Source organism: Sphaeramia orbicularis, chromosome 20 (genome assembly GCF_902148855.1).
Source record: "Sphaeramia orbicularis chromosome 20, fSphaOr1.1, whole genome shotgun sequence".
Lineage (NCBI taxonomy): Eukaryota > Metazoa > Chordata > Actinopteri > Kurtiformes > Apogonidae > Sphaeramia > Sphaeramia orbicularis.
This window is the reverse complement of record NC_043976.1, coordinates 16,478,648-16,767,005: the sequence shown is the minus strand read 5'-3', so window position 1 is coordinate 16,767,005 and position 288,358 is coordinate 16,478,648. Positions and strand designations below refer to the sequence as shown.

The window sequence follows — 288,358 nt, the reverse complement described above, 5'->3', positions numbered from 1 at the left end:
ACCCCCAGAATCACAAGCCCTCCCTAGAGTTTTCACACAATTTATCAGTAAATACATGTTTGTGTGTCAAAAATTAAACGTGTGGTGTCCAGCTGAGTGGACATTTTTGCAACTTAATGAAAAATAGGTTCATAAGAATTTTTTATTTTTTTTATTTATTTTTTTTTTTAATGTATTTTTAATTTTTTAAAAAAATTATTATTGTTGTTTTTTTAAATTATTATTATTTGTTTTTCAGAAGAAAATTTTTAAGCGCATTGTTTTTTTTCATGCCTAAACAGGAATAAAAACACTCAGGAAAACATTTTAATTAAGGTTCTCATAATTCATGCATGAAAGGGTTAAACTGGAAGAAAATGGACATACCTTCAGTACATATGTGGGTGAGGGAGATGGCATCTTGTATCGTACTGGAACAACTCACTTATATTGTTAAAGGAAGGGGTGGGGGTGGGGGGGGATTTTGTGAAAATATGGTCACCTTTAAGTCTTTCATGCATACTGGTCACTACAGTGGACAGCTATTCTACAACTGTTCTCTTATAGATTCATGAATTTTGTTGTTTTAGTTCCATATCAGCCGACACAGTGGACACTTATGCATCATGTAACTTTGCTGTTCTGGATGAACCTGATCTGCAGTAACATGTTTGAGTGTAAATCAGTTGTTATTAGACTGTACTTATCTTTTTTTTTGTTTTTTAACAAAATAGTTTTTTTTTGTATATTATCTCCATGAAGTGAGTAATAACTAGTATCGGAGTGTGTCTAAATATGAGAAAACATCAGATTAGCAGCATTAAAAGTGTTTTATTTCATAGTTTTCACAGTATATCAGTAAATACACGTTTCTTGGCTTCAAAAATTAAACGCATCGTATCCATTTGAAGGGACATTTTTGCAACTCCGTGAAAAATAGCTTCATAAAAAGCTGTCAATTACATTGGGGTTTTTTTTGGGGTTTTTTTCATGCTTAAAGAGGAATAAAAACAGGGGAGGAAATCATGATTAAGGTTCTCATAATTCATGCATGAAAGGGTTAATTGAGTTTCTCAGATGTTACAAGACCAATTAATTGAATTAATTGGAGCTGTATGCTGTTTATTTATGCTTATTTTATTTTATTTTATTTTTTATTTATTTATTTATTTTTGCTTTCATTCATTTATTTATTTGGAGGGAATATGTTGCTTATTGTTTGCTTTATGCTGAGTATATTGTTAATTATGTAATATAAAGTTCAGTAAATATATTGTTTAAAAAAAAAAAAACAAATACTGAATTTATCATTTATAAAGCATAATTCTGACATAAATACTCATTAATATATGGTTTATAAGTACAGTTATAATGGCTTTACTCCTCATTAATAAGCTCATCTACATTGTGCTTAATGATAGTATTTTCATACTTTATAAATTATGGATTCAACATTTTAAAACTGTGTACTGCATCACTTACAAACCAGTTATGATGTGCATTTATGCTCGCACATACATTATTCAGACATGTACTAATGGTTAGTGAATATTTTACTGTGTATTTTATACTAACTCACACATTTATTTTCCAATAGATGTCTTATAAACAATTATTAATACAAGAATTCATTATTTCAGGTGGTTATAAAGCACTTACTACTCATTAATTAAGAATATGGTGTGAGCTCATCTGAAATATGGACTGTCTTTGCCATCTAAAGCATTTACAAATGAGATTTAAAGGTTGGAAATGCCTAAAGACTCACAGAAGTCTGAGTTATTCTAACAAAGGAAAGACACAAAACATGGGATTATTAAAACAAACTGCATGATTGAATGATGAAGGATTATGATTATGAATGATGAGTAAAACATTTATAACTGTGCTTATAAACCATATATTAACCTTTTCATGCATGAATTATGAGAACATTAATCAAGATCTTTTTTCCCAAGTGGTTTTTATTAATCTTTAGATATGAAAAAACAAACAAAAAACAATGTGATTGAATTTTTATAAACCTATTTTTCATGGAGTTACAAAAACGTCCATTCAACGGGACACCATACATTTAATTTTAGAAGCAAAGAAACATGTATTTACTGATATACTGTGTGAAAACTTTGAAATAAAAACATGTTTAATGCTGCTAATTTGATGTGTTCTCACATTTTAACACACTCTAATACCGTTTTATACTCACTCCATGGAGATAATATGCAAAAAAAAAACAACTTTTTGTTTAAAAAAAACAAAACAAAACAAAACTAGAAGCACTCGGAGAGCGCAGACCTCCGCCAAGGCTGATCAGTGGCCCCCCCCCCGTGGGCCCCCCCACGCCAAGGAGGTTATGTTTTTGCCAGGGTTTGTTTGTTTGTTTGTTTGTTTGTTTGTTTGTTTGTTTGTTTGTCTGTCTGTTTGTCTGTCCGTTAGTGTGCAACATAACTCAAAAAGTTATGGACAGATTTTGATGAAATTTTCAGGGTTTGTTGGAAATGGGCCCCCCCGTGGGCCCCCCCACCCCCGATCACCACCAAAATTTAATCATTTCTCCCTTATCCCATTTCCAACAAACCCTGAAAATTTCATCCAAATCTGTCCATAACTTTTTGAGTTATGTTGCACACTAACGGACAGACAAACAAACAAACAAACAAACAAACAAACAAACAGACAAACAAACAAACAAACCCTGGCAAAAACATAACCTGCTTGGCGGAGGTAAAAATAATAATTGGCAATTTATTTTACACTCAAACATGTTCCTACAGATTAGGTTTATTTAGAACGGCAAAGTTACAGTAATGGTCTGAATGTCAGTGTATGGGATGATGCATAAGTGTCCACTGTGTTGGTTGATATGTCCACTGTAGTGACCAGTATGCATGAAAGGGTTAATGAGTATTCATGTCAGAAATATGCTTTATAAATAATGAATTCAGTATTTATTAATGCTTAACTAATGCTTCATAGTGTGTACTTATTATAAAGTGTTACCCAATTCTTCATCGACCAAATACAATATTACACTTATTCCTGCAGTTTTACCATTATCAGCCTATTCCTCTGTGGATAAGTGTGTTTTTTTTCTGCTCTTCTGTTTGTGCAGATGGTTTTTGAGCCGTTTAAAGTTAACCCTTTCACGCACGAATTATGACAACCATAGTAAAGTTTTTTTTCTTTCTTCTTGTTTTTTTTCCCCCCATAGGCATGAAAAAAAAAGCAATTGAGTTTTTTTTTTAACCCATAAGGACCCAGTGTGACATTTGTGTAAGTTCCCAAATGACTTTTTTTTCCTCTATATTTAACTGTCCTTAAGTGGTTTATCACTATTTATTGTAATATTATCCTCTGTATTCTGCATTTTTCCGTGCAAATCATGTTCTTTCCAGTGTTTAATTCACTGACCATGTAGATGTTCATGAAAACTCAAAGCAACTTCAAAGGTTATTATATCAGAAACAGAAAAAAAAAAAAAAAAGAAATAGTGAGTTTTTCAGCAAAGATATCAATAATTGAATGTAAAAATGAGTGTCTACATCCACTGTCATTGAGCCAACTCCATGGGTTTTACTGGTGAATCAATGTTGTAGAAGATGACAGTGTTTCCACGGTAACGACAGAGCCTCTGTATGTCCAGATGGGTCATATCTGATGACCATGAAAAGAGGAATAACTGTATTTTACACCAATTATTTACATGTGTTGATAGGATTAATGGATCAACAGGTATTAAATATATCAGGAGGTGGTTTTGGTCGATGGTGGGTGTTTGGGTGTTTATGGGTTAATGAAGTTACAAAAATGTCCATGCGTTTAATTTTTGAAGTAAAGAAACATGTTTAAAACCCAATATCAGAAAGTGAGATTAAAAAAATGAAAAGATTTTAGTCCTACTAATCTGATGTTTTCTTACATTTTAACATATTCTACTACTAGTTATTACTCACTTCATGGAGGTAATATGCAAAAAAAAAAAAAAAAATTTTGTCTAACAAATAACTGATTTACACCAAAACATGTTACTGCAGATCAGGTTTATCAAGAACAGCAAAGTTACAGTAATGGGATGAATTGCAGTTTATGGGATGATGTATAAGCGTCCACTGTGTTGGCTGATATGAACTAAGACAACAAAACCCATGAATGTACAGGGTGGGGAAGCAAAATTTACAATGAACATTTAGTTGTTTTTTCTCAGCAGGCACTACGTCAATTGTTTTGAAACCAAACATATATTGATGTCATAATCATACCTAACACTATTATCCATACCTTTTCAGAAACTTTTGCCCATATGAGTAATCAGGAAAGCAAACGTCAAAGAGTGTGTGATTTGCTGAATGCACTCGTCACACCAAAGGAGATTTCAAAAATAGTTGGAGTGTCCAGAAAGACTGTTTATAATGGAAAGAAGAGAATGACTATGAGCAAAACTATTACCAGAAAGTCTGGAAGATACTATTAAAGAAGAATGGGAGAAGTTGTCACCCGAATATTTGAGGAACACTTGCGCAAGTTTCAGGAAGCGTGTGAAGGCAGTTATTGAGAAAGAAGGAGGACACATACAGGGTGGGGAAGCAAAATTTACAATATTTTGAGGCAGGGATTGAAAGACAGTGTATGACCAGTTAGTTTATTGAAAGTCATGCGAATTTATTTGCCACAAGAAAATTGACATAATAGAAAATGTTTTTATTCTGTGTGTCCTCCTTCTTTCTCAATAACTTCCTGAAACTTGCGCAAGTGTTCCTCAAATATTCGGGTGGCAACTTCTCCCATTCTTCTTTAATAGTATCTTCCAGACTTTCTCGTAATAGTTTTGCTCATAGTCATTCTCTTCTTTCCATTATAAACAGTCTTTATGGACACTCCAACTATTTTTGAAATCTCCTTTGGTGTGACGAGTGCATTCAGCAAATCACACACTCTTTGACGTTTGCTTTCCTGATTACTCATATGGGCAAAAGTTTCTGAAAAGGTATGGATAATAGTGTTAGGTATGATTATGACATCAATATATGTTTGGTTTCAAAACAACTGACGTAGTGCCTGCTGAGAAAAAACAAATAAATGTTCATTGTAAGTTTTGCTTCCCCACCCTGTAGAATAAAAACATTTTCTATGATGTAAATTTTCTTGTGGCAAATAAATTCTCATGACTTTCAATAAACTAATTGGTCATATACTGTCTTTCAATCCCTGTCTCAAAATATTGTAAATTTTGCTTCCCCACCCTGTACAAGAGAACAGCTGTAGAATAGCTGTCCACTGTTGTGACCACTATGCATGAAAGGGTTAAAGATGCTTTGAAAGCTCTGACATGTTCTCCACATGTGAGACATTTGCTGGACTCTTCTATCCGGTAACATATGGTGCGAGTAAAACAAAGATAATTCCAAGCGCGTCCTCATTTTTCACTGCGACGCGGCTGAAAAGTGGGATTTGTCATTTTTAAAAGCTGTATTATTATTTAAATTAATTTACAAAACGTGTTGGAGTGGAGCCTCGGTTCAGATTTATGGTATTTGTCTTCCATACCTCAGTCGCCTCACTCTGCCCCCTCCTCTTCGTCCTCTTTAAATTGTATTTACTGTTATTTCAATCAGTCTCAGAAAAAAAAATATGATGCTGCCAGTCCCACTGAAGCAGCCGTAAATTTTCAGCAATCCATCATCCACGCCATATTAATCACTGACTAGCTGCCATCCACGTCCCACGTTAGCTTCACACAACGGAACCCCATTGAGATAATCACTTTTTCATCACCGCCGATGTGACATGACAAACTCCGATTTTTAATCTAAAGGCTGAAATAAATGACAGATGTTTGGGGAAGAACTTTATTTTTAATGTTCAGTGGACAGCGCTTATGCTATTTGCAGTTTTCTTGGCTTCCTTCGGTAGGATTTTGCTGATGGCGTGAAACTGAGGCTTTTTCTTTTTTGGCCTGATGCCTTTAAATATCACCGGTGTAATATATAGTATCTGGTCTTTTCCTCGTATACAGCATTTTTACACTGGAGAGAAATAATGTTGACCGTGCAGACTATAAGGCTGTTTATTTTACATTTAAAACTTTTATTTATATCTGGTAAAAAGGTCAGTTTTAAAGGGTGTTCTTAAATAGCCCTGTCCACACTAACACAGATGTTTTATTAAACAGAGGTTTTCTTTCTGTGTTTCTTTAACCCATAAAAACACAAACATACACCAGTGATTCAAACCATCTACTGATTTAAACTGTTTAACCCTCCGGTATCTGGGTGCGCTTTTTAGGCACACTTTGCACTTCGTGTTAAAAAACTTCATATTATTTTTCACAACTTAAATAAGGTTAGAATCCAAAAGTTGTTCATTTTTGCATGATCTTTAAAATTCTGGCCACCAACTAAAATTTGCACATTGTAAACAAAAGAAAATTACAAGACTAGCATCTGTCTCCCAAGTGTGCCTAAAACGCACTATTTCTTCCATTTGATATGTATGATTAGGGCTGACCTTGATTTTCACTCAAAAACATAGAAAAAACTTTGGAGTTGACATTATTTATCAGTTGTTATGCTAATATTTATATTATTTTACTGGTCCAGCCCACTTCAGATCATATTACGCTGCATGTCGCCCCTGAACTAAAATGAATTTGACACCCCTGTTATAAACCTTAAGTACAGATTAAAAAACAAAAACATCACGGAAAAGTTATATTAACCCTCCGGTATCCAGGTGCGCCTTTTAGGCACACTTTGCACTTCGTATTAAAAAACTTCATATTATTTTTCACAACTTAAATAAGGTTAGAATTCAAAAGTTGTTCATTTTTGCATGATCTTTAAAACTATGGCCACCAACTAAAATTTGCACATTGTAAACAAAAGAAAATTACAAGACTAGCATCTGTCTCCCAAGTGTGCCTAAAACGCACTATTTCTTCCATTATAACCACTGTTTTTGATCCAAAAGCCATTAAGGCATAAATCCTGCTTTTACTGCTTTTTATCTGGGCTTCATTTGAGAGGTGAGGGTCTAAATTAATTGATTAACGTTGTTAATGTTGCTGTTAATCATTGACATATGCCAGGCTGCAAAAATCAAATAATATGTAATCTAATTTTTATGTAGTATTTTGAAAAAAACAAAACAAAACATATTTTATGTTTTCTGCATCAAAAAATGTAGTGACATCATGATGAAAAGAGATCATTTAAAGGGTTAAAAAAAATCTAAAATGAATGATTATTTGATATGTATGATTAGGGCTGACCTTGATTTACAAAAATAAAATCAAATTAGAGCAGAAAAATAAATCAATATATAATATTTAATAGTTTGATTTATTGGTGTGCTTTTTTGGAACACTTGGTGACAGATGCGAATATTTTTGAACATTTGACCTAGCGCCAAAAATAATAATGCAAATTAACCAATGTTGGAGTTATTCATTGACATATGCCAGGCTGCAAAAATCAAATAATATGTGATCCACTTTTTATGTAGTGTATTGAAAAAAAATTTATTTTTTCTGTTTTTTGCATCAAAAAAAATGGTTTGTTTTACATTACAAACACGGCATTTAAAGGGTTAAAAAATGTGACAATTATTGAGTATTTGGTATTTTTATTTATGGCTCAAGTTGATGAAATAGAAAAAAGTATAAAAGAATTAAAAACAAACTGTATGAAAAATTTTTTGACATTGTTCCACAAGTGTGCCAAAATGGCACACTTGGTGCTTAGTAAGGGCCTTGCTGGACAGGATACCAGGGGGTTAATACCTGTTGATCCACTAATCCTATCAATACATGTAAATAATTGGTGTAAAATACAGTTTGTCATCTTTTCATGGTCACCAGATATGATCCATTTGGACGTTCAGAGGCTCCGTAGTTACCGTGAAAACATCGTCATCTTCTGCAAGACAGGTGTCAAACATGCGGCCCGGGGACCAAATCCGGCCCGCCAAAGGGTCCAGTCCGGCCCTTGGGATGAATGACACTGAAGATATTAACAATCCTTTTAGTTCAGGTTCCACATTCAGACCAATTCAATCTCAAGTGGGTTAAACCAGTAAAATACTATCATAATAATCTATAAATACTCAAAAACTCTACATTTTTTCTCTTAGTAAATGTAAATATTTTCATGTATTTACACTAAAACAAAGTATACTTTCACAAAAAAATGTGAATAACCTGAACAAATATGAACAACCTGAAATGTTTTAAGAGAAGTAAGGGCGATGTTAACAATATTCTGCCTGATATTAAATGTTTTTGTGTATTTGTAGATCCACTGTGATCTGTAAGTTATGATGTACATGTGTAAATAATAAACCGAAGCATAATATTGTTAAAATCACATTTATTGTTTCAGTTTGTTCATGTTATTCACATTGTTTGAAAGGATAGTTTATAGATGTAAACTTATTCATTGTTTAATTTTACTTTTTTTTTACTCTAAAACATAGAGAAAATTTTGGAGTTGACATTATTTATATATCAGTATGTTATTATTTTACTGGTTCGGCCCACTGCAGATCAAATTCAGCTGAATGTGGCCCCTGAACTAAAATGAGTTTGACACCCCTGTTCTACAACATCGATTCACCAGTAAAACCCATGGAGTTGGATCAATGAAAGTGGATGGAAACACTGGGTTTATGTTCAGTTATTGATATATTTGACTAAAAAAGTCACTTTTTCTTCAGCTTTCTCTGTTTCTGATATAATAACCTTTGAATTTACTCTGAGCTTTAATGAACAGCTACATGATCAGTGAACTAAATATAGGAAAATATATGATTTACACTGAAAAAACTCAAAACGAAGAGGATACACAGTAAATTTGCCAGTGTAAAAAATGCAGTGTCAAAGTATTTTAATTCTTTCGGAGTTATTCTAACAATGAACAGAGTAAAATTTAACAAGATAACTTATGGTGTCGGTGAAAATAATTGGAGTTAACGGAGGTTTTACACTGTCAGTGTCATATATTCAGTGTTAAAGTAAATTGACTCTCTCAAAGTTACATGTAGAAAGTTTGAATTTAGTCTGAGCTTTAATGAACATCAACATGATCAATAAAGTAAATAAAGGAAAATACCTGACTGGAGTGGCAAAAGGCAGAGGATAATATTCTAATAAAATAATAATAAATAGTGATATATGACTAAGAAAAGGTTAAATGTTGAGGAAAAACTCATATGGAGGTCACCACAAAAATAGCTCTTTGGTCTTTGAGGGTTAAGAAAACACAGTGTGATTGTAGTTAACCCTCTTCCGTATGGGACCAGACGCACCTGAAAGGAAAAGTTCATTTGTCCTAAAACACTGAAGTGTACGATACTTAGATTTTATTGACTTATAGACCTTTTTTTTTTTTTTACTTTTACTTTGTATATACCCTTTATATGTGGTTTAGTTTTGGCCTATTGTATATTTTCAGTGTAATTTTGTGTAATAGTTTTTATAAACAGTCTTTCTTTTTGCACTTTAGGAATCTGCTGGTAAACATTTCTATTCTATTCTATTCTATTCTATTCTATTGTCTTGTATTGTGTTGTATTGTATTGTATCGTATCGTATTCTATTCTATTCTGTTCTATGCTATTCTGTTCTCTTCTATTCTATTGTGTTGTATTGTACTGTATCGTATTCTATTCTGTTCTATTCTATTCTATGCTAGTCTATTCTATTCTATTGTGTTGTATTGTATTGTATTGTATTGTGTTCTATTCTGTTCTCTTCTATTCTATTGTGTTGTATTGTACTGTATCGTATTCTATTCTGTTCTATTCTATTCTATGCTAGTCTATTCTATTGTGTTGTATTGTATTGTATTGTATTGTGCTCTGTTCTATTCTATTCTATTGTGTTGTATTGTATTGTATTGTATTGTATTGTATTGTATTCTATTCTGTTCTTTTGTATTGTGTTGTATTTTTCAGATTCTATTCTATACAGGTGTATATTGTGTAAATCTTATCTGTTTAATTGTTTAGACTAAATGGGCCTGATGTTTAGGTACATGTATGACATTAATTACATTTATATAAATACTTTTCTATATTTTAAACATAACTTGGTTCATGTTCTGCTCAGGCCACAGGAGCTGCGTTTTCAGCGTGTGAAGCAAAAACTTTTCTGTGATGAAGGTATAAGTGGTAAAAGGCTCTGACAGTAGAAAAGTAGATATCAAAGCTGACATTAGACGGGACCGTTGAGAAGGACTGTTGTGTCATCTGTGAAAAACTCCACTCCAAAACAGTTCAAAGTCAGTTGTTGTGGTTGGAGACGGCGCTGTCGTGTATTCGCCGTCTCCTTTTCTTCTCTGACAGTCACACTGCTGTGGATGTGAAACCTGATGTTTGCTGTTATCTCCTCAGGCCTGTCTCCTCCTCTGATAAAGAAACTGTGAGGCTCAGCAGCATGAACCTGCACAGGACCTTTGAAAAGAGGGGGGCCGAAGGCTTTGGATTATCTGTTTATTTTTATGTTTTAGCTTTGGTTTTTAACGTTACAAAGTCACACACACAAAAAAAAACACCTATTATTATTATTATCATTATTATTATTATTATTATTATTATTATTAGCATTAGCATTATTATGCAAATACAAGTACTCACAGTGGATCTACTACTACTGCAAATACAAGTACTAACAGTACTACTACTGCAGCTGTTAGTACTAAGCAGAGGCAATTTCTCATAGACTGCAAGAGAATCTCGGCTTCCCCTAAAATTACAAACTTAAATGGTGAAATATGTTCAGTTGTGTTGACATTTCATTGACTACAAATGTGTTAGAACACGTTCATCTCACAGACGAGTTCGTTCAGAATCAGCTTTATCGCAAACCAACAGACTCGATGTTGTTCACTTCTCATACATTCCTGTTGCGCTGTTTTCTCATTCGATCTCTGCTCAGTGCATTTCTCCGTAGACGCTCAGCGTCCAAACACTTCAGTGGGACTGAGTGGAACAGTTTTTTTCATTGCCTCAAAACTGGACGGTAATTGGATAAATGCCACGATGTTGTCCCGCCCCCGGATGCTCAGCGTCCTTGGGGTGAATGGAGCTGTGGGCGGAGCTCGGCGGGGCTGGATGCCAGGCTTCCACGTGCTGATTGGAGGATCAGTCGAAAGGCTGGATCCCGTTTGATTGACAGCTGTTTTCAGATCTACTCCTTCACTGACACAGTTCAGTTTAATACCGTCGCACATTCTACTTGTGAAATTGAGAGAGAAACCACTACGAAATTACTTGCTTATTTCTTGCACTGTAAATAAAACACACTCATTGTACTTGTTTCAATTTAACAAGTTTAATATCGTTTTGTAGATAGTTAAATCAATCATTGTGTTGGCTAGGTTGGAGTGAACTAGCTATCAAGTCCTTGGAAAAGACGCCTACTTGGTACGATAAGGTCACTGACCACTTTCTTAAAAAGGAACAGAGGGCCGAATTTATGTTTAAATAACTTGACCACTTTTTTTTTATGTAAGCCGACAACAAGCTTCCCCTGTCTGAAAGACGAGCAGCCGCCACTGCTACTAATAACATAAACCTCTACCATCTACGTAACTATATAATAAACACTATCACAACTATATGGATGAATAAATAATGTTGGTGGACAGAAACAGGACCACAGCAGATCCATCCTGTGGACCACATTGGAACCTTTGGTGGGCCGGGTTTGGCCCACGGGCCACGTGTTTGACTCCCCTTCATTAGACTGGAAACAGCTTGTCATCTTATGTTAACGACGTTCAATGAGAAAGTGTCAGGAGTCGATAAAAGTGCGGCTGCCGCTAAGCTCTGTTGGTTTGGAAACTGACAAGCCCACTTCTGTCCACAGTGTCAGTGGTGAATGTCAGTAGTCGTTGGGGTTCATCACAGAAATCATTTCATCCAGTGGCCGCAAGATGAAGAGTTCAGCGAAGAAGACCCTCAGTCTGACCTCCTGAGGGTGTGAAAGAAAAAAACAACCTGGAAGAGAAGTTACTGGTTTGTACTGGATCTGTGTGGTATGGCCATGTAACAGGCAAAGTAAAGTACCCCACCCCCACCCCCCGCAGGCCACATTATATCCCCATGGTGTCAGTAGTATTTTTTTATTTTTACATTATTGTGTGGATAGATATATTCTGTATTTTTTTTTAACCCATAAAGACTCAGTACTACTTTTGTGTCAGTTCCCAAATAAATTTTTCTCTATATTTAACCTTTCTTAAGGGATTTATCACCATTTATCATCAATCCATGTATCATTCGTGCATTCATTTTTCAATTTAAAACCAAAAATAAAAAAAAAAACAAACACTTGAATCTGTGGATCATTCATTCATTCGTTTTTCAATTTAAAACCAAAAAAAAACCAATTGTTTTTTTGTTTTTCATTTTCAAAACCAGAATGAAAAACTGATAACAGTTTGTTTTTCCATTTCCCGATTTTGTGCTCAAATGAAAAATGGAAAAAACGGATAACGATCGTTTCATCCGATTTTGCTATTTTCAATATAGTTCAGTTGTCTGACCCAAAAGTGGTCGTTACTAGGGAAAAAATAAACAAACGGAATCATGGCCGGACTGGAGCAATATTTTGCTATAATTAAGCAGCTGTTTGATACGTACGGAAGCGTACTGCATTCACACAAAAAAGTAATTCGACTCTGTTTTTCTGAATTGAGCCGAATTTAATTTTTTTCAGAAAACGGTATCTCGTTAATTCGGAAAATTCCATTTGTTTATTTTTATTTATTTATTTTTCTATATTCTATATTGAAATATTCTTATAATATTCTATATTTCTATATTCTATATTGAAAATAGCAAAATCAGATGAAACGGTCATTATCCGTTTTTTTCCATTTTTCATTTGAGCACAAAATCGGGAAATGGAAAAACAAACCGTTATCAGTTTTTCATTGTGGAATTTGAAAATGAAAAACAAAAAAAGGAGTGGTTTTATTGTTTTTTGATTTTTGGTTTTAAATTGAAAAATGAATGAATGAATGATACACGGATTATCATCATATCATCCTCTCCATTTTACATTTTTTTCAGTTTAAAATCAGGTGTTTTCCTTTATTTATTTAACTGGTCATGTACTTTAATCATCGTGCTGAGATTACATTTAAGGGTTATAACACCAAAAAGAGAGAAAACTTGAGAAAAAGTGACTTTTCCAGTAAAATCTATCATTAACTGAACATAAACCCAGTGTGTCCATCCACTGTCATTGATCCAACCCCATGGGTTTTACTGGTGAATCAATGCTGTAGAAGATGACGGTGTTTCCTCATTCGCTATTTCCCCATGATGTCAGTAGTATTGAGTCATATACACAAAAATCACCTAAATTTGCCACATTTTATTGAGGTTCAGCTTTGTCAGGTAAGTTAAATAAGAAAGCATAACTGACCAACATTATCAACATTTATTCTAATATTATGCTCTGTATTTTGCATTCTTAAGTGTAAATGATGTATTTTCCTACATTTAATTTATTCATCATGTAGATGTTCATAAAAGCTCAAATTAAAGTTGATGTTATTGTATCAAAACACAGAAAACTGAAGAAAAAGGGACTTTTTTCAGAAAATACAAATCTTTTCATCATATAATTTTACTTTTTTCACACCAAAACCTAGAAAAAAGTTTGGAATTGACATTATTTATATATTATTATGTTATTATTTTACTGCTCTGGCCCACTTCTGATCATACAAGGAGGATGTGGCCCCTGAACTAAAATGAGAATTATTCTGTGGACGTTTTTTTTTTTAACCCATAAAGACTCAGTGCTACTTTTGTGGCAATTCCCAAATGAATTTTTCTCTCTATTTAACCTTTCTTACGTGATTTATCACCATTGACTCAAATGTTATTCTCATTTTGCATTTTTTCAGTGTAAAGCATGTATTTTTTAAAATATTTAATTCACTAATCATAAGGGTGTTCATAAAAGCTCAAATCAAAGTTGATGGTTATTAAATCAAAAACAGAGAAAACTGAAGAAAAAGTGACTTTTTTCAGAAAATACATCATTAACTGAACATAAACCCAGTGTGTCCATCCACTGTCATTGATCCAACTCCATGGGTTTTACTGGTGAATTAATGTTGTAGAAGACGACGGTGTTTCCACGGTAACTACAGAGTCTCTGAAAGTCCAAATGAGTCATATCTGATGACCATGAAAAGATGACAAACTGTATTTTACACCAATTATTTACATGTATTGATAAGATTAAGTGTGTGATCAACAGTGATTTAACTTTTCATGTCAGTAAATGATTTTGGTCACTGTTCATATTAATATTGTTCATTGATATTCATACTGTCATATTCTGTTAATTCTGTAAATATTGTGTCTATTTGTATTTTACGTCTGTTTTTTTTTTTTTATTCTTCTTAGGTCTATTCTTATTTTACTTTGTTATATTTTATATTTTCTTTTCTTATCTTATTTTTAGTTTTTGTAATTTTATATTCACTCTATTCTTATTGTATTTTGTTATATTTTATATTTTATTTTCTTATCATATTTTTAGTTTTTGCAATTTTATATTTGCTCTATTCTTATTGTATTTTGTTATATTTGATTTTCTTATCTTGTTTTTAGCTTTTGTAATTTTACATTTGTTCTATTCTTATTGTATTTTGTTATATTTTATATTTTCTTTTCTTACTGTATTTTTAGTTTTTGCAGTTTTACATTTGCTCTATTCTTATTATATTTTGTTAGATTTTATTTTCTTATCTTATTTTTAGTTTTTGTAATTTTATATTTGCTCTATTCTTATTGTATTTTGTTATATTTCATGTTTTATTTTATCTTATTTTTAGTTTTTGTAATTTTATATTTGCTCTATTCTTATTGTATTTTGTTATATTTTATATTTTATTTTATTATCTTTAGTTTATGTAATTTTATATTTGCTCTATTCTTATTGTATTTTATAATATTTTATTTTCTTATCTTATTTTTAGTTTTTGTAATTTTATATTCACTCTATTCTTATTTTCTGTAGTTCTGATGTTTTATTAATATTGTTGCACTGACTGTAGTAGCACATTGACAATAAAGGCTATTCTATTCTATTCTATTCTATTCTATTCTATTCTATTCTATTCTATTCTATTCTATTCTATTCTATTCTATATCTGCTCCAGCTGCACTCTTCTGTGGAAGTCTGAGGTGATGTGACATGACAGTGCCATCCAGTGGTGTGATCTGTGAACAGGGAGAACTGAGGCAGAAAACCCAGTCAAACATAACACCACCTCAGCTCTTCACAAAAACAGAAGTGTGTTTTCATCCAAAATACTATGTGGTAACAAGACAAAGACAGGTTTCAGGTATTCAAATATATGTCCGTTAAATGAGGCGATCCTGTAATCCCCTCTTTTTGTCAGGATATAAACTTAAGTTAACCCTCAAAGACCTAAAACTACATGAACATGACATTTTCAGGGAATGTTGATACTGGCACAAGGAACAAATGATTAAATTTTGGTGGTGATCGGGGGGGGCGGGGGGGGGGGCTGACTGGCATGAGCAGGCTGGTATCTATAAGATGATTCGTCTGAATTTGTGATGACTACAAGGTCTTCAGATGCATGCCTCTTCAAGACACAGTTCATTTATTACGTATTTACAGGGTGGGGAAGCAAAATTTACAATGAACATTTAGTTGTTTTTTCTCAGCAGGCACTACGTCAATTGTTTTGAAGCCAAACATATATTGATGTTATAATCATACCTAACACTATTATCCATACCTTTTCAGAAACTTTTGCCCATATGAGTAATCAGGAAAGCAAACGTCAAAGAGTGTGTGATTTGCTGAATGCACTCGTCACACTGAAGGAGATTTCAAAAATAGTTGGAGTGTCCATAAAGACTGTTTATAATGGAAAGAAGAGAATGACTATGAGCAAAACTATTACCAGAAAGTCTGGAAGATACTATTAAAGAAGAATGGGAGAAGTTGTCACCTGAATATTTGAGGAACACTTGCGCAAGTTTCAGGAAGCGTGTGAAGGCAGTTATTGAGAAAGAAGGAGGACACATAGAATAAAAACATTTTCTATTATGTACATTTTCTTGTGGCAAATAAATTCTCATGACTTTCAATAAACTAATTGGTCATACACTGTCTTTCAATCCCTGCCTCAAAATATTGTAAATTTTGCTTCCCCACCCTGTATACTCGGGTGGTACAGATTGAACACCGTCTACAGCAGTTTGTCAGCAGGAACACACCCAGAGCATATCAACCGACTGTTGTGGTAAACAAACCTAAATAAAAGCACAAACTCATTTTACCACAAAAAATGATGTTGTATGAGAACTACATAATACTGCGGTAGCCTTTTTCCACCAAGTCAGCTCACTGATGATAAAAGCCTAGAAGTGTGATTGTTTCTGAAATACTCTTTTATATTTCCATTCTAATTTCATTATGAGAGAACAACAGCCAAGACATTTGACATTAATTGGAAGTTGTCTTGGAGTTTCATCTAAAACACTGGACAGAAAAGCAGCTGCAGAGGCAGAAAAAGGAAACTGGTTTCTGTTATTTCACATTTACATTGTGAGATTTTTCACATATTTATTTTCTTTGGTTCATAATTTCTTGAATTTCAGTGAAACGTCTCGGATATAAAGTGAACCTTGACAACACTGGTCTACGAGTAAAATGCTTTCAGAATAAATGTAGTTAAACTTTACCAAATTTGAGTCACTAATAAACAAAAATTATGTCAAAAGTGCTAGTTGGTTGTAGTTTCTAAGATACAGTCTTGGGCCAAAATGTGAAATTCTGAGAATTAATGAGACAATGGGTTTTATTCAAAAGGAGTTGTTACGGCCACTCTTGCATTCAAAAAGAAAAAATGGTAAAAAATAAAAATAGCAGAGTAGTCTGAGGAGGAGGTCTATGACTCACTAAATTCCTTAATAAGTACTCGCGGAGATATTTCTATATTCAAAAAATGATCAAGATTTATTTTCACCAACAAAAATATTCTCCGTGGTTGACTTCAAACAAACAATAATCAAACAAAAAACCTTCTTAAGCAGATATGGTATATTCAGTGGTAGATAAACTTTCTCACTCCTCACTCCTTCCTCATGACAGTCAGACAAAAGGCCTGAACCAGCTGTCCTCTCTCCCTAATCACAGGAGGAGGACGGTCCGATCAGGAGGAGGGCGTGAGCATCTGAAAACAATAAGAAATCAATCATAATTCATTAATCAGTATGATCATTTGCCTTATTTTGATTTACCATTATCCAAAATATTAATAAATAATATAAGTGGCTCCAACAGGACTATTTCTCTAAGAGCTACCAGATCTACCTCAAAACAGTGTCTTCACATTGCAATACATTCACTTTTCAAGTTCTTTCTAGTGGAACGTTTATAAATCCATTGTATAAATGTACATATACCAACATATATGTGTAATAACACACCATCATATATATTGAAAACATGAGCTAACAGCACTTTTGTCATTTGTTTTCTAATTCATCTTATTAAAACATGTCAGATTTAGCACATTTAATGTCTGATGCAGATATTTTCTAAGAAATTGTACATCAGTGTAATCTGTTGGAATAACTCAGTGAAGCTTTTCAGTTTGGTTGCTTCCACAAATGAGTTAAGTTTTTTGTTTTATAAAACCAGTAGTGAAATAGAACAAATTACTGAACTCAACTATCATACATAACTAACATAACTATAACATATCATATATTTTTAGTTCTTTGATTATTTCCATTGTATGTAACTAGGGATGTAACGATTACTGGTATAACGATAAACCGTGGTAAAATTGCAGACGATTAGTATTACCATTTAAATTCTAATTATCATGATATCCGTGTTTGATTACCACACTTTTCTAGAGAAAACACCTATGTGAAGATCTGCTTTTATGTCAAATATATGAGTATAGTTTTAATTTATTACAATTTCATTTTCTATACCTAATGTTTGGAACCAATATTCACTTTTAAAGTCTTTGAAAAGGTTCATTAGGCATCTTTGTGTTATTTATGCAATAAATTATGTACGTTTTTCAAATCAGATTTGATATTTTTTGGGGTTTTTTGGCCTTTTGTGCTGATATAGTATGCAGATGAAATAGATGAAGTTGTGCTGAAAAAAAGACACCAAACATGGGTAGAATAAACATTTGTTTATATAGTATATAAAGGTAAAATCAAATGTACTGAAAAATGGCCAAAAAAGGCTCAGACCACTAAGGGTTAATATTTGAACATATCTGCCAAGAGGAAGTACATTGTGCCAATTATTTTATTTATTTTTAATTTAATTTAATTTTTTTTTAAAAATATAACTTGGTTAAATTATTTCAGTGTGTATATTAGTACTTTTTGAACATTCTGAGCACAATTTCAACAATACCGCGATAATGATAACCGTGATAATTTTGGTCACAATAACCGTGATATGAAATTTTCATATCGTTACATCCCTGTATGTAACTTTACACTTCCTCTCTGTTACTCTACTTCTTTAAGTCAGACATTTCAAAGTTACTTTTCAGATTACAGTTTTTCATCCTGTTTCTGTCTAATGTATGTCTAAATCAGTGTTTCTCAACAGGGATGGTCCTGCCCCCCAGAGAGCGTTTTGGACAACGTCTGGGTGATCAAAGAATTATAAAAACAAAGACGTTTTTGTTTGACATTGACCACGTAAAACTGGAGATACGATTAACAGAAAAATTGATACTTTTATATGTTAATATTTGCAACTTGTTTTACTCCTTCAACTTCCAAATTTCATTGACCATGATTGTGGATTTCATTGTAATAAATAGCATATTTTTTTCAAATTGTATCCTATTTATTTTTGTGTCCAGTATGTTAATAAAGTAAGAGAAAGTGTAAAAGAATGATCAGATCATATAGGTGAAATAGTGCTGAAAAATACACAAGTATTGGTATTGTTAACATTTTTTCATGTGTTATATAAAGGCAAATTACAAGTATTTAAAGACAGCCAAAATAGGCTCAGACCCTTAAAAGGAAGACCCTTAACACTATCTTTCATTACAAACCACTGGATCAGTGAGGTACAATCCACTCTTTAAATGACGTGTTCTATAAAGGAATAATTAAATAAGTGTACATATACAAAAACAGTAACAAAAGATGAAGTTCATGCAGTTTATTACAGTTAGTTACAGGTTTCAGAAGGGTCTTTTTGGCTTTTTGTGGGATGGTCTGGTCTGGGGTCTGGTCCTTCTCTCGTCCTGGGGTCTCCTCCGATGTCGTCTACACCCACATCTAGAAACATCAAAACAGAATCATGTGTGGATGTAGAAGAGTGATTTCACGATGTGTTTTTGTAAATGTGGGTCCTGAGGAGACAGGAAGTTGATTCGTACTGACCTCTGGATCTACTGGTTCTGATGGAAAACGACCACAGATGGTTGAACGGCTCCATCAGACGGGCGTCCTCCTTCACAGTGGATCTGCAACACTGTTGTCTTTTCCTGAAACAGTCAAAATCAGACCAAAACAAATGTATATCTGTGGTGGACATTTCTGATCAGAGAAGCAGAAAAATGCATCTTGAGATCAACACACTGACTTACATTTAGAGATGATGTCTTTCTGCTATTGTTGATCCAAAGTCCATTTTGTCTCCTCCCATGGCTGAACATTTCTCCGTTCTGGTGCTGAAAAGAAAAAGAAACAAAAAGAAAAAGAAACAAGAAAGTTGTAGATTAATTCCTTTGCACTTGGGCTTTGACAATATTCAAAAATATTGAAACCAACTGAATACATGACCTGGACCCGTTGTGGGTCCCGAGCCCTATTGCCACGTCCTACTAGACATGACACCTGGGACCGGTCTGGATCTGGACTGGTCCTTTTTCGCTGGTCTCTCTCTCTGGGTCTGCAACAAAAATTATGAACAAAATAAAGAAATGATCCAAAAACAGAGAAAATTATCAACAAGAATACACGATGATGAGCAAGATAATATGAATGACATCAATAAAATAAAACAATAAATAAAATGAACCAATTAAGTGTGTAACCTACATCTTGAGATCAACACACTGACTTACATTTAGAGATGATGTCTTTCTGCTATTGTTGATCCAAAGCCCATTTTGTCTCCTCACATGGCTGAACATTTCTTCGTCCTGCTGCTGAAAAGAAAAAGAAACAAAAAGAAAAAGAAACAAGAAAGTTGTAGATTAATTCCTTTACACTTGGGCTTTGACAATATTCAAAAATATTAAAACCATTGGAATACATGACCTGGACCTGTTGTGGGTCCCGAGCCCTATTGCCATGTCCTGACTAGACATGACACCTGGGACCGGTCTGCATCTGGACTGGTCCATGTCCGCTGGTCTCTCTCTCCGGGTCTGCAACACAAATTATGAACAAAATCAACAACTGACCCAAAAACAGAGAAAATTATCAACAAAAATACACAATGATAAGCAAGATAATATGAATGACATCAATAAAATAATAAATAAAATGAACCACAATTTCAAAATGAACCAATTAAATGTGTAACCTACATCTTGAGGTCAACACACTGACTTACATTTAGAGATTATGTCTTTCTGCTATTGCTGATCCAAAGTCCATTCTGTCTCCTCACATGGCTGAACGTTTCTTCGTCCTGCTGCTGAAAAGAAAACGAACAAGAAAGGCATAGATTAATTCCTTTTGCACTTGGGCTTTGACAATATTCAAAAATATTAAAACAAAATCGAATACATGACCTGGACCCGTTGTGGGTCCCAAGCCCTATTGCCATGTCCTGACTAGACATGACACCTGGGACCGGTCTGCATCTGGACTGGTCCATGTCCGCTGGTCTCTCTCTCCGGGTCTGCAACACAAATTATGAACAAATTAAGCAAATGACCCAAAAATAGAGAAAATTATCAACAAAAATAAACAATGATGAGCAAGATACTCAATAAAATGAAACACAATTTCCAAATGACCCAATTAAATGTGTCACCTGACTGATGGTGTTGCACAGCTTTTACCTGGTCTGTCCTGGGTCCTCTGATGGCCTGTCCTGGGTCCTCTAGTGGTCTGTCCTGGGTCCTCTGGTGGTCTGTCCTGGGTCCTCTGGTGGTCTGTCCTGGGAAAACATCCTGAAACACAACAGATATCTTCAAAATATAAGGGTTAAAAGTCATCATCTTTACAATTAACAAGAACAGTAAAAGAAATAAAAGAAAATGAGGAGACACGACTCAGGGGTCTGTGTCTCCAGGATGGTGAGGCAGAGGGCAACAATCCATCACCACCCTCAATAAACCGTACAGCACAGAATGGACTCTGTGCCAGCGTCTCTCCCTCGTGGTGGGCAGGGACTGGCTGCTCCGCTCCTCATCATTAGGGGGCACCTGGGGGCCGGAGGGGGAAGGCAGGGACTGGCTGCTCCGCTCCTCATCATTAGGGGGCACCTGGGGGCCGGAGGGGGAAGGCAGGGACTGGCTGCTCCGCTCCTCATTGTCAGGGGCCACCTGGGAGCCAGAGGGGGAGGGCAGGGGAACAATACTCCACTCCTGACTGTCAGTTGGCACCTGGGTGCCGGAAGTGGAGGATGGGGGACCGCCACTCCACGCCTCACCGTCAGGGGGCACCTGGGTGCCGGAGGTGCAGGGCAGGGGACTGTCGCTCCTCTTCTCACCGTCAGGGGGCACCTGGGCGCCAGAGGAGGAGGACATGCGTCTGTGCCTGCGTTTCAGCCTTCTGGAGAGCAGGAGTCTGCCACTAGTCTCCTGAGGGTCGGGGGGCACCTGGGTGCTGAAGGTGCAGAGCAGGTGACTGTTGCTCCTCTTCTCACCATCAGGGGGCACCTGGGGGCCGGAGGTGGAGGGCAGGGGACTTTCACTCCTTTCCTGGATGTCAGGGGGCACCTGGGGGCTGGAGGTGGAGGACATTTGTCTTCGCCTGTGTTTCTGCCTCCTGGAGAGCAGGAGTCTGCCACTCATCTCCTCACTGTCAGGGGGCACCTGGGGGCCAGAGGTGGAGGGCAGAGGACTGCCGCTCATCTCCTGAACATCAGCTGGCACCTGGGGTTCGGGGGTGGAGGACAGGGGACCACCACTCCACTCCTGAAGGTCAGCTGATACCTGGGTGCCAAAGGTGGAGGGCAGGGGACTGTCACCCCATTCCTGGGGTGGCACCCAGGTGCCGAAGTCAGAGGGCAGGGGACTGTTACCCCACTCCTGAACATCAGGGGGCACCTGGGGGCCCGAAGTAGAAGGCAGGGTGTCATCACTCCTCTCCTGGACGTCAGGGGGCAGAGGTGGACGGCGTGCGTCTGCGCCTGCTTTTCCGCCTCCTGGAGGGCACAGCACTGTCGGCCCACTCCACACCGCACTCCATGCCCCACTCCTGGGGCGGCACCCAGGTACCGAAGGTGAAGAGCCGGGCACTGTCACCCCACTCCTGACCATCAGGGGGCACCTGGGGGCCCGAAGTTGAAGGCAGGGGGATGTCACTCCTCTCCTGGATGTCAGGAGGCACCTGGGGGCCCAAAGTGGAAGGCAGGGGGACGTCACTTCTCTCCTGGACGTCAGGGGGCACCTGAGGGCTGGAGGTGGAGGACATGTGTCTGCGTCTGCGTCTCCACCTCCTGGAGGGTAGTGCACTGTCGCTCCTCTCCTCACCATCGGGGGGCACCTGGGGGGCCGAAGTGGAGGGATGGGGGATGTCGCTCTTCTCCTGAGGATTAGGGGGCACCTGGAGGCTAAAGAGGATGGACATTAGTCTGCACCTCTGTCTGTGTCCCCTGGAGAGCGGGAGACTGCTACCCATCTCCTCATTATCAGAGGGCATCTGGAGGCCAGAGGGGGAGGGCAGGGGGCTGCAGCTACGCTCTGGAAACTCCGGGAAGGGCCGCATGTGGGCAAGTAGGGGGGGAGTCTTCTTTCGCTGTAAAGTAAGCAGAAAATAAAGTAAGCATTAGGAGAGAAATGATTTTCAGTTCAAGGTAGATAAAGCTAGTGTGTATTCAATAAGTTACTAAAAATATAATAATAATAATAATAATAATAATAATAATAACTAGACAATTTCCACACATGGAAATCGTTAGAGGGGCTCGGGGGTCGGGGGGCATGTCAGTTTGACGTTGCCAAAGACTTCATGGTCGGAGGGGAATTATGTGTTCTGAACTCCCTTTTAGTAACAGTAGTAGTAACAGTAGTAGTAGTATTTTTAGTAGTAGTAGTATAAGTAGTATTTTTAGTAGTAGTATTTTTAGCAGTAGTAGTAGTAGTAGTAGTAGTAGTATTTTAGTAGTAGTAGTGGTAGTAGTAGTATTTTTGGTAGTAGTAGTAGTAGTAGTACTTTTAGTAGTAGTGGTTTTTTTAGTAGTTGTAGTAGTATTTTTAGTAGTAGTAGTAGTTTTTTTAATAGTAGTAGTAGTAGTAGTAGCAGTAGTATTTTTAGTAGTAGTAGTACTACTAGTAGTAGTAGTATTCTTAGTCGTAGTAGTAGTAGTAGAAGTAGTATTTTTAGTAGTAGTAGTAGTAGTAGTAGTAGTAGTAGTAGTAGTAGAAGTAGTATTTTTAGTAGTAGTAGTATTAGTAGTACTATCAGTACTCTCACACACACACACAGCGTTGCTATGGACTCTACAGGGTTGCTATGGGAGGAGAAACATGTCAGATTGATTGGGTTTATTGGACACACCTGGGACACAGAGCAGAGGGGCCGTTACCGTGGAGACGGGCAGTGCAGCTCAGAGAGACACAGAGAAACGGAGCAGATTTAAGCCTCTGAAAGAAAAAAACAGCTCCCGAACAACAAATTAACAACAAATTATGGGAAAACCGTAAAAGATAGGTGAAAACCGAAATGATCATGAGCGTCAGACAGACCTGGGGAACACACAGGTCTCCCCCACTGCTTTACAACGGGGGAGAGGTGCTCGTGTCGATGCCCGAGCCCCTAATAATAACAATAATAATAATAACAACAACTAGGATTCTTACAGTGGAGTTGGAGGGTTAAGCAGTATCTAGTGGTGGAGAATCCCAGCTCCATAAAGTAAAAGTCCTTCCATGTATTTATTCCAACCATTCACTGAACCAGCCCATTTTGATGAGCACAACTCCTCATCCAGGTAGATGGGATAAGTAGTGGAAGTGAACAGGTAGGACCAATACACAGCAGGACTTTAACTTTATGGAGCTGAGATTCTCCACCACTGGCAGTATCTAACTGTTTCATTAGAGATCTTCTTAGGTTTTTAAGCAAATGTAACTTCAGTTTGGTCTTAGTTTTAAGACAATAACACCAAACATTTGTTGTGATATAATTATCCATGTGCACCATATTTAGAAATCAAATAACTTTACAGCAAAACATGTTTAACAAAATATTTGAATGATTTCAGTCACGGATGGTGGATAGTTTTTTCATTTTTCTACTAGATATCAATTCATCCATTTTCTGAACTGCTTAATCATTGTGCGGTAGTTGTGAGGAGCTTTTCCCGGCTACCGGTGGTCAAAGGCGGACACAGCCTGGACCAGCCACCGATACACAACAAGCATTCACACCTACATTCACATATACTGCCTTTCCAATAAGTGGAACCGGCTCGACTCGACTCGGATACCAGGTACTATTCCTTCATTACAGGATACTACCTACTTTAGAGTACCTGGATGTAGGGATGTAACGATATGAAAATTTCATATAATTTATTATTGTTTTGTGACCAAAATTATCACAGTTATCATTATTATCACGGTATTCTTGAAATTGTGCTCAAAATGTTCAAAAAGTACTTATACATTATTTGTTTAAAGTACTTATAAATAAATAAATAAATAAAATAAAATAAAAGGCACAATGTACTTTCTCTTGGCAGAAACATTCAAGTATTAACCCTTAGTGGTCTGAGCCTATTTTGTCTGTTTTTCAGTCCTTTTGATTTTGCCTTTATATATTATGTAAACAAATGTTTACTATACCCATGTTTGGTATCTTTTTTTCAGCACAACTTCATCTATCTCAAATCTCAATTATTTTTTCACTTTAACCTACTATATCAACATAAAAGGCCAGAAAAAAAAAAAAAAAAAAAAAAAAAGCGATTTGAAAAATGTATATACTTTATTGCATAAATAACACACAGATACTTAATGAACCTTTTCAAAGACTTTAAAAGTGAATATTGGTTCCAAATATCAGGTCTAGAAAATCAAAATTGTAATAAATTCAAACTATACTCAAATATCTATCATTAACCCTTTCATGCATAGTGGTCACTACAGTGGACAGCTATTTTCCTGCTGTTCTGTTATATATTCATGGGTTTTGTCGTTTTAGTTCCGTATCAGCCAACACAGTGGACGCTTATGCACCATCCCATAATACACTGCAATTCATCCCATTACTGTAACTTTGCTGTTCTTGATAAACCTGATCTGCACTAACATGTTTGAGTGTAAATCAATTGCTTGTTATTGTGATAAGACTGTAATTAACAGTTTTTTTTAAACAAAAAGGTTTTTTTTGCATATTATCTCCATGACGTGAGTAATAATTAGTATTAGAGTATGCTAAAATGTGAGAAAACATCTGATTAGAAGCATTAAAAATGTTTTTTTTTCATAGTTTTCACACAGTATATCAGTAAATATAGAATTCTTTGCTTCAAAAATTAAACGCATGGTAACCAGTTGAGTGGAACTCCATGAAAAATAGGTTCATAAGAAAATTTTCAATCACATTGTTTTTTTTATACTTAAAAAAGAAATAAAAGAAATAAAATACTACTAATAAAAACACTCAGGAAAAATATCTCAGTTAAAGTTCTCACAATTCATGCATGAAAGGGTTAAAGCACATCTTTACATAGGGTTTATTCCCCTAAAAGTGCGGTGATCAAACACGGTGTGGGATAAAATATGGACCCCTATAAAATTTGTACCCCTGCCGATTTTGCGCACACGTGAAAATCCGCGGTACATATTTTAGATCTACTAGACGTGCAATAGACCCCTAATTTGTCTGCGTGTTGTTTAGTAGTTACCCCTAGACCCCTAACCCTAACCCCCGCGCGCGTGCGCAAATTCCACATAGGTCCAAATTTTACAAGGTCCGTATTTTATGTCACACCGGTTCTCATAATAATTAGAATTTTAACGGTAATACTAACCTTCTGCAATTTTATGTTATCGTTACATCCCTACCTGGATGTCAGAGCGGTGCTGTGTGTAACTTTAGTGTGTTTCACCAGCAGTCAAATGGAACTTTCATGCTAACATTAATTAGCCTACCGTTAGCTGTTAGCCTTAGCCTGTAGCTACATTCTTACCTTCCCCATAGCTGATCTTCCACTGTCGGCAGTCCTCCTTAGCTGGTCTTCGGATCTTCTTTGCTGATCTTCGGGGGTGTCTTCTCCGCTTATCTGGTGTCGGGTCGATGATAACTGTTAGCTTAAATGCAAGTAGCTGAAAATACTGAGTGCAGAAGCGCCAACAGCTGCCTTTCGCTCTTACGAAAAGATTGAAATGCGACGGTTGAAAGCCGTCCAGGTTCCATAATAGTCCACAGTAACCTGGCAACAGCATAGTTCCAATGTGAGGCTCTGCAGCTGTCCATGTTTTCCAGGGTTGTTTACCTACGTCATCATATATATAATCTGTGTTCTAATCCTAGAAGAGCTCCAAGTTAACATGTCATACTGTTTTTCCCTGAAAGATGTTATATGTTATTATGAAAATAAGGACGAATGTCTCCAATATTTAGTTAATTTTTTTTAATTTTATTGGGTAAATATTTTATTCATTAACAAAAATGTTCAGCCTCCAAACCAACTTTTCCTCATTTTTTAATTGAATTTAATTCACTTCATGAATCATTAACCCTTGTCAATTTTATATATATATATATATGTGTATATATATATATATATATATATATATATATATATATATATATGTGTGTGTGTGTGTGTATGTATATATATATATATATATATATATATATATATATATATACACACACACACACAGGGAGGGGAAGCAAAATTTACAATATTTTGAGGCAGGGATTGAAAGACAGTGTATGACCAATTAGTTTATTGAAAGTCATGAGAATTTATTTGCCACAAGAAAATTGACATAATAGAAAATGTTTTTATTCTATGTGTCCTCCTTCTTTCTCAATAACTGCCTTCACACGCTTCCTGAAACTTGCGCAAGTGTTCCTCAAATATTTGGGTGACAACTTCTCCCATTCTTCTATAATAGTATCTTTAAGAAAGTCGACATCGCTGTGTGATGTTCTATTGGTAGGATGTTCTAAAACGCCCCAAATAGCATAATCCACAGGGTTTAGATCTGGGCTAGAAGGCGGCCATAAACATGATTCCCAAAAATTGTCAACAAGTGTTTTGGTGTTCTTGTGTAAGACTTTAACTTCAAATCATATTTTACTGCATTTCTAACGGTCTTGTTGTCTGCCTTAAGTTCAGTTGCCATTTTTCTCATGGATTTGGTTGGATCCTTTAGGATTTTGGATTTGAGAGCTTTAATAAAAGCTTTGGTACGTTTTTTGTTGCTTCCTCCACTTCCAGACTTTCTCGTAATAGTTTTGCTCATAGTCATTCTCTTCTTTCCATTATAAACAGTCTTTATGGACACTCCAACTATTTTTGAAATCTCCTTTGGTGTGACGAGTGCATTCAGCAAATCACACACTTTTTGACGTTTGCTTTCCTGATTACTCATATGGGCAAAAGTTTCTGAAAAGGTATGGATAATAGTGTTAGGTATGATTATGACATCAATATATGTTTGGTTTCAAAACAATTGACGTAGTGCCTGCTGAGAAAAAACAACTAAATGTTCATTGTAAATTTTGCTTCCCCACCCTCTGTGTGTGTGTGTATATATATATATATATATATATATATATATATATATACACATATATAGATATAGATATATATATGACATTGCTTGTTAGTTATGATAAATTATTTGTTTCCTCTGACATTTGATGAAATTTTAGGTGAGAAATTATTTATGTATTTATTTATTATTTATTTATTTGTATATGAATTATTGAAAATGTATTTCGTACATATATTGATTTTATGTTTGTATTTCATTTTTATATATGTATTCTCTTGTATGTATTGCGTTATATGTTAAATGTTTGACAGTTTGTAAATTGATATTTAAATAAAGTTGAAAAAAAAAAAAAAAAATCCTGGAAGAGCTCCAAGTTAACTTGTCATACTGTTTTTCCCTGAAAGATGTTATATGTTATTATGAAAATAAGGACAAATGTCTCCAATATTTAGTTCAGTTTTTTTTTTTTTTTTTTTATTGGGTAAATATTTTATTCATAAACAAAAATGTGCAGCCTCCAAACCAACGTTTCCTCATTTTTTAATTGAATTTAATTCACTTCATAAATCATTAACCCGTCAATAATTTAAAAAAAAAATAAAAAATAGGACATTGCTTGTTAGTCATGATAAATTATTAAATGTTTCCTCTGACATTTGATGAAATTTTAGGTGAGAAACTATTTATGTATTTTATTTATGTTTATTTATGTTTATTTTAGAAACCAGAAGGGAGGTTATCAATTAAGAGGGGACCATAACTTCAAAATAATAAACAGGACAACAACCTTAAAACGTTTTTGTTGATCTATATCTGGTGTTAAGTTATGGAACAGTCTAAGTGAGGAACTCAAGCAAAGTCAAAATATGATCCAGTTTAAGAAAATGTACCAAAATATTTTATCAGCAGTAATTGATAATCATTACTATTGTTCTTTACTCATTGATGTGGCATAAGGGTTAGAGGGAGAGAAGCCTTTGTGAATGTCTATGTGTATGTATGTAACAGTGTATATATGAATTTGTACATGTATATGTATGTATATGTATGTATATGTATACATGTACATGATGGTATATGTAGATGTGTATATGTGTACATGTCTGTATGTATGTATATTATATATATATATGTGTGTGTATATAGATGTGTACATATATGGGTGTGTATATGTGTGTATGTATGTGCATAGGTATGTATGTATATATTAGGGCTGCACGATTTTGGCAAAAAATAAAATCCCAATTTTAAAAACTCAATTTTTGATTTTGATTTTTGGGTACAACTAGAAAAGACAGCAGAAGTTAGCATGTCACTTTCGTGAGCAGCCCACCATGCAGTGCACTGCTCCCTACCTCAAATCTGTGATGGTATCACGTGACGAACCCACAGAAGTTTTTTTTTTTCATTAAATCTTTATTGAATGAAGTAGAGTATACAAACAATGTATACAACATACTTAAGTTTGCCACGGGGAATACACTACAATACAATGTCCAAATCAGAGCAAATACTGATGGTTTTTATAGCGTTTTTGTTTCCAGATTTATCTAACAGCTTTAAATAAAGTTCAGCATCTTTCAAAAAATAAATATTTGGATTTGCGCCTGGCCGGGAGGCACGAGAGAGATGAAATCGATATGACAATTTTCCTTTTTTAAAAATTGTCTTAATTAAAAATCCGATTGCAATTTAAATTCGATTAATCGTTCAGCCCTAGTATATATGTACATATTGTTGGTTTAGACAAAGGGGTGAGAGCTAATAAGCTATGCTTCTTCTCACTCCTTTTCAAATATGACTTTTTTTTTTCCTTTTGTGTGTATCATTATTTTATGCTTCCTTGAATTTTCATTTCTATATTATGTTGTGCAAAGACGTCAATTAGTAGCAATCAGGAAGCTTGTATTATTTCCATATTCAAAATAAATCAATAAAAAAAAATGATAATAATGTTTTAACATGACCATTAACATCTTCTTTGATCATCTCTTCAGTTCCTAAAATGTGCTGCTTGTTTTGGCTCAAAACAGTCAAACTTCCTCGTACCAGCCTGAAAAAAACAAAAAAACAAAAAACAAAAACCAGATTAACTCAACACATTGAAGAGTATCAGGTGTGTGAAGGGGTTAATAATGCAGTAATTAACAAGAGACCGCAATACATTGTTGGCATTTCTTTAATAAACATTTGCCAAAGGAATAGGGGGGAGGGGAACAAAATCATTTTAGTACAAAAAAAAAAAAAAAAAAAAAGACAACTGCTTCCTTTTTTATCTGGAGTTATGTGTTTTTGTTTTGCTTTTGATTTTACAACACCTACTGGAGAAAAGGCAGGTGGAATTTAAAGTGAGAACTGCCTTTCTCCATGAAGCCGGATCAGATTTGCTGCAGTCGTCCATGTGTTACCAGTGCATCTGGTACTAACGGTCCTTGTTCTTCAAATCGCTCCCTGTGCTGATACTGAAGCCATCAACCCGACCAACTGAGTCGTCACCGTCTCAACATAATCACGGCTGTAAAAAAAACAAGACTCTACATTACTGGTCGTATTCCTAATTGTGCAGATAAAGCACATGATCCGTTTCTGTTTGGAGCTAAAATAGTTTCCACCTACTTCAGTCAGTAGCGTGAAACAATACTAGTCTGCCCGGGAGCAGTTAGAGAACGGTGTAGGTAAGAGGTTTAAAATGTACCCGGCCTGTTAAATGTACACTCAAAAAAGTTTAATTTAAAAGACAGCAGAATAGATTACAAAAAATATGAAAATGGGACGAGCAAGAAAAGCTCCTCTGGTGTTATTCAGCTGTCCTTCTGGAATGTACTCCACATTCCAGACGGAGGAGGAATACAATGCCTAACACAGATTTAAGTTATTCCATGTCGCGTGTGCAGGTTCAGGTCTGGCCTTGGGCTCAGACCGGGTCCTCCGGTCCCCCCCAGTCCACCATCACAAACTGCCATTTCACATTTTGCAGTCTATCAGAAAGGCAGGCCTCGTCCTCTGATTGTAGCGGTTGAGTTTACGTGTGGGACAAAACCGAGGGGTAGTGGTGGGGCTCCGGCCTGGGACGGCGAGCCCCAGGGCTGGCCCGGTGCTGGGATGGGCGGGGGAGGGGGGACGCCGTCCTTTCTGGCCATGGCGTGGTTATACAGGTGGAGGGTGCCGGGGTTAGGCTGTCCCTCCACAGGTAAAGGGCTGTGATTGTACTCAAATCGATGGTCCTTGTCCCCGGAGAAGACCATGCTACTGGGTCCGGTGGCTCCAGCGCTGGGCGGAGGAGGGAAGGGGTCCGGGTGGGCGGGAGGCAGGACCCCGGCGGCTGATGAGGAGCCGGCGGCCTGGCCCGGCCCGCTGAACACCTCCCTCAGAGCGTGAGGTGGGAGACCTCCGCTCAGCATGTGGCCCATGTAGCTGTCCCCAAACGCTGCAGGGGTGAAGGGCGGAGGAGGGGGGTGGCTGTAGTCGCCCCCATACCCGGCTCCTTCTGCAGTAGGAAGAGGGGGATAGTCCGGCTCAGGTGGTCTCCCTCCATCACCGGCCCCACCCGTCGATGCTATAGGTGGAGCGTGTCCGGTTTTGGGCTCTGGGGGGGGCTGTCGGTAGTCCAGGTCAGCGTGTGGAGGCGGCTCTGGAGGCTCAGGTGGTCTTTGGTCTGGGGGCAGGATGGACATACCACCGACCTCAGATACTGAAAGAAAAACACAAGGAAATTATTATAAATTGGCTAAAATTTCCTTAGGGGGTCAAATGAGAGGCCATTTTTGTCAAAAAAAAAAAAAGTTGTAAGAAATGCATAGAACTGTGTTGAAATAACACTAATACATTTGTGAACAGACTACTGATATTATTTGACAGTGGAAGCTCTATTTTCAGAAATATTGGATTTTGAATAGCACGTGTATGTGAAAACTTTTGCTGGTGGACTGATATGACATTTGAAAAATGCATGTGTATTTAAATTGAATCATCTTTCAGTGAACCTGTTAAAAAAAAGAAAACATTCTATAACCTTGAAGATCATTTAGTATTTCATTAATTCTTTTTTATCCTTACTTTAATAGTTCCATTGACAAATTTGAATATAGCATAGAATATAAAATAATAACACAGAATAGAAGAAAATAAATTAGAATAGAGTTCTTAAAATAGCATTAGAAAGAGCATAAATAACTGGTGGACGAATGTGACATTACCCATGATGATCTGGTCAGTACCAGTACTTCATTAGTAATAAACTTATATACTTACTATTGTTAATTCTCCTCTTATTCATAAATGTTAGTATTGTGGATCTAAAACAATAACAGCTGACACAAAAACACAAAATGTGGCAGTGGACGGATGTGACATGGTTGTTACAGATCCCATCATACTGATGCTCGGCAGCCATGTCACCGTTTCCACTAATGATCCCTGTGCAAAAACTAGGATCAGAATTATTTATTGTATATTTTATCATCATACTAAAGAGTAAATAACAATATAGAATTGTTCTTTCTTCATAAAAATACTTATTATTAGAAAACTGTTGATTTAAAAAGTGACGTGTGACATTCTTAATGTATGTATTGGCGTAACATAAGCAGGATGGATCAGCACCATACTCCATATTGTAACCTGTAAAAATAAAACATGTGATATGTAGGATAGAATCTTGTAAGAAAAATTGGGGAATCTAAAAGAACAGAATATTTGTTTTTCAGGTAAATTCCGTTAAAATATAACTTGGCCATTTGTGACATGAAAATATAGCATTAATTGTGATGAAATTGGACATTTTTGAGCTGAAAACATAGTTCATATGACCATCAACATGTTGGAACAGAACTGAAATCCTGTCAGTTTGCAGAACTGACATTTACCAACACAAAGTTCCTTTGGGGATTCACTTATATTGATTTCTTATGCACAAAGACATAAATAAGACCTCTAAGCAAATTTTAGCTAAAATGCAAAAATACAGTTTATGTCTCTTTCTCTTTTATCCAACTTTTTGAATTTATGGCAGCACTTGTTGGTTTGGGGTGGGATTTTCTATTCCTTTTTGTATGTTTTGTTATTAGTTGTTCTTTCAATTGTTCATGTTCATAAAATCTGAAAAACCAATAAAGAGTATTAAAAAAATAAATAAATGCAAAAAATGCAATGTCAACGATGTTTCAAACCTGGGTCAATATGACTATAAGGTGCCTTTGGTGTCCCCCAGTAGAATCTAACACACTGCAAAATAATGAAATTCGGTGGCTTTATTATGAATGGGCAAACACTTACTGTATATACGAGGGCCGTTCAATAAGTTCATGGCCTCACCCAGAACAGAACAACACAGACTGATAATTTATATTTTATTTTTCAACATAATCTCCATTTACAGCAATGCACTTGGTCCATCGATGTTCAAGCATCACTATCCCATCACGAAAGAATGTAACATCCTGTATTATAACAACCAGTATTTCTGGGTGAGGCCATGAACTTATTGAACAGCGCTCGTACATGTATCAGTAGAATTTTAAACCTCTTGAAATGTGATTTTATTTTCTAAGAGGTAATGTACCTGATTTGTTCATATTTAACATTCTATACGTGTCCTTGACATTGCTGCCCTGTCACTTTGGGGGAATCACCCCTTTAATAATCTAGTTGATGACATCACTGATGACATCATCATTTTGAGTGTCTTCATTGGAGGCGGAAACATATTCTACGAGAGCATTTACTATTTACATTTTACATTTCAAAATGTTCATCATTCTGTGTTTGTACTTAGATGTGATCACCCTTAGCATGTCCACCCTGTCACCATTAAATATCGTTTAATATAAAACTTTTCAGAAATTCATATGCGTAATATATTTGTTGAACATAACTCGATCCTCTTCAAAGATGACCAACTTTGCCAATTCAAGGTCCAACATGTGGTCATTAAATGCTATGGCCAAAATTGTCCACCTTGTCACTTATTTTTACATGTATTTGTCGGTGACAGGGTGGACATATTTGTTTCATATTTTGTGGTCTGCTTGTATTTTGTCTGCTTGCAAAAAATTTAAAATGCGGGAGTTTGACCAACATGTATTTCTAACAGCCTTCAGTCGACTTAACATATGTGTCAAACTCATTTAGTTCAGGGGCCACATTCACCTCAATTTGATCTCAAGTGGGCCGGACCAGTAAAATAGTAACAGTGAAAAAAAGTAAAATTATTTTATCATCAGGTTTACATCTACAAAGTTTCCTTAAAAATCTGAATAACATCAACAACTTGAATTGTCTTCAGAAAAACAAGTGCAAGTTTAACAATATTCTGCCCCAGTATATCAGTTTATCATTTACATATGTGCATTACAATTGCATAAAACATTTAGTAACAGGCAGAATATTGGTAAAATTGCATTTACTTTTTTAAGACATTCCCATTTGTTCATATTTGTTCAGGGTATTCATGTTTTTTTTTTTACAGTATAATTTGGTAATGTAAACATTTTCATGTAATTTTACTTTTTTTACACCTAAAAAACAAAGAGAATTTGGGGTTGTCATTATTTATAGGTTATTATGATAATATTTTACTGGTTCTGACCCACTTCAGATCTAATTGGACTCTATGTGGAACCTGAATTAAAATGATTTTGACACCACTGATTGTTAATATCTTCAGTGTAATTTTTGCATTTCACAAATTCATCCCGTGGGCCGGATTGGACCCTTTGGCGGGCTGGATTTGGCCCCCGGGCCGCATGTTTGACACCTGTGACTTAACACATTGAACATAAAGTGAAAAATCTGATGTTTTTTGGACATTTCGAATTCTGAAAGGCACCTTATAGTGATACTGACCCACCAAATAGAGACACGACTGTTCTGCACTTCAGCGTTGGAGCCTGGTTGCAGCTCCAGTCCATTTGAGGACCAACAGTGACTAGGACCACGGTTAATGACAGCTGTGAAATACCACATCGTACACCCAGGTTTGGACAATCAGCTGTCTCTATAAAGGGCTGTGACTCAAGGGCTGGGTCATGAACTCTAGTACTTATATGACAGCAACAAAACTATCGAATATCAAATAATGCCTGGTGTCCTTTAACATCAAATTTCAACACTTAAGGGTTTAATCTCATCAGTGTCTACACATGCAGTATCATGTTAACAGATCACTTCAACTTGAGGTCAATAGGTTTATTTCTTATGTTGTAATTCTACTTTGAGATAATGAAAACACAAATGCAATGAAAAACAATTTTCTTTCTGTTAAAATGAGAAATGCATGTAGTTCAGGAACGAGTACTGAAGCCAACTGTATCTGTATTGAATATTTAACATAATATATGCCCCAGTCTAGTCTAGCGTCAGCAACAACTGAAATCTAAGTAATTACAGACATAAATCTTTTACAACCAAAGTTAAAGGATGGCTAAAAGCAAACTGAAGCTGGAGCCAGGTTTATAGGAAACTGTATTTTGTTATGCACATTTTATTCGACTTCTACATCTGTAATGCATTTTTATGAAAATGAAAACCGTCTACTCTGATGTTCATGTATCCGAGGTCGACAATAAACTCAACTCACTGACATCATGTTCTGTGAAACTATGTCATCTTTAACAAATTCATTCATTTATTCCTAACTTTGGCGTTTCTAGAAATCTGCTGTATTAGTCATGTTCATAATCATCTGTATCTTTAACTGTATTTATTTAACAGATGACCTAAAGTAAGAAGAATATTGCTAAAAGTTCAAGCCACCTAAACGTATCAAATGTAAACCAACATGAAAAAGACTGAATACATAAAGTTGAATTACATGAACAAACCTCAGACGTGCTTGAGTGAGATGAAAGATATTTAACAGGTGAATTGTTAGATTTGTTTCTCTGTCTGTGAAAACTATTATCCCACATTTAAACCTGAGTAGCAGAAGTCTTTACAAGTCACACAACTGTGGCCGATGTAATATTCATTGGAAAATATCGTCAAAACACAACTTCCAGTGCAATAAAAAACAGCAGTAGATATGAAAAACCAACTGTAACATCAACCAGAAAACAGGATCAATGTCCCTGCATCTCACCGGCATGTTCTATCAAGGATCAATAACAAGGTTGTCAGGTTCTGTCTCTATGTCAGAGTCCTGTGGTTTTGATGCAGGAGATCAATCTCACAATAAAAGTGGGTGGTACTTTCACTGGAGGAGAACTCAACTAATTAAATCAAAGTCCATATATGACTTCTCATCAGTGTTCAATAGTAACAATATTGATATCTGTAACCATTTACATGTTTTAAACCATCACAATATGGACCATTATATGTAAAGGAAAACTGTTCAAAAATCAAAATTTGTCAAAACTGTAAACAAACTTGTACACATTGTCCAAAGGAAGTTACATAAAAAAATTTGAAATGAATCTGACCAGTAGTTAAAAAGAAGAAAATTGTTGAAATCTAGACATTGGTGACCTTGAGTTTCACCCTTCAAGGGTACTCAAGGTCAAAGGACCCAAATGAAAGTCCATATATGACTTCTTATCAGTGCTCAATAATAACTACAGTATACTGATATCTGTGACCATTTACACGTTAAAAGTCATTAAAATATGGCCTATTATTAAGTAAAGGCACATTCTTAACATTTCAAAAAATCTTTAAACAATGCAAAAAAATCTGAATTTCTCAAAACTGAGAAGAAATTTTGTAGACATTGTTCAGAGGAAGTTACATATAAAATTTTAAAGGAATCCCACAAGTAGTTTTGTGGGAGATGATGTTTGAAGAAATTGCTAATGAAGACAACACCAGACACAGCGCCTTCACTACAGCTCATGGCCCATCACCCCTTGAGATAAAAAGCTAATATAACCATATGATGGACACGTGAACAACAACCCTGCACGTATAGTTCACAGGTCAGTGGAAACATCAGACTGAAAAGACATGATTTTCAGTGTCACGCTAACACATTCCAGACTGGTCAATGATACATAAACAGGGTCCTTAAATTCAACATCATTAACTATAAACATAGACTCTAATACTTCAGCTCCATTGCCAAAACCTAGTATGGCTTGTCAAAGTACCACAATAAGGGTGAATATTTCTGTTTCACATCTGCAGGACTGTCATTCTCCTTCCTCCGTTATCTGTGCATTTGTTGCTTTGACAGTCCGCCTCGTTCAGTCAAACAACCTCTGAGTTATAGCTCCGCCCTGCAATGACAAGTTCTGACAAAGACGAGCTCCTTTTTATGTGCCGTCATCTTTTGTATGGATCCATTTTCTTGTCATTTTAAAGTGACAGCGCGCCTCCTCGTGTGCACACATTCCGCCAAGACAACTTCTTTCCTGACACAGTTTTACTAATAAACTGTCATTGCATCTTGCACTGAGCGCTGCCCAAGAACTAGTCCATGGGTCTGAATCCTTTACCATGTACAGAGCACTTCAGGACAGAAATAGAAAAAAAAAAAAGAGCCAAAATATATCTTTATGCGTTTTACCGCAAAGTGGTGACTGTTTAAGATGCTCTGTCGGATTAGTTTGTACGGGAAACAATGAGAATAAATCAAAGTTTTGGTGCATTTACAACACTAAAGAAAGAAAACGGTGGCAATTGTCATTATTGTGCAGTGCAGCAAAAACTGACTGGTATATGAAGGCTTTCTCTACAGTGGAGTACACACATGAATACCTTCAGGGTCATAAAATAAAAAGTAGTCTACTTTCACTGCTTCTATTTTTTGATGCATTTGGAGTGTAGTCTACATTTTTACAACTGTATAACATAAGAATAACTTTATAGTTGGAACAGTAATAGACAAATGTGTAAAACAAGTGAAAAAGTAAGCAGAGCTCCTGCTCACTGATACTCTGCCTAACCAGAGATTCATTTTGAGCCTTAACTTTCACTCTCTTTAAAAACTTTTCAAAAATGTGTAAAGAATACAAAAATTGAGAGACAGGCACATGTAAAGAGCACGTATGTGAAATTTGGGGAAAAAAATCAGCTGGACAAATTGTCCAAGTTGAAATAATAATAAAAAAAAAAAAAAATGTATAAAACAAATCCCAAAATTGAAATTCAGCCATCAAAATGTGCACTGCACCTCTCCTTAGTGGCAAAGAACATTAGGGCTGGGTAAAAAAAAAACAGCTACCCCCCTCCCCCTCCAGTGACTTTCTTGTACCAGTGGCCCAACATGATTATGTTTCAGGGGGGCCAAAATTGGTAGCGGTGCCCCAGGGTGATGGTAATGCGCCTTAACACTAGAAGCCACCAGCCATAAAACAGAATAAAGATGACAAAGGAGTCCGTTCGGGGCCACTGCAGAGTCTGTACCATTTTTCATTTAAGAGCAGATTCAGCTATTTACTGCTGTAATGTCATATTTATTTCCCTCTAATATCAATATTGACACCAGAATTGATGTGTTGCATTGCTGTGGTAGTCAAATAATCAGGTTACATCTTAAATTGTACTTTGTATCACTAAATGAATTTGAATCAATCAATTAATACTGAATTGAATCGATATCGCATTGAATCGTGATGAATTGATTCAGAACCTTAATAATCAAAACCGAATCTATTAAGGAAAATTGGCCATGATGCCCAGCCCTAAAGAACATGTGTGAAATTTGAAAAGAATCGAGTGAACAGTGTCCAAGAAATAGGATGGACAAAAATCTCGGACAGACCGAATTCCTGGTATATCTATATACCCCGACTCTCTGGCACAGGCAGGGCTATAAAAAATAAGTGTTGAGCCACTTGAAAAGGACCTAAGATCCAAATGTGGCCCAGGAGCCACAGGTTGACTCCCCCTGAACTAGTCAAACAACCCAAAGGACTTTTACCCCTATTCTAGAACAATGTTGTCAGATGCCAAACCTGTGTCAGCGTTAGCCCAGAGTTAACCAAGTGTGCAGAAAGGTCTGGTTATTTTAGACAAACCAAACCCTTACTGAAATATCAATATCCAACTTTCAGCACCAAATATGTAACGAATGCTTCAGCCTGACCCTAAATAATAAAAGTGGCAGTTTATTTTTTGGTATGTCAGATACCAGTCTAAGGGTTTACCTGGAGAAACTGGGCTCGGCTCTGGGGGCTGTTTAACATCTGGGGGTAGAGGAGGCCCTCCCGATACTCCTGTTGCAGGGTTGGTACCTTCGGCCCCCTCGGACCCGTCTCCAGGATCCTGCCGCTGAGCCTGCTGAGCCTGGAGGAGCTGAGCCAGAAGCATGGTCATGGCGGTCTGCGTGGCCGCCGCCGCCTCTCCCTCTGGAATACCTGGTGGAGCTGACATGGGGGGTGAGGGAGGCTTGGGCATGGGGGGTGTGCGTGGTACTCCTGTTGTAGCGGCAGACTGGGGAGGCTTCACGGGCGTGGGTTGAGGAGGGGGCTCCACGGGGTCGACAGGAGCCAGGGCTTTGGAAAGCTGCTGTAACGTCTCCTGGTTGACCTTTGTGCTCATGGTCTGGACAAACTGGGCGGTGTTGGCCGCGCTCTTGGGTTGACCGAGGAGATTCAGGAGGACCGCCAGCTGTTCCTGAGTCAACTGGGAGTTTGGACCTTTTGGATCTGAAAGACAATGAAAGGTAAAACAACATTTTAACAAAGCATATGTATGGTTTTTCCTTAGTTTCACTGAGGGTCTAAGGGGCTGTAGCTGCTCCAGAGGATGTGTTGGCATTCAAGGGTTATTTGACTAAAAACTGTGCATTGTTTTTGACAATTACTGTGTCTTTCCTAAGTTTGTGAAGACTTTGTTTCAATGGTCTCCACATTAATTTACATTATTATAGTTTACGTCAGGAGTGTCAAACTCATTTTGGTTCAGGGGCCATATTTAGCCCAATTTGATCTCAAGCGGGCCAGACCAGTAAAATAATGACTTAACAACCTATAAATAATGACAAACCCAAGTTTTTCCATTTTGTTTTAGTACAAAAAACCCCAATTAAATTATGAAAATATTTACATTTTACAAAAAAGGTGTGAATAACCTGAAAAAACAGAAATTTCATTTGAAAAATTTGTGCAATTTTAACAATATTGTGCCTCGACTTATTATTTATACATGTACATTCCACACAATGTTACATAAACATTTAGTAACAGGTAGAATATTGTTAAAATTTTGGAATTTGGGACAAATATTTGAACAATTTCTACAATATTACATCTCTTATTAACACAACTACAGATCACAGTGGATCTATAAACGCACAAAACATTTAGTAACAGGCAGAATGTTGTTAAAATTGCACATTTCGGGTTGTTCATCTTTGTTTTTATTTATGTATTTCATTATGAAAGAATAGTTTTGTAAATGTAAATATTTTCACAGTGTAATGTTATTTTTTTCACTTAAATTTTTTCCACATAATTTTTCACAAGGAAAATTTGTAGTTGTCATTATTCATGGGTTATTGTGTTGTTATTTTTACTTGAGAGCACATTGGTCTGTATGTGGAACCTGAACCAAAATGATTTTGACAGCCTTGACTGTTCAGGTTAATTTTTGCATTTTCATCCCACGGGCCAGAACTGACGCTTTGGCGGGCCAGATTTGGCCCACGGGCTGCATGTTTGACACCTGTGGTTTACGTGGTCCATAAAATGTCTTGTACCTAAGCCTTATAATGGCAGGGAAACCCTTACACAGACGTTGAACAAATATCAGGAATTTCTGTTCCCACTCCCCCAGGATTCAGAACTCTGGACTTTCTGATCATGTGTATTCTAAGCCTCGGCCATTGTTTATTTTTCAATGGATTGGCCTGACATGTGTAACAAGTATAGTTACAGCTGAAACCAAATTAAAACAAGTCATTCTGTAGTGTTAAAAAAAAAAAAAAAAGGTTAGGACACAATGCCTGATGTTTAATAAGGGAATCGAAGTTTTGGAGAATTCCATAAAGATGAACGATGTAATGAGTGAATGAGTGATGAAATTAATTGATGAAATAACATGAGTAGAATCTGAGCATGCACTATAATACCTTATGGAACATCAAATTGTGGACTTGTGATTTGTTCAGCATGACTGATTAGTAATAATGATGCTATAACACCGCTTTTATTTGACATCTACATTTGATCCTTGAAATTTATATTTTTGCATGTGCTTTTTCCAACACTGTAGTCAAATATACAAGAACATACAAACTAAACATGTTATCTCTGCCAAAGGTTATTGTGATAAAAAAGTCTTTGTGTTGATAATAATGAAGTATGTACACTGACTGAAGTCCAACTCACCCAGCAGTGCAGAAGCAGCTGCATTCTGGGCTTTGATGCCTCCAGGAGCGGGGAAACCCTGGGGAGTGTTACTGCGGCTGTCGTCTAGACCCAGCTCTTTGCGGGGCGCCTTAGGGGCCGCCAGCTCTTCTGGCATTTGCTTCTGACGTCTACGTTTCTTACTCCACAGCTCGTGACAGTCCTGCCACAGTGGAAGACTGTAAAGGTAGAAATGAGAGAAAACTCCAAGTACTTAGTAATAATGAAAACAAACAGTGAGAGCAACATGTTGATGCAAAGTGGATTAAAACATACTCGGGTGGGGGCATCTTGTCCGGGTCGACGTCTTTGAGGAACTCGCTGCTTAATGCTTGTTCAGCTGTGCAGCGTTTGCTGGGGTCCAGGTTTAACATGTGGTCAAACAGGTCCAATGCGGATGAAGGGATACTAAACAATAATACAGCATCTTAGTACAACGCACTTCCTATAGGGCTCTTTCTTAATTTCTCAAACTTTAAGCATCCTGGACATGAACTTACAAAGCAAACTCCTCTCGAAGTCGTCTCCTGTACTGTTTCTTTGGTTTCATGGTGTTGAAGAAGGGAAGCTTTATTACATCAGGCCAGACAGCAGGACAGGGGCTACCACAAATTCGACTGAAGGCAGAAATATAAAAATTAAAGCATATTATAGCAATGTTAATCACAATACATAAGGATTTAACACATTAAGGCTTGTAATACATTACAGAGGTTCTTTTGTGATACATGTGTTCTTAAATTTCTCAGTATTACTCGAAGCTGAATGGAGAAGTTGCTTTGGAGTACACAAATTTAAAACTTCTTCTTCTCTATGCTATCTGCCATAAATGTCAAAAGTGCAGGGGGAAAAAGGTGCAGATGTGCGAAGGTTTACACAACATTAAAATAATTATTACCATCACCTTTTTCCCCTAATGAAAAAGAAAAAACTAGTCTTATGGCTGTTAAGCATTAAGATGGATTGAAAAGATTAAACAGTTGAAAAAATATCAGCAGCACTTTGTGCTTTTAGACGGAATCTGTTTCAGTTCCATCTATTTTAGGGAACTGACAGACATTTGAACTAACCTGATGAGCTCTAACTGGGCAAGCTCTTGATTAGCTTGGAAGATAGGTTTCTTTTGGAACAGTTCTCCGAGAATGCATCTGTGAAAGACAAGACAAAACACAATGACAATTAGAAGACTGTCTGTGTCAAAGTACAGTAACTTCACCATCAGTCATGTCTTTACCCGCAGCTCCAGACATCGATAGCAGGCGTGTACCGTTCTTCTCCCAGGAGTAACTCTGGGGGACGGTACCATAGTGTAATCACTTTGTTCGTGTATGGTCGACTATAAATAAGAACACAGTTTGTTAGTATGATAATCACACCAACGGTTGAAATAATCATGACCATTAAAGTTTAATAAGACCAGGCAATGTAGTAGGTGAGGTAGATTCAGAAGAGGCTCACCTTTCCTCAGAATTATACAGCCGAGCCAGACCGAAGTCCGCAAGCTTTATTTGACCTCTGGTTGAGAGAAACGCAACACAAATGAAAACGTACTTAAAAAAAAAACTGGTTGTGCCTGTTTTATTACTGTGTAAGGAAAAGAACATGATTATTACTTCTGTTGAATGTTATTTTAAGAACTCACTTGTTATTGAGTAGAATATTGGAACACTTGATGTCCCTGTGCAGAAAGTTTTTCTTGTGGCAGTAATCGAGGCCCTCCAACAACTGTCGCATGAAAGACTTGATATGGCTCTCATTGAAATGGACTAGACCTGACTCGAGCAGACCCATCAAGTCATGATCCATATATTCAAATACTAGATAAAAAGCACCTGGAATAAAAAGACAAAAAAAATTAGCAACTGTAGCAACTGGTTATAGTCCCCGTGCATCTTGCATGTGTGAGCAAAAGAACATACTGAACCTTTATCATTCTTGAAGTCCACAGCGTCCTCCTTGTCTGTAACTATCTCCTTCATGTTTATGATACTTTTGTGGTTGAGTTGCCGCAATATTTTAATCTCTCTGATGGCTGTGATTGGGAATCCTTCCTTTTCATTGTCCAGTCGAACCTTCTTCAAAGCTACCATTTCAGCTGTTGGAAAGAAAACATGGCAAGAAACCAAACCATTAAAATTGGTATTACTTATCTACTTGTCTTCAAAGTCGATCGAGAATGTACCCACATGAACATGGTCATTAGCTAACAAAGAACTACATATTTAGAATACCAACCTGTGTCTTTGTCTTTAGCTTTGTACACCTGACCATAGGTGCCTTCTCCTGTGATTCCAATTATCTCAAACTTGTCCACACAGCGTTTTCCCCAGTCGATTTCAATTTCTTTAATTTCACCATATCTTGGCCCACAAATTCTGAGAATTACAAGAAAATATTTTTAAGTGACATAAAACTGCACAGCAGACAGCAATAGTGAAAATGATTGGTATTTGAGATGAAGTACTCAATGGATCACCACATACTTAGGCCTTCTGCGAACTGTTAGTGCCTTTTTATCTTCAGGCGGGCTGTGCGGGGAAGATGTGCCGCCAGGAAGTTCAGGGGGGAGAGGCAAGTCAGTCAGAAGTTGTCTGGCTTTTCTCTCTAACTTTTTCTTCCCTGAGAGTGAGCTGTCCTTCAAGCTGATTGCAGAAAAATATAGATACAAAAATAAGACTTTACAGTCAGGTAACAGCGACATATACAGAACAGTCATAAGACCCGACAACATTCTCATACCTGTCTCCTTTATCCATGTGCTCAACAACTGTTTGGGGCAGTGGCAGAGATGGCAGAGTAGAGATGAGTGGACCAGCGCCTCTGTCCTTTTCTTTTCCTTGTCCAGGTGCTGGTGCTTTCCTCTTGTCTCGTTGTAAAGTATCATCTTTCCCCTTTCCATCCCTGTCCCTGCTCGGCTGGTGCTCTGCCGTCCTCTTGGTCGAGCGTTCAGAGGGAGACGGGGGCTGGTTCAATGTGGGAGTCCTGGGGCCTTTTTCTGGCTGAGGTGGAGACGGAGGTCGGCCCTTCCTTGACGTGTGATTTGGCTTAGGACTTGGCTGGTGTGCAGTTGAGGGACCCTTGGTTGGAGTAGATGTGTTGCTGGAGTTCTTTGCTTTGGCAGCTGCTTCAGCTGCTTTAGCCTTTTTCTGCTTACTGAGTTCAGCAGCAAGACTGGTTTTGAAGGTGAGTGTACTTGGTGAAAGACTAGACGGACGACTGCGAGAGCGTGAGTGGCGGTGACGACTGCGTGACCGTGAGTGCCTTGAGGAGGAATATGGACTTCTGCTGCGTGACCTAGCAGATCGCCTTTAAGGAAACAATTCCCAAACAAGTTATTTTCTTTCAAAGTTTAACAAATACGGTGCATGGTTAACATCATTTCATAATCATGACTTTTTTCCTCGTGATCATATTAGAATGTAAGGCCTTTAGAAAGTTATAGGAATGTCAGCAATTTAGAGAGAACATATATGCTAACATTAAGTACCATGACATACAAACGTTACTAACTAGTTTTGTAATGCTTCTGAAGCTAATCTTTGTGCAAGTTTAGAAGAAGTAATGCCTCTTTAATTTAACAAGTCTAATGAATACACAACACAAATGGAGTACAGCCAACAAATTAAACTAGCATTATCCTATTAGCAACTTAACAAGGTCTCACCTGATATCTGGACTAGGGCTTAGAGACTTCCGGTATGGACTTCTTGACCTTCTGCGGTTTCCGTAAGGACTTGAACCAAACTCTCCTTGTTCATAAGGACTGTGCCTGCCATAACTCGGGGACCTGCGCCAGTTCACAGGGCTAGCAGGGGATCGCTTTCTTTTGTTGCTTGAATATGAATTGGGTGACTTTTGGATTCCATAAGATCCATACGCATCTACATCCCGATTGTAGTACGTGGCACTGGGAGAGAGTCTTTTACTCCCATAGGGTGGACTTCGTCTAGTTATCAGCTGGTTATAACCACCAGGAGATTGGTAGCTATACGAGTATGATGTCCCATAGGGACTTTCTGCTTTGAATCCAGGACTTCTCCTGTATGCCCTGAGGTCTTCTCGGTCATCTCTGTACGACTGTGGAGCTTCTCTGTATGCAGATGGGGGCTCTTTGTCAGATCTTGTTTTACTTCTGTGCCTTTTTGAATCCCTTTTATCTGCAGATTGTGAGGATTGAGACGAAGATGTCCTTTTACCATTTCGGTCATTGCTCCTTGTAGTGTCTCTGTGGTTTTTAGAGCCACCAAGGCTACCTCCACTCCTGGCTTTAGAGGAGTCTCTCTCACGGCTCTGACGGTCCTTTTTCCTGCCAGGCTCTTTTTCCTGTTTGCTCCTTTCAGATGGTCCTCTTGTTTGCTCCTCCTTAGCGAGACAAACTGACTCCCGTCCTCTGGGAAAACTTCTTTCCGGGGATGCTGGTCCATTATATTCACCAAAGTCAACATCACTGAGCCTATCCACTGACAGACTGTCAGCATGGGGGTCAAGTTTAGGAGAGGGGCTCCCAGAAAACCGCTCTGACTGGGAGCTCACGTCATCATACTCTACCAATGTTCGAAGTTCAACATCTTTGTCAAAAGCGCCTTTTCGGTCATTGTTATGGTCTTCTGCTGTACCTGTATGCCACAAGTCTCTTTCCTTGGCCTGTCTGCGTTTCTTTCTCCTGGATGCCGATGACCGCCTCTTCTCACGGCGTCTATCTCGCTGAGCTGCACCGCTCCCAGCATTACTACGCCTGTCCTGTCTGTTCGCATTTCTCTGAGCAGAGGGGCTACGTCCCCGACCCTCACGAAGCACCTCTGGATTAGGCATTTATATACAAAATAAACGCTGCAACCCCGTGTGATAACAGTCTTTATGTTCCGTACTCTACTCCAACAATGTCACTCGTGCCGTGGAACAAAACATTTGGCTAGCTGGGTAACAGGCTAACTAGCTAACGGTCTAGCAAATTCACAATTAGAAAGCTAGCTAGCTAGCTAAATCACGAGCCTAAGGCTAGCATACCAAAGCCAGTTGGATTCAGGTTTCAGATAAATGAGTGACCCCAGACGGCAGTTCATGAGACTTGATGTCAGCAGATTCTGTTGCAGCAAATCCACAATACGATTCGTCGTTGTGGGTCCAGTGGAAATGTATATAAATTACATCTCCATGATTTGTTAGCTAATGCTAGTGTTTAGCCAGCTAGCCGCCACTAGCTAACTGTGTCCAGTTAGACAGTCGCATTCCATTTCATGGTCAAAGCTCAGGCCCAGAGCCCATCCGAAGACAAAAACCACTTCTTCCGGAATGTTGTAGTTTCTGTGAACATGTAAATCCATTCATCAGATAGCGTTAAAGTTTAAGTAAAAACTCCTTCTCCTTCTCACAAACTTCTTCTTGCCTTCCATTACACTCCAATGTGCAACAAGGAAGTGAATAACACGCGAGTTAGCCGGGATAGCCGCCGCTAGTTAGCCGTTAGCCAGTTAGCTTTCTTTCTCCTTGCATGGAGTTCAAGGCAACTCCATCAAGATGTAATAAAAACAGTCATGTCCAAAATGCGCTTTCATTCACGTATCCTGATGAGTAGCTGCTCCCGCCGGTCTCCGCATTGTCAGAACACGCCGTGCGTCTTTCGGGATAAAATGGCTCAGTAATTCCTTGAATTAATTTCAAAATACTGTAACTTTGTTCGTAATGTGGCTAACGGTACAGCTCGGCCCAGACTGTTCAAACTGTAGGCCCTGTGCGTCTGTGTCAACCAATGACGTCCGTCGGCGTAATCCAGATCAGAGGTTACGTCACCGCTCAGGGAAACCCCTACCTCCACAATATAACCAACAGAACATACAGAACATGGACAACTTTTTTCTTTTCTTTTCTTTTCTTTTTTTTAATTATGTGTCTCGGAGATTAAATGTGCTAAATCTTACATACTTTAACCCTTTCATGCATCAGTTATGAGAACCTTAATCAAGATGTTTTTGTCCTGTTTTTATTCCTCTTTAGGCATGAAAAAAAAAATGTGATTATTATTATTATTTTTTTTTTAAGAATTTATTTTTCATGGAGTTGCAAAAATGTCGACTTGGATGGATACCATGCCTTTAATTTTTGAAACAAAGCAAACTTTAATTTGTGAAACAAAGCAAGGTGTATTTACTATGTGAAAACTAAGAAATAAAAACATTTTTTATGCTGCTAATCTGATGTTTTCTCAAATTTTAACATACTCTGAAAACTAGTTACGCTGTATGTAAAGTGTCTTTGAGTACCACGAAAAGCGCCATACAAATACAATGTATAATAATAATAATAATAATAATAATAATAATAATTATTATTATTATTATTATTATTACTCACTTCATGGAGATAATATGCAAAAAAATTGTAAAAAACGAAACAAAACTGTTAATTACAGTCTAATGACAATCAGCAAATGATTTACACTCAAACATGTTACTGCAGATCAGGTTTATCAAGAACAGCACAGTTACAGTCATGGTATGAATGTCAGTGTATGGGACGATATGGAACTAAAACAACAAAACCCATGAATATACAAGAGAACAGCTTTGAACAGCTGTTCACTGGAATAACCACTATGCATGAAAGCGTTAATAACACGATTTGGGAAAACAAATGACAAAAGTGCTGGTCAGCTGATGTTTTCACTGTATTTGATAAAGTCTTATTATATATATTGGTTTATACAACAGACTATAAATCTTCCACCACAAATAACTTGTAAAGTGAATGTGTTGTATTGTACAGACAGTGTATTGAAGTAGATTTAGTAGCTCTGAAACATGCATTCTTTTCCTTTAAAGCTCATTCTCTGATTCATTCTCAAAATTTCACACTTTGACCCAAGGCTGTATCTTGGAAACTATAGCCAACAGCACTTCTGACTCATTTTTTTTCTTTAAAGTTTCACTAATCTTATTCTAGAGGCATTTTACTTATAGGGACATCAGGACAGGCTTATAGAATAACAGGGTCTTATTTTCCTCATTCACGTCCATTGGATAAAAATGCTTTTGATAGATATTATTTATTGTTATTGTAATAAAACAGAGCCATGAAATGTGTTTCCAGGTAGTTTCTATTAGTGTCTATACGCTCTACACAACAATCCTTAACATTTCAGTGGCAATATGGTATTTTTCTACCCAATACATTTGTTTAACAGTAGTGAACAGCTCCAGTGTCTTTTTCATATTAATATTCTGTGTGGTAGGCTGAAGCTGAGGCTGAAGTTGGAGCCAAAAAGGTGCAGGGTCAAGGGTCATGAAGCCTGGGTGGGTCTGACAGACAGCTGAGGCCAGGGTTGTGTTCATTCTTCATGCTTGGTGTGGGAAACAGACTTGGTGTGATGTTATATCAGCTGAGAAACAGTACGCTCAAACAGAGTGAAGATGGTGTTGAATAGTTTTTAATCCCTTTAGAAATAAAGATTCTAGTCAGATATACGTCTTATCTGTACTTTTACTTCATATTGTCAAACTCCTTTTAGTTCAGGGGCCACATTCAGTTCAATTTGATCTCAAATGGATCACACCAGCACAATAATAACAGTAAAACAGTAAAATTACATTATGAAAATGTTTACATCTACAAAGTATGTTAAAAAAAAGTGAATAAAATGAAAAAACTGAAATTTCTTCAGAAAAATAAGATGCTGTTTTAATAACGCAGTATTATGCCTCAGTTTATAATTTCACATGTGCATTACACTTTACAGATCATAGTGGATCTACAAATACACAAAACATTTAATTACAGGCAGAATATTAAGATAAGATAAGATAAGATAAGATAAGATAAGATAAGATAAGATATACTTTATTGATTTACTGAGGTGGAAATTCAAGTGTGTACAGCAGCGCAAGACAGTATACGTCAATACAATAGAAAAAGAAGAGGTAAAAATTTAAACAGTATAATCAAGTTTGTTAAAGTGGTTAAAGTAACCAAAAATGGCAACATCTACAATATATTGTAAATACTGCACTTATTTTTCTTAAGAAAGTTCACGCTGCTCATATTTGTTCATGTTTTTCACATTTTTGTTAAAGGATAGTTCGTAAATGTAAACATTTTCATGTAATTTAACTTTTTTTTATACTATAACAAAAAGAAACATTTGCAGTTGTTATTAATTATAGGTCATTATGATAGTATTTTACTGGTCTGACTCACTTGGGATCATATTGGGTTGAATGTGACCCCTGAACTAAAATGATTTTCACATCCTTGATTGGTAATAAAGTGTAATTTTTGCATTTCACAAATTCATCTCAAGGGGTGGACTGGACCCCTTGGCAGGTTAGTTCTGGCCCACGGACCTTATGTTAGACACCCCTGTTGTATTGTTTGGCAAAAAATGTACAAGTAAAAATGATATTTTTAGAATGTGAATGCAAAGTATTAACTGTTTTTCTGAGGTTTCTGAGAGTTCAAGTATTTTTAATCACTATTTTAGTTATACTTTGCTATAAACAGAGGAACAACAGCCATCTCATCTCATGATTACAGTGAAAATGTACATTTGAGATTGGATTTGACTTGTGTAACAGGGCACTACTCATTATTTGTCTACAAATTTTGTGTCAAAGTTCTCTTCATGTATGATCTGTTAATTTTCTCTATTTATTCATTTACTGCTTGATTTCTGTATTAACTGCATGTTATTGCCTGTAGTTTGACCTTGTAGTGCAGGGGTGTCAAACTCATCTTAGTTCAGGGGCCACATTCGCCCCAATTTGATCTCAAGTGGGCCGAACCAGTAAAATAATAACAGTGAAAAAAGTTAAATTATGTTATGGTCAGGTTTACATCCACTAAGTTTCCTAAAAAAATCTGAATAACATTAACAACTTGAATTGTCTTAAGAAAAACAAGTGCAATTTTAACAATATTCTGCCTCGGTTTATCAGTTTATCATTTACACATGTGCATTACAATCGCACAAAACATTTAGTAACAGGCAGAATATTGCTACAATTGCATTTACTTTTCTTAAAACATTTCCGTTTGTTCATATTTGTTCAGGTTATTCGCATTTTTTGTAAAATTATAGTTTGGTAATGTAAACATTTTCATGTAATTTTACTTCTTTTACACCAAAAAAAAACCCAGAGAAAATTCGGGGTTGTCATTATTTATAGGTTATGATAATATTTTACCGGTTCTGACCCACTTGAAATCTAATTGGACTGTATGTATCTGTATGTGGAACCTGAATTAAAATAATTTTGACACCACTGATTGTTAATATCTTCAGTGTAATTTTTTGCTTTTCACAAATTCATCCCACGGGCCAGATTGGACCCTTTGGCGGGCCAGATTTGGCCCCTGGGCCGCATGTTTGACACCTGTGTTGTAGTGAAACTGTCTTGTTGCTGTGTAAGTGTATAAATAAAATGACATCATCATTAGCCTCATAACATAATTGGCTAAGTTATAACTTTTTCAGGTCGTAGCCAAAGGTGCAAAATGAAGCAGCAGTGTTAGGATAGTAAAGTTATGAAAATATCACAATTTGGCCAAAAATATGACTGAGGCAATTATGCTATGAGGCTAATGACATTCAGCAGTGTCTAGTTCAGGTTATTCTTAGTGTATTAAGTATCATATGGTCACATTAACCCTCAAAGACCCAAACAGCCACTGGCAACCAAACTCATCTACTGAGCCAAACTGTTTAATACCTGTTGATCTATTAATCCTACCAATACATGTAAATAATTGGTGTAAAATACAGTTTGTCATCTTTTCATGGTCATTTAGATATGACCCATTTGGATGTTCAGAGGCTCTGTAGTGAACGTGGAAACACCATCATTTTCTACAACACAGGTGTCAAACATGTGGCCCGGGGGCCAAATCCGGCCCGCCAAAGGGTCCGATGTAGCCCCGTAAGATGAATTTGTGAAATACAAAAATTAAACTGAAAATATTAACAATCGAGGATGTCAAAATCATTTTAATTCAGATTCCACATACAGACCATTTAGATCTCAAGTGGGTCAGAACCAGTAAAAAACTATCATATTAAATCTATAAATAACACTGGGTTACAAAAAAATGTTTTTTGCAAGTTGTCTAGGTTTTTTCAACTGAATTAGGACCATTTTGCACCGCTAAATCCAAAAATGACATCTGTTTTTCTCAATCAGGTCAGGTTTTTTTGCTAATTTGATTTTGAAAAATTGGATCTTCTCACAAAATATAATAATTAATACCAAAATAAGATTGGTAAGCACACATTATGAAACTTGTGACTTGATTCCTGTTAGGTACAATGGTGTATTCACCGCAGATGTAGCAGAATACGTCAGGCTTATTTTTGCAAGATCTTCTAGTGGAAGCCACTTCATTCACCTGTAAAATTAAAAAAAAAATTAATCATAAATTGGCAAAAGTAAAATCTTCAGAACTCATTTGTTGCGAGAAATATGAAAGAATTTTGTATCATATGATGTGAAAATGCCCATAAATGTAAGCAAAAATGTTAAAAAGCCAATATGTAGCATAGTTCAGAAAGTTGACCTGATTGAGCAAAATTAATGTGATTTTTGGATTCAGCACACCAAAATGATCCTAAATCAGCTCAAAAAACTTAAACAATAAATTTGTTGTTGACCAGTGTAATGAAAACAGCAGATTTTCTCGTTGTTTTAGTGTAAAATAGTAAAATTACATGAAAAATATTTATATTAAACAACTGTTATTTTACAAAGAAATGTGAAAAACCTGAAATGTCTTAAGATAAGTAAATGCAATTTTACCAATATTCCGTCTGTTATTAAATGTTTCATGTATTTGTAATTGTAATGTAAGTTGTAAAGTACATGTGTAAAGGATAAACTGATAATCTGTGGCACAGTATTGTTCAAATTGCACTTGTTTTTCTTAAGATGTTTCCAGTTGTTCATGTTATTCAGATTTTTATAGATGTTAACATTATCATAATTTAATTTAGTTTTTTTTCCACTGTTATTATTTTACTGGTCCAGCCCACTTGAGATCCAACCGGGGTGAAAGTGGCCCCTGAACTAAAATGAGTTTGACACCCCTGTTCTACAACATTTATTCACCAGTAAAACCCATGTAATCTGATAAATGACAGTGGCTGTAGACAACTGTTTTATGTTAAATTAATGATATATTTTGCTGGAAAAAGTCCCATTTTCTTTCTGTTTTGATATAAAATTTGAATATGCCCTGAGTTTTTATGAACATATGTGGCTTAAATATAAAAGAATACATGATTTACACAAACAAATGCAAAATATAGATGATAATTTTATAATAAATGGGATAAATCACTTAAGAAAAGATAAACAGAAAGAAAAAAAATCCTTTAGGAGCTGCCACAAAAGTAGCTCTGGGTCTTTATGGGTTAAAACATTTAAGTCCTATTAATATCCTGCAACTGGCAATGACTGAAAACTTGGAAATGCTGTAAGTGAGTACATGTTAACATGTCTGTAACATGGAAAATCTATAAGTAGATCAATACTTTCCCTGTTCAGGACACAGACTTGCAGGAACATGTAGGGCTGATGAGGCCGACACACAACTGAGTGTTCATGTGTTAAATGTGTTGGATCAATATGACTATAAGGTGCCTTTGGTGCACCCCCACCCCCCACCCCCCACCCCCATCCCCCTCCCTCTCCAGCAGAATCTGTCACCATGAACACAATGCAAAATAATGAAACTCTGGGGTTTTATTATGAATGGGCAAACACTTACACATATACCAGTACAATTCTAAACCTCTTGAAATGTGATTTTACTATTTTATGCAATTTTCTTTAACCCTTTCATGCAAAGTGGTCACTATAGTGGACAGCAATCCTACAGCTGTTCTCTTGTATATTCCTGGGTTTTGTTGTTTTAGTTCCATATCAACCAACACAGTGGACACTTATGCATCATCTCATAAACTGCAATTCATACCATTATTGTAACTTTGCTGTTCTTGATTGGTTCTTGAGTGGAAATCAATTGTTAATTGTTATTTTTTTGCATATTATCTCCATGAAGTGAGTAATAACTAGTATTAGAATATGTTAAAATGTGAGAAAACATCAGATTAGCTGCATTAAACATGGTTTCATTTCACTGTTTTCATATCACTTTATGATATTGGGTTTTAAATACACGTTTCTTTGCTTCAAGAATAAAATTCATGGTGTAGCTGAGTGGACATTTTTGTAAATCTATGAAAAAAAACAAAAACAAAACCTCAATCCCATTGTTTTTTCATGCCTAAGGAAGAATAAAAACACACACACACAAAAAAACCTCAACTAAGGTTCTCATAATTCATGCATGAAAGGGTTAAGGGAGTGTACCTGATTTCAGGGTTCCTACAGGTTTCTACAAATTAAATTTAAGACTTTTTAAGACATATTTAAGACTACTTAGAACAGAATTTAATGCCCATTTTACAGCCTATTTCATGACCATACAAAGACTAATGGCTGCATGTGTGTTGGCCTGAATGTTCTGTGATCATTTCTCACAGGGGGCTGCAAAGTTCGCAATAATCGGTTCCCAGTTTTATATATAAATTGTCGGGTTGGAACGGGTGGAACTCAGTAGTATAACCTTACTTTCTTGGACAGTTTGGACATTTCCCAGGCACATTTAAACACAATACAGTGAACAAGTTCATGGCAACATCATTTAAGACCTACCATATCAAATTTAATACCTCTTAAAGACTTTTTTAAGGTAATAAATGCTGATTTGTAAATTCAAGACTTTTAAGACTTTTTAAGACCCCATGGGAACCCCGTGATTTGTGCATGTTCCTCACACCGCCCTAACTTTGTGTTTAAATAAAAAAAAAAAAATAATAATAATAATATCTTTAAGATGTTGTCATTATATTCATACTCATACACAGTTTCAATAAAACAAGTCATTTAGATCATTTTTATGTTATTTTCACAATAATATTTAACATTCTACACATCCCTGAAATTGCTGTCCACAACTTTGGGGGAACCGCCCCTTTAATAATCTGGTTGATGACATCACAGATGGCATCATCAACATTTTAATCTCTTCATTGGTGGTGGAAACAGTCTATGAGAGCATTTAGTATTCACATTTAACATTTTTTGTCATTTTGTGTTTGTACTTGGATGTGGCCAAGCTTAGCGTGTCCACCCTGTCACCACTGAATATCTTTTATACAAGTGGTGCCAGGCTTAAGAAACCACGCCCCTTACAAGTATTATTTCTTATTTTGGCATTGATTCAGCTGATGTCATCATAGACATAGACAACAAAGAGAAATTTTGGTCATTATAAGCCAATGGGAACAAAAAGATTTTAAAAATTCCTAAAAATGTTGGACTTACGTTGACCTACTTTTCCCAAAATGCAATCACATCTATACTGGGTGACTGGCAATCTACACTGAACAAAAATATAAATGCCCCACTTTTGTTTTTGCTCCCATTTTTCATGAGCTGAACTCAAAGATCTAAAACTTTTTCTGTGTACACACAAGGTTTATTTCTCTCAAATACTGTTCACAAATCTGTCTAAATTTGTGTTAGTGAACACTTCTTCTTTGCTGAGATAATCCATCCACCTCACAGGTGTGGCATATCAAGATGCTGATTAGACAGCAGGATTTTTGCACAGGTGTGCCTTAGGCTGGCCACAATAAAAGGCCACTCCAAAATGTGCAGTTTTATCACACAGCACAATACCACAGATGTCACAAGTTTTGAGGGAATATGCAATCGGCATGCTGACTTCAGGAATGTCCAGCAGAGCTTTTGCCTGTGAATTGAATGTTCATTTCTCTACCATAAGCCATCTCCAAAGCTGTTTCAGAGAATTCATGAAGAAGACTGTGCGAGGAAAATGGTGGTCACACCAAATACTGACTGGTTTTCTGACCCCCTGGACCACCCAATACAGTAAAAGAGCACATTTTAGAGTGGCCTTTTATTGTGGCCAACCTAAGTCACACCTGTGCAATAATCATCCTGTCTAATCAGCATCTTGATATGCCACACCTGTGAGGTGGATGGATTATCTCAGCAAAGGACAAAGGAGAAGTGCTCACTAACACAGATTTAGACAAATTTATGAACAATATTTGAGAGAAATAGGCCTTTTGTGTACATAGAAAAAGTTTTAGATCTTTGAGTTCAGCTCATGAAAAATGGGAGCAAAAACAAAAGTGGGGCATTTATATTTTTGTTCAGTGTATAAACTCAATTTGGTATGAATTCAATCAGTAGTTTTGTTGCTGAAGTGTTAACAAAGAAACAAATCAAACCAAAAACAATACCCCTTGCCTCCTCTTTGGGGACAGGGTAATAAAAGTTTTCAGAAGTTGAAACTATATTTGTTGAACATTACTCAGTCCTCTTCAAACATGATCTACAAGGGCTGTTCAATAAGTTCATGGCCTCACCCAGAAATACTGGTTGTTATAATACAGGATGTTACATTCTTTCGTGATGGGATAGTGATGCTTGAACATTGATGGACCAAGTGCATTGCTGTAAATGGAGATTATGTTGAAAAATAAAATATAAATTATCAGTCTGTGTTGTTCTGTTCTGGGTGAGGCCATGAACTTATTGACCAGCCCTCGTACTTACCAGCTCCAGGTCCAACATGTGATTATTAAACGCTAACTTTTGCCAAAACTGTCCACCACCACATATTTTTACAGGGTGGACATATTTGTTTCTTATTTTGTGATCTGCTTGTACTTTACTTGCAAAAAATGTATTAAAAATGTGGCAACTTGACCAACATGCATTTATAACAGCCTACAGTTGACTTAACACTTTGAATACAAAGTTAAGTGGAAAATCTCAAGTTTTTTGGGGACATTTTGAAGTCTGAAAGGCACCTTCTAGTGATATTGACCCTGTTATAAAATAAACAAGTGGTGCCAGGCACAACAAACCCCACCCCTCACATGTATCGTAACTTATTTTGGCATTGATCCAGCTGATGACATCAACTGCCTCTATATATATGTGCCAAATTTGAAGTAAATTGAAACAAAAATGTTTTTATAGACATTTGAAATTTCACCCATTATAAGTAAATGGGAGAACAAAAAACATTTTAAAAATTCATAAAAATTTTGAACTTTGACCTACTTTCTCCAAAATGTAATGATATCCATTCTGGGTAACTGGCAGTCTATAAACCCAATCTGGTATGAATTCAACCAATAGTTTTGTTGCCAGAGTGTTAACAAAAAAACCCAACCAAAAACAATACCCCTTGGGGGGGGGGGGGGGGGGGGGGGGTTAATACCTGATACCAGATTAAGACTTGTTCAGTCACTCCAATGGGAAACTATTCATGCCGATCACTAAGAAGTCAAAGCACAATTCTACACATAGTTTAAATGTTATTAGTAATATCCACTTTATTTGCCATTTCCAAATAACACACAAAAATGAATTGAAATGTAAGCTTTACCTCTTGCATTCACAAACAGATAGGCTACATTAGTGGTTATGTTTAAAAGAAGTAAACATGAAGGAAACATTTAAATCGATGGCATACACACAACCACCCAACCAAAGACACATATCTATCGCTTTTTTTTTTTTCCATTCCAAGGGTATTTATATAAAAGGCAAAACGAGTTATTTGAATACCCAGTAGGAGAGAGTGCTCAAAGCTTTCACACAAACATCATCTTTAATATCACCCATAAATCCTGCTGAAAATATCTGGGCCATCAAGTTTGTAAAACTATACATGAGGACAAAGGAACAAGTCCAGCAACTATGAGTCATGTTCTGTTTTTGTTTCTGTATAAGCAATGAAATATGTTTAGAGTGTTTGATGTCAGTGTTAGTAAAAGCAAGCGCGACGGCATGATTATCGTAGCGAACTGAACGTAGAAACACTGCGATATAATGGCCATAAGCGAAGGAAGATGACGTAACAGACTGTGATTCTCGCACTAAAATCACATTTTCTACACCCGTTACTTCAGCTTTCGATCGTGTTATGGTGCATTGGAGATTAGCCCTTAAAACATATTAATCCAAACAAATTTCCCAAGCATTTCTAACATTTTCGATCACAGGTGTCAAACATACAGCCCGTGGACCAGAACCAGGTCATCAAAGGGTCTAATGGGGCCCATGGGATGAATTTGTGAAATGCAAAAATTTCACGTAAGATCTTAATCAGTTCAGTTCAGGAAGAAATTCAGCCAAATTCAATCTCAAATGGGTCCGATCAGTAAAATACGATCATGATAATCTATATATAATGACAACTCCATTTTAACCCTCCGCCACACTGGCTGCAGGGTATTGCATTCAGTTGGTCGTCCATCCGTCTGTCCAAAAACGTTGGCATGCGCTGATAAGTCAGGCTGAGGGTTTTCAAGCACACATTAAGTTTTTCTTTGTTTCAATGTTAAAAAAAAAAAAAGTAAAAACACATGAAAATATTTATATTTACAAACTAACCTTTTCACAAAAAATGTGAATAACCTGAAATGTCATAAGTGTAATTTTACCAATATTCTACCTGTTACTAAATGTTTTGTGTTAGTAGATTGACTGTCATCTGTAAGTTGCAATGCATGTGTAAATAAACAGGCATAATAGTTAAAATTGCACTTATATTTCTTAATAAATTTGTTTGTTCATGTTATTCACTTTTTTTTTTTTAAAGGATAGTTTGTAGATGTAAACATTTTCTTGATTCATTTTACTTTCTTTCACACTTCAGAGTTGACATTTTTTATATACTATGCTAATATTTTACTGGTCCGGCCCACTTCAGATCATTCTGTGCTAAATGTGGCCCCTGAACTAAACTGACTTTGACACCCCTGTTTCAGAATAAAGTTTGCCTCACGACCTGACGAATACCCGACTCTCTGCTGTGTGTTTTTTTCAGTAAACAACAAACACCACAAATATTCTTCTGCATCACTGTCTTTTTGTGGCGTTGGGCGCACACTGATCTGTGACAAACAAAGCCTGTAATCAGAGGCTCACAGCTCAGAATGTAACTACAGGGAGTCGGTGCCTATGTTAACGATTTCCACTGCTTTTGAAGGAGTGGGTTTTTATGTTGTGGTCAGAACGTCGAACAGAATTCACGCTTAAGTGCTCCTGCTTTACTTAGCAAAAAAAAAAAACAACAACAAAAAAACACCAAACCACATTCAATGACCGTTACAGCCTAATGATGGTTTCTTGAGTTGTATCCAAATATCTGTATAGTCTTTCTCTTTGAATTATAACAATCAGTTTTTGCATAGACTCCAGTGACGGCATCTTTTATCCTCTTATGTAATTGGTGAGCTATTGCTATTGGCAACATGCACCACTTTTACTCTCACATTAGTTACTTTTATAAAAGTTTGACTGGATCAAAGTGAAATGTGGAAACAACCTCTGGCTGACAGACTGTAAAATGATAGAAAAAAACCCATATTATTCTTGAGGGGAAATGAAAGAGTGGCTCAGCTATAACGGGGATGTCAGAATGGTTTCACAGTGTATTTTGGTCTGTTCAATTGAACCATGTTTTATGCCAATTGAATCATGCATTGCATTAACCCTTAAAGACCCACACAGCCACTGGCAACCGAAATCACCTACTGGTCTCAAATGTTTAACAGCTGTTGATCCACTAATCCTATCAATACATGGAAATAATAGGTGTAAAATGCAGTTTAATCTTCTTCAGTATTGATTCACCAGTAAAACCCATGGAGTTTGACAAATGACAGTGGATGGAGACACTTGTTTTGTTCAGTTAATGATACATTTTACTGAAAAAGTCACTTTTTCTTGAGTTTTCTCTGTTTTCGATATAATAACCCTCAAATGTAATCTCAGCGTGATGATTAAGGTACATGATCAGTAAATTAAATACAGGAAAATACCTGATTTTCACTGAAAAAAATAAATAAATAAAATAGGAGGATAGTATTATAATAAATGGAGATAAATCACTTAAGAAAGGTTAAATAGAGAGAAGAATTCATTTGGGAACTGCCACAAAAGTAGCACTGGGTCTTTATGGGTTAATATTCAGCCAATGTCTTACACTGTGTCAGTCTTTTGTCTCTTACAATATCAAATGGAACATGATAGGTATTTTATTATGGGGATACTACGGCGTAAGAACGCAGGAGACGTACACAAAATGGAATGAAGGTGAACAAATCATTGTTGGCGGCCTGAGGTTATATGTCATGGACAGAATGCTAAGACAGGGTTGATCACATTCACAACGGACAGAGGCAAGAGTGATGCACTGTACGTGAATGACTAAACACCTCGGAACCTTGCAGGGAAGAGCCCCAACTGCTAAAAAAAAAAAAAAAAGAAAAAAAAAAGTCATTCTTTCACTTCCCCTTTTGCCCTTCACCTGCCTCGGTTTTACAATGTTTTACTTTCCTCACACAAACACAACCCAGAGAAGGGTCAAGCGCTCACTACTACAGAGCAAGTTGTCATTCACGTCGACTATCAGTGGGCACTTGTATGGACTAGTGAGCATTGTTCTTTGGTGACACAGAGCGACTTTTTGGACATGAAATGCCTTCTATCCATTACGTTGCGCCTTTAGATTCATCTACCTATTAATTTATTCCTACTTACGTCCCAATTAGGAAACAAAATAAATACGAGTGGAATTCCAGGTGACGGATTAAAAGTCTGAGCCAGGGTGAGCAAAGTTGGCAAAGGAAGTCTTTTGATGACTGTAAGCTTATTTATTTTATCAAGATGTGTTAAAAACACAGGATGTGAAGGATGTAGTGTTACAGAATCACCTTTTATCAGAGCACCAGGGATTCCTTTATCGCAAAAAAAACAAAAGGCAATGAAAGTCTTTAGCCAAATGAGGTAAAACTTCTGAAATGTTAGAATCGAAGACAGTTCAAGTGTTGTAAATTCCCTCACAGATTAGGGTTTAAGGGTAATGTTCAGCGTTGTTTGTGCAATTGAGAAGACTCAACAAAGTGGCTCCTGGGGGAGAGAAAACGCAGACATTAGTGAGCTTCGTTTACACTGGTTGATATGATACAGGAAAAGCAAGAACAAATGTGACTCCACAGATAAAAGTAAGTGTCCGTAAGAAGCATATCGTGTAGTAAAATGAAGTGTAAAACCACAAATAGGAATGGCAACAAATTTCAGCTCTGGCATAAGTAACGCGACAGCCTTTGTGGAAGGAGGGAAATGTTTGATAGATTCACCAGTGCAATGAACACGTCCCGGTGGCACTTGATGAACTCTGGGTTGACACAAGACTGCTCGACTTCGCTAGATGGACTGGGGCTTTCCACGAATGAATTCTAGTTTCATCTTCCCCTGTTTCAACCTTGGCTCTAACGCTTCCGCTCCGTCTCGTCTTTTTTGAATTTGCACTGCACAGTTTTCTGAATATACTATACACATCAAACTTTACAATGAAAGGTTTTGTAACATTTCAAGGCTTAGCCTCATGTCAAGCATAGGCCTAAATTAAAACACCATCCATTTATTACACTCTGTAATGTGGTCAGAGTAAGAGAGAGAGAGTACATAAATTATTTGGAGTGTCAGCACATAAAAAGTTAGAGCTATAAATGGTGTATGGAGTGCCGTCTTACTACTACCTGACGCACCAGCAGGACTCCTGTTGATCAGGAACTGAAGGTCATGGTCAGGTACGGGCACAAAATAAATGCAAAAGTCTGAGAAATGTATATGTACAGAAGCAGCGACCCTGCTCTCTTTTACCACTATAAAATACAACATCTCTCTCTAATTCTCTTGGCCAAACTTTTACTCTTCTTCTTCCCGTTTTTCTCTTTGCTGTCCTCCATTTTCCGTGCCCGGATCTCTCTCATCAGGTCAAAGAACACCTGTGGAAAAAACACACAGGTTCAGGTTTCTCATTTTCGCTGTCGTTTCAGAACGGCGGGTGCTCATCTTTTAGCCGCTTCAACTCACCTTGTCGACGTTGGCACGGGTTTTGGCCGAAGTCTCCACGTAGCACACGCCCCACTGCTCGGCGCGGGCCTTGGCTTCGTCTGCGCTGACCTGCCGTCGGTCGTCTAAGTCCGACTTGTTGCCGACCAAGAGGAAGGGCACGTTTTCGTCTTCCTTCACTCGCAAGATCTGCTCTCTGCAGGGACACAGTCATTCAGCCATGAACTATGGAAATAATCAGGCGTTTACATCTTTAGAGAGACAGATGGCATCATGTTCACCGTGTACACAAGGGACTTAATCCTTACAGAGTCTTATTTTACTCATTTAGTTTTTGCTGATCGAATTTCATTTCTGAAACGTACAAAAATCTATATCGTTAGCCTCATAGCATAACTGTGTTTGGTGTTATTTAACCCCCACAACCTTTGAAAATCAATCTTTCCATTACAGAACACACTTATACAGGGTTCCTACAAGTTAAATTTAAGACTTTTTAAGACTATTTAAAACAGAATTTAATGCCCATTTCATGGCCAAACTGGCACAAATTCATGACTCCTAGAATTTAGGAAGATGTATTTATTTACTCCACCTTGATTTCCATCGTTACGAGTCATTTTCACCGGGGGCTGCAAAGTTAGCGATAATTGGTCCCTAATTTCAATAAAAATTGTCAGGTCGGAAGGGGTGGAACTGAGTAGACTAACATTGCTTTCTTTGCAGCTTAGACATTTCCCAGACACATTTAAACATAATACAACAAATAAGTTAATGACAACAGATAAGACCTACCATATCAAATTTAATACCTTTTAAAGACTTCTTTTAAGGTATTAAATGCAGATTTGTAAATTCAAGACTTTTAAGACCTGGTGGGAACCCAGTTATAATACATAATGCTCCTTTCTCATTTGCACACTTCTAATGAAGCTTGATATCGTTAGCCTCATAGGATAATTGCCTATGAGGTCATATTTTCGGCCAAACTTTAACATCTGCATAAAATGAATCAACAGTCAGAAAAGTTATGCAGATATTACAATTAGGCTAAAAATATGGCTTAGGCAATTATGCTACGAGGATAACAAATTGTAAATCACATTTGGGATTAGTGTCATAAAATGACTTACTAGGCCCCTGAGAAAATTCCCCATGAGGTTTCACTTAGATATGAAATGTCTATGGTACAGCTTCTTGGGAGTCATAATGTATAACCAACAGGATGTCTGCAATTTTGCTTTGAATAAGGGAACTTTGCTCCATTTGTGCCACTTCACACCATCGTACTTTAACAAACTCCTGCTCCATAATTCAGTCAAGTAACTTAAGATTTAGTCAGTTGGATCTGCAGACCAATGTGTTGAAGTGTTTTCCAAATGCGGAGTATTCACTGAGCAGAGTTGCTGTCATGACATAGTGAATTTCAATGTTTTGCAAAAATATTAACGAATAGTGCACTTTAGAAAATGTAAAACTTTAGCCTGTACACAACGGTTCAGGGTTATTTAAAAACTGTTGGTGCATGAAGTCAAATTCAACGCCTTTGTAACATCTGAGATCATCCTCATCACCCTCATTAAAACCCCTCAATTACTCCCTGATGTGCACAATGATGCCTGATCATCACTGATTGCAGATTTCATTTAAGCTAAAAAAAAAAAAAATAAATAAAAAATACAATTATCTTTGCCAACGCTTCAAAAGGTCAAAAAAGGGTAGGCAAAGTTGTTTTAAATTTTACAGACAAGGTTTGGATAATTAGTCTCCGTGACACTATGATAAATGAGGACAGATTTCATTAAAGATGCTGTGTGTTCCACTCAACCTGAAGTCGACTGTTGCTGCAAAAGATTCCAGTTCCGTGATGGAAAATACACAGAGGAAGCCTTCACCGCTGCGGAAGTAGTTGTCCCGAATGGCTGCGTAGTCCTCTTGTCCTGCTGTGTCGAGGATGTCGATCTGTACCTCCTCCCCGTCCAACACTACTTTCTTCCTGTAACTGTCTGCTTTGGTGGGCTCGTAGTCTTCAACAAACTACACGGAAGAAAACAGCGACATTTAAACAACATGCAAACTTCATATGACTGCTGTGTAAACATAATGGAAATTGATGCAAATGCAGGTTTAGCCACGGGCTCACCTCGTCGTACATGAACTGGAGAGTGAGGGCCGACTTCCCCACACCTCCGCTGCCCACCATAATCACTTTATGAAGGGCTAGAGAGTTCTGCCCTTTCGGCTTCGCAGCTGCCATGGCTCTGTGTACTGAGAGAATTGAGTGTGAAGGGGAGAAAGTTCAAGGTGGCGCTGGAGGCGGAGGGAAGGATTGTGAAATGACGACCGTGATAATCAGTCCCAGGATTCCAGCTGCAACGAGAGGTGGAATGATAATTCCAGTGGAGAAATAAAGAGAGAGAGAGAGGGACAGAGAGAGAGACAGAGAGAAGAAATCCAAAGATGTTTCATCATTATTTCCGAGGCTCTGGAATCTATTACCCCGCTAATACAGTGTAGCGTATGACTTGCTGTACATGGCTGACACTACAGGAAATAAAATGTGATAATGACCATTGGCATGAGACCAATGCACTGCTTTAAGTAACTTTTATCATCATCACCCCTCCTTATAGCTCTTCGCCTCTGCAGAAGAACAACATATTGACAAGTCATCCTGCAGCAATAATGAACACACTGTCAAGTTAAAAACACAAATACAGGAACATTCTATTCATTCAACTGATAATAGGTCAATAATAGATAAGGATTTTCAACAAAGCATCTTACAATACCATGTACACATAAATTACTATAAATTTAGACAGATATCTAAATGAATGGCTGTAGCTTTAGAAATAGGTCATGTGATTTATCTCCAAATTAACTCATTTCTTTAGAATGAATACATCAGTTTTGTAACAAGCAGAAATGACCTCATATTTATGTTCTATAAACAATCAGTCACCTTTAATGAGTAGATAAAAGAATGATTTTTTTTCCCTTGGAAGTCAGATAAAAATCGATAAAAATGATTACACAAAAAATAGACAAGCATATAATGAGTAAATTTGATGAGAAAATACATTTAAGCATCCACAGCCATACGGTCCCACAACATGATACAGAAAAACTGCAAATAACTACAGGATTAAGATGATTTAAAGCAGGTAAGTATTAAGTAGATTTTTAAATATTGTTTCTTTATGCTTTTGAAACCTCATTGTGTCAATCTTCAACATTCCTGTTATTAATATTACATAAAAATAAGGCTGCTACGTGTGACCCAGGGGAACTTGCAAGGCTTTTGGGGGTTAATATTCTTTCTTTTAGCTTGAAATTGACTTATAACAGAACACTGTTTGAAATCTCACAGTTAGGTGCACTCAAGTTCAATCATATGAGTTAAGATAAATTAGTAAAGTCTAAATTGTCAGAAGCTGCCTTGTGAATTTAATACCACATTTTAGCCAAATATCTGAAGTCAGACCAACACAAATAGACCCTCCACCCAGCAGGAAAACAATGCTCACTGCATGACATATGGATACGCAAGCAAAGCCACATCACGACTGCAGTACAAAACCACCGAAGCAAATTCCACTAACCCAGAAAAGAACCTGGAAAAGCCATCCTTACAAAGAAATAAAAACTTCATTTTAAAGCTAATGGCGGTTTCTGGATAGAATCTGGCAGTGCTCTCCAAAGTTTGACAGGACTGGATAAACTCTATACACATGTCGAAGTGATCCAGTGGTCGGTTTCCCACACTGGACAGTTTGAGGCTGTGGGAATAACATGATGTCCAGCAGTGTGTGTTTTCTGCTGTCTCTTCCCATCACAGGCCCACACAGACCTCTGGGGATCAGGGATAATGTTGGGAATCCGGCCAGAAGTTCATTATACAAATTAACAAAAAGCATTTAGGCACAGGAAGGCAACATTGAGATTTACTAGGCTAGTCAAGGGTCTGGTCCTTTCACCTTGCTTATTTTCCTCAGAGTCAGGACATAAATCTGCCATATGGAGCAGTTCTGTTTAGTAAGTGAAAAGGCACTTCACATAAGTAGACCACTATTCTCAATTAGGAACTTTCAGGTCAAGCTTTAATAAAGCAAATCTGGAAGTTCTTGATGTGATCAGGATACTTGACTGGTCTTGTACTTTATATATATAAAAAAAGCTATACAAAGCAACCACAGATGCTACCTTTATGATGCTAATGTGCATCATTGAGCAGATTAACCAATTCAACAACGGATTATGAAATTAGCCACTAGTTATACATGTACGTAGGATGCTACTCAGTGAAGCAAGTGAAAAAGACGACTTACCGATACGATAGCAGGAAACTGAATGATACAAATGACGATGTAAAATATTTAGAAATTATGTTGACTTACTGGCAACTTAGCTGGTGTCATGCCAACAGCAGGTAAACCGGCTAGCAGGTTGCCTATAGTGGGCGATGCGGCTAACAAGCTAACTAACCTACCCCCGCTTCCAAACGTTACTTTATCAGTAAAAAACACACGGCTTCAGAATCAAGATAGCCTCACACGAAATGTAAAAAGCAACCCTTAGAAATAGGATACACAGCAACAGATGTTTGCTCGATCCTTACCCACTCCTCGTTAGCCTGCTATGGTGGCCACACAGGCGAAGAGGCTAGCACCAGCGATAACAAGCAGCTAATCACAACTAAATGATGCAACGTAAAAAAGACGGAGCGTGTCCGGCCCTAAGCTCTCAAACAACGATGTATGTGGAGGTAACATCACCTACCGAGGAAATGGAACCGTATTCACCTTGGCACGGCGTTTGACGGAGGCTGGGGTGTCCAGATGAAAAGACTTAGCTTGCTACTTGTTAGCTCATGGCTAGCTCCCGAGCTAACTCCAGAGACTTGGCTGGTAGCTCCTAGCAGCAGACTGACTGCACGTCCTGTGGGCTTGGCTCTGTCTGACAACGCCCGCCCGCCTGGGAAAACGAGACCACTACGACTTTTACTACTTCTACGTATCCAACACTAATATGTGCCGTTTAAGACAATATTTTAACACATTCCTGTTTATTTTCCGTTGTTTTGCTGCGTGTTTGAGGCTAAAATAAAGCGGATAACAGGAGGCGGATCCAGTCTAATTACCTCATTAGCTAATCTACATAAATGTTGACATGTTTGTTTAGGAGGAGATCTATTTTGTCAAGATATCAAGAGAAACACACTTTCACAAGCCAGGTGATGTTATATAATCTATTTTTAATGTTTGTGCTCTGAAATGATCGTGGCTACTTGCAAACAGTTCCATTAATGCAAGTGTCTAATTGAGTTAACCCTCATGTATCCAGGTGTGCCTTTTTAGCACACTTTGCACTTGTTGTTAAAAAACTTAATATTCACTGGTCAACAACAAATTTATTGTTTAAGTTTTTTGAGCTGATTTAGGATCATTTTGGTGTGTTGAATCCAAAAATCACATTAATTTTGCTCAATCAGGTCAACTTTCTTAACTATGCTACATATTAGCTTTTTAACATTTTTGCTTACATTTATGGGCATTTTCACATCATATGATACAAAATTCTTTCATATTTCTTGCAATAAACGAGTTCTGAAGATTTTAATTTTGCCAATTTATGATTAATGTTTTTTTTTTAATATTACAGGTGAATGAAATGGCTTCGACTAGAAGATCTTGCAAAAATAAGCCTGATATATTCTGCTACCATACCAACTTTATATATAAAGCACTTTAAGAACTTTACAGCTGGCCAAAGTGCCGTACACCAAACATAAAACAAGGGATTAAATGAGTAAATAAAACTAGTGATAACACAGGGTGTAAAACGGGCCAAGAGCAACAAAATACAACCATCATAAAAACAAAGACAAATTAAAATCTGTTAAAAACAGTCTAAAAAACCCCCCAAAAAACCCAGACATGTCACTCACTGATTAAAACATCTACATCTGCAGCTACATCTGTGGTGAATACACCATAGCACCTAACAGGAATCAAGTCACAAGTTTCATAAAGTGTGCTTACCAATCTTATTTTGGTATTAATTATTATATTTTGTGAGAAGATCCAATTTTTCAAAATCAAATTAGCAAAAAAACCTGACCTGATTGAGAAAAACAGATGTCATTTTTGGATTTAGTGGTGCAAAATGGTCCTAATTCAGTTGAAAAAACCTAGACAACTTGCAAAAAACATTTTTTTGTAACCCAGTGTTATTTTTCACAATTTAAATAAGGCTACAATTCAAAAGTTGTTCATGTTTGCATGATCTTTAAAATTCTGGCCACCAACTAAAATTTGCACATTGGAAACAAAAGAAAATTACAAGACTAGCGTCTGTCTCCCAAGTGTGCCTAAAACGCACTATTTCCTCCATTTGATATGTATGATTAGGGCTGACCTTGATTTACAAAAATAAAATCAAATTAGAGCAGAAAAATAAATCAATATATAATATTTAATAGTTTGATTTATAGGTGTGCATTTTACACACACTTGGTGACAGATGCTAGTATTTTGAACATTTGAACTAGTGCCAAAAATAATAATGCAAATTAACCAGTGTTGGAGTTAATCATTGACATATGCCAGGCTGCAAAAGTCAAATAATATGTGATCCACTTTTTATGTAGTATATTGAATTTTTTTTTTTTTTGCATAAAAAAAATGGTTTGTTTTACATTACAAACACGGCATTTAAAGGGTTAAAAAATTTGACAATTATTGAGTATTTGGTATTTTTATTTACGGCTCAAGTTGATGAAATAGAAAAAAAAGTGTAAAAGAATTAAAAACAAACTGTATGAAAAATTTTTTGACATTATTCCACAAGTGTGCCAAAAAGGCACACTTGGTGCTCAGTAAGGGCCTTGCTGGACGGGATACTGGAGGGTTAATAATGAAATTAAGTTTTTTTTTTTCCCCCTTTGTGCAGAGATGAAGTCCATAATTTCTGGCCTGCACATGAAATTTGCAGAGAGATCATGGAATGAAACATTTCAGCTGGTCAGAAGATGCATGGTAATATACCGATTCTTGCCTTTTGCGTTACTTTTTCATTTTAATGCAGTAAAATAACACATTGTTTATGGGGGTCAATTGAAAATCTACCTATTTTTGTCTACTGCACAGGTGTCAAACATGCGGCCCGGGGGCCAAATCTGGCCCACCAAAGGGTCCAGTCTGGTCCTTGGGATGCGTTTGTGAAATGCAAAATCTACACTAAGATATTAACAATCCTTTTAGTTCAGGTTCCACATTCAGACCAATTCAATCTAAAGTGGGCAGGACCAGTAAAATACTATCATAATAAAATAGAAATAATGACAACTCCAAATTTTTCTCTTTGTAAAAGTAAATATTTTCATGTATTTACACTAAAACAAAGTATAATTTTGCAAAAAATGTGAATAACCTGAAATTTCCAAAGAGAAGTAAGTGTAATTTTAACAATATTCCACCTGTTACTAAATGTTTTGTGTGTTTGTAGATCTACTGTGATCTTTAAGTTATAATGTACATGTATAAATGATAAACTGAGGCAGAATATTGTTAAAATGACACTTATTTTTTCAGTTTGTTCAGGTTATTCACATCTTTTGAAAAGGATAGTTTGTTGATGTAAACCTGTTCATAATGTAAATTTACTTTTTTCACTCTAAAACACAGAGAAAAGTTTGAAGTTGACATTATTTCTATATTATTATATTATTATTTTACTGGTTCGGCCCACTTCAGATCAAATTGAGCTGAATGTGACCCCTGAACTAAAATGAGTTTGACACCCCTGGTCTACTGTGTGTGGAAATGCAGTGTTCAAAGCATGAAAATATTTGTCAACCCTTTCATGCATAGTGGTCCCTGCAGTGGACAGCTATTCAGAGTTGTTCTCTTGTATCTTCATGGATTTTGTTGTTTTTTCACTTGCATATCAACCAACACAGTGGATGTTTATGTATCATCCCATACACTGCAATTCATACCATTACTTTAACTTTCCTGTTCTTGATCAACCTGATCTGCAGTAAGATATTTGAGTGTAAATCAATTGCTAATTGTTAAGAGACTGTAATTAACAGTGATTTTTTTTTTTTTTTTTTTTTAATTATAAAGCTGTAAAACTCCCCTACAGAGGACAAAAAATGTATTGCTGGGTCTCAGGAGGTTCTAGTATGTTAAAATGTGAGAACAGATTAGCAGCATTTAAAAATGTATATCATGGTTTTCACACAGTATGTTAGTAAATGTATGGTGTCTAGCTGACTGGACATTTTTGTAAGCCCATGAAAAATAGGTTCATTTAAAAAAAAAATAAATTAAAAAAAAATCAATCACATTGCTTTTTTCATGCCTAGAGAGGAATAAAAACACTCAGGAAAAAAAAAAAAAAAAATTGATTTAGGTTCTCATAATTCATGCATGAAAAGGTTAAACTACCAGATAGTTCCTGTACTATGATGATGTGTTTCAGATTGGGAGACTGGGTGCTGGAGTAGGCGATGCAGTGAGCATGAGCTCATCTGTGCAGAACACTCCAGTCTTTGTTGTTTGATCTGCAGTTGACAGTTATCACATGTTGATTTTTTGGCACACAATACAATATATGCATGACAGGGGATGAGCTTTTGGATGGATTTTATTCCTTTACTAGCCCAATACAACTGAGTCTTTCCATGAAACTTGGTTTATTTTAGTATCTTGCACTTTACCAGCTTTTTAAACCCAATAATAAAATACAAATTTAGACATATTTCCCCCCAGGATGGACCTAATGATGACCTCAGATAAATGCAAAAAAATTATACTCTTGCTCTGAGCCATCCCAAAATTAATGAATTTTTAATAAAATATTAGGGCTGAAAATAGGACCAAAATTAGGACAGGAAAAGCTACCTAGGTGTCAGTGTATTTGATCTGGAAAACATGGCTGTAAATGGTCTTATATACCACTATAAATATAGACACTGTGTTAAATTTGTTGATCCTAGTGTTTTTTTTTTTAATCCAGACATGCAGGTTTTTCATGAATTGGCAGTCTCATTCCAGGTTTCGTGCCTAACCCATCGTGCCTGCTCGTGTTATGTGCAGAACCCACCCAGTTAAACGCAAATAAATTGTGAGTCATTTTGCAACAGCTGTCATTGTTGTGAAACACTCTGTCTTGCATATTTACTTCAATTTTCAAAATGTACCTGTGGGAGAATGAAGACATATTAAAAAAAAAAAAAAAAAAAAAATAGTGCATCCTTTTCACCATCTTGCATGCAGATTTCTGTATAAAAAATATGAAAAAATATGAAAATGTGTTTCATCTGAAAAATACTTTCTCTTTAATCTCAGTAAATATTTATTTTAAAATAGACCCAAAGTGCTTCCAAACTTGCTTCATAACACTAGTCTACATCTGGTTTGAATTTTTCGCCCCTCTGTCCTGCTTTTAGGCAGTAGTTTCATAGAAGCACCCGACTTTATTTGACCTAAAACCTCTATCTTTTTTATTTTGGACATCTGCCTCTTGCATATATCTTTTGTTGAAGCTCTAAACATGCATTACTTCATATATCTGACCAAAGTACCCCTAATAACCCAACTTTAAGTCCAGCTTTTAGCCTGAGAGGGTGGGTTATTTTTCTTCAGATTTGTCATGGGTGGAGCAGCAGAGTAAATAATGCTTTGGATTACTGTAAAGTGGAGCTTGGCAGTGGTCAGTCTCATGAGTCTTGGTTACTTGGTGGTCTGAGCCAATGTGTGGTCCAGTGTGATAAGAGCCACCCAAGAGGGCTTTGGTGGGATTCTCATAAACCAGGTAATAATAATGAAGCTGTGAGCGCAAGTGAAGTCAAACGTATCCACCCCACAATGCAAAGTGTTCAAATGTCAACATCTCTCTTTGACGTGCTGTAATGCAGTGTGTAGCTCAGTGGGATGGGTCGGGACCAAAGACACTGTTGACACAAGGATAACATTGTCACACAACTGGTCCATTGTTGTTGTTTTTTTCTCCGTCTTTTGTCCTTCAACAGGACAAATCCAGAGATGAATCCAAACCCTGTGAGCCACTGGTTAGATCCCTGGAAAGGCTCCAGGAAGTATTTAATGGTAAACAAACAAAGATACCATAGTCATAATGGAAATTTACTTTTTATCTAACTTATATTTGTTGTTTTTATCTTGGCTTTATATGTGAATATGTCACTCTCTGTATGTTTCAGTGACAACTGTGAACACCATGAGGTCTCGTCTGGAAATGATTGCCAAACAGCAAGGGTAATAAAGAGTTGAATTTCTCTTTTTTTTATCATATAAGTGCATAATCCTAAGTAAAAGTACAGGGGTTGGACAAAATAATGGAAACACCTTAAAAAAATCAACAAAATATAATTTAATATGGTGTAGGTCCGCCTTTTGCGGCAATTACAGCCTCAATTCTCCGAGGTATTGATTCATACAACTTGTGAATTGTTTCCAAAGGAATTTTACGCCATTCTTCAGTTAGAATACCCTCCAACTCTTTTAGAGACGATGGCGGTAGAAATCGACGTCTTACTTGAATCTCTAAAACTGACCATAAATGCTCAATAATGTTGAGGTCTGGGGACTGTGCCGGCCATACGAGATGCTCAACTTCATTGGAATGTTCCTCATGCCATTCTTTAACAATTCTAGCTGTATGGATTGGGGCATTATCATCTTGAGGTGAAGGTGTTTCCATTATTTTGTCCAACCCCTGTATGTATTTTCTGTTCCATGTAGGTGCCTGTCAGTGTTTTACTTTTATCTATGCTATTTTTGGATCCACACGTTGATGTATTTGTTGCGTTTTATTGCTGTTTGTTTCAGATTGAGCTCTTTTTACCTACTTACATACTGTTCTGTCATTTAATTTATGCCAATGCTTCATATACACGCGGTGACAGGTCTTTTAAAGCTGTGGCACCACGTCTATGGAATGACCTGCCTCTACACCTACGGTCCATGGACTCTGTAGAGAGCTTTAAGAAACACCTCAAAACCCTCCTGTTCAAAAAGGCTTTTTAGTCTCCCACCTGACCCAGGACCACCACAGACTGATTACACTCTATGTATTCATCATAACGTACTCCATGTGTCACCCCCCCCCCCCCCCCCCAGTCTCTCTATATCTCTATCGCTCTCTCTTTTCTCCTCCTTTACTCTCTCTCTCTCTCTTTAACCCCAACTGGTCAAGGCAGACAGCCATCCTTCAGGAGTCTGGGTCTGCTCGAGGTTTCTGCTGTTAAAGGGAAGTTTTTCCTCGCCACTGTCACCAATCACAAGTGTTTGCTCCTGAAGGATTCTGTTGGGTCTCTGTAAACTTAATTTGATTCTGATTTGAATTGATAAAGCACTTTGTGACTCTGTCTGTGAAAAGTGCTCTATAAATAAAATTTACTTTACTTTACTTTACTTTATATACTGTAAGAAACAGGTGTCAAACATGTGGCCCGGGGGCCTAAAACCGGCCCACCAAAGATTCCAGTCCAGCCCGCGGGATCAATTTAGGGCATCAAACTCAAAAAAAATATTATAATAACCTATAAATAAAGACAACATCAATTTTTCCTCTTTGATTTAGTGCAAAAAACATTAAACTAGAAGCACTCGGAGAGCGCAGACCTCCGCCAAGGCTGATCAGTGCCCCCCCCCCCCCCCCCCCCCCCCCGTGGGCCCCCCCACCCCCGATCACCACCAAAATTGAATCATTTCTTCCTTATCCCATTTCCAACAAACCCTGAAAATTTCATCCAAATCTGTCCATAACTTTTTGAGTTATGTTGCACACTAAGGGACAGACAAACAGACAAACAAACAAACAAACAAACAAACAAACAAACAAACCCTGGCAAAAACATAACCTCCTTGGCGGAGGTAATTATGAAAATGTTTACATTAAGAAAACTATCCTTTAACAATAAAATGTGAATGATCTGAAATGTCTAAAGAAAATTAAGTACAATTTTAACAATATTCTGCCTGTTACTAAATGTTTTGTGCCTTTGTAGATCTGATCTGTAATGCATATGTTTAAATGATAAGTCGAGGCATAATATTGATAAAATAGTACTTATATTTCTTAACAAACGTCATTTTTTCAGGTTATTCACATCCTTTTTGTTCTGATAGTTTGTAAATGTAAATATTGGCATAATTGATTGTTATTTTTTACGCTAAAACAATTTGGAGTTGTCATTATTTATCAGGCTATTATTTAACTGGCCCGGCCCATTTCAGATTAAATTGTGCTGAATGTGGCCCCTGGAAGAAAATGAGTTTGACACCCCTGCTGTAAGACGATCATATATTTGTTGTATCACTGCTTATAAAAATCCAACTTTTCTTCAGCGTAGAGCACCATTGTCTCCAGCTTTCTGGTATTTGGCGGCTGATCCAAGATGGGTTTTAAAGAGTATATTTAGCTCTGAGTTTCAAGGATCACTTAATCTTTTAGTTTATCACAAAGAATCACAATCAACACATTCGGAAATGAGCTGTCAGATGAATTTAGTGGAGCCGAAACCACAGTATTTGTTCATTTTGTTTCCTCTAGGTTGGGATTTCACATCACAGACGCCTCATGTTACCTCACAGCAGATTTATTCTACCTGGAGGCAGTTTTGATGCCGTGTGGTGGGGTGGAGGAGGTCAAGGTGGCCCTGCATGGAGGACTCCCAGTGGTAAGTGAACTGTACTGTCCAAAAACAGCCGGTCACAACAATCTCCTTTTAGTCTGGGCACTCATGAGATGAAATTGTTTTGCAGTCCAGTGAGTCCTTTCTTCGGCTGTTAAGGTAAGAGGCAGTGCAGGGGTATATACACTGCCTGGCCAAAAAAAAAAAAAAGTCACACATGCCTTATTTGACTGCACCACCTGTGGTTTTGATTACAAGACATTCACTGTGACTGTGTGACATCTTTTTTTTGCCACATAATGCTTATATAGTGTCACAATAAGGTTCATAATATGTTTTCCATCCGTAGTTACATTATTTTTTGATTACTGATGATGGAGAATCGGGCCGCTGCATCAAGTCTTCATCACATCCTAAATTAGAGTCTGGACTTTATGAAGGCTGATCCATGTGTGAAAATAATGTCTCCTTCTCCCTGAACCATTCTGTCACAAGTCTGATGATCCTGATCAATCCTGGCATTGTCCAATCTTTTTGACATTAAAGAAATGAAACTGTCATAGGCAGTGCGCTTGCCGGAGGCCTTTGAAAGAGAACATTGGCCTATATTTTCACACTTTATAATCTGATACTAGTCGTTTTTCTCTATCTGCAAAACTGAGGGAGTTACGGTTAAATTATTGGATATTTTGAAAATCATGACCCATAGTTTGACTTTTCAAGGTCATTGAAGGTCAACAAAATTGGTACCCAATGAAAGACCATATCCAACTTCCTCTCTGCTTTTTTAATTCGAGAGCTACAGGGTGGGGAAGCAAAATTTACAATGAATATTTAGTTGTTTTTTTCTCAGCAGGCACTACGTCAATTATTTTGAAACCAAACATATATTGATGTCATAATCATACCTAACACTATTATCCATACCTTTTCAGAAACTTTTGCCCATATGAGTAATCAGGAAAGCAAACGTCAAAGAGTGTGTGATTTGCTGAATGCACTCGTCACACCAAAGGAGATTTCAAAAATAGTTGGAGTGTCAATTAAGACTGTTTATAATGGAAAGAAGAGAATGACTATGAGCAAAACTATTACGAGAAAGTCTGGAAGATACTATTAAAGAAGAATGGGAGAAGTTGTCACCCGAATATTTGAGGTACACTTACGCAAGTTTCAGGAAGCGTGTGAAGGCAGTTATTGAGAAAGAAGGAGGACACATAGAATAAAAACCTTTTCTATTACAGTCTACTCTCGTTAAACCGCCCGCCGTTATACCGCCATTTCCGCCTATCGCCATCCGCCAGCCCATTTCCATGCACAAACAACACTTATACCATTGATTTCCCGACCGTTATACCGCCAGCGTGATTGCCATCGAGTACACATAAATTTTAACAATGCACTGAAACAAACGCGCCAGACGCTGATCGCGACAAGCTACGAGTAGGTCTACAGAACGGCCACTGTTCATTTATCGCAGAACACTCAGTAGGTCAGGATGTCGGGAAGAGGACGTGGGATTAAGCCAAAGCCTCAAGATGATGGGGTGTCATTTCCCGACATGGTATAATAATGCTTAAAATGTTTCCCCACTTTAAATGATCCCTTACAACATAACAGAATCAAGATTTATTTAGAAACGCAATTAGAACGGGTTAACGGAGGCAGCATAGACATCATATAGTAAAGACATGCACATTATGGACTCAACCCGTTGTAACGCCATTTTCGCTATACCGCCAATTTGGCCGTGAACGGAAGTTGGCGGTATAACGAGAGTAGACTGTATGTCAATTTTCTTGTGGCAAATAAATTCTCATGACTCTCAATAAACTAATTGGTCATACACTGTCTTTCAATCCCTGCCTCAAAATATTGTAAATTTTGCTTCCCCACCCTGTATATTGAATGAGACGCCCCCTTACAAAAGCTTTAAAAGCATCCCAAGTTATTCCAATATCCTCAATTGAGTCCTCATTAAATTCCCAAAATTCCTTCATTGCTTTTCTTATGTAGTCACAATATTCTTCACTATTTAGCAATAAATTATTCAAGCGCCACCTCACTGTAGATTTTAAATTTTCTGTTGTAGGCATGGCTATATCCACTGGAGCATGGTCAGTTAGAACTATGTTGCCAATTGTGGCATTAAGAGTCTGACTCACCAGCGAGCGGGAGATCAGGAAATAATCAATTCTGGAATGGGTAGAATGCAGGTGAGAAAAAAATGTGTAGTCTTTTTCTTGTGGATGGAATAATCTCCACACATCCACTAATCCCAAATCTTCCATCATCACATCTACAGCTGCGTGCGCTGGGTCATTATCTGGCCTAGGTTGGGAGGATTTATCCAAACAGACGTCCCTAACCTGGTTAAAATTTCCTCCAATTATGATGCTGTCATTGCCTATATTCCTTACTAAATTGCAAACTTCATGAAAAAACTCTGGTTGAGATGTGTTCGGGGCGTATACGTTTACAAAACATATCCAACTTCCTGTAAGAGGATAATACAAATTTAGTCGATATCCGTCTTAGTTTGTAAATATGTAAATTCGGCGCTTGAGCTCTGGTCACTTTAGATGCCAATATCTCAAAATTTATATATATGCGTGTGACAAATCAGGTAGGTAATGGATAGAGAATTCAAATCGATTGACGAACAGAAGGGAAGTTATTAACAGTAAACAAATTTTACATACGTTCCCATAGCAAGTGGAAGTCACACAACCTAGAGTTGCGAAATTTGGCATATGAGAAGGGATTTGCACAGAGATGTTGCATGTTCAATTTTGGTATGATCGAATGAATATTGGCGATATTACAGCCATTTGAAATGTCCGAAAACTGAGTTGACTGACCCCCCGATATTCACCCCCGGGCGCTAACGTGACTCTTATAACGTCATGATGCATATCATCAGATGCAGAATGGAAAAATGGACAATTTGGCTTTGGTTTGAAGTTGATACGATGATTTTGACGGAAGTTACAGTGAAGTATCCATTTTTTAACTTTGGCCCATATCTCAGCTATACTTTGGCCTATTATTGGTAAAAACTAATCAGGTTGACTAGAGAATATGGACAATCATTTGGTCATGGTTTGATATCTGTAATGCTTGAAATGTGATGGCTAGAGCACAGACAGACATACATATGAACTGACCAAACAATGAGAGGCTACTTACTGCATCCGTTGGTTCAATAACCTGTTATTAACCACTGCAGTAGTTACTGATAGAAGGATCTGAACTATTTGCTTAGTTAAATCCAGGCAGTTGCTTTTTTTTTTTTTTTTTTTTTTTGTCCAGACTGTTTATTTAACTTCAACTGCACCAAGTAACCTCTCATTTCTTTAATGTTAAAAAGACTGGACAATGCCAGGATCGATCAGGATCATCAGACTTGTGACAGAATGGTTCAGGGAGGAGACATTATTTTCACATGGATTAGCCTCCATAAAGTCCAGACTCTAATTTGGGATGTGCAGGGCCGTTTCAAGATATCTGGGGGCTCTAGGCAAGAAAGTAAAGTGAGGCCCCTAATACGCAAAAATGTGGCGGTCGAATCACCGAAGAAGAAAAATAATAATTATTATTAGGCCTATTTATTATGTAATAATATGCAATTAGTACTGATCATGATAGATTTAATAATGATAAGATTTTTTTTCCTAGACTTCGATGTAACTAATTCCATGTAGCCTGATAAATACCTTCAGCTTGTGAGGAGGTGGCATTGTCACTATCAATTGGCGCTGACAGAGATTTAAGCAAAGCACCTAAAAAAGCAAAAAAAAAAAAAAAAAAAAAAAAAGGCAGGCTTACTTTTGTCCTTATTCTAGAAGTATATGATTAAAATGCTGAGGATTTGATAGTAACTTTGCAGGAGAAGAACTTCACTTCCCATAATGCACCAAAATGTAACGTCAGACCTCATCGGCAAAACTACCTGAGCACATGGTGCAAAGTGTGGATGTGATGAAGACTTGATGCAGCAGTCCGATTCTCCATCATTCATAATCAAAAATTAATGCAACTACAGATGGAAAAAATATTATTAACCTTATTGTGACATTACATAAGCATTATGTGGCAAAAAAGATGTGACAGTGAATGCCTCCTGGAATTAAAAACAAAGGTGGTGCAGTCAAATAGTGCATGTGCCACTTTTTTTTTTTTTGGACAGGCAGTGTATTTAAGTTTTGGCATTTTGCTTGCGAGCCAGCAGCGTTCTAATGAAGATTTTACTGCCTTTTGACTGCATTTAGGTCAAAAGATTTTCCTAAGTTCTCTATGAAGCTGGGAGACCTCTTCAACCAGTACAACATCCCTGGAGACAAGTACACACTCATCAGATCTGCTTTATTTCACGTCTCTTGTTTGATGCCGGTTTCCCATTTTAATTTTTTTTTTTTTTTTTTTTGTTTAAAATATTTATTTATTTATTTATTTATTTATTTATTTACAGAGAATTAAAATTCAAGTTGTTTAAATCGTTACAACATCTTAAAAAAGATTTGCAGCAAATCTCACATTTGTTAAGGTGAGTGTGACCTCTATTGACAATATGGCAGATTTTGTTGCACAGTTTGACTCTTTTTCCCCTGGTTTTAGGACATCAAGAAACTCCAATGCTCAGTCGGACATGATAGTGGCTGGAAAAGACGGTGCATATTATTTAGTTGGAAAAACATTACATTTACATCCAAACAGAACTGTATTTTAATTTGCTGTGCACATCTAAATTGTGTTTCTGTAGATTCCCCTTTGACTATCCAGTTCTATGTGGCAAACACTCAACTGAAAACATCAGATTCAGGTAAGATAAGATAAAATAAGACTTTATTGATCCCACCGTGGAGAAATTGCAGTGTTTACAGGAAAAAAATACAGACATTGCAGAAGGCAGACAGGACACTTTAAGAGTGAAAACAGGACAAATAAAAGAGTATCTGCTATCACATTACATTTTCTATACATACATACAGGGTGGGGAAGCAAAATTTACAATATTTTGAGGCAGGGATTGAAAGACAGTGTATGACCAATTAGTTTATTGAGAGTCATGAGAATTTATTTGCCACAAGAAAATTGACATAATAGAAAATGTTTTTATTCTATGTGTCCTCCTTTTTCAATAGCTGCCTTCACACGCTTCCTGAAACTTGCGCAAGTGTTCCTCAAATATTGGGGTGACAACTTCTCCCATTCTTCTTTAATAGTATCTTCCAGACTTTCTCGTAATAGTTTTGCTCATAGTCATTCTCTTCTTTCCATTATAAACAGTCTTTATGGACACTCCAACTATTTTTGAAATCTCCTTTGGTGTGACGAGTGCATTCAGCAAATCACACACTCTTTGACGTTTGCTTTCCTGATTACTCATATGGGCAAAAGTTTCTGAAAAGGTATGGATAATAGTGTTAGGTATGATTATGACATCAATATATGTTTGGTTTCAAAACAACTGACGTAGTGCCTGCTGAGAAAAAACAACTAAATGTTCATTGTAAATTTTGCTTCCCCACCCTGTACATAAATTAAATGTTTTATGTCTTCTATCTGTTGCTTTTTTTTTCAATGACAGAAGTAAATTTGAGTGAGCATGAAACCACTGATAAATGTCCGTGTCTTCTCATTTTGCAGAAACACCAGATCTGAAGCCACTGGTCCAGGCGGCCCAGGTAACCGTGGGTCTCCGTGACGAGACTCACCAGCTTCAAATGGCATCGGTGATCCTACAGCCCCCACAGCTGGACGCCCACGGGTAACACGACGCTGTTAGATCTCTCGCTCAACGGGACACTTTAGATTTTTTTGGGGTCCCACTGTGAATCAGAATGTCATGCTTCATCCCGTGGCAGCTCTCCTGTGTTCAAAGCTCTGGATCAGACGCCATGTGAGCCACTGCCTGCCTGCTTCCTGCTAAAACTGCAGCCTCCAATACCAATGATGTTGGCTTTTGTGCACAAGCTCGGCCAAATTACAGGTCTGCCAACTTCAGTAAATGGTGTATTCTTGTTCTTTTCTCACAGTTTGTCGAAATACTCTGTTAACGCATCAACCAGCATGCAGCCTGTTGCAGTCGCTCCTGCCTTTTTGTCATTATTTTTAACTTTTGTGTTTAGCGTTTTTAGATGTAACATATCATTAGCCTCATAGCATAATTGCCAAAGACATATTTTTGGCCAAACTGTGAAATCAGCATAACTTTGGTCTCCTAACACTGCTGTTTCATTTTACACACATATGATAATTAGGCCAAAAATATGACTTTGGCAATTATTCTATGAGGCTAGCAATATGTAGCCTATGTTTGGTATAGATGGACGGACGAGTAGCCCCTGAAATATGCTTTTTAATCCAAGTACCTCCAACTCTCCCTTCAGCATAGATAGATAGATAGATAGATAGATAGATAGATAGATAGATAGATAGATAGATATTCAGAGCTATATTTTATAACCTTTATTTAACCAGGAAAAAAAGCTCATTGAAATTAAAAATCTCTTTTCCAAGAGCATCCTGGTCAAGATGTCATCAGCTGCAAAAGTTCCACAAAATAGAAATCACAGCCATCCATGCACACTAAACATATACATAAAACACCATAAAAGTCAGTTCTAAAACCATGCTTAAAACACATAAATAAAAACATACATATAAAACACTTCCAGTATTTTAAAAGGTACTAAAAGTACATAAAACAGTGTTTCTTAAAAGCATCTCAAAGCAGAACCCAACTCAGTCAATTAGAAAAACATCTACATCCAGATTGAATATATTGACTCTGAATATATTTAAACAGACCAGTTCCTCCAGTTTGATCTCCTTTTTTAAGTTGTTCCAGGCAGTGGGAGCAGAACATTTAAAAGCTTTTTTTTCTCAGTTCTGGTCTGACTTTATATGTATGTGTGTGTGTGTGTGTGTATATGCTTCTATATAATTGTTCTTTTTTGTTCTATCGATAGTTTATTTCCTGTTACTTTTTATTATACTTGAGTGGAGCATCTGTAACATAATAATTTCCTGCTGGGATTAACCCATAAAGACCCAAACATCCACTGGTGACCAAAACCATCTCCCATTATAAACTGTTTAATACCTGTTGATTCATTAATCCTATCAATACATGTGAATAATTGGTGTAAAATACAGTTGGTCATCTTTTCATGGTCATCAGATATGACCCATTTGGATGTTCAGAGGCTCCGTAGTGAACATGGAAACAACATTGATTCACCAGTAAAACCCATGGAGTTGGATCAATGATAGTGGATGGAGACACTTGGTTTATGTTTAGTAATTTATATCTTTGCTGAAAAAGTCACAATTTCTTCAGTTTTCTGTGTTTTGACATAATACCCCTCAACTTTAATCTGAGCTGTTATGAACATCTACATGATCATTAAATTAAATACGCGAGAATACCTGATTTTCACTGAAAAAATGCAAAGTGAAAAAGATAGTATTACAATAAATGGTGAAAAATCACTTCAGAAAAGTTAAATCTAGAGAGAAGAAATCATTTGAGAACTGTCACAAAAGTAGCGCTGGGTCTTTATAGGTTAAAATATCCTGATTCTGATTAAAACAGACTACATTTCTGTGTTCTCTCATCTTTTGCAGACATGGTCATACCAGATGTTGACCTGCAGTGGGCACCCTTCCCCAAGCTTCTAATGACAGGTTCACTGAGTGCAAACAGCCAGTGGGAGACGTTAGATGAGCAGGATATCATTTTTGCAGCGGTAAGTGCATGTTTTACTCACAGCGTTGCATTTTCAAAACTGAACCTTTGTCCAGTTTATGACAAAAAGAACCGATCCGTGTTGCGTGCAGCCACTTCCTGGTGGTGTGATGCACCGTTATGTCTTCCCTGGAGCCGCATGGGAAGCGCCTGCCCGACAAGGAGCCGTGGTGGATAACATTCCCTTCACCCATCCCTCCCATGTGCCTGCCATACTGGATCTGCTGCGCCATCAGTGTGCCATCAACACCCTGCTGACGAGCCTTGGCACCTCCCACTGTGAAAACCCAGGTATTATAGGCCACATGAGGGTGAAAAGGAGGTTCAACTTTTAATGAAAGTATCAAACTTGGTACAAACTTAGACATTTTACTTTCCATCGCATTTGAATTATGTATTTTGCATCATATCTTGAATCAAAGAAAAAGATAGCTGCATAAGAAAAGCTGAAGTAACGTTAAACTCCTATAATCAAGTCTCTGAAATGCACTGAAGGTATAAAAATAAACTGTAGATCCTACCATCTGTGCAAAACTATGTCCTATTAAATGTGAAGACTACTACCATCTTATGTTTTCTGCCCCGCCTTAACCCATAAAGACCCAAACAGCCACTGGTGACCAAAAGCATTTACTGATATAAAATGTTTATTTAATGTCGATCCATTAATCCTATCAATCCATATAAATAATTGGTGTAAAATACAGTTTGTCATCTTTTCGTGGTCATCAGATATGACCCGTTTGGACGTTCAGAGGCTCCGTAGTTACCATGGAAACACCGTCATCTTCTACAACATTGATTCACCAGTAAAACCCATGGAGCTGGATCAATGAGAGTGGGTGGAGACAGGTGGTTTATGTTCAGTTACTGATATATGTTGCTGATAAAGTCCCTTTTTCTTCAGTTTTCTCTGTTTGTCATACAATAATCATCAACTTTAATTCGAGTTTTATGAACATGAACATGATCAGTTAATTAAATACAGGAAAATACCTGGTGTTCACTCAATAAACACAAAATACAGAGGATAATGTCATAATAAATGGTGATAATTCAATTTAGAAAAGTAAAATCTAGAGAAAAAACTATTATGGAACTGCCACAAAAGTAGCACTGGGTCTTTATGGGCTAACAAATCACTTGTGCAGCTACTATAGCATTTCCAAACAGAATTGTGAAATCTTTAACATTTAACAGCCAAGCACTTTAGAAAGGAAAAAACAAAAAATGTCCTCAAAAACAAAACAAAAAAAAAACTGAAAATAAGCATAAAACATCTAAATGATAAACAAAAGTAACATTTTAGATCATTTTAAGCATGCCAACATACACATGAACTCACCAAGCTGATGCATATCGACACATAACTGAGTGAAAAAAAAGTTTTAAGTAAAGAACAGAACAAAACAATACATATTATATGAAAACTATTATAATGCAATAAAACATTCTTGGATAAAAACACCATAGCTACTGAAAATACTTCAATGTGTCTGAGTTTTTTAGTGTCAGTAACATAACTCAACGCTGACACCTTTTCTCCCTTTACTGTCTGTTTTGTTTCATCGCCTCTTTTATCTCAGTTTCATCATCTTACATTTCTCATGCGTCATATGCAGTCAGACACACAGAGGGATTGTCTTTTCTGTGTGTTATTGTCTCATCCTTTTAGAGGGAAATCAGTCTTGATGTCAGTAAGATGCAAATTGAAAAGGTAGCAAGCCTGAATGTGTCAAATATACAGTGAAAAAAAAAAAGTGAAGTGGTGCAGGTACCTGAAATGGAGCAGAAAAGTATTTGGACTGTTTGGATTAGAATTACAGCGATATCATCTGCTAGTGGAATTGTTATATAATTTGTTGTTTTAGTCATCTGTTAGTTCTGAGGTCAGATTTCAGTCAGCGTGTTATGTTAGACTTTCTCTAATATCATCTACAGCAGGGGTGGGCAATTAATTTTCTTATGAGAATCTTTGACAATTATTAAGGGCCGGATCAATGCACTTGCAGCTCTGCTAAATATACAGTATATCCCTATAAAAACAGTAAATGAAACAATACAATGACACAGTGAAAATGTGGAGCACAGAATATAATTATTTAATGACTATTCACAAAAACACATCCAAAAATGTGCAAAACCAGCTCCATGTTTACTTTACATTAAAAACCATAAATGCAGCTTTGTTTGTTTGTATATCTCAATTCCTTTTCTGACTTCAGTGAAGAAATACTTAGAAGTCCATGTCTTGTTAAAATCTTTGCATTCTTAATCAAACTTTCTTTCTTTTTTTGGTGTTAGCTGACATCTTAATGGGCTGAAACTGACCCAACAAACCAATAAGCTTTATTATAACCATAACCTTTATGCTGAGTACGGAAAATATGTGCGAAAAAACGCTAATTTAGCGGATCCTACAAAATAAAAGCCGTCGCATTGGTTGCATCTATTACCATGACATATATTTGCATTGACTTTTAATTTGCCAGTAACTTCATGCGGCCCGGTCAGGGTCAGCTATTGGGCCGCATGTGGCCTTACTTTGCCCAGGTCTGATCTACAGTATCTTAAACTATTTACTAAGGTTTAGGTTCAACGACAAGACGTGTTTCTGAAATACGATTTATGAACGGACATTATTTTTATGCTAAGTTGCTCAGATCATTGAATATTATTTAGCTGTTTAGAGTAACTGTAGTGTGCAAGTAGATAAAAGAATTAAGCTATATACAACTGGCATGTCATAGATATGATACGAACATTTAGCCTTGATTCTCAGATATAGTAATTTCCTTTCCATCTTAATACACACATGCACGGTACCTAGCATTAGCAATTAGCATTAGAACATTATCATTTCTCATCATTATCATCATTTTCAGTGTTTCACCAGTAAAACCAATGTAGTTTGACAGATGGTGGCGGTAGACTCTTGTTTTCATATTTAAATGATGATATATTTTGCAGAAAAAGTCTGTTTTTCTTCAGTTTTCTCTGATATTATAACCTTTGGATTTACTCTGAACTGTTATGAGCTTTTATATAATCAGTAAATTAAATATAGGAAAATGCCTGAGTTTCATTGAAAAATGCAAAGTAGAGAGGATGATACAATATTAATATAAGAATTGATAAGAACATAATGGGAAAAGTTAAGTTAAGAAAAAAATCAATTTGGAAGTCACTAAAAAAGTAGTTCTAGGTCATTAAGGCCATCTTATCAGTTTTAGCTTATCTTATATATCCATATATTTTTATTAATTTTATAATATTTTGTACTTTTACGTATATCCTTGTACAGCATTTTGGATACTGCATTGTTGTAAATGAGCTGTATAAATAAACAAGTCCTTGACCTTGACATTAAGTGTTGAATGTTGAAGGATTTGCAGCAAAATCTTTCTTAAAAATTGCAGTTAAAGTAGTGGTTGGTTCTAACTGATATATTAGATTTGACAACATGTGATTATAAGGAGTGAAGCATCAGCGCTAACGTTATTAAAGGAAATTCAGTCTGCGTTTTAACCCTGTAATATACACACAATCCCAAGCATTAGCATTAGCATTAGCATGAGCTGCCATTGAAGGCACATGGGGACAAACTCCAGATCTTTATTAGTACCGTAGTCAAAGGCACTGACAGGAAAACTAACCCTTATGTACCTGTTTTAAGAGTCTGGTATATTTGTAATCTGTCCATTTAAACATAAAGGTAAACGTCACTTAATATATGTTGTCATGGCTGGTTCAGGAGATGTAAAATACATAATTTGATTGTGGTTGGATGTAAAGATGACTAAAAATGTTCACAGCCCCCCGGTACCTACACTACAAACAAAAAGTTAAGGATATTTAACATTTTTTGGGCTTTTTTTTCCAGTTGGTATTCTTGCACAGCTCTTTTTACTTTTTTTGTGTGAACTGAATTGAAACACTTTTTTTTTTTAAATATGACCAGACATAGTTTTATTTACAAATGGCAAAAATGACAAAAATAAAAAGAAATATCCTTAACTTTTTGTTTGTAGTGTATATTTTTCAGTACCCATGTTCCCCCTGGACAAAATATTCATCTCTGTGATTACATTACATTACACTGTGCTGTGTTAATTAGAGACGAAGGCCACACAATATATAAGAGGAAAAACAAAGAATTTGAATCCAATTATAATTTACTCACATTTATAGCTTAACCCTCTGGTATCCAGGTGCGCCTTTTAGGCACGCTTTGCACTTCGTGTTAAAAAACTTCATATTGTTTTTCACAGTTTTAATAAGGTTAGAATTCAAAAGTTCATTTTTGCATGATCTTTAAAATTCTGGCCACCAACTCAAATGTGCACATTATAAACAAAAGAAAATTACAAGACTAGCATCTGTCTCCCAAGTGTGCCTAAAACGCACTATTTCTTCCATTTGATATGTATGATTAAGGCTGACCTTGATTTACAAAAATAAAATCAAATTAGTGCAGAAAAATAAATCAATATACAATATTTAATAGTTTGATTTATAGGTGTGCATTTTACGAACACTTGGTGACACATGCTAGTATTTTTGAACATTTGACCTAACGCCAAAAATAATAATGCAAATTAACCAATGTTGGAGTTATTCATTGACATATGCCAGGCTGCAAAAATCAAATAATATGTGATCCACTTTTTATGTAGTATACTGAAAAAAATAATTTTTTTGTGTTTTTTGCATCCAAACAAATGGTTTGTTTACATTACAAACACGACATTTAAAGGGTTAAAAAATGTGACAGTTATAGAGTATTTGGTATTTTTATTTACAGCTCAAGTTGATGAAATAGAAAAAAGTGTAAAAGAATTCAAAACAAACTGTATGAAAATTTTCTTGACATTATTCCACAAGTGTGCAAAAAAGGCACACTTGGTGCTTAGTAAGGGCCTTACTGGACGGGATACTGGAGGGTTAAATATGTTTCATATATCACACATTTTTTGTTTGTTTTCAAAATTAACACAATTGAAAGAAATATTTTCGACACTGCACCTTTTAACTTCATTACATATGGTGTTGAATATTTGAATTAAACATACAGTAATAATTTTTGCTTTTTTTTGGAGTCAGTTTATTTTGACCTCCACCACGGAGCTTAGGTTTCACCTGTGTTTGTTTGTCTGCCTCAAAAATGTATTAAATTTTGGTGGTAATGGGCCAATGCTCAAATCATTATAACATTTCCATTTCCTCACCACACACACCTACACAGGACTACGACACTGCTACACTCTGTGCCTTATTGCCATGAGGTTTTGTCTCACAGTTTTTTGAACTGTGCAATATTTTAGAATATATTTAGATGTTTATCCTTATTTATCTTCTCTCCCATTCTTCTTTAATAGTATCTTCCAGACTTTCTCGTAATAGTTTTGCTCATAGTCATTCTCTTCTTTCCATTATAAACAGTCTTTATGGACACTCCAACTATTTTTGAAATCTCCTTTGGTGTGACGAGTGCATTCAGCAAATCACACACTCTTTGACGTTTGCTTTCCTGATTACTCATATGGGCAAAAGTTTCTGAAAAGGTATGGATAATAGTGTTAGGTATGATTATGACGTCAATATATCTTTGGTTTCAAAACAATTGATGTAGTGCCTGCTGAGAAAAAACAACTAAATGTTCATTGTAAATTTTGCTTCCCCACCCTGTATGTTAGACTGGGGATCATCGGGCTGACCCCAGAATATATGAGGATTTTAACAAAGCCAACTCATTAAGATGAAGTTTGTTAGCTTTTTTCTTTATACAGTCATCTGACATTCTATTTATTGCCCCTGTTGTCAGGTCTGGCCTGTGATCTGCATTTCGAAATCCTTCCAGAGTCCGACACCAGTTTTTCTGTGACCTTCCACCCACCGAACTCAGATTCCCTTGCCGTTTGTAAGCCTTGACAACAGAGTATTTTACGCTGGATAGTTTCATACTTAAACGTGCAGTCAGTGTGACACAATGAGCTGATGTAAGATTTAGTGTTGCGTTTGTGTCCACAGTGCTGGTCAGCGTCCCTGATCCTCGTCAGATTACCTGTCACTTGTTTGGTGTGGGATCAGCTGATCTCTCATTGGATGAATACGTCTCTGTTCATTTGAAGAGGTTTGGTCTTTCTCTAGTTACATAACTTTGCAACTGCTGATGTAGAATTGATGTATTTGTGACAAAAATCTGATATTCATGACCTTTTAACCTCTTGACATCCACTTGTTCCATTAGCAGATTTTTTTGCTTAATTCAAGATTTTTTTTTTTCTTAATTCAAGTAAAAAAAATCTGCCAATGGAACAAGTGAAAATTATCTCGGTAAGATTTCTTGAAATAAGATTTTTAAGATTTATAGTCGATAAATCATTTGTTATATCTCATTGAAAAGTTACTCTTTAGGTAAGGGATGTCAAACTCCTTTTAGTTCAGGGGCCACATTCAGCCTAATATGGTATAAAGTGGGCCAGACCAGTAAAATAATATAAATAATAGGATAAAAACTTTTGAGTGAAAAAAGTAAATTCCGTAATGAAAATGTTTACATCTACAAATTGTACTTGAACATAACATGATCAAATATGAACAACCTGAAAATTCTTTAGTAAAATAAATGTAATGTTAACAGTATTACGCTTTAGCTTATCATTTATACATGTGAATCACAACTTACAGATCTTATAAATAATGTCAACTCTAAAGTTTTCTCTGTGTTTTTGAGTGAAAAAAGTCAAATTCTGTAATGAAAATGTTGACGTCTACAAACCGTACTTGAACATAACACGAACAAATATGAACAACCTGAAAATAAAAAATAAAAAAATAAGTGCAATTTTAATAACACTGGTCTACATTTTTTTAGAAATGATTTGCTTCAGAGATTAAATGTGTTAAATGTTACGTATTTTAATAAGATTAATTGGAAAATAAATGACGAAAGTGCTGGTTTGCTGATGTTTTCAAGGTATATGATTAAGTGTTATTACACATATATATTGGTTTATGTACGTTTATATAATAGTTTTATAAATCTTCCACTAAATAGAACCTGTAAAGTGAATGTATTCTAATGTGCAGACAGTGTTTTGAAGTAGGTCTTGTAGCTCTGAGACAAATATTCCTTTTGAGTCAAACCCATTCTCTCGTTAATTCTTGAATTTCACATTTTGACCCAAGGCTGTATCTTGGAAAGTTCAGCCAACCAGCATTTTTGACTTGATTTTTCTTAATCAGTGACTCTCATGTGGTAAAATTTCCTTACTTTTATTCTGGAAGCACTTTCCTTGTAGACCAGTGTAATATTATGCCAAGTTTGTCAATTATACAGGGTGGGGAAGCAAAATTTACAATGAACATTTAGTTGTTTTTTCTCAGCAGGCACTGCGTCAATTGTTTTGAAACCAAACATATATTGATGTCATAATCATACCTAACACTATTATCCATACCTTTTCAGAAACTTTTGCCCATATGAGTAATCAGGAAAGCAAACGTCAAAGAGTGTGTGATTTGCTGAATGCACTCGTCACACCAAAGGAAATTTCCAAAATAGTTGGAGTGTCCATAAAGACTGTTTATAATGTAAAGAGAGAATGACTATGAGCAAAACTATTATGAGAAAGTCTGGAAGATACTATTAAAGAAGAATGGGAGAAGTTGTCACCCGAATATTTGAGGAACACTTGCGCAAGTTTCAGGAAGCGTGTGAAGGCAGTTATTGAGAAAGAAGGAGGACACATAGAATAAAAACATTTTCTATTATGTACATTTTCTTGTGGCAAATAAATTCTCATGACTTTCAATAAACTAATTGGTCATACACTGTATTTCAATCATTGCCTCAAAATATTGTAAATTTTGCTTCCCCACCCTGTATATCACCATTTACAGATCACAGTGGAGCTACAAAAACACAAAACATTTAGAAACAGGCAGAATATTTTGTAAAATTAGACATACTACTCTTAAGACATTTCAGGATGTTCATATTTGTTCAGGTGATTCACATTTTTTTATAAAAGGCTAGTCTGTAAATGTAAACATTTTTGTGTAATTTTCCTTTTTTAAAACTAAAACAAAGAGGAAAAAATTGCAGTTTTCATTATTTATAAGTTATGATAGTATTTTACTGGTCTGACCCACTTGAGTTGACCTACAATGATTTGAACATCCTTGATTGTTAATATCTTCAGTGTCATTTCTGCATTTCACAAATTCATCCCAGGGGCCGGATTGGACACTTTGGCGGGCCCGTTTTGGCCCCCAGGCCACATGTTTGACACCTGTGCTTTCGGTGATTATGTCTTATTTTAAGTGTAATGAGATATTTTGACTAGAAATGAGAAAAATAGACTTGGTAAGATTTAGATTTTTGCAGTGTAGAATACCAGAACATGTCCTTTAACTTGTAGAAAACTGTAGGAACCTTTGTAAATAGTGACGAGTGATGTAAGAGGTTAAAAAGCATTTCTTGAGTGAATCAGCAGTTTAGAACGCACATGTTCACCAAACCATGAGTATATTTATTACATAAGTCCGAGCGCAGAGCTGCCCTGTTTGGGTGACCTCCCTGCTTTGTTTTTGTTCCCTCAGGTACATGTCCATTCCTGTCGCACTGAGGGCATTGTACAGTAAACTGGAGGAAATCACCTCTGCCCCAGTTTCCACAAGCCACCCGGCCGCCACAGAAGCCCAAAATGACCATCCGGCTCCCTTGAACCCCGCTGTGATGGACACTAACAGCGCCTTGACCACATTCTCCCACAGTGCAGCTGTGCCAGGGGACAGCTGTGGAGGCTCTGGATCAGCCTGCTATGCTACGCCTGCAGCCAAATCTGAGCTTCTTCCTAAAATAAGTCCAAATCCTCCCGTCAGCCCGTAGCCGTTACCTCCCGTGGCCGTGTTTTCAAAATGGACGACGACAAACTTTCAGAATTAATTTGAAACTGTAAAGCTAAGCCTTTTAAAATGTTTGATTTGTAGATGTGAGTACATGTTTTGGTAAAGCACTAGTTTTAGATCGACATAGCCATCATGTACAGTCGCGGCAAAAATTATTAGACCATCAAAAGTCATCCAAAACGATGGTTATGCAATCAAGTACTAACTCCTGTGTGTATCATGTGACTAAAACAGACACAAAAGAAAACATGGAATGCCTAAAAGCACTGTTTTTGTCAGTACAACGCAATAGCACCAAGGTTGAAATAGTTTTGGATTTTTCATTATAGTTTAGTTTTATTTAGTTTTGACTTTTTTTCTCTAATTCAGTTAGTTTTAATTAGTTTTTAAAGCAGGTTTGCTAGTTTTTATTAGTTTTCATTTTTTTCCAAACGCTTAGTTTTGTCGTATCTTTTCTCTTCTTCACCGTCGTATTCAAATAAATCCCAGACAGGACTCTGCTGCTTTCTCCCAACTTTAGTCTCCATGTTTCCAGGTAGAATGGGGACCAGAAGATGACTCTAAACCACAAGTGACGACAAGTGACGGACGCTGAAGTGCCTTATGGTGCCGCTAGCTAAAATTGCTAGAGTGAAATAAATCACTTTCATATCAATCCGACGCTTACAAACGAGGAAAACGAAGGGAATTTTATCCATAATTTTTATCCGTTTTAGTTTCATAAGCACACAATACAGTTTCAGTTATCGTTTTTTTTTTTTCTTTTAATGATAGTTTTTATTTATTTCAGTTAACGAAAATGTTTTTTCAATTCTAGTTTTCGTCATTTCATTAGTTTTCGTTAACGATAATAACCTCGGTAAATACTGAAGTGATTTTGGTTATTATCAAGAGAACATGGAAAATGGATAGATATCAGCTCTGAAATTAAACTCTTAGGAGCTATTTTTGTTGTTATCATTATATTTGTCCAAACAAATGTACCTTTAGTCGTACCAGGCGTTAAAATGAACAAGAAATTGAAGAAAACAAGGGTGGTCTAATATTTTTTTCCATGTCTGTATGTACTCTGTTTGGTCGTTTTCAGTCTGTTTGTGCATTTTCAACTAGAAATGCCCCACAACTGCTGAAGTGTACGTTGATAATTTGCTAAATGTATATCTGAATCAAACTCCAGCAGAACGCTAAGCTGCTGCTGTGCATTCCAGTGTGGCAGAGATAGCTGGTTGTAAAGGTTTGAGGTTTGGCATTTGACCTCCTTCAGACAGCCAAGAGCCCGGTTGATTGGTACCATGTGAGCCAATCAAACATTGTTAAAGCGCATAATGCATTCTTGACGGTTTGTAAGAATAAACTACACTAAACATTCCAACAACACAGACATATGAATACCACTGAGGATATGAGTTGACTGTATATATTAACTGCAACAGTCTGAAAATGGATGTTGGCTCCTGGCGCACTTTTTTTTTTTTTTTTCCCTTCGGGACAAAATGTTTTGTACAATAAAGAAATTGCATTTGGCGTCAAAGCGTAAGAGCGAAACCTCTGTGGACTGGAAAGTGGAGTGTGTCTGAAATCTCTTATTGAACACTTCGTGAACAATACCCAGTGCTTTTCCTGGGCACAGACCAGAGCTGCTACCAATAAAGCAGGAACGTGTCAAGTCGGTCTGGATTTAAGATGAAACCAGTCCTATTAGAGAAATTAGACCTTCACTAGACTAAAATAGAACCTTCTCCCAGTGGAAGGATCCCGATAAATCAATAGGTTCTGTACACTTGGAAGGGATTTCCAGAATATTAAGTCGACTGTCAACGGCGGCCAACTGGGGTTGTCCACTGACTTAACTGGTACATATCCGATGGCCTGTGTGTCTGCTATTCATAGAATGGCTGCAGCATGTGTGCTTCAGGCATTCTCTTGTTTCAGTCAGCCTCAGAATATGTGAGATTACATGTTCTCGCCTCTGATTGGTTGAATCTGTATCTGCATCCGACACATTTTTACCTGCAATGACATTAACCCTCCGCTATCCGGGTGCGCCTTTTAGGCACACTTTGCACTTCGTTTTAAAAAAAATTCATATTATTTTTTACAATTTAACCCATAAAGACCCACACATCCATCACCGACCAAAGGCATCTACTGATCTAAACTGTTTAATACCTATTGATCCACTAATCCTATCAATCCATGTAAATAATTGGTGTAAAATACAGTTTTTCATCTTTTCATGGTCATCAGATATGACCCATTTGGACGTTCAGGGGCTCTGTAGTAACCGTGGAAACACTGTCATCTTCTCCAACATTGATTCACCAGTAAAACCGATGGAGTTGAATCAATGACAGTGGATGGAAATGCTTGGTTTATGTTCAGGTAGTGACATATTTTACCAAAAAAGTCACTTTTTCTGCAGTTTTCGCTGTTTTTTATATAATAACCTTCAACTTTGATCTGAGCTTTTATGAACATCTTCATGATCAGTAAATTAAATATAGGAAAATACATTATTTATACTGATAAAATGCAAAATACAGAAGATAATATTATAATAAATGGTGATAAATAACTTAAGACAGGTTAGATATAGAAAAAATTTCATTTGGGAACTGACACAAAAGTAGTGCTGGGTCTTTATGGGTTAAATAAGGTTAGAATTCAAAAGTTGTTCATTTTTGCATGATCTTTAAAATTCTGGCCACCAACTAAAATGTGCACATTGTAAACAAAACAAAATTACAAGACTAGCATCTGTCTCCCAAGTGTGCCTAAAATGCACTATTTCCTCCATTTGATATGTATGATTAGGGCTGACCTTGATTTACAAAAATAAAATCAAATTAGAGCAGAAAAATAAATCAATATATAATATTTAATAGTTTGATTTATAGGTGTGCATTTTACGCACACTTGGTGACAGATGCTAGTATTTTTGAACATTTGACCTAGCGCCAAAAATAATAATGCAAATTAACCAGTGTTGGAGTTAATCACTGACATATGCCAGGATGAAAAAAATCAAATAATATGTGATCTACTTTTTATGGAGTATATTGAAAAAAAAAATATTTTTTTTGTTTTTTGCATTTTAAAAAATGGTTTGTTTACATTACAAACACGGCATTTAAAGGGTTAAAAAAAAGTAACAGTTATTGAGTATTTGGTGTTTTTATTTACGGCTCAAGTTGATGAAATAGAAAAAAGTGTAAAAGAATTAAAAACAAACTGTATGAAAATTTTTTTGACATTATTCCACAAGTGTGCAAAAAAAGGCACACTTGGTGCTTAGTAAGAGCCTTGCTGGACAAGATACCGGAGGGTTAAACCGCCTGAACCTCTTAGGGAGTTTCCTAAACCTTATAATATATATTCTTATGTCGTCATTCGTAGACATCTTTTTTGTCTTTTTGTGGCAGCAGAAGCATGATACTCTAACCGACACCCAAACAAGAAGCTGTGAAGCTTAACCCATAAAGACCCAGAGCTACTTTTGTGAAATTTCCCAAATTCATTTTTCTCCATATTGAACCTTTAATAAGAGATTTATCATAATTCATTATAGTGTTATCTTCTGTATTTGGTGTTTTTTCAGTGAAAATCATGTATTTTCCTGTATTTAACCCTTTCATGCATAGTGGTCACTACAGTGGACAGCTATTCTACAGCTGTTCTCTTGTATATTCATGGGTTTAGTTGTTTTAGTTCCATATCAACCAACACAGTGGACACTTATGCATCATCTCATAAACTGCAGTTCATACCATTATTGTAACTTTGCTGTTCTTGATTGGTTCTTGAGTGGAAATCAATTATTAATCGTTATTTTTTGCATATTATCTCCATGAAGTGAGTAATAACTAGTATTAGAATATGTTAAAATGTGAGAAAACATTAGATTAGCACCATTAAACATGGTTTCATTTCACTATTTTCATATCACTTTATGATATTGGGTTTTAAATACATGTTTCTTTGCTTCAAGAATAAAATTCATGGTGTAGCTGAGTGGACATTTTTGTAAATCTATAAAAAAAAACCAAAACATCAATCTCATTGTTTTTTTCATGCTTAAGGAGGAATAAAAACACTCAAAAAAAAAAAAAAAAGCCTCAATTAAGGTTCTCATAATTCATGCATGAAAGGGTTAATTTATTCATCATGTAAAAGATCAGTTTAAAGTTGAGGTTTATTCGATCAAAAACAGAAAACTGATGAAAAAGTGTCTTTTTCTGCAAAGATATGAATAATTGAATGTAAAAACAAGTGTGTCCATGCACTGTCATTTACCAAACTCCATGATGGTGTTTCCACGGTAACTGCGGAGCCTCTGAACGTCCAAATGGGTCATATCTGATGACCATAAAAAGATGAAGAACTGAATTTTCACCAGTTATTTACAATGTATTAATAGGTTTAGTGGCTCAGAAGTTATTAAACATTTTAGATCAGTAGATGATTTTGGCAGCCAGTGGTTGTTTGGGTCTTTGTGGGTTAATTCAGGGGTTCCCAGAGTTCCCAGTGGGGTACACGTACTCCCAGGGGTACTTGCAAGAAGCCCAGGGGGTACTTGAAATCTTTTTGGAAAAATACATTAAATAAATCATCATGTACTGAATAGAAACTAAATAATGAGAATTAATGCTGAAATATAAAACACAATAAATACATTCATATAATAGTTGTCTTGTCAATCATCTTGTTTAAGCTTTGGTAACATTTTAAGAACATTTCTATTTTATATTATTTAAAATGAGTTTATTTTAGATATTGTTGATGAAAGGTTCATTCATTCATTAATGACCAATTTATTTATTTTTCTTACCAATGAAAGAGGGCACTTTTCAGTTTATATTTTGCACCCAAAATGTATTTTAAAAATGTTGTTTTTTTTATATATATATATATATATATTACAGTTAAATATATGTTGTTTGTTTACAAAGTTTTGAAAATATAAACAAACACCTTTGGTACAGGAACACATTTTGCCTTATTTTTTTCAATCAAAAATGCTGAAGCGAGAGTTGGGGGTACTTGGATAAAAAAAAAGTATATTTCAGGGGGTACTCCACTGTAAAAAGTTTGGGAACCACTGGGTTAATTCATTTTATGAATGTTTTCTGTATACTGTACTATAATTCACTGTAAAGTCATACTTGGAAACTGTTAATTGAATTCTATCTATCTATCTATCTATCTATCTATCTATCTATCTATCTATGAATGACTTCACTGAGGACATAAATAAGTGTGAATGCATAAACAGAAAAACCTATTGTTTTTCAGCATAATCTGTAAAACATGTCACATATCACACAGTTTGCAAACTGAACACAAGCGTCCTTTATTTCACACAAGACACTGTGTGTTACAGAATCATCCTACAGACAAAAAAAAGGAAAATGTATTAACTTACACCGAAGTGTTGAACAAACCATTTGTTTGCTTGTTCATCCATGTTCAGGCATTAAAATACACAGTTTTAATAGCAGGGCTGCACTATTTGTTTTGCTGTTGTTTTTGCAGAACTGAAAAGGTGATACATATTCATTTCTCATTCTCTTTTTCTTTTCTCAGATACAACAAGAAAAGACAATAAATATGTACCTTAAAAGAAACACATGAAAAAAAAAAAAAAAAAAAAAAAACTGAGCTAAATGGGTTGTAAAAGTTAAAGTCACTATTTAGTTTCACCTTTGACCCCATGACAAGAAGCAGCACAAACAAAAACCTCAGACATGTGTTGAATGAAACCTGGTATAAAACATAAGAAAATTAATGCAATAAATCTCATATTGTCTGAACAAATGTGTTACAGACGTGTTGAGTGCAAAGGGAGGCCACATTAACCCTTTCATGCACGAATTATGAGAACCTTAATCAAAATTTTTTCCTGAGTGTTTTTATTCCTCTTTAGGTTTGAAAACAACAATGCGATTGAAAATTTTCTTCTGAAAAACAAACAAACAAACAAACAAACAAATAAATAAATAACTAAACATAAAAAATAATGAAAAAAAAAAAATCTTATAAACCTATTTTTCTTGAAGTTGCAAAAATGTCCACTCAACTGGACACCACGCATTTAATTTTTGACGCACAGAAACATGTATTTACTGATAAATTATGTGAAAACTATGGGGAGGTCCTGTGATTCTCGGGGTTTATGCTCAGGAGAGATCTACATAATGTTACCAATTCATGTCAGAAAAGATATGTAATGTCTTAAAACTTTAATAAAGATATGTGTAAAAAAAATTAAAAAATCCATGAATATACAAGAGAACAGCTGTAGAATAGCTGTCCACTGTAGTGACCAGTATGCATGAAAGGGTTAAATACTGACACTGGTTTATAGAAGCTGTTTTTTCCCTCATATCTTTATTTTTGTTGTTGTACATACTTCACATACGTCCAGAAAATGACAAATGCAGGGTGGTCTGGTGAAAAAACTATAAAAAAAAAAACAAAAACAAAAAAAACCCCTCCTATCTGGTGATATTTCTCTATTTTTTTTCTTTGATTTGATGAATTTCACCATCTATAATTGGATGGACATGAAGAGACGTACTGTGTACACCGTGGAAAATGAAAACACAAAAATTTATATATATATTTGGTCATTTTTATGAAAGTTTAAGTGTCTCAGTTCAAATTCACTACCGTCTGCAGCACTATTTGCTACACATACTAGAGTTATTCTGTAAAACAAAACAAAAATTCTCCGCAATATTCCATCACAAGATACTTCAGGACTTTATTTCTATACTGATCTAGTCGTAATAATGTAAACAAGCCAGGAGATATTAAAAATAAGGCTCAGAGCTTAAATAATCATAACTACTGTGTTGACCCGGGTTCTAGATGTCGTAGTTTTTATGCTGCTGTGTATTCGTACGTGCTCCAGCAGTCACCGCCAAAGTGTTCTGGCCATAGTATCATGATTGTAAGGCTATTGTATTCCCAAATTACTAATATCTCCCAAAATATTGGTCCTATCAACTTGCCGTTTTCACTAGTCTGTTCCTTGACCACAAACACATAACTATGCCAAACTGCAGCAGTCAGCTCTGAACGGATTTTATGTGAATCCTGGGACACACATACACACACTGTGTCCGTGTGTGTATGTGTGTCATAATGTAATTTGACTTTTTTCACTGGTATTATTTGACTGGTCCGGCCCACTGGAGATTATATTGGGCTGAATGTGGCCCCTGAACTAAAATGAGTTTGACACCCCTGCTCTAAACTATCCAGGGGACTTTAACCCCCTCTACAGATGAAAGGTTGAGGGGGTTCAATAATCCTAACATGTGCTCTATATGTGGATGACTCATATCTTTCACCTTCTGTTATACAGGATGGATCAGCAGATGCTTTATGTTCCATTTTTTAGCTTACCGGCTGACAGGCCCTAAGCCAGGGGGTGTCAAACTCCGGTCCTCGAGGGCCGGTATCCTGCATGTTTTAGATATTTCCCTCTTCCATCACACCTGGAAGCCATTACATCGTTATCAGGCTTCTGCAGAGCATGTTGATGAGCTGATCATTAATTGAACCAGGTGTGCTGGAAGAGGAAAATATCTAAAACCTGCAGGAAAGTGGCCCTCGAGGACCGGAGTTTGACACCTGTGCCCTAAGCTGTTGTCGTCATGCGGCGTCTGTTACGAAAATTTCAATTGTCTTCTTCTCCAAAACTACAGGGTGTCCCATAAGTCTCCATACATAGGAAAAATAAACGTTTCTTGACATAAACCACTTTTATTTATATACTAGAAAAGCACTCGGAGAGCGCAGACCTCCGCCAAGCGCAAAAATTCCCCACATAATCGGTGATACAAATCCTACATTTATTTTTAAAAATAAAATCTGCCTTCTGGATCAGATCCGGATCAGCCTTTGAAATGTGATAGAGGACCCCATTGTCAATTCCTGAGTTAAATTTCATGAGTTTTGGTCAATAATTAAGCGAGATATTGGGAAACGAAAATTTTGGCCCAATTTACCACAATGTTAACGAAAATTTCAAAGTGATCCAGAATCCAGGATTTCTTCCGGATCACCCCCAAAAGTTAATCATTTCTTCCTTATCCCATTTCCAACAAACCCTGAAAATTTCATCCAAATCTGTCCATAACTTTTTGAGTTATGTTGCACACTAACGGACAGACAAACAAACAAACAAACAAACAAACAAACAAACAAACCCTGGCAAAAACATAACCTCCTTGGCGGAGGTAATTATATTTTGTTGATTTTTTAAGGTGTTTCCATTATTTTGTCCAACCCCTGTATATGACTGCCATTTTGTTGGGAACACATTTCAATGCGTGTCCTCCACTGCTGAAGAACTATAAAGAAGAAATATAAAGAAATACATGTTAGAACCGTATATGTATGGAATGTATTATGTCTCCTATGTATGGAGACTTATGGGACACCCTGTACAATTCCGATTAACTTCAAACTTGGTATACAGCTTCTTTATGATGATGTCAACAAAAGTTAGTGAAATTATTTGGATCCGGATCTGATTCTGGATTTGGTGCCACTTTGAAAAATGTCCCCATTATAAGAGATAGGAAGTGGATCGATGCAATAACTCAGTAAATATAAATGATATCCAGTGTAAATTTCTACAGTCCAGCCCTGATGGGGAGATGACCAAAACATAATGGCCACATGCTGATCAGCATCTTCTTCTGGATCTGGAACTTATGGAAAATTTAACATGGGCTCTTATGGGGAAAAAATTTCAATCATCTTCTTCTCCGAAACTCCAGTTCTGATTGACTTCAGACTTGGTATACAGCTTCTGTATGATGATGTCAACACAAGGTATTGAAATTATTTTGATCCGGATCTGATTCTGGATTTGGTGCGACTTTGAAAAATTTTCCCATTATAACAGATAGGAAGTGGATTGATCCAATAAATCAGTATCAATGATATCAAGTTGGAATTTGAATTTTTTACAGATGTGATTGGAATATGACCAAAACATGGGCTATTTCTGTAATAGAATAAATACACAGAACTGGGTGATAATAAATGGCATCTGGATACATTTCCCAAAGCTTTTAATTTGGCCGGTAAGCTACAGGGCCATTGGTCCTATTTTTTCTCTTCTGGTTCCTGCATCTCTCAGTTGTGTTGTGGTAGTAGTGTCTCAGAGACACAGGAAGGGCCTGTCTTCGGCTTATCTTTTTTTTTTTTTTTTAATTTATCTTTGTTGTCATTTTTTTTTTTGCACCTCACAGTTTAATAATCAAGGGTTTATTTTTATTTTTATGTAGGTCTGTTTTTATACTTCAAATTTATTATGTATTGTGTTTGATCTCTCTCTCTCTCTCTCTCTCTGCTTTATTTCTACTCATACTAATAATAATACTAATTTGGTCATATTACTCCAAACCACAGGTGTCAAACAGCCATTATAACAGATAGGACGTGGATTGATCCAATAAATCAGTATCAATGATATCAAGTTGGAATTTGAATTTTTTAACAGATCTGATTGGAATATGACCAAAACATGGGCTATTTCTGTAATAGAATAAATACACAGAACTGGGTGATAATAAATGGCATCTGGATACATTTCCCAAAACTTCTGATTTGGCCGGTAAACTACAGGGCCATTGGTCCTATTTTTTCTCTTCTGGTTCCTGAATCTCTCAGTTGTCTTGTGGTAGTAGAGCCTCAGAGACACAGGAAGGGCCTGTCTTCTTATCTTTTTTTTTTTTTTTTTTTTTTTTTCTACATATCCACATCAGCCTCCCTGGTCTGCGGTCTCTTTAAATCCAGATCCTCTGACCGGGGCTGCGCGTCCTCACCAGCCCGTCTGGCCGCTCCGTTTGTCCCCCTCTGATCAACAGCTGCGGACCTTTTACGCACACACCAAACTTTGTCCAAACTCCTCCGAAATGGATTTGTATCTTCTGTAAATGTGCGTATGAGCCGTTCAGTGTCTCCTGCGGATATTCGGATATTCCAGGACCAGTGTGCACCGCTGGAAGGAGCTGAAGTCTGGGTTCTGGGTTTGCGTAATGTTGAGGCGTCCTCTGTTCAACATCTGGATTAACTATTTGGAGTCAAGACTTAGCGGCCCTGCACAAACCTCTGACTGTCTAGCCTATCTTGATGGAAAGACTGCCTTCTCCCCTGGAATTTAACTCCCTTTTGATAACCCGGGTTTTTTGCGCGTAGATTATGTATTCTTTAAAATGGGTGCGAACAATGGAAAACAGTATGGAAGCGAGGGTGAGTACTGGAATACACCATGAAATACACCATGAAACACGTTTTTCTTTTCTTTTCTTTTTCTTTTTTTTTTTTTTAATTCCTGTTCCGATCAGATGGACCACTTTGTAAAACGCGCACCGCCGCTTTGGTGCGTTCAATGAACCTATTGTGTTACCGTTAAATACAACAGTTTGTCACTAGTGTTCAGTTACACTAAAAATACACAACATTGTGCAGTTTTTTTTTTTTTTTTGGTCCATACTTGGGTTTAGTCCGCCAGTAGAAAAGTACAACAATTCCCTCTGATTCTTCACAGTTTTCAGTCTGTATAAACACTTAAAGTTATTCCATGCTACTTTTTTTTTAATATAATATTCATCAGATTATTTGTAGTTTGTGTTGATGTGACTATTGTGTGTGCGTTTATGTCTTTTAAAAGCATTTTAAAAGATGTGCTACGTCCATATTCCTCCTATAGGACAGACAGGGACATCTGGTGGTCATATCTAAACGTGTAATATTCATTTTATGTGTCATAAAGTAAAAAAAAAAAAAAAAAAAAAAAAAAAAAAAAGCACAATTAAATTACTTTTTCCTCTGTATTTCATCCACACCTTCTTATTGTCCAAATATCCAAACTTAACAGTACTTTACTCATGTGGGGGAAAAAAAAGTAAAGGTTGTCAGGTAATGGGGTCACTTCATTTATGCATTAATGCTTTCAATAGAATGACACGACTGTTGGAAATTGTCAGTAATTACTCATTCAGATTTTCATAATAGTCTTTTTTTTTCTTCTCTGGTTCACCACAACCCCCCAGATGCCTCTGCTGATTCATCTGAGCTCTATTGTGTCCACATGAGTCATAATACAAGTTAAAGCTCTGGTGTGGAAGATTTAAAGGTGGAAGGGTTTTGAAGGTTTAATGTCAAAAATGGAATGTAATATTTAGTACTCATAATATTTTCATTTGTGTAATTAAATAAAAATGAGAATGTGTGTTTTTGGGACCTTAGGATCATCTGTTAGAGAGTGAGTTGCAATATTTCTAAATTATTTCATTATTATTATTATTATTATTATTAAGACGGTCATGAACCTTTAGTTCCTTATCCACCATCCAGTTATTAACCCATAAAGACCCAAACATTCAAAAACATCTACTGATCTAAACTGTTTAATACCTGTTGATCCACTAATTCTATCAATACATGTAAATATTTGGTGTAAAATACAGTTTGTCATCTTTTCATGGTCATCAGATATGATCCATTTGGACATTCAGAGGCTCCGTAGTTACCGTGGAAACGCCGTCATCTTCTACAACATTGATTCACCAGTAAAACCCATGGAGTTTGATCAATGACAGTGGACGGAGAAGCTTGGTTTATGTTCAGTTAATGATATATTTTACTGAAAAAGTCACATTTCTTTAGTTTCCTCTGTTTTTGATTTAATAACCCTCAATTTTAATCTGAGGTTTTATGAACGACTACAGCGTGGGGAAGCAAAATTTACAATGAACATTTAATTGTTTTTTCTCAGCAGGCACTACGTCAGTTGTTTTGAAACCAAACATATATTGATGTCATAATCATACCTAACACTATTATCCATACCTTTTCAGAAACTTTTGTCCATATGAGTAATCAGGAAAGCAAACATCAAAGAGTGTGTGATTTGCTGAATGCACTCGTCACACCAAAGGAGATTTCAAAAATAGTTGGAGTGTCCATAAAGACTGTTTATAATGGAAAGAAGAGAATGACTATGAGCAAAACTATTACCAGAAAGTCTGGAAGATACTATTAAAGAAGAATGGGAGAAGTTTTCACCCGAATATTTGAGGAACACTTGCACAAGTTTCAGGAAGCGTGTGAAGGCAGTTATTGAGAAAGAAGGAGGACACATAGAATAAAAACATTTTCTATTATGTCAGTTTTCTTGTGGCAAATAAATTCTCATGACTTTCAATAAACTAACTGGTCATACACTGTCTTTCAATCCCTGCCTCAAAATATTGTAAATTTTGCTTCCCCACCCTGTACATGATCAGTAAATTAAATATAGGACAAAACCAAATTTTCATTGAAAAAAGAAGCAAAATACAGACAATAATATTGCAATAAATGGTGATAAATCATTTGAAAAGGGTTACATAAAGAGAAAAAAACTCATTTGTAAACTGCCACAAAAGTAGCTCTGGGTCTTTATGGGTTCAGTCTGATGTCTTGATGCTGTAAAACTAATTTCTGAGCATGTATGTTTGTTTACTTGAACTTATTTCTTTAGCGAGGCACCAGTTTGGGTTCAGATAGGGCCAAGTTCATTTATCATTTATTTTAATCAAATGTAGTTATTAGTGCAGTTTTCCTTAGTACCAGTATTTATCTGCAGTAGATCATGGTTTTAAGAATACTGTTTAAGTCCATTCGTAGTTGTGCATCGCTTCTGTGTGTTATCATCTATGACTGTTTTATTTTCCTTCACCTGAACTGGACAGCACAGATAACGGACTGACACATTAAACATGAAGCACCTCGTAGAAGCTTTATAATAAACACCATGTTTAGCAGATGCACTGGCAACTATAATGTAACTTTGCTAACATGCTAACATTAAGTAGCATCAAGCTTAATTATTTTCCTCCGTATAGTCAGATATGTAACTTTACTTATCGCCTTTATGCACCTCCTCTGGGCTTTATCATCACATGTGTGTTATGGACTCAGGGACACAGAACTGCAACAGATTGAATACCTAATAACACTAGGTTACGAAAAAATGTTTTTTGCAAGTTGTCTAGGTTTTTTCAGCTGAATTAGTACCATTTTGCACCGCTAAATCCAAAAATGACATCTGTTTTTCTATATCAGGTCAGGTTTTTTTGCTAATTTGATTTTGAAAAATTTGATCTTCTCACAAAATTGATTACATTTTTGTGACTTTATCCATTGATTTTTTTTATATAGTTCTCACCCAAAATAGGTTTTAAGAGAAAAAAAATCATTTTCTAACAGGATGTATTTATCATTTATTATGTATTCACCGCAGATGTAGCAGAATACGTCAGGCTTATTTTTTGCAAGATCTTCTAGTCGAAGCCATTTCATTCATCTGTAATATTAAAAAAAACATTAATCATAAATTGGCAAAAGTAAAATGTTCAGAACTCGTTTATTGCAAGAAATATGAAAGAATTTTGTATCATATGATGTGAAAATGCCCATAAATATAAGCAAAAATGTTAAAAAGCCAATATGTAGCATGGTTCAGAAAGTTGACCTGATTGAGCAAAATTAATGTGATTTTTGGATTCAGCACACCAGAATTATCCTAAATCAGCTCAAAAAACTTAAACAATAAATTTGTTGTTGACCAGTGTAATAAACAAAACCCGGAAGGAGGAAGATGTTATGTGTAACCTTGGGTGTTTTCGACATGGGCCAGGTAGTGTTGATTTAAACTAGTGGTTCTCAGTCTTTTTCTGTCGGGGCCCCCCTTTGGAGCATGAAAAATCTCCAAGCCCCCCTCAACCCCAACAACATTGTACCTGTGGTGCAATTATTACTTTATTGAAAGAAACATCAATATTGTAAGAATACTTTTTGCTTTTCCTTGAATAATTTGTTGTGCAAATTAAAATAACGTAGATTTTTGATTGAACAATATAAATGAACTCAACAAGACTGCTCCCTGAGACATTATTTTTCAAAATAAAAATAGGAAATGTGTAATTATCTTACAACTATGACAATAAGGTAAAATTTTTTTTCGAACAACAAACACATTTTGATAACAAAGATGAACATTTTAACAATATCAGTGGCTGCAATGAGCCCGTTTACATTGCACATCTCAGAACATCAAAGTGCAAACTGTACAAACTGTGCAAAAACAGAAACATTGCACATTTTTCTTTTCCAGTTCAGTCCTTGTCCATTGTCCAAACCTAAACTCTTTGTCTAGTCTAGTGACAGATCACCATGGCAGTAGATTTGTTTGTTGTACGTCCCTAAAATGAGTCCAGGGTGCTCCAACGCTAAAACATTAGTTCCACCTGATACATGTTCTAACCTGAAGAAAAAATAAACACCTAGGAATGATCCCATGCCCCCCCGGCAAGCCTTCACGCCCCCCCGGGGGGGCCCGCCCTACTTTTTGAGAAACACTGACTTAAACCGATGCTTGGGGTAGTTACCAATGTTTGTGGACCCTAGATCCAGGTCTATGGTTCTGCATCATGCTGTGTTTTTATTGTTAATCCTTCACAATTTAGCGGTTTTCCCAACCCTTACCACAAGTTTTTTTCCTCAACCTAACTATGTGTATAATAATAATAATAATAATAATAATAATAATAATAATAATAATAATAATGATGATGGATTAGATTTCTATAGCACTTTTCAAGGCACCCAAAGCACTTTACATTATTGATCCATTATTCATTCGCTCTCACATTCACACTCTGGTGGTGGTAAACTACATATGTAGCCACAAATAAAAACAAAAACACCAGTCATACATCAGTGTGAGGGACAGTGGAGACAAGATGGGTGAAGTGTCTTGCCCAAAGACACAACAGCGTGATTCGAACCACCAACCCTTCAGTTATTGGACAACCCGCTCTACCTTCTGAGCCATGGCCACCTCATATGTTATACCTTAACCTAGCCAAACTGTGGTCATGGCATTGTCTAAAATAAGATATAATAATGATAAAAATAATAATTATTTTCAGTGCCCCTTAATGTGACAACTGTGTTTTCAATGATTCAAGTAATTGTTTGTCTATAAAATGTTGGAAAATGATGAAAAAACACTTCCCAAACCCCCAATATGATGTCTTCAAATTCCTGTTTGGTCACGAAGCTAAAGATATTCAGTTTACGATAACAGAGAATGAAAATAAAAAAAAAAGACATTTAAAAAGATGGAATATACTTAGTTTATTAATAGTAGCCTAATTAGTCATTACAGCTCTTGTCTTGGATGTTTCCTTTGCATTAAAATGTGACGATGAGTTGGTACAATATAGTAGAAAAAGCCCAGAATGTACAAAAGAAACTCTGGCTGCAACAAGAAACTCATACATGTCTTTTGGGCCAGGTGATGGTGAGGGGGGTTTCAGTTGATTACAGTCTGCAACTTCACCACTAGATGTCACTAAATAACACACAATGGAACAGTTCAAACATGCTTGATACACTTATGTAAGAACACTGACCTTAAAGGAGGGATATTTTGCTTTTTTAAATGGAATTCTGCATTTTCAAACATTTCCCTGTGTTCTACATAAACTGTAAATGCTAAACTTGGGTCTGAATTCTTCATTAATTCAACTCCACAGGTCCATCTCCAACCCTATTTCTGAGTAATGACACCAGAAAGGTTGTTCTGAGTGCTGGTCCTTTAAATGCAAATTAACCACTTCAGGCCCCACCCCCTCCAGGTTGTTGACTGTGCTGCTCTGTCTGTTCAACCAACAACTGAACATTTTAGGTAATCATCTTGAAGTTTGGACATATTTTTAGTTTTTACTACAACCGCTGCTGCTGATAAACAATTATGTCGTGCTCAGAGAAATGTTCGTCGGAAGTCTTGACCTTATATGTGCAAATGTCATGATGTAATTAGTTATAGACGTAACAAATTAAGCAGGAATTACAACAGGTTGTAGAAATCTGCTTGATTTTTTCCAAAATGAATATAAAGATAGCTTTGCAGCACCTGGAGGGTTCAAATTCAAACTTTTTGAACTATTCGAATCCAAATACACAAAAAAATGAACCAAAGACTAATAAAAGTGGGTTTAGCAAAATATGACCCCTTAAATCAGGGGTGTCAAACTCATTTTGGTTCAGTTCCATATTCAGCCCAATTTGATTTCAAGCGGGCCAGACCAGTCAAATAATGACTTAATAACCTATAAATAATAACAAATCCAAGTTTTTCTTTTTGTTTTAGTACAAAAAAATCCCAATTAAATTATGAAAATATTTACATTTTACAAAAAAGATGTGAATAACCTGAAAAAACTGAAATTTCATTTGAAAAATTTGTGCAACTTGAACAATATTATGCCTCCACTTATTATTTATACATATACATTGCACACAATGTTACATAAACATTTGGTAACAGGCAGAATATTGTTAAAATTTTGGAGTTTGGAACTAAAATTTGAACAATTTCTACAATATTCCATCTCTTATAATTAACACAACTACAGATCACAGTGGACCCATAAATGCACAAATATTTAATGACAGGCAGAATATTGTTCAAATTGCACTATTCGGGTTGTTCATCTTTGGTTTTATTTATGTATTTATTTGTGTTTTATTGTGAAAGAATAGTTTTGTAAATGTAAATATTTTCACAGTGTAATGTTATTTTTTTCACTTCAATGTTTTCCACATAATTTTTCACAAAAAAAAATTGTAGTTGTCATTATTTATGGGTTATTGTGTTGTTATTTTTACTGTAGATCTCATAGGTCTGTATGTGGAACCTGACCCAAAATGATTTTGACAGCCTGGACTGTTCAGGTTCATTTTTGCACTTTCATCCCGCGGGCCGGAATGGAACCTTTGGCGGCCCAGATTTGGCCCCCAGGCCGCATGTTAGACACCTGTGCCTTAAATAGTAAAACTGACTTCATGGCAATTAAAAAACAACTAAACTACAGTTCCTAATAATGTGGGACAATACTGCGTAAAAAGAGTCATTATTATTATGAATAAAGTAGGAATTCTGCCCATTTAGAGTGATGCATTCACTGTCCATCTCATTCTACCAGCAGATACATACAGAAAATTGCTTCACCTAACTGGAATGCGGCTTAAATCCAGGTAAAGACAACATTAAACGGTTCTCCTTTGTGATATTACAACCTCCAAAATCCATGTCTGCTGACTCTCATACCGAAATATTGATAAAATCTCCAACCCTAGCATTAAAGAGTCCTGGAATGTTGAACTCACCTCCACTTTTTCATCTTACATCTAATCTCAGGCATTACTTATTCAAAGAAACGTACTGGGACTTTAGCAAAAAAAAAAGATTATTTCTGTCTCCGGAGTAGAAGTGTTTGTATAAATAACATTCCACTGTGCTCTCTGTCAAAGTCAATAACTGGAGAGACAAAGATTGGATCTTATGATGGTAGAAAAAACATGTGGACAAACTCCACCCAAAAGAGCAACTAGGAATCAAACTGCCTGAGAGAAAAAGAAGAAGAAGAATAAACAGGTTGTGGCACCAGTGGGATTTTTATTATCACATGCTCATGAGGTCAATAGAAATGAAAGATGAAGGATAATTGTTGGTCAGTTTGACTATTTCAGTGTTAAAATCACACAATAGTTGCCATTAAAGTTGGTCTGGTTGCTCTTCTTTGGTATCAACAACGCAATCAGACTTTTTATGTGACATCACAGATGTTTTCAGGATGATGTCAAACTCTCCACTCCCAACCACAGTATCAGTTTTATTTCTTTTTTTTTTTTTTCCCACAAAAACTCCCTTATGACTTGTAGTTGGAATCAGAGTTCAATACTGACAAAATCACAATATTAATGCGATATTTAATAAGACAAATATAAGATACATCACATTTTGTGTAACAGGCAGAAAAAAAAAGCCTCTATATTTTAATAATTCCCCTGTAAAGCACATTGTACTCTGCTTGTAAAGTGCTCTATAAATAAAAATGATGATTATTAATATTAAAAAGGAAAAAAGAGGAGTTTCACAGACTTTGACAGTAGATGAAACAGTAAAATAACACATGCATTCTACGGAAACAATTGAGATAGATTCTTGCATCGATATTTTTTCCCATTTCTAATGACAATTGAAGAATTCTGTCATACTGAAATATTACCAGAGAGTTATCTACAATATATCATGATGCTTTGTTCATTGTGTTAAAAAGAAAAATGTACTGGATGGACAAAAAAATGAAGATACTATCCAGTTGTATTTTTTATTACACACAAGAAAACGTGTTATTTTAATGTTTTTGCTTAATAGTTTGTGTTGGAGTCTGTTTTCTGTTAACGTTAGCCAACTCCATTTCTTTTTTTTTTTTTGTTTCATATTTTTATTGGTGTGTATACAAGAAAATGTCAGGTACATGCCAACACCATGGCACACTGATGTCAACATTAACCAGGTTTGTAAACACCATTACTTTTAGATTTGCATTTTTTTTTTTTTTAGGAAAAAATATCAATGAAACCTGACAAACAATACAATGAAAAGAATACTAACACATAGTCTGAATAAAATAATTAAATTGGTGACATAAACATAAGAAAATACATAAATAAGTAAGTAATAAGGGAAAAAAAGGGAGGGGGAAGGGAATTTCATTGTCTCAAAAAAATCTATAATTAGTTGCCATTTATTGTAGAATTTGTTCAAGTTTCCCTGTTTTGAATATCTAATTTTCTCTACTTTTAAAAAGGACATCACCTCATTAATCCATTGTAGATTTCCAATTAAGGAGGAGGTGGCGTTTAGTGTTCAGGGAGGTAAAAGCTATTACTTCTAATTCTTTTGCAGAGTATTGGGTATACTCATTCAGGAGACCAAAAATACCAATGTGTGGTGAAGTGTCAATAGTTTTCAAAAATATCTTGGAGATGGTGTTGAAATAAATTAGCCAAAAATTTGTCAGGGCTGGACAAGAAAAAAACGTGTGTAAGTTTGCAGGGTGAGCCTCCACATTTTTCATAGATATCTACCGTATTTGCCAGGTTTGCGTTAGCCTATCGCCACATTGCCATTGGTGATGCATTTTCCTGGTTGGCGAAGTTGTTTTCAACCCGTGTAGCCACAGTGGCGAAGGTATTTTTCAGTAAAATCAGCCAACTTACATCTCTGATCGAAAATGTCCGAGTGATAACCAAGGAAAATAACAAACGCGGTCTCCACTCCTGAAGAGCGCTGCCGAGAGCGACCGAACTCACCCGAACGTTTCCGATTTTTTACGAATTCACACTGCACAGACAGAGAGGGGTACGGAGCGGTGCAGACCGCCACCAGCGGAAGTGAAAACGAAACTTATGGCTCATTTCTCTTTTCTCTACCTGCTGAAGCTAAGCTTTTAAACCTTACCAACGAAAACGCTGCAATATTAGTATCACATTAGTGTTACCTCTGTCGTCTCCATGTTTGTTATTACTGACTTTCTTCTTCTTCTCAAAAAACCTTCCTCTTCTTCGTGGTATTTGTCCAGTATGGTTAATTCAGAGCGGCGCCCCCTGGTGGATTAATTGACAAACGCTCATTCCAACACATTAATTGTCAGTAGCAGCGCTTTGTTCCAGTCAGACTAATGACAACGACAGTAAAGCACATTTACAAAAGGAACTAAGAACTGGAATGGGATTATTAAGTACTCGTATCGGTACTCGGTATCGGCAAGTACTCAAAAGTAAGTACTATGGATCTGTCCATTGTCAAATAGTTGAAAAGAAGTCAATTATCTGAGGTATCTAAGTTTAAATCAGTACTCAGTCCATGCACATTCTAATCTGGGCAGGAGTACTTTCTTGTCTAAATAAAATAATTTCAAGAGTCTATATCTGTCCTTATTTAATTACCAAATGACTTTATGATAAATCATGTCTCACTGGTAAATTTATTTATATTGAATCTCATATTGTGGCGACACGGTGGTGCAGTGGTTTGCACTCGTGCCTCACAGCAAGAAGGTCTTGGGTTCGATTCCAACACCAGTCGACAGGGGGCGGGACCTTTCTGTGTGGAGTGTGCATGTTCTCCCCGTGTCTGCGTGGGTTCTCTCCGGGTACTCCGGCTTCCTCCCACCATCCAAAGACATGCACTGATAGGTTTATTGGTTAATCTAAATTGCCCATAGGTGTGAATGTGAGAGTGATTGTTTGTCTCTATATGTTCAGCCCTGCGATGAACTGGCGACTTGTCCAGGGTGTACTCCGCCTTCGCCCTATGTAGCTGGGATAGGCTCCAAGCGACCCCCGTGACCCTAGTGAGGATAAAGCAGGTTCAGAAAATGAATGAATGAATCTCATGTTGAATCTCATGAACATCAGTGGTCAGAATAATTGTATTTATAAGTCTATCATTTATTGTTTTGTTATACATTAGATTAGAAATAAAAATAGTTTCGATGAAAATGTTGACTTAAGTTAATTTTTTATGATTTTTTTTGTATGAAACTGAAGCCAGATTGAACATATTTTTAAGCTCAAAATGCACCAGAATGCAGGAAAAAGACTTTATTTTTCCCAAAATTTCCTGGGGGAGCTATGCTTGTCGCTGCGGTCTGCTATGCGCCCTGCTGCAGGGACCCAGACTGGACCCAGACTGGACCCAGACTGGCTGTGGCTTTTTGTGGCTACACTCATTTCTACTAATGTAGCCACAGTGGCTGTATCTTTCATTTTCCTAGTGCAAGCACAGATTTGGGAAAATCTGAGCCAGGCTTGTCTTTGAATAGTGACATCTAAATACAACTTTAAACTGTATCAAGGTCAAACCGGCACAAATAGAGGTTTTGTGAATGACCGTCAATGCAGATTCCCACCAATGTTCCTCAAAAACCAGTCCTATTTCACGCTCCCAAGTTTCTTTTGTATCGTAGGTAAAATAACCATCATATGACTGAATAGTGTTATAAGTTTTCAAAATAAAGACCTATGTAAAGGATTAATAATAATAATAATAATAATAATAATAATAATAATAATAATAATAATAATAATAATAAACTTTATTTGTATAGCACCTTTCATACAGAAATTGTAGCCCAAAGTGCTTCACATTGATTGAAAAATACAATATTAAAATACATTAAGATTTGATTATACATCAAGAAATAAAATGAAATTTGAGAGAAATACAATAAAATAAAAATAAAAACAGCGCACATTAAAATATTTGATTATACATAGAATTTTTGAAGTGCAAGAAATAAAATGAAATTTGAAATGCAATAAAATAAAAAATAAAAACAGAAATACAATAAAATAAAATAAAAATAAAAACAGCGCACATTCCTTGTTCCTGAATTGTGACCCCATTTTTATCTCCTTTCAAAGGCTGATGAGAATAAAAATGTTTTTAATTTGGTTTTAAATATATTCAGTGAACTAGCTTCTCTAATGTCTTTTGGAATTGTATTCCATAACTTTGGTGCATAGTTAGTAAAGGCTGCGTCCCCCATTTTCTTTGTAATATTTCTGGGAGTCGCTAGTAACCCTGCGTTTGATGACCTCAGTGTTCTAGTTTGTACATAATCGATCAGTGAGTTTGCAATGTAACTTGGTCCGGTTCCATTTAGAGCTTTATACGTGAGGAGTAGTATCTTAAAATCAATTCTGCAGGTTACCGGTAGCCAGTGCAGGGAAACCAACACTGGAGTAATGTGCTCTCTCGTCTTGGTTTTGGTTAAGTTGCAAAAGTTCACCCCACGGTTGCTCAGGTGGAAGGTGAGGGAGCCAACTCCATTTCTAATCGAACTTATTTTCGCACAGATCCATGAAAACAGCCTGTATGTAACATTAGCTACCGTTGGCTTAAAAATAGAGTTTCCAGCTTCTAGCACAACACAGACTCCAACACAAACATCACACAAACACCCTCAAAACTTACATATTGACCCTTTAAGTTACCATCACCAGTGCCAGAGATCAGTATCTTACAGTTACAAGTGCAAAATCCATTATTCCATCTGTCCACATCTGTTTTCAAGTGTGACTCCGAAATTAATTACACACTGGTCACAACTATGCGGCAGTCCTCCACCAGCACGTTATATAAGCATAAGACAGGAAGCAGGAGCTTTTCAGAAAGTTGTTTTTCCGTGAAAGACAAAAAACAATTGGCTTTCCACAGCTCCACATGCGTCAAAAACCAGAAGGCCCTGCAGAGTTCTACAGCCGTTCTACTTTCTGTTCTCCTTAGATGCTTTGAAAAGTGCACTCCAGTCGACATCTGCAGCCTTCTTATGAATATCTGAGTCATTTCTGAGGGCTGAAGCAGGAGCCATAGCAGATGTGCTGGCTCAGTGATGTCACCACAAAATGTCATTTAGACTCTTACCATATGAGCCGCTTTGGATGGAGATATAATACACAGTGTTGTGCAAGTTACTTCCAAACTGTAATACATTACAGATTACTTGTTACTGTTGTTTAAAAGTAATTCCTTACCTTACAATATTACTGTCTCAGAACTGTAATGCGTTACATGACTTCTGTATTACTTTTGAGTTACATACAGACTCTAGTCATAAATGGCATGTGGACAGTAGAACACCCCCTCCCCCAATACAAGAGACAGCAGAGCCTTGAGACGTACACTGTAAAAAATGACTGTAGAATTAACACCAAAAAGTTGTAAAATTGCAACATAAAAAACTGTAAGTGACAATACAATGCAAAGTTGTTTATTTGAAAAGATTTTTGTGTTAACGATTAAATCAAATATAGCTGTAGTTTTTACAGGAAGAGAATGTGAACAAAACCAGATTTGGATGTAGAAATAATGTATTTCTATTGTTTTTAGAAAATAAAATTGTAAATTGAAAAACAATGTGGTGCCTTTTAAATTGCAAGACCGTAATGTTGAAATAACGGCATATTTGCTTTAAAAAAAAAAAAAAAAAAAAAAAAAAAAAAAATATATATATATATATATATATATATATATATATATATATATATATATATATATATATGTATAAAGTTATAAAAAAGTAAACATTTAACAATGTAACATTTTAAACTTGTTAATGAATGGGTTGGTAGAGTTGGTAGAGCGGCTCGTCCAATAACCAAAGGGTTGGTGGTTCCAATCCTGGCTCTGACTGTCCATATGTCAAAGTCTTCATGGAAGACACTGAACCCTAAATTGCTCCCAGTTGGACCTGGTGGTTTTGGAAAGTGCTTTGGACACCATGAAGGTGGAGAAAATGTGCTAAATAAGTGTAGTCCATTTACCATTTAAATCCAGTGTTAAATCTACATGTTTAAAATGTTAAATCTACATGTTACTCCGTAAATATGTTTACAGTTGGATGTGTTTTTTACAGTATTGTTCTGGAAACCACAGCTGCCAGTTTTTTTCCGTAAAAACAACAGGATTTTTTTTTTAGTGTAGAAATTTGTGCCTCTAAGTCAGTGGTTTTCAACCTTGGGGTCAGGACCCTGCATGGGGTCGCCTGGAATTCGAATGGGGTTGCCTGAAATTTCTAGTAATTGATTAAAAAAAAAAAAAAAAAATACTGATAAAAAATATATGTTGAGTTGAGAGACAATCCCAATCCATAAAAGACATGACAAACTGAAGCTGAAACTGAAACTGAAGCACTGTGGTACTGTTTATCTGTCAAATGTTCATTGTGGTCAGTTTCAGATGCTGCAGCTCTTTCATAATTCATAGTTTGAGTTCTTGTTTGTTCAGTATTAATTGTCAGCCTTGTAAATCCAAGCTGGACTGACTGTACATATCCTGACCAAGGAAAATCAAATTCTCCCTTTGTGCAGTAATCTACACCTGGCTTTTCTGCCTCTGTCCAGAATAATATACATTATATAGAATAAATGTTATCTAAAATTAATGTTTATTTGCAACATAGTATAGCAAACTATTACATGATCAAACCAAATTAATTTTAGCCAAAAAAAAAAAAAAAGTCTCTGTTTTGAATGTCTGGGGTCGCCAGAAATTTGTGATGTTAAAATGAGGTCAGGAGCCAAAGAATGTTGGGAACCACTGCTCTAAGTACATATGGACAGATAGCTCAGTACGTAATGCTACAGTCTAAGATGTTCGAATCCCAGCTGGAACGCTCACATTTTTTTAAACATTTTACATGTTCAAACAGGGGGCGCAACCAATAAAGAATTCTAACTCGGGTTATAGAAACGTTAGCTTAGATGTTAGCTTCTTGAGAGCAGGGTTAGGGTTAGTAATGAGTCCATGTGACCAGTGTACTGTCGTCTACTGTCTTCACCCATTGAGTGAACACCAACAGGAAATAGAACTTTCCAACCACAGTTTTGATTCCTTAACGTCTCACAGTCTTGCTGTTTTTTTTTTGTTTGTTTTTTTTTCATTTGTGCAATAAATAATGGGCGAAAAGTGTACTGTAACGCAAGTACTATCTAACATGTACCGAGTAAAATATCACTAAAAATTGATTAGTTATTCCTTACTTTACTGCGTTACAGCAAAAAAGTAATCAGTTATTGTAATGCAGTACTTTTGTAACACGTTCCGATTTTTTTTAAATGGCTGAATATGAAGACACATATTGTCTCCGTGCACAAGCGTCCATATTTGTTGCCTATTTTCAGAACTGTCTGGTTCATTTAGATGGTTGCATTTGATGTGCATTTGGGTGTGACTGTTTGGGAATACCTCTTCAGTTTGTCGTGCCGAGTGAAAGGCACATACTTAAGTCTCAGGAAAGCCACAAAGCTGCATTTATGATCTGACAGAGGAATGAAATGCCATAAACAACTGCTCCACAGGCAGCCTGCAGTCACCATGGCAGTCAAGCCTGGCGTACTTCGGCAGCAAACTTAGAAGAGGGCGCCTTTGAAATCCAGAACTCCTAAATCCAATGATACAAGCATAACCCATAAAGTAAATGTTTTAAATGAAAGCAATAAAAAAGAGCCTTTCATGTGGCACTTGTGAGACTGTGCACAACAAAAAGTACGCCGCTGATACTGCAGTAATGACTCATTTAAAAAGAGTCATTGCTTGTATCTTGTCCAGGACTCTTTCCTCTCCCATTCTCCATAAAAGTGACCATTGAAAGAGATTTTCTGAAGGACTTATTCTTCAAGACGGAACAGTTAATCAAACAAACTAGCAGACCCTTTGTGCAGGTGCCAAGGCCGACTGTTCATCCAAAAATTAAGGAACATAAAAGTCATAAAAGCACAGATTGAGTGGGTTTATATTTCCTTACACATCGTACATCCTCACATGTACCTTATCTTGGACGAACACCCTTTGGATTAAGTTCAACCCTCAGAGGTCTAAGGGTGTTTTCTCGATTTTTACACACTTTCTTAAAGGAGTGATATTTTGCTTGTTTTTTTGTTTTTTTTTAATGGGATTATACATTTTAAAATATTTCCCTGTGTTCTACAGGGTGGGGAAGCAAAATTTACAATATTTTGAGGCAGGGATTGAAAGACAGTGTATGACCAATTAGTTTATTGAAAGTCATGAGAATTTATTTGCCACAAGAAAATTTACATAATAGAAAATTTTTTTATTCTATGTGTCCTCCTTCTTTCTCAATAACTGCCTTCACACACTTCCTGAAACTTGCGCAAGTGTTCCTAAAATATTCGGGTGACAACTTCTCCCATTCTTCTTTAATAGTATCTTCCAGACTTTCTGGTAATAGTTCTGCTAATAGTCATTCTCTTCTTTCCATTATAAACAGTCTTTATGGACACTCCAACTATTTTTGAAATCTCCTTTGGTGTGACAAGTGCATTCAGCAAATCACACACTCATTGACGTTTGCTTTCCTGATTACTCATATGGGCAAAAGTTTCTGAAAAGGTATGGATAATAGTGTTAGGTATGATTATGACATTAATATATGTTTGGTTTCAAAACAATTGACGTAGTGCCTGGTGAGAAAAAACAAGTAAATGTTCATTGTAAATTTTGCTTCCCCACCCTGTATATAAACTGTAAATGCTACACTTGGGTCTGAATTCTACATTAACCCTTTCATGCATAGTGGTCACTCCGGTGGACAGCTATTCTCCAGCTGTTCTCTTGTACATTCATGGGTTTTGTTGGTTTAGTTCCATATCAGCCAAAACGGTGACATTCAGACCATTACTGTCACTTTGCTGTTCTTGATAAAACTGATCTGCACTAACATGTTTGAGTGTAAACCACTTGTTTTTGTTAGACACGAAGGTTTTTTTGCATGTTATCTCCATGAAATGAGTAATAACTAGCATTAGAATATGTTAAAATGTGAAACATCAGATTAGCAGCACTAAAAATGTTTTTATTTCATTGTTTTCAAATCACTTTCTTACAGAAGAGGATTAGGGCCACTGGAAAATAAAAAAGGTGTAATATATATATTTTTTATTATTATTCTGAGAAAAAAGTCAGAATTCTGACTTTAAACTCCAAATTCGGACTTTTTTTTTTTTTTTTTCCAGAATTCTGACTTTAATCTCAGAATTCTTACTTTTTTTCCGAATTCTGACTTTAAACTCAGAATTCTATTTTGTTTTTGGGTTTTTTTTCCTCAGAATTCTGACTTTAAACTCAGAATTCTGACGTTAATCGCATAATTCTAACTTTTTTCTCAGAATTCTGACTTTAATTTCAGAATTCTGACTTTTTTTTCTCATAATGACAATAAGAAATACATATTGGACCCTAGTTTATTGTATTTTTTTTCCAGTGGCCCTAATTCCCTTCCATACTTATTGGGTTTTAAACACACGTTTCTTTACTTCAGAAATTAAATGCATGGACATTTTTGTAACTCCATGAAAAAAAAAAAAATCAATCATATGTTTTTTTCATGCCTAAGGGGGAATAAAAACACTCAAGAAAAAAAATCTTACCTAAAGGTTCTCAGAAGTCATGCATGAAAGGGTTAATTCAACTCCACAGGTCCATCTTCAACCCTATTTCTGAGTAATGACACCAGAAAGGTCGTTCTTAGCGCTGGCCCTTTAAATGCAAATGAACCACTTCAGGCCCCACCCCCTCCAGGTTGTTGGCTGTGCTGCTCTGTCCCGTTTAGCCACTTGTATTTGCTAATACAACTACCAACTGAACATTTTAGGTAATCATCTCGAAGTTTGGACATATTTTCAGTATGGACTACAACCGCTGCAATAATGTCGTACTTAGAGAAATGTTGTTAAAGTCTTGACCGTATATGTTCAAATGTCATGACGTAACTAGTTATAGCCAGAACAAATTAAGCTGGAATTAAAGCAGGTTGCAGAAATCCCTTAAATTTTTTTCCAAAATGAATATAAAGATAGTGTTGGAGCACCTGGAGGGTTCAAATTCAAACTTTATGAACTATTAAGGTCTAAATACACACATAAATGAACCAAAGACTAATAAAAGTGGGTTTAGCAAAATATGACCCCTTTCAATTCACCCATTTAAGGTACTTGCAAATGAAACAATACTAAAGTGTTTTAGCTTTACAAAAGTAGTGGAATATATGAATAAAATAATAAGTAAGTGTAGAAAACAAGTCTAAAAGGAAATTTTGTAATACTGTTTTTACGCATAAATGTTGTTTGTCTCTATTTTCACCAAATGTGACATAAATGAGGTTGAATAATGACTTCATATTACACATTATTAGCCTCATAGCATAATTGCCTAACTCATACACTGTATGGACAAAAGTATTGGGACACATTGAATTCAGGTGTTGTTTTCTAACAGGGGTCTGGGATTCAAAACAATAATGACAAATGTCATAATATAGATTTATATTGTGATAAATATTATACTGATTATTAATATAGATGTTTATATCTCAAATCACCATCAACTGGACATCTGTCTCAATATTTTTGTCCATATAGTTTATAAATATTAATATTTCCTTAAAGTTTAAGTGAGATGTGAAGAAAGTAGATGGTTAGTTGTGGTAGAAAATTGTTATGATTATTTACAGTCAGAGCGATAACAATATTTTAGAAATTTAGAGGTAGAACATTTAAAATCATAGTCATGGATAAAAAAAACATCAATGTGGAGAGACATTTTAAAAAAAAAACATCTCTGAGGCGTTTTGGAAGCAAAGCTAACAATTTAAACCAAACTAACCAATGTAATTATATTTAACCCAATATAAAACTATATTTGTGACATTTGTCATTATTGTTTTGTATCCCAGAACCCTGTTAGAAAACAAACACCTGAATTCAACATGTCCCAATATTTTTTTTCCATTTGTGTGTGACTTAGACCAGGGGTGTCAAACTCATTTTAGTTCAGGGGCCACATTTAGCCAAATTTTATCTGAAGTGGGCCGGACCAGTAAAATAATAACATAATAATATACAGACAATATCAACTCCAAACTTTTCTCCATGTTTTAGAATGAAAAAGTAAAATTACATTATAAAAATGTTTATATCTACAAACTACCCTTTAAAACAATGTGAATAACAGAAACAAACTGACATTTCTTAAGCAAAATAACTGCAATTTTAACAGTTTTATGCTTCAGCTTATCATTTACACATGTACATTATAACTTACAGATCACAGTGGATCTACAAATACACAAAACTTTTAATAACAGACAGAAAATTGGTAAAATTGCACTTGTTAAGACATTTCAGGTTCATACTTGTTCAGGTTATTCTTTTTTTTATGAGAAATGATAGTTTGTTTTAGTATAAACACAATAAAATGACATAAAAATGTTTACGTTTACAAAGAGAAAATTTTCGAGTTGTCATTATTTATAGGTTATTATAACCGTATTTTACTGGTCTGACCCATTCGACATTAAATTGGTCTGAATGTGGAACCTGAATTAAAATGATTAATATTTTCAGTGTAATTTTTGCATTTCACAAATTCATCCCGCGGGCCGGAATGGATCCTTTGGCGGGCCGGATTTGGCCCCCGGGCCGCATGTTTGACACCCCTGACTTAGATAATTAAGCTAGGAGGCTAACTATATGAAGCTTTATTAGAAGTGTGCAAATGTGAAAGGAGCGTTATGTGTTCTAAGCGTGTTCTGGAATGGAAAGAGTGATTTTCAAAGGTTGTGGGGGTTGAACGACACAAACCATTCAATCATACATCTTTTGTTGCTCCGCTGTGTCCCAGTTTTGTTTATCCTTCTATTTTCCCTGCAGGTAAAGGGAGCTCAAGCATATCTTCTGACATAAGTTCGAGCACAGATCACACACCAACTAAAGCTCCAAAGAATGTGGCTACCACCGAAGGTAAGGCATCTGGTGCTCATTAACCAAACTCCCCTCCCTTATTTCCCTCCTATCCCCCACTACCCCCGCCTTCGTCCACTTTCTGCACTGCCTATTTTTGGAGAGAAACCTGCGTGTTCCTGGGATAACCCTAAATTGAAAACAAACTCACTGCCTTGCATCAGAGCCCAGAAACCAAAAGCATTTCTTGGGCTTTGTTTGAGGAAGAAAAAAAAAAAAAAAAAAAAGAAAGAAAATACACTTCTGGCTTCTCATTGTGGAAGAATGCTTATCTAAACTATAGTCGTATCAGGCTCAAAGTGCTGCCAGGGAGGGAGGTACGTGAGCTCCGGAGAGGACGGAGAGAGGGATTTGAGCTGGAGATTGGAGAAGGTGCGGGAGTGAAAATGGGAATGGCAGGCAGTCTTCCAACCTGGCAGATGTAGAGTCCGGACCTGCACTTCTTTGTCAGGACTGTATGTGTTACCCGTGTAAACTGTATGTTCACCGTAACGGTTCAGAAACCCTTCACAGCTGATGAATGCCTTTTGAAGCCCCCCCCCCCCGTTGACAGCTGTCTCCAATGAGCACAAGTCTGTTACAGTTTTAACAATCTGTCCATCAAAAACGGTGTCGTTTTCCCCTACTGTGCACGATAAAACCAGACGTTTTTTTTTTATTTTTTATTGATTTATTTCGAATATGGATATGATACAAGCTTCCTGATTGCTACTATATGACTTATTTGCACAACATAATATAGAAATGAAAATTCAAGGAAGCATAAAATAATGATACATGTAAAAGAAAAGAAAGGGAAAAAAAGTCATGTTCAAAAAGGAGTGAGAAGAAGCATAGCTTATTAGCTCTCACCCCTTTGTCTAAACCAACAATATGTACATAAATACATACATACGTATACACCCATAGACGTACACATCTATCCATACATACACATATACATACATATATACACACATACATACACATATACATATTTATATACACATACACTTACATATACAGGGTGGGGAAGCAAAATTTACAATGAACATTTAGTTGTTTTTTCTCAGCAGGCACTATGTCAATTGTTTTGAAACCAAACATATATTGATGTCATAATCATACCTAACACTATTATCCATACCTTTTCAGAAACTTTTGCCCATATGAGTAATCAGGAAAGCAAACGTCAAAGAGTGTGTGATTTGCTGAATGCACTCGTCACACCAAAGGAGATTTCAAAAATAGTTGGAGTGTCCATAAAGACTGTTTATAATGGAAAGAAGAGAATGACTATGAGCAAAACTATTACCAGAAAGTCTGGAAGATACTATTAAAGAAGAATGGGAGAAGTTGTCACCCGAATATTTGAGGAACACTTGCGCAAGTTTCAGGAAGCGTGTGAAGGCAGTTATTGAGAAAGAAGGAGGACACATAGAATAAAAACATTTTCTATTATGTCAATTTTCTTGTGGCAAACAAATTCTCATGACTTTCAATAAACTAATTGGTCATATACTGTCTTTCAATCCCTGCCTCAAAATATTGTAAATTTTGCTTCCCCACCCTGTACATATACATACATACATGCACACATGCATACACATACACCCACATATACACTGAACAAAAATATAAACGCACCACTTTTGTTTTTGCTCCCATTTTTCATGAGCTGAACTCAAAGATCTAAAACTTCTTCTGTGTACACACAAGGTTTATTTCTCTCAAATATTGTTCACAAATCTGTCTAAATTTGTGTTTGTGAACACTTCTTCTTTGCTGAGATAATCCATCCACCTCACAGGTGTGGCATATCAAGATGCTGATTAGACAGCATGATTTTTGCACAGGTGTGCCTTAGGCTGGCCACAATAAAAGGCCACTCCAAAATGTGCAGTTTTATCACACAGCACAATACCACAGATGTCACAAGTTTTGAGGGAATATGCAGTTGGCATGCTGACTTCAGGAATGTCCAGCAGAGCTTTTGCCTGTGAATTGAATATTCATTTCTCTACCATAAGCCATCTCCAAAGCTGTTTCAGAGAATTCATGAAGAAGACTGTGCGAGGAAAATGGTGGTCACACCAAATACTGACTGGTTTTCTGACCCCCCTGGACCACCCAATACAGTAAAACTGCACATTTTAGAGTGGCCTTTTATTGTGGCCAGCCTAAGTCACACCTGTGCAATAATCCTGCTGTCTAATCAGCATCTTGATATGCCACACCTGTGAGGTGGATGGATTATCTCAGCAAAGGACAAAGGAGAAGTGCTCACTAACACAGATTTAGACAAATTTATGAACAATATTTGAGAGAAATAGGCCTTTTGTGTTTGTAGAAAAAGTTTTAGATTGTTGAGTTCAGCTCATGAAAAATGGGAGCAAAAACAAAAGTGGTGCGTTTATATTTTTGTTCAGTGTACATACATACACATATATGCATATACGCACATATACATACCCATGCTCATGCACTTACATATACATGTACAAATTCATATAGACATATTCAGTGTTAGTGCTCGGAATTACTGCTAGTGATGGGACTTTTGATTCTTTGAAGGGAGTCGTTCAATCAGGAGCCATTCACTGAAAAGAGCCGTTGAAAAGACTGGCTCTTTTATGTTTTTTGCATTATTTTGAAACACCAATGTTTTAATGACTGAATAGGCTACACGTGATGATTGACATTACATTTTAAAGGTTTTTAATTGGCGTGGCAGTAAACATTATCTTACTGTAAAAAAGAATAGTTAGTTCAAATGTGTGGGCTAAATCCATGACATGAGAGGTGACATTAGGCAAATGCTGGAATTTGACCAAAAACATCACGGTACATTATGTGGACTAGTCTGTAGCCTAAAAATGAAGAAGAAAATAAAACATTTTCTTATGAAATAACATTTTATTTTCCTCAAAACAAGAACAATAAATGTGTGTAAACATACAGAAAAAAATTGCATAAAACACAACAGTGATTAATCACTGCAGTTACTTAAATACCTGAACTATAGTGCATTTTCCCTCAGAACAAGAACAATAAATGTGTGTAAACTCTTTTTGTTCTGCTCGAACATTCTCCTCCTGCCCAATGCCTCCCCAGTGACGCTAAATTGACAGGCAATTGGACACTCCCTCCTTAAAAGTAAAAAAAAAAAATGAATGGCTCTTTACAAAGACTCGGTTCCCATTGTTCATTTCAAAGAGCCGTTCAAAAGATTCGATCGTTACTTGCTGCTATTTCATTTGAAGGTTAGTATTTTACATTTTGTTAGCTAATGTCTTTCATTAGAATTATACAATATAACCTGAATATAACTATGTACTTACCTCTACAAAAATCAACTCATCTAACTCATTAAGTTGGTATTTAGCATCACATTAGCTCATGTTAGATGCTGTAAATTAATTTGAAATTGATACATTTAATATGAGCATTATGTTGGCTAACATTAAATGTTAGCATTATGTTAGCTAACATTAAAAGTTAGCATTATGCTAGCTAACATTAAACAGTACTTGCAATTGCGTTAGTGGAATGAAATGACAGAAAATGAACCAACATATCTAATTAAATGATTAAAGTTAGCATTTTGAATTGTGTTAGCTAATGTTATAAGGATGTTTTTTTAACTGTGGCAACATTAGCATTTAACATTACACTAGCTAATGTTACTTCCATCTGTTTCATTTGAAAGAAGTCACTTCACATAAATAATAATGAATATACAACATGTATAAAACTTAAAGTGACGGAAACATCAACTCCAATGATCCCATGCTACTTTTCAATGACTCCTGTTGATAGTTTTGTGATTGACAGGAATGATACACTGTGTAGTTACTATTTTCACTGTGATGATGCACTTTATTTTCTAGCTTTAACAGCCATCATTTTGTCAAAAACACCTCCCTAATCATCTTGTAAAGAGGATTTGGCTAATGTGTTAGCAAATAGTGGAGTTTCCAGAAGTCTGCCTTCACCTCATTAGTGTCAGTCCAGCAGGGAGTTGAGAAGTTGGGGAAACTATTACATGATGTTCCTCTGGTTCCTGAAGTGAAATTAGTTTTTGTGTTATAATGTAGAACGGTTGTCCAGTGGGTCGGACTTTGGCCCTGAAGTCTGTAAAGCTGACACAAGAGATTAACGACTCTATTAGTTTCTTTGACACAAATTCAAAGGTACAAGACTGTGGACATAAAAACGTAGACTCCCAATGTGCTAAGAAACGTTCAATCACAGAGACCTCAGAGGTTTTTTGCTAGAATGTTAACAAAACAGAAAAGTTTTCCGGATTTGAGTAAGAATCCCTAATGGATATGTCCTGGTCTTTGTGTGTCTGCGTTTACCTTTGTGTATACTGTATGTAACGTACACAAAGTACACAAAGAGGCCTAAACAGTTTGATAGCTGTCCTAACATAAATCATTGGGTTAATTTTGTTGTCAATGTTGCGCTTCAGTTTGTTAAAAGAGAATACGAGTTTGCTCTCTTGTTAATGTTGCACTTCATGTGGAATTTTTCATTGTTATTTTTATGAAGAATGTGAACTGACAGAACTGTGATTAGATTTTCGTTGTTTGTTCAAAACTACCTGTCAGGGAAAAATGCAATATTAATGTTTAAAATACATTTAGTAATATTAATAATTTGTTTTATTTTCTGTTTTATTTATAGCAGTAGAATTACATTATTCCTGTTTTTCTACATTCTATTGTGTCCAAAAATTGGGGGAAAAATGTTCAAAAATTCATAAATGTATTAAAGACATTTTGAGGGGTTTTCTTTCTTCCCGTACCGAACTGAAAAAAAAAAACAAACCTTGGCTTTCAAAACCGATAACACCGAACCGAAAATTTCGTGTACTGTTCCAGGCCTAACGTACACATATACTGTACACTCAGTGCGTTCCTCTCATGCATTGTCATCACCAATCTTAAATTTGCTCTGGCATGATGAATGTAGTATTCTTGTGGTTTGCAGCTCGCCACAAGAAAACAAATAGCAGCTCCAGCCTGTGTTTAGATCTGTCAGTCAGCTGAAGACTTAAAGGTGTTGTGGAGAGAAGAAAAGCAGTCACCAGACATCAGATATGCTTTTGGTTTCATGCAAGATGTGTGTCAATTAGTTTGTTTAAGTGAGGTTAATGCAGTGATTAACCTTGGTGGGTATAGAGAGAGCGCTGCCTCTGTGAGTGTGCATTACCAGACGGTACATTACTGTTACTCATGGAAACGCTGATTCACTTGGATGTGTTCGCTGAAGAGCTGCTGGGAGCGCACCCAGGGTATTTTAGGGAAATTGATAATTGCACTGAATGTGTCCATTTGGAGAACAACCTGTGCAGATAGAAAATATATAAAGAGACTATAGGCCATGGCCAGTGGCTTCCCAGCCATAATTTTCCTCCTGTGTTATGACTGAAATTGTTATTTTTTTCTCCATGCTAAGTGGGAGTAATTACATGGTCTGGAACCACCACAGCCACAGTCAAATCCCCCCTCCTTAAAAAAAACACACACATGCATACAGATTCAAGTTCACATGCTTACACACACGGGGGCAGATCACACAGTCCATGCCCCCCCACCCCCCCACCCCCGTCCGTCCTGTGGTCCACTAAACTAATCAGGAAGTAGTCTGGGCCGTTTCCCCACTGAACACTGATAGTGTGTACACAGGACTCACAGTGACTCCCATTAATATTAGAACCACTCAGTGGGTTTTCATGCACAGTTAACTCAGACCACAGGTAGGCAACCTGTGTAGAGCTGGAACTATTGATTATTTCTGGAACTGATTAATCTATTGATTGTTTTCTTTGTTTCGATTGGGTTAAACCAGGGGTGTCAAACTCATTTTAGTTCTGGGGCCATATTTAGCCCAATTTGACCTCAAGCGGGCCAGACCAGTAAAATAATGACTTAATAAGCTATAAATAATGACAAATCCAAGTTTTTCTTTTTGTTTTAGTCCAAAAAAAACCCCAATTAAATCAAGAAAATATTTACATTTTACAAAAAAGTTGTGAATAACCTGAAAAAACAGAAAAGTCATTTGAAAAATAGTGCAATTTTAACAATATTATGCCTCGACTTCTTATTTATACATGTACATTTACACACAATGTTACATAAACATTTGGCAACAGGCAGAATATTGTTAAAACTTTGGAGTTTGGAACTAAAATTTGAACAATTTCTACAATATTACATCCCTTATTATTATTAACACAACTCCAGATCACAGTGGATCCATAAATGCACAAAATATTTAGTAACAGGCAGAATATTGTTAAAATTACACATTTCAGGTTGTTCATCTTTGTTTTTATTTATGTATTTATTTGTATTTTATTGTGAAAGAATAGTTTTGTAAATGTAAATATTTTCACAATGTAATGTTTTTATTTTCACTTAAATTTTTTTCCACATAATTTTTTCCCAGAGAAAATTTGTAGTTGTCATTATTTATGGGTTATTGTGTAGTTATTTTTACTGTAGATCACATTGGTCTGTATGTGGAACCTGAACCAAAATGATTTTTGACAACCTGGACTGTTTAGGTTAATTTTTGCACTTTCATCCTGCGTGCCAGAGTGGAACCTTTGGCGGGCCAGATTTGGCCCCCGGGCCGCATGTTTGACACCTGTGGGTTAAACGATTATTGGAATAGGTGACAAAAAAGTTGAAAAAATTTGAAAAAGAAATGTCTGAAAATGACAAAAAAAAAACACTTGTCCTTTATTCCAGAGCCAACTGAAACAACAAAAAAGGTAAAAGTAAAAGGATATGCAACAAATATCTATATAGAAATAACACCAACTATAACAACAGTATAAAAGTATGTAAAAAAAAAAAAATCTATAAACACAAACACAAACAAACAAGTTAAATGACTACAACCAATATGTTCACTGCAGTCTTCAACAGATTTGGATCCAACTTACAAACAACTTAAGAAGGAACTAACATTGTGAAATTATGTAAACAAAAGTTCGATTCATGAAAATTGTAGCTGAATTAATTTGTAATTGAGTTGAATAAATTCATTGTTTCAGCTCTAGTCTAAAGGGGGGAAATGTACGTACAAATACATCATAGAAGAAGAGTTTGTAGGCATCTGTAGAGCAAGGTCATTATTGTTAACGAAAACTAACGAAATAACGAAAACCAGAATTGAAAAAATATTTTCGTTAACTGAAATAAATAAAAACTATAATTAAAAGAAAAAAAACGATAACTAACTAAAACTGTATTGTGCGCTTATAAAAATAACTAAAACATATAAAAATTCTGGATAAAATTCCCTTCGTTTTCGTCTTTGTCAACGTCAGAATAATATGAAATCAATTTATTTCACTCAAGCAATTTTAGCTAGCGGCACCATACGACACTTGACGGTCCGTCACTTGTGGTTTCCAGTCGTCTTCTGGTTCCCACTCTACCTGGAAACATGGAGACTAAAGTTAGGAGAAAGCAGCAGAGTCCTGTCTGGGATTTATTTGAATACGACGGAGAAGAAGAGAAAAGATACAACAAATTTAAAAATAATACTAAAACTAAACTAAAACTAAGCATTTAGAAAAAAAAAAGAAAACTAATAAAAACTGGCAAACCTGCTCTAAAAACGAATTAAAACTAACTGAATTAGAGAAAAAAAAGTCCAAACTAAATAAAACTAAACTAGAATGAAAAATCCAAAACTATTAGAACCTTTCCGTAGACTAGTTATTTTTCTGAAAACATTTTACTTTGCTGCACTTACACGTCCTTACAGAGTCATTATTTTAGTTGTACAAATATTAGACTAATATGACTATTCTGCATCACTGTGCACCTTCCCATCTTTATACTTCACATTAAATGTATGGAACAAACACCTAGCATGTTACTCAAAAGTAAATATACTTAAATAATATATATAAAAAAAAAACCCGGTGCAACAAGATAAAACTATGTAAAACAAGTAAATGAAAATGAAAATGATGTAAAAGATGCAACCAGAACAAAATACGACAAAAAAAGTGTAAAACTGGTGAAAAAAGTAATATAAAAGACAAAACATAAAGAAAACAAAGCAACAAGACTAGAAACATACTAGCATTTAGCACAACCTGCCTTAAAATATACATATTTTATTTAATACTCCCTGTGGAGATAAATCTAGTTAAATGCATTTGTCAAGTCCAACCTCTCATTAGCTAGTATTGTTAGTTACATCATCACTAAGTCTAAATTCACTATATGGACAAAAGTGTTTGGACACGTTGAATTCAGGTGTTTCTGTTCTGACAAATATAATAATATACTTTTACTAGTGCTTTGACCCGTGGGGATCCACAGGTTTTAGGTGTGGTAGTTTTTATGCTGTGGTGTATTTACGCATGCTGTACCGCATTTGTCCAGCAGTCACCGCCAAAATGTTCTGGCCATAGCAACATGATTGTAAGACTATTGTATTCAAAAATTACTAATATCTCCCAAAATATTTGTCCTATCAACTTGCCGTTTTCACTAGTCTGTTCCTTGACCAAAAATACATAAGTATGATAAACTGCAGCAGTCCGCTCTGTACGGATTTTGTGTGATTCCCGAGACACACATACGCACACAGAGGCCACTGGGTTTTTATAATATAGGTAAGCACTGTAATAACAAATAATGATTTTTTTTTTTTTAATCAGTTCAAATCAATTAATTGATTAATCATTTCAGAATCATTTCACATTTGGCTCTTGGGAGCTTTTCAAGCAGTTCAACACTTTTTTTTAAATTTAACATAAAGTCATTCTGATATCATGGAGTTGGAAAAAAAAAATTAAAAATTGGTAGTAGGCTAATAGTAGTAAAAGTAGACTACTTTTTTTTTTTTTTTTTTTAAATTTTGTGACACTGAGGGTATTCATGTGTATACAAAAAAAACTAGTTGCACAACACAATAATGACAACTGTCACCATCTTCTTCAGTGTAGTTCTGGAATTTGTTAGTTTTTCTGTAAATGCACCAAAACGTTGACTTATTCTCGACATATTCCGAACCATCTAATCCTACAGAGTGTCTTAAACAGTCACCACTGTGAGGTAAAACATATGAGGATATTGTTTTTTTACAGTTTTTTTCTATTTCTGTCCTAAAACGATTCTTTAGACGGTAAAGGTCACCGACCTGTGACTTCGACCCACGGGACGAGTCTATATTATGAAAAAAAAAAAAAAAAAAAAATCTTAAACAATCCATCCCACAAACGTACACAAAACCCAATGAAATGCATCCCAACATTATTCTGAATATCTGACTATATTTTCCGCTCTTTGGACAGACCAACGCTCTCTTGTTTCCTCTGGTTCTCATTGGCTCTGGGTGAATAACTAATGACAGGCTGTGGTATATTGCGAGGTTTGTTATGGCTACTTCATTAAAAATGTCAAGTGCAGAGCCTCCGTGACTGGTTTTTGTTGACAAAGAAAACAGCAGGAGCACCATTTAGAAATATTTTCCTTTAGTGTTAAATAAATAAAAGAACGGTGAAGGAAAGGAGGACGTGTACAAGTGATGCTACAGAGCGGTGCTAGCGAAATGTGCTAACACAATGAATTTAGCTACGCAGTTAACCCTTTAACCCTCCGGTATCCGGGTGCACCTTTTAGGCACACTTTGCACTTTGTTTTAAAAAACTTCATATTATTTTTCACAATTTAAATAAGGTTAGAATTCAAAAGTTGTTCATTTTTGCATGATCTAACCAACTAAAATGTGCACATTGTAAACAAAAGAAAATTACAAGACTAGCATCTGTCTCCCAAGTGTGCCTAAAATGCACTATTTCTTCCATTTGATATGTATGATTAGGGCTGACCTTGATTTACAAAATCAAATTAGAGCAGAAAAATAAATCAATATATAATATTTAATAGTTTGATTTATAGGTGTGCATTTTTGGCACACTTGGTGACAGATGCGAGTATTTTTGAACATTTGACCTAGCGTCAAAAATAATAATGTAGATTAACTGATGTTGGAGTTAATCATTGACATATGCCAGGCTGCAAAAATCAAATAATATGTGATCCACTTTTTATGTAGTATATTGAAAAAAATAATTTTTTTGTGTTTTTTGCATCCAAAAAATGGTTTGTTTACATTACAAACATGGAATTTAAAGGGTTAAAAAATGTGACAATTATTGAGTATTTGGTATTTTTATTTACAGCTGAAGTTGATGAAATAGAAAAAAGTGTAAAAGAATTAAAAACAAACTGTATGAAATTTTTTTTGACATTATTCCACAACTGTGCCAAAAAGGCACCCTTGGTGCTTAATAAGGGCCTTGCTGGACAGGATACCAGAGGGTTAACAACGGTAATATCTCTGGCGCTGCATTTTGCATTTTAAAGTATACAAATTACTGTAACTCCTGAACCGTTTGTGCTAGCAACAAAATTCAAACAGCATCGGGGAGCGGAGATGTTGACTTTGTGTTACTCTTTTACAAGTAGAAAGGATTTCAGAGACTTCCACACAGGCTGGAAATAACAAAAAATATAAACCCATAACATGGACACTGAGTCTTCAAGACTAAAAAACATGTTTGAGCAGGTGTAAAATAGTTGAAAGTTTATTTTTTCAATCTCTAAAAGCTTCGTAATGGACATTCACAGTTGTTTCTGATAATAAATATGCTAAAAACTTCATGAACGTTTTTTTCTTTCTTACATAAACACACTGTTTTAAACATTTATTATTTATAATAATGATAACACTGGGTTACAAAAAAATGTTTTTTGCAAGTTGTCTAGGTTTTTTCAACTGAATTAGTACCATTTTGCACCGCTAAATCCAAAAATGACATCTGCTTTTCTCAATCAGGTCAGGTTTTTTTTGCTAATTTGATTTTGAAAAATTTGATCTTCTCACAAAATATAATAATTAATACCAAAATAAGATTGGTAAGCACACTATGAAACTTGTGACTTGATTCCTGTTAGGTACAATGGTGTATTCACCGCAGATGTAGCAGAATACGTCAGGCTTATTTTTGCAAGATCTTCTAGTCGAAGCCATTTCATTCACCTGTAATATTAAAAAAAACATTAATCATAAATTGGCAAACGTAAAATCTTCAGAACTCGTTTATTGCAAGAAATATGAAAGAATTTTGTATCATATGATGTGAAAATGCCCATAAATGTAAGCAAAAATGTTAAAAAGCCAATATGTAGCATAGTTCAGAAAGTTGACCTGATTGAGCAAAATTAATGTGATTTTTGGATTCAGCACACCAAAATGATCCTAAATCAGCTCAAAAAACTTAAACAATAAATTTGTTGTTGACCAGTGTAATTAATGGCCAGATATTGAAAGTTAAGTTCTTCTTGGCAAAAAAAAAAAAATTTCTGACACTTTAATTGCACAGAAAGAAAAACATGGAGACACCTCGGCAGCCTGTTATAATGGTGGTCTTAAAAGGGTTAAAGGACTGACACACAATAGCAGATCATCACAAAAAATAACCCAGTAAAATGTTTAGGATAAGTGTGTTGTCCTGTTTTTGGAACATGAGCTAATTTGGATTTTTTTTTTTTTACTTTATTTTTATTTGGTTTTGCTCATACAAATATACAAGACATTTTACATACATTAACAAATCTAATCAAACATCCTCATATGGCACACATGAAGAAAAAAAAAGTATATCTGCAATAGATATTGATTACAATTAATCACAAATTAAACGTGATTGGCAAAAAAAAACCAAACCAAAAACACACGTATACAACCACTTCTGAATGCTTATTGCATTGAAAGCTTCATCATGGGACTCCATCTCTTTGTAAACATCTCTCCCTGAATTCTAAGTGCATAAGTAATTTGCTCCATCTGATAGATTTCCCCCAAATGTTCTATGTGGGAGGTTCAGGTTTCAACCACTTGATAGTGATGCACTTAATGGCTGCCGTTAGTAAAATTCACAGGAGGTATTTTCGGTACTAATTAGGATTTTTAAACTAAGCTATGAGAATAATCTTATACAACACAGAGAGGCCTAGGTATGAAACAGAAAGCCAAAGTACTTAATGTAAATCTAATGTTAGCTTAGTTTATCTGACATTAAATTTCATTCATTTTCCTTAATCCTAGAGAGGATCATGGGGTGTACATTATGTTGTTATTAAGTTGTGGTATCATTACTATCACTACTTACAGCTATGTCAGTGGAATGACACAACAACAGCTTTAATAGATTCTAAGAGGTTGGTGACAGCACTGGTTTCAACACATTCACATTAACCCTCAGGAGTCCCTGAACGCACCCTCGTGTCCAAATCACAAACCACTTTAAGATGATGTATCAGCAGTCTTCCTTTAAACCTGTGAATAGTTGTATATAGATTTATCGTATTTATGTATATGTATATAGTTATGTAAATAGTTGCATATTACTTTGTTAGTGTTCAATTTATGTTATGCTCATTCTAAGTTATAAAACTGATTTGTTGAACATGTTTTTGGTTAAAAACAGTAAAGAATCAAACTTTTTCCTATGGAAATAACAACAATAAAAACAGTATAAAAGTACATAAAAATAATATCTATCTATCTATCTATCTATCTATCTATCTATCTATCTATCTATCTATCTATCTATCTATCTATCTATCTATCTATCTATCTATCTATCTGTTATTCAAAATGAGTTTATTTTAGATATTGTTGATGAAAGGTTCATTTATTAATTAATGACCAATTTATTTATTTTTCTTATCAATGAAAGAGGGCACTTTTCAGTTTATATTTTGCACCCAAAATGTATTTTTAATTTTTTTTTTTTTTATATATTACAGTTAAACATATGTTGTTTGTTTACAAAGTTTAGAAAATATAAACAAACACCTTTGGTACAGGAACACATTTTGCCTTATTTTTTTCAATCAAAAATGCTGAAGCCAGAGTTGGGGGTACTTGGATAAAAAAGTATATTTCAGGGGGTACTCCACTGTAAAAAGTTTGAGAACCACTGGGTTAATTCATTTTATGAATATTGTCTGTATACTGTACTATAATTCACTGTAAAATCATATTTGGAAACTGTTAACAGAATTCTATCTATCTATCTATCTATCTATCTATCTATCTATCTATCTATCTATCTATCTATCTATCTATCTATCTATCTATCTATCTATCTATCTATCTATCTATCTATCTATCTATCTATCTATCTATCTATCTATCTATCTATCTAAAGTAGGCCAAAGTCTTGTGTTCCTTCTCTGAGTCAACATGTATTCCCACAAAATCAACATTAGGAAGCTACACTCCTTCTCGAGCAGTCATCTGGCAAGTTTTTTTTTCTTTTTCTTTTTTTTTTTTTTTCTTCAGCATGTCTCTGTTTTCATTTATTATTTAGACAGCCTTGTGGTGGCCTGACCCACTTGAGTTGCTTGTGAGCTGCAGACTGAGAAGCACAGTAAATCCTTCCTGTGCGATGAAACTGAGCATCTCCCAGCAGGGGTCAAACTGTGACCCCCGTCTGGGCCTCAAGGGTCTGCTTTGGCACAAACACAGAAAACTCAGGCTACATAAAGAATGCAGAATGCAGTTTAGAGCTGGCATGAGTAAAACAGACAACACTCCGACGTATTTGGGCCTATGTGTTGTAAATCTGAAACAAGGTTATAATAGTTTTGGATTTTTCATTCTAGTTTAGTTTTATTTAGTTTTGACTTTTTTTCCTCTAATTCAGTTAGTTTTAATTCATTTTTAGAGCAGGTTTGCCAGTTTTTATTAGTTTTCTTTTTTTTTCTTTTTTTTTTTATTTTTTATAAAGGCTTAATTTTAGTATTAATTTTAGTTTTGTTGTATGTTTTCTCTTCTTCGCGGTTGTATTCAAATAAATCCCAGACAGGACTCTGCTGCTTTCTCCCAACTTTAGTCTCCGTGTTTCCAGTAGAGTGGGGACCAGAAGACGACTCTAAAAGACAAATGACGAGAAGTGACAGACCGTGAAGTGTCGTATAGTGCCGCTAGCTAAAATTGCTAGAGTGAAATAAATCACTTTTGTATTAATCCGACATTGACAAAGAAGAAAACGAAGGGAATTTTATCCATAATTTTGAATGTTTTCGTTAGTTTTGTAAACACACAATACAGTTTCAGTTAGTTATCGTTTTTTTCTTGTAATTATAGTTTTTATTTATTTCAGTTAACGAAAACGTTTTTTCAATTCTAGTTTTCGTCATTTCGTTAGTTTTCGTTAATGATCATAACCTTGGTCTGAAAGAGTGTTTTTTTTTTTTTTTTTTTTTGATGCTGCATTATCAGCTGGAACTGTGTCCAAGCTTTAACTGCTGATGTAATCCAGACTCACAGCGGTGTTGATCATGTCAGAGCAGCAGCAGCTTTGGGGTCGGATACTTCACCCGTTTATAATGGAACCAGGAAGGTAGATGTGGGACGGCCAAACGTGGGAACAATGCCAGCTTCCTTTCTGTCTGCCAAGGACCAAGAAACAGTGATAACAACCACCAGGAAACGCTCACTCTGTCCTTCCAAACCACGAAACACTGGAGGAACAACGCCGTAGTGTTTCTGTGCATTTCTGTATTTTAAGGCATTTATTCCAGAGCTGCAGTTGTCGATTATTCCATTAAGTGTTTATTTGAAGAGGCAAAAAAAAAGGGAAAGAGACAGGTCTGAAAATGACAAACCGCCTTTTCCTTTATTCCAGAACCAGCTGAAACAACGGAAGGATATATATATATATATATATATATATATATATATATATATATATATATATATATATATATATATATATATATATATATATGATCTATATAGAAATAACAACAATATAAAAGTATATATAACAATATCTATATAGAAATAACAATATAAAAGTATATATAACAATATCTATATAGAAATAACAACAGTATAAAAGTATATATAAAAATATCTATATAGAAATAACAACAATATAAAAGTATATATAAAAATATCTATATACAGAATAATATGAGTTATAAGAAAACCGCATTAACGTGAGATTAAAAAAAAAAAAAAAGTCTGTGTTATTTAATGAATGCGTTAACGCGGTAATAACGCATTAACTTGCCCAGCCCTAGTTAAATTACTTCAGTGCGTGTATAAGTACTTTTTGAACATTTTGAGCACATTTCAACAATAGTGCGATAATAATGATAACTGATAATTTTGGTCACAATAACCACGATATGAAATTTTCATATCATTGCATCTCTACTTATAACTACTTCACACAGAATCAATAGAAATCAGTAGATATGAATAAAACTAATACCTTTTCTCGTGGGTAAACATGTCACATCACATATCGTCAACAGTAGGGGTGTCAAACATGCGGCCAAAACCGGCCTGCCAAAAGGTCCAGTCCAGCCCGCGGGATGAATTAGTGAAATACAAAAATTACACTGAAGATATAAACAATCAAGGATGTTAAAATAATTTTAGGTCAATTCCATCTAATGTGGGTCAGACCAGTAAGATACTATCAGAATAAACTATAAATAATGAAAACCACAAATTTTTCTCTTTGTTTTAGTGTAAGAAAAAGTAAAATTACACAAACATAATAGCATACATAATAGCCTTTTACAAAAACTGCGAAAAACCTGAACAAATATGAACAACCTGAAATGTCTTAAGAGAATTAAGATAAATTGTACCAATATTCTGTCTGTTATTAAATGTTTTGTGTATTTGTAGATCCACTGTGATCTGTAAGTTGTAATGAACATGTGAAAATGAGAAGCTGAGGCCAAATAATGGCCTAAATTGTTAAAATTGCACTTTTTTTCTTAATAAATTTCATTTTGGTCATGGTTGTTCATGTTTTTCCACATTTTTTTAAAGGATGTAAAAATTTTGATAATATAATTTTACTTTTTTTCACTCTAAAACATAGAAATTAGACATACAAATTTTGGAATTGATATTATTTTTGTATTATTGTATTATTATTTTAATGATCCGGCCCTCTGCAGGTCATATTGGGTTGTATGTGGCCCCTGAACTAACATGAGTTTCACACCCCTGGCCAACGGTGAAGGAATCTCAATCCCTGACAACTGGTTTTATGTCTTTGCTAGTTCTGCCATTCTTAGCTGGATATAGCACGAAAAAAAGAAGAAACACAAGCGGGACAGAGATTTGTCATCTTTCCAGTATTTTCTGACATCTTCACTCACAAACAGCGAGGGTCAGCTGTGCAGTCTAAACACCTCCACCGAGAAAAAGCTCCTGTCTCCAACATCCCACAATCTCCCACAATCCCTCACACTTCATCTGTAAACTAACTTCACACTCTGATGACCCATTTAGCTGTGTTTACTCAACTAGATATATAGTGTTTCACTGTTGAATTTTCACTGCCAAATACGAAAGAGGCTACAGAGAAGGGATTGTGTGTGTCATCGCCGCCGGGACTGAAAGATTTAACTCGTTATCCTTAATTTACATCGTATTCGCAAATTCTATCATTTTGTCATTGCTGCAGTGAATCTTCCAACCCAAAACTCTGAGGCGGTGTCACGAATTTAACTATTAAGAGTCCTGGTGAAACTTAAAACTGCATTTATTCTGCAGTTGAACAGGCTGAAAAGTTTGTTTAGCCGAGGAAGCATGTGTTTTTGGGAGGAAATGTTTAGAAGGCGAGGGACATTAGACACGATCTGGTTGTTTATGGAGCATTAGAGGAAGGGGTTAGAGCAGGGGTGTCAAACATGCGGCCCGGGGGCCAAATGCGGCCCACCAAAGGGTCCGGTTTGGCCCCAGGGATGTTTTTGCCAAGTGCAAAAATTCCACAGTCTTAAATTGAATTAACTCTTTCGGTGCCAGACAGTTAAGGGGCTAATAAGCCTTAAAAGCCTTAAAAGTGCCACAGAATTTTTCAGTATTTCGCGTCGTTTTTATAATATTTGAAGAATCCTGCAGGAAACCGCTCGGTAACATCCGGCGTGTTCTCCAAAGCCGATCTGATCGGCCCGCGGCACTTCAAAGGTCGTATTCGTAAAGCCGATTTAATTGGCCCATGGCACTGAAAGAGTTAAGCAAAAAAAATTTAGCTTGAATTAAGGAAAAAATCTTGAATAAAGCCAAAAAAAAAAAATCTTCAATTAAATGAAAAAAATCTTGGATTAAGCTAAAAAAAAAAAAAATCTCAAATTTAGCAAAAAATCTTGAATTAAGCCAAAAAAATGTTCAACTAAGTAAAAAAAAATCTTGAATTAGGACAAAAAAATCTTCAATTAAGTAAAAAAAATCATGAATTAAGGTGAAAAAAAAAATCTTTAATTAAGTAAAAAAAAAAAAATCTTGAATTAAGCCAGAAAAAATCTTAAATTAAGTAAAAAAAAAAATCTTGAATCAAGCAAAAAAAAAAAAAAAAATCTTCAATTAAGCAAAAAAAAAATCTTGAATTAAGCCAAAAAACCTTCAATTAAGTAAAAAAGAAAAATTCTTGAATTAAAAAAAACCAAAACAACAAATCTTCAATTAAGTAAAAACAATCTTCAATTAAGCAAAAAAAAAAATCTCAAATTTAGCAAAAAATCTTGAATTAAGCCAAAAAAAATCTTCAATTAATTAAAAAAAAATCTTGAATTAAGCCAAAAAAAATCTTCAATTAGGTAAAAAAAAAAATCTTCAATTTAGACCCCCCCCAAAAAACATCTTAAATTAAGTTAAAAAAAAAAAAAAAAATCTTCAATTTAGCAAAAAAAAGTCTTCAATTAAGTAAAAAAAAATCTTGAATTAAGCAAAAAAATAAAAAAATGTAGAATTAACAACTTAATTTTTTTTCTTTTGTTTTAGTGCAAAAAATAACATTAAATTATGAAAATATGTACATTTACAAACTATCCTGTAACAATAAAATGTGAGTAACCTGAACAAATATGAACAACCTGAAATGTCTGTAGAAAATTCAGCCCAATTTGAACTCTTTTCTGCCTGTTCCTCAGTGTTTAGTGTCTTTGTAGATCTGATCCATAATGCACATGGACAACTGATAATATGAGGAATAATATTGTTAAAACTGCACTAAATTTTCTTACGTTTTTTAATTTAAATTTCACTTTTTTCTTTTCTTTTTTTTTTTTTTTTCTGGATAGTTTATAAAAGTAAGTATTTTCATAATTTAATGTTTTGGTTTTTTTTTACACTAAAACAAAGACAAAAATTTGGAGTTGTCATTTTTTATAGGTTATTCTGTTATTATTTTTCTGGTTCGGCCCACTTCAGATCAGATTTAGCTGAATTTGGCCCCTGAACTAAAATGAGTTTGACACCCCTGGGTTAGGGGTTTTTTTTTTGGACAATATATGCATATTCACAAACTCTGGACCCCATACAGTGTTGGGAACGAGGACAAAATGAAGTCACATTTGCCGTCACAAAACATTACAAGTACTTTCAACCTTTTTTTTTTTTTCACATCTATGGTAACTGCAGTGAGAAATATCAGCGGTTTTACTTCTAATCCTCCTTGGAAATTGTCTAAGAGAACACAGAGAGGAGAAGAATGCCAGCGCTATTTTCCACAGATTTTCTCCATCAGCTGTCCTCACTCCTCCCCCTTCCTTTTATTTTAACCCATAAAGACCCAGCACTACTTTAGTGGTAGCTCCCAAATGAAGTTTTCGCTCTATTTAATCTTTTTTTAAGTGATTTATCCTCATTTATTACAATATTATCCTCTGTATTTTGTATTTTTTCTGTGTAAATCATATATTTTCCCTTTATTTTATTCACTGATTGTGTAGATGTTCATAAAAACTGAAGCTGAAGGAGAAAACTGGAGAAAAAGTGACTTTTTCAGCAAAATATATCCATAACTGCACATAAAACCAAGCGTGTCCATCTACTGTCATTGATCAGACTCCATGGATTTTACTGGTGAATCAATGTTGTAGAAGATGACAGTGTTTCCATGGTAACTAACGTCCAAATGGGTCACATCTGATCACCATTAAAAGACGACAAACTGTATTTTGCGCCAGTTATTTACATGGATTGATAGATTTCGTGGTTCAACAGTTGTTAAACCTTTTCTCTCAGTAGATGAGTTTGTTTCCAGCGTCTGTTTGGGTCTTTGAGGGTTAAGCTGCCGCTACAGCCAGGAAATCTGAGCGAAAATGCACAGAACAGGGCGGTGAAAGAAAAAAGAAAACAAGTGAAAGCAGTTTTACCAAAAGGAGGAGGGGAAGGCGAGGCGGCTCCGTCTCATAACTCGTCTGTGATTACTACTCTGTCTTCCCGTTCTGCGTCTCGGGGAGGAAGCGTCCAGCCTGTTGTTTTGAATGCGTTTGGCGTTCGCTTCAACAGGGTCACATTTTTTCTGTTTTACTACACCAGCGTGTTTGACACTAGTTGGGAAAGATGCCATCTGGCTCAAACAGATGCTCGCTTCCTGAAAGATTCCGGCCCACAAGTGATGTTTTTACTGCGATACACCTGGGTCTTTAGGGTTTTGATGTGGCAAAACGACCGCTGAACTGACACATTAGACTTCCTCAACCTACTTCCATTCTGCAGCCGAGAGGCCATGAGCTGTTGTGAAGGCGCCGTGATTGGTGTCGTCATTCCGTGCGTTTACATGACAACTTTTATTCCTGGTTTAATCTGATTAAAGGTTAGATCCTATTTCAGATGCCCATGTAAACACTTTATTCCAGTTGAAAAAGAAAAGTTCGGATTAAATTTAAACCCGATTAAAGTCACTGGTTTAATCCACTTTTGAATCCGGGCTAAATTATTCCTGGGACATGTAAACCCTTTATTCCGTTTGGACTTTATTCCTGCCATTCTGCACATGCTCGTTGTCTTGTCCTGTCGCGATGACGCACACATTCTGCGCTGGCGGAAGAATATGCAATGCAGTCTAGTCAACCCAAACCGTTCCAGTGGGCTATTCTGATGGGATCTACCAGCCTGGAAAACCCTGAAGGAAGAGTTCACCACCTGTTTTTTATTCATTCATTTGTCATGCACTAATGAGTTCGATAACACTGGTCTACAATTTTTTAGAAATGATTTGCTTCAGAGATTAAATGTGCTAAATGTTACGTATTTTAATAAGATTAATTGGAAAATAAATGACAAAAGTGCCGGTTTGCTGATGTTTTCAAGGTATGTGATTAAGTGTTATTACACATATATATTGGTTTATGTACATTTATATAATAGTTTTATAAATCTTCCACTAAATAGAACCTGTAAAGTGAATGTATTCTAATGTGCAGACAGTGTTTTGAAGTAGATCTTGTAGCTCTGAGACAAATATTCCTTTTGAGTCAAACCCATTCTCTTGTTAATTCTTGAATTTCACATTTTGACCCAAGGCTGTATCTTGGAAAGTTCAGCCAACCAGCATTTTTGACTTGATTTTTCTTTATCAGTGCCTGTCATGTGGTAAAATTTCATTACTTTTATTCTGGAAGCATTTTCCTTGTAGACCAGTGTAAGTGGGCAAATCAGTTTGCACTGCAGTGCACCGACTGCCTTGTTCTCACAGCCCTTCCATTAGCTTAGCTTAGCCTAGCTTAGCATAATCGCTTCATTCCTATGGTCAGATGTAGCCAGGCTTTTATAAGTGATTTGTAGTATTTTATGAGTGATTTTGTGAAATTCAGTTCTCCCTAATCATTACTTTAGTCCGGTGGGGTCAATATGATCACAGATTGAGGCTCAAATCATGGTCATGTGACTTACTGCAGTAATAAAATCTTGGGAAATAAAAACTAATGCAAAGCTAAAACGGTAAAGCAAAGCTAATTTAGCGCATGCATCCCTTCCAACAAAAAGATTTTCCAACTTTCGTCAACACAACAGTCCCAAGATTGTATGATTGCAGTAAGTCGCCGATCTAAAGAAATAATTAGGGAGAATCGGATTTCAGAAAATCACTTACAAAGGACAACAAATCACCTTTAAAAAACTGGCTACGTGTGACCATGGAAATGCAGTGACTATGCTAAGCTAAGCTAACAGAAGGGCTGCGAGAACTGAATAAATGTTTCTCATGTAAACCTTTATTCGGGTTAACATTTCCATGTAAACAGAAGAGAAAGTACAGTAGTTCCAGATTAATTTCTTCTGGAAAAATAAATCGGATTTGAAAAACATCATGTAACCGTACCCATTGTCATTGTTGTCGTCTTTGTGAGATATTTAGATTTTTCAGTTTTTTAAATATTAATAATTTGTCTTTACTTATAATGGTCCATATTTTAATGGTTTATAACATGCAAATGGTGACAGATATCAGTATAGTTACTATTGAGCACTGATAGGAAGTCATATATGGACTTTGATTTGGGTCTGTGACCTTTGACCTTGAGTGACCTTGAAGGGTCAAACTCCAGGTCACCAATGTCTAAATTTCAATAATCTTCTACACTGAAAATAGTGGTCGGATTCATTTAAAAAATTTAAGTAGCTTCCTGGGACAATATCTACGGAGTTTCTTTATATTTTTGAATTTTTTACACATTTCGGAAATGTAAAAAATTAGTTTTTACCTATAATGGACCATATTTTGATGACCTATGAAATGTAAATAGTTAGAGTTATCAGTATAGTTACTATTGAACACTGATAGGAAGTCATATGTGGACCTTGATTTGGGTCCATGACCTTTGACCTTGAGTGACCTTGAAGGGTCAAACTCAAGGTCACCAATGTCTACATTTCATTACATATCTTCTCTGAAACTACTGGTTGGATTTATTTCAATTTTTTTTTATATACCTTTCCTTGGGACGTTTATAAAGTTTGTTCACAGTTTTGAGATATATTGAGTTTTGAATTTCTGACACATTTTTAAATATAAAAAAATTGCCTGTACTTACCTAATGAGCACCGATAGGAAGACATATATGAACTTTCATCTGGGTCCATGACCTTTGACCTTGAGTGACCTTGAAGGTTCAAACTCAAGGTCACCAATGTCTACATTTCAGTAATCTTCTACTCTGAAAATAGTGGTCGGATTCATTTAAAAAATTTAAGTAGCTTCCTTGGGACTATATCTACGGAGTTTCTTTATATTTTTTAATTTTTTACACATTTCTGAAATATTAAAAAATTGTTTTTACTTATAATGGACCATATTTTGATGACCTATGAAATGTAAATAGTTAGAGTTATCAGTATCGTTACTGTTGAGCACTGATAAGAAGACATATATGAACTTTCATTTGCGTCCATGACCTTTGACCTTGAGTGACCTTGAAGGGTCAAACTCAAGGACACCAATGTCTACATTTCAACAATCTTCTACACTGAAAATAGTGGTCGGATTCATTTAAAAAAAAAAAAAAGTAGCTTCCTTGGGACAATGTGTATGGAGTTTCTTCATATTTTTGAATTTTTTTTTACAAATTTTTGAAATATTAAAAATTATAATGGACCATATTTTGATGGTTTATAACATGGAAACAGTTACAGATATGAATATTATTACTACTGAGCACTGATAGGAAGTCATATATGAACTTTCATTTGCGTCCATGACCTTTGACCTTGAGTGACCTTGAAGGTTCAAACTCAAGGTCACCAATGTCTACATTTCAATAACCTTCTACACTGAGAATAGTGGTCGGATTCATTTAAAAAATTTAAGTAGCTTCCTTGGGACAATATCTACAGAGTTTCTTTATATTTTTGAATATTTTACACATCTATGAAGTATTAAAAGTTAGTTTTTACTTATAATAGGCCATATTTTGATGACCTATGAAATGTAAATAGTTAGAGTTATCAGTATAGTTACTATTGAGCACTGATAAGAAGACATATATGGATTTTCATTGAATTAGTTGAGTTCTCCTCCAGTGAAAGTACCACCTCCTTCTATTGGCAGGTTGATCTCCTGCATCAACACCACAGGACTCTAACATAGAGACAGAACCTGACAACCTCACAAATTCAACTTGGTATTGATTCTTGATAGAACATGCTGGTGAGATACAGGGACATTGCTCCTATTTATTTATTTATTTATTTTCATGACATAAAAGCGACTGCTGTGCCTGGAGCTGCGGCACAGAAATGAAGGAGAAAATTCAAAGTCTGACCAGAAAAAGGGTTTGATCAACAGGACGACACATGGCAAATGACTGCATGACTGATTCATACGGAGCTAAATGATTATTTGATCGAGGGTAGAAACATTTGTTGTGGTTGTCAAAGCTGTCAGCCTTTCTGATGCTCGACTCAGGCTCCAATCTTCCATCCTTACGCTTCATGTGTCAGGTCGTATAACCATCATGAACGCAATATTTTAGAGCCTGTGGTGTCTTTAGGGAGAATAGTGTTATTTATGACACTGTATCTCAACACCAACGCTAAGTGTTGTGTGGATACAGCACTGGAAAGTGTTGTGTGGTGTAACTTTTTAACGATGAATAATGTTGAACCAACTAAAACTGGGTGTTAATTTTTAAACATTTTCAAAAGTGTTACCTCGACACTGTACAGCAGGGGTGTCAAACTCATGTTAGTTCAGGGGCTACATTAAGCCAAATTTGATCTGAAGTGGGACAGACCAGTGAAATAATAACATAATAATATATAAATAATGTCAACTCCAAACTTTCCTCTATGTTTTAGAGAGAAAAAAGTAAAATTAACCCTTTCATGCATAGTGGTCACTACAGTGGACAGTTATTCTACAGCTGTTCTCTTGTATATTCATGGATTTTGTTATTTTAGTTTCATATCAGCCAACGCAATACACAATACACTGCAACTGATAACACTACTGTAACTTGGCTGTTCTTGATAAACAAAATCTAACATGTTCGAGTGTAAATCAATTCCTTGTTATCATTATTAGACTGTAATTAACAACAAAAGTTTTTTTTTTTTTTTTTTTTTTTTGGCATATTACCTCCATGAAGTGACAAGTATTGGAGTTCACTACAAACAAAAAGTTAAGGATATTTTTTTGTGTGTGTGTCATTTTTGCCATTTGTAAATAAAACTATGTCTGGTCATTAAAAAAAATGTGTTTCAATTCACTTCACACACACAAAAAAAGTAAAAAGCGTTATGCAAAAATCCCAACTGAAAAAAATATGCCCCCAAAATTTTAAATATCCATAACTTTTTGTTTGTAGTGTGTGTTAAAATGTGAGAAAACATCAAATTAGCAGCATTTAATGTTTTTATTTCATAGTTTTCACACAGTATATCAGTAAATACATGTTTCGTTGCTTTAAAAATTAAACGCATATTTTTGCAACTCCATGAAAAACAGCTTCATATAAAAAATAATAATAATAATAATCTCATTGTTTTTTAAATGCCTAAAGAGGAATAAAGAAAGGTGAGTCACTTCGCAGGACAACTTCAAAACTTTATTTTTAGTGCTGGTAGACATAATCCGTTACTCATTTGTTTGTTTGTTGTGTTGCTTTTGCCGTCCACCATGGCGCTGAACCCCTAATTACGAGATAACTGTGACGTCGGTGCAAAGGGTCAATAGACTTCATCAAAGAAATGGATGTCACTGTGTTGTTGAGTTTGTGTATTAAAGTTTAAATTAGCCTTTAACACTATGTTAGTTTACATCACTTGCCACTATTTCATTTTACTAAATTGTAATGTCAAGATAGGTCATTAAATACATATCTAACGTTGTGTGTAAACATGATTCCTGCCAAATGACCCTTTGCACGTTACATCATGCTCTGTTCACGCTGCAAACGAGCGCCATGATGGACGGCGGAAGTATGAATGGGACAGTTTGTGTGCTTCAAGACTGGAGGATTTTGCTAAACACATCAGGAGGGAGAAAGTATGGGTTGGTAGCTAGCCCTGCTATCGCTAGCTTCTCCAAATAGCATTCTTTGTGCTCTCCAGTAAGGTGAGTCACTTCGCAGGACAACTCCAAAACTTTATTTTCAGTGCTGGTAGCCATAATCCGTTGCTCATTCGTTTGTTTGTTCTCAGATAGCAAATATTTTGGCAGTATTATGGTGTACATTTGGAATTTTTGGCTTTCTTTTGGCATTATGAAAACCTTTAGGCTTAACTGTGGTATGATTAAGGTTATCTATAATAGATATGGAGGCGCCAGCAATATATGGCTGAGATATGGTATATGTGTGGTTAACCAAAAGACTGGGCAAAGAGCGGGATCAAGTATAGGGATGGTATGGCATGTTTATGGTAAGCCAGAAGATTGACTAAAGAGCGGCAACATTGGCAATAAATTTCATCTTATTTCTTGCACTTCAAAAATTCTATGCATAATCAAATATTTTAATGTGTGTTGTTTTTATATTTATTTTTATTTTATTGTATTTCTCTCAAATTTCATTTTCTCTTGATGTATAATCAAATCTTAATGTATTTTAATATTGTATTTTTTCAATCAGTGTGAAGCACTTTGGGCTACAATTTCTGTATGAAAGGTGCTATACAAATAAAGTTTATTATTATTATTATTATTATTATTATTATTATTATTATTATTATTATTATTATTATTATTATTATTATTATTATATTTCTGTAAAGCCAAAACACTGCGCAAAGAGCGGGAATTTCTACCCAGAAGAAAACCCCACTTCATTTTAAAAGCATGATCAACCCATATTTTGGGGGAATTTTGGACTCCTTTTGGCCTCTGTTTGGCTCAGTTTTGGCTACTATTTGGCTGGATTATGGGGATTTGGGGCTTTTCTGGGACAATTATGGCTGTATTTTGGAAGTCCGTAATTAGTTTTGGGTGAATTTTGGCTTCCTTCTGGTTTGATTTTGGCTTGCCTATTTTGGGCCATTTAAGGCCCATACATCCGCCCAGAACTTTACCAAAATGGCATACCAGTTTTGGGCCAGATTTAAGCCATAATGATTTTGCTATCTGGGTTGTGTTGCTTTTGCCGTCCACCATGGCGCTGAAACCCTAATCACGTGATAACTGTGACGTCGGTGCAAAGGGTCAATAGATTTCCTCAAAAAAATAGATTTCATTGTGTTGTTGAGTTAGCGTATTAAAGTTTAAATTAGCCTTTAACATTATGTTAGTTTACATGACTTACCACTATTTCTTTTTAATAAACCGTAATGTCAAGATAGGTCATTAAATGGTGGTTTTCATGAACACACAAATCCACTGTTTTTACAATCTAAAACTTTAAAAGTCATTGACTTGTAGAATTCAAAACTATTCAAATAATGTATAAAGCAAAGAATAACTTACTGCCGGGCAATATTCAAGAAATGTTTTGTGAAAGAGAGGGAATCTATGATTTAAGGGGAAAGTTAAATTTAAAGATTCATAAAGTACGCACTACGTTAAAAAGTTTCTGTATCACCATCTGTGGAGTAAAATTGTGGAACAAATTGTGTGTGGAGATAAAACAAATATCAAACATAATTCAGTTTAAAAAAAAGATATTAAAAAAAAAAAGATTCTTGAGAGGTACAGTATGTAATAATGACAATGAGGCCTGTTTGTTTATGGATGTTGTACTGATAAATCTGCTGTAATTATTGAAGAAAATGGTTGAATTGTTGAGTCTGTTTGTATGAGTGTACTGCCATGAACATTTTGTTGTGAACAATTCAGTTACTGCATTATGGATTTGTTGTGGTTTGATGTTAAAATTAGGAAAATAGTATTGTTTGACTCTTGTATCAAGTTAGTGATAAAGGTGTAAAAGCACTGAGGGGTAGGATTAAATAAGTTTGTACTTCTTCCTACTCCTTTTCAACCATGCAAAATTCAGACTTCTATGTGCCTGAAGATAGATTCTGTCCATTTGAATGTTTTATTTTGTTTTTTATTTTTATTTTTTTACATGTTCGAAATAAATACATACATACATACATACATACATACATATCTAACTTTGTGTGTAAACATGATTCCTGCCAATAGACTTCATCAAAGAAATGGATATCATTGTGTTGTGGAGTTACGGCCATATTCTGCTCAGAGTTTAGAGCTGGAGAAACATTGGATGGGATTGGAAGATGAAAAAAAATGATTGCGGCTACCATACATAGTAAAAAAAAAAACCCAACTTTATAAAATATTTACTTTTTTCACTCTAAAACAGAAAGTGGAGTTGACATTATTTATGGTTATTATGTTATTATTTTACTGGTCTGGCCCACTTTAGATCATATTGGGCTGAATGTGGCTCCTGAACTAAATGAGTTTGACACCTCTGCTTTAAACAGATCAGTTATTTTTTTCTAATAACATTTGATTTCCATGGCAAGAACGAAAGGAAAAATGTTATTTAAAAAAAAAAAAACTGGTTTCAACTCAATGTTTCTCAGTTGGTAAGTGGTAATACTTTCAACAGAATCTCTAATACATTTGTAGAAATAATATTTTTGTTGCTAAGAAGATAGCGATCCGTTTCATTTGTAAGTCCTCCTTTCTTAATGTGACACTTTAATAAGTATGTGGGGAGGCTTCGTCTCTGAAAAGAAGGCATTTTTCTTCTGTCAGTGAACTCTTTTTTTTTTTTTTTTTATCCAGAGTTTATAACCACAGACGTTCCAGCACTTCCCTTGTTCTGTTGCTTCAACCACATGAGATCATTACATTTGCTCCTCATCACAACCAAATCAACCGTTTGGGCCAACACTTGCTTTTCCATTCCTTCCTAATGTGCAGCTTTTGCAGCTTTACGTTGCCAGTGTTACCCCCCCTTCTGTCGTTTAACATGACCGTCACTTTACACCCTCACACGCCACTGCCAGTGCGGATAAACTGTACCGAAACACAACTCGTGCACGCTTTAAAAACTCCGTCGCCCCTTGTTTGACATCATGATTTAACAGCTCGCAAAAAAAAAAAAAAAAAAGGAAAAAAAAAACATGACATCACCTTCGTTTTCTGTGTTTTGCCAAAGGCCGGATGACTTTTGCGTCATGCCAAATTGCTCTTGGATTGCGAACTGTCATGTCTATTATGGAAAATGTGCACTTTGATGATCAGACGCACAAAAAGGCTCAATTCTGGAGGATCTGAAGGAGTGAATGAAACCAGCTCATGCTTTTAAACGTAAGATTTCTGCTGTCCTCCTCAGCTGCTGATTTATAAAGTGATGAGGGCAGAGATGTTTTTGTCCTTGGAGCCGACAGAAAGACCTAAAACTCCCCCAAGGAAATTAGCGGTGTTGTGGGGGAAAGTGCGTGTTATAGTTCCTGGCACACACATGTATGTATCTGAATATGGTTCTGTGTGAGCTTCGAAAATGACTCCTGAAACTGAGTGAGTGTGAGAAGAACTCCGGTCCAGCGGTAAAGGGGAGTGATGGGGGTTGATTGTGTGGAGCTCAGGAGTCTGTTTCCTGTCCGAGTGTGCACATTGTAAAGGAACCAGGCGTCCCTATTGTCTTTCAGGGTGTCCAGTGACGTAACGCCTTCCTGTAGCGAAGGCTTCGCTGATAGCCGAGCTGCCACACTGTACGCTAATATCAACTTCCATGTATTCAATAAAAGTCAAGCCCGACCCAGATGTTTTTTTATCCCAGGAGTTCTCTGGTTTCCTTTTGGAAAACTAAGGCACGTAGCAGTTTAATGATGATAAATCATTGTTGTGTTTTTTTGTTCCTCTTCACTCAAATACTCTTTTCCTTTCGTATATTAATCTGAGAGTTGATTTCCTGATTTATTACAAATGAAGCACTTCAAATTACAGCTGCAGCTATTGGTTATTTTTGTAATCAATTAACCCTTTCATGCATGAATTATTAGAATCTTTGTCGAGATCTTTTCTTGAGTGTTTTTTTTCCTCATTAGGCATGAAAAAACAACGCAAGTGAGCTTTTTTTCTTTTACGGATTTACAAAAATGTCCACTTGGCTACATCATTCATTTTATTCTTGAAGTACAGAAACATGTATTTAAAACCCAATATCAGAAAGTGATATGAAAACAATGAAATAAAAAGATTTTTGATGCTGCAAATCTGATTTTTTCTCACATTTTAACATACTCTAATACTAGTTATGACCCACTTGATTGATTGATTGAGGTATTTATTTCAAATATGAATGTCAAAACAGAAGAAAATAAATAAACAAGACACTTAAACATAAGACATATAATACATATTCGAAAAGGAGTGAGAAGAAGCATTACTTATAAAATCTCACCCCTTCTTCTTAACTAATTAATAACAGTAATAATCTTCCGAGTTCATGGAGATAATATGCAAAAAAAAACAAAAAACTTTTAGTTTTTTTTAAAAAACTGTTAATTACAGTCTAATAATTAACAATTGATTTACACTCAAGCATATCACTGCAGATCAGGTTTATCAAAAACAGCAAAGTTACAGTAATGATCTGAATGTCAGTGTATTGGATGGTGCATAAGTGTCCACTGTGTCGGCTGATTATGCAACTAAAACAACAAAACCTGTGAATATACAAGAGAACAGCTGTAGAATAACTGTCCACTGGAGTGAACACTATGCATGAAAGGGTTAATATATCAATTATTACCCCGGCCCCCAAAGGGGAGGCAAGGGGTATTGTTTCTGGTTCGGTTTGTTTGTTTGTTAACACTCTAGCAGCAAAACTATTGGTTAAATTCATACTAAATTGGGTTTATAGATTGATAGTGACCCAGAATAAGTCAGATTACATTTTGGGAAAAGTTGGTCAAAGTTTCAATTTTTTATGAATTTTTAAAATATTTTTTTCCCCCCATTTACTTATAATGGGCAACATTTCACATGTCTGTAGCAGCAAAGCTATTGGTTTAATTCATATCAAATTGACTTTATATATTGCCAGTCACTCAGAATGGATCTCATTTTTGAGAACAGTAGGTCAAAGTTAAAAAATTTTTTATGAATTTTTAAAATCTTCCCATTGACTTATAATGGGTGAAATATGTGCAAGGGGCGGGTTCAGATTGGAACCTTTGGCGGGGCCGCATTTGGCCCCCGGGCCACATGTTTGAGACCCCTGTTTTTAGGTATTTGTTCAAATGCTGATATTGTAGAGGTTAATTTTTGTTGTTTTGCTTTTATTTTTTGTTTATATTTTATTTATTATTATTTAACACTCTTTTATTAAATAGTGTTAGTTCCTTTGTTGGGATTGCACAAAAATAATGTTATGATGTTAGTTATGAACTAATAGAATATGAACATTTGAACAGGATCTTAAACTGTGATGTCTGTAAAACAGAATTTAAGTTTCAACACAGGAAAATTTTGTGATATAACATTAGATACTGTTCTGATCCAATAAAAATGTGTTTAGTATTTGTGCATATTTCTAGGGTAATTACATTTTTCCAGGAAATAATCATTTAAAAAAAGAAACAAACAAACAAACAAAAAAATTGCCTTTTTAACAGTATCATGATATATTGTTAAGTTTATACTTCTTCCTACTCCTTTTCGACCATGCAAAATTCAGACTCGTATGTATTTGAAGAAAGATTCGGTTCATTTAAATGTTATTTTGTTTTTGTCTTAATTTGCTTCATTTTGTTTTATTTTGTTATTTACATGTTCAAAATAAATAAATTTTAAAAAATCAATCAATAAATAAATATATCGTGATGTATCATATCGTGATCCTAGTATTGTGATTTGTATCGTATCGCCAGATTCTTGTCAATACACACCCCTATGAAACACAACAGTGGAACCAAAGTTTAGCAGCTGCAAAATTAACCCTTTCGTGCATAGTGGTCACTCCAGTAGACAGTTATTCTACAGCTGTTCTTTTGTATATTCATGGATTTTATTGTTTTAGTTCCATATCAGCCAACACAGTGGACACTAGTGCATCATCCCATACACTGCAATTCATACTATTACTGTAACTTTACTGTTTTTGATTGAAAAATCTGATCTGCACTAACATGTTTGAGTGTAAATGAATTGCTTGTTATTGTTATTAGATTGTTTTTTTTTTTTGTTTTTTTTTTGCATATTATCTCCATAAAGTGAGTAATAACTAATATTCGAGTATGTTAAAATGGGACAAAACATCAGATTAGCAGCATTAAAAAAAAATGATTTCATAGTTTTCACACAGTATATCAGTAAATACATGTTTCTTTGCTTCAAAAATTAAATGCATGATGTCCAGCTGAGTGGATATTTTTGCAACTCCATGAAAAATAGGTTCAAAAAATTTTTTTCAATCACATTGTTTTTATCATGCCTAAAGAGGAATGAAAACACTCAGGAAAAAAAATCTTGATGAGGGTCAAAACACAGTAATCAAAATCTCTCTGACAGGACATTTTAGAGACAATCTGACCCAAATTTTTACTTTTAAAATTATTTTTGCTTTAGTTGGACCATAAGGGATTATCCAAAACAAGGAGCTACTTTATAGTGAAATAAACATTGGAATGGCAATCAATTACACTGGGTTACAAAAAAATGTTTTTTGCAAGTTGTCTAGGTTTTTTCAACTGAATTAGGACCATTTTGCACCGCTAAATCCAAAAAGGGCATCTGCTTTTCTCAATCAGGTCAGGGTTTTTTTTGCTAGTTTGATTTTGAAAAATTTGATCTTCTCACAAAATATAATAATTAATACCAAAATAAGATTGGTAAGCACACTTTATGAAACTTGTGACTTGATTCCTGTTAGGTACAATGGTGTATTCACCGCAGATGTAGCAGAATACGTCAGGCTTATTTTTGCAAGATCCTCTAGTCAAAGTCATTTCATTCACCTGTAATATTAAAAAAAAACATTAATCATAAATTGGCAAAAGTAAAATCTTCAGAACTCGTTTATTGCAAGAAATATGAAAGAATTTTGTATCATATGATGTGAAAATGCCCATAAATGTAAGCAAAAATGTTAAAAAGCCAATATGTAGCATAGTTCATAAAGTTGACCTGATTGAGCAAAATTAACCCTTTCATGCACGAATTATGAGAACCTTAATCAAGATTTTTTTCCTGAGTGTTTTTATTCCTCTTGAGGCATGAAAAAAACAATGTGATTGAAAATTTTCTTATGAAAAATAAATAAAATAAATACTTTTTTAAAAAAGTAAAAAAAAAAAAAAAAGTAATAATAATAATAATGAAAAATTCATATGAACCTATTTTTCATGAAGTTGCAAAAATGTCCACTCAGCTGGACACCATGCGTTGAATTTTTGAAGCAAAGAAACATGTATTTACTGATAAATTGCGTGAAAACTATAACTATTACGCTCAGGGGAGATCTACACAGTGTTACCAATTCATGTCAGAAAACATATGTGATGTGTTAAAACTTTAATAAAGATATGTGCAAAAAAAAAAACTAAACAACAAAATCCATGAATATACAAGAGAAGAGCTGTAGAATAGCTGTCCACTGTAGTGACCAGTATGCATGAAAGGGTTAATGTGATTTTTGGATTCAGCACACCAAAATTATCCTAAATCAGCTCAAAAAACTTAAGCAATAAATTTGTTGTTGACCAGTGTTAAAGTTCGCTCTCTGATGGGATATTACTGTGTTTTGACCCATTAAGGTTCTCATAATTAATGCATGAAAGGGTTAAAGAAACAAAGCTTTGATTCAGGAAAATTATAATCAAACATTTTTTAATCGCCTGGAGTTGATAAATCGATAAATCGTCTCAGCTGTACTTCAGACCCCGGCCCTCACACATCCCACCCTTCAGCCTCGGCAGTGACGGCTGCAGAGCGTGGAACTTGTCACACACCTAAATGCACTGAGGTAATGGATCGGTCTGTCCTGCCAGATGCAGTGATAATAATCCTTGGAGCTCCAGACAGAGTCTTTGCAGAGTTTCACAGCACTGAGAGATCCTGAAGAGAATCCCTATAGCTTAAGTTTATGACCAGAGTCTGGATTGACCCTGCTGGTGCACTTGTCTCTGTCTCTGCTAAAGTCTGCAGACTCCTTTGCCAATTTATCTTCCCTCTTTTCTTTTCCTCTGGTCCCTTATTTTCTTTTGGAAGCCTTCGGATGGTTCAGTTAGATCTCTTTTTAAAATGCATCAGGTTTTTGTCATTATAGCGACATCATCCCGGACATCCAGCTGCACGTCTTCATCACGCATCCATCTTGTCTTTTGGGTGATCACCCGAATTGATTTACATTCAACTTGTGGAATCAAAGCCCGGTCCAGATGTGTCTCTGAAATAAGGCTAAGCTGATGTTAATGGGATCCTGCTGCTGCAGCGCTGTGGATCAGCATAGATTTGGGTATTAGTGGCAAATGATTTAAGCCAAGTATGCCTTGCTGTGGCTATATGCACATTCACAATGCATGAGTTTCTCTTTCATTTCACCACTGCCTGTTGTTCTTCGTCCAGAGTAAAGACCAGATGTTCCACTGTTTCTCCTCTGATTTCCTAAACCAAACTGAATCTTCCACCATATGCACTCGCAGTGCCTTCGAGAGAAGTTTAACAGCTGCATGGAATTTGTTCTTTTAATGATAGGTTTGCAAGTGATATGGGAACATAAAACACAGCACTGCCTGGTAACTTATTACCGCAGTATCCGAGTTACAGGAAAATGCATTGTTTTATGCAGTTGTAGGAAAATGTTCTCAGCTTATTCATAATTGCTGCAAAACAACAGTAAATACTGACAAAACAATCCAAATCCTCTGTTTTTTTTTCTGTTCCCGCTGTCTTTATCAGGGACTGGGGTTTAGTCAGTTGTCACGGAAACACATCTGTTGACATGTGAGGTCAGTGGACCTTGAAGGACCTCTTACTCATATTGAAATGATAAATAAAGAGAGCAACAACTTCATTCTATACATTGAAAACAGCAGACACAATAGTTCCACCACCTCATGGTCAACATACTGTACATGTGATAGGGGTTAGGGTTAGGGAAAAAAAAAAAAACAACAACCTGGATATAACGAGCGAGCCAGTACGAGGCAGTATGCAGCCTTAGGTCCTCAGGCAGAGGGCTCCTGGCTGTTCCAAAGTCGAGGCTTCAATCAAAAGGTGACCGCACTTTTTCCATCAGGGTCCCTCGACTTTGGAACGGCCTTCCCGAGGGGATAAGGCTTGTGGAATCAGTGGCATCTTTTAAATCACTTCTTAAAACACATTTTTATAGACTTGCTTTTATGTGATGCTTTTCCCTTTTAATTTTTTATTTTAATGTTTAAATTTGAATTTTATCCCGTTTGATTATTAATTTATATTCTCATACATGATGTGGTTTTATCTCACTCCTTCATTTTAACATTGATTTGACAGCATCATGTTACGTTATCCCTGCCCTCTTTACTCCAATTCACTTAATTTATTCGAAGTGACATGTTTTTGCATTTGTTGTACACATCTCTCTTATTATGTTGCTTCTGTTTTAGTGTTTTTACTTGCATCTTGTATCCTGCTGTTGTGCCCTCTGCTTTGTCTGTCAAAAGCACTTTGTAAACTTCGTTTTTAAAAGGTGCTATATAAATAAAGCTATTATTATTATTACTGCAGGCAAATGGGGCCCAAATCCATTTTTTTCCCCATACGTGACCTGTATCCAATCTGTTAAAGACAGTTTGAACAGCACAAATCCATTTTTTTCAAATCCAACCCAGGCCACTTTCATATGTGGTCCTAAATCTGATATGTATCTGATATTTTGCAATGTGACTTCAGTCTGAACGGCCAGGTCGCATTTATCTGACCTTTACGTCATTGAAATGCAGCAAACGTCACAATTCTGCATCCCATGGGGAAGAGAAAATAGATTTACTTCTGTAAACACAGTGCGTGCCTGTGTGGTCATGTAGTAATACATGACTGGACCTCTTTAGTGCATGTGGGTCACTTCAGGGTTGAATTCAATTCATACTCAAAACTGATAGAAGTCGCATTTAATGTGTAATATGAACGAGCACACAAAAAAAATCGGATTTTGCCAAAAAATCCGAATTGTGCATTAATTGTGCTGTCTGAACGTATTCCAACTGATGCAGTAGGTAGCTTCTCATTTGATCAACAATGATCAGTTTGATAGAGAATAAAGACTGGACTGTGTTTCAGTGGATAAAGGTCATGTGGTCTGATGAGTCCATATGATGGGCCATCAGGAGGAGAAGAGAGGAGGATGAAGTAATTACCCATCATGCCTAGTGCCTCCAGTACAAGCCTGTGGGGGCAGTGTTATGATCTGGGGTTGGTTCAGTTGTTCAGGTCTGGGTTCAGTAACATTATGTATATTTACTGAATGACAATGGCCTCATATATGAATTGTGCGTACACATGAAAATGTGGCGTACACAATGTTCCACGCACATGTTGGGATATACAAAACTGAAGTTTGCATGAAAATGTGCGCACCAGGATGTAAACTTTAAACATGCCTTGAGAACGTAAACTCTGTCATTTCAAGTACTAAAACTTGCTGAAATACATCAGAATAATTTCCACTCAATTTTCTGACTGAACGTTATGTCTCAAGCTGAATTGATTAATCGACTCGAATTGATTAAAAAAAATTATTCTATTAGAATTTTCCAGAATCGAAGCTTTTTGTCCTTAACTTTGCTGCTTCTAAGCATTGGTTCCACTGTTATGTTTCACACGGACGCTTATTGTGACGCACATGACACCAGGATCAAAACAAAGTTGTGTTAGTTCCATTTTAAGTTGTCAGTAAATTATGCAAATGTGATGGAGACTGCAGTGCACATAGATACACTGAACAAAAATATAAACGCACCACTTTTGTTTTTGCTCCCATTTTTCATGAGCTGAACTCAAAGATCTAAAACTTTTTCTGTGTACACACAAGGTTTATTTCTCTCAAATATTGTTCACAAATCTGTCTAAATTTGTGTTAGTGAACACTTCTTCTTTGCTGAGATAATCCATCCACCTCACAGGTGTGGCATATCAAGATGCTGATTAGACAGCAGGATTTTTGCACAGGTGTGCCTTAGGCTGGCCACAATAAAAGGCCACTCCAAAATGTGCAGTTTTATCACACAGCACAATACCACAGATGTCACAAGTTTTGAGGGAATATGCAACTGGCATGCTGACTTCAGGAATGTCCAGCAGAGCTTTTGCCTGTGATAAGAATGTTCATTTCTCTACCATAAACCATCTCCAAAGCTGTTTCAGAGAATTCATGAAGAAGACTGTGAAAGGAAAATGGTGGTCACACCAAATACTGACTGGTTTTCTGACCCCCCTGGACCACCCCATACAGTAAAACTGCACATTTTAGAGTGGCCTTTTATTGTGGCCAGCCTAAGTCACACCTGTGCAATAATACTGCTGTCTAATCAGCATCTTGATATGCCACACCTGTGAGGTGGATGGATTATCTCAGCAAAGGACAAAGGAGAAGTGCTCACTAACACAGATTTAGACAAATTTATGAACAATATTTGAGAGAAATAGGCCTTTTGTGTACATAGAAAAAGTTTTAGATCTTTGAGTTCAGCTCATGAAAAATGGGAGCAAAAACAAAAGTGGTGCGTTTATATTTTTGTTCAGTGTAGATAGATAGATAGATAGATAGATTTTGTATATACTTTTATACTGTTGTTATTGTTGTTATTTCTCTATATATATTTTATATATCTTTTTACTTTATACTTTTAGTGGTTGTTACCTCCACCAGGAGGTATTGTGATCACTTTGCTTTGTGTGTGTGTGTGTGTGTGTGTTTGCTTGTTTGTTTGCTCGCAACTTTACGGGAACACTATTCCACCCATCTTTACCAAATTGTACCCACAGATAGGCCTAGGCCCTGGGATGAACCCATTAAATTTTGGGCCAAGTAGGCCAAAGTTCAAGGTCACAGCAAGGTCACAAAATCTACAATTTTCCTGTCTCTCATCATTGAGCAATTTTCGAAAATTCATAAAAAATTCAAAACGACTCCAGTTGGCCTCCAATTTGATCCACCCGTAGCTTATAACAATATCTTGTATCTGGCACAAAATTGTCCACATCCACTGTGGAATGTGGACTCTGTGGACATTTCAATTTAACACTGAAAATCCCATTTACGACACATTTTTCATTATAACTCAACAAATATTGATTGGAATTGAATATAATTTGACGTACACATGACTGGTACCAAGCTTCAACTTTTTCTGCTGTATGGAACAACCTGGAAACTGTTGAATTTAAAAAGAAATAGTCAGTCACACCGCACATGCACACCATTCGGGGTGCTTGGTGGAGGTTTGCGTTCTCTGTTTCATTCGGTTCTGGACAATCGGACAAGTTGTCATTTTCAGACATGTCTTTATCACATTTTTTATCTATTTTTTCGCCTATTCAACTTATCGATTAATCAAATTCATTCAACGACAATAATCTAAAGGTTAATCGATTACATAAATAATCAACAGCTGCAGCTCTAGTTATGATGATGGGAATAAAAACTGTGTCACTGCATAAGCTCATTGAAATGATACCATGGTGAATGTGTGAAATGGTCCAGAAACTGGTCCTGAATTACATTTTAGTTCGTGTGGTTCCCGATGCAAACATTTCCTAACATCTCAGTCATGAAAACATATGTCCTGCACCTGATAAATCATGAACATTTATTATTTTGCGTACTGCTTTTTGGCTTTGGTTTCCCTTTGTCACGGCTGGCAAACATTCGTCGCTGAGCACACCGACCAAAAACTACAGAAGGCTCTTCCAGTATCGTAAGGAATCAATTTACTTCACATCCCAACGGGACAGAATGTGATTATGTTTAATGTTAATCTCCAACACAACCCTTGTTGCTTTTTGTGTGCGTCGAATCATCACTCACTGTTGATTTAATCCAGCAAGAAAACATGGACTAATAACACTTGGACTAATTTAAAAAAAGACCAGATTGTTATCTATCCAACATGTATTACAGTAAACCGCTGAGAGGCTGTGTTCGTTTAACGTCTCAGCTGTGTGAAAGTGTGACTGGAAGGGAAGCCGGGGTGTGTATGTCGTCTAATTAGTAGTGCTGTGTTTTTCCGGGCTTGGAACAGTCTTCTGATCATTGACACATGTAATTGCGTTATTTGGAAGTTGCTTCTTAGCCAGTGGCAGATGAGTCGGTCTTCTTTGTGCGGAATCCATCACATTAGCGTGGACTTCGGTTCTGAAGCGGTGCCTCGTTCATCCATCAAAACTAATGACTCAAGAATTGTGTCCGTGTCGCGGCCGCACGGGGATTCATGGAAAATCTGAGCTCCCTCCCGGATGTCGCCATTTTGGCATCGCAAGACCATGTTGTTACACAGCAAGTAATATTTTTACCTCCACCAAGGAGGTCTGTTTGTCTGTCTGTGTGCAAGATAACTCAAAAAGTTATGGATGGATTTGGATGAAAATTTCAGGAAATGTTGATACTGGCACAAGGAACAAATGATTAAATTTTGGTGGTCATCAGGGGTGGGGGGGACCACTGATCTGGCTTGGCAGAGGTCAGCGCTCTACGAGTGCTTTTCTAGAAAAGACAGCGCAGACCTCTGCCAAGGCAGATCAGTGGCCCCCCCACCCACCCCAGATCACCACCAAAATTTAATCATTTGTTCCTTGTGCCAGTATCAACATTTTCTGAAATTTTCATCCAAATCCGGGGCACTGACCTGCCTTGGTGGAGGTCTGCGCTCGCCGAGTGCTTCTAGTTTATTACTGTATTTTATATAGTCAACTCAAATTGATTAAAAAAGTATTGGATTACAATTTTCCAGAATCAAAGCTTCATTTTGCTAATTTTGCTGCTTCTAAGCATTGGTTCCACTGTTGTGTTTCACACGAACGCTTATTGTGACGCACATGACACCAGGATCAACACAAAGTTGGATGTTAGTGCCATCTTAAGTTGATAGTAAATTACACAAATGTGTTAAAGACTGCAGTGCACATAGATAGATAGATAGATAGATAGATAGATAGATAGATAGATAGATAGATAGATAGATAGATAGATAGACTTTGTATATCCTTTTACTTTATACTTTTTGTGGTTGTTTTTTCAGCTGGTTCTGGAAAAAAGGACAAGTTGTCATTTTCATACATGTCTTCATCACATTTTTTATCTATTTTTTCATCTATTCAACTAATAGATTTATCAAATTCAATCAAAGACAATAATCAAAAGGTTAATCGATTACAAAAATAATCAACAGCTGCAGCTGTAGTTATGATGGTGGGAATAAATTTGCATAAGCTCATTGAAATGATACCATGGTGAATGTGTAAAATGGTCCAGAAACTGGTCCTGAATTACATATTAGTTCGTTTTAGTTTTTTTTTTTTTTTTATGTACTTTTATACTGTTGTTATTATTGTTATTTCTATATACTGTATTGTATAATGTATAAAATATATTATTACTGGATTTTATACAATAATATTTGCTCTCACTGTCCTACCACTGTGACAGTATTTCATATCTTGCACAATCAATCTTTATTTTTTTTGCACCTTGATACGCTTTGTCTTTGCACAGAGTACGCTATTTTATTTTATTTTACCTTTTTGCTTTTCCTTGCTTAGTGTAGAGTTTATTTCCTTTATTTCCTTTTAGTTTAGTTTCAGTTATTTTAATTGTACTGTTTATTTCCTTTATGTCATTATAGTTTAGTTTAATTGTTTACATTTGTCGTGTGAAGGGAACTTGCAAAGTACGAATTTCATTGCTCAGTATTGCTGTCAAACTTCTTGAATCTTGAAGAAAAATTGATCCCTGGGCGAGGTCAAGGGCGTCACAGATGGACGGACCACTACTTTAAGATTCATAACTTTTGAACCAGACAAGTTTAAGACAAATATTACACATAATTCTAAATGCAAGGTCTAAATGCCATCTTAAACATACTCAAAGGGCAAAATTTTGTTTAAAATATTTTTAAATGAAAAATTTCAAAAACTACTGCGTCACAGATGGACAAAAAATTAACGTCTATTTTTTGCAAGATTTACAAAGTTCTCAAAAGTGAAGTTCTTATGACATTTTCATCCTAAAATATATTCAGTGTAAACTTTAAACCCTCTATTTTACAACCTAATAATTGGTTAGAGGAAAAAAAAAAAATGTGATCATACCTAAATAGCAAGAGCTTTGACAAAAGGCAATGCCACAGATGGACAAGAAAAGTAAATATGAAATTAAACATTTTTATTTCAATTATCAATTATCATATACTTTTTTTTTAAAACAATATTTACAACATACAAATAATATTAACATTATATTCAAATGTATTTTGCATAGATATATGCATTTATTAATTTTAAACACTCTGTGTTTAGAATATGACATTAATAATATAATAGTCCATTATCAATGTATTTGGAATAGATTTTTTTATTAACCCTTTCCTGCACGAATTATGAGAACCTTAATCAAAATTTTTTCCTGAGTGTTTTTATTCCTCCTTAGGCATGAAAAAAACAATGCGATTGAAATTTTTCTTCTGAACAATAAATAAATAAATAAATAAATAAATAAAAGTAAAATAAATAAATAAAAATACACACAAAAAATAATAATGAAAAAAAAAAAAATTTCTTATGAACCTATTTTTCATGAAGTTGCAAAAATGTCCACTCAACTGGACACCACATGTTTAATTTTTGACGCACAGAAACATGTATTTACTGATAAATTGTGTGAAAACTATGGAGAGGGCTTGTGATTCTGGGGGTTTATGCTCAGGAGAGATCTACATAATGTTACCAATTCATGTCAGAAAAGATATGTAGTGTCTTAAAACTTTAATAAAGATATGTGTAAAAAAAAAAAAAAAACAACAACAATGAAAAGAACAACAAAACCCATGAATATACAAGAGAACAGCAGTAGAAGAGCTGTCCACTGGAGTGACCATTGTGCATGAAAGGGTTAATGACAGTTTGTAAAATGAACCCAGAATGACAGCAGAAAACTGTCACTTTCCAAACACTTACACTCATAAAACTCCTAAAAAAAAATATTCACAAATTTATTCTCATTTCAAAATACATTTTCCTGAAAATATAAGTAATTACCTACCCAAAAATATAAGTTAGGTGTAGATTATTGTAATTTTTTTGACCAAACCTTCCTTTGACTTCGCCCCCCTACAGCTGTAAACATGTCCACTTATTCTATTAATATGATGCACAAAGAAAAAGCCACTTCACGCTAACATAATACACTGATTCCCACTTGTTTGTCTTGAATAAACAATGAAAGCACCACTTACTGTCGTGCATATTTTTATTAGTGTGTAAAATGTGAAGTAGACAGGCTGTTTATAATGACCTCAGACCGTTAAATCCTTTTATTATTAAGTTCCAAAATGCATCATGATCAGAGAAAGACATTTTTCTAGGAACCCAGGCCAACATAAACTAAATGACCTCAAAGAATTAATCCCACCTCTGTTAAATGCGAAACAAGACACATATTAAAACTGAAAACATCGTAGACAAACAACCCGCAGGAATGAGATGAATTAACCCTAAACTGAGGTTAGCCATATCCCACAGGAATGAATAAACCCCCTCAGTGTCTGATTTAAAGCAGAATGTATTGTGTTTGTTGGAGGTTTTTTAACATGAAATGCAGTTTTGACACTCCTTATTTTATTCAGATGTGACTAAGTATTTTAACCCTTAAAGACCTACAACTATAACAATGGTGACTTCTAAATACATTTTTCTCTACATTGAACCTTTCCTAAGTGATGTATCCCTATTTATTATAACATTATATTCTGTATTTTCGGTGTAAATCAGGTATTTTCATGTAGATCACAGGTGTCAAACATGCGGCCCGGGGCCCAAATCTGGCCCGTCAAAGGTTCCATTCCGGCCCTGCAGGATGAAAGTGCAAAAATGAACCTGAACAGTCCATGTTGTCCAAATCATTGTGGTTCAGGTTCCACATACAGACCAATGTGATCTACAGTAAAAAATAACAACACAATAAATAACCCATAAATAATGACGACAAATTTCCTTTGTGAAAAATTATGTGGGAAAAGAAATGTGAAAAAAAACATAACATTACACTGTGAAAATATTAACATTTAGAAAAGTATTCGTTCACAATAAAATGCAAATAAATTCATAAATGAAAACAAATATGAACAACCTGAAATGTGCAATTTTAACAATATTCTGCCTGTTACTAAATATTTGTGCATTTATGGATCCACTGTGATCTGGAGTTGTGTTAATAATAATAACAGATGGAATATTGTAGAAATTGATCAAATTTTAGTTCCAAACTCCAAAATTTTAATAATATTCTGCCTGTTACCAAATGTTTATGTAACACTGTGTGTAAATGTACATGTATAAATAATAAGTCGAGGTAAAATATTGTTAAAATTGCACTAATTTTTCAAATGAAATTTCAGTTTTTTCAGGTTATTCACTTCTTTTTTTTGTAAAATGTAAATATTTTCATAATTTAATTGGGGGTTTTTTTGTACTAAAACAAAAAGAAAAACTTGGATTTGTCATTATTTATAGGTTATTAAGTCATTATTTTACTGGTCTGGCCTGCTTGAGATCAAATTGGGCTAAATATGGAACTGAACCAAAATGAGTTTGACACCCCTGATGTAGATGTTCATAAAAACTCGGAGTAAATTCAAAAGTCATGTCAAAACAGAGAAAAAATTAAGAAAAATGGAATTTTCACCAATAAAACCCATGTAGTTTGACAAATGACTGGTTGAAGACACTAGTTTTTATGTTCAGTTAATGGTATATTTTGCTGAAAAAGTAATTTTTTCTCTATTTTTAATATAACCTTTGAATTTACTCTGAGCTTTTATGAAAATCTACATGATCAGTGAATCAAATATAGGAAAATACATGATTTTCACTGAAACATGCAGAGGATAATGTTGTAAATCTGTACTTTCTGGACTGTTGGCTGCACCCACCCTGTCTCCAACGTCTCACCATTGATTCATTGATGCCAAGCTTACGTGCAGCAGCTCTATTTCCTTCTTCGACAGCCGGATCGATCGTTAGCCTGGAAAACATAAATTAGCCGCGTCGTTTTTGAGTGTGTGGAAAAAAGTAGCGGCTTATAGACCAGAAATTACGGTAAATGGTGATAAATCTCTTGGGAAAAACAAAAAAAATCATTAGGAAGTAACTTTATACTCACTAAACTACATGTCATAGGGAGTATTGCACTTTTTACTTCACCATATTTATATGACAGCTTTAGTTACTGCCCTAAAAAAACAGACTTTTCTGCAAAAATATATCGTTAACTGACCATAAAAGTAAGAGTCTCCAACCACTGTCATTTGTCAAACTACATGGGTTTTACTGGTGAATCAATGGGTCGTATCCGATGACCATGAAAAGATGAAAAACTGCATTTTACTTCAATTATTTGCATGTTTTGATAGGATTAGTGGTACAGTAACATTTTAGATCAGCAGATGCTTTTGGTTACTAATGGCTGTTTAGGTCTATGTGGGTTAAGACACACAGGAGGGAGTTTTTTTGTTGTTTTTTTTTAAAGTAGCCCTGAATCGGAGGACATGTTCCCAGAAGGACGAGCAGTCTGTGGATGTCATCAGAGGCCGACCGAGAGTTGAGACCGAGCCAAGGTCTGGAAAACACATCTGCAGGACAGTCAGTCGTAAGGACTTTGTCACTGCCCAGCTGTCTGTCCCTGCGCACAAATCCACTCGACAGGCAGGATGCCGTCCATTTGTCGTGCAGATGCTGAAATATGTCGTACCGACTGATTCGTCTGTTTGGAAGCGTCCGTTAAACCAACACGGTTCAGCAACACGAACGGCATTACAAAGTAAACACAGCTTTGACAGGACATTGCCGCACATTGCCATATAAAATATTCACAGGGTTGACTCACTATCTCCTGGCAGTGGCAACTAAAAGCAACATTACACACTCTTACAGGACTGCCGTGCATATTTGACTAAATATTTCCCGGAGTAAGTGGGAACACCATACAGGGGTTAAATAAGACTACATAGAATAGCATTCTTTATACATGTCTGCCAGATGTGGAAATGAGCAGCTGTTTGTTAATGTAACACATGTGAATGCAAAGTTTATATGTAAATATCATGTTTACAGCCTTTTTACTGCTCTGTTGTGGAAAAGAAATCCATTCAGCTTCAATTTATCTGATGTGTAGTGTGAGTAAGAATCTGTAAGAACTGCACCAATTATTGCACTAGACTTTAAAACTACATTAACCCTTTCATGCATAGTGGTCACTACAGTGGACAGTTATTCAAGGCCGTTTCCTTGTATATTTGTGGGTTTTGTTGTTTTAGTTCCATGTCAGCCAATACAGTGGACGCTTATGCATCATCTCATACACTGACATTCACACCATTACTGTTACTTTGCTGTTCTTGATAAACCTGATCAGCAGTGACATGTTTTAGTGTAAATCAATTGTTATTTGTAAGACAAAAAGAGGTTTTTTTTGCATATTATTTCAATGAAGTGAGTAATAACTAGCATTAGAATATGTTAAAATGTGAGAAAACATCAGATTAGCAGCATTAAAAATGTTTTTCTGTCATTGTTTTCATATCACTTTCTGATATTGGGTTTTAAACACATTTCTATACTTCAAAAATTAAATGCATGAACATTTTTGTAACTCCATGAAAAAAAAAAAACTCGGATCACATTATTTTTTTCATGCCTAAGGAGGAATGAAAACACCCAAGACAAAAAAATTTAGACTAAGGTTCTCATAATTAATGCATGAAAGGGTTAATATAAGTTACGTCTAAACTTATCCTTTAAAACATTGCATTTGCACCAAAACTAAACTGTTAAAAGTGTAGTTTCAAAGGTAACTTCAAAATAATACTTAAAAGTAGATGCGTTTTTGAGAAGATTTAGCAACAGAACTAGTTTACGCAAGGAAACTTAAGGGTTAAATGTAAACATGACCTTGAAAGACATGAAGCTGTACCACCAATGCATGAACGGCATTACAAAGTAAACACAGCTTTGACAGGACATTGCCGCACATTGCCATATAAAATATTCACAGGGTTGACTCACTATCTCCTGGCAGTGGCAACTAAAAGCAACATTACACACTCTTACAGGACTGCCGTGCATATTTGACTAAATATTTCCCGGAGTAAGTGGGAACACCATACAGGGGTTAAATAAGACTACATAGAATAGCATTCTTTATACATGTCTGCCAGATGTGGAAATGAGCAGCTGTTTGTTAATGTAACACATGTGAATGCAAAGTTTATATGTAAATATCATGTTTACAGCCTTTTTACTGCTCTGTTGTGGCAAAGAAATCCATTCAGCTTCAATTTATCTGATGTGTAGTGTGAGTAAGAATCTGTAAGAACTGCACCAATTATTGCACTAGACTTTAAAACTACATTAATATAAATTACATCTAAACTTATCCTTTAAAACAGTGTTTTTCAACTTTGGAGTCGGGAACCATGTGGGGTCGATTGGAATTCAAATGGGGTTGCCTGAAATTTGTAGTAACTTATAAAAAAAAAAAAAAAAAAATATATATATATATATATATATATATATATATGGTGAGTTGAAAGAGACAATCACAAAACATAAAATACATGACAAACTGTGGTTGTGAAACTGCAGCACTGTGGTTCTGTTTATCTGTCAAATGTTCATTGTGGTCGGTTTCAGATGCTGCAGCTCTTTCGTAATTCAGAGTTTGAGTTATTGTTTGTTCAGTTTTAATTTGCAGCCTTGTAAATACCTCAACCTGGCTTTTCTGCCTCCGTCCATAATAATATACATTATATAGACTAAATGTCATCTAAAATTAATGTTTATTTGCAACATAGAATAGCAAACTATTACATGATCAAAACCAAATTAATTTTACAAAAAATATATATAAAAAAAAAAAGAAAGTCTGGGGTCAACAGAAATTTGTGATGTTAAAATGGGGCCACGAGCCTAAAAAGGTTGAGAACCACTGCTTTAAAACATTGCATTTGCACCAAAACTAAACTATAAAAGTGTAGTTTCAAAAGTAACTTCAAATAATACTTAAAAGTAGATGCTTTTTTGAGAAGATTGAGCAACAGAACTCGTTTACTCAAGGAAACTTAAGGGTCGAATGTAAACATGACCTTGAAAGAAATGAAGCTGTACCACCAATGCTCCACCTGTTTAGCTAGCATGCTAACTGTTTAGAATGAGTACTGTTTTTTCCCTCCTTTTACATCTAAAACTTTATACGTAAGAACATATATACTTAAAAGGGGTAATAGTATAATAACGCTGTGTCCTGCACAGTGTTATAAAGCACTTTTCTTATGTAGCCTGAGGACTTAGAGTTGGACATCTGGGTGGGACTACTTGAAATGCTTTTAGTGATGACTATCAATCCAAGTGAAGTCTGGACAAGGTGAGCTAAAGTGATGATGAGGAAACGCAGATAGGATCAGAGAGACGCGCTCAGTGTCCCGGTACGATCGTTCGAACCCGGGAATCGGATCCAACAGAGAAGACAGAGGTCTCCGCCGTCTCACGCCACGGTGATGGGATCCAGCCACCGCTTCTCACAGCTGTGGCTTCAGATGTGGCGGCAGTCGGCGCACATCTGTGAGGAGGGCCTCCGTGTTTACACAGAGCTAATGGTACGATGTCAACCTCAGCACCGCGCTCCTCAGAGTTCATCTGATGAAGAGGCCGTGCGACTCTTACCCAAGCGTCTGCGAGATAAACGTGACACATTTTTTCCCAAACATCCCAAAACATGATAACAACATCCATGGAAACTCCTCTTCATTGATGATAAAAGCTGGTGTGGTTATGGCAACATCTTCACAAACCTTTTACGCTCCTTTTATTGTCCCCGTTGGACTTATTCCCACGGGTAAGTCACAAATGTACCGTGACGTCTTGTCATTTCAAGCGCAGATACAGTGAAGATGAACTATTTTAGTAACTTGAAATAATCATCTGGAAAGGTCGGGGTTTTGGTTTCGGTCCTGACAAAAATGAGTCACAACAAAACGAAGAGAAAGTCATCAAAGAGGAGGCGACTCCCCGGACAAAGGCCTCGTAAGGACAGCATGAAACGCAACCACGTGTTGTTCTCATTCGCAAAGAAAATTTTTCTTGCATGGAAATTCTCACAGTTGTTAGTATCAGGCTTCATCCACATCAGGAAACTCAGCAGAGCACAACACAGTCATTGAACTCATGCTTCTTCTCAAAAGTCACACTAAGAAATGTAGGGAATTACAATCTGTGAGTAAAAGTGCATGAGTCAGGTTTAAGGAAAGTGCATTAAAAAGTTATATTGCGGTGCTTCTTGCAAAAATTATTCCTGGAATGCATCGAACGTTACTGACTGATGGTATTAAACGCTCGTGTCTGAGGGTGGATTTTTTTTTCCTTTAATAGAGCTTTGTGTGCTGAGAGGTTCAGATGACAAATCACTTAGAGGTTCCCAGCCTGAGAAACTGCCTGTAACTCACAAGAGGATCTCCAAAGATATTAACACATTTGGGAATATGAAAAAAACACATTTCTGCTACATATCTTATTGTTATCGAATCATTTCTTTTTTATTGCTTAAGATCGGAGAGTTTTGCCTTTTTGGGCCCATACAAGGTGGAGACTGGAACGTCATTCTTGGTAGAGTTGTAGCACATATACATATGTTATAGGGTAAGGTATTCATTTAGACCGCAAAGCATCTGTTGATCAAAAATATTCAATAACTTTTCAACCATTATATTATATTTTATATTTATATTTATGTAATTGCACATCATAGACAACAAGAGAAAAATGTAAAAAACAATTTTCATGCAAGTAACACCATTGTGCAGGAGGTAGAAGCCAAAAAAGGCTTGTGTAAATTTCTCCCCAGAAATAAACAATACACAGGAAAAAAAAAAAAAAAGAATTAAAAATACGATAGAACCGAATAACAATCTAAAGTAAAAACAATAGAAACACAAGTGTTCAGAGAACGCAAACCTCCACCAATCAACTATTTCTTTTTAAATTAAACAGTTTCAAGGTTGTTCCATACAGCAGAAAAAGTTGAAGCTTGGTACCAGTCATGTGTATGTCAAATTATATTCAATTCCAATCAATATTTGTTGAGTTATAATGAAAAGTGTGTGGTAAATGTGTGGAGTCCACATTCCACAGTGGATGTGGACAGTTTTATGCCAGGTACAAGATATTGTTAGAAGCTACAGGTGGATCAAATTGGAGGCTAATCGGAGTCATTTTGAATTTTTTATGAATTTTCGAAAATTGCTCGATGATGAGAGATCGGAAAATTGTCGATTTTGTGACCTTGCTGTGACCTTGAACTTTGGCCTACTTGGCCCAAAATTTAATGGGTTCATCCCGGGGCCTAGGCCTATTTGTGGGGACAATTTGGTAAAGATGGTTGTAATAGTTTTCCCGTAAAGTTGCTAACAAACAAACAAACAAACGCACAAAGCAAAGTGATGACAATACCTCCTGGCAGAGGTAATGATATACAGCCTTACATTTTTTCGTAGATTAGAGTCATTTTCAGATGCTTTTTAAATACTGATAAAGATATTTTAGAGAATACTGACTGACAGAAGTTCGGCAGTACGGTAGATAAAACTTGATCATGTAGGATAATTGTGAATAACAGAAGACGACATAAAAAGTTCTGGAAAACTTTAGGAAGAACATGAGTTAAGTGAACATATTTGGACATGAAGACACAGGTCTGGTAAATATTCCCATCAAAAACTGAGAGAAGTTTGAATTTTTTAAATTAATCCTATCAATATCATTAAATAATCCAGGTAAAATCCAGTTTGTCATCTTTTCATGGTCATCAGATATGACCTATTTGGACGTTCAGAGGCTCCATAGTGAATGTGGAAACACCATTATATTCTGCAACAATGGTTCACCAGTAAAACCCATGTAATATAACAGATGGCAGTGGTTGTAGACGCTTGTTTTTATGTGCAGTTAATGATATACTTTGCAGAAAAAGTCCGTTTTTCTTCAGTTTTCTCTGTTTTTATATCACCTTTGAATTTACTTTAAGCTTTTATGAAGATCTGCATAATCAGTAAATTCAGTATGGGAAAATACCTGATTTTCAGGGGGGAAAAATGCAAAATAGAAAGGATGATAACATAATAAATGGTAATGAATCACATAGGAAAGGTTAAATGTAGAGAAAAATTAATGTGGAAATCACACACACAAAAAATATTTCTATGTCTTTATGGGTTTTAGAAGTAAAAGTACATAAATTTGCAGTAAAATCTAGCTTAAAAATTCAAGTTAAAGTAGTGGTTTGCTCTGACGTATTATTAGATTTGGCAGCATATGATTACTAATAGTGAAACATCAGTGTTAAAGGTTAAACTTGACTCACTTTATTATCCATTTTTTGGAATAATTTATATTTTGATGTGGACTGGGAAAAAGTATGGTTGCTACCTCGGAAGTTCTTCATTTCGAATAAGGTGAGAGAGGTATCTGTAAAACTGTTTCACGGGTGTTATCCAACTAATTCAGCTCTGATTAAGTATAAGATCGATGTCAACCCTCTTTGCTCTTTTTGTCACAATACGGATGAAACATTAACTCATCTGTTTTGGGGATGTGCCTTCAGTCAAATTTTTTTGGTGTGATATCAGTCTTTTTTTAAATAGAAAACTGGATATTTCTTTAAACTTTAAAATTGAAAATATTTTATTTGGTTTCTTTATTAATGATTTGCCTGTTATGAAATTGTTTATTGTTAATCTTATTTCATTATTAGCAAAATTTCATGTGCATACAAGCAAATTTGCCGAACAGAAACCCAGCTTTGTATTCTTTCAATCTTACTTCAAATCCTACTCGGACACTCTTAACTTCTGCACGAACTCTAAAGCTACCTCATGTAAGGAATTTAAGTTGTAATTTTTTTATTTTTTAATATTGTTTATTCTTTTACTTTTATTTATTTAATTTACTTACCTATGTATTATTTATTTATATTTAATTTCTTCCTGCCTTACCTCGAGCATGTATGTTTTTTTTTTTTTTTCTCCATGTTCTGTTGTTCTATTTGTATACAACATTATGTAAATAAAGTTTTGGGAAAAAAAAGAGACAGGACAGAAAAAAAACAAAACAACAACTTTATTATCCATGTAGGGAAATGTGGCCTCTGCATTTTACTCATGTGATATACATACAGTACCTAGCATTAGCATTAGCATTAGCATGAGGTGCTATTGAAGGTGCTCTGGGACAAACTCCAGATCTACATCAGTTGTTAGGGTCACGATTTTTCAGGGTATGTTACTGTTAAAATTGCTGGAAATGGTGCTAGTTTTAAGTACTTTACTTTAGAGATAAATGATAGAATATTTAGCAAACTCACTATCAAAGAAGTTGGTGCTTATAATGGCAAGTGGCTAATATTAGGCTTCAAAAGTAGGAAAAATAGAAAAAAAGGAAAAAAAAAAAAAAGAAAGAAAAATCTCTCTCACCAATATCTTTTTTTACAGTTCTATTCATCTTACTTTCTACAGTTATTAATCAGTTACTTGGAGTTTCATACTCGGTGGTTCAAATGTATTTTTAACTATTACTTTGGCTTAGATATTCAGTTTAACTGTCATTCTGTTTCATAGAAAAAAACAAAACAATAATTAGTTTTCAGTGTCAAAACAATACGGATGAAACATTAACTCATCTGTTTTGGGAATGTGCCTTCAGTCAAATTATTTTGGTGTGATATCAGTCTTTTTTTTTTTAAATAGAAAACTAGATCTTTCTCTAAACTTTAAAATTGAAAATATTTTATTTGGTTTTCTTTATTAATGATTTGCCTGTTATGAAATTGTTTATTGTTAATCTTATTTCATTATTAGCAAAATTTCATGTGCATACAAGCAAATTTGCCGAACAGAAACCCAGCTTTGTATTCTTTCAATCTTACTTCAAATCCTACTTGGACACTCTTAACTTCTGCATGAACACTAAAGCTGTGAAAACTAAAGCCTTATGTAATGAATTTAAGTTGTAATTTTTTTATTTTTTAATATTGTTTATTCTTTTACTTTTATTTATTTAATTTACTTACCTATATATTATTTATTTATATTTAATTTCTTCTTGCCTTACCTCGAGCATGTATGTTTTTTTTTCTTTTTTTCTCCATGTTCTGTTGTTCTATTTGTGTACGACATTATGTAAATAAAGTTTTGGAGAAAAAAAAGAGACAGGACAGATAAAAACAACAACTTTATTATCCATGTAGGGAAATGTGGTCTCTGCATTTTACTCATGTGATATACATACAGTACCTAGCATTAGCATTAGCATTAGCATGAGGTGCTATTGAAGGTGCTCTGGGACAAACTCCAGATCTACATCAGTTGTTAGGGTCACGATTTTTCAGGGTATGTTACTGTTAAAATTGCTGGAAATGGTGCTAGTTTTAAGTACTTTACTTTAGAGATAAATGATAGAACATTTAGCAAACTCACTATCAAAGAAGTCGGTGCTGATAATGGCAAACGGCTAATATTAGGCTTCAAAAATAGTAAAAATAGTAAAAAGGAAAAAAAAAAAAGAAAAATCACTCCCACTAATATTTTTTTTTTTACAGTTCTATTCATCTTACTTTCTACAGTTATTAATCAGTTACTTGGAGTTTCATACTCGGTGGTTCAAATGTATTTATAACTATTACTTTGGCTTAGATATTCAGTTTAACTGTCATTCTGTTTCATAGAAAAAAACAAAACAATAATTAGTTTTCAGTGTCAAAACAATACGGATGAAACATTAACTCATCTGTTTTGGGAATGTGCCTTCAGTCAAATTATTTTGGTGTGATATCAGTCTTTTTTTTTTTAAATAGAAAACTAGATCTTTCTCTAAACTTTAAAATTGAAAATATTTTATTTGGTTTTCTTTATTAATGATTTGCCTGTTATGAAATTGTTTATTGTTAATCTTATTTCATTATTAGCAAAATTTCATGTGCATACAAGCAAATTTGCCGAACAGAAACCCAGCTTTGTATTCTTTCAATCTTACTTCAAATCCTACTTGGACACTCTTAACTTCTGCATGAACACTAAAGCTGTGAAAACTAAAGCCTTATGTAATGAATTTAAGTTGTAATTTTTTTATTTTTTAATATTGTTTATTCTTTTACTTTTATTTATTTAATTTACTTACCTATATATTATTTATTTATATTTAATTTCTTCTTGCCTTACCTCGAGCATGTATGTTTTTTTTTCTTTTTTTCTCCATGTTCTGTTGTTCTATTTGTGTACGACATTATGTAAATAAAGTTTTGGAGAAAAAAAAGAGACAGGACAGAAAAAAACAACAACTTTATTATCCATGTAGGGAAATGTGGTCTCTGCATTTTACTCATGTGATATACATACAGTACCTAGCATTAGCATTAGCATTAGCATGAGGTGCTATTGAAGGTGCTCTGGGACAAACTCCAGATCTACATCAGTTGTTAGGGTCACGATTTTTCAGGGTATGTTACTGTTAAAATTGCTGGAAATGGTGCTAGTTTTAAGTACTTTACTTTAGAGATAAATGATAGAATATTTAGCAAACTCACTATCAAAGAAGTTGGTGCTGATAATGGCCAGTAGCTAATATTAGGCTTCAAAAATAGTAAAAATAGTAAAAAGGAAAAAAAAAAAGAAAAATCACTCCCACTAATATTTTTTTTTTTTACAGTTCTATTCATCTTACTTTCTACAGTTATTAATCAGTTACTTGGAGTTTCATACTCAGTGGTTCAAATGTATTTTTAACTATTACTTTGGCTTAGATATTCAGTTTAACTGTCATTCTGTTTCATAGAAAAAAACAAAACAATAATTAGTTTTCAGTGTCAAAACAATACAGATGAAACATTAACTCATCTGTTTTGGGAATGTGCCTTCAGTCAAATTATTTTGGTGTGATATCAGTCTTTTTTTAAAAAGAAGACTGGATATTTCTCTAAACTTTAAAATTGAAAATATTTTATTTGGTTTTCTTTATTAATGATTTTTTCCTGTTATGAAATTGTTTATTGTTAATCTTATTTCATTATTAGCAAAATTTCATGTGCATACAAGCAAATTTGCCGAACAGAAACCCAGCTTTGTATTCTTTCAATCTTACTTCAAATCCTACTCGGACACTCTTAACTTCTGCACGAACCCTAAAGCTGTGAAAACTAAAGCCTTATGTAATGAATTTAAGTTGTAATTTTTTTAAAAATTTTTTAATATTGTTTATTCTTCTACTTTTATTTATTTAATTTACTTACCTATATATTATTAATTTATATTTAATTTCTTCCTGCCTTACCTCGAGCATGTATGGTTTGTTTTTTTTTCTCCATGTTCTGTTGTTCTATTTGTGTACGACATTATGTAAATAAAGTTTTGGAAAAAACAGGACAGAAAAAAACAACAACTTTATTATCCATGTAGGGAAATGTGGTCTCTGCATTTTACTCATGTGATATACATACAGTACCTAGCATTAGCATTAGCATTAGCATGAGGTGCTATTGAAGGTGCTCTGGGACAAACTCCAGATCTACATCAGTTGTTAGGGTCACGATTTTTCAGGGTATGTTACTGTTAAAATTGCTGGAAATGGTGCTAGTTTTAAGTACTTTACTTTAGAGATAAATGATAGAATATTTAGCAAACTCACTATCAAAGAAGTTGGTGCTGATAATGGCCAGTAGCTAATATTAGGCTTGAAAAATAGTAAAAATAGTAAAAAGGAAAAAAAAAAGGAAAAATCACTCCCACTAATATTTTTTTTTTTACAGTTCTATTCATCTTACTTTCTACAGTTATTAATCAGTTACTTGGAGTTTCATTCTCAGTGGTTCAAATGTATTTATAACTATTACTTTGGCTTAGATATTCAGTTTAACTGTCATTCTGTTTCATAGAAAAAAACAAAACAATAATTAGTTTTCAGTGTCAAAAATTAATTGGCGTTTGGCTTTTTCTCGCTCCAAACTGTCATTATTATCAGCCTTTTTATAATAAAGACCCCCAGATTAACCAGAGGCAAGTCTGTTTTTACTTTTGGGGATTTTTCTGTCCTTTGATACTTGAGATATTGGATGAGAACGGTTCAAAGATTGATTGAAATGAAACCATGTGAGAAGTTTATAGGGAAAAAAAAATCACTATTTGATGGAGCTGTTAACAACCTCTAAAATAGCAGAAATGTGAGCCAACAGACGTCAAGTGCCAAAAAAAAGGATGGAAACCATTGGTTTAGTCTTTAATGTTTAAAGCTTTTTATATTATCTATTGTGTAAAATGTTAAGAGTAAGCAGTAACTAAAGCTGTCATGTAGATATGGTGAAGTAAAAAGTACAATCTCACTATGAAATGTAGTTTAGTGAAGTATAAAGTTACTTCCATATGATTTTTTTCTTTTTCATAAGTGATTAACTTTAGCCCTATCAGCCCACCTGTGGGCCCAAAAAAAAATTATATTAATATTCATCTACTATAAAAATATAATAAATCAGGACAATGGATGTTTTTTTCAACTTTTGCTCAAAGTTTAGACCCTAATGTTAATAAAAGTACATCTAAAGTGTATTTTAGTGCAAACTTTAATGTTCAAACATGATTTTTAATCTTTGTGGGGTGAAATATACGCTGTTAAAAATCTCCAACACGAACAATTCATTTATGCATATCATCGTCACTCCAGCCAGAAAAAAAACAGGCGAGGATAAAAAAATTCTAATTTCTCTTTTAGTTTGTTACAGTTTACTCAGGCATAGTAACAGATACAATATTTTAGACAATGGGAATAGATTCTGTGAGGTCTCTAAATGTCCATAGACACCAAGAACATCCATATGAACCTTATTAATGTGAAGTAATTCTTCATTTACTTTGGGTATGTCTTTTTAGGCGTTTTTCCCCTGAAAATATGGTCAGGGTTTAACAGGTTAATCACCATTTATTATAAAACTAGCGTACTGACCCGTGGGGACCCTCTGGTTCTAGATCAGGGGTGTCAAACTCATTTTAGTTCAGGGTCCATATTCACCCCAATATGATCTGCAGTGGGCCGGACCAGTAAAATAATAACAGTGAAAAAAGTAAAATTACATTAGGATAATGTTTATATCTACATCGTTTCCTTAAAAATCTGAACAACGTGAACAACTTGAAATGTCTTAAGAAAAACAAATGCAGTTTTAAACAATATTCTGCCTCCGTTTATCATTTACACATGTGCATTACAATTTACATTACAATTACAAATACACAAAACATTTAGTAACAGGTAGAATATTGATGAAATTGCATTTACTTTTCTGAAGACATTTCACGTTGTTCATATTTCTTCAGGTTATTCACATTTTTTATAAAAGGATAATTTGTTCATGTAAACCTTTTCATGTAATTTTACTTTTTTTTTTACACTAAAACAAAGATAAAATCTGCAGTTGTCATTATTTTTAGGTTATTCTGACAGTATTTTTCTGGTCTGACCCAGTTGAGATCTAATTGGTTTATATGTGTACGTATGGAACCTGAAATAACATGATTTATACACTATTGATTAACCCTTTCATGCATAGTGGTCACTACAGTGGACAACTATTCAAAACCGTTCTCTTGTATATTAATGGATTTTATTGTTTTAGTTCCATTTCAGCCAAAACAGTGGACACTAGTGCATCATGCCATACACTGACATTCATACCATTACTGTAACTTTACTGTTCTTGATAAACCTGATCTGCAGTAACATGTTTGAGTTTAAATCAATAGCTTGTTATTGTTAATAGACTGCAATTAACCATTTTTTTTTAAACAGAAAGGTTTTTTTTTGCATATTATCTCCATAAAGTGAATAATAACTAATATTAGAGTATGTTACAATGTGACAAAACACCAGATTAGCTGCATTAAAATAAATGTATTTCATACTTCTCACTCAGTATATCAGTAAATACATGTTTCTTGGCTTCAAAAATTAAATGCATGATGTCCAGCTGAGTGAGTATTTTGCAACTCCATGAAAAATTGGTTCATAAAAAAAATTTTCAATCGCACTGTTTTTTTTCATGCCTAAAGAGGAATAAAAACACTCAGGAAAAATATCTTAATTAGGGTCAAAACATGGTATTCAAAATCTCTCTGAAGGGACATTTTAGAGACAATTTGACCCACATTTTTACTTTTAAATTAATTTTTGCTTTAGTTGGACCAGAAGGGATTATCCAAAAAAAAAGGAGCTACTTTATATTGAAATAAATATTGGAATGGTAATCAATTAAAGTTCGCTCTCTGATGGGACATTACTGTGTTTTGACCCATTACGGTTCTCATAATTCATGCATGAAAGGGTTAATATGTTCAGTGTCATTTTTGCATTTCACAAATCCATCCTATGGGCCAGATTGGATCCTTTGGTGGGCCGGATTTGGCCCCCGGGCCGCATGTTTGACACCTGTGTTCTAGATCCTGTGATCCAGTTCGTTCCTTTACTTTCTTGGTAAATTCCACTGGCATTTTTAGTTGAATAACCTCTCAGCTGGCATGTCTGTTTCTGCACATGAAATTTGAGTTGGTTTGGCAATGTGGCCCTATTGTTTTTCTGTTGCTAGGTAACCCACTTCAATGATGATTCTATGATTCTGGCCATAGCAATGTAATTGTAAGGTTCCAAAATTACTTGTATCTCCTAAAATATTGGTCCTATCAACTTGCCATTTTCACTAGTCTCTTCCTTGACCAAAAATATATAAGTATGCCAAACTGCAGCAGTCAGCTCTTTCTGGATTTTGTGTGATGCCCAAAACACACACACAGGGTCCACTTCCCTTTTATAATATAGATTATCCTCAGTATTTTGCGTTTTTCAGTGAAATTCATGCATTTATCTTGTAGATTTTCATTAAAGCTAGGATTAAATTCAATAAAATATGTCATTAACTGAACATAAAAACTACTTTCTACAACCACATCTCCATGGGTTTTATTGGTGAATCAATGTGGTGTCAAACATGCGGCTCGGGGGCCAAAACCGGCCCACCAAGGGGTCCGATCTGGCCCCTGGGATGAATTTGTGAAATGCAGAAATTATACTGACTATTTTAACAGTCAAGGATGTTAGAATCGTTTTAGGTCAATTCAATCTCAAGTGGGTCAGACCGGTGCAATACTATCATAATAACCTATAAATAATAATGAAAACTACAAATTTTTCATTTTGTTGTGTAAAAAAAAAAAAAAAAAAAAAAGTAAAATTACACAAAAATGTTTACATTTACAGACTAGCTTTTTACAAAAAAATGGGAATAACCTGGAATTTCTTAAGAGAATTATGTGGACTTGTACCAATATTTTGCTTCTCACTAAATGTTTTGTGTATTTGTAGATCCACTGTGATCTGTACGTTGTAATGCATATGTATAAATGATAAACTAAGGTGTAATATTGTTCAAATTGCACTTATTTTTCTTAAGAATTTTCAGGTTCATATTTGTTCATGTTATGTTCAAGTACGGTTCGTAGATGTAGACATTTTCATTATGGAATTTGACTTTTTTCACTCAAAAATATAGAAAAAAACTTTGGAGTTGACATTATTTATAAGTTCTTATCCTATTATTTATATTATTTTACTGGTCTGGCCCACTATATATCATATTAGGCTGAATGTGGCCCCTGAACTACACTGAACAAAAATATAAATGCCCCACTTTTGTTTTTGCTCCCATTTTTCATGAGCTGAACTCAAAGATCTAAAACTTTTTCTGTGTACACACAAGGTTTATTTCTCTCAAATACTGTTCACAAATCTGTCTAAATTTGTGTTTGTGAACACTTCTTCTTTGCTGAGATAATCCATCCACCTCACAGGTGTGGCATATCAAGATGCTGATTAGACAGCAGGATTTTTGCACAGGTGTGACTTAGGCTGGCCACAATAAAAGGCCACTCCAAAATGTGCAGTTTTATCACACAGCACAATACCACAGATGTCACAAGTTTTGAGGGAATATGCAGTTGGCATGCTGACTTCAGGAATGTCCACCAGAGCTTTTGCCTGTGAATTGAATGTTCATTTCTCTACCATAAGCCATCTCCAAAGCTGTTTCAGAGAATTCATGAAGAAGACTGTGCGAGGAAAATGGTGGTCACACCAAATACTGACTGGTTTTCTGACCCCCCTGGACCACCCAATACAGTAAAAGTGCACATTTTAGAGTGGCCTTTTATTGTGGCCAACCTAAGTCACACCTGTGCAATAATCCTGCTGTCTAATCAGCATCTTGATATGCCACACCTGTGAGGTGGATGGATTATCTCAGCAAAGGACAAAGGAGAAGTGCTCACTAACACAGATTTAGACAAATTTATGAACAATATTTGAGAGAAATAGGCCTTTTGTGTTCATAGAAAAAGTTTTAGATCTTTGAGTTCAGCTCACGAAAAATGGGAGCAAAAACAAAAGTGGGGCATTTACATTTTTGTTCAGTGTAAATTGAGTTTGACAGCCCTGATGTAGAAGATGACTGTTTCTATGTTCACTACAGACATATCTGGTGCTCCTGACTAACTGCATTTTACCTCAATTATGTCCATGTATTTAACGGTAAAGTAGTTCTACAGTTCCTAAACAGTTTAGATCAGTAGATGTTTTTGGTTGGCTGTGGACGTTCAGGTCTTTATGGGTTAAATGTTCTCTGATGCTCAGAGCTGGAGGTTGGGAATTGCTGCATAGATTAAATAGACTCAACACAGTAAGGTTAATTACATCTGAAGTCCCCTAACATCAGTCTTCTTCTTCTTTATTCCAGGTCTAGACTCCAGCACCCGGACCCTCAGTACTCCCAGTCCCGGTCTCATCCTCCCGTCCAAGTCTTCGTCTCTGTCGTCACCGGCGCTCTCCAGCAACGGCCACGAGACCAACTCCTCCTCGTCCTCCTCAGCTCTGGCCGAGACTGTGGCCGTGGTTCACCCTCAACCCGGAACTCACACGCGGTCCAGACAGTCCAAAGGCCACCACCTGGCCCCCGTAGACCTCCTCCCCGACCACACCCTCCTGCAGATCTTCTCCCACCTCCCCACCAATCAGCTGTGCCGCTGCGCCCGGGTATGTCGCCGCTGGTACAACCTGGCGTGGGACCCCCGGTTGTGGAGCACCGTCCGGCTGACGGGGGAGCTGCTTCACGCCGACCGGGCCATCAGGGTCCTGACCCACCGGCTCTGCCAGGACACGCCCAACGTGTGCCTGACGCTGGAGACGGTGGTGGTGAACGGCTGTAAGAGGCTCACCGACCGCGGGCTGCACGTGGTGGCCCAGTGCTGCCCGGAGCTACGTCACCTGGAGGTGGCAGGGTGTTACAACATCTCCAATGAGGCCGTGTTCGAGGTGGTGTCCCGCTGTCCCAACCTGGAACACCTCAACCTGTCAGGTACACACAAACACAAACACAGAGACAGAGACATATGTAGAAAGACGACTCAGTGGGTACAAACTGATGGAAAACTCATTAGACAAGTATTTTAGATTAGATTAGATTAGTCTACATTAGGTTAGATTAGATTAGATTAGATTAGATTAGATTAGTCTACATTAGGTTGGATTCGATTCGATTAGTCTAGATTAGATTAGGTTAGATTAGATTAGTCTGCATTAGGTTAGATTAGATTAAATTAGTCTACATTAGGTTAGATTAGACTAGTCTACATTAGGTTAGATTATATTAGTCTACGTTAGATTAGATTAGATTAGTCTACATTAGGTTCGATTAGATTAGTCTACAATGGATTAGATTAGATTAAATTAGATTAGTCTACATTAGGTTAGATTAGATTAGTCTACATTAGGTTGGATTAGATTAGATTAGTCTAGATTAGATTAGGTTAGATTAGATTAGTCTGCATTAGGTTAGATTAGATTAGATTAGTCTACATTAGGTTAGATTAGACTAGTCTACATTAGGTTAGATTAGATTAAATTAGATTAGTCTACATTAGGTTAGATTAGATTAGTCTACATTAGGTTGGATTAGATTAGATTAGTCTAGATTAGATTAGTCTACATTAGGTTGGAATAGATTAGATTAGTCTAGATAAAATTAGATTAGATAAAATTAGATTAGTCTACAATAGATCATCTTCGATTATATTAGATTAGTCTACATTAGGTTGGATTAGATTAGATTTGTCTAGATTAGATTAGATTAGGCTACTTTAGGTTGGATTAGATTAGTCTAGATAAGATTAGATTCATCTAGATACAATTAGATTAGATTAGTCTGCATTAGGATGGAATAAATTAGATTAGTCTACATTAGATTATCTTCGATTAGATTAGATTAGACTTTTTTAAATTGACCGTTGAAATTCAATGGTCAAGGCAGCAACAGAATAAAGTGCAAGAAAAAAAAAGTCCATGCATAAAGATAGTGCGTGGGTTCTCTCCAGGTACTCCGGCTTCCTCCCACCATCCAAAGACATGCACTGATTGGTTAATTGGTTAATCTAAATTGCCCATAGGTGTGAATGTGAGAGTGACTGTCTCTATATGTCAGCCCTGCGATGAACTGGTGAAATGTCCAGGGCCCGTAAGTAGCTGGGACAGGCTCCAAGCGACCCCCGTGACCCTAGTGAGGATAAAGTGGGTTCAGAAAATGAATAAATTAATGAATGAATATAAAATGAAAATTAATAATAGTAAAAAAACTATACACAATATATACATATTTACAACAGAGAGGAAATTGCAAATGTACACAATATACAAATCAAAAAATGTTCAGTAATGTCTTTATAATATCTATAGAAAACCTGAGCAGTATTTGAGATAGAATGCACTACAATAGAATATTTTTGAATTTTTATGGTCCATATAATAATGGCTTATAACATGGAAATGGTTACAGATATCAGTATAGTTATTATTGAGCACTGATAGGAAGTCATATGGAGTTTCATTTGGGTCCATGACCTTTGACCTTGAGTGACCTTGAAAGGTCAAACTCAATGTCTACATTTCAACAATCCTCTCCAAAACTACTGGTCAGATACATTTCAAATTTTTTATGTATGCTTCGATTATTGGATTTTGTAAGTGCATGTAAATGCGTAAGATCTTTGAAGGGTCTCAAGGTCACAAATTTTTATCAATTTAATCAATCAATCAAATTTTATTTATATAGCGCCAAATCATAACAAAAGTTATCTCATGACACTTTACATATAGAGCTGGTCGAAACCAGACTCTAAAGCCGTTCTACATTTTTTCTTTTCCAAAACTACCAGTCCGATTCATTTCATATTTTTTATGCAGCTTCCTTGCAATAATGTCTACAAAGTTTGTTGAGTTTTGAGATATTTGGATTTTTTTATTTTTTTTTTAATTTTTGAAATATTACAAATTTGCCTTTACTTATAATGGTCCATGTTTTGATGCTTATAACATGTAAATTGTTACAGATATCAGTATAGTTACTACTGAGCACTGATAGGAAGAAAATAGAAAAATAGAAAAATGAGCAGTTTTCATAATTTATAGGTTATTATGTTAGTATTTTACTGGTCTGGCCATTTTTAGACTGAAATGACCTAAAATTATTTTAACATCCTTGATTGTTAATATCTTCAATGTCATTTTTGCATTTCACAAATTCATCCCAGGGGCCAGATTGAACCCTTTGGTGGGCCAGATTTGGTCCCCGGGCCACATGTTTGACACCTGTGATTTAGACCAACTTAATAAAATAACTTATTAACTGATTTAAATGTGTACATGTAACAAACTGAATTTTTTAAGCAGAAAAAGCTCTTGATTTTACGCTTAAATTACTAACCCCATGAATCATTTTTTAGAGCGTACTACTAAATTGATCTTCTGGTTGTGGGGCCACAGTCTGCCTGGGCTCACACGCCACATTTTATCCTTGTTACCTACTATAAAAAACCAGCAAATCCATCCCAGTCTTATAATAGTTACAGGTGGGCTCACTCAGTTTTATGCAGGAATGGCTGCTACCTTACGTCATGTGGATTTACCTTAAAATTCATCTCCTCATCCCTCTTCAGCCGTTTACACTAAAGCTGGTAAAATCATTAGGGGAGAGGGAGAAGCTCTGCCAACCTTTAGCTCCCATGTGGGAGAAGAAAGGCTTTCTTTAGCTGAAAGCAGAACTTACCTCAACATGAGTAAGAGGAGCGGTCTGCTGCTTTCATTAAGGAAGTGACACGAATAACATTGACTTGGACAGGACTGTGGTGGCAGAGCCATGTCTGCACCATTAGCAACAGGAAGTCAAGCCCTTTGTTGTAAAAATAGCCTTAAAACCTGTGGCTTTTATTTGAAAGGCTGAAAAATAATGAAATCAAGCTTATTTTCTTACTGGTAAGGACATCAGACTTTGATTTTGTTCCTGACATTTACCACATCATTGGTTTCCTTCATGTTGTTTGTACATTTTTCAAAGTTCAAGTTCTTCAGGCCTCATTAAAGCTGCACAAATTTTACTTTGGCGCCCTCAAGTGGTTCAATAATAATATAAAGCTGTGTCTGAGGAGCAAAACCTCCTATTTGAAATATGTAGTTTTTTGAGAAAATTTCAAATATATTGTAGTTTTCATTTCAGTTGTAACAAGTAATAAAGTTCAAAGACATTGTATTATTTATTGGGTTTTATTACCAAATAGCATTCTGCAAGAAAACATTTATTACATTTATTATTATTACATTTATTTACATTGATTTTTATTTTTTGTTTTCTCAACAAAGTGTATTTTCTAGATAGGAAGTTTTGTTTTTCATCCATCAAGATATGACAGTAATTTTAACCGAAAGTGAACTGTTGTGGTATAATGTGTGTATGATATGTATGATGCATGTATGTTTTTCATAATGCTGCAGCCTGTGAACACAGATTTAGAGAGGGATTCATGAATTTTGGTCCAAGTGATGATAGAATGCCGTTTCTGTCACAACAATGCAAGATTTTTAATGTTATCATAGTGGAAAATACAGCTAAAAATCATCTATCACAGTACATGTGATTTTATGTCACTATAACAATATACATCGCAACACAAATTGTCAAACTTTAATAAAAATAATAATAATACTGTACTTGACACATACAGTCCTGTTCAGATTTACCCTGTCTATGTTCACTGTTCACTATGGGATGTCATTTGCCAAACACTCGTTGCCCAACAGACAAAATTTCATTGTACTTGTACAATGACAATAAAAAGATTCTGATTCTGAAAAAAGGAAAAAAAAACAAACAAACATTGCAATAAATGTGTGATGTGAAGAAATGATGTACATTTTTCAATTGTTACATGATATATTGTACATTGTTGAGTTGCACAATCCTATAGTCGACTGATAGTATTAGTATGTTAATTAAAAAACAAATGTTCATTGTACTGAATAAAACAAAACAAAAAAATCAACAGACAAAAGAACATAAGAGAGAATTCCATTGGTTAACCCAAAAAGACCAGTGTCCAAAGTGACCAAAGTCAGTTCCCAAATAAAATTTCCTCTATATCTAATCTTTCTTAAGTGCTTTATCACCATTTATTTATAATATTAACCTCTGTATTTTGTATTTTATCAGTATAAATCAGGTGTTTTCCCATATATAATTCACTAAACATGTAGATGTTCATAAAAGCTTGGGCTGAAGTAGAGGGTTATTATGTCAGAAACAGTGAAAACTTAAGAAAAAGTGACTTTTTCTGTCAAATCTATCATTAACTGAACATAAGCCAAGCTTTTCTATCCACTATCATTTATCAAACTCCATGGGTTTTACTGGTGAATCAATATTGTAGGAGATGACGGTTTCCATGGTAACTACAGAGCCTCTGAACGTCCAAATGGGTCATATCTGATGACCATGAAAAGATGACAAATTGCATTTTACACGAATTATTTACATGTATTGATAGGATTAGTTCAGGGGTTCCCAAAGTGGAGTATGCATACCCCCAGGGGTATTTGGAAGAAGCCCAGGGGGTACCTGACATTTTTTGGGAAAAATACATTTAGTAATCAATCAATCAATCAATCACATTTTATTTATATAGCATCAAATCATAACAAAAGTTATCTCATGACGCTTTACATATCGAGTTGGTCGAAACCAAACTCTGTCTGGTTCAGTAAGTCATCATGTAAATAATGAGAAATAATGTTGAAATATAAAAACACAATAAATACATTCAAATGATAGTTTTATTCTCAATAATCCTGTTTAAGCTTTGGTAACATTTTAAGAGCATTTCTATTTTATATCATTCAAAATGAGTTTATTTGAATAGATAAGTAATTATATTTTGTTGATGAAAGGTTCAGTTATTAATAAATGACCAATTTATTTATTTTTATTATCAATGAAAGAGGGCATTTTTCAGGTTATACTCTGCACAAAAAATTTACTTTAAAAAATGTGTTATTTTTAAAATATATTACAGTTAAATATATGTTGTTTGTTTACAAAGTTTTGAAAATAAAAACTGATACCTTTGGCACAGGAACAAATTTTGCCTATTTTTTTTTTTTTTTTCAATCAAAAATGCTGAAGTGAGAGTTGTGGGTACTTGGCTAAAAAAGTCTATTGCAGGGGGTACTCCACTGTAAAAAATCTGAGAACGACTGAATTAGTGGATCAACAGGTATTAAACAGTTTATATTCGTAGATGGTTTAAGTTGATGATGGATGTTTGGGTCTTTATGGGTTCAATAACTCCGTCTGTTGTGTGTTGTCCCCTCAGGGTGCTCCAAGGTCACATGTATCAGCCTTACCCAGGAGGCCTCGCTCCAGTTATCCCCTCTGCACGGTCAGCAGATTTCCATTCACTACCTGGACATGACCGACTGCTTTTCCCTTGAGGACGAGGGTTTGCGAACTATAGCGTCCCACTGCCCCCGTCTGACCCACCTGTACCTGCGCCGCTGCCCCAGACTGACCGACGAGGCCTTGCGCCACCTGTCTCTCCACTGCCCCTCCATACGAGAGCTCAGCCTCAGCGACTGCCGCCTGGTGGGGGACTTCGGCCTCCGTGAAGTGGCTCGTCTGGAGGGGTGCCTTCGCTACCTGAGCGTGGCCCACTGCACCCGCATCACAGACGTGGGCGTACGCTACGTGGCCCGCTACTGCCCGAGGCTGCGTTATCTGAACGCTAGGGGTTGCGAAGGGCTGACAGACCACGGCTTGGGCCACTTGGCCAGGAGCTGCTCTAAACTCAAGTCCCTGGACGTGGGGAAGTGTCCACTGGTGTCGGACAGTGGGCTGGAGCAGCTGGCCATGTACTGCCAAGGCCTGAGGCGGGTCAGTCTCAGGGCCTGCGAGAGCGTGACGGGCAGAGGACTCAAAGCGCTGGCGGCCAACTGCTGCGAGCTGCAGCTGCTCAACGTCCAGGACTGCGAGGTGTCGCCGGAGGCACTGCGGTTCGTCAGACGCCACTGCCGCCGCTGCGTTATTGAGCACACAAACCCTGCTTTCTACTGAGAGCGCAGGGCTTCTAGGACTGGACCTCTGACAAGTGGATGTTCTAATTGTTGTGCCGAATTCTACTCCCTACCAAAAACTGCTCCCCCTTCCTAAGTCAGCCACGAAGAGGACAATGTGCACCACATTCACCCCGTCACAACTTTTTCTCCTTTCTAACTGTAGGCTTTGAAATTAATTGTGAATTATTCAACCTCTTAACATATAGGTGTCAAACATGTGGCCCGGGGGCCAAATCTAGCCCGCCAAAGGGTCCAGTCCAGCCCTTTGGATGAATTTGTGAAATGCAAAAATTACACTAAGATATGAACAATCCTTTTAGTTCAAGTTCCACATACAGATCAATTCAGTCTGCAGTGGGTCAGACCAGTAAAATACTATCATGATAACATATAAATAATGACAACTCCAAAGTTTTCCCTTTGTAAATGTAAATATTTTCATGTATTTACACCAGTGGTTCTCAGTCTTTTTCTGTCGGGGCCCCCCTTTGGAGCATGAAAAATCTCCAAGCCCCCCTCAACCCCAACAACATTGTACCTGTGGTCCAATTATTACTTTATTGAAAGAAACATCAATATCATAAGAATACTTTTTGCTTTTCCTTGAATAATTTGTTGTGCAAATTAAAAATAGTGTAGATTTTTGACTGAATAATACAAATGAACTCAACAAGACTGCTCCCTGAGACATTATTTTTCAAAATAAAAATAGGAAATGTGTAATTATCTTACAACTATGACAATAAGGTACTTTTTTTTTAGAACAACAAACACATTTTGGTAACAAAGATGAACATTTTAACAATATCAGAGACTGCAATGAGCCCGTTTACGTTGCACATCTGAGAACATCAAAGTACAAATTGTACAAACTGTGCAAAAACAGAAACACTGCACATTTTTCTTTTCCAGTCCAATCCTTGTCCACTCTCCAAACCTAAACTCTTTGTCTAGTCTAGTGACAGATCACCATGGCAGTAGATTTGTTTGTTGTACGTCCCTAAAATGAGTCCAGGGTGCTCCAACGCTAAAACATTAGTTCCACCTGCTACATGTTCTAACCTGAAGAAAAAATAAACACCTAGGAATGCTCCCATGCCCCCCCTGGCAAGACTTTGCGCCCCCCCGGGGTGGCCCACCCCACTTTTTGAGAAACACTGATTTACACTAAAAAAAAGTATAATTTCGCAGAAAATGTGAATAACCTGAACAAATATGAACAACCTGAAATGTCTTAAGAGAAGTAAGTACAATTTTAACAATATTCAGTCTGTTATTAAATGTTTTGTGTGTTTGTAGATCCACCATGATCTGTAAGTTATAATGTACATGTGTAAATGATAAACTGAGGCGGAATATTGTTAAAATTACACTTATTTTTTCAGTTTGTTCACGTTATTCACATCTTTTGAAAGAATAGTTTGTAGATGTAAACCTTTTCATAATGTAAATTTACTTTTTTGGCTCTAAAACATAGAGGAAACTTTGGAGTTGACATTGTTATTATTTTTTTTTTTTTTGTCAGTATTTGTCTCTGTATTTGTTCTTCGATCACCATTTAGTATTAACTTCGTATCTGTTTACCTGTTTGATGTATGATTGTCCCTTGGTTGTTTATTGTAAAGCGTCTTTGAGTACTTAGAAAAGCGCTATATAAAACCGATGTATTATTATTATTATTATTATTATTATTATTATTATTATTATTATTATTATTATTATTATTATTATTATATTATTTTGTTGTTATTTTACTGGTTCGGTCCATTTCAGATCAAATTTAGCTGAATGTGGCCCCTGAACTAAAATGAGTTTGACACCCCTGTCTTAACATCATCGTAGTTGTTTAGCAATTCAGTAATTAATAATATTGTAAGATATTGCAGTTATGTTTTTTATCTGTTTAATATTAAAGAATGTACAAACTGTAAGGCAGGGGTGTCAAACTCATTTTAGTTCAGGGGCCACATTTACCCCAATAAGATCTCAAGTGGGCCGGACCAGTAAAATAACAACAGTGACAAAAGTAAAATTAAATGATGCCAATGTTTACATCTTTAAAGTTTCCTTAAAAATCTGAATAACGTGGGCAACTTGAAGTGTCTTAAGAAAAACAGGTGCAGTTTTAACAATATTCTGCCTCAGTTTATCCTTTACACATGTGCATTACAACTTACTTTACAATTATAAAAACACAAAATATTTACTAACAGGCAGAATATTGGTAAAATTGCACTTACTTCTCTTAAGACATTTCAGATTGTTCATATTTATTCAGGTTATTCACATTTTTTGAAAAAGGAATGTTTGTCGATGTAAACATTTTCATGTAATTTTCCTTTGTTTACGCTTAAACAACAAGAAAATTTGTCATTATTTATAGGTTACCACCATAGTATTTTACTAGATTAACCCACTTGAGATTATATTTGTCTGTATGTGGCTCTTGAATTGAAATAATTTTGACACCGTTGATTGTTAATATCTTCAGTCTAATTTTTGCATTACACGAATTCATCCCATGGGCCAGATCTGACCCTTTGGCGGGCTGGATTTGGCCCCTTGGCCGCATGTTTGACACCTGTGCTGTAAGGTATATAAAACCTTTTCAAGTTAAATCTTAGATCCACAACACACAAAATATGTAACGATAAAAACAGATACTGCCGAAAACTACGTCACCTGCGGCTAGGGATGCAGTTTTCGTCAGGGAGCAGAATTCAGCACCAGATACTGCTGAAAACTGCCTCCCCCATCAGAATAAGACTGCAAAACCAAAGGAATGAAATGACTTTATCAACTCATATTTGGAGTTATTCTGGTGTGACAGGGTGAATTTGGTGCACTTTGTCCTCTTCATGGCTGACTTAGGAAGAGGGAGCTGTTTTCGGTAGCTGCTGTGCGATTAGGGGTGTGTATCGGCAAGAATCTCACGATACGATACAAATCACAATACTTGGATTGCGATATGATATATCGTGATATATCATGATACTGTTAGAAAGGCAATTTTTTGTTTGTATCTTTTTTTTTTAAATGATTATTTCCTTGAAGAATTGAATTACACCAGAAATCTGCACAAATACTAAACACATTTTTATTTAATCACAACAGGATCTAATGCTATATCACAAAATGTTCCGGTGTTAAAACTTAAATTATGTTTTACAGACATTACAGTTTAAGATCCTGCTCAAATGTTCATATTCTATAGTTCAAAACTAACATCACAACATTATTTTTGTATAATCCCAACCAAAGAACTAGCATTGTTTAATAAAAGAGTGTTAAATAATAATAAATAAAATAGAAACAAAAAAGAAAAACAAAAATGAACCTCCACCATATCTGCATTTGAATAAATATCTAAAAATATCGATACAGTACTTTTTAATATCGATACAGTATCATGAAATGAAATATCGAGATATATTACAGAACCGATATTTTCTTACACCCCTATGTGCGATGCAGTTTTGGGCAGGGAGTAGATTTCGGCACAACACTAATATTCCTGCTATGGTGTTGGCAGAGTTCAGTAGCTGATGTGTCAGAACTGGTGTGCAATACTGACCAGAATTTTAAATCCGCTCGGTGGTTGTTAATACTGTCCTTTGGAAATACTTACATAGAATGTATTTAACATATTTATCTGTAAAAAGGCAGAAAAAAGTTCAGTATTTCAGTATATTACATTTGTCAACATCACGATTAGCAATTTAACAACATGCTACAACACTGAGCACTGGGTACAGCTGTGTTAGCATTTAAAAGTATTGTAATATATTTTATTTTAACGGTCATCATCTGCCTTAAGCCCATCAAACATAATAATTATCATACATTATACAGTTATTTATAAACAGGTATCTTCAGACTAAACCACTAAGAATGTAGCCACAAAGCAGCAACAACGCAGACATGCTGATCCACATTATAGTCCGGTTCACTTCCTTTTGTCTTGTGTGCAGATGCACTTTATGCTATTGTACTGACAATCACTTCAACTGAGCTCTAATGTCATCGTTTAACCCTTTCATGCATACTGGTCACGACAGTGGGCAGCTATTCAAAGCTGTTCAATCAATCAATCAGTCAGTCTTTATTCATATAGCACTTTTCATACATTAAGGATGTAGCACAAAGTGTTTTACATATAAGTTTAAAAATCAGTACCACCCTGGTTGCCCTGGTTGAGCTGTAAGAAGTTTTCTGCCAGGTTTTAATCGCTAAAATACAGTTAAAAAGGGCATCAATTGGCCAAGTGTCTTCAGGAGACATGCCAACGTACAGCTCTGTGTCATCAGCATAACTGTGAAAGTTGATGTCATGTTTCCTGATGATATCCCCAAGTGGAAGCATATATACAGGGGTTGGACAAAATAATGGAAACACCTTCACCTCAAGATGATGATGCCCCAATCCATACAGCTAGAATTGTTAAAGAATGGCATGAGGAACATTCTAATGAAGTTGAGCATCTCGTATGGCCGGCACAGTCCCCAGACCTCAACATTATTGAGCATTTATGGTCAGTTTTAGAGATTCAAGTAAGACGTCGATTTCCACCGCCATCGTCTCTAAAAGAGTTGGAGGGTATTCTAACTGAAGAATGGCTTAAAATTCCTTTGGAAACAATTCACAAGTTGTATGAATCAATACCTTGGAGAATTGAGGCTGTAATTGCCGCAAAAGGCGGACCTACACCATATTAAATTATATTTTGTTGATTTTTTAAGGTGTTTCCATTATTTTGTCCAACCCCTGTAGGTTAAAAAGTATGGGGCCTAAGATTGATCCTTGGGGCACACCACATCTAATTTCATGGATTGCTGAAGAGCATGTATCCATACTTACCAAAAACTTCCTATCTGTGAGATAGGATTGAAACCAGTTAAAAACAGTACCAGAGAGGCCCACCAGGTGTCTCAGTCTATTTAAAAGAATTGGGTGATCTACTGTGTCAAAAGCAGCGCTCAGATCCAGTAGCACCAAGACTGAGATCTTATGTGAGTCCAAGTTGCACCTGAGCTCACTGACGATCTTTAAGAGAGCTGCCTCTGTACTGTGATTAACCCTAAAACCAGATTGATATTTCTCTAAAATGGTATTTTTATTTAAAAAGTCGTTCAATCGATTAAAAACAACTTTCCCTAAAATTTTGCTTAAAAAAGGTAAGTTGGATATGGGTCTGTAGCTATTAAAATTGTCAGGGTCCAAATTGCTCTTCTTCAGAAGGGGCCTCACCACTGCCACCACTGTTCTCTTGTATATTCATGGGTTTTGTTGTTTTAGTTCCATATCAGCCAACACAGTGGGCGCCCATGCATCATCCTATACACTGCAGTTGATACCATTACTGTAACTTTGCTATTCTTGATAAAATGAATCTGCAGGAACATGCATGAGTATAAAGTAATTGCTTATTATTTTTGTTAGACTGTAATTAACACCAAAAAGTTGTTTTTTTCCATATTATCTCCATGAAGTGAGTAATGACTAGTATTGTATAGTATGTTAAAATGTGACAAAACATCAGATTAGCAGCATGGAAAATGTTTTTATTTCATAGTTTTCAGCACATTAGTAAATACATGTTTCTTTGCTTCAAAAATTAAATGCATGGTGTCCAGCTGAGAGGACATTTTTGCAACTCCACGAAAAATAGATTCATAAAAAAAAAAATCAAACACATTTCTTTTTTTTTAAATCCAATCCAACTTTATTTGTAAAGTATAGTGAATGAACCCTCTGGTATCCGGGTGCACCTTTTAGGCACACTTTGCACTTTGTTTTAAAAAACTTCATATTATTTTTCACAATTTAAATAAGATTAGAATTCAAAAGTTGTTCATTTTTGCATGATCTTTAAAATTCTGGCCACCAACTAAAATTTACACATTGTAAACAAAAGAAAATTACAAGACTAGCATCTGTCTCCCAAGTGTGCCTAAAATGCACTATTTCTTCCATTTGATATGTATGATTAGGGCTGACCTTGATTTACAAAAATAAAATCAAATTAGAGCAGAAAAATAAATCAATATATTATATTTAATAGTTTGATTTATAGGTGTGCATTTTACGCACACTTGGTGACAGATGCTAGTATTTTTGAACATTTGATCTAGCGCCAAAAATAATAATTCAAATTAACCAATGTTGGAGTTAATCATTGACATATGCCAGGATGAAAAAATCAAATAATATGTGATCCACTTTTTATGTAGTATATTGAAAAAAATATTTTTGTTTTTTGGATCCAAAAAAATGGTTTGTTTACATTACAAACATGACATTTAAAGGGTTAAAAAATGTGACAATTATTGAGTATTTGTTATTTTTATTTACAGCTCAAGTTGATGAAATAGAAAAAAAGTGTAAAAGAATTAAAAACAAACTGTATGAAAATTTTTTTGACATTATTCCACAAGTGTGCCAAAAAAGCACACTTGGTGCTTAGTAAGGGCCTTGGTGTATGGGATACCAGAGGGTTAAAGTACTGTACAGAAATAAATAAATAAATAACAGAGTAAAATACAAGAATAGATTAAAATACATAGAACAACTGTAAAATAAATAAATAAAAATAAAAAAGACAGATAAAAATACAGAAGACTAGATAAAACCTAAATAAAAATAATAAAACACAATAGATTAAAAACATAAAAAAAAAGCTGTACAATTCATGCCAAATTTAAGAGGAATAAAAACACTCAGTAAAAAAAAAAAATCTTGATTAAGGTTCTCATAATTCATGCATGAAAGGGTTAAAGTTTTGTTAAAGAAAGATGAGAAGTATTCAGTGGATTTGTGCTGCCAAACAGAACACAACAGGTATGGGATCAGTGCTGAAAATAAACAAGAACACATTGCTGCTATAACTGTGCCAATAAATTTCTTCAAAGTCTCCACAACTGTGAGCGTTTTACTCAAACCTTCATGACATTCAGTCTGCACATGTTTCTGGGTAATTAAGGTAACGGAGACGACAAACACACCGTATATGGATTTGGAAAATGGTGAGTTTCTCTCAAAGTTCCAAACCTTCGCGGCTTGTCCTAAAATAACCTCACATGTGAACTGATACGCTGCGTTCAGGTTCCCCTTTGCTTTTGGAGGTGGAACGTTGCTGTACTGTTCTGTTTCCTGTTTCTGTGTGGAAACGCCACTACAGGTGAGAGTCAGCGGACTGTTTGTGGCCACAGGTGAATTTTTCCAGTCCTTTTACTACAGATTGGCTTTTGTCCAGTCTTCTCCATTTGGTTTTAGCTCATGTCATCTTCTTCTTTGGCAATTTCTCCAAACGTCTTCTCTGAGGAAACTACTGGTCGGATTCTTTTCAAATATTATATGTATCTTCCTTGGGGAAATGTCTACAAAGTTTGTTCACAGGTTTGAGATACGCTGATTTTTAGTTTATTTTATTTTTTACAAATTTGAAATATTAAACATTTTCCTTTACTTATAAGGGTCCATATGGTAATGGTTTATAACATGGAAATGGTTCGATTCGATTAGATTAGATTAGATTAGATTATACTAGATTACATTAGATTAGATTAGACTACATTAGATTAGATTAGACTACATTAGATTAGACTATATTATACTAGATTAGATTAGATTAGACTAGATAAAATTAGACTAGATTATATTAGATTAGATTAGACTAGATTAGATTAGAATAGACTCGATTAGATTAGATTAGACTAGATTAGATTAGATTAGACTACATTAGATTAGACTAGATTATACTAGATTAGATTAGACTAGATAAAATTAGACTAGATTATATTAGATTAGATTAGACTAGATTAGATTAGAATAGACTCGATTAGATTAGACTAGATTAGATTAGATTAGACTACATTAGATTAGACTAGATTAGATTAGACTAGATAAAATTAGACTAGATTATATTAGATTAGATTAGATTAGAATAGACTCGATTAGATTAGACTAGATTAGATTAGACTACATTAGATTAGACTAGATTATATTAGATTAGATAAAATTAGACTAGATTATATTAGATTAGACTAGATTAGAATAGACTCGATTAGATTAGACTAGATTAGATTAGACTACATTAGATTAGACTAGATTATACTAGATTAGATTAGACTAGATAAAATTAGACTAGATTATATTAGATTAGATTAGACTACATTAGATTAGAATAGACTCGATTAGATTAGACTAGATTAGATTAGACTACATTAGATTAGACTAGATTATACTAGATTAGATTAGACTAGATAAAATTAGACTAGATTATATTAGATTAGATTAGACTAGATAAAATTAGACTAGATTAGATTAGAATAGACTCGATTAGATTAGACTAGATTAGATTAGACTACATTAGATTAGACTAGATTATACTAGATTAGATTAGACTAGATAAAATTAGACTAGATTATATTAGATTAGATTAGACTAGATTAGATTAGAATAGACTCGATTAGATTAGACTAGATTAGATTAGATTAGACTACATTAGATTAGACTAGATTATACTAGATTAGATTAGACTAGATAAAATTAGACTAGATTATATTAGATTAGATTAGACTAGATAAAATTAGACTAGATTAGATTAGACTAGATTAGATTAGAATAGACTCGATTAGATTAGACTAGATTAGATTAGACTACATTAGATTAGACTAGATTATACTAGATTAGATTAGACTAGATAAAATTAGACTAGATTATATTATATTAGACTAGATTAGATTAGAATAGACTCGATTAGATTAGATTAGACTAGATTAGATTAGATTAGACTACATTAGATTAGACTAGATTATACTAGATTAGATTAGACTAGATAAAATTAGACTAGATTATATTAGATTAGATTAGACTACATTAGATTAGAATAGACTCGATTAGATTAGACTAGATTAGATTAGGATAGATTAGATTAGATTAGATTAGATTAGATTTCTTTTAAGGTCGTTGCAAATAAATACAACAAAATTTTAAAGCACAAGGTAAAAACAGGACCCATAAAAATATAATCAATCAGTCAACTATCAATCAGCTACAATCAAAATAGTTTCTATTGAGCACTGATAGGAAATCATATATGGACTTTCATTTGGGTCCATGACCTTTGACCTTGAGTGACCTTGAAGGGTCAGACTCAAGGTCACCAATGTCTATATTTCAACATTCTTCTTCTCCAAAACTACTGGTCAGATTCATTTCAAGTTTTATAAGTAGGTTCCTTGGGACAATGTCTACACATAATGTTCACGGTTTTGAGATTTTTAGATTTTTGACAAGTTTTTGAAGAATTAACAATTCAGTTCAGTTACTATTGAGTACTGATAGGAAGTCATATATGAAGTTTTGTTTGGGTCCATGACCTTTGACCTTGAATAACGTTAAAAGGTCAAACTCAATGTCTACATTTCAATAATCTTCTCAAAAACTACTGGTCAGATACATTTCAGATTTTTTTATGTATGCTTCGATTATTGCATGTAGTGCAAGTGCATGTAAATGCATTAGATCGGATAATTACAATTATCTGATTACTCCCAGTATTGGATTTTTAGGGTCATGTAAACAGGCTCACGATTCATCTATAAAACCCATGGAGTTCAACATATCCTCCTGAGACCCAGTAATGTGTTGTTGTCTTCTGTAGCAGACAAAAACTGCAAAGGACATTCCATTAAGAAATGAAAAGTGTATCTGCAAAAACTGTTGTGTCACGTTGTTTTGCTCGTCCAAAAACAAAAAAAAAAAATTACTTACTGGGTCTCAGGAGGATATGTTAATGGTTGTGGATGCTTGTTTTATAAACAATTAATGATATATTTGGCTTCTCTGATGTGAAATCTGAGATTTCATGAACATCTACATGATCAGTGAATTAAATATAGGGAAGTGCCTGATTTTCACAGATAAATGCAAAATACAGAGAATAATTTTGTAATAAATGATGACAAATCACATAGGAAAGGTTAAAAGTACAGGAAAATATCCATGTTTTCAAGGGTTAAACAAATGTTGTGTATGAGCCACATGTTAAACACAACCAGGTGATGTTCCCTTATGTGTGAGTTCTAATACATGCAGTGTCGTCTGTAGAAGAATATCCCAGGTCAGTGGATCGAAGGCTGCCTGTGTAGCCCCCCTGCTGAACCCCAGTCTGAGGACCCCTGGGAATGGGTAAGGGATGGCACCAAAGTACCTGACATGTGAGGAAGTTCAGTGTAAATCTGCTGCAACATCAAGACTACACTTGAGAAAATGGACTGATCCTGTTCCAGACAATAGGTGATTGGATTTGTCTTTGGCAGCAGATGAATAGTTAAATCGGCTAAAATTTACTTAGGGGGTCAAATGAGTGGCCACTTTTGTCAAAAAAAAAAAAAAAAGTTGTAAGAAATGCATAGAACTGTGTTGAAATAATGCTAATGCATTTGTGCACAGACTACTGATATTATTTGACAGTAGAAGCTCTATTTTCAGAAATATTGGATTTTGAATAGCACGTGTATGTGAAAACTTTTGCTGGTGGACGGACGTGACATTACCCATGATGCTCTGGTCAGTACCAGTACTTTATTAGTAATAAACTTATATACTTACTATTGTTAATTCTCCTCTTATTCATAAATGTTAGTATTGTGGATCTAAAACAATAACAGCTGACACAAAAACACAAAATGTGACAGTGGACGGATGTGACATGGTTGTTACAGATCCCATCATACTGATGCTCGGCAGCCATGTCACCGTTTCCACTAATGATCCCTGTGCAAAAACTAGGATCAGAATTATTAGTTGTATAGTTTATCATCATACTAAAGAGTAAATAACAATATAGAATTGTTATTTCTTTATAAAAATGCTTATTATTAGAAAACTGTTGATTTAAAAAGTGTCATGTGACATTCTTAATGTATGTATTGGCGTAACATAAGCAGGATGGATCGGCACCATACTCCATATTGAACCTGTAAAAATAAAACATGTGATAGGTAGGATAGAATCTGGTAAGAAAAATTGGGGAATGTAAAAGAACAGAATATTTGTTTTTCAGGTAAATTCAGTTAAATCATAACTTGGCCATTTGTGACATGAAAATATAGCATTAATTGTGATGAAATTGGACATTTTTGAGCTGAAAACATAGTTCATATGATCATAAACATGTTGGAACAGAACTGAAATCCTGTAAATTTGCATAACTTGCATTTACCAACACAAAGTTCCTTTGGGAATTCACTGCTATTGATTTCTGATGCACAAAGACATAAATAAGACCTCTAAGCAAATTTTAGCTGATATGACATTTTATAGTCCAACTCTGTTAGCAGTGAAACACCTGAATTTAATGTCTCGACAGTTTTGGTCATATAGAGTAATTCACAGTACACTGAACTGTAATGTACATGAAACTAACATATGACACATGTTTTAAGACTTTTAAGCTCTTTTATAAAGCAGGCATAGTTCAGAATTGTGTATTAAATATATTGGTTGAATATTAGACAATATAGAGCACTTATTAATACACATATGAACAGTTTTCCTTCATTAACCTCCTGATACATGTGTTATTATTTGAATATGCTTCGCTAAATATGGTTCTTATAAAGTAGTACTACTACACTAATGTAATTCTCCCTTAATAGCACACAACAAAATTCAGTGTGTAAGATTCGTGTGTGCTTTTGTTAGTTTGTGCCAGGGGCTGGTTGTTTGTTAACACTGGCTATCTCCATCTGTAAGCTAATGACTGTCTACGTCCTTAAAAGGTCATGGTTCAGTGGAGGAACATTATTATTTTTAGTGTTAACATCATTTTTAAAAATCTCAATCCTTACGTTATAAGTAAATGTGAGACAAAAAAAAAAGATTTTTAAAAATTCATTAAAAAAATTTAACTTTGATCTGCTTTTCCTAAAATGTAATCACATCTATTCTGGTTCACTGGCAATCTATAAACCAAATTTGGTATGAATTCAAGCAATAGTTTTGCTGCTACAGGCCTGTGAAATTTCACCCATTAGAAGTAAATTGGAGAAAATAAATAAATAAATAAATAAAAAATTCATATAAAATTGAAACTTTGACCTATTTTTCCCAAAATGTAATTACATCTATTCTGGATCACTGACAATCTATAAACCAAATTTGGTATGAATTCAAGTAAGAGTTTTGTTGCTACAGATATTTGAAATCTGGCCATTATAAATTAAGGAAAAAAAAAGATTTTACAAATTCATAAAAAAAAATTGAAGCTTTGACCCAGTTTTGCCAAAATATACTTGGGCACAAAATATGAGGAGTGTGATTGGATGGTGGTGGTGGTGGGGGGGTCTAATAAAAATATCCAGGAAACATGATTGTAAAAACATGTAATACAAGTAAATTCCAAGAATATTATATATGTTACTAAAGAAAATGGATTTACTTGGAAGTGGGACTGAAAAAGTGGTGAAGTATCCATGAAGAGAGGGGTCAGAGGTCAACAAATACAGATTTATCTGTGAGAATAAATAGTACTAAGAATTGAAGAAATCTTTTGAATGTGAGATGAAATTTTTTCAAAAGAGCAAAATTAGTCCAGTTGAACCTAGAAAAACTACCAAGAAAAAATGCCAGATTTTCATCATATAAGAAAGACTAAAACCTGTAGGGCTGAAAGAGGAAAAGTCAAGTTGTTGCAGTTGCTGCTGATCTCCACTAGAGGGTACTAGAGGCAAATCATTCTACTGCTTATGGCATCAGGGGGTGGGTTTTAGTGCTGGGTAAGCATCCACTCATATAACGCACATGTGTAAATAATAAGTGAAGCATAAGATTGTTCTGATTTTTGTAATGAATTCCAGTTTGTTCATGGAAGTTCAGGTTAGTCCCATTTTTTATTTAACCCTTGAAGACCCAGTGCTACTTTTGTGGCAGCTCCCATATTACTGTTCTCTGAATTTGAGATTTTTCGGTGTATTTTTCTATATTTAACCCATAAAGACCCAAACATCCACCGCTGACCTAAACCATCTACTGATCTAAACTGTTTAATACCTGTTGATCCACTAATCCTATCAAATCATGTAAATAATTGGTGTAAAATACAGTTTGTCATCTTTTTATGGTCATCAGATATGACCCATTTGGAAGTTAGTTACCATGGAAACACTGTTATCTTCTACAACACTGATTCACCAGTAAAACCCATGGAGCTGGATCAATGACAGTGGGTTTATGTTCATATAATGTGTATATTTTACTGAAAGTCACCTTTTTTTCCACAGTTTTTCAGTTTTGATATAAAAACCTTTGACTTTACTCTGAGCTTTTATGAACATCTACATGATTTGTTAATTACACATAGGAAAATTGATGATTTTCAGTGGAAAAAATGCAAAATTCACAGGATAATGTTATAATAAATGGTGATAAATGAGTTAAGAAAGGTTAAAAACAGAGAAAAAAATTATTGGGGAACTGACACAAAAGTCACACTGGGTCCTTAGGTGTTAATTCACTGATTATGTAGACCAGGGCTGTCAAACTCATTTTAGTTCAGGGGCCACGTTCAGCCGGCCAGACCACTAAATAATATAAATAATAGGATAAGAACTTTTGAGTAAAAAAAGGAAATTCCGTAATGAAAATGTTTACATCTACGAACTGTACTTGAACATAACATGAACAAATATGAACAATATGAAAATTCGTTAGTAAAATAAGTGCAATGTTAACAGTATTAGGCCTCAGTTTATCATTTATACATGTGAATCACAACTTAGAGATCACAGTGGGTCTACAAATACATAAAATATTAAATAACAAGTAGACTATTATTAAAATTCCACATACTTCTCTAAAGACGTTTCAGATATTCACATTTTTTGTAAAAGGCTAGTCTGTAAATGTCAACATTTTTGTGTAATTTTACAGTTTTTTATACTAAAACAAAGAGACAAATTTACAGTTTTTATTATTTAGAGGTTATTATGATAGTCTTTTACTGATTTGATCCACTTTAGACTGAAATGACCTAAAGTGATTTAACATCCTTGACTGTTAATATCCTCTGTAATTTTTGCATTTCACAAATTCATCCCAGGGGCCGGATTGAACCCTTTGGCGGGCCAGATTTGGCCCCCGGGCCGCATGTTTGGCACCTGTGATGTAGATGTTCATAAAAGCTCAGACTGAATTTAAAGGTTACACTGGTCTACAATTTTTTAGAAATAATTTGCTTTAGACATTAAATGTGCTAAATGTTACGTATTTTAATAAGATTAATTGGAAAATAAATGACAAAAGTGCCGGTTTGCTGATGTTTTCAAGGTATATGATTAAGTGTTATTACACATATATATTGGTGAATCAATGTTGTAGAAGATGACAGTGTTTCCATGGTAACTATGAAGCCTCTGAACGTCTAAATGGGTCATATCTGATGACCATGAAAAGTTGACAAACTGTATTTTACACCAATTATTTACATGTTTTGATAAGATTAATGGATAACAAGTATTAAACAGTTTAGATCAGTAGATGGTTTTGGTCTGCAGTGGCTGTTTTTTTTTGTCTTTATTGGTTAAATAAGTTTGAGGCCCCTGGTTTAGAATGTGATACCAGTGATGGAGTTGCTCTGCACTTTCATGTAATGCTTGCCTTCCATGTCAGGAGTCTTCATATGACGTTCAGTGGATTATTTCGATAATAAATGACCAAGTAAAAGGAGAATGTGTCTGGAAAATCTCATTTAAAAACATGCTGTGAGTGTATTTATGCACTCCATAGAACATTTTTTCATTTAAATATTAATTATTTTCGTTTAATTTGATCAAGATCTCCTTCACAACAGAAGACACAACATAAAGCAGGGCTGTCAAACTCATTTAGTTCAGGGGCCGCATTCAGCCTAATATGATCTAAAGTGGGCCGGACCAGTAAAATAATATAAATAATAGGATAAGAACTTTTGAGTAAAAAAAGGAAATTCCGTAATGAAAATGTTTACATCTACGAATTGTACTTGAACATAACATGAACAAATATGAACAATATGAAAATTTGTTAGTAAAATAAGTGCAATGTTAACAGTATTACTCCTCAGTTTATCATTTATGCATGTGAATCACAACTTAGAGATCACAGTGGATCTACAAATACACAAAACATTAAATAACAAGTAGAATATTATTAAAATTCCACATACTTCTCTAAAGACATTTCAGATATTCACATTTTTTGTAAAAGGCTAGTCTGTAAATGTCAACATTTTTGTGTAATTTTACAGTTTTTTATACTAAAACAAAGAGACAAATTTACAGTTTTCATTAATTATAGGTTATTCTGATCGTCTTTTACTGATTTGACCCACTTTAGACTGAAATGACCTAAAGTGATTTTAACATCCTTGACTGTTAATATCTTCAGTGTAATTTTTGCAATTCACAAAGTCATCCCAGGGGCCGGATTGAACCCTTTGGCGGGCCAGATTTGCATGTTTGACACCTGTGACATAAAGCATTTACTTTATAATATAACAAAACAGTTCATTCACTCTGGACATCGATCACACACATAAATAACTAGTATTAACAGTTGTAATAAGTATTAGTGACAGAGCCTATAGAGGTTTACAGTCTCCTGGTTCAATGAGTGTCTTGTCTTTGTTTGGTCCTACTTCATTTTTACTGGATTTGTTGTTGGTTCCACCTTCATTCTGCACCTTAGATCAGGGGTGTCAAACTCCTTTTCTTCCACATTCAGCCCAATTTAACCTGAAGTGGGCCGGACCAGTAAAATAATAGCATGATAACCAATAAATAATGGCAACTCCAAATTGTTTTAGTGCAAAAAATGACATTCAGTTGTGCCAATTTTTACATTTACAAACTATCCAAACAAAAAGAATGTGAATAACCTGAAAAAAATTAAATTTGTCAAGAAATATAAGCACAATTTTATCAATATTATGCCTCAACTTATTTATACATGTGCATTACAGATCAGATCTACAAAGGCACAAAACATTTAATAACAGGCAGAATATTGTTAAAATTGTACTTAATTTACTTTAGACATCTCAGGTTGTTCATATTTGTTCAGGTTATTCACATTTTATTATTAAAGGATAGTTTGTTAATGTAAACATTTTCATAATTTAATGTTTTTCGCCCTAAATCAAAGAGAAAAAAATGGTGTTGTCATTATTTATAGGTTATTATGATATTATTTTTGAGTTTGATGCCCTGACTTGCACTTAGCAAATTCATCCCGCGGGCCGGATTGGAACTTTTGGTGGGCCGGTTTTGGCCCCCAGGCCGCATGTTTGACACCTGTGCCTTAGATAAACATTACCCATGAGTCATAGTGTTTAGACTGTACAACAATTGATAAGTCCCAAACTTGGCTGCTTTTCTCCTTCCTGCTGTACATGAGCTTCACATGCAGTTTGACCACAGAATGGACCGGGGGTCTACTCTAAGACCACCCCCACCGCCTGAGGTCAAACCTGCGGCCGACTGGAACAGAACACTGAACTTTCCCGGAGGTAGTCCTGCCTGATACGTCACACGCCGTCGCACAAAAAAACAGAGGAGGCGGTCGATGTTCACAGTTTGTCTTTGAGCGTGTGTCGTCTCTGGAGGTAGTTGCAGTGCTGGTGGAGCGGCTCAGCGTCGTAGTTCGGACGTTTGTCTCGCTTTGCGCAGGCGCATTCGACAAGCGGCTGCGGTGGCGTCGTCCAAGTGGGCTGTGAAAAAGAAGACACAGTAGTATTAATAAAATACATCTGTACTGTCACAATGAACAATGAACACTGAGAATCAGTTTAGCAGCAAAAAAGACTGTTTAAAAATATCAAATACTGAAAATGTAGGAATAAGCAAAAAGAGACAGGATAAAATATTAAATATACATAAAGTAAAACTACTGAAACGTACAAAAGTTAATTCTATACTACAGATGAGAAATATATACAACAAATGAGGTTATATACGGGTAATATAGACTATATACAGGTAATACAGAGTACATATGAGTAATATAGAATATATACAGGTAATATGAGTAATAACAGGTAATATAGACTATATCAGGTAATACAGAGTATATATGAGTAATATAGAATATATACAGGTAATATAGACTATATACAGGTAATACAGAGTATATATGAGTAATATAGAATATATACAGGTAATATAGAGTACATACGGGTAATATAGGATATATACAGGTAATATAGACTATATACAAGTAATATAGAGTATACATGAGTAATATAGGATATATACGGGTATATAGGATATATATGGGTAATATAGACTATATACAGGTAAAATAGGATATAAAAATGCAGTATAAAATATATACAGGTAATATAGCCTATATACAGGTAATATAGAATATATACGGTAATATAGAATATATACAGGAAATATAGAATATATACGGTTAATATAGAATATATATGGGTAATATAGAATATAAAAATGCAGTATAAAATATAGGCTATATACAGGTAATATAGAATATATACGGGTAATTTAGGATATAAAAATGCAGTATACAATATATACAGGTAATATAGGCTATATACAAGTAATATAGGATATATGCAGGCAATGTAGAGTACATAAAGGTAATATTGGATATATATGAGTAATATAGAATTTAAAAATGCAGTATAGAATATATACAGGTAATATAGGATATATACAGGTAATATAGAGTATACACGTGTAATATAGGATATATACAGGTAATATAGAGGATATACAGGAAATAAAGGCTATATACAGGTAATATAGAGTATATACAGGTAATATAGGATATATATGGCTAATATAGAATATAAAAATGCAGTATAGAATATATACAGGTAATAAAGGATATATACTGGTAATATAGGGTATATAAGCTTAATATAGGATATTAAAATGCAGTATAGAATATATACAAGTAATATAGGATATATACAGGTAATATAGAGTATACACGTGTAATATAGGATATATACAGGTAATATAGAGTATATACAGGTAATATAGGATATATATGGCTAATATAGAATATAAAAATGCAGTATAGAATATATACAGGTAATATAGGATATATACAGGTAATATAGAGTATATAAGCTTAATATAGGATATTAAAATGCAGTATAGAATGTGCACAGGTAATATAGGATATATAGATACATCAAACACTGAAATGATTAGTGTGAATATGCAGAAAAACACAGGATAATATGTCGTACCTCAGATTTAATGATGTGTACTTCATGACGAACTTTCCTAAACTTCTTTTCCAGTTCTAAATACTTCCCCTTCAGCTTCTCCCTGTCTTTTCGCTCCTTTAGGAAGTCTTCCTTATAGACCTCCGCCTGTAAAATGAAATGAGGACATACCAGTGAGAAGTTAGATAGAAAAAAGGAAAACAAATGTCACACAATGTACAGCTATGTCACTGTGGTTCTTTAACAATATTTCACGTCTGAAAAGTGTAGGAAGACGCTGAGTTTATGTTGTTTCTCATCTGTATTATAGAGTTAGCTTTTGTATATTTCAGTCGTTTTAGTAGTGTACGTATATTTAATATTTTATCCTGTAGTTTTGTGCACATGCCTACATTTTTCAGAATTTTGTGTGATATTTTTATAGTCTTTTTTTTGTGCTATGTGTTTTTGCTGCTAAACTGATTTTCATTGTCCCTGTGACAGTGACAATAAAGATCTATCCATATGAAGAATAGGTCAGTTGTTAAATTACTGAAAAATAGAACATATGATTACATACCATCATTAACGATTACTATTGTACTGTTTATTGTTACTATATCTCTAAATAATGTTTTTATATATCTTCTTAAATTGGTGATGTTTTCACACTGTTTGATATTTAGTTCCATTCTGTTCCACAAAACCACTCCACAACATGAAATGCCCATCTTTTTTAACCCATAAAGACCCAAACAGCCACTGGCAACCAAAACCATCTACTGATCTAAAATGTTTAATAACTTTTGATCCACTAATCCTATCATTAGGTTGAAATAATTCAGGTAAAATATGGTTTTCATGGTCATCAGATATGACCATTTGGATGTTCAGAGGCTCCGTAGTTACCGTGGAAACACTGTCATCTTCTACAACATTGATTCACCACTAAAACCTATGGAGTTGGGTCAATGATAGTGGATGGACACACTAGTATTTACATTCAGTTGTTGATTTTGTTGCTGAAAAAGTCACTTTTTCTTCAGTTTTCTTTGTTTTTGTTACAATAACCCTGACTTTAATCTGATCTTTTAAGAACATCTATATCAGGGGTGTCAAACTCATTTTCTTTCAGGGGCCATATTCAGCCCAATTTGATCTCCAGCGGGCCGGAACCAGTAAAATAATAGCATGATAACCTATATATAATGACAACTCCAAATTTTTTAGCGCAAAAAATAACATTAAATGATGAAATTATTTCTACCCAAACAAAAAAAGATGTGAATAACTGGAAAAAAATGAAATTCCTGAAGAAAAATAAGTGCAATTTTATCAATGTTATGCCTCACCTTATGATTTATACATGTGTATGACAGATCGGATCTACCCAGGCACAAAATAGGCAGAATATTGTTAAAATTCCACTTATTTTTCTTCAGGAATTTCATTTTTTTCCAGTTATTCACATCTTTTTTTGTTTCATGCCCTTTACTGTTAATATCTTCAGGGTAATTTTTGCATTTTGCACTTTGTAAATTCATCTTGTGGGCCAGATTGGGACCTTTGGCGGTCGGGTTTTGGCCTCCGGGCCGCATGTTTAACACCTGTGATCAGTAAACTAAATATAGGAAAATGTCTGATTTTCACTGAAAAACCACAAAATGCAGAGGATAATATTAGAATAAAAGATAATGTAGAGGAAAAAAATATTTTGGAACTGCTTCAAAAGTAGCACTGGGTCTTTATGGGTTAAAAATCACCCTTTGGCTGGTTTCTAAAGGCTTTAATTTCTTTGCTGAAAAAGTCACTTTTTCTACAGTTTTCTGTTTCTGATATAATAACCCTCAGCTTTAACCTGAGCTTTTATGAACATCTACATGATCAGTGAATTAAATATAGGCAAATATTTGATTTACACTGGAAAAATGCAAAATACTGAGGATAATATTATAGTAAATGGTGACAAATCACGTTAAAAAAAAGTTAAATAAAGACAAAAAAAAAACATTTTGGAACTGCCACAAAAGTAGCACTGGGTCTCTATGGGTTAAGATGCATTCTAGTGAAATATTGCTTCATATTTCATTTGTGTCTGAAGTCGGATGATGATGATAAACAGCGCTGACCTGATGTTTCCACACATCCTGTAGTGTTTCGCTGCTCATTTCCACAGGCTGACAGCTCTGAAGTGCATCCTCAAGGGCCTGTTTAGATACATTTAAGACGTTACTATAAGTATTATAATAACTGCTTTTTTTTTTTTTTTTACACTTTTGAGGTGTGTTTTTACCGCCACACTCACCTTGTTCAGTCGTGTGATCTCTGCGTGCTGATGCTGTCCTCGTCGGGTCAGAGTTCTGTTCTGCTCTTGTAGTCTCTTCACCTCTCGCTCTGCTTTTACTAACTCACCGTTGATGTCACCGTCTCCCGTCTGAGAGGAGACACATCCATATTTAGTCCAGCACAAAAAGGCTTTTCAGTAAATTGGAAGATAAACTTTAAATGCTGCACTTACCTGTGTGCTGTGTGTTTTCATTTTTAGTGTTTCATATGGTGTGATGTGCTTTTCTCCCTCGTCACATACTTCCTGCGGCAGTAATGCTTTTAAACGACGAACCTGCATTAAATAAAGAGACGTAAACATGACATACAGCTTTTTTTTTTTTTGCATATACACTATAAAGTGCTGTGCAGAACTCTTAGGCCACCCTCAGATTTGTTATTTTTAGAGGGTTGAAATGATTATACATATTTATTTCTCATTCTCTTTACTTCTGATACGAGAAAACACAAAGGAATCTGTGCACAACCTTATAAGACACTCACACACAAATTGACTAAATGTGTTGTAAAGGATAAAATCAGTATGTAGCGTGACCTTTGACCTCATGTCAAAAAGCTGCGCAAACAGTTAGAAACCAATGACATGTTGAATGAAACCTGCTATAAAATATCAGAAAATGAATGTAATCAATCTGAACAAAATGGTTAAAGACACATTAAGTGCAAAAGGAGGTTAGGAGTGGGTCGGTATCCTGCATGTTTTAGATATTTCCGTCTTCCAGCACATCTGGAAGCCATGACATCATTATCAGGCTTCTGCAGAGCTTGATGATGAGCTGATCATTCATTGAACCAGGTGTGATGGAAGAGGGAAACATCTAAAATATGCAGGATACTGGACCTTGAGGACTGGAGTTGCCCGCCAATGCTCTAAATGCTACCACTTTGGTTTATAGAGGCTGTTCTTTCCCTGAAACTTTTGTGTTTCCTGCTGTACATACTTTCACATATATCAGATTGGATCTAAATACAGTAGTAGTAATACAGTAATAATAGTAGTAATAGTACATCTTGCTCTGAACACTTTGGAACACTTTTGCATCTGTCACTGTCACTCTCACACTTATCAAGTCACCTACTGCACACTTGATACTTTATTATTGTTATTATTATTACTTTTTTTTGTCACTTTAACACATTATACATATATATACAGGGTGGGGAAGCAAAATTTACAATATTTTGAGGCAGGGATTGAAAGACAGTGTATGACCAATTAGTTTATTGAAAGTCATGAGAATTTAAATCTTCAAATCATATTTTACTGCATTTCTAACGGTCTTGTTGTCTACCTCAAGTTCAATTGCCATTTTTCTCATGGATTTGGTTGGATCCTTTAGGATTTTGGATTTAGGAGCTTTAATAAAAGCTTTGGTACATTTTTTTGTTGCTTCCTCCACTTCCAGACTTTCTCGTAATAGTTTTGCTCATAGTCATTCTCTTCTTTCCATTATAAACAGTCTTTATGGACACTCCAACTGTTTTTGAAATCTCCTTTGGTGTGACGAGTGCATTCAGCAAATCACACAGTCTTTGACGTTTGCTTTCCTGATTACTTATATGGGCAAAAGTTTCTGAAAAGGTATGGATAATAGTGTTAGGTATGATTATGGCATCAATTTATGTTTGGTTTCAAAACAATTGACGTAGTGCCTGCTGAGAAAAAACAACTAAATGTTCATTGTAAATTTTGCTTCCCCACCCTGTATATATAATCTTTTAGATTTTTCTATTCTATTTGAATGCATATTGTCTTGTGCTGCTGCTGCACATTTGAATTTCCCCCTTGGGGGATCAATACAGTACAGCATATCTTATTTTATCTTATCTTATTTTAAATACAGAGACAAAAACATATGTGTGGTCATTGGAACTTTAATAAAACAAAAATGATGTTCGGCTCAGAATTTTGCACAGTACTGTATAAACTAAGTTCAATAGATGGATGGATGGATGGATGGATGGATGGATGGATGGATGGATGGATGGATAGATAGATAGATAGATAGATAGATAGATAGATAGATAGATAGATAGATAGATAGATAGATAGATAGATAGATAGATAGATAGATAGATAGATAGATAGATAGATAGATAGATAGATAGATAGATCGATCGATCGATCGATCGATCGATCGATCGATCGATCTTGTGTTTCTGACCTTTTCTTTGTAGTATTGTTCCATGGTTCGGTACTCCTTTGCCCATTTCTCATTAATAGAAAGAAGCTGAGTCAGACAGAAAACACATTAAGTACATGGGTTTCTTTTGGAATGAACATTAGTTTCAGTTCTGAAATGTCCTCACCTCTTGTTTTTGCTCCTCCAAGATCAGTATCTGTGCATTCATCCTAAAGTCAGTGTTGGCAGTGGAACCCTCTGACTAAAGCAAAAAATAATAAAAAAAAATGAGGAACTATTTTAATGTGGCATAAATCTAACTGCCTGTGGCTGCATCAGCTCTTTTGCAATCGGACTTTATCTGCGGACTTCCTTTTACATATTTTTGGAAGTTTTGATCGGGTGTGTTTCCAGTAATGCCAAGAACACGGTCATTCCTTTGTGTGACAGTGTGAGAATAATTGTTATTCATTAGGGTGTATCTTCCACTGTTGCATATGTTAGTAAAAGTACCTGTGTGTCTTCCCGCAGATTCTCAGAGTGATAAAGAGCAGCTTCAGGCAGATTGTCTTCAATAAAACGGTCTGGCATAAAGACCTCGTACCTGGTGACAAAGAATTTCCATGAGGGACTGAAGCAAAATGAACCAAAAAAACATGAAAAGTGACAGAAGAGGCAGTAAATCAAAATGACAACTTTGCATAGACAGAATAAATGAAAATAGTAGGAGAGAGAGGTATTGTGCTTCACCTGCTGATACTGGGCAGTGATGGATACAGTCTGTGGGTGAGTTTCTTTCCGCTCTCCATAGGCAGTCTGTCCATTTTCTTGTCCTGTAAAGGCCGTTAAAACAAAGAGGACAATCACATTACCGACCACTGGCCATTTGTGAAACATTCATGAACCCATAAAGACCCAAAAGCATCTGCTGATCTGAAATGTTTAATTACTTCTGACCCACTAATCCTATCAATATGTGTAAATAATTGGTGTAAAATGCAGTTCGTCATCTTTTCGTGGTCATCAGATATGACCCATTTGGACGTTCAGAGGCTCTGTAGTTACCATGGAAACACCGTCATCTTCTACAACATTGATTCACCAGTAAAACCCATTGAGTTGGATCAAGGACAGTGGAAGGAGACACCTGTTTTTACATTCAATTATTAATATCTTCACTAAAAAAGTCAGTTTTTCTTCAGTTTTCTTTGTTTTGTTAAAATAACCCTGACTTTAATCTGAGCTTTTATGAACATCTATATGATCAATAAATTACATATAGAAAAAGACCTGATTTTCACAAAAAAAAAGAACAAAAAAAAAAAAACACAAAAGGCAGAGGATAAAATTAGAATAAATAGTGATAAATCACTTAAGAAAAGATAATATAGAGAAAAATTATTTTGGAACAGGTTCAAAAGTAGCATTGGGTCTTTATGGGTTAAAAATCCGGCTTTGGCTGGTTTCTAAAGGCTTAAATCTACTGTAATCAATAGATTTCAAGTATTTGTCCTGTATGTATCTTCAGGAGTCGATGACTATCTTAACGAAGACTGATGCACTTACAAATATGGATAAATTCAGATCTTTTTTTTTTTTTTTTCGTTTTTGGTATTTCTACTTTGTCAAACCTCTGTGCTCTCTTCACTCCTGCACAAAATTTGTACATGGAGAGAAATTTGTTTCTCTCATTTTACTATTAAGGCACAATTTTAACCATTACAGCAAATTTTAGTGTACTAAGGCTCAGTATTTTCCAAAAAATAATCAGCAACACAAATATTTTTGTTCTTTTTATGTTATTTTAATGTGTTGTACATTAATGTTGTGTAAAAAAAGGTTTACAGTGTTTCATACTGAGGTTCACCCACTCCTAGGCTGGCCATTTTATTATTATTGTTATTATTATTATTATTATTATTATTATTATTATTATTATTATTATTATTATTATTGTTGTTGTTGTTGTTGTTGTTGTTATTATTATGGTGTGGGTTGATGGCACATGTAACAATGATGTCATAACTGATCAACTTGATTACTGGACATCATTACATTAATAATTAAGACGCCCATCTCTAGTTGTAAAGCAGAAAAAAAATCTCTTTACTAAATTGGTATGCTATATAGATTATATCGTCTATTATAAAATATAGCCTGAACAATTTTCAAGGCTGTCTGTGAGAGTTATATCCACAAAAAAATAAAAATAAAAATAAAAAATCCAAAAGATTAAAAATAACTGATTTTTTTTTTTTTTTTTGTATTTTAGAGAACATTTGATTGGAATGGAAAATAAAAACGATACTGTAACTACCTTTACTTTACTGATGCTAAATTGCTGAGTAGTCTGTGACTGACAGCTGACTAATTAATTTACCCACAGAACATGAGCGAGACCAAGTGCAGAGTCATGTGATCACCTACATTCAGTCCATAAACGGACAGAACTGATGCCAATTTATCCTTTTATTAACATTATTACATTGTCTAAACTCTGACAGTTAAATATAGTACAGTTGAATGTGTCCCATATGTGCCTTTTTGTGGAAGTATTAACTTTAATTCTAGTAAAGGGTCAACACTATTTCTATATTAGTCTAATTGAAGCACATGAGCACAAAAAATACCGACTAATATTTTCTAGAATGAAACTTTTAACCACTAGTAAGATAATGACACCTAAAATGACCAGAAAAGTAAATAACACCTTACATGGCTTGTGAGATAATAAACTTAACACGAATAGTCTGATAAAATGAAATAAAATAAAATAAAATGGTTAGTTAGATAAAAAAAAAACCTAATCTCACATTAAAAAAAAAAAAAAATAAAAATAAATAAATAAATAAAAAAAAAAATAAATAAATATATATATATATATATATATATATATATATATATATATATATATATATATATATATATATATATATATATATATATAATTAGTAAGATAATAAAACTTAAAATAATTTGCAAAATATTAAAACCAAAACTTACTTGTATGACAACAAACATAAAATGACTAGAAAAGTAAATAAAACTTCACATGGCTTGTAAGATAATAAACTTAACACGAATAGTCTGATAAAAAAATAAAATAAAATAAAATGACTAGTTAGATAAAAAAAAACAAAAAAAAAACTAATGTCAGAAAAAAAAAAACGTATAAATAATTAGTAAGATAATAAAACTTAAAATAATTAGCAAAATATTAAAACCAAAACTTACTTGTATGATAACAAACATAAAAGGACTAGAAAAGTAAATAAACTTCACATGGCTCATAAGATAATAAACTTAACACGAATAGTCTGATAAAATAAAATGAAATAAAATAAAATAAAATGACTAGTTAGATTAAAAAAACCTTATCTCAGATAAAAATAATTTTTTTAATATATAATTAGTAAGATAAAAAAAAAAAACTTAAAATAATTTGCAAAATATTAAAACCAAAACTTACTTGTATGATAACAAACATAAAAGGACTAGAAAAGTAAATAAAACTTCACATGGCTCGTAAAATAATAAACTTAACACGAATAGTCTGATAAAATAAAATGAAATAAAATAAAATAAAATGACTAGTTAGATAAAAAAAAAAAAACCTAATCTCAGATAAACAAAGCCTAAAATAATTAGTAGGATAGTAAATCTTAAAATAATTAGCAACATATTAAAACCAAAACTTACTTGTATGATAATAAACCTAAAAGGACTAGCAAGATAAAACCTTAAGTGACAAGTAAGATAAAGAAAACGTAAAATGAGTTGCAAGATATTAAAACCTAAACTTACCAGCAAGATAAACAAAGCCTAAAATGACTATTAAAATAATAAAAATTCAAATAAATGAGTAAGATATTAACACCTACAATAACAAGTAAGATAAATAAAACCTAAACTGAGTCGTAAAATAAATAAACCTTTTCATGAACAGCAAGGTGCTGTTAATTCGGAGGTGCCCTGAACTCACCATGTTGCTGTTTCCGTGCAGAATGACGTTTGACACCCACAGCTGCCCTGCGTGCTAAAATATACCGAGGCACCCGCGTGACGTTGTCAAACCGCCATTATCCAATCACCTGCTGGGATTCCCTCTCGCGCCCGTAGTGAAGGAAAGGAAACTCCACGTGATTGATCAACACCGACTCTGAGCGGTAATGAACGTGTGTGTTATGGTACGAACTGATGACTAACACTATCAGTAGCGCTGTAAAACACACAGGAGGAACAGGTTTCATGAGTTGAATTTTGACTTATGTTTCTGTTTTTACTCTTGACCCAGTTGAGGAAAGGAAACAGGGCTTAGTCAGCAATAAAACACACTAAACAGTAACACCCAGGGGACTGCTAGCATATGTAGCTTACACTGCTTTACTTTTCTCCACTGGAAAAAATAACTGAACCCATATAGACCCAGTTCCCAAATGAGTTTTTCTCTCTTTTTTTAACTTTTCTTACGTGATTTATCACCAGTTATTATAATATCATCCTCTGTCTTTTGCATTGCTTCAATAAAAATCAGGTGTGTTCTCATATTTAACCCTTTCATGCACGAATTACGAGAACCTTAATCAAATTTTTTTCTTGAGTGTTTTAGTCCTCTTTAGGCATGAAAAAAAACAATGCGATTGAAATTTTCTTCTGAAAAATAAATAAAAAATAAATAAATAAAATAAAAATCATCCAAAAAAAAAACAAAACATAAAAAAATAATGAAAAAAAAAAAAAATTCTTATGAACCTATTTTTCATGAAGTTGCAAAAATGTCCACTCAGCTGGATGCCATGTGTTTAATTTTTGACACACAGAAACATGTATTTACTGATAAATTGTGTAAAAATTATGGGGAGGGCTTATGATTCTGGGGGTTTATCCTCAAGAGAGATCTACATAATGTTACCAATTCATGTCAGAAAAGATATGTAGTGTCTTAAAACTTTAATAAAGATATGTGTAAAAAAAAAAAAAAAAAATCGAAAAGAACAACAAAATCCATGAATATACAAGAGAACAGCTGTAGAATAGCTGTCCACCGTAGTGACCAGTATACATGAAAGGGTTAATTTACTGATCATGTAGATCAAGGGTGTGGAACTCATGTTAGTTCAGGGGCCACATAAAGCCCAATATGACCTGTAGTGGGCCGGATCATTAAAATAATAACACAATAATACATAAAAAATATCAATTCCAAAATTTGTATGTCTAATTTCTGTTTTAGAGTGAAAAAAAAGTAAGCTTATATTATTAATTTTTTTCCATCTACAAGCTATCCTTTAAGAAAATGTGGAAAAACATGAACAAACCATGACTAAAATGAAATTTATTAAGAAAAAAAAGTGTCATTTTAACAATTTCTGCCATTATTTGGCCTCAGCTTCTATTTTTACATGTTCATTGCAATGTACAGATCACAGTGGATCTACAAATACACAAAACATTTAATAACAGACAGAATATTGGTACAATTACTCTTAAATCTCTTAAGACATTTCAGGTTCATATTCGTTCAGGTTTTTCACATTTTTTTAAAAGCTAGTCTGTAAATGTTAGCATTTTTGTGTAAGTTAACTTTTTTTTACACTAAAACAAAGAGAAAAATATGTGTTTTTTGAACTAAATTTATTTTGACATCCTTCATTGTTAATATCTTCAGTTTAATTTTTTATTTCAGTAATTCATCCCGCGGTACAGATTGGACCCTTTGGTGGGCTGGTTTTGGCCCCCGGGCTGCATGTTTGACACCCCTGATGTAGATGTTCATAAAAGCTCAAATTAAAATTAAATGTCATAATATCCGAAACAGAGAGCAGTGAAGAAAACATGACTTTTTCAACAAAATTTATCATTAACTGAACACAAACCTAGTGTTTCCATACAGTGTCATTTATCAGACTCTATGGGTTTTACTAGTGAATCAGTGTTGTAGAAGATGATGGTGTTTCCATGGTAACTACATCCAAACGTGTCATATCTGATGACCATGAAAAGATGACAAACCGCATTTTACACCAGTTATTTAAACGGATTGATAGGATTAATGGATGAGAAATTATTAAACATTTTATATTGGGAGATGATTTTGGTTGCCAGTGGTTGTTTGGGTCTTTATGGGTTAAGTTTATGTTTTTCAACCTTGGGGTCGGGACCCCATGTGGGGTCGCCTGGAATTCGAATGTTGTAGTAATTGATAAAAATGAAAAAAAACAAAACAAAACATACTGATAAAAATATATGGTGAGTTGACAGAGACAATCCCAATCCATAAAAGACATGACAGACTCTGAAACTGAAGCACTGTGGTTCTGTTTATCTGTCAAATGTTCATTGTGGTTGGTTTAAGCTGCTGCAGCTCTTTCATAATTCATAGTTTGAGTTCTTGTTTGTTCAGTATTAATTGTCAGCCTTGTAAATCCAAGCTGGACTGACTGTACATATCCTGACCAAGGAAAATAGAATTCTCGCTTTGTGCAGTAATCTACACCTGGCTTTTCTGCCTCTGTCCATAATAATATACATTATATAGACTAAATGTGTCTAAAATTAACATTAACATTATTTGCAACATAGTATAGCAAACTATTACATGATCAAAAACAAATAAATTTTAGCAACAAAAAAAAAGGCTCAGTTTTGAATGTCTGGGGTCGCCAGAAATTTATGATGTTAAAATGGGGTCATGAGACAAAAAAGGTTGGGAACCACTGGGTTAAATCAGTGTATTTTCTGCTGTATAAGTGAACGAGTTCAGGCTGGGAAATGTAAAAACAAAACGTTTGAAGAACATGTCTACCTGCTATTTCCGTGCAAAGCTAGCTGAAACTATTCTAAGTTCAGATAAAATAAACTATACATATTCCAAGTACATTCCTGTATTAGCAACACAAGCTACTCCAAATATTATAGCGTGTCTAGATGTAGCTTTTATGCTGGGGGGAGCTGACTTTTGGGAAAAGCAGTTAGTCTATATTTTATAAGTACTGACATACAAATTAATTGGTCAAACATGATATTTTGGTGTATTCCGATTACAACTGTTTGAATTGTGATTGTTATTATTTTACATATTTAGTTGATGTAATAGATTACAAGTGATACGATGATATCCTGGACTTCATCACTGTCAATACCGAGGGAGGGACATGAAAAGGGGGGGTGTTTTTAAAATCCACATCCCTGAGGGGCAACATCCCATGTCCCCCAGCACAGATATTTGTTGTGTATTCATGCAATCTGTACCGCATTTGTCCACCAGTCACTGCCTAAGCATTCAACGTGATTGTAAGGCTATTGTATTCCAAAATTACTAATATCTCCCAAAATATTGGTCGTATCAACTTGCTGTTTTTGCTAGTCTATTCCTTGACCAAAAATACATAAGTATACCAACCTGCAGAAGTCAGCTCTTTCCACATATTGTGTGATGCTTGAGACAGACACACACACAAACACATTCACAGAGTCCACTTCCGTTTTAAAACATAAGATGACTCTGTTTCTCTGTTGTGTTGCCTGTGCCATCTTTTGCATTTTTACAGGGTTCCCGCGGGGTCTTAAAAAGTCGTAAAAGTCTTGAATTTACAAATCTGTATATAATAATTTGATATGTGAGGGCTTAAGTTGTGTTGCCATAAAGTTGTTGACAGTATTGTGTTTAAATGTGTCTGTTAAATGTCCAAACTGTAAAGAAAGTAACATTAATCTACACAGTTCCACCCGCACCAACCCGACAATTTACATTGAAAAATTCATGGGAAGGAATGCTTGTTGGACCAAAAAAGAGTTTGTTCGAGATGCTCTTTGGAAAAAGGGATTCATAAAATAGATACCAAACTGGAAGAAAACTCCAAGACACTCTCTTGAAAAATTAAAATGCCCTTATTAACATGGCACGGTCATATCTAGACCTAAAAAACACTTCCTGATGAAGACTTGAAGCCGAAACGCGTGTGTTTTTGAGGTCTAGATATGACCATGCCATGTTAATAAAGGCATTTTAATGTTTAAAGATAGTGCCTTGGAGTTTTCTTTCAGTTTGGTATCTAATTTATATTGAAATTAGGAACTAATTATTGCTAACTTTGCAGCCCCCAGTGACAAATGACTCTGAACAATGGGAATCAAGGCATTGGAGTAAATAAATACAAATTCATGACTCCTAGCATTTTGGAAAATTTGCCAGTGTGGCTGTGAAATGGGCATTAAATTCTATTCTAAGTCATCTTAAAAAGGTCTTAAGAAGTCTTAAACTGAACTTGTACAACGCTGTAGGAACCCTGTTTTTATCTTAATATGTTTTTTGTTTAGTCTCAGCCATTCTTCAGTGTTGTTTTTCTCTGATTAGATCTCTTACTTGTAGTGATGGGAAAATCATTTGAAGGTTGTATTAGTCACTTGAGCCAGAATTGTCCGATGACTGCTGAAAGGGCGAATTTGAAGAAGATAACTGGCACTGTAGCGGATCCTCCCAAATGAATCCCCTCTTGAATCTGAATCAGAGGACTTTCATTGCGGTAGATCATGTCACATATAGATTTTGCTCAATCAGTCTTTTTCCTCCCTTCAAATCAACTCCTTACTGTAATTTCTGGGACTTTTGGCAGCCTCTATAGGAGTGTGTGTTGTAATTAGGTTGTAAAAGTTGCAGGTAGTTTGTGGATCTGAGTAAATGGACTCACAGATGCTTGAGTCGTGAGTCAGTTTAGGGATTCAGGTAAAAGATCTGAGTAAGGATTCACTTGGCGATCTCTAAAGACTGATCTCATGAAATCGCATTGTTCGTCACGCCAGTTTTTATGGCATCTGGCATGCTATACGTACATATTTTTGTCCTTTTGCGTGTTATTCGATACCATTTGATCGCGTGTCAATTTATGCCAAGATCTGCGGTTCACCTAACCCTCAGTGCGTGGTATTTGACGTGGCGTGAACATACAGGTGGAAAGTTTAAAATGCGTATAGATAACATGCCAATTAACGCCAATCAGAGGTGGCAAAAGTACTCACATTCTGTACTTAAGTAGAAGTACAGCTACTTGAGTGATAAAATACTCTTGTAAAAGTAGAAGTACTGATTCAACTCCTTTACTTAAGTAAAACTAAAAAAGTACAACTTCTCAATTGTAATCACATACAAAGTAAAAAGTAAAACTGCATTTTTTGCCATGAATGAAACAATACTAATTTAACAAAATCATATAGAGAATCATATAAGAATTTTCACAGGTGCAGGTAAAATTAAATGAAATGCAAGTGGGTAGCTGGCAAGGAAGTGAAAAAATACAAAAAAGATTCATGGATGAAAATAATTTTCAGGACATTTAATGATGATGATCATCTAATTTCACTGTGGTTGATCCACAGCCGGTTTCTTCTATTTTGAAGTGAGCGTCATCTCTGTTCATTTATGGTTAAAGACGTGATTGAGCAGCACATATTAGAGAGTTCTTGATAGCGTGTGTTTTAGCCAAAAATAAAGCCCTTAAAATTGAGTTACTGTGTAGACCAGGGGTGTCAAACATACGGCCCGGGGGCCAAATGTGGCCCGCCAAAGGGTCCAGTTTGGCCCCTTGGATGTTTTGCCAAGTGCAAAAATTCCACAGTCTTGAATTAAATTAAGCAAAAAAAAAAAAAAAATTAGCTTGAATTAAGGAAAAAATCTTGAATTAAGCCAAAAAAAATCTCAAATTTAGCAAAAAATCAATTAATTCAATTAAGTTAAAAAAAATTCTTGAATTAAGCCAAAAAAAAATCTTCAATTAAGAAAAAAAAAAACTTGAATTAAGCCAAAAAAAAAAATCTAGAATTAACAACTTACATTTTTTTTTCTTTGTTTTAGTGCAAAAAATAACACTACATTATGAAAATATTTACATTTACAAACTATCCTATAACACTAAAATGTGAATAACCTGAACAAATATGAACAACCTGAAATGTCTAAAGAAAATGAAGCACAATTTGAACAATTTTTCTGCCTGTTCCTCAGTGTTTAGTGTCTTTGTAGATCTGATCCATAATGCACATGTAGAAATGATAAGTTGAGGAATAATATTGTTAAAATTGCACTAAATTTTCATATGTTTTTTAATTTAAATTTCAGTTTTTTCAGGGTTTTTTTTTTTTTTTTTTTGATAGTTTATAAAGGTAAGTATTTTCATAATTTAATGTTTTGTTATGTTTTTTTTACACTAAAACAAAGACAAAAATTTGGAGTTATCATTATTTATAGGTTATTCTGTTATTATTTATCTGGTCCGGCCCACTGCAGATCAAATTTAGCTGAATATGGCCCCTGAACTAAAATGAGTTTGACACCCCTGGTGTAGACAGTGCGTCGTGGGTCGGGTCATGGTATTCAGCTTTGCGGGTATGGGCGGAAAAGTTTGGAAAAAGTGGATCCATACAGGACTCTGGTACTGACCTCCACCACACTGACTTTCCCTCTGGAGCGACATATTTTTTGTACTGTCACATCAGTTTAGTTTGAAAAAGTAATGAGCCTTTTCTAACTATGTAAGGAGTATAAAGTACAGATATTTATGCAAAAATGTAGGGAGTAAATGTAAAAAGCTGCCAGAAAAATAAATACTCAAGTAAAGTACTGATGCCCAAAAAAAAATCTACTTAAGTACAGTAGTGAATTACTTATACTTCGTTACTTCCCACCTCTGACGCCAATTAAAAGTGCCATGTATATTTATGCAATTTCATGAGATCATGCATTTACTTGGTTTTTGTCTTGTTTCTTTTTTGTCATTCTTGTTAACTTGTTTTAAATTTTTTCATCTTGTTGCATTATTTTTGAGTACTGTTTCACCTGTTTATCCTTAAAAATGTACATTTTTGTTTCATAGACGTAAGAAAAAGCTTGTGGGAATACAACAAAGAAGAACTTTATCCTTATTGTAGCCCGCACTATGAATGACACCCAGTTGACTAAGGTCACTCTAACCTCAACTAGCAGATAAGTTTTTTGTTGCTCAGCAAACCATGATGTATTTTGGGTGTAACATGTTTTGTGCTGAAATACTGATGTTTTTCTTCTCTCCCACAGTCCTTTTGTTGTGTGATTCTGTGAACTGCTTTAACCTATAAAGACCGTCGACCAAAACCATCTGCTGATCTAAACTATTTAACACCTGTTGATCCACTAATCCGATCAATACATGTAGATAACTGGTGTAAAATACAGTTTGTCATCTTTTCATAGTCATCAGATATGACCCATTTGGACGTTCAGAGGCTCCGTAGTTACCGTCAAATAGGGATGTAATGCTATGAAAATTTCATATCACGGTTATTGTGACCAAAATTATCACGGTTATCATTATAATCGCGATATTATTGAAATTGTGCTCAAAATGTTCAAAAAAGTACTAATACACATACTGAAATAATTTAACCAAGTTGTATTTTGAAAAAAAACAAACAAACAAATAAAATAATTGGCACAATGTACCTTCTGTTGGCAGAAACATTCAAATATTAACCCCTGAGCCTATGTTGTCCGTTTTTCAGAATTTTTGATTTTGCCTTTATATACTATATAAACAAATGTTTACTATACCCATGTTTGGTATCTTTTTTTTTCAGCACAACTTCATCTATATCATCTGTCAATTATTTTTTCACTTTAACCTACTATATAAACATAAAAAAATATAAAATCCGATTTGAAAAATTTATATAATTTATTGCATAAATAACACAAAGATGCTTCACAAATCTTTTCAGAGACTTTAACAGTGAATATTGGTTCCAACTATTAAGTATAGAAAATTAAAATTGTAATAAATTCAAACTATACTCAAATATTTGACATAAAAGTAGATCTTTACATAGGGTTTTTTCCCCTAAAAGTGCGGTAATCAAACACGGTTATCATGATAATTAGAATTTAAACGGTAATACTAACTGTCTGCAATTGTACCGCGGTTTATCATTATACCGGTAATCGTTACATCCCTACCGTCGAAACTCTGTCATCTTCTACAACATCGATTCACCAGTAAAACCAATGGAGTTGGATCAATGACAGTGGATGGAGACATTGATTTTATGTTCAGTTAATGATAGATTTTGCTGAAAAAGTCAGCTTTTCTTCCGTTTTCTCTGTTTCTCATATAATAACTGTTAAATTTACTTTGAGCTTTTTTTGGAATATCAACATGACCAGTAATTAAATATAGGAAAATATATTATTTTCACTGAAAAAACACAACATACAGAGGATAATATTACAATAAATGGTGGTAAATCACTTACGAAAAGTTGAATATAGAGAAAATTTCACTTGGAAACTGCCACAAAAGTCACACTGGGTCTTGATGGGTTAATAAACAGATGCGGACTTCCAGATTCCTGATTTCTTCACCAACATCAAGTATTTTACGTCATTTTTGCATGTTATCTTGTCACTTGTCACTGTCTTTTTTGTCATTTTCTTCATAATTTTGATGAGGTTTTCATCTTGTTATACTGTTTTTATTTTGTCTTTATTTGTTTACACCTTGTTATTTTATTTTTGGAATTTCAGCGTTTACATATTTTATGTCTCGTTGTATCTCTTATATGGTTTTACTGTTGCTTCATTTTCTTCTTGTTTTGTCTTATAACATTTATTTTTTTCACTGATTTTACATGTTTTTTTTGTCTTGTTATATTTACCTGGTTGTGTGTTTTACATGGTTTTGGACTTTTAGGTCTTTTAGGTCATTTTCATTTAAATGATTTATTATTATTATTATTATTATTATTATTATTATTATTATTATTAATGATAATAATAATAATAATAATAATAATAATAATAATAATAATAATAATAATAATAATAATGGATTAGATTTCTATAGCGCTTTCCAAGGCACCCAAAGCACTTTACATTATTGATCCATTATTCATTCACTCTCACATTTACATATTTTTATCTTGTTGCACCATTTATTTATTTTGTTTTGCTGTTTAAATATACTTACTTTTGACATGTGTGTGTTTGTTCCATAAATTTAATGTGAAGTATAGTGAAGGGAAGTGGCGCAGTGACACACAACAGTCAATATTAGTCTAATATAGGTATAAACTAAAGTATTGAGTGTGTAAGGATAAAGTGCAGCAAGGCAAATTAAAACGTTTTCACACAACTAAGTAGTCTTCAGATGCCTATAAACAATACTTTAGCACCATGATGAAGTATTTGTCCTTAAGTTTTTTCCATCTCTGTCAGTTTAGTCCAAGGGTGTCAAACTCATTTTAGTTCAGGGGCCACATTCAGCTACATATGATCTGAAGTGGGCCAAACCAGTAAAATAATAACAAAATAATATATAAATAATATCAACTCCAAACTTTCCTCTGTTTTAGAGCGAAGAAAGCAGATTTACATTATGTAAAGGTTTACATTTACCAGCTATCCTTTCAAAATATGTGAATAACATGAACAAACTGAAAAAACAAGTGTAATTTTAACAATATTCTGCCTCAGTTTATCATTTACACATGTACATTATAACTTACAGATCACATTGGATCTACAAATACACTGAACATTTAATAACAGACAGAATCTTGTTAAAATTGTACTTAACTTCTCTTAAGACATTTCAGGTTGTTCATATTTGTTCAGGTTATTCACATTTTTTGCAAAATTATAATTTGGTTTAGTGTGAATACATGAAAATATTTACATTTACAAAGAGAAAAATTTGGAGTTGTCATTATTTCTATGTTATTATGATAGTATTTTACTGGTCTGACCCACTTGGTCTGAATGTGGAACCTGAACTAAAAGGACTGTTAATATCTTAGCGTAATTTTTGCATTTCACAAATTCATCCCAAGGGCCGGACTGGAGCCTTTGGCGGGCCGGATTTGGCCCCCGGGCCGCATGTTTGACACCTGTGGTTTAGACTAAATAGAACATCTGCAGTGTCAAACACACAAATATGAAGTTAATGGATGGTTTTTACGTCATTGGCTCCTAAAAATAATAAGATTGATGCTTCAGTTTCTTGCTACAAATAAATTAAAACTCAAATAAATACATTTCAAACCAAGTCAAAGTAAAATAAAGCTTAGGATTGTCATTTTGTAAGAGTCTGGTTTAGATCAGCTCTAAATATAAAGTGTCATGACATAACTTTTGTTATAATATGACACTATATAGATAAAATTTGACTGATTTTACACAGTGAGTATAATGCAGGTGCTGATGAAAACACGAAACTGTCAAAAACCTCCTGATCGCCCTCGGTGGTTGGGGAAAAAATCACACAATCACTCATCAATTGGACTTATCGTCTGACACAACCAACAGAGTGTCGGTTCTCAAAGGTACTGAGTCAGAGCGTCTTGTTTCAGGGAAGGAAGAGAAGGGAAAATACGCCACAGCTCCTCCTCCTCCTCTTCCTCCTCCTCCTCCTCCTCCTCCTCCTCCTCCTCTTGTAGAGCCCATCCTACTCTCACTACAGGGGATTCAACTGCTTAAATCTCCTCATCTTTCTCATAAAACCCATATTTGTCTTTTGTCTATTTCACATTTTAAAACCATGCATCACCAGTTCAAACCAGACTAGTGGATCTTCTTCCCAATGGGGTATTTTATTATAATCAAGAAGGAAAATACTTTAATGTGACTGCCTGACTGACACCAGAACAATGTATTTTATTACTTACTTTTTTTTTTTTTTACACTTCCGTATGGTCTTTTTTTTTTTTTTTTCTTTTTTGGAAGTTTCCACTTCCTTGTGTCTTAGCAGATGTCAGGGAGGTTTCAGCAAAACACTGGGATCTCCCACTTCACCCAGAGGGCTATTTGATCCTCATGAAGAAAAAAACATCTCTTCTGTCTATAAATTGCTTTATTTTTTTATAAATAGACCTGCCTCTACACTTAGAGTCCACAGACTCTGTAGAGCACAGGTGTCAAACATGCAGCCCGGGGGCCAAATCTGGCCCGCCAAAGGCTCCAGTCCGGCCCTGGGGATGAATTTGTGAAATGCAAAAATTACACTAAGAAATTAACAATCCTTTTAGTTCAGGTTCCACATACAGACCAATTCAATCTCAAGTGGGCAGGATCAGTAAAATACTATCATAATAACATATAAATAATGACAACTCCAAATTTTTCTCTTTGTAAATGTAAATATTTTTCATGTATTTCCACTAAAACAATGTATAATTTCGCAAAAAATGTAAATAACCTGAACAAATATGAACAACCTGAAATGTCTTAAGAGAAATAAGTACCATTTTAACAATATTCAGTCTGTTATTAAATGTTTTGTGTGTTTGTAGATCCACTGTGATCTGTAAGTTATAATGTACACGTGTAAATGATAAACTGAGGCAGAATATTGTTAAAATTACACTTATTTTGTCAGTTTGTTCATGTTATTCACATCTTTTGAAAGAATAGTTTGTAGATGTAAACCTTTTCATGATGTAAATGTACTTTTTTTGCTCTAAAACATAGAGGAAAGTTTGGAGTTGACATTATTTTGTTATTATTTTGTTATTATTTTACTGGTTCGGCCCACTTCAGATCAAATTTAGCTGAATGTGAACCCGGAATTAAAATGAGTTTGACACCCCTGCTGTAGAGAGTTTTCAAAAACACCTCCTGTTAAAGCAGGCTTTTTAATTTCCCAACTGACTCAGGGCTGCTATAAACTGATGGCACTTTATGTATTTATTGTATTTTTTTAATTGTATTTTATTGTGTTTTAATGGTATTTTAATTGTTTTTTATTTGTACTGTTTCTTTGTACTTCGCACTGTAAAGCACTTTTTGACTGTCAGCGAAAAGTGCTCTATAAATAAAACGTACTTATACATGGTCTGCTGCAAATATCACGAGAGTCAGTATGTAACGAAACAAATATTCCTCTTCCTAAAACAGGACAAATTCGTTACCACAACTTGAGTACATAATGGACCTTGGCTGCACTGAAACATGTCATAATCTGTGATATATGCATGAAATCCTCCCTTCTCAACAATTACTTTATGATCCTTATGCTTATGTAAAGTATAATAAACTCATAAAGCGCCTGAATACAAGCTCACTGTATTATATTCTATTTACAGGAACAAGATGACATTTAGAATCAGTGTGTGCCATTTCAGTACATTTAGCCTTTGTCATGTGGCTCAAAAGCATGCAAGCCTGCAAGCGAAATAACATAAATATTGAAACCTAAAAGTAGGACTCATTAGGGATGCTTTGGATAATGTGATCACTTTATGTAAAGGGTGAGAAAACATCCACAAAGTTCAGTGACTCGACCAGTTTATTCTTTCCTAAAGTTGGAATAATCTTGTTTTCGGGGACATTCCTCTTTTTATTCTTATTTATACTAATCAGTACTTTTGACCAGGTGTCATGATTATATACTGAGTCCTAGTTACACTTTATTTATCCAGAATAAATCACATTGTCACTATCATTTCATGAGAAGACGTAAAAAACATTGTATTCCAACTTTATGGGCCACACTGTTTAGCTATTAGACTAATTATAACAAAGCAGATGGTCCTGTTTTACCCCTCATTACAATAACACCTCTGATTATCTGTAGTGTGGATGTTGTTAGCAGATTTTTATTGTAAATAGATATATTTCAATATTTTTGTAGAAACGTTTACTTGTTTGAGAACTTTGCTAAATTTGGTGTCTTCAGAACTACCTGATTAGATGAAATCAGATTAAATTAGATAGAATTTTATTGATCCTTTGGGCAGAGCCCTCAGAAAATGGAGGTTCTAAAAGCAGTCCAACACTGGATATACACACAAGAAATACCACAAGAAAATAGCAAAACAGTAGCATTTTTTTTTTTTTTTTTAATTATTTTTTTTTATTAGAATTGCCCTCATGTGATGTTGTCTCTTTTTAATGTTTTTAATGTTGAATATTTAATTTTACCCTGTTTTGGTTATGAATTTATATTGACATACATGATGCTGTTTTATTCCACTCCTTCATTTTGCATTTGACACCATCATGTTATGTTATTTCTGCCCTCTCCATTTTTGTGTTTGCTGTACTTATCTCTTTTATTGTGTTGTTTGCTATGTTTTTATTCTGCTGTTGTGCACTATTGCATTGTCTGTCAAAGCACTTTGTAAACTCAGTTTTTAAAGGTGCTATATAAATAAAGTTATTATTATTATTATTATTATTATTATTATTATTATTATTATTATTAATGCAGCAGTATTGGAAAAAAAGCAGGCAATTGCACATTGTAAAATACAAATAGAAACAAATAAGTAACAAGGTGGTAATAATAAAGTAATAACAAGTGGTGCCAGGCACAGCAAACCCCGCCCCTCACATGTATTGTAGCTTATTTCGGCATCGATCCAACTGATGTCATCATGTCTATGTGCTGATGTCAGCATGTCAGTAAGTTGAAACAAAATTGATGTTTTTATAGACATTTGAAACGTCGCCCATTATAAGAAAATGGGAGAAGAAAAAAGATTTTAAAAATTCATTAAAAAATTTACCTTTGACCTACTTTTCCCAAAATGTAATCACATCTATTCTGGGTCAGTGGTGATGTATAAACCCAATTTGGTTTGAATTCAACCAATAGTTTTGCTGCTACACGTGAAATTTTGCCCATTGTAAGTAAATAGGGAAAAAAAAAAGATTTTAAAAAATTCATAAAAATTTAAACTTACAGTTATGGGAACCTTATATGAACATCATGGTATCGGGAAAATAGGGACATGTCATACAAATTAAAATTGTTTAATTTTATTTAAATTTTTTAAATTATCATGATTGCTGTATTTTAATATTATTATTATTACTATTATTTTTTTTTTTCAACATATGTACAGTTTCATCAGTGTGTATATATATATATATATATATATATATATATATATATATATATATATATATATATATATATATATAAAAAATTTGGTGCAAGTCTACATGGTGTAAATGGGTGTGTGTGTATGAGTGTTTATGTTGTTATGTAAAACTTAAATACCGATAAAAATACTGTGAAAAAAAAAAAAAAAAATCAACCTTGACCTACGTTTCCCAGAATATAATGACCTGTATCCTGGGTCACTAGCAATCTATAAACCCAATTTGGTATGAATTCAACCTGTAGTTTTGCCGCAACAGACATTTGAAACAAACAAACTGAGCCATAAACAACACCCCCTGCCTCCCCTTCAGGGGCGGGGTAATAATAATATAGAAATCAATGGTAAATCCATAACCATTGTACAGCCTCATATCATCTCATATAAATACTGTATATTAATGCAGCTACCAAATATTAGCATTTTATTAACCCTTTTGGTGCCAAAATCGCAAAATATTGCGACACGTCACATAACTGAATGAAACAGACAGCTTTTTGAAATCTTGATATCTAAATTGAATATTTAGAAACAAACAAACAAACAAACAAAAATCTCCGGCGCCTAAAGGGTTAATATGTTCAGCCATTCGACACTCGATTCTCTATTTACTTTGACATCATTTTATTAGCCCAAAGCAGTGAATACGTTCTCTTTTGTCCCTGTGTCGGTACTTTTCTCTTACTCACTATCAGGAATATACCAACAGAATCACTGTATCATAATACCTCATTATATTATTGTTATTGGTGACACGTGATGGTATTGTTACTTACTCTGGTATTCCCACCTCGAGTCCATATGGATCTGATTACACTTCAGGTGAGACCGGTTACTCATTGTTCACACAGTTATTGTAACCACTATTACACTGTAAGGGTCTTTAGAGGTAATATGAACCAAAGTTATTGTTTCAGGATTTTCCAGGCAAGAGGTTTCTGAGGAATAAGAAAACCTAAGTTATCTTTACATAAATAGGACAGAGTGTTCTGGACTTGACGCTTTCATGTCTTGAAAGCGTTGGGGGTATTTTAGAAGACAGCTGTAGTGTCGGAGGACTCGGCGGTGACTCAAACTGCGACGGTGCTTACCGACATTGCAGTATTTGTGACAGTACCCCATGTTGTGGTTTGACAGAAGGGGCCTTCTACATGTAACACCTGTACGTACAGTGAGAAGCCCCACGTGGCCTGTTCCCAGCACAAACCCCCAGTGTTTACGGTATGTGTGACACAGCAGTAAGTCATCACAAAGGAAAGAGGAGGTGCCTCTTCCTGTTATGAAATCAAATCTCGCTGTCAAAAGCTGTACGCTCACACATGTAACCATTAAGTTCCTGTCCGTATGCGCTGAATTCACACACGGGACAGATAAGACATTCTGTGGCTGACAAAGTTAAAACCAAAACCTTTTCTGTTCAGTGGGTCGACACTTTTGCATACGCCTTCATTTCGGAAACCACTTGTATTTCAGGAATACAGTTTCACTTGTTGAAAAATTAAACCAAAATGATGTGTTTAGCATTAGAAATGATAAACTCAAGCAAGTTTTAAACCTAACAAGGACACACTTTTTGTTCTAATCTAATGAATTCAACCTTGCTTAGAGGTCTTATTTCTGTCTTTGTGCATCAGAAATCAATATAAGTGAATCCCCAAAGGAACTTTGTGTTGGTAAATGCTAGTTATGCAAATTTACAGGATTTCAGTTCTGTTGCAACATGTTGATGGTCATATGAACTATGTTTTCAGCTCAAAAATGTCCAATTTCACCACAATTAATGCTATATTTTCATGTCACAAATGGCCAAGTTATATTTGAACTGAATTTACCTGAAAAACAAATATTCTATTCTTTTAGATTCCCCAGTTTTTCTTACAAGATTATACACTACATATCACATGTTTTATTTTTACAGGTTACAATATGGAGTATGGTGCTGATCCATCCTGCTTATGTTACGCCAATACATACATTAAGAATGTCACACATCACTTTTTAAATCAACAGTTTTCTAATAATAAGCATTTTTATGAAGAAATAACAATTCTATATTGTTATTTACTCTTTAGTATGATGATAAACTATACAATAAATAATTCTGATCCTAGTTTTTGCACAGGGATCATTAGTGTAAACGGTGACATGGCTGCTGAGCATCAGTATGATGGGATCTGTAACAACCATGTCACATCCGTCCACTGCCACATTTTGTGTGTTTGTGTCAGCTGTTATTGTTTTAGATCCATAATACTAACATTTATGAATAAGAGGAGAATTAGCAATAGTAAGTAAGTTTGTTACTAATAAAGTACTGGTACTGACCAGAGCATCATGGGTAATGTCACGTCCGTCCACCAGCAAAAGTTTTCACATACACGTGCTATTCAAAATCCAATATTTCTGAAAATAGAGCTTCCACTGTCAAATAATATCAGTAGTCTGTGCACAAATGGATTGGCATTATTTCAACACAGTTCTATGCATTTCTTACAACTTTTTTTTTTTTTTTTTTTGACAAAAATGGCCACTCATTTGACCCCCTAAGCAAATTTTAGCCGATTATTATTTATAACTATAACTAGATGTATTTATTTGTTGTATGTGTGATAGGCTTTCTGTTACAACCCTAAGGCCATAATGTGTATTTTCCTTTTTTTGTGCCATTCTCCTTCCCCACCTGAGGGAGGAGCTCTTTATCTGTTCTCGGTATTTATTTACAGGGTGTTCACAAAGTCTCTTTACAGTTTCAAAAACTTATTACAAAAGCAGTTGATATGTGAATCAGATTTGTTCTATGTACTCAGTGGTTATCAGAGTTTTTAGTCACATTGTGGGATCATGTGCAATTGAATCAATAGTCTATTTTTCTTCAATCAGAGATCAATTACTGTAAATGTTGACTTTTGATGTTTTGACTGAATATGTGTCACCACTACTGGATGACCTTCAACCAACCATCCTTTTCCAGGTACAGTAGATGGTGCACCACCACACTGGGGACTGCATGTTGGTGGGTTCCTAAATCAAACACTTACACACTGGTGGATTGGAAGGGATGGTCCAACTCTCTGGACACCTCGTTCACCAGATATCACTGCCCTGGATTTCTTTCTGTGTGGTTATGTTAACCCTTTCATGCATAGCGGTCACCACAGTGGACAGCTGTTCAAAGGTGTTCACTTGTATATTCATGGATTTTGTTGTTTTACAGGGTGGGGAAGCAAAATTTACAATGAACATTTAGTTGTTTTTTCTCAGCAGGCACTACGTCAATTATTTTGAAACCAAACATATACTGATGTCATAATCATACCTAACACTATTATCCATAACTTTTCAGAAACTTTTGCCCATATGAGTAATCAGGAAAGCAAACGTCAAAGAGTGTGTGATTTGCTGAATGCACTCGTCACACCAAAGGAGATTTCAAAAATAGTTGGAGTGTCCATAAAGACTGTTTATAATGGAAAGAAGAGAATGACTATGAGCAAAACTATTACCAGACAGTCTGGAAGATACTATTAAAGAAGAATGGGAGAAGTTGTCACCTGAATATTTGAGGAACACTTGCGCAAGTTTCAGGAAGCGTGTGAAGGCAGTTACTGAGAAAGAAGGAGGACACATAGAATAAAAACATTTTCTATTATGTCCATTTTCTTGTGGCAAATAAATTCTCATGACTTTCAATAAACTAATTGGTCATATACTGTCTTTCAATCCCTGCCTCAAAATATTGTAAATTTTGCTTCCCCACCCTGTAGTTCCAGATCAGCCGACACAGTGGACACTTATTCATCATCTCATACCCTGTAATTCATACCATTACTGTAACATTCCTGTTCTTGATAAACCTGATCTGCACTAACATGTTTGAGTGTAAAAAAAAAACTGCTAATTGTTATTAGACTGTAATTAACAGGGTTTTTTTTTGTTGCTTTTTTAACCCTTTCATGCATACTGGTCACTCCAGTGGACAGTTATTCTACAGCTGTTCTCTTGTATATTCATGGATTTTGTTGTTTTAGTTCCATATCAGCCAACACAGTGGACACTTATGCACCATCTCATACACTGTAATTCACACCATTAATGTGTGTGATGGACTGTAGTGGGACGAATAAGAGTGAATAGTTGGATGTGAATGAATATTTTATATAGATGGAGTTATAGAAATGCTTTTTTTTTTTTTTTTTTTTTTTTACTGTCTTTAATGTTTTAGTTTTTATTAATGTCTGTTTTTTTAATGAGAACATCAGCCTGTTCAGGGACTACAGGTGGAAATTAGCACTGGTGCTAGAACCTGGCACACAACAGCTCTCCTTTTTAAGGTTAATGTATATTTTGTATTGTCCCTGTCTAAATAAATAAATAAAATGGAAAAAAACAAACTTTGCTGTTCTTGATAAACCTGATCTGCAGTAATATGTTTTAGTGTAAATCAATTGCTAATTGTTATTAGACTGTAATTAACAGTTTTCTTAATCAAAAAGCTGTTTTTTTTTTGTTTTGTTTTTTTTTTGCATATTATCTCCATGAATTGAGTAACAACTAGTATTAGAGTATGATAAAATGTGATAAAACAGCATTAGAGGCTTTAAAAATGTTTTTATTTCATGGTTTTCACACAGTTTATCACTTTCTGATAATCTGTTTTAAATACACGTTTATTTGTTTCAAAAATCAAATGCATGGTGTCCAGCTGAGTGGACATTTTTATAACTCCATAAAAAATAGGGTCATAAAAAATTTCAGTTGCATTGTTTTTTTCATGCCTAAAGAGAGAAAAAAATCACTCAAGAAAAAAAAAACTTTTACTAAGGTTCTCATAATTTATGCATGAAAGGGTTAAACAAAAAGTTGTTGGTTTTTTTTGCATATTATCTCCGCGAAGTGAGTAATAACTAGTATTAGAGTGTGTTAAAATGTGAGAAAACATCAGATAAGCAGCATTAAACATCTTTTTATTTCATAGTTTTCACACAGTATATCAGTAAATGCATGGGTTTTTTTGCCTCTAAAATTAAATGCATAGTGTCCATGTTAAGGGTTAGTATTTTTTGTTGATTCTGTAATGGGCTGTGCCATTTGTGATTATTGTATTTTTATAGTTTTTTGTTCTCTTCCTTGTGTGGGTGTGTTCTGTTTTGTTTTGTTTTTTCCCCCTCCAACAGATAGCAGCTGATTGAGGATGAGCTGCAGGAGTGGTATTGGTGTGCTGGCTGCTTCTGATTGGTGCCTCACAGAAGAACTAGGAAATTTAAAGGCCAGATCTTCATTCCTTCAGAAGAGACTCCTCTCATTTCATCTCCCCCTCTGTGCAGACCAGCCTTTTGTAATTTTTTGTTAGAACTTTGTAAAAACCAGTGATACAAGGAGGGAATCTTTTTCTTTAAGTTTTGTTTGGTAAGACTGATGTATTTTGGTTTCCTTCGTTTGTTTTTGTAGAACATTATGATTCCCTTGCCTGATTTAATTTTTATTTTTTTTGTAAATAAATATCTCATATTGCAGTTCCGTGGTTGCTGGTCGTTTTGTTAATTTGCTCCTGTTTGTTAAGGGACATGGAGGGAGGGGAGTCTCATGTCATGTTGCGTCTCGGCAACCTCTAGACCGAGCGTAACAGTCCGGGTGAGGGGACATTTTTGTAACTCCATGAAAAATAGGTTCATAAAAAAATTCAGTTGCATTGTGTTTTTTTTTTTTTTAATGCCCAAAGAGGAATAAGAATTACTCGGGGGGGGGGGGGGGGGGGGGGGGGGGGAGTCTTGATTAAGGTTCTCATAATTCATGCATGAAAGGGTTAAAGATATTGTGTATTTAACAAAGATACGGGACAACAACGACCTGAAGGAAAAAAATCACTGATGCCACTGATATCACTGATGAGGGAGTTTTCACACTGCGTATCCAAGTCTGTATCCAAGTCCATTTGACCCCAAAGTCCACTTCATTTTATCACTGTGAATGCAAATGTTCCATGCATGAGTACTGTACCTGAATCCAGTGGAGAAAGTAGTCGTGGGTACAGACTGAGTGGATTCCAGTACAGAACATTGTAGTGTGAAAGCAATCTGTACCTGAGACTGGAAGTGACCTAATCACCATGAGACCATAGACGGTGCTCCTGTTGTCTCCTAAAAAAGCCTTGGATCCACGCGGCACGGACTCACCATACCTACCGAACCACTCGGCGATATATCAGGGAGAATAAAGGTGATTATTTCTTCTACTCTTTGGCTTTGATAGAAAAGTATTGCCTGTGAACAGAACAGTCGCTTGGTTGATGATGTAAGGCACAGGTGTCAAACATGCGGCCCGGGGGCCAAATCCGGCCCCCCAAAGGCTCCAGTCCGGCCCTTGGGATGAATTTGAGAAATGCAAAAATTACACTAAGATGTTAAAAATCCTTTTAGTTCAAGTTCCACATTCAGACTAATTCAATCTAAGGTGGGTGGGACCAGTAAAATACTATCGTAATAACAAATAATTAATGGCAACTCCAGATTTTTCTCTTTGTAAATGTAAATATTTTCATGTATTTACACTAAAACAAAGTATAATTTTGCAAAAAAATGTGACTAATAATAAGTACCATTTCAACAATATTCCACCTGTTACTAAATGTTTTGTGTGTTTGTAGATCCACTGTGATCTGTAAGTTATAATGTACATGTGTAAACAATAAACGGAAGCAGAATATTGTTAAAATTACACTTATTTTTTCAGTTCAGGTTATTCACATTGTTTGAAAGGATAGTTTGTAGATGTAAACCTGTTCATAATGTAATTTTAATTTTTCGCTCTTAAACATAGAGAAAAGTTTGGAGTTGACATTATTTATATATTATTATGTTATTATTTCACTTCAGATCAAATTTAGCTGAATGTGGCCCCTGAACTAAAATGAGTTTGACACCCCAGGTCTAGACCACAGGTGTCAAACATGCGGCCCGGGGGCCAAATCCGGCCCGCCAAAGGCTCCAGTCCGGCCCTTGGGATGAATTTGAGAAATGCAAAAATTACACTAAGATGTTAAAAATCCTTTTAGTTCAAGTTCCACATTCAGACTAATTCAATCTAAAATGGGTGGGACCAGTAAAATACTATCGTAATAACAAATAATTAATGACAACTCCAAATTTTTCTCTTTGTAAATGTAAATATTTTCATGTATTTACACTAAAACAAAGTATAATTTTGCAAAAAATGTGAATAATAATAAGTACAATTTTAACAATATTCTGCCTGTTACTAAATGTTTTGTGTGTTTGTAGATCCACTGTGATCTGTAAGTTATAATGTACATGTGTAAATGATAAACTGAGGCAGAATATTGTTAAAATTACACTTATTTTTTCAGTTCAGGTTATTCACATTGTTTGAAAGGATAGTTTGTAGATGTAAACCTGTTCATAATGTAATTTTAATTTTTCGCTCTTAAACATAGAGAAAAGTTTGGAGTTGACATTATTTATATATTATTATGTTATTATTTTACTGGTTCGGCCCACTTCAGATCAAATTTAGCTGAATGTGGCCCCTGAACTAAAATGAGTTTGACACCCCAGGTCTAGACCACAGGTGTCAAACATGCGGCCCGGGGGCCAAATCCGGCCCGTCAAAGGGTTCAATCCGGCCCTTGGGATGAATTTGTGAAAAGCAAAAATTACACTGAAGATATTAACAGTCAAGGATGTTAAAATCACTTTAGGTCATTTCAGTCTAAAGTGGATCAGACCAGTAAAAGACTATCAGAATAATCTCTAAATCAGGGCTGTCAAACTCATTTTAGTTCAGAGGCCACATCCAGCCTAATATGATATAAAGTGGGCCGGACCAGTAAAATAATATAAGCAATAGGATAAGAACTTTTGCGTGAAAAAAGTAAATTCCATAAAATAAAAAATACACTTAAACATGCTTAAATATCCTACAATACACGCAAAAGTACATTTAAAATTCCGTAATGAAAATGTTTACATCTACGAATTGTACTTGAACATAACATGAACAACCTGAAAATTCTTTAGTAAAATAAGTGCAATGTTAACAATATTATGCCTTAGTTTATCATTTATACACGTGAATCACAACTTAGAGATCACAGTGGATCTACAAATACACCAAACATTAAATAACAGAATATTATTAAAATTCCACATACTTCTCTTAAGACATTTCAGATATTCACATTTTTTTGTAAAAGACTAGTCTGTAAATGTGAAAATTTTTGTGTAATTTTACATTTTTTACACTAAAACAAAGAGACAAATTTGCATTTTTCATTATTTATAGTTTATTATGATAGTATTTTACTGTTTTGATCCACTTTAGAATTAATTGACCTAAAATTATTTTCACATCCTTGATTTTTAATATTTTCAATGTAATTTTTGTATTTCACAAATTCATCTCATGGGCCAGACTGAACCCTTTGGCGGGCTGGCTTTGGCCCCCGGGCCGCATGTTTGACACCCCTGCTCTAAATAATGAAAACTGTAAATTTGTCTCTTTGTTTTAATATGGAAAACTGTAAAATTACACAAAAATGTTGACATTTACAGACTAGCCTTTTACAAAAAATGTGAATATCTGAAATGTCTTAAGAGAATTATGTGGAATTTTAATAATAATCTATCTGTTATTTAATATTTTGTGTATTTGTAGATCCACTGTGATCTCTAAGTTGTGATTTACATGTATAAATGATAAACTGAGGCCTAATACTGTTAACATTGCACTTATTTTAATAGCAAATTTTCAGATTGTTCATATTTGTTCATGTTATGTTCAAGTACAATTCATAGATGTAAACATTTTCATTTTCAATTTATTTTATTTTTTTTTACTCAAAAGCTCTTATCCTATTATTTATATTATTTTACTGGTCCGGCCCGCTTTAGATCATATTATATGAACTAAATATGAGTTTGACAGCCCTGATGTAAGAGTTTGTCACTTTGGCGTTTGTTGGATAGTTACAGAATTCCTTCCACACCACTGGAATATTCAGATCACACCAGTAGACTTAATCATTATTTAGGTTTGTCATAAACTAGCACAGACAGTGTACGTCATTACGTTGGTATAGGCGCCAGTCGGATGTTTGTATATGTAATGTTGAGAGCGCCAGTCGCCGTGAGTTTTCCAGTAATAAAGCAACGCATGCTAAGCTAAGTAAAGGATACTCATAAATATCACTGTTACCAGTCACAAGTGTTTGCTCCTGGAGGATTCTGTTGGGTTTCTGTAAATTGGCTTAGAGTCTGGTTTTGACCAACTCTATATTTATTTATTTATTTATTTGCACAAAATAAAAAACAGCAATAGAAAAAACAACAACATCCAAACAAGTAACAAAATTGTGCAGGAGAGGTTAGAAGCCAAGAAGAAGGTTTTTATGAATACCTCCCCCAAAAAGAACAATACACAAAAAAAAAAAAAAAAAAAAGAATTAAAAAATACAATATAACTGAAATAATAAACTAAAGTAAAAACAATAAAAATGTAATCCACATTACAAATCATCAAATACAAATCAAGTAATACACAGCCTTACATTTTTTCATGAATTAAAGTCCTTTTCAGATGCTTTTTAAACAATGATTAAGTAGATGTTGATTGAAGTTCAGGTCGTAGATTATTCCACAGATTTGGTCCACGATATTTCGATATTATAATACTGACAGACTGAAGTTCGGCAGTACGGAAGAGAAAATTTGCTTGAAAATTGTGAATAACAGAAGACAACATAAAGAAATTGTGAAAAACTTTAGGAAGAATATGAGTTAAGTGAACATATTTGTACATGAAGACACAGGTCTGGTAAACGTTCACATCAAAAACTGAGAGAAGATTGAATTTTTGGAAAAGAGGAGCAGACGAGTCGACAAACTGATCATTCTTAAAAATTTCTTTTGAATTAGGAGAATCTTATTGAGATACGTGGGACAGGTTGCCGCCCAAACAGTACTGCAATAAATAGTGCAAGGATAAATTAAGCAATAATAAAAGGTCAAGAAACAAGAATGATTTATCAGTGAACAAACTCTGTTCAAAATGCCAACTGACTTCATGATTTTTTTTACAGACAAGATTAATATGAGATTTCCAATTCAATTTTTCATCTACAATGACACCCAAAAATTTAATGTAAGAAACCTGGGTTATTTCAAAGTTATCTATGACTATATATAAAGTGTCGTGAGATAACTTTTTTGTTGTGATCTGGCGCTATATAAATAAAATTTGATTGATTGAGTGATTTGATTGGTTTTCCTCTGTAAGTCACTTTGGAAAAAAGCGTCTGCCAAATGCATAAACATAAACATATCACACTGGCGATGAGGATGGGATAAAGGCGATTTTATGTTCTGTATCTGAAATGGCATTTGAGACGGCCCTTAAACGATCTATTACACTGAAGCAATCTAATTACTTACTTCATAGTGTCTACTGTTGTCCACCGACCAAGTGAATGTTCAGTTGTTGATTACTTAAAATAACCGGAAATGAAAATAACATAACTTTGAGTTCATCTTTTCAAAAAACAAAAAAAACAGGAAGTGATGTAATATTCAGATCACACCAGTAGACTTAATCATTATTTAGGTTTGTCATAAACTAGCACAGACAGTTTACATCATTACGTTGGTATAGGCACCAGTCGGATGTTTTTACAGGGTGGGGAAGCAAAATGTGCAATATTTTGAGGCAGGGATTGAAAGACAGTGTATGACCAATTAGTTTATTGAAAGTCATGAGAATTTAAATCTTCAAATCATATGTTACTGCATTTCTAACGGTCTTGTTGTCTACCTCAAGTTCAATTGCCATTTTTCTCATGGATTTGGTTGGATCCTTTAGGATTTTGGATTTGAGAGCTTTAATAAAAGCTTTGGTACGTTTTTTGTTGCTTCCTCCACTTCCAGACTTTCTGGTAATAGTTTTGCTCATAGTCATTCTCTTCTTTCCATTATAAACAGTCTTTATGGACACTCCAACTATTTTTGAAATCTCCTTTGGTGTGACGAGTGCATTCAGCAAATCACACACTCTTTGACGTTTGCTTTCCTGATTACTCATATGGGCAAAAGTTTCTGAAAAGGTATGGATAATAGTGTTAGGTATGATTATGACATCAATATATGTTTGGTTTCAAAACAATTGACGTAGTGCCTGCTGAGAAAAAACAACTAAATGTTCATTGTAAATTTTGCTTCCCCACCCTGTATATGTAATGTTGGGAGCACCAGTCGCCGTGAGTTTTCCAGTAATAAAGCAACGCATGCTAAGCTCCGTCTCATCATTTATAGAACGCCAAGTAAATGATACTCAGAAATATTACAACCACCTCCTACTGTAACACCCACTCGTTCTCGGGCTGCAGTATGTGGTTGTGAACGTGAGATCTGTGGGAAAGGTGTGGGCGTATCCAGGTACAGCAAGGATCCGGATACCCAGTCTTAAAAGGCCCCGGGTCTACGCTACGCTACCATACCATACCATACCATACCATACCATACCATACCAACTTTATTTATAAAGCACTTTAAGAACTTTACAGCTGGCCAAAGTGCTGTACACCAAATATAAAACAAGGGATTAAATAAGTAAATAAAACCGGTGATAACACAGGGTGTTAAGCGGGCTAAGAACAACAAAATACAACCATCATAAAAACAAAGACAAATTAAAATCTGTTAAAAACAGCATAAAAAAACAGACATGTCACTCACTGATTAAAAGCTAATGAGAAAAAGTGCATTTTTAGATGTGATTTAAAGGCAGGTAGAGGCTGAGCCTGTCTAACAACTAAGGGCAACTGGTTCCACAACTTTGGGGCGACAACAGAAAAGGCACGGTCCCCACGAAGCTTCTTTTTAGTTTTTGGAACCACAAGCTGCAGCTGATCTGCTGACCTGAGAGCACGAAGGGGGGTTAGGGTTAGGGTTAGGGTTAGGGTTCATCCAAGTAATGGTGTCCATATAGAGGTGAATTAAATGAGACAAAAAAAACCTTCAATATCTACTTTTCATTTTGTAAAAAAATTTCTAAGGATTTGTGTTTATTAATTTGCTTTTGTAATAAATTTGTTAAATTGTAAAGAGACTTTATGGACATCCTGTAATATGTAGACCAGGTAATACAGATAGTTGTACGGAGGCTGATATTGGGAAGTTTTAAAAACAGTCACCCAATGAAAAACCTGAGATCACCTCTTTCTCTATTCAAATGAACAATGCCTCTGTGATTTACTGTTGTGTATCTGGTGCAATCGAAGCTTTTTCTACATTTTGTAAGAAGTCGACATAGAGGTAGAGGTGTGAAGCTGTATTTATTTGTTGCATTTTTTTCCTGTTTTTGGTAAGGTCGGTAAGAATCCTGTGTCTTATAATGTCGTTCTTTTATTTGCTAACTTTGCCAATAAAAAGTTGATTGTTTTGTCATTTTAGCTGCGTCCATCCTGAAATTGTGTTTCACTTTTGTAAATAAATAAACTCTTTGGACTAAAAACTTGTGCAGGTACTGCTCTTTTTTTGGTAAGTAAACTCAGGTTATCCTAAATCAGACCTAACACAAATTAGGGGCTCACCCGGGATTTGTGCACTTTCTTTTTCATGCACATTCTTCAACAGCTTCAATATACTTTTTTTTTTTTTTTTTTTTAATCAAAGTTGTCAATTTCTTTAAAAATCTCAGGAAAATGTGGTTATGTGTGGAAAAAAAATTAAAACCAAAGCTAATTTTGTATCCAAATTTAACATTTTATTTAAAAATATAGCTGATCCTGCTACCAGGAAGAACCCTTTTTGACTTGATATAAAGTATCGCTATTACATTAACAACAATATATTAAAATATAAAACTGCCGAGTCTAGACTATAATATTATAAACATACAGGTCTATACTGTATATCGATGGCCAGAATACAAAACCTCCTACCTGGAAAAAAAATCACTTTTTTCAGGAAACAAAAAAAAAAAAAAAAAAAAAAGTTGGGGCGACACGGTGGTGCAGTGGTTAGCACTCGTGCCTCACAGCAAGAAGGTCCTGGGTTCGATTCCAACACCAGTCGACGGGGGGTGGGACCTTTCTGTGTGGAGTTTGCATGTTCTCCCCGTGTCTGCGTGGGTTCTCTCCGGGTACTCCGGCTTCCTCCCACCATCCAAAGACATGCACTAATAGGTTAATTGGTTAATCTAAATTGCCCATAGGTGTGAATGTGAGAGTGATTGTTTGTCTCTATATGTTCAGCCCTGTGATGAACTGGCGACTTGTCCAGGGTGTACCCTGCCTTCGCCCCTATGTAGCTGGGATAGGCTCCAAGCGACCCCCGTGACCCTAGTGAGGATAAAGCGGGTTCAGAAAATGAATGAATGAAAAAAAAAGTTTAGTTTTATTATAGTATGGTCGAGGAGGTTTTTTGTCAGGTGACCTTCATGTCATAAGAAAGGGTGGGATTATCTTGCAGATAGACTGAAAATGTGGAGTCATCCTTGTTCTCACCATTTAATGCGAAAACTCAAAATCCAAAAATTTGCATTTCAGATAGGAGGTTTTGTTTTTTGGCTATCGATATATAAAGGCACTTTTCACATTGTAGCTACTTCAAACTGGCACACAGGTCAAATGAAAAGACATTTGTACAGTATTTTAGGACAGAACTGCAGTAAAATATGACATTTTGTGTTGACACTGTCACCAACAGCCACCGCAGGGGATCTGAGGATCTGCACCACATGCCTCGATCCGAGATCTGCAGTGACAGGAGAAAATCACAAGCAGTCAGTCGTCAGTCAACATGTGAAAGTCTAAATATAGTGTGTTCTTCTGCCCTCCATCTTAACCAACACCACACACTGCACTCACTCTGAGACTTCAGTGCACTTATATTTAATCCCTTGGTCCAGTTCTTTCTGCAAGTCCTTCAAAGATGGATTTGTGCAGTCTGTCCTGGAGATAAAGAACAAAACACTGGATTACACATTTAACAACTTTATGTTTGTGTATCTATGTATTTTTGCTTTGTAGCACACACACACACACACACACACACACACAAACACACACACACAGACACACACACCAAGTCTTACACTTCTGTCTTCTGAGTGACCAGAACAACATTGAGGCTCTTCACTCTGGTGGAGTTAAAACGCACCAACTCGATGGTCGCAAAGATACTGAGTAAAAACAAGAAGCAATGTCAGATGGAATTAGGGATGTAAAGGTATGAAAATTTCATATCACGGTTATTGTGACCAAAATTATCACGGTTATCATTATTATCGCGGTATTGTTGAAATGTGCTCAGAATGTTCAGAAACTACTTATACACACACTGAAATAATTTGACCAAGTTGTATTTTGAGAAAAAAAAAACAAAACAACTAAAAAATCTAATAAAATAATAGGCACAATGTACTTTCTGTTGGTAGAAACATTCAAATATTAACATGTAAACATCAAACATACAAATGTGCACTAAAGATGTCACCTTTTGGCCATTGTTTGACCATTTTCCAGATCAAGTTTGAGTTGTTTTAGGGTCTCTCTCTCTCTCTCTCTCTCTTTCTCTTTCAAAGTGCGGTAATCAAACACGGTTATCATGATAATTAGAATTTAAACAGTAAAACTAACTGGCGGGAATTTTATCGCGGTTTATCATTATACCGGTAATCATTACATCCCTAGATGGAATTATCTCAACATGTCACTGTGTATAAAAAGCTGAACATGAAGACATTTACATTTATAGTCTTCAAATATGTAAAGAGAATTTATTTATAAACTAGAAGCACTCGGAGAGCGCAGACCTCCGCCAAGGCTGATCAGTGCCCCCCCCCCCCCCCGTGGGCCCCCCCACCCCCGATCACCACCAAAATGTAATCATTTCTTCCTTATCCCATTTCCAACAAACCCTGAAAATTTCATCAAAATCTGTCCATAACTTTTTGAGTTATGTTGCACACTAACGGACAGACAAACAGACAAACCCTGGCAAAAACATAACCTCCTTGGCGGAGGTAAAGATCAGGAAATTTTGCAGGATAATTACAGCCCTTTCTAGTGTCATCCTGATGAGGTAGTTTTTATCCAAAATACTCAAGTACAAGTTACAAGCACAAGTCCTGGATTCCTTATTGAAATATATGAGCATTAATAATAATGCATTAATATTTATTAATGCAGTGTTTTGTTTTTTCATAATCAAATTTACCCTCAGCTGTTTTCAATTATGCATTATTCTGATTTAATAAAATACTGAAGCACCACATTTTTGGGCTACTCTAAAATTGTGTTGTGTTGCATTCCTTTTTTTTTTTTTTTTTGGATTGTATGTGTTGTTTTCTTACTTGCTGTTTTTAATCACCTTTTACATGTTACTTTTATAATGTTTTAAATGTGTTTCTTTTTATTTCAATGTCCTGTGTGAAGCACCTTGAATTGCCTTGTTGCTGAAATGTGCTATACAAATAAACTTGCCATGCCTTAATGTTAAATATACTCAAGATAAATCAAAACTAAGAATATGCACTTTTATACCTGTAAGTGCCACCTTCTAAATAAACTTTAATCTCCAGAGACCCAGGAGAATACAAATTCCTGAATTAATTTTTTTTTTTTTTAATTGTCTAGACGGAAGTCAGCATGACACTGGCGCTTTTTTTCAGATACTTTTTTTTTAAAATTTTCTCTGAATGTCCTTAGCAGTGGCTTTTTTTTTTTTTTTTTTTTTTTTTAAGATAAAGCTGTGGAACTCTTGTCCACAAACATGGACAAAAACCATAGTTGGGTCTTCGGAGGTTAATAGAAATACATGGATTTTTAAACTGTTTATTTTACATAAATAGTGGGGTACACCCTGGACACGTCACTACTTCATCACAGGGCTAACACACACAGACAAACTACTATTTACTCTCACATTTACACCCAACTGCAATTTAATTGACTAGTTTAACCTATTACGGTGCATGTCTTTGGGAATAACATGAAAATTCCACACAGAAAGGAGTGGAACTGAACCCAGGAGCTTCCTGCTGCACGTGTCAAAGATACACCAACACATTTATATAAGTTTACACTGGAGAACCACACAAATATGCAGATATTTCTTTATATAACCTACTTTTATTATCTATTTTGACTGATATGTTGGGACAATCATGAAAACTAAGACATTCCTTAGTGAAGGGTGTGACTTAATGCAATGACAGAGGACAGTTTTGTAGACTAGAAATGGTACATGGTAAAATTAGCAGTTTTAAAGGAGTGATATTTTGCTGTTTTAAAATGGAATTATGCATTTTAAAACATTTCCCTGTGGTGTACATAAACTGTAAATGCTAAACTTGGGCCTAAATTCTTCATTTATTCAACTCCACAGGTTCATCTTCAACCCTATTTCTGGGTAATGACACCAGAAAAGTTATTTAGAGCGCTGGCCCTTTAAATGCAAATGAGCCACTTCAGGCCCCGCCCCCTCCAGGTTGTCGGCTGTGCTGCTCTGTCCTGTTCAACCAACAACTGAACATTTTAGGTAATCCGCTCAAAGTTTGGACATATTTTCAGTATGGGCTACAACCGCTGCTGCTGACAAACAATTATAGTGTACTGGGAGAAATGTTCGTCGGAAGTCTTGACCTTATATGTGCAAATGTTGTGACGTAACTAGTTATAGATGTAACAAATTAAGCAGGAATTGAAACGGGTTGTAGAAATCCACTCGATTTTTGCCAAAATTAATATAAAGATAGCTTTGCAGCACCTGGAGGGTTCAAATTCAAAGTTGTTGAACTGTTACCAAAAACACAAATAAATGTAAGATAAGATAAGACTTTATTGATCTCACCAGGGGGAAATTGCACAGCTGACAAATACAGGGTGGGGAAGCAAAATTTACAATGAACATTTAGTTGTTTTTTCTCAGCAGGCACTACGTCAATTGTTTTGAAACCAAACATATATTGATGTCATAATCATACCTAACACTATTATCCATACCTTTTCAGAAACTTTTGCCCATATGAGTAATCAGGAAAGCAAACGTCAAAGAGTGTGTGATTTGCTGAATGCACTCGTCACACCAAAGGAGATTTCAAAAATAGTTGGAGTGTCCATAAAGACTGTTTATAATGGAAAGAAGAGAATGACTATGAGCAAAACTGTTACGAGAAAGTCTGGAAGTGGAGGAAGCAACAAAAAATGTACCGAAGCTTTTATTAAAGCTCTCAAATCCAAAATCCTAAAGGATCCAACCAAATCCATGAGAAAAATGGCAATTGAACTTGAGGTAGACAACAAGACCGTTAGAAATGCAGTAAAATATAATTTGAATTTAAAATCTTACACAAGAACACCAAAACACTTGTTGACAACAGCAACAAATCCAACTTTAGCAATTTTTGGGAATCATGTTTATGGCCGCCTTCTAGCCCAGATCTAAACCCTCTGGATTCTGCTATTTGGGGCGTTTTAGAACATGCTACCAATAGGACATCACACAGCAATGTCGACTTTCTTAAAGATACTATTAAAGAAGAATGGGAGAAGTTGTCACCCGAATATTTGAGGAACACTTGCGCAAGTTTCAGGAAGCGTGTGAAGGCAGTTATTGAGAAAGAAGGAGGACACATAGAATAAAAACATTTTCTATTATGCCAATTTTCTTGTGGCAAATAAATTCTCATGACTTTCAATAAACTAATTGGTCATATACTGTCTTTCAATCCCTGCCTCAAAATATTGTAAATTTTGCTTCCCCACCCTGTAGAAGAGTAAAATAAAGTGCAGGGAAGACAGAACACAGAAAATATACACTTGTGAAGCATAAAACATAAAGAGAAGAAGGAAAAATCTGCTTTTAAAAACTGTAAGTGAGGTTATGTGGAGGAAAACGTCCAGTACTTCCCTTCAGAATGTCGTATTATGTAAGTATAAATGGAAATTCTCAAGTGAAGAACCCTCACATTGAACTTTACTCCAGTACTTGAGGAAATGCACGTTCCATTCCACAGCTAATTGTGTTGCTGTCATGTTTAGTTGTTGTGTAACATGCTTATAATACATGAGATGTGCTGCGTATAGAGATGCATATGAAGTCTATCTGAGATCTGATTGGATGACAGGAGACGTTGCTACTGGGCCTAAGTTGTAAAATGTTATCAGTGAGGCCATAAATAAAGACAACAGGTCGACTTACCTCGAAGGACTGAACGGCGTTGCTATGGATCCATTTAACATTGCAGAGACATCACCACAGGCAACATCTGCAAACTACACACACCATAACACTACAGTTATGTTTAGCAAATACTTATAGTGAGTTCAGTTTGAATGCAGCCCAAGGTTGGTTTAGATGTAACAGCATGACTAGTTTTAGTGAGCTGCATAAATTGAAATTCTGTTCCCTTCATATTAGCACGAACAGTGTGCCCGATAATAAAATATGATAACGTGGCTTGTAAAATACACATAATTGCAACAGCATGATGATGAATAGGAGTTCACAGACAGGTCAGTTCAGATAATGAACTCAGTGATTTTATATCTGATGAAGACTAGAAACCATCCAGCTCAATCTCAAATCAAGGAAATATAACACAGAGATATTGAGCAGAACCGAACACATCAGGAATGACACTATTCCACACCTCTAGAGTTTCACAGTCTAGTTTAGAAGTGGAAAATCCTGTTTAGTCTGGCCTCTACTGGGTGGTATTTTGCTGCAGGGTTTTTTAATCAACATACAATCAAATACAGGCTGATAATTAAGCATGTGGAGTACAGGCCTGCTGCAAAGTTTTCACCAACTGTCCTTGGAAACAACACCTGTCTACATTTGACTTTCCTAAACTTCCATTGGCTAAATCTAATCCCACACCACCAGATTTACAAACAGCTTCTTATCTTGGGCTGTACAGACTGCTAACACACACACCATACCTCAGTGAAATGTGTAATAACAACTCTCTGAACATGTACCTCATGTCTTGCACATGTATGTTTAAGCTGATATATTTGCAAATTTTTTCTTAAAAAACAAACAAACTTCTTCTATATTTCATACAGTATATCTGTAATTTGCACATATTTCTATTGCACACTATTTTATAAATGGCTGTCAAAATCAATGCATTAACGTGGATTATTCCATCATTATGATTAATCTGATTAAAAATGTTAACACAATTAATCTATCTGCAGCACAGAATGACTCTGAACATCTCTGACAATGCAGTTCAGTCAGTTTGTCCAAGTAGAATTAGCATGCACAAATGGGCAGTTGATCTGGTAGTGACAGGCGGCAGAACTGGCTGATAAAGACGGAAGACGCTAAACAGCACGTTGGCCCTCTGGATGGAAATGTAAGTCCAAAAAAAACCCCAATACAGAACAGTTGTTTCAAGTTGTTTTGTTGAAACTGCTGAAGGTGTTTAATAAACAAGTTAAGTGCACATATATTCTCTTCTTTCTTGAGTCTGTTTGCTCATGCAAAATGAAACGTGATTAATTTTAGATTAAAAATGAATGATATTTAATCGTGATTAATTGAAATTTACCCACAGCAACCCTGTGAATAATCAAATGAAAAATTTCATTTGACAATTTGATAATCGTTTTTCTTTTTTCTTCTTCTTTTAATATACAGTCACAGAAAAAATTGTTAGACCATCCTTGTTTTCTTCAATTTCTTGTTCATTTTAATGCCTGGTACAACTAAAGGTACATTTGTTTGGACAAATACAAGAAAAACAACAAAAATAGCTCATAAAAGTGTAATTTAAGAGCTGGTATCTATCCATTTTCCATGGTTTTCTTGATAATAACCAAAATCACTTCAGTTCTTACATCAACAGCTATGGCATTGTACTGACAAAAACAGCACTTTTAGGCATTCCATGTTTTCTTTTCTGTCTGTTTTAGTCACATGACACACACAGAAGTTAGGACCTGATTGCATAACCATTGTTTTTGATGACTTTTGATGGTCTAATAATTTTTCCGTGACTGTATGTCTGTTTTACTGTGTTGTATTTAGTCGCATAGTGCACTGTAGCTGGCAGAGACCACCTGTAATTTCATTGCACTACTTGTGTAATCACAATAAAGCCTATTCTATTCTATTCTATTCTATTCTATTCTATTCTATTCTATTCACTGTTTTGTGTGTGTGGTGTCCTAAAGATGCCAGCAGCTGCTCATGTGAATGTGTGCAGGCTCTAAATGAGTGGGCCGCTGCTCTCTCAGGAGAGAACTGTGCAATGTGGCTCCATGGAGACCGACACAAAGCCTCATTGATGAAACACCGAGCAGGCCGACTTTCCTTTTTCTCCTGACTGTCAAATTCTCGTATACAGGAGAGACTAACTTTACCTTATGTTTAACATATGTGTTATTTCAACTCCCACTGAACTATTCCACTTGTTGGTTCTTGTTGACAACTTACTGCAGCTGAGGCTCGGTTCCAAAATGAGCGAACTGGATTCTTCTCACAATCCGTCCATCCAGGGCAGCCGGTAGTAAATATCTCTGGAAGAAAATAGTCAATGATTTAATGCTTTTTATCGTCAATAAATGAGTCAGTTATTTTAGTAGGGTGCTAGCAGGCAACACTTAGTGGTACAATAGTGCAACAATAAAATCATAACAGTTGTATTTTAGGAGGTGAATAAGTGATAGCTGTCCTACTTCCCATGTCAAACTTGCATGTGGCTCAATGTCAAGATTTAATCGAGGTGATAATACAACCACAACAAGCAGGTTACACCACTCCTCATGACCTTGTGCGCCTTTTCTTACTTGGAAATATGTTGTAATTTTTTTTCAGGAAGTTCTGTGTAACTGTCATTTACAATCTTCATGGCATGTGAGTGATAACAAATGTGTATGATAACTATTTATGAGAATGTTTATTATAAAAAAAAGCATGAATCGGCTTGACTTGATGGTATTTAACAGGACTTGATGGAACTTGCTTTTATGTAAAGGCATCGTACATAACCTAACTCCGCAAACAGGACTGATAGTAGGATTTAGACCAGGGGTGTCAAACTCATTTTAGTTCAGGGGCCACATTTAGCCAAATTTGATCTGAAGTGGGCCGGACCAGTAAAATAATAACATAATAATAAACAGACAATATCGACTCCAAACTTTTCTCCATGTTTTAGAATGAAAAAGTAAAATTACATTATAAAAATGTTTATATCTACAAACTACCCTTTAAAACAATATGAATAACAGAAACAAACTGAAATTTCTGAAGAAAAATAACTGCAATTTTAACAGTTTTATGCTTCAGCTTATCATTTACACTTGTACATTGTAACTTACAGATCACAGTGGATCCACAAATACACAAAACATTTAATAACAGACAGAAAATTGGTAAAATTACACTTCTTAAGACATTTCCGGTTCATACTTGTTCAGGTTATTCTTTTTTTTAATGAGAAATGATAGTTTGTTTTAGTATAAATACAGTAAAATGACAAAAAAATGTTTACATTTACAAAGAGAAAATTTTCAAGTTGTAATTATTTATACATTATTATAACTGTATTTTACTGGTCTGACCCACTTGATATTGAATTGGTCTGAATGTGGAACCTGAACTGAAATGATTAATATTTTCAGTGTAATTTTTGCGTTTCACAAATTCATCCCACGGGCCGGAATGGATCCTTTGGCGAGCCGGATTTGGCCCCCGGGCCGCATGTTTGACACCCCTGATTTAGACCCATGTTGTTGTCATTATCATGCAACCGTGGTGTAACTCCCACAAAGAACGTCTTACAAGAGCTTTTGTACGCACCAAATCAAATCCATTTTCTACATAATTCACACCAGTGTCCGCAGGTTCTTACCCTGGCTTCCCTCCTTCCCGCACCAGTTGAGACCATCCATGACCGATCCTAACAGAGTATCCTCCAGGGTGACATAACAATCTCTCTTGTCTGTAAAATCGTGGACCACATTCTTTGTTTTGCTCCAAAACATCATCTAACAAAAAAAAAAAAAAAGAACAACAACAAAAACAAATCTCAATACACCACTGTTAAATAAATCATTCTGACTCATAGTAAGGGATGATTGACGTTTACTCTGTTGCAGGCAGGTTTGAAGGGCGCTGCATCTATGAGAGGGTTGTAAGCCTCCATGGGGACGTTACAGGGATCCTTTCCGACAAAGGCTTGAACAAACACATCCCAGATCTTTTCACAGTCATATCTGAAAAATAAATGACAGTTTTGCAGACGGACCTCACACATATACATCCTGATAAAAGCGGGTTCCTCTATTTCAATGTCTAGACCAGGGGTGTCAAACTCATTTTAGTTCAGGGGCCACATTCAGCCTAATATGATCTAAAGTGGGCCGGACCAGTAAAATAATATGAATAATAGGATAAGAACTTTTGAGTAAAAAAAGTAAATTTCGTAATGAAAATGTTTACGTCTACGAATTGTACTTGAACATAACATGAACAAATATGAACAATCTGAAAATTCATTCGTAAAATAAGTGCAATGTTAACAGTATTACACCTCAGTTTATCATTTATACATGTAAATCACAACTTAGAGATCACAGTGCATCTACAAACACACAAAATATTAAATAACCAATAGAATATTATTAAAATTCCACATACTTCTCTTAAGACATTTCAGATATTCACATTTTTTGTAAAAGGCTAGTCTGTAAATGTCAATATTTTTGTGTAATTTTACAGTTTTTTATACTAAACAAAGACAAATTTACAGTTTTCATTATTTAGAGGTTATTATGATGGTCTTTTACTGGTCTGATCCGCTTTAGACTGAAATGACCTAAAGTGATTTTAACATCCTTGATTGTTAATATCTTCAGTGTAATTTTTGCAATTCACAAATTCATCCCAGGGGCCGGATTGAACCCTTCGGCAGGCCAGATTTGGTCCCCAGGCCGCATGTTTGACACCTGTGGTCTAGACCATCATAACTGACAGACTTATTATCTTGTATTTGACAGGATTGCAGCAGAAAACAAACTGGTTCCTGCCAAAATTATTTGACCCTTTCATGCATGGTGTACATATTTGTGGACACATAGTTTAAGCTCACTTTTCCAAGGGTTATAAAGGCAATATTCTCCAAACCACATGGGGGCAAATCTCTATAGACTCTATGCAATACAATGAAAAAAGTGTCATCTTAGTTTTAGAATTTGGACTGCTCTGCGATCTCATAAAGTTTACCTCGTAATACCCAGCTATGGGTTTTCTGCTTTATTAAAAAAAAAAAAACAAAAAAAAACTGTCTACCGCAAAGGACATTCTATAAAAATAATAATAAAAAAAAAAGCTTCTAAAAAATTTTTGCATCATGATGTTTCCAAAAAGGGCAATTATTTAAAGAAAAAAAAGCCAAAACCTGTGCTTTCCTGGGTCTCGGGAAGCGAAATATCCTCTGTATAAAACCATATTTTCAAAGAAAATTCAAAATGCATTTCATCTGTAGCCAGTGGTGGCGCCAAGGGGGGGCATGGGAGGGCAAATGCCCCCCCAGTCACAACCTTTGCCCCCCCCCCAGATTTGGGCAAATCTTTGGGAAAATTCAGGCAACGAAGAAATTTTAAAAATCTGTCAATGAAAGCGTACATCACACATTTTGATCCACTTATAAAACAACCAGGCAGACAGCCCCCCCCCCCCCCGCCCATGCACACATCTCTAGAGGGTTCTCTCAAAGGCCAGCTGGTCACTGTCCAAAGCCCCACGAGAGCAGCGGTTCTCAGTCTTTTTCTGTTGGGCCCCCCTTTGGAGGATGAAAAATCTCCAGCCCCCCCGCCCCCCCCCAACCCCAGCAACATTGTAACAGTGGTGCAATTATAACTTTTATTGAAAGAAACGTCAATATTGTAACAATACTTTTTGCTTTTCCTTGAATAATTTGTTGTTCAAATTAAAAATAACTTAGATTTTTACTTGAACAATAAAAATAAACCCAACCAGACTGCTCCGAGACAATATTTTTCCAAATAAAAATTGGAAATGCGCAATTATCTTACAACAATGACAATAAAGTTACTTTTATTAGAACAAACAAATTTTGGCAAAATTTGCCAAATCTGCCAAATGCATAAACATAAGATGAAAATTTTAACAATATCAGTGGCTGCAATGAGCCCGTTTCCATTGCACATCTCAGAACATTAAGGTGCAAACTGTACAAACTGTGCAAAAACAGAAACATTCTACATTTTTCTTTTCCAGTTCAGTCCTTGTCCATTGTCCAAACCTAAACTCTTTGTCTAGTCTAGTGACAGATCACCATGGTAGCAGACTGGTTTTCTGGACGTCCCTAAAATGAGTCCAGGGTGCTCCAACACTAAAATATTAGTTCCACCTGCTACATGTTCTAACCTGAAGGAGGAAAAAAAAAACAACCACCCAGGAGAGATCCCATGCCCCCCCGGCATGCCTTCGCGCCCCCCTGGGGGGCCCACCCCACACTTTGAGTAACGCTGCACTAGAGAAATATGTGAAAGTAGAATGCACCAATTAAAAAATCATAACAGAAAGTCTGAGTTGTTCATCCTGTAGTTTTTAACAAATACCTTGAATAAATTAAGTATTACCTGATTTTATCTAAAATTGCCCTCTATATAAAGTGTAATGAATATATATATATATATATATATATATATATATATGTATATATATATATATATATATATATATATATATATATATATATATATATATATATAGCAGCCACTAAAGCACAAAACATTAATTTCACACTACGTGCAAAATTTTTTGTCCCCCCCCCCCAACATTTTCTTTGCCCTCCAGTTGCCCCCCCCCCCCCCCCCACACACACACACACTTTTAAAATCCTGGTGCCACCACTGACTGTAGCCTAATTTTGAGTAATAAAATCAATCTAAGAAAAAATCTAGATACCTTTTCTCATAATTCATGCATGAAAGGGTTAAGCATGGAAGCAGACACTATATTAAAAAAATAATAATAATTAAAAGGAAAAAAAGTGAAACATATAAAGCCAACTGCAGCATATTCACATTTTAAACTTTTTTTTTTTTTTCCAAATTAATTATCTTTTTCAGAGTTGAGAGAAGTAAGCCTGTGGGTATGACAGGGAGGAGGAAGCTTGAATATTCCTACACAAAGTGCTTACTCTTTGAATGCCTTGCATCTATCTGTAAATGTTTGCTTTAGCTCGTCTGTGTTTGGACGAAGTGAAACTCCCAACACCACACCGAGGATTATAATGACAACAACCGCAGCCACGACGCTTATAATGAGGCAGCGGCGTCTCCGCTTCTTCCCGGGAGGACGGTACTCTCCAGGCTCCATTACAAGGAAAAAAAACAAACAAAAAAAAAAAGTAATCCCAAACAGCGGGAAAAGTTGAGTTCCAGTGGTGTTGTGGGACCGCTCCTGCTCGTCCACACTCTGACACTTCTTGGCCGTTTATTTATAGAGGTGCGCAAGCCCCGCGGCCGCGTGCACCGGCTCGTGCACCGGCTCTGGTCCAATCAAGAGGAGAGAGTCCGCTGGAGGTGTCCCGCGCGCACACCGCGCAGGTCCTTCTGGGAATTATATGCAATAGTTACCAAGAATAACCAAGGAAGTAGCACTAACGGCTTCTATTGAACAGTAAACTGCCACTGCAGCTTCAAAGTATTAACTGGAAAAAGTGATAAACACGTTCTTAACCCTTTCATACATGAATTATAAGAACCTTAGAAAATATATTTATTTATTTATTTATTTTATTTGCACAAAAATAAAAACAGCAATAGAAAAAACAACAACATTCAAACAAGTAACAAAATTGTGCAGAAGAGGTTAGAAGCCAAAAAGAAGGCTTATATGAATACCTCCCCTGAAAAGAACAATACACACAAAAAAAGAATTAAAGAATACAATATAACTGAAATAATAAACTACAGTAAAGTCTTGAGTGATTTTTTTCTCTCTTTAGGCATGAAAAAAACAATGCAACTGAAATTTTTTATGACCCTATTTTTATGGAGTTATAAAAATGTCCACTCAGCTGGACACTATGCATTTGATTTTTGAAACAAAGAAACATGTATTTAAAACACATTCTCAGAAAGTGATAAACTGTGTGAAAACCATGAAATAAAAACATTTTTAAAGCCTCTAATGCTGTTTAATCACATTTTATCATACTCTAATACTAGTTGTTACTCAATTCATGGAGATAATATGCAAAAAAAAAACAAAAAAAAAACTTTTGATTAAGAAAACTGTTAATTACAGCCTAATAACAATTAGCAATTGATTTACACTAAAACATATTACTGCAGATCAGGTTTATCAAGAACAGCAAAGTTTGTTTTTTTCCATTTTATTTATTTATTTAGACAGGGACAATACAAAATATACATTAACCTTAAAAAGGAGAGCTGTTGTGTGCCAGGTTCTAGCACTAGTGCTAATTTCCACCTGTAGTCCCTGAACAGGCTGATGTTCTCATTAAAAAAACAGACATTAATAAAAACTAAAACATTAAAAACAGTAAAAAAAAAAAAAAAAAAAAAAAAAAAAAAAGGCATCTCTATAACTCCATCTATATGAAATATTCATTCACATCCAACTATTCACTCTTATTCGTCCCACTGCAGTCCATCACACACATTAATGGTGTGAATTACAGTGTATGAGATGGTGCATAAGTGTCCACTGTGTTGGCTGATATGGAACTAAAACAACAAAATCCATGAATATACAAGAGAACAGCTGTAGAATAACTGTCCACTGGAGTGACCACTATGCATGAAAGGGGTAATCAAGATTTTTTTTTTTTCCCAAGTGTTTTTATTCCTCTTTAGGCATTAAAAAAACTATGCAATCGATAAAAAAATGTATGAACTTCTTTTTCATAGAGTTGCAAAAATGTCCACTCAGCTGGACTCCATGCGTTTAATTTTTGAAGCAAAGAAACATGGATTTATTGAAATACTGTGTGAAAACATTTTTAATGCTGCTAATCTGATGTTTTGTCACATTTTAACATACTCTAATACTAGTTATTATTCACTTCATGGAGATAATATGCCAAAAAAACAAAAAAACAAAACGACTTTTTGTTTAAAAAATAAAATAAAAAGCTGTTAATTACAGTTTAATAACGATATCAAGCAATTTTTTTTACACTTAAACATATCACTGCAGATTAGGTTTATAAAGAACAGCAAATTTACAATAACGGTATGAATTACAGTGTATAGGATGATGCATAAGTGTCCACTGTGTTGGCTGATATGGAACTAAAACAGCAAAATTAATGAATATACAAAAGAACAGCTGTAGAATAGCTGTCCACTGGAGTGACCACAATGCCTGAAAGGGTTAAAAAGCTGAACCTTTTTGACTGAACTTTTGATTTTTTTGTATCTCTATTTTTATCCTCACTATGTTCACTACTGGTGCTTCCAGAATAAAAGTAGTGAAACTTTACCAACTTTGAGTCACAAATAAAGAAAAATTAAGTCATAAATGCAGGTTGGCTGTTGTTTCCATGATAAATGATACGGTTTTGGGTCAAAATGTGAAATTATGAGAATTAATTAATGAGAGAATGGGTTTTACTCTAAAGGAGTGTTTATCTCAGAGCTACCAGCCTTCAAAACACTGTCTGTACGTTATAATACATTCACTGTACAGGTTCTTTCCAGTGGAAGATTCATAAATCTATCGTAAATATAGGTCAAAACACAATAATGTCCTGTCAGAGAGGGAACTTTAATTGATTGTCATTCCAACATTTACTTCAGTATAAAGTAGCTCCTTGTTTTGGATAATCCCTTGTGGTCCACACTGTAAAAAAAAAAACAAAAAAAAAACAGTGAAAAAACAGTAATAATCCAGCAGCAGGGGTACCAAAAAAATACTGTAAAATAACGGAAAATAACCATGTCATAAAAATATGGCAATTTTCCATAATTAAAATACAGTTTTTTGCCTTCACTTTACATGAGATTTTGCTTTTTTTTTTTTTTTTTTGACTTTTTAATGTTTAATAAACAATGTTTTCATGTATTACAACAATCAAATTACACACACACATATATATATATATATATATATATATATATATATATATATATATATATATATGTATATATATATGTGTGTGTGTGTGTGTGTGTATGTGTATATATATATATATATATATATATATATATATATATATATATATATATATATATATATATATATATATAGTACAGGCCAAAAGTTTGGACACACCTTCTCATTCTTCGCATTTTCTTTATTTTCATGACTATTTACATTGTAGATTCTCACTGAACGCATCAAAACTATGAATGAACACATGTGGAATTATGTACTTAACAAAAAAGTGTGAAATAACTGAAAACATCTCTTATATTCTAGTTTCTTCAAAGTAGCCACCCTTAGCTCTGATGACTGCCTTGCACACCCTTGGCATTCTCTTGATGAGCTTCCAGAGGTAGTCACCTGAAATGGTTTCCACTTCACAGGTGTGCCTCATCAGGGTTACTTAGTGGAATTTCTTGCCTTATTGATGGGGTTGGGACCATCAGTTGTGTTGTGCAGAAGTCAGGTTGATGCACAGCTGACAGCCCTATTGGACAACTGTTAGAATACATATTATGGCGAGAACCAATCAGCTAAGTAAAGACAAACGAGTGGCCATCATTACTTTAAGAAATGAAGGTCAGTCAGTCTAGAAAATTTCAAAAACTTTGAATGTGTCCCCAAGTGCAGTCGCAAAAACCATCAAGCGCTCCAACGAAACTGGCTCACATGAGGACCGCCCCAGGAAAGGAAGACCAAGAGTCACCTCTGATGCTGAAGATAAGTTCATCTGAGTCACCAGCCTCAGAAATCGCAAATTAACAGCAGCTCAGATTAGAGACCAGATGAATACCACACAGAGCTCTAGCAGCAGACACATCTCTACAACAACTGTTAAGAGGAGACTGCGTGAATCAGGCCTTCATGGTCAAATAGCTGCTAGGAAACCACTGCTCAGGAGAGGCAACAAACAGAAGAGATTTATTTGGGCCAAGAAACCCAAGGAATGGACATTAGACCAGTGGAAATCTGTGCTTTGGTCTGATGAGTCCAAATTTCAGATCTTTGGATCCAACCGCTGTTTCTTTGTGCGACGCAGAAAAGGTGAACGGATGGATGCTACATGCCTGGTTCCCACCGTGAAGCATGGAGGGGGAGGTGTGATGGTGTGGGGGTGCTTTGCTGGTGACGCTGTTGGGGATTTATTCAAGATTGAAGGCAACCTGAATCAGCATGGCTACCACAGCATCCTGAAGTGACATGCCATTCCATCCGGTCTGCGTTTAGTTGGACCATCATTTATTTTTCAACAGGACAATGACCCCAAACACACCTCCAGGCTGTGTGAGGGATATCTGACCAAGAAGGAGAGTGATGGAGTGCTGCGCCAGATGACCTGGCCTCCACAGTCACCGGACCTGAACCCAATCGAGATGGTTTGGGGTGAGCTGGACCGCAGAGTGAAGGCAAAAGGGCCAACAAGTGCTAAGCATCTCTGGGAACTTCTTCAAGACTGTTAGGAAACCATTTCAGGTGACTACCTCTTGAAGCTCATCAAGAGAATGGCAAGAGTGTGCAAAGCAGTCATCAGAGCTAAGGGTGGCTACTTTGAAGAAACTAGAATATAAGAGATGTTTTCAGTTATTTCACACTTTTTTGTTAAGTACATAATTCCACATGTGTTCATTCATAGTTTTGATGCCTTCAGTGAGAATCTACAATGTAAATAGTCATGAAAATAAAGAAAATGCAAAGAATGAGAAGGTGTGTCCAAACTTTTGGCCTGTACTGTATATATATCTATATATCTATCTATCTATCTATCTATCTATCTATCTATCTATCTATCTATCTATCTATCTATCTATATATATATATATATATATATATATATATATATATATATGTATATATATAATTTTCTATGAGACGAAGTTGTACAATCCACTGATAAAAACTGTATTTGGACAGTTTATCAATGCTTATACATGTTATACATTCACAAAAATTCATTTATTCAACATTTTTGTTGTGAAGCCTCCTGTAATTACACAAGATATTTGTCAATTAACAAACAAGTCTTGTTAAACTTACAGAACAAATACTTCATTAACAGTTAATTGTCAGTAATTTTATCTGTTTTGTTTTTTTTTTTTTTTTTACAGCATTAAACTGTAAATTACCAGTTTAATCTCATAAATAGAAAAGAAATATTTACAAAATTATGATACATTTGCAAATGTATTTTAACTGTATTTTTCTGTGAAAAAAGAAAAAAATATTTTAAAAAATATAAATTTTTTGGTTATTCACAGTTACAGTTTTTTCGTGTTATTTTACATTTGACGTGTAAAATCAGTCTATTTTTGTAAATTCATTGATATTTTCCTGTATCTTAAAAATACAGGAAAAATCTGTAAAATAAACAGTGAAAGTTCTGTTAAATTACAGACTTTTTTTTACAGTGCAACTAAAGCAAAAAATGATTTTAAAAGTAAAAATGTGGGTCATTTGGCAACACTAATCTGTCAAATTGTCTCTAAAATGGCCCATCAGAGAGATTTAAAATACTGTGTTTTGACCCATATATATAAACTAATATACATGTTTGTGATAATACTAATTTAAACATTAACTGATCAGAATTTAATGCCTAATTCAACTTAATAAAGTATGTAAGATTTTACACATTTCATCTCTGAGGCAGATCATTTCCCAAAAACATTGTAAACCAGTGTTATATGACCTTTAAACTGAAGTAGTCATCCATTAAAAGTTGATTAGGATTTAATTGCGTGACCTTTGTCAACGCTACAGTTTGAGATAGCCTATTAACCTAATTTAACATTTGCCAACATGAATGATACTGGTTTTGTTCCAAAGCCTCCCTGACAGCAGAGGAATGTTACCACTTTAATAGTTTAGAGATACTTTACTGAAGTGTAAAGAGGGCAAATATTGTCTTTTTCACTCCAACATTTAACTATACGCATCTTTATGTGCTAGTTACGTCGCAGGAAAAATAATGTTTGGCAAGAAAACATATCATTGTTTTAGCCCAGTTGAATTGTGATATTAACGACAAATACAATGTTTGGCGATTTAAAATATATATTTTTAAAAGTCAGTAAAGTCACAGTTTATGTTAACGATGGTGAAATGTGAAATAACATCTGGTTTTGTGTGAAATGACTCAGGGGAGTGCATCTTTTCACACTTATACGATATGTCACTAACACCAAAACAGCTGTTACCTCAGCATATTTCATCCTCTTCTTCGAGGAGTTGATTAAAAGTATGAAAGGTGGTGAAAACCATGACGAGTCTGGTCATGTTGCAGCTGCAGATATCTTCGGCAACTCAGGAGAGATTATATGTGTAAACAATGGCATCAATGAAAGGGAACCAAAACATTATTTGACTTTAACCATTAACTTTAATATAGTTATTTTGTTTTCCTGAAGGAGGGAACATGTGGAATTTAACAAGTTAAGAATGTTGTTAGTTCATCACATACATAGATAGATAGATAGATAGATAGATAGATAGATAGATAGATAGATAGATAGATAGATAGATAGATAGATAGATAGATAGATAGATAGATAGATAGATAGATAGATAGATAGATAGATAGATAGATAGATACATTTATTTACAGTCTGATACTATTTAATCTAATTGTATTTGTTGATTTTTGCTTTTTCTATGTTTTCACATCTAGACTTTGTGTGAATGTTATTTGCCTCCTGTTCATATTCCTGATGTCTTTTGGTAGATACATTTGCATGTTTATGTCTATATTTGAGTTGGGGGTGGGGACTTATGTTTAGAAAGACAGTAAAAATGTACACATTGTATGATGCATCCATGTTATGCTGTTGAAAATCCACAAATGAAATTTCACACACACACACACACACACACACACACACACACACACTGTTTAATTTATTATTTATTATGTTATTATTATTATTATTATTATTATTATTATTATTATTATTATTTATTTATTTATTTATTTATTTATTTATTAAGAATTATCTCTTGAAATAACACATTAGATTAATAAATGATAAAATGTTATAATTGAAAGGGGTCCAAAAATTATGAAAATCATGGAATTAAATGCTTTTCAACTTTTTCGATGGATGGATACTTAACTTGAAAAGGTCGTATAATAACCACAAGTATTAAACATGCTGTGGATCAACATAAAAGTAAAAAAAACAAAAAAAAAAGTTAATGTATATCAAGTGTTGAGTGTTTTAATATGCTCTAATGATCCTATATTGTAAATTACAGACATGTGAGCCACATTTTTGTTCCGCTCCAGGATCTGTGGCTTTGATATGAGGCCTACCTATTGTAATCTTCAGGCAAACCTCTCTAGTTTCATGTTTGCATGGGTGTGATCGAGCCCAAGGGTTTATTCTCATGAAAACCGACCTTTGGTCTCATGGAGGAAACCTCGTGTTTGTTTATCACTTTGCATGATAATCTATGAGCAAAACCTTTGAACATAAAACACAAAATAACAAAGGTTACCACATTAGATTTGGAGACAGGAGCCTATTTTGCTTGTGTGCTGCATTTTCTCATATCAGTTTTCAGCTGGATGGGTTTAGTTTAACAAAACACTCTTTATGCATTTAACTAAAGATGAAACCGTGGAAACCAGAGTATGAAGCTACTTGAAAATGCCCTTTGTGCAACATTTTCTGATCTTCCTCTGAAAATAACAGCATGGACAAGCAATTTTCTGTGGGGTGGTTAGTTTTTATTTACAAATTAGGAATTTACAATGAACAAAAAGCCTAAAGGGAATCAAACCGTGACTGTCATAAACCAATAATATATCAGTTGGACACTGGGTTTTCTCTGAGGAACAGGCTGTTTATACACGTCTGGTATGAGGACTGTCTGGACTTCTGGATGCACTGAAGGATCATCAAGGTCCTGCATGTGAAAACAGGATTCACTGTTACAACACAGCACAGACGAGGGGATGTTTATCTTCTTTGCAATAAAATGCACTTACTGGTCGTTGTCTGTGCAAGTCCAGCGGAAACCCCTGGCCTGGAGGATCTGAATCAGGTCCACGACTGATCCTTGATGACACGATTCTCTGTAGAAAAGCAGATGCGAAGAGTTGATGTTGATTTTATAGTCGTCACATTCTGGCAAAGATTCATAGATTACAGGGTGGGGAAGCAAAATTTACACTATTTTGAGGCAGGGATTGAAAGACAGTGTATTACCAATTAGTTTAGTGAAAGTCATGAGAATTTATTTGCCACAAGAAAATTGACATAATAGAAAATGTTTTTATTCTACAGGGTGGGGAAGCAAAATTTACAATGAACACTTAGTTGCTTTTTCTCAGCAGGCACTACGTCAGTTGTTTTGAAACCAAACATATATTGATGTCATAATCATACCTAACACTATTATCCATACCTTTTCAGAAACTTTTGCCCATATGAGTAATCAGGAAAGCAAACGTCAAAGAGTGTGTGATTTGCTGAATGCACTCGTCACACCAAAGGAGATTTCAAAAATAGTTGGAGTGTCCATAAAGACTGTTTATAATGGAAAGAAGAGAATGACTATGAGCAAAACTATTACGAGAAAGTCTGGAAGATACTATTAAAGAAGAATGGGAGAAGTTGTCACCCGAATATCTGAGGAACACTTGCGCAAGTTTCAGGAAGCGTGTGAAGGCAGTTATTGAGAAAGAAGGAGGACACATAGAATAAAAACATTTTCTATTATGTCAATTTTCTTGTGGCAAATAAATTCTCATGACTTTCAATAAACTAAATGGTCATACACTGTCTTTCAATCCCTGCCTCAAAATATTGTAAATTTTGCTTCCCCACCCTGTATGTGTCCTCCTTCTTTCTCAATAACTGCCTTCACACGCTTCCTGAAACTTGCGCAAGTGTTCCTCAAATATTCCAGTGACAACTTCTCCCATTCTTCTTTAATAGTATCTTTAAGAAAGTCGACATCGCTGTGTGATGTTCTGTTGGTAGCATGTTCTAAAACGCCCCAAATAGCAGAATCCAGAGGGTTTAGATCTGGGCTAGAAGGCGGACATAAACATGATTCCCAAAAATTGCTAAAGTTGGATTTGCAGAAATCTTGTATTTTTCTAGCTGTGTGGGCTGGAGCACCATCCTGTGTCCATACATAATTTCCATCTGGGTAGTTTGCTTTAAGCCATAGGTGTCAAACATGCGGCCCGGGGGCCAAAACCGGCCCGCCAAAGGGTCCAATCTGGCCCCTGGAATGAATTTGTGAAATGCAAAAGTTACACTGAAATTACACCGAAGATATTAACAATCAAGGATATTCAAATAATTTTAGGTCAATTCAATCTAATATGGGTCAGACCAGTAAAATACTAACCTATAAATAATGAAAACTGCAACTTTTTCCTCTTTGTTTCAGTTTTAAAAAAGTAAAAATTACACAAAAATGTTTACATTTACAGACTAGCCTTTTACAAAAAATGTGAACAACCTGAAATGTCTTAACGGTACTCTAATTTCACCAATATTCTGCCTGTTACTTGATGTTTTGTGTATTTGTAGAGCCACTGTGATCTGTAAGTTATAATGCACATGTATAAATTATAAACTAAGGCGCAATACTGTTAAAATTGCACTTATTTTCATAAGAATTTTCAGGTTCATATTTGTTCATGTTATGTTCAAGTACTGTTTGTAGATGTAAACATTTTCATTACGAAATTTGACTTTTTTTTTTTTCACTCAAAAACATAGAGCAAACTTTGGAGTTGACATTGTTTATAAGTTATTATCATATTATTTATATTATTTTACTGGTCCGGCCCACTTTATAAAATATTAGGCTGTATGTGGCCCCTGAACTGAAATGAGTTTGACACTCCTGCTTTAAGCCATGGCAATACCTGGTATCTCAGAGTCTTGTAGTTGGATTTGGTTGGATCCTTTAGGATTTTGGATTGGAGAGCTTTAAGAAAAGCTTTGGTACGTTTTTTGTTGCTTCCTCCACTTCCAGACTTTCTCGTAATAGTTTTGCTCATAGTCATTCTCTTCTTTACATTATAAACCAGGGCTCTCAAACTCATTTTCTTTCAGGGGCCACATTCAGCCCGATTTGATCTCCAGTGGGCCGGACCAGTAAAATAATAGCAGAATAATCTATAAATAATGACAACTCCAAATTGTTGTCTTTGTTTTAGTGCAAAAAACCCTCATTAAATGATGAAAATACTTACTTTTATAAACTATCCAAACAAAAAAAGATGTGAATAACCTGAAAAAGCTGAAATTTCTTAAGAAAAATTAATGCAATTTTCACAATATTATGCCTCAACTTATCATTTCTACATGTGCATTATGGATCAGATCTACAAAGACACTAAACACTTAGTAACAGGCAGAAAATTGTTAAAATTGTGCTTAATTTTCTTTAGAAATTTCAGGTTATTCACAGTTTATTGTTACAGGATAGTTTGTAAATGTAAATATTTTCATAATTTAATGTTATTTTTTGCACTAAAACAAAGACAAAAATTTGAAGTTGTCATTATTTACAGGCATAATACAAGATTATTTTTTTCACATCAAACCGAGAAGAAAATATGGAGTCATTATGTTCTATAGGCTATTATACTATTAATTTACTGTAGATCATATTAGTCTGTATGTGGAACCTAAACTCAAATAAATTCCACAGCCTTGACCGTGGAATTATTGCACTTTGCCAATTCATCACACGGGCCGGATTGGAACCTTTGGCGGGCCGCATTTGGCCCCCGGGCCGCATGTTTGAGACCCCTGTTATAAACAGTCTTTATGGACACTCCAACTATTTTTGAAATCTCCTTTGGTGTGACGAGTGCATTCAGCAAATCACACACTCTTTGACGTTTGCTTTCCTGATTACTCATATGGGCAAAAGTTTCTGAAAAGGTATGGATAATAGTGTTAGGTATGATTATGACATCAGTATATGTTTGGTTTCAAAGCAATTGACGTAGTGCCTGCTGAGAAAAAACAACTAAATGTTCATTGTAAATTTTGCTTCCCCACCCTGTATACTTTAGGGGGGTTAAGACTCACACACTGGGCCCCTCGAGGCTGGTCACCACTTTTATATTGACATAATCCACTCTTTGGGGGTTCAGATAGTCCAGTTCCACACTCCCAAACATGCTGCGAATGAAAGACGAGAAGTGAATACAGATGCGTTAACGAAATAAAAACACATATTATTCGTCTTAAGTCATATTTTTGGCCAAACTGTCATATTTGTGTAATTTTATTCTCCTTACACTGTTGCTTTATTTATCATCATTGACTATGACCTCAAAAAAATATGACTTAGGCCAGGGGTGTAAAACTTGGAGCCCATTCCAATCTGGCAAATGCAAAAATGACACTGAAGATATTAACAGTCATGGGTGTGAAACTCGTTTTAGTTCAGGTTTCAGACACACACCAATGTGACCTCAAGTAAAATAATACCATAATAACCCACAGATTATCCTTTTTTTTTCCTCTTTGTTTTAGTACAAAAAAACTGTTAACCGTTTCATGCACGGTGGTCACTACAGTGGACAGTTCTTCTACAGCTGTTCGCTTGAATATTCATAGCTTTTGTTGCTTTATTTGCATATCAGCCAACACAGTGCACCATCTCATACGATGCAATTCATACCATTACTGTAACTTTGCTGTTCTCAATAAACCTGATCTGCAGTAACATGCTTGAGTGTAAATCAATTACTAGTTATTAGACTGTAATTAACAGTTTTCTTAACCCTTTCATGCATACTGGTCACTCCAGTGGACAGTTATTCTACAGCTGGTCTCTTATATATTCATGGGTTTTGTTGTTCCAGTTCCATATTAGCCGACACAGTGGATATTTATGCATCATCCCATACACTGAAATTCATACCATTACTGTAAATTTGCTGTTCTAGATAAACCCGATCTGCAGTGACATGTTTCAGTGTAAATCAATTGCTAAATGTTTTTACTGTGATTAACAGTTTTCTTAAACAATTTTTTTTTTTTTTTTCATATCTCTCTGTGAAGTGAGTAATAACTAGTATTAGAGTATGTTAAAATGTTAGCGTTAGCAGCATTAAAAATGTTTTTATGTCATAGTTTTCACATAGTATATCACTTTCTGATGATGGGTTTTAAAAATGTTTCTTTGCTTCAAAAATTAAACTCTTAATCAGCCCTGAGCATTGTAAAGAGGAGTTGATAATATTATTTATTTTGTTGTTGTTGTTTTTGGTTTTTTTTCTCTTTTTTTATGTTTACAAGGTCTGTAGGTTTGTTGCATTTTTTTTTTTTTTGTTTGTTTGTTTTTTGGGGGTTTTTTTTGTATTGTGTCTGTGTGGTTCCTTATGTCTAAGTACATGTTTATGTCAATGTATAATTTAAAAAATTAATTAAAAAAAAAAAAAAAGATTTCTTGAAATAAGATTTTCAAAATCTTTCAAGTTCTTATATCTCACTTCAGGTGATTATGTCTTATTTTAAGTATGATGAGATATTTTGACTGAAAATGAGAAAAGTACACTTGGTAAGATTTTGATTTTTGCAGTGAAATTAAGCAGGAATTAAAACAGGATGTAGAAATCCACTCCCATTGCCTAAATGAATATAAAATATAGCTTTGCAGCACCTGGAGGGTTCAAATTCATAATTTTTGAACTATTAGGGTCCAAACACACAAATAAATGAACCAAAGACTAATAAAAAAAAAGTGGGTTTAGCAAAATATGACCCCTTTAATAATAATAATTAAAAAAAAAAAAAAATGGTGTCCAGCTGAGTGGAAATTTTTGTAACTCCACAAAAAATAGTGTCATTAAAATATTTCAATTGCATTTTTTTTTTTTTTCATGCCTAAAGAGGAATAAAAACACTCAAGAAAAAAATATTGACTAATGTTCTCATAATTCATGCATGAAAGGGTTAAACAAAAAGGTTTTTTTGCACATTATTTCCATGAAGTGAGTAATAACTAGTATTAGCGTATGTTAAAATGTGAAAAAACATCAGATTAGATGCATTCAAAATGTTTTTATTTCATAGTTTACACACAGTTTATCACTTTCTGTTACTGTGTTTTAAATACATGTCTTTGCTTCAAAAATTCAACGCATGGTGTCCAACTGTGTGGATATTTTTGTAACTCAATAAAAAGTAGGTTCATTAAAAACATGTTCAATCACATTGTTTTTTTTTCATGCCTAAAGAAGAATAAAAACACTCTGGAAAAAAAATCTTGACTAAGGTTCTCATAATTTCTGCATCAAAGGATTAAATTGCGAACATATTTACATTTACAAACTGCCCTTTAACAATAAAATGTGAAGAACCTGAAAAAATATGAATAACCTGAAATGTCTAAAGAAAATTAGGTGGAATTTGAACAATATTCTGACTTTTATTAAATGTTTTGTGCTTTTGTAGATCTGATTTGTAATGCACATGTATAAATGATAAGTTGAGATGTAATGTTGTTAAAATTGCACTTATTTTTCTGAAGAAATTTCGTTTTTTTTAGGTTATTCACATCTATTTTCTTGAACAGTTTAATTTTATGCTTTTTTTTTTACAAAAATAAAGAGAAAAATTCGTTGTTGTCATTATTTATATGTTAACCCTGTATTGTGGCAAGTGGCTATTTTTGGTCCTTTCAGCAGTTCCAGTGAGGACAGTGAGTCAACAATCTCAGGTCCAATGTGGTCTACAGGGTCTGTAAGGTCCACCTCTGCATGAACAGTGAGTGTACCTGCTTTGTTAGGTACCATGCAGTAATGGTACTAATGTAGGAATGATGTTCAAAGGGAGAATGTGGATGTGGACAGGGGTCTGGATCAGCACTCATGTTGGTCTAATGTTCTAAAATACATGTTCCTTTTACCTTATATGTGATTTTCTGGTATTTTTATATTTACTTTTTGGAATTTTTTGGTGTCACTTATAGGTAAGGAACCAAATATGGTAACTTCATTGACCTTGATTATCTACATAACAATAAAACATTTAGAAAAATTTCCCAAAAGTAATAAAGTCTTGTTACGCCCTCCAGTAACACACTAAATCTGAAATTTAAATTTCAGAGTATTTCTATGATTGCCCTATAAAGGGGTAATATGCTATTATATTACTGGTCTGGCCCAGTTGAGATCATACTGACAATTAAATAATGAGGCTAACGATGTTTGTTTTGCTGACGTCCTTCACCTTTTCCTGCTGAAAGCGTGATGAATGGACCCATTCAACAGCACGGTGATGTTGCCACAGGCCATCTCTGCAAACTAACAGAAATACTACTTTACAAAAAGAGAACAGGCTTTTTACAGACGTTGTAAATCCGTGTATCATTCGTTCATTCGTTTTTCAATTTAAAACCAAAAATCAAAAAACAAAAATACAACTCGTTTTTTTGTTTATCATTTTCAAAACCAGAATGAAAAACGGATAATGGTTTGTTTTTTCATTTCCCGATTTTGTGCTCAAATGAAAAATGGAAAAAAAAAATGGATAACGACCATTTCATCCGATTTTGCTATTTTCAATATAGTTAAGTTGTCTGACCTGGAAGTAGTTGTAACTATGGAAAAAATAAACAAACGAAATCATGGCCGGACTGGAGGAATATTTTGCTATAATTAAGCTGCAGTTAATCTCGTTAATTCATAAAAATAGAGCCAAATTTATTTTTTTGTGTGAATGCAATACGCTTCTGTATCAAACAGCTGCTTAATTATAGCAAAATATTCCTCCAGTCCGGCCATGATTTCATTTGTTTATTTTTTCCATAGTTACGACTACTTCCGGGTCAGACAACTTAACTATAATGAAAATAGCAAAAATTGATTAAATGGTTGTTATCCGTTTTTATCATTTTTTATTTGAGCACAAAATCGGGAAATGTAAAAACGAACCGTTATCCATTTTTCATTCTGGTTTTGAAAAACAAAAAAAACGAGTCACTTTTTTTTTTTTTTTGGTTTTAAATTGAAAAACGAATGAACGAATGATACATGGATTGTTGTAGTTTCTATTGCAGGTAGGGATGTAACGATATGAAAATTTCATATCGCGGTTATTGTGACCAAAATTATCACAGTTATCATTAATATCAGGGTATTCTTGAAACTGTGCTCAAAATGTTCAAAAAGTACTTATACACAACCTGAAATAATTTAACCAAGTTGTATTTAAAATAAATAAATAAAATAAAATAATAGGCACAATGCACTTTCCTTTGGCAGAAACATTCAAGTATTAACCCTTGGTAGTCTGAGCCTATTTGATTTGTCCTTTATATACTATGTAAACAAATGTTTACAATACCCATGTTTGGTATCTTTTTTTTTCAGCACAACTTCATCTATCTCATACATCAGTTATTTTTTCACTTTAACCTACTATATCAACATAAAAGGCCAGAAAACACACACAAAAAAATATATAAAATCCGATTTGAAAAATGTATATAATTTATTGCATAAATAACACACAGATGCTTAACAAACCTTTTCAAAGACTTTAAAAGTGAATATTGGTTCCAAATATTAGGTATATAAAATTAAAATTGTAATAAATTAAAACTATACTCAAATATTTGACATAAAAGCAGATCTTTACATAGGGTTTTTTCCCCTAAAAGTGCGGTAATCAAACACGGTTATCATGATAATTAGAATTTTAACGGTAATACTAACCGTCTGCAATTTTACCGCGGTTTATCGTTATGCCGGTTATCATTAACATCCCTAATTGCAGGTTGCATTTAAATAAAAAATCTTAGAATATTAAACTCACATTCTGCGATGCCAGCTTCCACAGAGAATACACCGGATGATTTCTACACGCCGACCACTCTGGACAAGCGCTGAAATCAAAACCTGTCACATGTAAACAGTTGTTAGTTACAGTAAAAGATGATGTTCAGGTTAGAAATGAGTGAACCAAAACCCAGCTCAGCATATTGTAATTATTGCGTCATTCATTATATTTAACAGCTTCCTGGATGTTGAAAAGGTTTATGTTCATCCCATGGATTTGTGATATATCACATTAAGAATCACTTTAACCCATAAAGACCCAAACATCCACCGTCGACCAAAACCATCTACTGATCTAAACTGTTTAATACCTGTTGATCCACTAATCCTATCAATACATGTAAATAATTGGCGTAAAATACAGTTTGTCATCTTTTCATGGTCATCAGATATGACCCATTTGGACGTTCAGAGGCTCCGTAGTTACCGTGGAAACACCGTCATCTTCTACAACATTGATTCACCAGTAAAACCCATAGAGTTGGATCAATGACAGTGGATGGAGACACTGGGTTTATGTTCAGTTAATGACATATTTTACTGAAAAAGTCACTATTTCTTCAGTTTTCTGTTTTTGATATAATAACCCTCAACTTTAATCTGAGTTTTTGTGAACATCTACATCAGGGGTGTCAAACTCATTTTACTTCAGGGGCCACATTCAGCCCAATTTGATTAAAGTGGGCCGGACCAGTAAAATAATAACGGTGAAAAAGTAAAATTACATTATGATCAGGTTTACATCTACAAAGTTTCCTTAAAAATCGGAATAACATGAACAACTTGAATTGTCTTAAGAAAAACAAGTGCAATTTTAACAATATTCTGCCTCGGTTTATCAGTTTATCATTTACACATGTGCAATACAGTCGCACAAAACATTTAGTAACAGGCAGTAACTTTTCAAAAGACATTTCTGTTTGTTCATATTTGTTCAGGTTATTCACATTTTTATACAAGTATAGTTTGGTAATGTAAACATTTTCGTGTAACTTTAATTTTTTTCACCAAAAAAACAAAGAGAAAATTTGGGGTTGTCATTATTTATAGATTATGATAATATTTTACTGGTCTGACCCCCTTGAAATCTAATTGGACTGTATGTGGAACCTGAATTAAAATGATTTTGACACCATTGATTGTTAATATTTCCAGTGTAATTTTTGCATTTCACAAATTCATCCTGCAGGCCAGATTTGGTCCCCGGGCCCCATGTTTGACACCTGTGATCTACATGATCAGTAAATTAAATACAGAAAAATAGCTGATTTATACTGACAAAATACAAAATACAGAAGATAATATTATAACAAATGGCGATAAAATGCTTAAGAAAGGTTAAATATAGAGAAAATTTCATTTGGGAACCGACACAAAAGTAGCGCTGGGTTTTTATGGGTTAACATCACTTGGTCACATTCATAATTATGTTTTCATTTATTTAAAATCAACTAAAAACTGTTGTATTTTCTTACTTTTTAAATATATAGATGGTTCCACAGCAGCTCTAAAGGTCAAAGGTTACAGATTGCTGCTGGAAAGTGGAAGCATCTTAAAGTGTAATACCAGTGATGACCACTAGGTGTCATTTCCCAAACTTAGATAGACTTTCTCTCTAAAATACTATATCAACAATTGTTTTTCCAGAAGTCATTGTGGCCTTTTTGATTTTATTTGGACCTTTTAATGTGAGTTGGGTTGGCCCTTTCATAAGTTATTGCTCTGTTAATAAGATTTTAGACCCAACAGAAGGCTTTGATTGACAGTTATGATCTGCAGCTTCTACCTTATGATTAAAACACACTCTTCTCTTGACAGACAGCTCCAATATCATTGTGATTGACAGGTTTTATTAATGTGGAGTGATTTTATCATGGAAATGTGTGTTTTACTGTGCCGGTATGATTGTGTTGACACATTATTTTTTGCATTCATGGCTCTAAAAACTGCAAAGTCAGTGGCCAAAATGAAAACTTAGGGTTCACAACTCAATTAGTAACATCTTCAGTCACTTCTTTATACAATCTGTGGATAATTGTTCCTTTTTTGTTACATATAGCTGGTGGCATCCAACATAAGTACTTCTATTACAATGTAAAAGTGACTAGAGTTACTACCAAAGAGCCCAGAGCAGTGATCTCCGAACTTTAATCTTCTGTGAGCTACTGTTACACAATAACAGTGAGTTAGAGTTACTCCTGTTTACTTTATTCAAATAGATAATTTCCATATAGAACAAGTGAATATGCTTGTTTTGCATATGACACATGCAAAAATGTTAATACAGAACACACATTGTATAATAACTTAATTCAATCATGTACCTGTTGTACTCCTAAACATTATACAATATTTTCAACACCATACCCAATCATGTTTTTTCTTTATTTGTTTGTATCAGACATATAAATAGTTAAAGTCCATAGAGCACAGGTGTCAAACATACGGCCCGGGGGCCAAATCTGGCCCGCCAAAGGGTCAGCTCTGGCCTGTAGGATGAATTTGTGAAATGCAACAATTACACTGAAGAAATGAACAATAAATAGTGTCAAAATTATTTCAATTCAGGTTCCACATACAGACAAATATAATCTCAATTGGGTCAATCCACTAAAATACTATTGTAGTAACCTATAAATAATGACAACTGCAAATTTTCTCATTGTTTTAGTGTTAAAAAAAAAAAGAAAGAAAGTAAAATTACATGAAAATGTTTACATCAACAAACTTTCCTTTTTTATAAAAATGGGAATAACCTGAATAAATATGAACAATCTGAAATGTCTTAAGAGATTTAAGTGCAATTTTACCAATATTCTGCCTGTTAGTAAATATTGTGTGAGGGGGTGTGGGTGTGGGTGGGGTGGGGTAATCATTTGGATGTCATCTGCAGCTTCACCCCTAGGCACCACATTTCGCATCCTCAACCTTTAACCCTTTCATGCATGAATTATGAGAACCTTAATCAAGATTTTTTTTTTCCCTGAGTGTTTTAATTTCTCTTTAAACATGAAAAAAAAACAATGTGATTGAAAAAATTCTTATAAAAAACAAAAAACAAAATAAATAAACAGATAAAATAAATAAAAAGTACAAAAAAAAACATAAAAAAAAAAAGTTAAAAAAAATAAAATAAATAATAATAATCATCATCATCATCATCAGCTGGACACCATGCGTTTAATTTTTGAAGCAACGAAACACGTATTTACTGATAAATTGTGTGAAAACTACGGTGGGGGGGGGGCTTGTGATTCTGGGGGTTTATGCTCAGGAGAGATCTACAAAAGGTTACCAATTCATGTCAGAAAAGATACGTAGTGTCTTAAAACTTTAATAAAGATATGTGTAAAAAAAAAAAATAAAAAATCCATGAATACACAAGAGAACAGCTGTAGAATAGCTGTCCACTGTAGTGACCAGTATGCATGAAAGGGTTAATGTGAGTTTGTTTTTAGGTTTGTGAAGTCAACACCTACCGGAGTCTCGTTCTCTGCCACACCAGATGAGGTCGTTGAACATGTAGCCCACCAGCGTGTCCTCCAGGGTCCAGAAGTGACGCATCACGGCAGCGTAACTGTGCATTAGTGTTCTGGTTTTACTCCAGAAAAGGAACTGATCACAGGGAAGGAGACGACAAAAGCACGTTTGTATTTGTGTTTGTATTATGTAATAACAGTGCAATATGTAATAATGTAATAATTTTTCACCTCATTATGTAATAACGCATTTTATAAGAATATACTGCATTTTGTAATAAAATTCTTGAATGCATTTTTTTAATGAACTTTGCCGCATTTTGTAATAACTAATTACATATTGCAACAGTGGGTGTAGCACTTTTCTTTAAAGGAAATGTAATAATTTTGTGCATTATGTAATAAACCTTCAAAATTAATGCCTTGATTGGAAAAACCATCACACCAGCAGAACAACAGTAGTGTTCTAGCTTAATTAGAATTCATTTTAAAAAAAAAAAAATAGTAGATGTTTCATTGTTCAAACCTAAATCAAATGTAACTGTATTCATTATAATGGAGAATGTGTTTGCAAACTATTACTGACAAAAAAAACTTTTTAAAACCCAGCTTTTCTCCTTGGCTTTTGAGATGTTTGGACGTATTATTTTTACTCTGTCGTTTTATTTGGTATTGGTTTATTGTTCTTAGTTTTTTTGTTTTAAAATTGTACAGCTTTTTATGTTTTTATAATCCATTCTTGTATTTTATTCTTTTATCTAGATTTATTTATTCTTCTGTACAGCACAGTTTTCTTTTTATTTGTACAGTTGTTCTATGTCTTTTAATCTATTCTTGTATTTTATTCTTTTATTTAGGTTTTATTTATTCTTCTGTACAGCACAGTTTTCTTTTTATTTGTACAGTTGTTCTATGTCTTAATCTATTCTTGTATTTTATTATTTTATTTAGGTTTTATTTATTCTTCTGTACAGCACAGTTTTCTTTTATTTGTACAGTTGTTCTATGTCTTTTAATCTATTCTTGTATTTTATTATTTTATTTAGGTTTTATTTATTCTTCTGTACAGCACAGTTTTCTTTTTATTTGTACAGTTGTTCTATGTCTTTTAATCTATTCTTGTATTTTATTCTTTTATTTTGGTTTTATTTATTCTTCTGTACAGCACAGTTTTCTTTTTATTTGTACAGTTGTTCTATGTCTTTTAATCTATTCTTGTATTTTATTCTTTTATTTTGGTTTTATTTATTCTTCTGTACAGCACAGTTTTCTTTTTATTTGTACAGTTGTTCTATGTCTTAATCTATTCTTGTATTTTATTATTTTATTTAGGTTTTATTTATTCTTCTGTACAGCACAGTTTTCTTTTTATTTGTACAGTTGTTCTATGTCTTTTAATCTATTCTTGTGTTTTATCATTTTACTTTGGTTTTATTTATTCTTCTGTACAGCACAGTTTTCTTTTCATTTGTACAGTTGTTCTATGTCTTTTAATCTATTCTTGTATTTTATTATTTTATTTAGGTTTTATTTATTCTTCTGTACAGCACAGTTTTCTTTTTATTTGTACAGTTGTTCTATGTCTTTTAATCTATTCTTGTGTTTTATCATTTTACTTTGGTTTTATTTATTCTTCTGTACAGCACTTTGGTCCATTGCAGTTGTTTTAAAGTGCTTTACAAATAAAGTTAGATTGGATTTGGAAGAAAATTAACTGGTGCACTGAAATTTGGAAGACACAAGTTACTACAAAACAGTTTATTACGTTCAAGAATTTTATTACAAAATGCATAATTACATAATGAGGTGAAAAATTATTACATTATTACATATTACACCATCATTACATAATGCGGTGCTACAAGTTTAGCTGTGATAATGGACACAAAAAGTGATTAATTTCATTTTGCTGCTCTGATCACAGTCTGACTCACCCTGTTGCACGGCCAGGTTTGTGTCATTGCTCTGAACATATGATGATAATCCTCCATCGTCACGTTACAAGAAGACTGACGAACAACCGCCTCCTCAAAATGTCTCCAGATATCCTCACAGTCATGCCTGCACATACGCCACAGATGTAAAGTCAGCATCAACAATATGCCCCAAAGCCTGGATTTTTTTTTTTTTTTTTTAACCTGTTTAACCCTGACCATATTTTCAGGGGAAAAACGCCTAAAAAGACATACGCAAAGTAAATGAAGAATTACTTCCCAATAATAAGGTTCATATGGATGTTCTTGGTGTCTATGGACATTTAGAGACCCCACAGAATCTATTCCCATTGTCTAAAATATTGTATCTATTACTATGCCTGAGTAAACTGTAACAAACTAAAAGAGAAATTAGAATTTTTTATCCCCGCCTGTTTTTTTTTCGGCTGGATTGACAATGATATGCATAAATTAATCGTTCGTGTCGGAGATTTTTAACAGCGTATATTTCACCCCACAAAGATTAAAAATCATGTTTGAACATTAAAGTTTGCACTAAAATACACTTTAGATGTACTTTTATTAACATTAGGGTCTAAACTTTGAGCAAAAGTTGAAAAAAACATCCATTGTCCTGATTTATTATATTTTTATAGTACAGTCTACTCTCGTTATACCGCCAACTTCTGTTCGCGGCCAAATTGGCGGTATAGCGAAAATGGCGTTACAACGGGTTGCGTCCATAATGTGCATGTCTTTACTATATGATGTCTATGCTGCCTCCGTTAACCCGTTCTAATTGCCTTTCTAAATAAATCTTGATTCTGTTATGTTGTAAGGGATCATTTAAAGTGGGGAAACATTTTAAGCATTATTATACCGTGTCGGGAAATGACACCCCATCATCTTGAGGCTTTGGCTTAATCCCACGTCCTCTTCCCGACATCCTGACCTACTGAGTGTTCTGCGATAAATGAACGGTGGCCGTTCCGTAGACCTACTCGTAGCTTGTCGCGATCAGCGTCTGGCGCGTTTGTTTCAGTGCATTGTTAAAATTTATGTGTACTCGATGGCAATCACGCTGGCGGTATAACGGTCGGGAAATCAATGGTATAAGTGTTGTTTGTGCATGGAACTGGGCTGGCGGATGGCGATAGGCGGAAATGGCGGTATAACGGCGGGGGATTTAACGAGAGTAGACTGTAGATGAATACACTGGTCTACAAGGAAAATGCTTCCAGAATAAAAGTAATGAAATTTTACCACATGAAAGTCACTGATAAAGAAAAATCAAGTAAAAAATTGCTGGTTGGCTGAACTTTCTAAGATACAGCCTTGGGTCAAAATGTGAAATTCAAGAATTAACGAGAGAATGGGTTTGACTCAAAAGGAATATTTGTCTCAGAGCTACAAGATCTACTGCAAAACACTGTCTGCACATTAGAATACATTCACTTTACAGGTTCTATTTAGTGGAGGATTTCTAAAACTATTATATAAATGTACATAAACCAATATATATGTGGAATAACACTTTATCGTATACCTTGAAAACATCAGCAAACAGGCACTTTTGTCATTTATTTTCCAATTAATCTTATTAAAATACGTAACAATTAGCACATTTAATCTCTGAAGCAAATCATTTCTAAAAAATTGTAGACCAGTGATATTAATATAAGTTTTTGGCCCGCAGGCCGATAGGGCTAAAGGGGTTTTAAATAAGTTATGATGAAAATGTGTGAGCGCTTAAGATGAATCACCACTTGACCATTTTAGTTACATTTGAGCCATGTTTATGTTTCAGCCACATGTTAGACACAGAAACTAGGAGATTCTGACTTTTAAACTAAGTCTAATCCACAGGTGTCAAACATGCGGCCCGGGGACCAAATCCGGCCGACCAAAGGGTTCAGTCGGGCCCCTGGGATGAATTTGTGAATTGCAAAAATTAAATTGAAGATACAGGGTGACACAAAAAAAACGGGAACTTTTTAACAATCCAATAAAACCAAGAGTGATGGAAGAAAAATACTTTATTCATAGTAACTGAAACCTTAAAACATGCCATTTAAGAAACAATGATGGAATTTTCATTTTTTTTAAATTACAGGGTGACCCAAAAAAACGGGAATTTTTGAAGTGTGTATTGGCAGACATGAGCAAGTGGCAGCACTGCGAGACAGTGACCTTGAACAAGTAAACACACCCCCATTTTAGTAACCATTGGCGGCTGTGCGAGAATTGTTCGGTAACCGTGTGATCTCAAGATTCGGTAATGTTCCCTGGCCCCCTAGATCGCCAGATTTGTCCGTTTGTGATTTTTTCTTGTGGGGCTATCTCAAGAGTAAAGTGTACACGACTCGACCAAGAACTCTGGATGAGTTAAAACAGAGAATTCAGGATGAAATTCACAGTATCCCAGCTGAGATGTTCCAGCGGTCAATGAGGAATCTCAACAGCAGATTTCAAGAATGCATTCGTACAGGAGGACGCCATCTACAGGAAGTAATTTTTAAAAAATGAAAATTCCATCATTGTTTCTTAAATGGCATGTTTTAAGGTTTCAATTACTATGAATAAAATATTTTTCTTCCATCACTCTTGGTTTTATTGGATTGTTAAAAAGTTCCCATTTTTTGTGTCACCCTGTATTAACAGTCAAGGATGTTAAAATCACCTTAGGTCATTTCAGTCTAAAGTGGATCAGACCAGTAAAAGACTATCATAATAACCTATAAATAATGAAACTTGTAAATTTGTCTCTTTGTTTTAGTGTGAAAAACTGTAAAATTACACAAAAACGTTGACATTTACAGACTAGCCTTTTACAAAAAATGTGAATATCTAAAATGTCTTAAGAGAAGTATGTGGAATTTTAATAATATTCTACTTGTTATTTAATATTTTGTGTATTTGTAGATCCACTGTGATCTCTAAGTTGGGATTCACATGTATAAATGATAAACTGAGGTGTAATACTGTTAACATTGCAATTATTTTACTAACAAATTTTCAGATTGTTTATATTTGTTCATGTTATGTTCAAGTACAATTCGCAGATGTAAACATTCTCATTACGAAATGTACTTTTTTTTACTCAAAAGTTCTTGTCCTACCATCTTTACTTCTGCTTAATGATGACTCTACCTTAGAACTTTCTCTTCAGCAAAGGCGTATATTATGGGCTGCTCTCACTGCAGCCAAGAAAATGCTGGCATTGAGACGGCAACCACCTCATACTTTATCACGGCAACAATGGATAAATTATTTTCTAGATATAGTTATGATGGAGAGGTCAGTGGCCCGGATGCATGCAGCCAGTCGAAAAACGCTCGGTATGTGGGATGGTATTTATTTTATGGTTAAAGAAAGTGTAACATAATTGTCTATGACTCTCCTGATCACTATTCTGTTTATATCTGTAAATTATATTCTCCTTCATCTATATACATGTATTTGTCTTTATTTGTCTTTATTAGTTGGTTTTTGTATTCTGAGATCCAGATTGGGTTGGTATGGGGGTCGCCACTGGATCTGGGGGGAAGGGGGGGGGGGGGGGGGGGGGTTATACTTTGTGTGTCACAGAATCTTGTATTATAAAATGTGAATTTCTTTTTCTTTTGTATTGTACTTCTGAGATAAAATAAAAAAAAATTGATTAAGAAAAAAAAAGTTCTTATCCTATTATTTATATTATACTCAGTGCCAATGAAAACGTAACACTTGAATGTGTTTTATTGTTCCTGAGCTGCATCTGCATATGTTTAAGTTTCACCTGTATAAAATAATCCCAGACAATTTCTTAACAACCTGAGACGGGTTGAGCTATTGTCACGCTTGAATGAACTTGTCTGCATTCATAAGACTTGTTTTTCTCTTTGCTCAGAAATGAACTGCTCAACTTAAGGAATTGTGGTCAGTTAAGGCGTGGTCATGTTCTGTATATAAAGGCAAGCTGAAAAGCACCAAAATCATTTGCAATAACTCAGCGATGCCTAGACTGACACGTGACCAAAGATGCCATGCTATGGGGCTCCTAGAGGCCGGAATCTCTGCTCGGCAGGTGGCGCGCCGTTTTGGATGCAATGTGTCCACCATAGTCAGGATTAGGGCTGCTCGATTATTGAACAAAATAATAATCACGATTATTTTACCAATGATTGAAATCACGATTATTAAAAATGATTATTTGTTAACCTTAAAGTTGTTTATTTTTTTCTTGCAAAACAATGTAAAATATACTCTTTAAACATAAATAAGGCTTTTAAACACTAAAACAAAGTATGTTCACTTTTGTACGAAAAAAAAATCTTTGAATGCAAATAAGTGTACTGTAAATTCAAGTATGTTCCCTTTTGTAAACAAATAGTGCACTGTAATTAAACTGCTATAGACTTGCCATAGAACTGTAGCAATAAAAAAAAAAAAACTCACGTAAAGTGCAAATTATAAATTCAAGTATGTTCAATATAGTAGCAGCACATGTAAAATGTTGTCTTGAAGGCAAAATATAGCGCTTGTCCAGTGTATTCACCATTTGTCTGAAGCCCCAGTTGTCAGTGGTGTTAATGGAGCACATAGCTTTAACCAGGTAATGGCCAATGGAGTCTGTTATCTTTTGGTGTCTCTCCGATGTTGATGAGCAGGGAGTTCCAGCATAAAGAGATTCGGAGATTGAAGATTGCATTGCAGACGAAGTTGTAGACGGAGTTGGGGTTTTTTTGTGTTTTGATTTTTCATCAGATTATCATAAAGGTTGAGGTGTGTTAGACAAGTCTTAAGTTGAATGGGAGGTAAATGTGACCATTATAAGGAGAATTTGCTTTATGCCATGCTGCTGCTCTTAGAGTTCTGTGCTACTTCTCTGATACTATGTTAACCTACTAATTTTGCTGCTAAGACAAAAACAAAATGAAAAGAAATGGGGAAAAAAAACTTAGATCTTGACACTTAGATCGCTTTGCAGCTAGACTATGTGGAAAGATTGTTATTTTATGTTTTGGGCTTAGATGCCTAACCAAGGTTGATTGACAGGTGTACACCGTATACGCTGAACTTAGATGAACTTTTGTTATAAGCTTTTCTTAGAAATAATGCTGAACAAATGACGTATAACGGATATGCTTTGCCCATGTGTTATTATTAACCAATTGTGAGTCTTGTATTAATGAGGTCACAGAGAAAGGGGAGTCTCCAACAGTCACTAAAGACTATAAAACGTAATGAAGGAGACGCCCTTCCTGCTCCTCCTTTTTCCTTGGCTTTTGTTTTGACAAGTGTGTGTTTTATAGAGATACTAGTGGTAAACTGCCTTCTCTGATAATTCACAAGTTTTGATTTTTTGTAAACTTTTGCTGTTTTAATAAACCAGATTCTGGACTAGGCTTTTTTAAAACTCAACCCTTCTCTTGGTGAATTTTTCTTCATTCTCCTGTTGTGTTCCCCCGACACTGAACTTCAAGTGGTAAGTCCTTTTAAATTGTGGGGTACCCCTCATTCCCAGCAGTTGGGGTTTTTACCCTGGCTCCTTAGATTCTATGGGGCTCCTGGGCAGATAAAGAGACACCGTTTTGTCCTTTGCATCATGTAGACTTTTCCTAAAGTAGCAAAGGTTACACTTCCGGTGGAACAAATATAGAAAATATTGGAACAACAGTCTCTTCCTGAGATCCTTGAGTCTACGTGTTTTTACAGGTGGTTAAACTTTAGATGGTTAAAAATGTTTGTTGTGTTAGCGGTCGTTGCGGACTCAACTACGAAACACTTTTTGCACGAAATGAGTTTTTGCTCTTCGTCCTCTTCATCAAACCAAAAGTGATTCCATATACAATTGAATTTGACTTGCCTTTTTTGTTTACCAAGCGCTTCTGCTGTGACTCTCCTGCCATTTTTCAAGACCGCTAGGTACAACTTTCCTCGTGAGGTGGACCTGCCGGCTAGCTGGCAGCTGGAGCTTAGAGGGGGGCGGGGTGGAGCAGCTCATGGTAGCTTGCGTGCACGTGAATTAAAACTCAAAATTAATAATCGTTTTTTCTCGATTACATAATTTTTGTAATCGTTGAGTGTAATAATCGAAATCGTAACTGAATTTCGATTAATTGCACAGCCCTAGTCAGGATGCAACAGAGGCATGAAGAAACTGGCTCAACTGCAGACAGACCTCGCCCTGGACGAGCACGTGTGACCACGCCACAGCAGGATCACTACATTGAGCTGCAGCACCTCCGGGACCGCTTTGTGACTTTTGGTTTTGGGGGTCCTTGTGTTTCTTTCTTTATCCTTATTTTTTGTCAACAAATTTGGATGTGATTTTTTTATTTTTACTGTATAGAAATGGCCTATGATTAATTCCAAAGAGCTTATGGAATAAAAATCCTCATTGATTTAAAAAAATATAAGAATCTTCAAGTGTTGCGTTTTCATTGGCACTGAGTATACAGGGTGGGGAAGCAAAATTTACAATATTTTGAGGCAGGGGTTGAAAGACAATGTATAACCAATTACACTGAACAAAAATATAAACGCACCACTCTTGTTTTTGCTCCCATTTTTCATGAGCTGAACTCAAAGATCTAAAACTTCTTCTGTGTACACACAAGGTTTATTTCTCTCAAATATTGTTCACAAATCTGTCTAAATTTGTGTTAGTGAACACTTCTTCTTTGCTGAGATAATCCATCCACCTCACAGGTGTGGCATATCAAGATGCTGATTAGACAGCATGATTTTTGCACAGGTGTGCCTTAGGCTGGCCACAATAAAAGGCCACTCCAAAATGTGCAGTTTTATCACACAGCACAATACCACAGATGTCACAAGTTTTGAGGGAATATGCAGTTGGCATGCTGACTTCAGGAATGTCCAGCAGAGCTTTTGCCTGTGAATTGAATATTCATTTCTCTACCATAAACCATCTCCAAAGCTGTTTCAGAGAATTCATGAAGAAGACTGTGCGAGGAAAATGGTGGTCACACCAAATACTGACTGGTTTTCTGACCCCCCCTGGACCACCCAATACAGTAAAACTGCACATTTTAGAGTGGCCTTTTATTGTGGCCAGCCTAAGTCACACCTGTGCAATAATCCTGCTGTCTAATCAGCATCTTGATCTGCCACACCTGTGAGGTGGATGGATTATCTCAGCAAAGGACAAAGGAGAAGTGCTCACTAACACAGATTTAGACAAATTTATGAACAATATTTGAGAGAAATAGGCCTTTTGTGTTCGTAGAAAAAGTTTTAGATTGTTGACTTCAGCTCATGAAAAATGGGAGCAAAAACAAAAGTGGTGCATTTATATTTTTGTTCAGTGTAGTTTATTGAAAGTCATGAGAATTTATTTGCCACAAGAAAATTGACATAATAGAAAATGTTTTTATTCTATGTGTCCTCCTTCTTTCTCAATAACTGCCTTCACACGCTTCCTGAAACTTGCGTAAGTGTTCCTCAAATATTCGGGTGACAACTTCTCCCATTCTTCTTTAATAGTATCTTCCAGACTTTCTGGTAATAGTTTTGCTCATAGTCATTCTCTTCTTTACATTATAAACAGTCTTTATGGACACTCCAACTATTTTTGAAATCTCCTTTGGTGTGACGAGTGCATTCAGCAAATCACACACTCTTTGACGTTTGCTTTCCTGATTACTCATATGGGCAAAAGTTTCTGAAAAGGTATGGATAATAGTGTTAGGTATGATTATGACATCAATATATGTTTGGTTTCAAAATAATTGATGTAGTGCCTGCTGAGAAAAAACAACTAAATGTTCATTGTAAATTTTGCTTCCCCACCCTGTATTTACTTTTTTTCACTTTTAAACAGAAAGTGGAGTTGACATTATTTATGGTTATTATGTTATTATTTTACTGGTCCAACCCACTTTAGATCATATTAGGTTGAATGTGGCCTCTGAGCTAAAATGAGTTTGACACCCCCGGTCTAATCCATGCATTTTGGTTTTGCGCTTCTTCTGTTACAAACCCAATCTTAACTGTGAAAAACTAAAAATCTAAAAAAACAAAAAAAAAACAAAAATCAGACAGTTACTTATTTGTGAAACCAATGTGAAAACTTCCACTGAACTGATAAGATATTTTTCCGTAGAAACGCTACTGAACAGTTAAGCCTTTTGAACAAAAAGTAGAACTGAAAGAGTTTTTTTTTTAAGCATATCAAGACATGTCCCCATTTAATGCCGCCCCACTTTCTGTTTTGATACAGAAACACAAAAATCATTCACTTGGCGCCACATTAAAACAGTTTTTTTTTTTTTTTTTTATGTGGGCTTCAACAACAGTGACCTGAATACTGTCTATACTCTGTCTTTACTGACATAAGCAGCTGAAACCAGTTGGGATTTTCGGTGTTTGCCGAAGGCTGATTAAATTTCCAAATGGCTATAGAAGTCATGTGAATCTACACCTCTGATGAAGCCCATGTGATAGATGTGGAATGAGCTAATCTGAAGATAAAACACCACGTGACAATACCTTGAAGTGGCGTTAATGAGTGTGATGTAATTGTAGCACCTTCCGACCACAATGTGTTTAATGTTGGGGGTTGTGCCGAGTAGGGCTCTGTGTTGACCGAGGCAGAGCTGAACCATTAGGAACCCTTTGAAACACACACAAAGACAGAAGAATGAACACAATATCTATTACATTTTGGGAGAGGCACATCAAAAAAAAAAACACAGAAGACGTGGGCCGTCACTTACATGTTGTCACACTGAGCACGACAGATGTTTTAGAACTGGTCATGAAAGCGAAAGGAGGACCCTTGAATGCATCATAGCTCCTCAGAAAAGACATGTTGGTACATGCTGGAACCCAGTTACTGCCTTACTGTTAATCAACAACAAAAAAACATTTCTGATCAGTTCTAAATGTCACTCAACCCGAGCACAGACTGTGATTACACACATTGTACACCAGATTTTAATGATCCTCTTTGGTGTTTATAACTTCCTTACACATCTTTTTAGAGCAAGAGCTGTCAAACTTGGGAGCCTTTCACACACTCAAATACCCTCCAGGAGATTTTAATAACAGTGATGATGACGGCTGACCTTTAAACAGTAATACATCTATCAGGGAGTTGGCTACGCGTAGTTAGAGATTAAAATAGTTGGTGCACGCAATCAGAAAATATCAGACTCAGCTTTATTGTTATGCGATCACAGATATGAATCAGAACTAAACAGAGTTTCCCAGAAATGAATGAACTGGATAAAAACAAACAAACAAACAAAAAAAAAAACAACTACAGGGGTTGGACAAAATAATGGAAACACCTTAAAAAATCAACAAAATATAATTTAATATGGTGTAGGTCCGCCTTTTGCGGCAATTACAGCCTCAATTCTCTGAGGTATTGATTCATACAACTTGTGAATTGTTTCCAAAGGAATTTTAAGCCATTCTTCAGTTAGAATACCCTCCAACTCTTTTAGAGACGATGGCGGTGGAAATCGACGTCTTACTTGAATCTCTAAAACTGACCATAAATGCTCAATAATGTTGAGGTCTGGGGACTGTGCCGGCCATACGAGATGCTCAACTTCATTAGAATGTTCCTCATGCCATTCTTTAACAATTCTAGCTGTATGGATTGGGGCATTATCATCTTGAGGTGAAGGTGTTTCCATTATTTTGTCCAACCCCTGTATAAGTAATGATAGATAAGAACAATAGAATAGAGTAAAAACTACTATAAAAACCACTAAAATAAATACAATGGATAGGAAATATGTGGATAAGCAACACATACAGTAGTAGAATTCAAGGAGAAAATCTAAACCACATCCTTACCATCCTCCAGACAGGTGACAAACTGAAGCAGGCTGTTCTGACTTAGTGATAAATACTCGTCTCAGGTCTGTTTTCTACCCAAATCCCAGTGTGGTGTGATCTGATGTGTACACGCCTCGCAGGGCTCGGGGTGGACATGTCTAAAAGGCCGGTTTTCATAGGTTGACAGACACAGCTCTTTTCCAACCAAATAAAATGTTCTTGCAGGACAGATGATGTTTTTCCAGCCTCCCTGTCGCAAAGAGTAGATCCACATGACTCCCATTATCATGTCCCTACACAGACTGTGTGCTGTTCTCTCAGAAAAGATGCCGTAGGACTGGCGCAGGAAATTTATGTCATGTATTTGGGTCAGTTTTCACACTGAATTTTGATGTGATCTGAGATAACAGACCAAGCACTGTCTTAATTTTCAGTTTTTGGATGCTCAAATTGGTAATTCCTCTAAGTGTGAATACTTCTTGTGTTTGGGGTGTGTGTAAATTCTGCTGTGTGATTGGTTCTTACATAATTTTAAAAAAATTTCACAGACTTGAAACTGTGCCATTTGTTCTGAGGGTATCCGATTTAATCAACTAGATTGTGAAAAAAAACTGAAGAAAGATGTTTTACCATTACTGTTGAACAAATGAACGATAACCCCACTGTTTGTATCGGGACCTGGGGACATCCAAAACCATCTGGGAGGACGATGGGAGGGGTCTGCTGGGGCGGTGAACTGTTCAAATCTCAGATAAATAGGCAGGAGCTAGACCATTTAAAGCTTTAAAAACAAACATTAAAATTTCAAAATCAATACAATGGCGGACTGGGAGCTAGTGGAGAGAAGACAGGATGGGGCTGATGTGGTTGAATCTGGAAGTGTTGGTCCAGAAACGGGCAGCTGCATTTTGACTGAGTGAGCATAGTTACCTATCAATAACATTAACACTCTAGCAGCAAAACTATTGGTTGAATTCATACCAGACTGGGTTTATAGATTGCCAGTGACCCAGAACAGATCTCATTACATTTTGGGAACAGTACAGGGTGGGGAAGCAAAATTTACAATGAACATTTAGTTGTTTTTTCTCAGCAGGCACTACGTCAATTGTTTTGAAACCAAACATATATTGATGTCATAATCATACCTAACACTATTATCCATACCTTTTCAGAAACTTTTGCCCATATGAGTAATCAGGAAAGCAAACGTCAAAGAGTGTGTGATTTGCTGAATGCACTCGTCACACCAAAGGAGATTTCAAAAATAGTTGGAGTGTCCATAAAGACTGTTTATAATGGAAAGAAGAGAGTGACTATGAGCAAAACTATTACCAGAAAGTCTGGAAGTGGAGGAAGCAACAAAAAACGTACCAAAGCTTTTATTAAAGCTCTCCAATCCAAAATCCTAAAGGATCCAACCAAATCCATCCAGATACCAGGTATTGCCATGGCTTAAAGCAAACTACCCAGATGGAAATTATGTATGGACACAGGATGGTGCTCCAGCCCACACAGCTAGAAAAATACAAGATTTCTGCAAATCCAACTTTAGCAATTTTTGGGAATCATGTTTATGTCCGCCTTCTAGCCCAGATCTAAACCCTCTGGATTCTGCTATTTGGGGCGTTTTAGAACATGCTACCAATAGAACATCACACAGCAATGTCAACTTTCTTAAAGATACTATTAAAGAAGAATGGGAGAAGTTGTCACCTGAATATTTGAGGAACACTTGCGCAAGTTTCAGGAAGCGTGTGAAGGCAGTTATTGAGAAAGAAGGAGGACACATAGAATAAAAACATTTTCTATTATATAAATTTTCTTGTGGCAAATAAATTCTCATGACTTTCAATAAACTAATTGGTCATACTCTGTCTTTCAATCCCTGCCTCAAAATATTGTAAATTTTGCTTCCCCACCCTGTAGGTCAAAGTTGAAATCTTTTTTAATGAATTTTTAAAATCTTTTTTCCCCCCTCATTTACTTATAATGGGTGAAATTTCACATGTCTGTAGCAGCAAAACTATTGGTTGAATTCATATCAAATTTCTTTCACTTCATCCTTTCACTTATAATGGGCGACATTTATAATATCTATAAAACATCAATTTTGTTTCAATTTACTTCAAACTTGGCACATGCATAGAGGCAGTTGATATGCTGACATCAGCACATGCATAGACATGATGACATCAGATGGATCGATGCCAAAACAAGCAACGATACATGTGAGAGGCGGGGTTTGTTGTGCCTGGCACCACTTGTTCTCATTGTTTTAGTGCACAAAATAACATTAGACTATAAAAGTATTTACATTAACCCTTTCATGCATATCAGTCACTATAGTGGACAGTTATTCAAAGCCGTTTCCTTGTATATTCATGGGTTTTGTTGTTTTAGTTCCATATCAGCCAATACAGTGGACACTTATGCATCATCTCATACACTGACATTCATACCATTACTGTAACTATGCTGCTCTTGATAAACCTGATCAGTAGTGACATGTTTTAGTGTAAATCAATTGTTATTTGTAAGACAAAAAGAGTTTTTTTTTGTATATTATTTCATTGAAGTGAGTAATAACTAGCATTAGATTATGTTAAAATGTGAGAAAACATCAGATTAGCAGCATTAAAAATGTTTTTCTGTCATTGTTTTCATATCACTATCTGATATTGGGTTTTAAACACATTTCTATACTTCAAAAATGAAATGCATGAACATTTTTGTAACTCCATGAAAAAAAAAAAAAAAAAAACTCGGATCACATCATTTTTTTCAGGCCTAAGGAGGAATAAAAACACCAAAGACAAAAAATCTAGACTAAGGTTCTCATAATTAATGCATGAAAGGGTTAATAAAGTGTCCAAACAAAAATGACGTGAATAACCTGAAAAAAATGACATTTCTTAAGAAAACTAAGTGGAATTTTATCACTATTATGCCTCAATTTATCATTTATACATGTGCATTATGGTACAAAACATTAACAGGCAGAATATTGTTCAAATTGCATTGTCAGGTCATTCATATTTTATTGTTGAATGATAATTTGTAAATGCAAATATTTTTATAATTTAATGGGTTTTTTGCACAAAAAACAGAGAAAAAAATGGGGTTGTCATTATTTTTAGGCATAATGTAATATTTTTTTCGCATTAAACCAGTGGTTCTTAACCTTGTTGGAGGTACTGAACCCCACCAGTTTCATATGCGCATTCACCGAACCCTTCTTTATTAAAAAATAAAATATGATTTTTTTCCAAATTCAAGACACAGGTATATGTTTTACTGGTGCACAAAATGAACTGTGCATTAACATCACTGTGCTCAAAGAACAAAACCAATACAGTGCATGAACTCACAACAAATTCCATACCTTTTCACAAAGACATGACCTTTTTTAATACTACCACACTGAAATGGTTTTAATTTTTGTATTCCAATAATGAACTTATTGTATTTATGCTATTTATCATTTTTAACATTTTAACACACACCCATCACCTAATTTCCATCAGGCTACAATAATAATGAATATTTACTGCAAATCAGTGTGACTTCTGCTGTTGGCTTTGAGAGACCAGTTCAGAAATGCGTGGCTTCACCTTGACAAGTGCCACTCTCTTGCCATTTTCACAGCAAAGTCTGTTCCTTTTCTTCGTTTTTATGTCCAGCATCCTTATTACGGCACTAGCTCGGCTTTAGTGTAATACGATTTCTCCATCCGCGACGGTGCATCGGTCGTCGCATGATTGTAACTGACCAGTGCGGTGACCGAAAATGTAAACAAACGCTACACATGGCTGCCTCCGTGGTTAACAGGAAGTAGCAAAAGTCATAACAACGATGTGGAAAATACTCAAATAATTCATCGTCAGACGAATGGAAGAGATTATAAACACTTCCGGATGTGTTGTAGTGCTATAATCAACAACAATACACCGAGTATATTGGATGTCAATCAGAGAAAGAGTCTCCGAAGCCGTTTGTTTACATACACGGACCTAGCCCGACACACACACCCGACTAGTGAGTCGAGTGTGTGTCTTGACCTCCGCCGAACCCCTGAGACTGACTCACCGAACCCCTAGGGTTGGATTGAACCCAGGTTAAGAACCACTGCATTAAACCAAGAAGAAAATGTTGAGTCATTATCTGTAGATTGTGATATTATTTTACTTGAGATCATACTGGGCTGTATGTGGAACCTGAACTAAAATGAGTTCAACACTTTCGACTGTTAATATCTTCAGTGTAATTTTTGCACTTTGTAAATTCATCCCGCGGGCCAGATTGGAACTTTTGACAGGACGGTTTTGGCCCGCGGGCTGCATGTTTACCACCCCTGCAGCAGGTTACAGGAAAGGTTCATTCAGCTGCTGCCAGACATGTCACTAAACACTTCTTTGGAAGATAACAGGCGTGTAATCTCAAAAACAGGAAGTCTGAGATTGAGCCTGCAAGTGTTTCATGTGAATTGTGCTCTTAATACTCTGCATAAATGGACAAAGAGGCTCAGTGAGTGTTTAATGGCAGAACAGAGCCTCAGAGAAAAGGATGTACCAGAAAAGACACACTGAGTCACATCTAAAGCAAGTGATGAAAATACAGATCTGCACAATGTTCTTCATACATATTCTTCTTTTCATGACAGATTCAAACATGTTCGTCTTACACAGGCTTCTTGAAACATCCAGTAATAACTTCCCTGTCATGTCCGGTACAGTTTGTGTTCATTTGTTTAACCCTTTCATGCATACTGGTCACTACAGTGGACAGCTATTCTACAGCTGTTCTCTTGTGTATTCATGGATTTTTTATTTATTTTTTTACACATATCTTTATTAAAGTTTTAAGACACTGTGTATCTTTTCTGACATGAATTGGTAACATTATGTAGATCTCTCCTGAGCATAAACCCCGAGAATCACAGGACCTCCCCATAGTTTTCACACAATTTATCAGTAAATACATGTTTCTGTGCGTCAAAAATTAAACATGTGGTGTCCACCTGAGTGGACATTTTTGCAACTTCATGAAAAACAGGTCCAGAAGATTTTTTTTTTTTTTTCATTATTATTTTTTTACTGTATTTTTTTAAATTTTTAAAATTATTTTTATGAATTTGTTTATTTATTTTAATTTATCTTTCAGAAGAAATTTTCAATCGCATTGTTTTTTTCATGCCTGAAGAAGAATAAAAACACTCAGGAAAAATTTTTGATTAAGGCTCTCATAATTCGTGCATGAAAGGGTTAAAGCAGAACTAATATCTTGCCATAATGGGAAGTTTGGGAAAAATGAACTCAAGCAAAAGGAAGCTTCACATTTATTACGTTAAAGCTATTCCCTTTCCTGTTTGAGTCAATAACACAGACTGAAACAAGAAATGGAGCTGTTAAGTAAATCAGTAACTTTTTTTGGAAGGACCAGTGTCCATAAGCCCTGTTCAGTGACCAATGCAGCAGAACATTAATAAGTAAGTAAGTAAATTTATTTTATACAGCACTTTTCACAGACAGGGAGTCACAAAGTGCTTTACAGTACAAATACAATTAAAAATACAATTTAAAATCCAATTAAAATACAGTCAAAATACAATTATAATCCAATAAATACATTAAATGCAACCAGTTTGTAGCGGCCAACAAGAGTGTCTTAAAATGTTTTTAAAAGTCTCAACAGAGCCCCAATGAAAATAGACACAGTGTACTGAGTTTTACTATGAACATCCACTCATATAAAGGAAGGATATGGAACTAGGATGACATTTAAAGATAACAGATTTGACAAGCCCTGACATGACAGCTGCACCCTAATACAATCTGCTAAAATAAACTTCCTATTACCAGCAAAACTGATTCAGCAGAGACAGAAAGCACACCCCACACACCCACATGCAAGTGCCCTATAGCAGGGGTGTCAAACATACGGCCCGGGGGACAAATGCGGCCCGCCAGAGGGTCCAGTTTGGCCCCTGGGATGTTTTTGCCAAGTGCAAAAATTCCCCAGTCTTGAATTGAATTAAGCAAAAAAAAATTTAGCTTGAATTAGGGAAAAAATCTTGAATTAAGCCAAAAAATAAATCTTCAATTAAGTAAAAAAAAAAAAAAAATCTTTAAATAAGCCAAAAAAAATCTTGAGTTAAGCCCAAAAAAAAAAATCTCAAATTTAGGAAAAAATCTTGAATTAAGCCAAAAAAAAAAAAAAAAAAAAAAAAAAAAAAAAAAATTCAATTAAGTAAAAAAAATCTTGAATTAAGCCAAAAAAAATCTTCAATTAAGCAAAAAAAATCTTGAATTA

At 35.1% G+C, this 288,358-nt stretch overlaps 7 protein-coding genes and 1 long non-coding RNA gene across 13 annotated transcripts; 3 read left to right on the top strand and 5 right to left on the bottom strand.

Annotated features, from left to right (window-relative positions):
* Positions 1-30,060: 30,060 nt before the first annotated feature.
* Positions 30,061-46,926, bottom strand: cdk13 (cyclin dependent kinase 13). 2 transcript variants are annotated; one of them, XM_030123054.1, is made up of 15 exons: positions 45,016-46,926; positions 44,850-44,979; positions 43,925-44,491; positions 43,669-43,827; positions 43,421-43,560; positions 43,110-43,280; positions 42,828-43,017; positions 42,644-42,700; positions 42,420-42,521; positions 42,256-42,333; positions 41,686-41,802; positions 41,462-41,593; positions 41,168-41,364; positions 38,984-39,484; positions 30,061-31,590 (listed from the first exon to the last, which is right to left on the bottom strand). In XM_030123054.1, exons 1-15 carry the CDS (start codon positions 45,995-45,997, stop codon positions 30,881-30,883), a joined length of 4,233 nt encoding a protein of 1,410 aa, XP_029978914.1. In that variant the 5' UTR covers positions 45,998-46,926; the 3' UTR covers positions 30,061-30,880. The 2 variants fall into 2 exon arrangements, with proteins under 2 accessions (XP_029978914.1, XP_029978913.1); XM_030123053.1 differs by having other exon boundaries at positions 44,850-46,926.
* LOC115411123 (uncharacterized) lies at positions 33,072-52,994 on the top strand. The gene is made up of 3 exons (XR_003934174.1): positions 33,072-33,099; positions 40,151-40,157; positions 52,863-52,994. It is a non-coding gene; the product is annotated as an uncharacterized LOC115411123 (long non-coding RNA).
* A 6,930-nt stretch (positions 52,995-59,924) lies between these two features.
* Positions 59,925-66,232, bottom strand: ralaa (v-ral simian leukemia viral oncogene homolog Aa (ras related)). 3 transcript variants are annotated; one of them, XM_030123069.1, is made up of 5 exons: positions 65,926-66,232; positions 63,287-63,513; positions 62,972-63,180; positions 61,165-61,339; positions 59,925-61,076 (listed from the first exon to the last, which is right to left on the bottom strand). In XM_030123069.1, the coding sequence occupies exons 2-5, from the start codon at positions 63,398-63,400 to the stop codon at positions 60,954-60,956; spliced, it is 621 nt and encodes a 206-aa protein (XP_029978929.1). In that variant the 5' UTR covers positions 63,401-63,513; positions 65,926-66,232; the 3' UTR covers positions 59,925-60,953. The 3 variants fall into 3 exon arrangements, with proteins under 3 accessions (XP_029978929.1, XP_029978932.1, XP_029978930.1); XM_030123072.1 differs by having other exon boundaries at positions 63,287-63,411; XM_030123070.1 differs by having other exon boundaries at positions 65,949-66,232.
* On the top strand, positions 64,141-90,730 carry med1l (mediator complex subunit 1-like). 2 transcript variants are annotated; one of them, XM_030123056.1, is made up of 17 exons: positions 64,141-65,911; positions 68,098-68,183; positions 71,186-71,261; positions 71,375-71,429; positions 73,729-73,855; positions 73,941-73,969; positions 78,082-78,153; positions 78,282-78,356; positions 78,428-78,480; positions 78,573-78,632; positions 79,460-79,580; positions 79,678-79,802; positions 81,443-81,564; positions 81,656-81,854; positions 87,388-87,483; positions 87,594-87,696; positions 90,171-90,730. In XM_030123056.1, exons 2-17 carry the CDS (start codon positions 68,100-68,102, stop codon positions 90,457-90,459), a joined length of 1,686 nt encoding a protein of 561 aa, XP_029978916.1. In that variant the 5' UTR covers positions 64,141-65,911; positions 68,098-68,099; the 3' UTR covers positions 90,460-90,730. The 2 variants fall into 2 exon arrangements, with proteins under 2 accessions (XP_029978916.1, XP_029978915.1); XM_030123055.1 differs by lacking the exon at positions 64,141-65,911 and adding an exon at positions 66,266-66,379.
* A 9,598-nt stretch (positions 90,731-100,328) lies between these two features.
* LOC115411114 (F-box/LRR-repeat protein 7-like) lies at positions 100,329-192,154 on the top strand. The gene is made up of 6 exons (XM_030123057.1): positions 100,329-100,751; positions 119,640-119,729; positions 178,550-179,167; positions 184,506-185,285; positions 188,750-189,269; positions 192,013-192,154. Exons 1-4 carry the CDS (start codon positions 100,715-100,717, stop codon positions 185,240-185,242), a joined length of 1,482 nt encoding a protein of 493 aa, XP_029978917.1. The 5' UTR covers positions 100,329-100,714; the 3' UTR covers positions 185,243-185,285; positions 188,750-189,269; positions 192,013-192,154.
* Positions 192,155-201,498: 9,344 nt separating this feature from the next.
* Positions 201,499-211,932, bottom strand: LOC115411117 (TNFAIP3-interacting protein 1-like). Its single transcript, XM_030123063.1, has 10 exons — positions 211,916-211,932; positions 208,684-208,766; positions 208,447-208,537; positions 208,121-208,195; positions 207,976-208,041; positions 205,983-206,084; positions 205,770-205,898; positions 205,594-205,671; positions 203,507-203,632; positions 201,499-201,994 (listed from the first exon to the last, which is right to left on the bottom strand). The coding sequence occupies exons 1-10, from the start codon at positions 211,916-211,918 to the stop codon at positions 201,854-201,856; spliced, it is 894 nt and encodes a 297-aa protein (XP_029978923.1). The 5' UTR covers positions 211,919-211,932; the 3' UTR covers positions 201,499-201,853.
* Positions 211,933-239,246: 27,314 nt separating this feature from the next.
* Positions 239,247-251,319, bottom strand: LOC115411121 (ADP-ribosyl cyclase/cyclic ADP-ribose hydrolase 1-like). Its single transcript, XM_030123068.1, has 8 exons — positions 251,038-251,319; positions 247,957-248,083; positions 247,720-247,855; positions 246,300-246,382; positions 244,053-244,126; positions 239,944-240,030; positions 239,717-239,800; positions 239,247-239,603 (listed from the first exon to the last, which is right to left on the bottom strand). Exons 1-8 carry the CDS (start codon positions 251,214-251,216, stop codon positions 239,546-239,548), a joined length of 828 nt encoding a protein of 275 aa, XP_029978928.1. The 5' UTR covers positions 251,217-251,319; the 3' UTR covers positions 239,247-239,545.
* A 7,414-nt stretch (positions 251,320-258,733) lies between these two features.
* On the bottom strand, positions 258,734-282,347 carry LOC115411116 (ADP-ribosyl cyclase/cyclic ADP-ribose hydrolase 1-like). Of its 2 annotated transcripts, none has more exons than XM_030123062.1 (10): positions 282,065-282,347; positions 280,972-281,101; positions 280,745-280,868; positions 272,249-272,375; positions 270,315-270,450; positions 266,813-266,895; positions 265,226-265,299; positions 262,073-262,165; positions 258,997-259,083; positions 258,734-258,914 (listed from the first exon to the last, which is right to left on the bottom strand). In XM_030123062.1, exons 2-10 carry the CDS (start codon positions 281,063-281,065, stop codon positions 258,815-258,817), a joined length of 918 nt encoding a protein of 305 aa, XP_029978922.1. In that variant the 5' UTR covers positions 281,066-281,101; positions 282,065-282,347; the 3' UTR covers positions 258,734-258,814. The 2 variants fall into 2 exon arrangements, with proteins under 2 accessions (XP_029978922.1, XP_029978921.1); XM_030123061.1 differs by having other exon boundaries at positions 280,972-281,098.
* Between the last annotated feature and the right edge of the window lie 6,011 nt (positions 282,348-288,358).

Bases quoted from the DNA above. Each gene is read 5' to 3' on its own strand.
- cdk13 (XM_030123053.1), bottom strand. From the start codon at position 45,997: ATGCCTAATCCAGAGGTGCTTCGTGAGGGTCGGGGACGTAGCCCCTCT. The intron at 42,334-42,419 runs GTAAAGACATGA...TGTCTTTCACAG, and splicing joins ATCGATGTCTGGAGCTGCGG to ATGCATTCTCGGAGAACTGT. The intron at 39,485-41,167 runs GTGAGTTGGACT...ATTGTCTTTCAG, and splicing joins AGCTGCTTCTGCACTGCTGG to ATCCAAAAGGTCCAAACTCC.
- ralaa (XM_030123069.1), bottom strand. From the start codon at position 63,400: ATGGCAGCTGCGAAGCCGAAAGGGCAGAACTCTCTAGCCCTTCATAAA. The intron at 63,181-63,286 runs GTGAGCCCGTGG...TCTTCCGTGTAG, and splicing joins TCCAGTTCATGTACGACGAG to TTTGTTGAAGACTACGAGCC. The intron at 61,340-62,971 runs GTTGAGTGGAAC...GTGTCCCTGCAG, and splicing joins GCAGCAACAGTCGACTTCAG to AGAGCAGATCTTGCGAGTGA.
- med1l (XM_030123056.1), top strand. From the start codon at position 68,100: ATGAAGTCCATAATTTCTGGCCTGCACATGAAATTTGCAGAGAGATCA. The intron at 73,856-73,940 runs GTAAGTGAACTG...ATTGTTTTGCAG, and splicing joins TGCATGGAGGACTCCCAGTG to TCCAGTGAGTCCTTTCTTCG. The intron at 78,154-78,281 runs GTACACACTCAT...ATTTATTTACAG, and splicing joins TACAACATCCCTGGAGACAA to AGAATTAAAATTCAAGTTGT.
- LOC115411114 (XM_030123057.1), top strand. From the start codon at position 100,715: ATGGGTGCGAACAATGGAAAACAGTATGGAAGCGAGG. The intron at 119,730-178,549 runs GTAAGGCATCTG...TCTTTATTCCAG, and splicing joins GAATGTGGCTACCACCGAAG to GTCTAGACTCCAGCACCCGG. The intron at 179,168-184,505 runs GTACACACAAAC...TTGTCCCCTCAG, and splicing joins GGAACACCTCAACCTGTCAG to GGTGCTCCAAGGTCACATGT.
- LOC115411117 (XM_030123063.1), bottom strand. The intron at 206,085-207,975 runs GTCAGAAACACA...TATTTAATGCAG, and splicing joins AACAATACTACAAAGAAAAG to GTTCGTCGTTTAAAAGCATT. The intron at 203,633-205,593 runs GTCAGCGCTGTT...TTCATTTTACAG, and splicing joins AGGATGTGTGGAAACATCAG to GCGGAGGTCTATAAGGAAGA.
- LOC115411121 (XM_030123068.1), bottom strand. From the start codon at position 251,216: ATGGAGCCTGGAGAGTACCGTCCTCCCGGGAAGAAGCGGAGACGCCGC. The intron at 244,127-246,299 runs GTAAGTTGTCAA...TGGTGTGTGTAG, and splicing joins GGAACCGAGCCTCAGCTGCA to TTTGCAGATGTTGCCTGTGG. The intron at 239,604-239,716 runs GTGAGTGCAGTG...CTGTCACTGCAG, and splicing joins AAGTGCACTGAAGTCTCAGA to ATCTCGGATCGAGGCATGTG.
- LOC115411116 (XM_030123062.1), bottom strand. From the start codon at position 281,065: ATGTCTTTTCTGAGGAGCTATGATGCATTCAAGGGTCCTCCTTTCGCT. The intron at 272,376-280,744 runs GTATTGTCACGT...GCGTATGTGCAG, and splicing joins CTCATTAACGCCACTTCAAG to GCATGACTGTGAGGATATCT. The intron at 258,915-258,996 runs GTAAGTGCATTT...TTTCACATGCAG, and splicing joins ACTTGCACAGACAACGACCA to GACCTTGATGATCCTTCAGT.